General features: G+C 51.1%; 3 protein-coding genes, 1 non-coding gene and 1 pseudogene across 7 annotated transcripts; 3 read left to right on the forward strand and 2 right to left on the reverse strand.

Annotated features, from left to right (window-relative positions):
- Positions 1–2981: 2981 nt before the first annotated feature.
- On the reverse strand, positions 2982–181838 carry RAP1GAP2 (RAP1 GTPase activating protein 2). Its single transcript, XM_060082924.1, has 24 exons — positions 181803–181838; positions 102338–102422; positions 59437–59472; positions 54709–54753; positions 53944–53976; positions 53315–53527; positions 51993–52096; positions 45272–45350; positions 44450–44503; positions 41656–41739; positions 35538–35638; positions 33314–33443; positions 30705–30860; positions 25245–25316; positions 24642–24728; positions 23173–23307; positions 14128–14265; positions 12270–12388; positions 9416–9529; positions 9039–9156; positions 8409–8535; positions 4657–4733; positions 4226–4264; positions 2982–3337 (listed from the first exon to the last, which is right to left on the reverse strand). The coding sequence occupies exons 1-23, from the start codon at positions 181823–181825 to the stop codon at positions 4256–4258; spliced, it is 2139 nt and encodes a 712-aa protein (XP_059938907.1). The 5' UTR covers positions 181826–181838; the 3' UTR covers positions 2982–3337; positions 4226–4255.
- Positions 181839–191252: 9414 nt separating this feature from the next.
- On the reverse strand, positions 191253–191325 carry TRNAD-GUC (transfer RNA aspartic acid (anticodon GUC)). The gene has a single exon. It is a non-coding gene; the product is annotated as a tRNA-Asp (tRNA).
- Positions 191326–204055: 12730 nt separating this feature from the next.
- On the forward strand, positions 204056–204803 carry LOC132478264 (high mobility group protein B1-like; annotated as a pseudogene).
- A 31717-nt stretch (positions 204804–236520) lies between these two features.
- On the forward strand, positions 236521–243975 carry CCDC92B (coiled-coil domain containing 92B). Its single transcript, XM_060080365.1, has 3 exons — positions 236521–236665; positions 240979–241026; positions 243383–243975. Exons 1-3 carry the CDS (start codon positions 236536–236538, stop codon positions 243973–243975), a joined length of 771 nt encoding a protein of 256 aa, XP_059936348.1. The 5' UTR covers positions 236521–236535.
- Positions 243976–254665: 10690 nt separating this feature from the next.
- CLUH (clustered mitochondria homolog) lies at positions 254666–276739 on the forward strand. Of its 4 annotated transcripts, none has more exons than XM_060081546.1 (26): positions 254666–254872; positions 262408–262610; positions 263443–263614; positions 264584–264727; positions 264927–265051; positions 265130–265284; positions 265366–265491; positions 265782–265929; positions 266104–266196; positions 267380–268074; positions 268822–269045; positions 269151–269255; positions 269375–269475; positions 270920–271072; positions 271162–271224; positions 271307–271551; positions 271772–271856; positions 271976–272129; positions 272225–272364; positions 273219–273299; positions 273379–273504; positions 273587–273708; positions 273989–274082; positions 274176–274310; positions 274394–274467; positions 275243–276739. In XM_060081546.1, the coding sequence occupies exons 1-26, from the start codon at positions 254773–254775 to the stop codon at positions 275427–275429; spliced, it is 4050 nt and encodes a 1349-aa protein (XP_059937529.1). In that variant the 5' UTR covers positions 254666–254772; the 3' UTR covers positions 275430–276739. The 4 variants fall into 4 exon arrangements, with proteins under 4 accessions (XP_059937529.1, XP_059937530.1, XP_059937532.1 ...); XM_060081547.1 differs by having other exon boundaries at positions 269154–269255; XM_060081549.1 differs by having other exon boundaries at positions 275166–275253.
- The last annotated feature ends 1859 nt before the right edge of the window (positions 276740–278598 follow it).

A 278598-nucleotide genomic window follows, 5' to 3' on the forward strand; every position in this document is an offset into this window, starting at 1 on the left:
GGAATCTCTTTCCCTCTTTGTTTTCTTTGCCCAAGCCGCAGCCAAAACCACACAGCTCTCCCTAAAACTTCCCAGGGAACATCCCTCCTGATGAAAAGAACAGAGACTGAGGCCCACCAGCACCCTTGGCTGCTGACACCTCCCAGCCAGTGCCGAGGCACCCGCTCACTGGCTTCTCCAAATGCAGTAAATGCAGTCGCTTGTTCCACCAACCCCATAGGTGGTGCCAAAGAAAGGGCCCTGGTTGTGGGTTCTCATCCCAGCTTTGTCACCAGCTGGCTATGTGACCTCAAGCAAGTTGTTTTCCCTTCACTGGAGCTGAAGTTTCTCATCTGGAAGGTGACACGGTTGGATTGGATGCTAAGAAGGGGCCCAGAAGGGTTGGACATGGAGATGAAGCTGACAAGGCTGAACCACAGAATATTTTTCCCAAAACACCATTTCCATTCATTAGCATAGACAGAAACTCTAGCTAAGACCTTCTCTCTCTAGCTCTTTCTGCATCTGTTTTTAAGTATCAACTCAGCAGAGGCACATGGATGCCCGACAGAGCCCGAAAAGTATAGTTTCTTCCGTGAGTCAGGCAGGTCCCAGAGCCAGAGATACGTCCAGGAAACACTTCTCCTATGGGACACCTCAAATACCAGCAAGAGCACCATCAGGATGAGTCTAGTCACAAGGTCTGATGAGGCCTGAGCAACCTTTGAGCCCCAAGACTGGATGGGGCAATAAAAGGAAAGACATTTTGGAGCAAAGCAGATGCAAGAGGGGGATGGAAAAGCAGCCTCCAGGAACCCAAGCTGCCTGTCCCATGGTCCAGAGGGGCAAAGGGAGACTGGCCTGTCCTTGTTCTCCCCCTCCCTCTCAGCCCTGGGACTTCACGGGGGCTGGTCTGGAAGCCAGAATGACCAGAATGAACTTTCTAGATGTGGTGAGGCAGGACCCAGAGGGAGGGACATTTCAGATCCTGCCCAGAGCACCCCCATTAGCAAACAGAGGGCAGAGGCCACTTCTCAGGTCTGTTTCTTAGGGGGCCCACCTGCGCCTCTCAGTTTCTCTGGACACACCCAGCCATCCTGGCCACTGGCTCAGAGGCAGGGGGCAAAGCCCTCCCAAGAGGTGGGGCCTGCAGGGAGAGCAGCCAGAGCCGTGGGGGAAGGTGGCTATAAGGTTCTCAAGTAGGACAGAATGGAGACAACCTAAAAACCCCAGCGGACCCCCAGACCATGACAAACACAGCATAGTACAACCACCAGGCAGCTGTAAATACCAGCTGCCCAGAGAAGCAAGCCAGAACCTGGAACAGTTTTTGAAGAAATTCAGTTTGACCTTTCAAGTTCCTTCAGAAACCCAGCCAACAGAACGCTGCCAGAATCCACAGGCCTAGCAGTGGGTGCCGCTACAGGGATTTTTAATAAAAGCTAAACAGACATTTGTTGACCTTCTAACTAGAATAAATCTTACCAGACTAGTACTTTAAGTAAACACGTTTCTAGCATGAGGGAAGAGGTCCACCCATCCTGTAAATAGGATCCCACAAAGTCCACGTGAGTCGGGGATGAAGGATCAAGGTTTTGCTCTAAAAGCAAAAGCAACAGGGAAATTGTCACATCAGTCAAAAACAAGCCTAACATTTATATGTCTTGCCTTGGGAATAGGCCCAGATCCCAATGCAAATAAAGCATTTGGTTGGAAATCCTTGTCCTCTGCTCAGTAAAGCAGGTGCCCAGCCTGTGTCACCCTGGCAGCCCCGAGTCACTAAGGCCCCATACACACTTGGAGCTGTAGCACCTCAACGGTCTGCTCTTCAGACTCTGTTTAACTTGGAGGATACCTCGCCTTAAACCCCACCACGGCCAGTTAGCAGAAATGACCGGCCGCACTGCAGACTCAGACGGGTGAGAAGGGAGGAGGGGCCGCTTCTCAGAGAGCAAGCTGGCTCAGCCCAGCAAAGGTGGCTCTGGCTGAGGGCGCAGGTGACAGGCAGTGTCTGAACTGCACCCAGCTGGGACCCAGGTTGCAGGAGTCCCACTGATGTGACAAATGCCTACAGACTCCTTGTGGCTGGAGAGGGGAAGAGTAGGACTTAGGGGTGGGGGATGGAGTGATCAAGCCCTGCTAGGACCAAAGGGCTTGGTAGCTGGAGAGAGCCCCCCAGAGCACCGGGCCCCCCGCAGAGGCCAGGCACATAAACTACAGAAGGACACCACCCCTTCCCACACCTAAGATCTACACCCACACATGGCCCAACCAACCTGACCAGCTGTCCCTCACATTTCAGATCCTGCCCAGAGCAGCCCCATTAGCAAACAGAGGGTGGAGGCCACTTCTCAGGTCTGTTTCTTAGGGGGCCCACCTACCCCTCTCTCGGGCTCCCGCCTAAGTGGGTGGGCTGAAGTAAGTCTCTACGCCTCCCACGAACCTCCACCACCAGCAGAGACCTGGACCCCGGCCTAGCCCTGGGCCCTGAGGGTTTCCTCGGCCAAGTGCCCGGGACTTGCTGCTGGCTCTCCCTGAATGCCTTCCCACTCCCGTTGCCCACCCCTTCGAGGGACAAGCGTCTGCTCAGAGGGGAGAGACTGACGGCTTCTCCCACAGCCACCACATCAGGAGCCTGTGGGAAATGAGGACGTCCAGGAAGAACCCGGCGCCCGCTCCCGCTCACCCGCAGCCGGGTCTCAGCTTCAACCGGCCCCGTGGCTCAAGACACACAGGCAGCAGGGACAGAGGCAACCTGGGCCTGATGTCAGCAGATGGATAAGAAACTCCCAGCACAGGAGCAAACAGATGTTTGGGAGCTCCAGACACGTGGGAGCGGCAGAACCGACTTCTATCAGGACACCTTCGAGGATGGCTACAAATCTGGGTTCCTGGGAAAAGGGTCCCTCCGCCACCACTACATGCATTTGCTGCGGCTACAGCCTCTTTCCTGCCATGTCCAGGACACGGTGCTGCCCCTGCCTGGGTTCAGCATCCTGCTGTCAGTCTCTGCTGCCCACCTCACCACTCTCCCTACTTCTCTGGACTCTGACTGGTACCCAGATCCCCCCTTGCCCCACTCGCTCCCCTGCAGACAAAACAAGATGACAAATGACCCAGACACACATCACATCAGGCGGTCAGGAGCAGGAGGGCCTGGAGGAAAGAGGTCTTGTCCAGACAGGGGGAGGCGCTGGCAGGGATGGGCAAGGCTGTGGCCGGGTCAGGACACTGGGACAGACAGCTGGTCTGGTGGGCAGGTGGGCAGTGGAGAAGCAGGCCTGTGACGTTCAGAGTAGTGGACGGCACCCCCAAACTGCTGGAATAGGAGCCTTCTCCAAGGCAGAATCGGGCTTCCCTGGAAAAAACAAGGAGAAGGGAGATGATGACCAAATAGTAGGTAAAGGAAGAGAGGAGACTTATGTGCCCATGGCTACACGTGCTTAGGACGGGAGGCTGACAAATACAAGGGTGCAGACTTTTTACAGCCCGAGAAGCTGGGCATAAACATTGCTTTGGTGAACCAGACATCTGAAGTACATGATGGGAGCCGGAGTGAGTGTCAACATTCCCATTTACATAGATCAGGGTTATATAACGTGGGCTCAGCTGTGCCCCTCCCCTTGGTTCCAAATGTGACTCACACCCCTGGGAGCCCCATGGCAGGGAGAGGGCTGGGAAGTCAGAAGGGTCTCTAGTAACTGCCCTAGCAGGAAGCCAGGCCTTGGTGGTGGAGTGCTGGACCCATGCCCTGCTCTGCTGTAAACCTCATGCACCCCTGGCTGGGGGCTGGGAGCTGGGTCCTCCCTGGGCTCACCCCGCACAATGTTTAGGGGACCAGAGCATCTCTGGACGCACAAGGAGGACCCATCTCAGCCCAGAGCCCTGGCCAAAGACACAAGGAGGGAAAGGCTGCCGTAACAGGGAGGCAAGGGGGCCAAGTGAGGAAGGAGGGCTCTGGGCTACTGCCCTCTGCCTGCTGGAACAAGCTCCTGTGGGGAAGGGAGACCCACTCAGCGAGTCTGGCTCAATCCTATCAGGCAAACCTTCCCATCAGCACCCGAGACCACCTGCCCTCTTCCCCATCTAGAGCTGGGCCCCATCGCAGAGGCTCCAGGGAAGAGGTGACTAGCCCACCCGGCGGTCAGGATCTCTCTGGCCATTCTCACATTATCAGGCCACAAGTGCCGCGATCTTAGTAACACACCCTCCCTTGTGGCCCCAGCAGGACTAACACCTGACCCACCTTTGACAAGCGAAGGACTCCTCTTTCACATTAGTGACCCTGTTTCAAGAAAAATCCGTATGAGAGTTTTAAATAACTAGACAACATAATCCCCACCAACTACAGCTTCTGTATATTCAGTGCTCAGCTCTCTGGAGAGCCCAGGAAGGGACATGAGACCCCAGGAGCAACAGTTCCCAACTGGAACCTGCCTGTGTCCAAGGGTGTGGCTCTAACACAGGAAGCATGGCCAAGGTGGCTGGCGAGCCCAGGCTGATGCCTGCACCGTGCAGGAACCAACGGCACCCCCAGATCTGACCAGGGCTTCTCCCCACCTCCCCCCATGTGAGGTGTGAGGCGCCCTCTTCCTCCACCCCCAGGAAGGATGGCCGAGGCTGGAACGTGGGAGGTGGGAGGCTCCCCCTGCTACCCTCACACCCCTAGATCCTCACCGCACTGGAGCTGGCATGGCTGAGCTTATCAAAGCGGAATTTCAGGTTTGACCTCGGGGAGTTTCTGCTTTTGACGTCTAGGAAAAAGAAGGAAGCCCTTGAGAGGAGGTGGGGCTGCAGAGGTCACTGGGGCTCCAGCGGGGGTGGGGGGGGCTGGATACGGAGGCCAGGAGAAGGGGGGCCTCCTCTCCACTAGGCACTTTAGCTGACCTGCACCAATTCACGAGAGCCAACTCTCAAATTTTCAGAAATGTTGTGAGCTGGTTGTTACACGCAGTTATTTTTTTTAATTATATAAGCTTACAATTAAACAAATTATATTCCCCAAAGGTAATAAATACTCAGAAGTTATCATTTCCTAGTTATTTCACTACATTTTACTATTATTTATTCTCCTAAGGTTATTTACATCTATTATATCTGTCCGGTAGTTCTTCCCAACTCCATGTCACATTGGGTGCTTGAGATCAGCCAGGAGTATTCACACCAGAGAAATCAGCAAACGCTATAAATCAGAGCTTGAATAATTGTTTTCTTGTCTAGACTTAAGAAACTCATGGAGAAAATGTTAATAATATAGATCAGACTTGAAAATGTGTTTGTCTATAGCCATTACATTGTGAATGGCACAAAAAACTGAGAAAATACTCTTCCAATATTTGAAAACTATTATCTGATTCAGCAAAGAAGTTGCTCACATCACTGACAAAATAATATCAATCATCATTCATGTCGGAACTATACTTGTTCGTCATTTGGAACCTTATGGTGTCTACGGATACAAAGGTTGGGCAAATATCAGTAAAGGTGCTTTGTGAGAATCAGTTGGCTCTGTCGATTTATAGTAAAGAATATTGTATATTTCGTTCCAGCTTACCCTCCCCCCTCCCTGTGTCCAAGTCCATTCTCTACGTCTGCGTCATTATTCCTGTCCTGCCCCTAGGTTCTTCATAACCTTTTTTATTTTTTTTTAGATTCCATATATATGTGTTAGCATATGGTATTTGTTTTTCTCTCTCTGACTTACTTCACTCTGTATGACAGGCTCTAGGTCCACCCACCTCACTACAAATAACTCAATTTTGTTTCTTTTTATGGCTGAGTAATATTCCATTGTATATATGTGCCACATCTTCTTTATCCATTCATCCGTTGATGGACATTTGTTATAAAGCAGAAACTAACACACCACTGTAAAGCAATTATACTCCAATAAAGATGTTAAAAAAAAGAACATTGTATATTTTATTATTTATAAATTGTGTGCTTCAGATTCTTTATATCAGTAAAATTTACAGTAAACACATACATGTGTGCGTGCGTGCGTGCGTGTGTGTGTGTGTGTGTGTTGTGTGTATGTGTATGGTGGGAGAGCCAGTTGTTAAACATTTACCAGCACACCACTGGCCGGGGGGGCCACTTGGCTTTCTGATCTTCCTCTGGCTGACAGAATCTACAGCTCAGTACACTCCACCTGGAGGCTGCTGACTTAGTCTTGACGCTTCATATTCAAGGGTTCCACTCAGCACTAGGATTACCTCTCGGTGTGACCAATCAGCCCCCCTCAGGGCCCCAGGGAGCCCAGGTGTGAAATGACCAATGACCAAGGCATCAGAGATTATGGAGGATCAGATGTCAGGCCCTCCCAGCCATCTCGCTCTCCTCGGCCCTGTCTCTCCCGCTAAAACAGGTTTCCAGATCTCCGCAAACCCACCCTGGTCCTGCGGGTACAAAGCATAACTCCTGTGGGGCTGGGGGTAAGAGGCAGCTCCTCAGGGTTAAATACTCCATAGGAGGTGGGGTCGCAATAAGCACTGGGCAGGTGTTACAGACCTGTTGTAGGTCCCCTTCTGCCCTGGGTGACCTTCAGCAAGTCATACTCTAAACCTCCTTTTACTTGAAACCTTATTTATTTTGATATTTATTTAATACCAAGTCAGAGCCAGGCTTGATTATAGATTCATTCATTCTTTCAAAAAACAACAACCAGGGAATTTGTATTACTACCCCACTTTACAGATGAGGAAACTGAGGTTCAGAGAGATGGGGCTGCCAATGGTGCACCAGGATTAGAACCCAACTCCACAGCTGCCCAGCCACGGGGGGGTTGCCGCACTACACAAGCGATTGTTTGCTTGTGAACCAGGCCTTCCCCTTATCCCCAACATCACATGTCGCCTTTTGCCAACATTCCTTCACCATGAGAACCCCAGAAGCACTGTGGCTTAAACCACCCTGTGGGCCCACTGGCCCTGCGTTTCTATCATTTCGATTAGAGCTCCTCAACCTCACAGCCTGACATTCTGGGCCAGGTAATCCTTTGTCGTGGGGACTGCCCTGGGCACTGTAGGATGCTTAGCAGCATCCCTGACCTCTGCCCACTAGGTGCCAGCAGCACCCTCCCATCCCACAATCATGCAAATCAAAAATCCCCCAGACACTGTCAGACATGCCCTGGGGAGCAACGTCGCCCCAGTTGAGAACCACTGATTGCACTACTGTTTTATTCTCGTTGTTTAACAAATACTTAGGTTAACAGTTCTAAGTCTCTTATAAGTCTCTCTTTTACTCTTCACACAACCAACCATACGAGGTAGAAACTAGTCCCCTCCCTCCATTTTTCACTTGGGGAAACTGAGGCACAGAAAGACTCAGTAACCTGCCCATTGGCTCATCACTAGTAAGTGGAAGATCCAGGATTTGGACCCAGGCTCCAGAGTCCTGCCCCACACTATGCTGCCCCCCTCGAGGGCAGGACCAAGGCTCTGATTTCCAGGCACCCCCAACACCCAGTGGCGCCTACAGCACATGTCCGCTTGGATGCCCCTCAGGCTCCAGCCCCTCGCCCTCTCCCCAGAGCTGGCTCCGCCTTCTCTGCCCGACTGCAGGGATCACAGAACCCTGAAAGGCCCGGACTCCTTGCCTTCCTTGAGCCCCCACTAGTGAGCCTGTACATCCCTTGAATCCACGTCCTTCTCCCATTGCCCCAGACAGCCCCCCAGATCCATGGCCCTGTCACCCCTCACCAGCCACTGTGACTCCTCACTGCTCTCCCTCCCTGTGCCCACTCCCCACCAATCCTTTCTGTTCAGCCAGCTGCAGCCGCCAAAGCGGTCTCTCTCCTTCGGATGGCGCTTCTATACTTAAAGGACCTTCAAAGACTGAAGGCCCTCCAACGGCTTCCACTGCTGGCAGGATAATGCAAAATCCTCACCAGGGTCCCCGTGGCAGCCCCAGCCTGTTGTCCTAACCACTGTCTCCTCTCTCACGTGTCCCCTCCATGCACTCCAGCCGCACTGAACCACGTGCGGGTCCAGAACACAGTCTCTGGATTCCCCCCAGGCCTTTCTACTGCTGTTGTGTCCACCTGCAACACTCTTCCCACCTCTTATCTCTGTATCATCAGGATGGTCGCTGTGACAGAGGGGCCCTGGGTCGGTGATGGGGTGAGGCGAGAGGTCAGGGAAAGAGCCTCAGCTTTCCAGTCACACAAGCCCAGCTCCTCTGGCAAATCACTGAACTCTCTGAGCCTCAGTTTCCCCATGAGTAAGGAGGGGATGAGGACACAGGCCTCTGAAGGGTGATGAACCGATGCGGTGAGCTGGCAGCGCCGGAGGCCCTAATACTTTGGGGCTGAAATAGAAACAGGCCAGTTCCGCGTGCCTGGGGCAGGTGCCCCACCAACAGCGGTCAGGCCACAGCCCCGCCTCCGCTGGCCACACGGTACACACCGCCCACAAGATGCCACTGACCTGTCGGACTCCGGCTCATGATGATGGGGGTGGCGGCTGCCCCCAGGCTGGGGCTCTCACTGCTTGGGGACGGGCTGTAGACAAACACCTCCTGCTTGAAGGGAGAGGTTGTGGACGGCTGGCTGCTCTGGGGAGAGAGGCTGGGCGAGTGACGCAGCTCCACCCTCGGCAGCCTGAGACAGGCAGCCGTCCGCTGCCCCCCGTCCCACCCCGGGCAGCCACTGCCTCTCACTCTCCACTTGGACCTGCTCTTTCCTCTGCTGCCTTCAACCCTGATTCCAACCTCTCCCCCCGCCCCCGGGAGGTAGCCCTGACCCAGCCCCATAGAGAGGGCTGAGCCTTCCCCCTCCAGCTGGAAAGCCCACGGCAGGGGCACCGTTCAGTCTGGCCTCTGACCCCTGCTGCTGCTCCTCTGTCACTCGAGGCAGGAACCCCCCGCCCACTGAACCACTGCTCCCAGAGGGTGGCGATGGCCGGCTGGGCCCTCTCCTGTTTCCACGCTTCTCCTTTTATCTGCAGAGCCTGCACGGGGCTCTGCCCACAGTAGCTATGTTAATGCACAGAGCAGTATCCGGCTGGGCCCAGGGTGCCCCCACCCTGCTCCCCAGGGTTGGACGGGGCTACACCTACCCCACTGTCACACTCCTCCATGGCCTCGCCCTCCCCTGCCGTGCTGCTGAAGCTGCTTGTGCTGGAGGAGGAGCGGGAGATGTTGGCTCGGCCATTCTCCTTCAACTTTATGAAGGGCCTGCGGGGAACAGGAAGGCAGGCCCTGCTCACACGCCGAGACCCCTGCCACGGCCCTCCCGGGACTGAGGACGAGGCAGGCCCAGCAGGCCTGAGCTCGCCCACCAGCAGCCCCCCGCGTGCACCTGCCGGTGGACTTTTGCGTTCCGGAGGGTTCCCAAGGCAAGAGACGGGACTCTCAGCTTGCCTGGAGCAAAGCACATATTCCCGGGCCCCGGTGGCTAAAGCCAGCCCACCCCCACCCCCGCCAACTCTCTTACTTCTCCTTGCTGGGGCAGATTTCCGGAGAGCTAGGATTGGATGAGGTCTCAGACTTTATCTCCTGAGAAGAGTGTCCGCCCTCTGGGGTCTTCGGGTTGCTGGATGCACTGTCACTGGGGAAGTGAGGATGAAGAGGAGTGAGGCTGTGGGCCCAGCCCCCCCCACCCCCAGCACTCAGCACCATGGGGACCTGTGGGGCACAGTGCCCCTGCCAGAGCACGGCCACCGGACCTCCATTCCCACCCGAGCCCCCCTCAGACACTGCAACAGACAACAGAATTCTCTGCTCCATCAGGGGCTACTCCAGGCTCCTGGGTGAGAGTCAAGACCTATCAAGCAAGAGTCCTGGCTTGATGTCCCTGAGCCCAAGTCCACCCCCCACCCAAGCTGGCCACCCCACCCAGCAGAGCTCCAGGTCAAGGGCAGGCCACAGAGGGAATGGAAGGGGTCTGGGACATCCACCCAACATGGAAAAAACCCAGTACACATGGGTTCCTCAGGGTGCTGGCCGGGCCACCTGCTGCTTAACTCCAGGGGACACACTTCACACAGACTGTAAAACGAACGCTCTGGATCGGGGGATGAAATGGCCCTTGTGCTGGGACGTGGGCCACTCTCGGCCCGGGGCTCCAGGGTTTCCTCCTCCTCTAGTTTACCAAAGACCATGCCCTGACACCCACTGTTTACCCGGTGCCCGCTGCTGGGGACATGATGGGCCTGTCCTCAATGCACTTCTATTTCTAGAACAGCTTTATTGAGATATAATCCACATACAATTTACCCATTTAAAGTGTGCAATTCAATGGTTTTTAGTATATCCACAGAGTTGTACAACCATCACCATGATCTAGTTTTAGAACATTTTAGTCCCCCCCTAAAAGAAACTCTGGACCCACTCACAATCACTGCCCATTCTCCCCTCCCCCTGGCCCCCGGCAACTACTTGTCGACTTTCTGTCTCTATGGATTTTCCCATTTGGGACATTCCATATAAATGGAATCATACAGTATGGTGTGGTCTTTTTGTGACTGACTTCTTTCACTTAGCATAGTGTTTTCAAGGTTCATCTATGTTGTAGTAGGTATCAGCACTTCACTCCTTTTTGTTGCAAAATAATATTCCATTCTATGGATATACCACATTTTATTTACCCATTCAATGAGTGATGAACATTTGGACTGTTTCCACTTTTGGCTATTATGAATAATGCTGCTATGAACATCTGTGTGCTAGTTTTTATGTAGACACGTGTATTCTTTCTCTCGGGTACATACCTAGGAGTGGAATTGCTGGGACATTTGATAACTCTCTGTTTAACCCTCTGGTGAACTGCCAGACTGTTTTCCCAAGCAGTTGCACCATTTTACATTCCCACCAGCTATGCATGAGGGTTCCAAATCCTCCACATCCTTCCCAGCATGTGTTATTATTTATCTTTTTGTTTTATAGACATCCCAGAGCCGAGAGGTGCCTCAATGCACTTTTAATGAGGTCATTAATGACTTCCTAATTGTCAACCCGAGCAGGGGTTTGGGTCATTGAGCTGGACTTCTCTGCGTGCCTGACACAGCTGCCCATCCCTCCTGGAATGCCTCCTCTCCTGGCCTCTAAGATCCACCCCCTCACCCCTACACCTCCAGGCTCCTCCTCTCTCATAGTCTTCCCAGTCTTCTTCACCGGCTCTTCTCTCTTCACTTTTCCTTAAACGCAGGTCTTCCCCAGGCATTCTATACACCCCCATGTGGTTGTATTCCTTGGTCCCTCTCTAAACACCACCTCCACCCCCAGGGACTCCCATCTCTTCTTCTCCAGTTAAGGCCTCTCTCCTAAGCTAAAGACCTGCAGTTCTGACCACCCCCAATTCTGCCCTTCTCTCCTGGGGGGCCCACAAGGACTCACTCACATGTACAGGTTCCAAACAGAGCTTTTCATCCCCCTCCATAAACCTACCCCCTGGTCCTACACACCCAAGCTCAGGGGATGGTGCCATCCAGGGCTGCAGACAGACAACTTGGAGGCCTGGACATCAGCCTAAAAGCCTCCCTTTCCCTCACAAGACTGTAAGCTTCTGGAAGGCAGGTTTGCATCTTCTGTAGCTCTGTCAGAGCACTGAGCCCAGCACACAGCAGGCACTCAGCGATGCTGCTTGCCGAATTAAATGACAAGAGGGCTCAGTGATGAAAGGATCAGAAAGACCATTAGCAGGAACTGGTTAAGTATGATGCAATATGAGAGTTGCTTTAAAAAAGAGAGAGAGAGAGGGCTTCCCTGGTGGCGCAGTGGTTGAGAGTCCGCCTGCCGAGGCAGGGGACACGGGTTCGTGCCCCGGTCCGGGAAGATCCCACATGCCGCGGAGTGGCTGGGCCCGTGAGCCATGGCCGCTGAGCCTGCGCGTCCGGAGCCTGTGCTCCGCAACGGGAGAGGCCACAACAGTGAGAGGCCCACGTACCGCAAAAAAAAAAAAAAAAAGAAGAGAGAGAGAGAGAACATTCTAGAAGCCCAGAGGAAAGTTTGATGAACTCCGCCTGGTAGAATCAGGGAAGGTTTCCATAAGAGCGGACATTTGTGTAAGCACTGAAAAAGGAGGCAAAGAAAAAAAAGAATCCAAGCAATGTTTCTAATTTGGGTCAAAAGGCAACAAGGAGAACTTTGGAAAGTCCCGTGCAGAGACCAGGCCAGTGTGCCTCAGTGGATAAGGAGCTGAGTGGCGGACAGGGTTGTGCAGGTCCCTGAAGGAGGGACCAGGGTCAAAAGGAAGGCATCTCCTGAACCTACGCAAAGCCCTCCCCAAGGATGGCACCTGACGGCTGCAGCAGTGGTGAGAGCTGACAAACCCCACAAGGGACAGTTACCATCGTGTCCGGCTGTCCCCTTGGCCTTCAGAGCCTGTGTGCAGACGGGGGAAGAGCCCCGACCTCCGCTTGATGGGGCTCCGTGACTGGTTCTTCGCTGTTGCCACTGCCACCGGAGGCTGTCAATGAAACCGCCAGAATGAGTGCTGACCACATCCCCAAACCCAGCTTTCCTTCCTCTTAGCCCCCTTTCTGGCCTACAATAGGTCCTGCAATCCCCAGCTGGTCTGGAGGAGATCCCAGAAAACAGCGAGCCAGCCAGGAAGGTTGGGATCTAGTAATGGGATCTGGGACCCTAAGAGTCAAGCCACCTGCAGCATGTTTTCCTGTGTTCTTAAGCCAAACCTTGTGGCCCCAGGTAACAATCTACCAAAGACCAGAATTCTTGGAGGAACATGGGGTCGGGGCCACCCTAAGGAGAGCCCTGCATATTTATAAGGACAGGATGACTTGGGGTCACAGACTGAGAACCACAAAGCTGAGAGCCCAGGGAGAGACCTGGCACAGCCTCACGCTTTACCAACGAAAAAGCTGCGGAGCCGAGGGGCGAGGAGACTCGGCCAAGGTCATAACAGCAAATCACCAGAAGGTGAGCACAAGAGCCCAGGGCTCCTGACTCTCCATCAGCGGCTCACAAAGAAATGGGTCCAAGCTGGTGTCACAATAATAAGACAGATTGGAAGCAGCGGAATCAGGTCCACACGTAGCCCTGGGCAAAGGGGGAGCCCCCAACAACATGGCTCTGCTTCAGCCACACACAGGGGGACCACGGAGAGGTGGGAGACTGAGGAGGGGGAGACAAAAGCCTACAGCCAATCTCTAGAGCCCACCAGGCTTCTAACCCAGGCCCCAACTTCTGCCATCCACATGCTATGCAACCTTGGGTAAGTGACAAAACTCTCTGGGCCTCAGTCTCTTCACCCACAGAATGAAGATAACTGCTCTGCCCTGCTCACTTCACAGACGTTCTGGGAGGAACAAGATAACAGCTATGAAAACATTTGGTAAGTTAAATGAATTACGCAAGACCGTTTAAAATACTAATCGTTGGTATCATGGTGGATGTGTTCCACTATGAAAAGAAAAAAGAAAAGAAAAGAGGAAAAAGGAAGGGAAGAGAAGAGAAAAAAAGAAAGAAGGAAAAGACTAGTCTATACCAATCCAAAGTCACTTTGCTTTTTAAAAGGACCGACTGGTTCCTTCCCTGGCCAGCCCCTGGTGTGAGCAGACCACACTCAAACCCACAGACCTGCCAGGCTCTTTCCTTGGGAACCGTCTACACAGTGACTAAGAGCTTTGACTTTGGATCAGGGAGACCTGCATTCAAATCTCAGCTCTTCAGCTTACCTGGGTGACCTGTAGCAAGTTACTTAAAACCTCTGGGCCTCCTTTTCCTCAAGGAGGAATGGAGAACAAACACATCAATACCTACCTCAGACAGCTGTCACGGGATCGGATGAGATAATGTCCGTGACTTAGCTCAGTGCCCAGAGGGCAGCTACTGTTATCATTAATAATAAAAAAGCAAGGACACTCTTCTCACAGTCACGGGTCCCAAGCTCCCAAGCAAAGAAACTCGCTTCAGGCCCATTTTGCAGGGTTGGCCTTCAGGAGGAGGCCAGGTTGTTGAGGAAACTCAGAGAACAGGAAAACGGGAAGGCCTCTAGGCTGGGCCAGCCCCAGGCGCTGCCTGGGATGGAGGCTCCATTTCAGAGGGCAGGGCCTGGGCTCACCCCCAAAACAGCCTCAGTTTCCCTCTGTCATCACTGGTCTCATCACCTGGCCCAAGCCTCCCCCACTGAGGCCTGGGGGACCCTCCCCAGGACCCATGTGCTGCCCCAGGGCCTGCGGCTCTCACCGAGAAGGTAGTCTTGGTGACCTCCATGCTGTTATGGGAGATGCCCCCGCTGAGGCTGCCGGGGATGCCCCCGCCATGCTGCTTCTTCTGGCTGCTCACCATGGTCTCCATGGAGTGGCTGCGCACACGGATGGCCCTCTGTGGGGAGAGCAGGTGACAGGGGCCTAAGGGTTGGAGTCTGGTCCTTTAGATGACCCTGTCCCACTTGACAGGGTCTGCAGACACAGCCTTCAGCCTGTGCACACATATTCACACACACACACACACACACACACTCTCTCTCTCTCTCTCTCTCTCTCTCTCAGTGGCCCACACTACAGTCACTATAGTTTGCAGAGAATTTTCACATATTCCATCCTATGCTCTGGGAATGGGTGGCTCTTGGCAGGCAGAGGCGAAGGAGGACACCGGCCAGGGCGAGTCTGAGGGGTCAGTGCCCCAGCTCCCAGCAAGGTGGACAAAGGCTGTTATCCTCATCTTACAGGTGAGGAAAGTGAGGTTTGGACAGCTCACTAAACCCAGGTGACCCTGGTCTAGTTACCACCTCTCCAAGCTACAGCTTCCTCGTCTAAAACGTGAATGATGTGCTCCATGCAGGATCCCCCAATTTGACTCTTTTTTTGCAGAAAGCTAAGCGTGCTTCTGTGTTTAAACACTGGATATCCCTTCTGCCGTCATCCCGAAGTGCACTTTGTGCAACGTGGAATATGTTCACCTTGCTGAACCATACGGAGCTTTTACTATTCTGTGCATCAAGCCTTCCCGCACACTTGCAGAGGCTTAAGAGGTTGTGAAGACAAGCCTGCAACCTGGCACAGCTGCTAATGGAGGAGATGCACACTCAGACCGGGCAGAGGCGTGGGGTCTCTGGGAGCACAGAACTGCTCAGGCTCACTTAGGGCCACCGAAGAGCCAAGGGTACGTGGGCAAACAGTGAAGTGTCCAGGAGGTCAGGGGCTTGTCACAGAGCATGCAAGGATGAGAAGAGCTAAAATCAAGATTGCTGCCAGCAGCAGGGAGGGACCTGCAGGCCTACGTTGGTCTGGAACTGGACCCAAGGGCAGTGGCAGTTCTCAGATCGACCCAGGGGAGGATTTCCAGACAAGGGAAGTCCCACAGGATCCTACCTACCATGTGGATGATGCTCCGTGGTTCTGGAGGCCTTCAACGATGACCTGAGAGTCTAGGAAGGGAAGTTTCTCTCTAGTAACCCCCAAACCCTCCCATCACTTCCCTTTAATCACTCATTCGGTCACTCAGTAATACAGCCAGGTGGCAGTGCAGCTTAGCAGTCACAAGCATGGAGTGCCAGGGTCCAACTGCCAGAATTTATATCTGGGGTCTCTGCTCCATCACCCATTAGCTGGTGCCCCTGGTAGGTTCCTCATCTTTTCTGAGACTTGCTTGTGAAATGGGATGGAGGAAATCTACACTGTGGGGCTGTGGTGAGCATCCATATAGAGCTCTTAGCAGAGGGCCTGGCACATCGTAAGTACCCCATAAATGTGGCTATTCTTATTGTTAATCATAAGCATTTGTTGCGTACTTCTCGTGTGCCCGGCACTGTGCCAGGAACTGGGAGAAAAACGGGAAGGAAGTCAAAGAAGTGGAAGACACAGCCCCTACCTCCAAAGAACATAGAAGTCAGCTGGGGGAACAAGACCCGTTCCTGCAAGTAGGGCAATGCTAAAGACCCAGGGCCCGCGGGTGCGCCCCCTGCATTCATTACTCATCCAAGGCCCCGGGGCCTCAGGTCCATGTGCAAAGACACACGGATGCGGATATCACTAGTTGCTCACATACAGCTGCCATCCCCCTCCCCCCACATCCCTTGCTGGCAGAGCCACTATTGATCCAATGTCCCCCTCTTCCTCCATGAGACAAAGGAGTAAATCATGATCCATCTAAGGTAGTCACATCACCCATCCCCTTGCCAGTGGAACATGAAGGGACATCTGCTGGGGGCTTTGAGGAAAGGTTTCCTTAATGTTCCCCAAAGGGATGTGACTTGTCTGCTCCTGAAACCGTAGCAGCCACCTTGGGGTCGTGAGGGGTCAAGCCTGAGAGGTAAAGCTGACGAGCAGGGGATGGCAGAGGGGAAAGGGGAAGGAGCCTGGATGACCGTGAGCCACCTTGGGCCCTGCTTTAAGGGAACTAGTGGATTTTCCTTATTGTGTAAGCCAGCAGAACCTCAGCTCCAGAAAACTGACATAGAAGGACGCTGCTCGCATCCTCACTGGGTTCACTCCCGCACTCGCACGCACGTGTCAGCTTACACTCTCCACGTGCCAACCTCCAGATGGTCTCGTGTGGAAGAACTAACCTCCTTCCCTCCCTTGAAGTATCGAGAGAAGAGCCTGGTCTATGGCAAGGTGGCCCCAAGAAATTAGCACGAATGTTGCTCCCAACCCAAATAGCAGATACCCCTGGGGTCTCTCCCCAAGGTCAGGAATTCTCTAAGCTCTGACCCAGCCAAGGACCACAACCCGTCTGCCTTTCTGTCCTGACGAGGGAAGCTGATTCAGAAAGGAGGACCGTTTGCAAATAAGCATGGAGCCTACCAGCCTTGTATTCCTGATGTCACCTAGGCTCTCCTGTCTGAGCCAAAGACACCCCCTTAAGGGACCTCATCTCTCTCCCTCTCTCTCCCTTTCTAGACCACAGAACAGAGTCACCTAGCAACAGTTTCCTGCAACATGGTTAAAACAGCCAGCACATTCTATTCATTTCATCCCACAAAGATCATTAAGTCACAAACCCTTTAGAGAACTGAGGGCAGGAGAGGTGGGGTACCACTCTTGAGGGGTCCCTGGATAAACATTAAGGTTCCTTAAATGAGTCAAGCGCTCCATAAATCTCAGCATCATTTCATTCCATTGGTGCCCTCATGTGCCGCCACCACTATAGTCATCAACAATGACATGTCAGTTAATCATTTATATTGTAATCTGTTCCTCGATGTCTCTTTCCAGAGAAGATTTGACATGGGTCATAAGCCCTGTGTGATGGTATCTGGTCTACTGAGCTCCACATACATGATCCTATTGAATCCTGCCACTCTGAGATGCAGAGAGGATGGCACTGATAGAAAAGGTCCTGGGACTTCCCTGGTGGCGCAGTGGTTAAGAATCCTCCTGCCAGTACCCAGGACATGGGTTCGAGCCCTGGTCTGGGAAGATCCCACATGCCACGGAGCAACTAAGCCGTGCGCCACAACTACTGAGCCTGTGCTCTAGGGCCCGCAAGCCACAGCTACTGAGCCCATGTGCCTCAATTACTGAAGCCCACGTGCCTAGAGCCCGTGCTCCGCAACAAGAGAAGCCACTGCAATGAGAAGCCCGCGCACCGCAACGAAGAGTAGCCCCCGCTCACCGCAAATAGAGAAAGCCCGCGCGCAGCAACGAAGACCCAATACAACCAAATATAAATAAATAAAAGAAAAGGTCCCTAAAGGTAAAAGATTACCCAGGTCACACCTCAGGTAAGAGATGGAGCCAGGACCCAAATCAGAACCTGGGCCCCAGATAGAAGGGTGCCAGGATCCCCAAAAGTGGTTCATATTGAACATATAGTTCAACTGGTTGATGGACTAAGGGTGATCAGAAACCATGGAGCTTCAGCACCTCTCCCCCCATACATCTCCAGCAGTCTGGGAAGAATCTTCTTGAATGCCCTTGGTGCTGCTGTCTGAGTCAACAAGATAAGCTGGAGGAGATAATGGGCTGACATGGAATTCCAGGGATGTGCAGGGGAGCCATCTGCTGCTCAAAGCAAACAGGAAGGGGTTTGAATGCTGGTTCTTCCCAGCACAGTATGTGAACCTTTTGGAGACAGTCCCCTCATCTGTAAACACGAGGATGACATGAGACAGGATGTGTCCACATGACCGGACACCTGGTGTGTTACCTGCTTGCTCAGGGTCAGCCCTCCTCCCCCATGCTTAGGGACCAAAGGAGAGAGAGACTGTGGCTACCTCAAAACCCTAAAATAATGCTTGATTTGGACAAAATCACCCAGTGACGAGGTCTCAAGTATTCCACGTTTCAATGTGATATAGAGCTGGAAGTACTAGCCTTTTCAAGCTGGGCAGAAGATCAGGTAAAGGGTGAAGACAAGAATGGAGGGCAGGGAAGAGGGAGGCAGGAGGGAAAAGGCACGTGAAGCCTTTGCAGGGGCATCAGCTCTGCAGGGACCATCTGGACCCGCTCCCACTCAGCCCCTGTACCTCCAGGCCATGGTGCAGCACTCCTCTGCTTGCATCTTCCCAGGGGCAGGCTGCTCACTGCTTTCAAGGCTGCCTGTTCCAGCAGCGGACAGCCTGACCTTTGGAAAGGTCTTCCGTGCACTGACCTGAAATCTTACCATTTCTGGCCCCTGGAGTCTTAGACTTGTCTATTCCACATTTCACACAGCTGTCCCTACCTGTCCTCACAGTTTGCTCTTCTCCCAGCCAATCACCATCCCCAGTCACCAGGGTTTCCCTGCCCTCAGCTCACCTCCCGGCTTACCTCCGAAAGAGTTCTCCTTTGGGGGAGTCAGAAAAGAGAGAGGGAGTCACTTTCTCGGTACCTGCTATGTCACTTCATTTCAACCAGGGGGGATGAGCACCAGTTGGTATCATCGAGGGAGCATGTCTCCTCTGGGTCAACCACAAACCTCGCTTGCTTAAATGGGTTTCGTGAAGTGTTTCAATTGAACAAACTCAACTTAAGGGACACAGTGCACAGGGATGAGCACTGAAGGGGACATGCCTATCGGTACCAGGCAAGCAACAGAGGCAGGGGCCCTTGGAGAGAAAGATGCTAATTGCTGTCCTGCCAAGATGGCTCCTAATCAGGAAGTACTAGGTCCAGAACAGGGTCTTCTGTCCCTCTAGCAGCCCAATGGGAGAAGGAACTGTCCCTCTGCATCTCCACCCCGGAAGACCAGAGCTCCAATCCATGAGCTACAGGGCTGGCCTGTCTGCAGGTACTTCTGCAGGGATTTCTGCAGCCTCGTGCTCCTTGCCTGCCACTAGGGGTCAGATCAGACCAGTGCATCAACTATCACCGTCCCTCAGATGCTAGGAGAAAGTCACCTGACAACTCCCTGCTTGCTGTGGTCCCAGTTCCAATGACACTGGGTGACGTTCCCCTCCCTGGTCCTCCATCCCCTTTCTGCATGATGAGGTCAGCAGAGGACAGGGCTAGCTCAGTGTTTCTTAAAACATGGCTCACATTTGTTTTAGGTACAAAGCATGTGGATACATCAAGTAGCATCACTCATTTCATTATGGACCAATAAAAACACCATGAACACCTGGCAGTGCCTGAGAATGACATTTGAGAACAACTGTCTAGAGATCAGTATTTTTCAAAGGTGAGTAATGTACACTCCTTTATATAGAAAACTCTTCTTGCAAGACTCCAAAAATATGTCCACGGACCTCCAACAGCAGTGGTCCCATGGACTGCGTTTGCAATAAACCTACTTATTCCATGGAAATGTCTTTTAATTGTGAGTTTAATGGCAAATATATATTTAATCTAAATATATATTTAGATTATCATCCAAAGTAAAAATGCTAAATTTTAAACTGTTCGTAGAACTGGCAGATTCCTGAGAATATCTCCAAGCACCTCAGTTTGAGAAGCAGGTGTAGATGTCCATAAACCAATGGTTCTGTTTCTCATGAGAGAAAAGCTTAAATTAGAGCCAGTGGGATTGAAGTAAGATGCGAAGAGCTAATCTAAGTAGTGTGAGGTGCCAGGCAGCACAGCCCAGGGCAGTGATGGGTCTGCTCCTTGGGACAGAGACAGAGGGTCACTGCCCTGGATAGTGGGGGAAGAACAGTCCCAGAGGCAAGGGCAGAGATGGCTGAGATCACTTTTAGTCCTGGGAATTCTTAGTTACGTTTCCCTGAACGTGTGAGATGAAAATTTGACAGGAACGAGATGAAACGTGCAACTTTTCTTCCTGGAGTCACTTCATGCACCATTCCTACAAGCGGGATGCCATGGAGGTTTGGGTGAGGAACTCCAAGGGAATGCCAATGATTCTGACACACAGCACCATCCTAGGGGCGCACGAAGAAATACCAAAACTAGAAACAGTTTCCTGAGCTGGGTCAGACCACAGGCCTGACCACAGGCAAGACCCAAACATCAGAATCCCGCAAGCCACTGGGCTCCATGCTGCTAAGCCTGGCCTGCCGCCAGCTTGGGAAACGTGAGGGCAATGACGGAAGGGACAGGGCAAAAGAGTAAACCCAGCAGGGTTTGCAGAAAAGCTGATCATAACCGGCAGGGCTCTGAAGGCTTACTCTGTGTGACTGACCATGACCGTGACCGCGTGACTGTGACCATCCCCTCCCTCGCCCCGCAGCGCTACCTCGGAGATAAGCAGGGAAGCAGAATGCAGAAGCGGGTCTCTCTTCAGCCTACAGATGGAAGGATTTAGGGTTGAAAAGATGAGTTCCCTGGATTATAGGATCAAAGACAAGCGATGATAAAGTCTTGAAGCATCTCTCTTGGAAAGCCCTTTAGTCAGACCCTGTGGAGTCAAGGACAGATCAACTACTTCTCCTGCTGGAGGGAAGGGCCTGGACAAATGGCCCTTAGACTCACAACCTGTCTGTAGCTGCTGGGCTATTTTATCCACTGTCCACAGCCTACAAGCTTTTCCAGGTTATAAAAATATTTGCAATCTGAAAAAAATAATTATTAACTCCCAAATACAGAAAGAAACCTGCAAAACTGAAAGCAAATTTATAAAAATATTTGCAATCTGAAAAAAATAATTATTAACTCCCAAATACAGAAAGAAACCTGCAAAACTGAAAGCAATTTGCTTCATTACATGTCTGCAAAACATAACATGAGGTTAGCTAGTCAACTGTAGCTCAAGTCTTACATAAATTACATTGACTGTGGGATGCGGGAACGGTTTGGTACGCTTGCTACGATGGGGGGCAGAGCCTACAAGGGTTTTCCTAATGACCAGGTGTCACGTTCACCCCTCTCTCGGCTGGGCTAGCCAACCTGGCTCCCTCTTTCCTCCCCTTTCATCTCGTCTCTTATCCCTCATCCCCCTTTCTTCTTGATTTCCCAATTTCTATTTCACCCTGGCTGCCACTGTCCATCACAACTGAAACAGATGCCCCAGGAATCTCCCACCAGCCTAGGCGAGCAGCTAAGCCCCTACCCTCAACTCCCATGAGGAATCTTAGCAGCTGGCCCCAACTAGGCCATCAGAGCCCTGCCCTGCTCTCTGTGGTCCAGCCTGGCAGCGAGGGACAGACCTCGGGCTTGCCTGGGCTGGGCTAGCATGGGTGGAATCTTAATGGAGTTGGGAACCAGGAGGCAGTGTCATGTAGCTGTTAAGAACACAGGCTTTGGAATCTGGCAAACCCAGATTCAACTCCCATGTCTGCTGGGTGACTTGGGACAAATTGCTTTGTCACTTTGAGTCTTAGTTTCCTCTCATGTAAAATCACACCCATCATTATTAAAATTGGGTATGAATTATCATACCAAAATTATTATGCCCATAATAATAGCCTTCCTCACAGGGCACAGAGGGCAGTCTTGAGGCTTTCGATGGAATAATGTATGTTAAGCTTTCACTTTCCATGAAAACAGTAATAACAGCTAACACTTCTACTGAGCATTTCTTGTATTCCAGGCCACATGTACTTTTCCAGGCATTATTTCAAGGAGTCTTCCCACTGATTCCATGACAGAGGTCCTATTGATCACCCCTGTGCTGTGGATAAGAAATCTGTCGCTCAATTGACATATATACACTACCAAATGTAAGACGGATGGCTAGCGGGAAGCTTCTGCATAGCACAGGGAGATCAGCTCGATGTTTTATGACAGCCTAGAGGGGTGGGATAGGGAAGGTGGGAGGGAGGCTCAAGAGGGAGGGAATATGGGAATATATGTATACATAGAGCTGATTCGCTTTGTTGTACAGCAGAAACTAACACAAAATTGTAAAGCAATTATACTCCAATAAAGATGTAAAAAAAAAGAAAGAAAAGAAAAGAAATCTGTAGCTCAGAGACTTTAAAGACCATGCCCAGGATCGCACAGAGCTGGGATTCTAATATAGGCAGGTCTAACCCTCACCCCACACATACCACCACCAAAATGGTAGCTTTACAAATCATTCTGCAATGGGCAATCCAGAACACTGACCTAAAGACCAGAAAACCTGGGTTTGAAACAAGGTTCTACCTCTCCTGTAGGTGTAACGTTTTGAGCAGCCCTTCAGCCTCTCTCAGCCTATCCCCCTGTGTGTGAGGGAAAAATAATAAGACCCAAGTGCTGCCAACTGCACAGGATTACAGCCAGCCTCAAATCGGATGCTGGATGTAAGTGCTGGGTGGAACAACATGCACTTGGCAAGCATGTGATGATGAACCTTTTTTACCCCATGCCGGCTAAGTGTGTGTCCAAGCTCTACTTGAATACTTCCAGGAACAGAAAGCTCACTACTTATTTTAGTAGCTCACTCTGGTTAGAAAGCTCTTCCCTTTGCAAAGTCCCCGAGGACTTGCCTGTAACTCCATCCCACCAGCGCTGGCCAGGTCCTCCATTGCCCTGGCAACTGGGAACGATCCTTGCAGTCTCCCACACTGGCTGCTGAAGATTCCTAAGGCTTGTTTCCTTGCTCCTGCCATCCTGCCCTGGGCTCCCCAACCACAGAAAGAGGCAGATGAAAGCAGGAATGTTCTTGGTTTGCACGGGCTCCTCTCCTGCTACTAACTCTTCCCCTGTTCCTTCTTACCAGACCCCAGGAGTCTGATGAGGAGATGATCCAGATCAAAGAAAGGATGTGGAAGATGCCAGAGACACTGTTGGCTTCTCTGACCATGGCGGTTGGCTTCCTGAGACCCCTGTGCCCTCTGCAAACACCTGTGATGCCCCTGCTGGTGCTTCCACCGCTGGCTGGCACTCGGGCTCTGGTCTCAGGGTCACGTGGACTTTGCCCTGCTGTCGTTCCTTGTTTGCCCCCCCGCCTCCCTGCCCTAGCAATCCCCAGCCACTCTTGTGCCCGTACCTTAAAAGACTCCAGGAATCCCCCATGGCCCCCATTCTCAAACTTGTCCTCTTCTGGGCCCAGTCCCAGCATGGCCTGAGTGTGGGCGTGGAGTTCATCGTGAAGGTTGTCCAGGAGGGCGGCCCTCGTCCGGTCCTGGAAGGGAAGAGGGTGGGGGCTGTGAAGCTAGCACTGACGACAGAGCTGTGCCCTCTCCCTGGGGGGCTCCCGACACCTGGCCCAAGGGCTGCATCCTGGCCAACTGCATCCCGGCAACGGTATGGACCGATATCCAGGCTGAGATCCACTCCCACAAGTGCTGCAGCTAACATTACAGCTCCGGGCCAGGCCCCCTGCCTCTTCTCCCTGGGCCATCCTGCCCTCCCATGGCCCTGCCCTGATGACTCCTAGCCCAGATCTCTGCCCCAGGTGCCGCCTCCACGTACCCAACTGCCCGCAGCTCTTCTCCATCCAGATGTGCGTCCAGGGCTGTGTATACAGCCTCCAGGGGGCGCCATTCACACAGACCAGGACCAGCCCTTTCCACAACCCAGCCTTTGCAGGCACCTCCACTCAGCAGGTCCAAACAGAACTCATCTCCAGCGGTCCCCATGTCAGCTACGAGCCCAAGTCAAAGGCCCAAGAGCCACCCCACCAATCCCACTCACCCCTACCCTTATATACTGGAGTCCATCAGGTCTTCCTGATTCCGACCACTTCCTGTGCCTGGTATAAGCACACTGTCACTGTCTCTTTTGGACTCCGGTAATAGCTTCTAACTGGTCACGCTTCCTGCCCTCCTCGCCTTCAATCTACCCACTCTCCCACCTCCTCCTGCACTTTATTAGGTACACATCACCTCTAGTTCTAGTTGATCTGACCCAACTAGCATCTCTAGGTGGGCCTCCCACCATTCCAGGCCCCACATGAATCCTTCTGAGGCTACATCCAACCCTCTGCAGCTCCCTCACAAAATCAGGCTCTGAATCTGCCTGGCCTTTGCTCATGCTGTTTCTCATGCCTGGAATAACCCTCCCCACTCTTTCCTCCTGGCAAAAGGTTCATCAGATATCCAGACTCAGCAGCTCAAGGGCCACCTCTTCCAAGAAGCCTTCCCTGAACACACCCTCCATTCCCCATCAGCAGAAGCAGCCTCTGTGCTGGTCTCCATCACAGTCCAGCTCACTGCATCATACCTGTCTCCCATCAGCCTATGAGCTCTATAAGGGCAGAAACTGTGCCTCACGTATCCCAGGGAACAGAACAGAGCCTAGCACGCAGTAGGTGCTCAAGAAATGATTGGTGAATGGTTGACTAGACCTAAAGTTTGGATGGAATTCCCGCAAGAAGAAAGAGCTCCATATCAACACAAGGCTGAAGGTTTAGAGGGGCAAAGATGGTGCTTCCTCACCTTAAACAGCCCCCAAGGATAGACCCCCAGGAAAGGCTGTCCAGGAGGGCAGGAGGAAGATCGGAAACCGCGCTCTCACCTCCAGCTTTGCAAACTTGTCTGACTTGCAGCAAGCATTCTCTGCATTGGTGAGCTTGGTGAGGAGAAACTCCCTGAACTCCGGGCCCTGGAACAGACAAGACACCCCACCCTTAGCTGTTGCCCAAAGGGCTTCAGCCACAGGAAGAGGTAGACAGAAGAGGGGGTCTGGGGAGAGCCCCTGAAAGGTCCCCTTCCAACATTTCATCAGTTCTAGCCCAGCCTAAGCCCACCTGCTAAGACGTTAACAGGGAAATCAGCTTCCCTGGTGCTGGGGAAACCAACCCTCCACACCCACAGTGGCATTTCCATGACTGGAAGCCCATCTGTGCCCAAGCCTCCAGGGACTGGAGCATGGCATAAAAACCCTTCTTTTAGCAGAAAGGCAACCCCAGTAACAAACACCCTGACAAAAGGCCCTGTGCTGGGCCAGGCTGGCGGCACAAGGAGAGGTGGGGAGAGACCCCAAGTGAGGAGATTCCCCAACCCTGCTGAAGGTTCTCCTAAAGCTCTAGCCCAATTCAGCCCCCCTGCAACCACTGCCACTCAGGTGTGGAAACCTGGAGTCTCGGACATGAGAGGAGCAGAAAGGAGAATTTCTTACCTTCTGGAAAACAGGGGGGCTGGGCAGAGGTGGGCCGAAGGCAGGCACGTCTTCCCGTGCAGTGACTGCGACCTGAAACACAGAGGCTCCGTGTGGGCCAGGAGGGAGGAGACCCAAGCTGAGGATGACGAGAGTTCCGAGCCCTGGTCCTAGGGGACCTACTCCCCTCCTCCCCCTCCCCTTCCCAGAATACAAATAAAGAACCAGCATTGGCACACCCAAGTCACTGTTCCTAGAAGTGGGGCTGGACGGCGTGGAGCCATCCCCATACCCTCATCTGCATTCCTGGAGGCCGGAAGCAAGCTTGGCAAGACGACTGGACAGGGCTGAAGAGCAGCCTGGAACCCTAATTCTAATGTAGTACAAGAGCCCAGGAGATGCTATCGCATTATCTCATTCGACCGGGACGCTAATCCTACAGAGAAGGCACCGGCAGAATTATTAGCCCTGGATTCCTGATGAGGAAACAGATGCCCAGAGCCGTGGAGCCTCAAAGGCACACAGGAGATCAGCCCCAGAGATGAACAGAGAATCCAGAGCACCCCGACCCCGCTCTGGGGTTCTTTCCGACAACACTGACTCCCAAACCTGGCCAGACGTCAGAATCACTTCAAGCGTTTAAAAATAAATACCGATTGCATGGGCTCCACCCCAAACCTACTGAATCAGCAGCTTTGGGGTGGAGCCAGGAATCTGCAACCATTAAACGCACCCGAGAGCTTCTGGGCGGTCAGTGGACTGGTGTTTGGGAGCCCTGGTCTCAGACACAAAGGGTCGGTCAGGCCGGGCAAGGCTGGAACTAACAGAGCGCCAGGGCCGAGCCTGGGAATTGGGGGTGGAAGGACACCAAGGCGCTCTGTGTGAGGGTCTCCCAGGCTCGGGACAGGCCCCACACTTCCCTCTTCCCTCTCTGCACGGAGGTGCCCTGGTTTCACCTGTTCTCAGCCCCCGGAGGCTGCAGACCTCTCTGGAGACTCTGCCCTCCCTCCCCCGGCGGCTGCTGACGCGAGCCCAGCCCTGGCATGCCGCCAGCCTCCCCAGCCTGTGAAGTAGGGCAGATGCAGAGTCTGCCAGACCGGGTGAGCAGGCAGCTCGTAGCCAGGCCAAGGAAAGGCCGGCCAGGGTCTGCAGGGGAAGGGAGCGGGAGAGGGCTGGTCAATATGACTTTCTCTCCCCAAGGGCAAGACTGTCCTCATGGCCCACACGGCAGTGCCCAGAGTCAGGAAATGGTATGTGCTTGGCTGACGTGATTTCTGGCTGGTTCCAGCTGCCAAACAGTTCCCCCTCCACCACGCACCGTGCACCCGTGGCACAAGTCAAGAATTCCACCCGCGGAGCCAAAATTGGGGGAAAGGGAGGGGGAAGGCCACTGACGGGCTGCTGGCGAGGATGAGGCCAGAGGCCAGGCCCAGCTCTCCCCTCTTCCCACCCCGATGCCCCCTCCTTCTCAGGCTCGCATTGGAGTAGTCTGTGCCAACTGGGTAAGGAGCTGCAGATAAGCTCCTAAATCCACCCGAGTCTCCCAGCCAGACGCGCCCACGAGCCCACTGCAGCAGCCGGGTCAGACAGGCGGGAGACAGGATCCTTCCTCTGATGGCGACTCCCTATCCCCACGCGCTCCCTCTCCTGACCCCTTTCCATCGAAACACCTGGGCCTTTGTTATTCCCTCCTCTTGGGGACGGTTGGGTTGCCGAGCTGAAAGCAGAAGCTGCTTGAACACAACCTCACCTTCCTGTTTTCTAAATCCAGCCAAGGCCTCCCAGCAGGGGTGGGGGCAGGGCTTAGAAAGACAGAGGCAGCAGGTGACTCTGGGGAAGAGACTCTTCCAGAACTGGAAAGCGGAAGGAGACAGGGGTGTGTAAGTAATAAGAATACACCAGGGAGGCGGGGAGCCTCTGAGGACTCCAGACTTCATAAGATCCCCGTGTCTGTCCAAGCATGGCCTGGAAGCCTTAGAGAACCACGAGGTCGCTCAAGCAGCAGACCAGTAGTGAGGGAAAGAGGGCACATGGACAGGAACCCGCCTCCGGGGTCTGCTTCCCGTAAGATTCCTGACCCCTTTGCAGAACTTGAGGAGTCGGGGTAGGATGAGCTCAGACAGGGTGGGGAGAGAGTGTTAGCGATGGCTCAGCTGTAATTTCCTTCCAAGCTAGCAGGATGGGGATGAAATTCACATCTGAAACATAATTCGATGCGATGTTTCATGCACACACCAGATCGTGGGTCCAAGTTCCCACCTGCTCTGACAGCTCTGTGATGAAGACCCCAGTCAGACCTGGACAGGACCTGGCTCCACTGTTTCTGGGCTCTGTGGCCTCAGGCCTTAAGAAACTTAAGCTCTGGGCTTCCCAGGTGGCGCAGTGGTTGAGAGTCCGCCTGCCGATGCAGGGGACACGGGTTCGCGCCCCGGTCCGGGAAGATCCCACATGCCGCGGAGCGGCTGGGCCCGTGAGCCATGGCCGCTGAGCCTGCGCGTCCGGAGCCTGTGCTCCGCAACGGGAGAGGCCACAGCAGTGAGAGGCCCGCGTACCGCAAAGAAAAAACAAGAAACTTAAGCTCTCAGCCTCAATTTGCTCCCCTGTAAACAGGGCCAATGGAGGCCTGACTGGCCAGAGGCTTGGGAGAATTCAAGAAGACTGCTCTTAAGGGCCTAGCACAGTGTCCAACGCAGATCAAATAAGAGGTAACCACTGCCACTCAATGTTTTTTTTTTATTTTCCCTGCCGACCTGCACCTAATAAAGTACACCTGAAATACTAGAGTTCCCCCAAACCACTTTCTAATCCACACACACACACCCCGCTTTCTCAACTCCCGCTCCTTCCCCTCCTCAGCATGTCAGAACTGGAAAGAGCTCAGAGATTGCCTACTCCAATTTCCTCATTTCACACAGAAGGCAACAGAAGCCCAGAGAGGGAAGGAACTGGCCCAAGGTCACACAGCAGTCAGAGGCAGGGCCAGGACCGGAACCCCAGATTCCGGAGCCTCTCGGTCTGGGACACTTTCCTGCACGTTCCCACCCCTGTCCTTCACCCCTTCCTCTTCTTCCCTGTTGTTTGTCCTCCCCAGTGGGGGCCCCCTGGGGCACTGCCCAGCCCCCAAGGAAATCTCACCCTCCTTTGCCATAGCCCCTAAGCCCACAGGGGTCAGCTAAGGTCCCGTGTCACCTGGACCCCCCTGAGGGATCTAACCATGTCCGCCTCAGCCTGCCCATCACTGGGGTGCTGCTGGGGCCGTGGATGGACAGACCTTTGGGGAGCACCTTGAAAGGCTGACCTCCCTCCCTGCCCTCTGCCCCCCGACCCCGCCCCACTCACAGGTCTTGCCCTCCAGCTTCGATGTTTGCCTGGCAGGCGGAGCCCAAGGTCCCACATCACAGGGACAGCCCCGCTCTCCCTGTGAGCTCTGCTTCTCACCACCTCTCTGAGGACAGTGCTTTTCCCTGGACCAGAAACGGTGGCTAGGGAGACTTGGTAAAGACTTCTGGCATCAACGCTGGAGGTGGGGTGCTGCTTTCTTGGATCTCTGATTTTTCTCTTTCGTATTTTCCTACTCTACAAAAGCTCTTGGAAAGTGGAGAGGCAGTTAGCTGAACTCCGTTTCCTATCAGGAACTAAAAGCAAATACTAGACGTCCACGAGAGGGCTCATTCTGCCGGCAGAGGCCCAGCAGATGAGCCACACGTACACACATGACTGCCCGGCAGGCCTTGGGAGCCCTCCTATCCCACAGCTTTACTCTGAGGATCCGCCTCTGCCACCGCTGGCTGTTAAAAGAACCAGGTGGCTGTCTGAGTGACCCAGTGGCTGAACTGCCTCACAGCCTCTTCTATCCCTTCCCTGAAGCTGGTTCTTTATGTCACTTCCAAGTGCCCACACAGCAGGCACTGAACGAGGACACTTGCTTCCACCAACAAATTAATCAACCGGTTGTTTGAAATGAATGTCCCCGTTGGTGAAAGCCTTGAAGGAAACACCCAAACCATGGCTTCTCCATCTTTTCAGCTAAGACTGCTCCGTGACAGAGGAGGATGAACGTGGCCATATAAAGGAATCAGCTCCTCAGCAAGACAGAGGGTTTTTTGTTTTGTTTTGTTTTAGAAGCCTCCTATTTGGCTTTAAAGCTGATGTGAATTTCGCACTTCACACACCTGGGTTTGGGCTGATATAACAATGATATAACATCATTTTTCTTTCCCAAAATATTCAAGCAAAATTGATATTCTGGAAAGATGGCTATGAAGTGGTATGGCCTCATGAACCCCAGGGACCAGCACTGGCCTAAGTTATTATATAGGAAACATTTCAGGCCTATGGTGTCCTCTTCCAGGCTCCTCTCCCTCCCCTAACGCCGTGGGGAACAGGGAGTTCTCTGAGAATTTGAGCTATGGCTTCTCTCCCCAGAAAACACAAAGAAGCATGGGAACTCCACATTTTGCACTTATCGACAAGGAATACATAGCAAAACCTATCTAACACCCACTTTAAAAACCCTGCCTCAGGGCCTCCCTGGTGGCGCAGTGGTTGAGAGTCCGCCTGCCGATGCAGGGGATACGGGTTCGTGCCCCGGTCTGGGAGGATCCCATATGCCGCGGAGCGGCTGGGCCCGTGAGCCATGGCCGCTGGGCCTGCGCGTCCGGAGCCTGTGCTCCGCAACGGGAGAGGCCGCGACAGTGAGAGGCCCGCATACCGCAAAAAAAAAAAAAAAAACCCTGCCTCAGTCTATCTCCCTTGGGTCCCATGCCCCCCAACACCACTGTGATACAGAGAAACTGTTACCCAGGAGGTTGGACTCGTTCCTCATGGAGAAGCAAAGGAGAGGGTGAGCGACACAGCCATGAGGAGGGGACAGGGTGAGGGCAGCTGAGGCTCATCTACATCCGTGAAGGTTCTGAGCCAGTGTGAAAGCCCACGAATGGGTCAGGAGGTTTAGACCCAGATGCTCACAACCCCACCTCCCCGGGAGTCTTCACATTAAGATCATTTGCCCAGAATGGCTAAACCAGAGGGGCCCACCCAGTGGCCAGGGTCTCCCCTGCCCTCCACCCTTCTCACCATGAACACCTCTCCCTTTCCTTCCTTCCCTTGGTTTGTTACCGCCTTCCTCCTCTCCCTTTTCCTGACAGTCTCTCCACTTTCTCTTTCCTGCTCTCCTCTGGCGCTGCCTTGCTCTAGCAAATGGCATTACCAGATTCCACGTAGGGACGCAGAGTGCTTCTCAAGCCTTGAGTTAGAGGCTGTGAACCTGAAGGCGGCAAGACGGATGAGGTGACCTCAGAAGGTGCCCCAAGAATCTAGCTCGCAAACCCCAGAAACCCGAGAACTCGTGGGAAATCTATCACGTTTTGGAGGATGGTCTGAGGGGCCACTGAGACATGGTGTTGCCCGAGGTCGCTGAGTCCATGAAGTGTGGTGAGGTGCCTGGGCCCACCACCTCCTCCGACGGGACTTTCTCCTTACCTTGTAGGATGGGGTCTCCGTGCCCGCGTTCTCAGCCTGCACAACAATGTAGGCATGTAAGAAGTTGGAGGCAATCATATCTGGGACAAACGGTGTGTTTTCTTCTTGGAAGATGATGGCCACAATGTCATTCCCAATGTGTCTCTTTCTCTGGAGCTAATCAAAAAGTGTTCCATTGTTATAAGCCAGTTAGGAACATCCTGAAAACAGAATAGGTCTATATAGGAAATTCCTCATTATTCTGTCATTGTACATAAACCCCGGAACGCTGAGACCTCTCTCTCCAAGGAGCTTTTTCTTTCAATCTCTAGAAGCCACTAAAAAGGAAAAAAATGAGGAAAATGCCTACGTTGTCAGGAAGAGGCTGGCAAGCTTCTTACTGAGCTCTACAGCACGTAGAGGTAGCCCTGACTCAGGACTCGCGGAGACTAGTTAAAAAGTGAGGCCGGGGGCTTCGTTGGTGGCGCAGTGGTTGAGAGTCCGCCTGCCAATGCAGGGGACATGGGTTCGTGCCCCGGTCCGGGAAGATCCCACATGCCGTGGAGTGGCTGGGCCCGTGAGCCATGGCCGCTGAGCCTGCGCGTCCGGAGCCTGTGCTCCGCAACGGGAGAGGCCACAACAGTGAGAGGCCCGCGTACCGCAAAAAAAAAAAAAAAAAAAAAAAAAGTGAGGCCGGGTTTTGCCCTGGGAGAGCTTGTAATTGATCTAGGAGAGACACAAACACAGGTGGAGCCACCTGAGAACACTAACAAAGCCACCAGCCAGCAAATGCTAAATCAGCCGCTACCCACAAAGTGCCTGACACTATGGGGGCAGAGAAGAGGGCAAAATCAGAGGCCTGGTAGCAATCTGAGAGGGCTTCCTGGAAGAGGAGATTGGGAGAGAAGGGAGCACTTGATGGAAATGCGGATGAGCAGGAAGGAGGGGGCAGATCATCCTACACCAGAAGGGAGAAGAACCATGCTCAGAGAAATACGGGCAACCTGGCTTGGTGGAGGTCATGGGGGAGAGAGAAATACAACCCCGATTCAGCACCCCAAGCTCTGCCAGGTGCTGTCACAGGTGATCTCAATCCCCAAGCACCTACTGTGTGCCAGGAACCATACTGGGCTGTTCCCATGCAAGATTTCAAATGTTAAGGCCCTCTTGTATACCAAATCCAGGCTAGGTGCTTACCTACACTTTGTTCCTTTATTAAACACCTACTGCACACAAGCTCTGTTTCCCACTGAGTTTCTCACTTACTGAGCACCTGCTGTATACTAAGCCCTGTGCTGGGCACTTTTACAAATTGTCTCACTTATAGCACACACATCATCCCATTTCTTAGGAAGAGAAATTAACATGTATGCAGTCCTTGCTGAGAGCTAAGCTCTGTGCACATCCCACTTAACAGGTGACACTGAGAACAAGCCAGGCAGAGAAGAGCCCTCAGTCTTAGGCTGGGGCAGTGGGTGAGGGAGGCCGTGAGGGAAGAGCTGAAGGTAAAACACTGAGAGAAAACCTACTTTGGGTATAAAAGGAATCCTGCTCCTATTTGCTTCTGGAACATTCAGTAGTTATTTTAGAGCCAAACTGCAGTCTCCTTTGCCAATTTCCTTTTTTCCTAAGAAGCCAGGCTCTATGTTTACAATATTACATCTGTGCTCCCTCCTGGGTTCCCTGCTCAGAAACAAATGGGTCCGAGTTTGGTGAAAGGCCTACTTCCTTCCTTATCTTCCTGGAGACTGAAATGGTACAAAGAGTGGGACGGGGCAAATGGGACCACAGCCAGGGACCAGCTGCTGGTTTCAGGGCTCAATGAGAAAAAAAAGCCAGGTCCTCCCCGGGGACATGCAGCTGTCAGAAGCAGCAAATGAGAGGGAAAGGAGGAATACACTGGAAGCAGAGGTCTCATTCAGGGTTCTCCAGTCAAGGAAAAGGCTGGATTCCTGCCCATGGCAGGTGTCCTAAGAGGTAAGGCTGTATGACTAGACAAGCTGGACAGGGGTGTGGGGATGTCACATGCAATAACCAGCTTGACGTCTCTGGGCCAGGAAGAGTGGCCTGGACAGTGAACAGTCATGAGGTAGGAAGCCTGCCACAAGCCAGGCATCGTACTGAGCCCTACAATCAGAACCTTATGTGATTCCCACCAGTAACCCTCTAATGTACGTGGTGTTATCCCCATTTTACAGATGAGGCAAATGAAGACACAAGATTACCAGCTTGCCCAGAGTCACATACCCCTCAGTGGCAGAGCTGGCTTCAAGCCACCACCTGCAGATCCCGTCATGTACTCTTTTATCACCAGCCTACACGATCAGGGCACCTGGGCTCTGCTCACAGCTCTGCCCCTGATCACCTGGGAAACAATCTTTTAACCACTGTTTCCCCATCAGTCACAGTGGGATAACCAGGAGCCCTGTCCCGCCCCCCACACAGGCTGCTGACCTGCGGCCTTGGTGGAATAACACAGTAGTTCAGGTTTTGATAAAAGGAACAAAGTTGAACAGACGGGCTTCTTGATTATGAAAATGGGGAAGGCGGCCTCGGTTCTCCAGGGAGACCAGACGCAGGCTTTCACCTCACACGCCCCAGGCTCCCGAAGCCATCCGGAACCCGGTTACCTGCTGGGTGTCTCCCTCGGTAAACGGCAGCTTTGTGGAGACGTGAAACATGATCTCCCTGTCCCGGAATATCGTGTACACTGATTCCACCCCCGTCTGTCCATGGGTCACATCCAGGCCTCCTCGGAAACTGTCAGGGGAACGGGAAAGTGCCAGGGGAAGAGAGAGAAAGAGAGAGAAGGGAAGTGGGCAACTTGGTACAACCTTCCCTAAGGACATGGGGGCAGGAGAATGAGAGAAGATGTGGAAGAGTTGAGGGCAGAGAGACTATGATGCTGGGAAAGCAGATAAGGTTCATCTTCTGAGCAGATGAGCCCTGGCTTCTAACCATAAATTACTATTTCAAAGATGAAGGCAGGACCTCCATTCCAAGCCTTGGCTGTGTCCCCTCCACTCCATGGGAAGAGAGGTCGTCCGTCCATCCACAACCCCAGACAAATGCCATCCCAGCTGCCAGTGGCCCCCAAGGCTGGACACAAGCCTTTGCTCTCTGCAAGGCTGTGTCCAGGTGCTCAGCCCAGAGCCAGGGCCGCCGTCCATCCTTTTGGATGGTGGTGAGCCCCACAGGAGTATCCGGAGTCAGCGAGAAGAGGGGACAGATGCTTGACTTCTACCCAGCCAGTCCCGGATATGGAGACCCCACCACAGCAGCACCCAGCTGGGAGGTATCCGAGGAGGTCCCTTCTCTGGCTACCTCCTTGCAGGCCGGAAAAAAAAAAATACTAAGGAACTGGGTGGGCTTCTCAGAGCTGCCCCCACTTCCCTTATAGAAACATGGCTGCTAGCCGTGGCTCATCTTCTTCAGCAAGGGGAGTGGGATACATGTTCCTTTAAGAAAATGAAATAAAACAGATCCTGAACATCAGGTCCCCCCAACCCCAAGCACTATAAAAAAGCCAGAAGTGTGCTCAGCCCCATAGGGCAGAAAACACATGTGGCCAGGAGTTAGGTCCATTCAGGTTCTAGACCAGCTTCTGTCACTAAGTCAGCACGTGACCTTGGGCATATCACTTAATCTCTCCAGGCCTCAGTTTCCTTTCTCTTGAAAATAAAGGGATAGGATTACATGACCTCTGGGGTCCTTCCTGGTTTTAATATACTTTATTCCATCAGTTGCAAGATAGAACATTTTTTCCCATTTTAACCTCTCTGAAATCAGGATATATCTTATAAGGATGGCATCTCAGAGCCAATGGAAGGTGGTATAATAAGAATAACAATGACGACCAGTGCTTACTCTGCATGGCACTGGCCTAAGTGCTTCACGTGCATTATCTGTTTCAATTCTCCAGCAAGCTTGTGTGGTCAGTACTATCTTTATCTTCCTTTTTATAGACAAGGAAACTGAGGCTTGCAGAGGCTAAGTCACTTGTTCAAAGTCATAGAGCTAATTAGTGGCAGGGATGGGATTTTGACCCATGTGTGACTGGCTCCAGACAGCAGTGATGACCTTGAAGGGGGAGGAAGAGGAGGAGAGAAGGGAGCAGTGGAAATAAGTGATTATCAAGCACCTACTCCATGCCAGACACAGAGCTAGTGCGTTCACATATGTCAGGACATCCTGGTAATGCGGCTGCTGAGGTGGGAAATTCTGAGGGCTCAGCCGTGTGCCAGCCACAAAGCAGAGAACAGGCTGGCCAGGTTCAAAGGCCCTCCCCAAGTGTTGCCTTTGCCAAGTAACATCAAAGGCCAGAGCTTTCCAAGAAATAGCCCCAATATTCTTTCTGTCCGCTTAGAGAATCATACACTGTTGCATAGATTCTTGCCAGAGGGATTACAGTATTTGCACCAACTTAATTAACCATTCTTTTTGTGTCTTATCTAAAATGGGTCATTTCCCCCAAAACTACATAGGGTCCTCTTTCCGGAATGCCTAGCAGGTGATTGACCTGCTCACCTGGAAGGGAAGGTGGATTCATTTTACTCTCAGTCTGAGCCAACTGTAATTAGGAAGGCAAATCTCAGGTGGAACGATTTCATCATGCATCCTGAGGGCAAAAGTCAATGCCTTTCCGACCATCTGCCATTCAGGATTATCCCCTGTACCACCGATTCCTTCGAGATGCAATCAATGAATGTTGATCATTTGCTGAAAAATAATCCCATGTTCCTTGTACGTGTTGTTAACTCTCACATGCCAGCCCCTGAAACTCTGCAGTCGGCCCTCACTCTTCCTCTAGGACCTCATCAATAGGGGCAGAGCCATCACTTGGCTAAAACCCACCCTTTGAAGTCCTGCAGCGTGACGGTGTCTCCCAGCAGATCTAAGAACTCCTTGAAAGCTGGGCTCTCCTCACTGTTCCCAAACAGCTCCTCCTCCAGGGTCTGAAAGAGAAACAGAATCAGGGGAAGGAGTTCAGAAAAATAAGCCTTCTCGTTGCCGCCAAGAGAAGGAATGTGATTGTCCAGATACCTGGTCCCTTTCTTCCTTTCCCCATCCCCCTCATCTGCCATCCAGTGGCTCTGTCATCCACGGGAGGAAGGACTAATAGAGGCTCACTCAACAGAGCTGGATTTTGGGGGCTGGTTAATGAGGACTTTCTATTTGAACAAAAGCTGCTGCTCAGTTTAAAAAAAAAAAAGGCAAAGCTGAAGCAAGGAATTCTTAGACTTGATACCGAAAACCAATCCAAAAATGAAAAATTAAGAGTTGGACTTCTGACAAAGGACTAGTATCTAAAATACATAAAGAACTCTGAAAACGCAATAGTAATCAAAACCACAATGAGGGACTTTCCTGGCAGTCCAGTGGTTAGGACTCCACGCTTCCAGTGCAGGGGGCACGGGTTTGATCCCTGGTTGGGGAACTAAGATATCGTGTGCCACGAGGTGCAGCCAAAAACAAACAAACAGACCAAAAAAAAAAAAAAAAACACACAATGAGATACCACTCACACCATAATAAAAAAGAAAGACAATAAGACGTGTCAGTGAGGATGTGGAAAAATCAAAACCCGCTTATGTTGCTGGTGGGAATGTAAAATGGTGCCATCTCTTTGGAAAATAACCTGGCAGTTCCTCAGAAAACTAAGCATAGGGCTTCCCTGGTGGCACAGTGGTTGAGAGTCCGCCTGCCGATGCAGGGGACATGGGTTCGTGCCCCGGTCCGGGAAGATCCCACATGCCGTGGAGCGGCTGGGCCCATAAGCCATGGCTGCTGAGCCTGCGCGTCTGGAGCCTGTGCTCCGCAACGGGAGAGGCCACAACAGTGAGAGGCCCACGTACCACACACACAAAAAAACTAAGCATAGAGTTACCATATGATCCAGCAATTCCACTCCTAAGAATATACTCAAGAGAAATGAAAACAAAAGTCCATACAAAAAAACTTGTACACGAATATTAGTAACAGCATTATTCATAATAGCCCCAAAGTAGAAACAATCAAAATGTCCATTAACTAACAAATGGATAAACAAAATGTGATATATCCATACAATGGAATATAATTCATCCATAAAAAAGAATAAAGTTCTGATTCATTGCACAACATGAATGAACCTTGAAAACATTATGCTAAGTAAAAGAACTAGACATTGAAGGCCACATATTATGATTCCATTTATATGAAATGTCCAGAACAGGCAAATCCAAAGAGACAGAAATAGATTTGTGGCTGACAGGAGTTACAGAGTATGAGGATGATGGGAGTGACTGCAAATGGGAATGGAGTTTCTTTTAGGGGTGGTGAAAATTTTCTGAAGTTAGTGGTGATAGTTGCACAATTCTGTGACCATACTACAAACCACTAAATTGTACACTTTATTGAGATATAAATCACATGCAATTGTGAATTGTATGGTAGGTCAGTTATACCTCAATAAAGCTGTTACTTAAAAATTTTAAACTCAACAGTAAAAAAAATCCAATTAGAAAATGGTCAAAAGACATGAACCGTCATTTCACTCAAGAGGATATGCAAATGGCAAGTAGGATGTTCAATTAGAAAAGATGTTCAATGTCATTAGCTGTTAGAGAAACACAAATTAAAACCATAATGAGATCTCACTACACATCTATCAGAATAGCTAAAATGAAAAATAGTAACCACGCCAAATGGTGGCAAGGATGTAGAGAAAATGGATCACTCACACTTTGCTGGTAGGAATGTAAAATGGAACAACCACGCTAGAAAACAGCTTGGCAGTTTCTTACAAAACTAAACATATAATCACCATACAACCAGGCAATGGCACTCCTAAATATTTATCCCAGAGAAATGAAAACTTCTGCTCACATAAAAACCTGTATATAAATGTTCACAGTGGCTTTATCCATAATAGCCCCAAACTGGAGACAATCCAGATGTCTATCCCTCAACAGGTGAATGGTTACACAGACTGTGGTACATCTAGGTATACCATGGAACACTACTCAGCAATGAAAAGGAACAAACCATTGATACACTCAGAAACTTGGATGAATCTCGCTGAGTGGAGAAAAGCCAATCCCCAAAGGTTATATATTGTATGATTCCTTTTATACAACATTTTTGAAATGGCAAAGTTCTAGAAATTGGAGAACAGATCAGCAGTTGCCAGGGGTTAGGGACTGGAGCCGGGAAAGGGAGTGTGGAGGCAGGAGGGAGGTTAGCATGGTTATAAAAGCATGAGCCGGGCCTCCCTGGTGGCGCAGTGGTTGAGAGTCCGCCTGCCGATGCAGGGGATACGGGTTCGTGCCCCGGTCTGGGAGGATCCCATATGCCGCGGAGCGGCTGGGCCCGTGAGCCATGGCCGCTGGGCCTGCACATCCGGAGCCTGCGCATCCGGAGCCTGTGCTCCGCAACGGGGGAGGCCACAACAGTGAGAGGCCCGCATACCACAAAAAAAAAAAAAAAAAAAAAAAGCATGAGCCACACCAGGATCCTAGTGTTGGTGGAACTCTTCCGTATCTTGACTGTGGAACCTACATGTGTGATAAAATTATATACAATGACTAACAAATGGATAAACAAAATGTGATATATCCATACAATGGAATATAATTCACAGACATGCCACAAATGAGTATTTGTGAAATTGGGGAAACCTGAATAAGATCTGTGGATTTTATCACCATCAGTATCCCAGCTGTGATACTGTACTATCATTTTATAAGACATTACCTTTGGGGGAAACTGCATGAAGGGTACACAAGATCTCTCTGTATTATTTCTTATTAATACAACAGCATGTAAATTTACAAATATCAAAAAACTAAAACTCTAATCATTTTTTAAAAAATAGAAAGCAAAGCTGAAAATAGTAGCAAGCTCTGCAATCGTGACAGGCTTAAAACACTGAGTGGCCCTGCCTGATCAAAAGGTTCTACCCACAGTGGCAGGCTCTGCAAACAGCTGAAGGCTCTGCAAACACCACAGATGGCAATGAACAGCTGAAGATGACACAAAGATACTCCAGTCTGTGCAATCCCTTTAAGAAGGAAGTCTCCAATAGGTGATTCTTTAACATCTCCTTAATACCTGCTTTATAAGAAGAAAGAACTGACCTCAGGTTCTAAGCCTTCAATAGGAAACAGAGTCTAGCTAGATTTCAATAACTTAATTTTGTTTTTTTACAGTATTTCTTTTTAGAATTACCTTCATTTCAGGCAAGTGATACTAATTTCCCAGTAAGAGTAGTGATATAAAATATCCTTTAAAAATTGAATTTAAGGTGAAAGAAAACTTTAAAGAAAAGTAAGTAGTTAGTGGTATAGGTGCAATAAAAAAATGTAAGGGTTGGGCTTCCCTGGTGGCGCAGTGGTTGAGGGTCCGCCTGCCGATGCAGGGGACGCGGGTTCGTGCCCCGGTCCAGGGGGATCCCACGTGCCGCAGAGCAGCTGGGTCCGTGGGCCATGGCTGCTGAGCCTGTGCTCCGCAACGGGGGAGGCCGCGGCGGTGGGAGGCCCGTGTACCGCAAAAAAAAAAAAAAAAAAAAAAAAAAAAAAAAAATGTGAGGGTAGAATGACATGATCTTGGATGTGGTTTGTGAACGTCTAAAATTTGGGAAACACTGCTTTCTAACAGGGGTCAGCAAACTATGGCCTGGGGGCCAAGTGGGGCCCGCTGCCTATTTTTATAAATAAAGTTTTATTGGAACATGGCCAGGCCAATTCATTTAGTATTGTCTACGGCTGCCTTTGACCTGCAAAGGCAGGGTTGAATAGTTGCAACACAAACAGTATGGCCCGTGAAGTCTAAAATATTTACTATCTGGCCCTTTACAGAAAAGGTTTCCCAATGCCTGATCTGTCACATGCCACAAAGGCATCCCCACTCTAGTCCAGCATGCTGTATGCCCCAGGTCATGAAGCTAGGGTTCGGGAGAATAGCTGCTTCTAAGCAACATATATCTTCTCCTGAGAAAACAATCCAGCTTATGCTCTGGGGTGTGCACCTCTCTCTAGGATTTACACCCAGCCTGGTATTACTGTCTTTATTTTTATACTGTCCTTGAACGTGACCATGGACTCAGGGGAGATGTTCTTAGTCATTAATGTATCCTCCACAGGCTTAGCAAAGTGCGTGACAAACAGAGTTAGATGGGGCTTATTTATATCCTAAAACCAGCATAGGGCTTTCACGCAACAAATGTTCATATTAATCCCCCCAATGAGGGTTTGCAAAACAATAATCCAAATATTTTAAGAAAAGACTTTTATCTGCCGGGGCGACCCCACCTTGCCTCAGCGGTGTCAGGTACATAAACAACATACAGACTCCTTCAGACTCCTTCTCAGAGGTGATGGTTAATGTTCAGTAATTATAACTGCTGGAATATTGGACTGTAATCACCTTATGATATCTGCTTTGGTAAATTACACAAGCAAAGAACTTTAATTAGTGGGACTGTATTATCAGAGCTGTACAAAATAAAAATGCAGTATGTGAAAATAATTAGAGTGGCTACTTGAATAATTCCCTTAAATTATAAGATTTATCTGTGTTGGTCTTTCAGCTCCACAAGCCTTCATTAATTAGAGTGTTTTTAAGTGAACACATGCCTCTTGTGGTCTAATATCTTCAGACAAGGAAGTCAGCTGTCATCCAGCTGAGAAAGACACTGTCACGCAAAAAAGATGACACAGTTAATATTGAAAGATATTATCGACCTACCACTCACAGGGTCAAAACGTTTATTCATTCATTCATTCATTCATTCACATAGAAAAAAATTGAGTGGGGCTTCCCAGGTGGCGCAGTGGTTGAGAGTCCGCCTGCCGATGCAGGGGACATGGGTTCGTGCCCTGGTCCGGGAAGATCCCACATGCCTCAGAGCGGCTGGGCCCGTGAGCCATGGCCGCTGAGCCTGCGCGCCCAGAGCCTGTACTCCACAACGGGAGAGGCCACAACAGTGAGAGGCCCGCGTACCGAAAAAAAAAAAAATTGAGTGTATTTATATAAACACCCCATGCTAGGTTCTTGGATGATACAAAGATGAAATAGGTGTGGAACCTTCTTCCATACAACCCAGCTGAGGAAATACCAGTGTGCTCAGCAGACCACTTCTCAGGATGCTAATAAAAGTTCATGGTAGGAGGATAGGAAGTTTGTGGTCAAATACGTATGGGAAACACTGAGTTCAACAAAGTTATAAAGAGTTCTCTACTCTGGGGGTTCTCAGAACCTTGAAAATGTTCCCACCCCCCTGACCACCCCCACCCCCTGGAACTCATGTGTTCACAGAGTACCTCACGGACTAGTGTCTCGTGGAACGCACTTTGAGAAACACCATTCTGGTCAACTGACGCCAAAGCAGCACGTGAGCGCTACAAGAGATAGAGGAGGACAAGCACTGTGTACTGGTAAAATCTTTAACAACCTCCTCTCCAAAGACAAAAAACAGAAGCCCTGGTGTTTGCCCATTTCCATGGTGTGAATACTTCCATCGTGGCTGATTTCAAGCTACCAGCGTGACATCACTGAACACAGAGCTGGGCAGAGAGCATACAGCTGATGCCAGGACACTACTCAAGTCTGGGGAGCCAAAGCTAATTCCCAGCCAGGAGAGTGGTGGGCAAGGAGAAAGCAGCCTGTGCTCATCCATTCCCTCCACCCAGTCTGACTTTTCTTGTGACGAACAGCTCATTGTTACATATAAGCCGAGGGAGCCAGGAGGAATTAGCATTCACTGCATGAAAAGCTACATTACCGTTTAAGGGATCTGCAGGCCTTTTTGAGAGCAGCAGCCCACCTTGAAGATTCTACCACCTCCAGTCTAATTCATATATGAAATGTGGTCACTGTGTTCAGAGTATTTAAGAACCTAATGCAGGGCTCCTGTGCTTGGGGGATGGGAAAACAAAAGTCCCCAGGCAGAAACCACAGGATCTAGTGACCAGTATGGATTCGTGATGCTTACCTGCCTGGCTTTTTGATAAATGACCCCAAATTTGAAGGTGTTGTTGACGTCATGCTCATCGTAGGACACGATCATTTGGGAGGCCTGGAAAATGTGGGAAGAAGAAATCAGATTATTAACTTGGAGGCAAAACGAAGAGGCAAGTGGAAGGGGAAGTACCCATTTTGGTGGAGAACATGCCCCCCTGATATGAAACATCCACACATGGAGGAAGAGAAAGGGTGAAGTCCAAAGTACACGGTCAAGATGCAACTTCAAAGGTCTCAGCTGTTCCCAGCCCCTGGACTTCCGCCAGTGGTGACCAAACCTCTGGATCACCCATTCCATCTCCCTCCAGATATGCCAGCCAAGGCCTGGACACACAGGCAGTCCAGCAGGACATGGGGAACTGACTTTTCCCCAGTGTTTTATCTGGGGAGTAAAGAGTGAAGCCGGGACCCCAAAACCAGTCAGCGAGGAGGATGATAGCTCCAATTCCACCTCTAAGCAACAGTGTGATTTTGAGCAAGGCACTGCTCCTGCCCAGACTTCAATCCCCCTTATCCATAAGATAAGAGGTCTCTAAGGAGGAACATACGCTAATTCAACATGCAAGGAAAAAATAAACAAAAAAACCCTGACCACTGGTTCCATCTAATTTTCTATTGTGCTTCAAAGAGCTGGTCAGAAACACTAAGCTCTCATTTTGAATCCACTGCTTTCACCTGTGCAGCTTTGAGTGAGCCACTTAACTTCCCTGGGCCTCAGTTTCCTCATCTGTTTCTTTATTTTTATTATTTATTTATTTATTTATTTATTTATTTATTTATTTATTGCCATGCTGCGCAGCATGCGGGATCTTAGTTCCCCGACCAGGGATCGAACCTGTGCCCCCTGCATTGGAAGTGCGGAGTCTTAACCACTGGACCACCAGGGAAGTCCCTCCTCACCTGTTCAATGGAGACGTGTGGCTGTGAAGATTCAGGGAGATCAAGCACATGAAGTGCTGAGCACACAGCAGCTATTATCATCATCATCTATCTAAACCCTCCAGAAAGATCAGAGTTGGACCAGCTTGTTAGGAAACACAAGACTTGGGGACTATTGGGATGGTCTCTGCAATAAAAAGGAGGGATTCGACCACATGTTTTGCTACAGGAAGAACCAGGCATGACTTTTGGGCCAGAGTATGTGGCCCATGTCAGGTTGTCACCCCTGACATATCTCTGTGTGGCTCTCAGCTGCCTGAGGAAATGGACACTTCTCAGCTCCCCCTGGAAGAACAGCGCTGCCCGACCCCAGAGGGCGCCCCCCACTCCGGCCTGGGATGAGTCAAAGGCTTGGAGCAGTTGCCCTGCCCGGGAAGAGGCACCCGGTCATGGACACCTTCCAAGGAACATTCTAAACTCCGTGAATTGTAAAAACACACACACATCTCAGCCAGATTAACATCCCAGCCGGACGAAGCAGTCCTTCCAATCTAGAAAACATGAAAATACAGCTGCTCTCCCATTATTACCAGAGCCGGAGGCTTTCCAAGCTATAGAGAAAACTATGCAAAAATGAGAGTCATCGGGTTCTCTCAGTGGCTGTGATTTGACAACAAAAATTGCCAAACTTGTAGTTAAGTTAGGGCTTTATGATGGGGTTTTGATGTTTGGTTAAACCTCACAAATTCAGCTTTAATTATAAAGGGGAGGGCAGTCTGAATGATGGAAAATATTCCACGGAGCACAGCAGCTTACTGGGAAGCGCCTACAGATGCTCGGGGGGGTAAAAGAGGTGTCTGAGAGAAGGGCTCTGGCACATTCTCTGTGCAGGAGAGGACCCTGCCATTAGCTCAGCCCCCGCATGGGGACAAATAGTGTGTCAAGCCCAATTGTGAAGATATGAGGCTTCATTCCAGGGGGTTCTGGGTATCCCAGCCAGGACAGGACCCCTCTTCCCTCATCAAACGTCTCACCTCCTGGTTCCTGGCTGTCAGAACTGGGACTCGGAATGGACTGAATCAGCGCCAGCCAGCCTGCCGCAGCGAGCCCCAGCCGGCCCATGGTGGATGCTCGGAAGCACTGCCCTGCTCCCACGGCCTCTCCCCAGGCCCTGTGGGCTCGCGAAGCAGCAGCCAGTGCCCTGGGTCTCCTCCTATGGCCTATTTAAAGTGATTCACTGTCCATGGGTGATTAAGTCCTCTCACAGCATAATTGCTCTTGAGCGGGCTTGGGAGTTTGTTTTGTTATTATTGCTCTTCTCCCCACCCACACCCCGACATCAGAACTGGGGTCAAGATCAGGCCAAGCCTAAGGAAACTGTTAACAGAGAACCAGCCAAGTTTATTAACTAGGGGGCCGGCGGAGGCTTGTAAGGCCTCAGACCTGTAGTAATGCTGGCAACAGGGAGCGGAGGTCTGGCCTTTTATTTCTTAGTGGGGTTCTGCCTTCTGCCCGCCTCGCCCCCTTCCTGATGGCTGACCAGGTCTGCAGCAGCCCCCCAGCTAGAGGCAGAATCACTCCCCAGCCGGGCACTGGCCTCAGGCAGGTACGACCAGACTGAGAAGCTGCACCACTGCTACCCGTCTGCCACCTCCACACAGCTGGGGACCAATTCCAGCGGGCTGGGGACCCAGGCATGGCTGAGGATGGGTTTCCAGCAGATCAGTTTGTGAAGGGGTGGGCAGGGAGAGGGGGAGACATGGAGGTTTATCATGGAGACCCCGCAAAAACCCCCAAGATGCAGAGAACGTCCCACAGAGCCACAGGCGTGCAAATCCGTGCCAAATGGCAGAGCCCTGAGCAAGGGGAGGGGGGAAGGTCCTCACCTTGGGGTACAGGACAGGGTTGAATTTCAGCCCCACTGCGTCGTCACAGAAAGCCTAAGCAGGGAGAGAGAAACACACAGCTCAGGGGCCATGTCCATGGAGGGCACCTGCGCTCCTCTGCCCACCAAGAAGAAGAGCATGAGGCCAAGACCTGCGGGGGTCAGGGGGCCTGGGGTCAGATCCTGGTGCTACTGCTCACTCGCATGTGGTCAGGAAAGTCAAGGGACCTTCCTGGGGTTTCCTGCTGAAGTGAGGCCACCGAAGGTATCCGACACAGTTCTGCCTGGCATTCCCACTCCCAGAGTGTGGGTCCAACCCCACCCAGATGACCATCCTTCTCACCCCGCTTTGATCACTCAGTTTCCAAGTTCCCAGGATCCCAGAGAAGTGACATGGGCCCCTCCACCAGCTGATGGCTCCTTACCTGGGGGGGGGTGGCCCTCCATCTCAATCAACAGCCCGGTCATCCCTCCACCCAACCGTCCTCGGCTGTGAAGTCTCCCCAGCTGCCTGTATTCTCCAGCCCTGTCTCTCCATTTCTCTTGTCTCCTGAACTAGCTGTGAATTTGGGGGCAGAGACCATGGATTACCCTGTTCCCTGATCAGCCTCAGCAGCGAGGATGAGATGGGCAAGGTGTAGAGGAAAGGGGGGCATCCGCCAACCGCTCCCCCCAACCGCATCCATGCAGTCAAGGGCCCAAGAGGACAATGGCCTTCCCCTCCCCAAGGGCAGAGTCCACCCAGGACGAGCCTCCGCCCCTACCCCAGAGGCCAGACCTGGCCTAAAAGAGGAAGCCACCTCCTCTCAGTGTCAGCTTTTACCTTTGCAATCTGAGGGACGCTGGGCAACTTGCTCAGTCCAGCCAAGGGGATCCGCTCATGTACTGTCTTCACTTTGGACCTGCACACGTGGATGAGGATGAGAAAGGGGTGTCCACAGAAATGGAGTCAATGAGGAAGGTGGCTGAGGTCACACCAGGCCACAAGGCAGGTACTTGCTTCACGTCACCCTGGGTCAGACCTGCCTCATTCCACTCAACCCAGGCATTGGGCACTGCACTCAAACTGGAAAATGGAGTACTACTTAGGGACCCCATGGAAATGGATACTCAAAGAACCTGCCTGGTACAGCTGACTGCAACTGAAATACGGAAAATGCAAATAGCTACCTTCAAGTTCGACATTACTTGTTTGTTTCTTTGTGGGGTTTTTGTGTTCTCCAGAAGAACTGGGCAGAGCTTCTGGACATATTTGGGTCTGACATGCAATTAAACCTTTATGAAAAGAAAAACTAATATTTGAAAATCTGGATTTACGTAAAATATAGATGGGATGAAAGTTGCTTTATAAAGGGATTCACCATAAGGCTAAATTTAGCCTGTTCCCCTGATTCATTCAGCACATTATGAAAGTGCTGAATTCTACCGAATGCTTTTCTGCATCTGCTGAGATAATCATATGGTTTTTAATCTGTTAACCTGGTGGATTACATTTCTCTTGAGCTATATTTTCAATCCATGGGTAAAACTCCTCTTGCTTATGATGTATTATTTTTTTCATATCCTGATGAATTTATTGATATTTTATTTAGAGTTTTATATCTATGTTCAATAGCAACACTGGCCTATTTTATTTTCTTGTACTTCCCTTGTCAGGTTTTGATATCCAGGTGTTACTCCAGCCTCGTAAAATGGCTGGTGAGCATCTCATCCTTTGAAATAGTTTGTATACCATAGGAATTTTCTGTCCCTTAAAGGTTTGCTAAAATTTGTCGGAGATTTCACAGACAAATCTCTGGGCCTGCTGTTCTTTGTTGGGAGGATACCTGTGGCTATCAATTGGGTTCTTTTTTTTTTTTTTGGCTGCTTTGGGTCCTCGTTGCTGCACAGTCTTTCTCTAGCTGTGGCGAGCGGGGGGCGGGGAGGCACCCTTGTTGCGGTGTGTGGGCTTCTCATTGTGGTGGCTTCACTTGTTGCAGAGCACAGGCTCTAGGCGCGTGGGCTCAGTAGTTGTGGCGCACAGGCTTAGTTGCTCCGCGGCATGTGGGATCTTCCTGGACCAGGGCTCGAACCCGTGTGCCCTGCATTGGCAGGTGGATTCTTAACCATTGCACCACCAGGGAAGTCCCCCAGTTCAGTTCTTTAATGGTGAATGTTTAGGTTTTCTACTCCTTATTGAGTCACTTTTGGGAATTTACGGGTTTTTTCTATAAAATTATCCATCAAATGCATTGATATAAAGTTGTTTTTGGTATTCTCTTAAGATTTCATTTCTATTTGTAGTTGTGTCCCTTCCTTCATTGTGGAAATAGTATCTGTTTGTATCTTTTCTCTGTTTTCCTTAGTCAGCCCTTGCTGGGGGTTTAGTTTATTAATCTTTTCAAAGAGATAGCTTTTGGTTTTGTCTATTACCTCTATTCTTTTTAAATTTTTGCTTTCTACTTCACTAGCTTATTCTTGCCGTTTTTATTTCTTTCCTTCTATTTTCTTTGGGGTTTTTTTTCCTACTATTCTTTTCCTAACATCGTGACCTGCATGCTTACACCTTGAATCTTTCTTCTTTTTTAAAAATGCATATAAAACTATACATCTCTCCCTAAGTACCACTTTAATTGCATCCCACACACTGACAGGTAGTTTTTTTTGGTGTTTTTTTGCTATACGCGGGCCTCTCACTGTTGTGGCCTCTCCCCTTGCGGAGCACAGGCTCCGGACGCGCAGGCTCAGCGGCCATGGCTCACGGGCCCAGCCGCTCCGTGGCACGTGGGATCCTCCCAGACCGGGGCATGAACCCGCATCCCCTGCATCGGCAGGCGGACTCTCAACCACTGCGCCACCAGGGAAGCCCCGATAGGTAGTATTTTCATTGTCACTTAGTTCTAAATATTTTGTCAGTTTTTTGCAATTTCCCCTTCAGCACCTGAGTTATTTAAAAGGGTTTTCTTTATTTTTTTAACTTTCCAAATATATGAGTTTTATCTTTCAGTATTTTCATTGTTGATTTCTAGTTTAATATTTGTATATTCAGGGAACATACCTTATATATTAATTATTCGAAATTTTCTGACTTGATACATGGACTTTTTTTTCATGTTCCATCTGAGCTTGAAAAAGAATGTATTTTTTTTCTCTTTTGTTGAGTTCAAGAATGTATGTTACAAGATCAAATTTGTTAACTGTGTTGTTCAAATCTTCTATACCCTCACAATTTTTTGTCTGCTTGGTCCATTGGCATCTGAGAGATGTTACTGAAATCTCCCACTATGAGGATTTGTCTGCTTCTTATATTCCTATCCGTTTTTGCCTTTTTAAATTCAAGACTTATGTTACTAAATACAAGTTCACGACTGTTAGATCTTCCAGGTGGACTGTTCTTTTGATAATCATGTAGGCTGAGGCCTCTGAGGGGTCCAGTAAAGGGCATCCTTCTCTGCCCAAGTTATGAACAAATACAGAAAAAAGAAATTAAAAGTAATTTGGGAATTAAAATAACTCCTTTGGCACTGATAAAGGTGAAGAGGAAGCACATGAGCTTACTGTGAAGGTGCAGTGGGTCTTCTGACTACACCCCAGAGTTACCCCCACACCCACAGGCAGTGCTGGGCAGGGGCAAGCCTCCTCTCGTGGGGTCTGCTCAGGTGGGACTTACAGCACAGGGAGCAGGGGGAAAGCCCTGAGGGCAGCTAGCTCCAAGAGGGAAAGGGAAAAGGACACAGCTATACACATCAAGTTCTTACTCCCAAATTTAGCCTTGTATCAAGGGGGTGAAGAGAGCCAGGGGTGCCACACAGAAGTGTTCCCTTCACAGAGCAAGAAAATCAGGAGTAGGGAAAGATTCCCAAGTTACAAAGGAGTGTTCCTTTTATCCCTACTAACACTTTTTCCCTAAAACTCTATTTTGTCTGATATTACTATTGCTCACCAGCTTTCTTGGTTAGTATTTCTCCAGCATATCTTTTCTTATTTCTTTATTTTAAATCTTTCCATGTCATTTTTCTTTAGACATGTCTCTTATTAAGTAGAATATAGCTACATTTTTAGTTCAGTCTGATAGCCTGATATTTTCACAGGCTAATTTATACTTGTGATTACTAATGTATTTAGAATTACTTTTATCATTTTGTGTTTTTAATAACCCTGTGTTTTCTTTTTACAGAAACTTTACAGAAGTTTCTGTAACTTCTAATACACATATTTATATTTTTCCAACAAACTCTAAACTTACTTGCTATCTCTCTCCTGAGGAAGGAGGGGACACAATAGCTACTGAACTCTTCCCTCCCACTGTCCTTCCTACATTTGTTTATAAATTTAATTCAAGAATCCTTTTTTTTAAAAAAAAAAAAACTTCCTTTTTCCAGTCAGTAATTAAACTTATCAACATAGTTTACCTATTTCTTCTCACTTTTTAGTTGCATCTTTCCTTTTGGTTTCTCTTTTCTTCTAGATGAAGTACATCCTTTAGTAATTCTTTCAGGGAGAGTCTGTAACTGATATATTCCCTTCATTTTTTTAAATATCTGAAACAGCTGTCTACCACCACTTTAAAGATATTGTCCCATTGTCCCGTGGCTGATAAGCAGTCTGCTCTCAGCCTAGCTATCATTCACAAATAATCTGTCTTTATCCTTAAGTATCTTTAAAATTTCCTATTTATCTTTTTTTTTTTTTGCAGTACGCGGGCCTCTCACTGTTGTGGCCTCTCCCGTTGCAGAGCACAGGCTCCGGACACGCAGGCTCAGAGGCCATGGCTCACGGGCCCAGCCGCTCCGCAGCATGTGGGATCTTCCCGGACCAGGGCACGAACCCGTGTCCCCTGCATCGGCAGGCAGACTCTCAACCAGTGCGCCACCAGGGAAGCCCTGGTGAGTCATTTTGATCTATAGATTTAAGTCTTCAATCAGCTTAAGAACATCCATTATCCACATGTTTAATTCCTGTTCACTATCCTCCACATTCATTATAATTTTGCTTATCACTTTATAGTTGTTGTGTTTACCTTTGAATTATGTGAGAGCTTCTTAAGCTTATTCTCAATATTACTAACTGGGCTTTCCACAAAGTTGATTCTGCTCTTTACTGTTTGTAATATCATTTAGAATTCTTCCTGGCCATTTTTAGTTTTTTTATATTATTTCCTTAATTTAACCAGCACCTTCTTCATATCATTCTATTGCCTTAATCTTTTGTCTTTAAAACAGTTTATTTTTTTCTATAAGTCTGCCAAAAACACAAAGTTAATAGATATCTAAATTTTATTTGGCTTTCTATAACAAATCCTTTTCAAAGTTTCCCTGACTTCTTTTTTTTTTTTTTTTTTTTTTTTTGCTGTACGCGGGCCTCTCACTGTTGTGGCTTCTCCCGTTGCGGAGCACAGGCTCCGGACGCGCAGGCTCCGCGGTCATGGCTCATGGGCCCAGCCGCTCCGCGGCATGTGGGATCTTCCTGGACCGGGGCACGAACCCATGTCCCCTGCATCGGCAGGCGGACTCTCAACCACTGCGCCACCAGGGAAGCCCTCCCTGACTTCTAAATGCTAGGTTATACTTTTTTAGATGCAGAATCTTTTCTTTCACCAAACTATGAGGGTTTTTTTTTTCCCCCTCTCCTTCTTTTTATATCCAAACTTGAAAAAGGAGACATCTACTCAGGCTTGTTATTTATCTCCAAACTGTGAGTAGATTCTCCTTGGCAACTCTCATGGCACACACAGATGCTGTTAGAATTCTCTCCTCAGATTTTAGGCTAGAGAGCTGGCTGTTATAAGACATCAATTAAATAATCCAGAAGCCTGCAGGGAATGAGGAAGAAGCTGGGAGAGGAGTCACTGCCAGCGGAGGAATTTCATCTCTGCATAATTTCTTCTTTGTGCCTGGTAAAGTTACTAGGCTGTGGGACCAACTTTTTTATGTCTGGTTTTCAATTTGGCCATTACTCTGGGTACACGATGTGATTATCCAACTTCCTAGCTGGTGAATGGCTTCTCTCTGCCACCCCACTCGCTGGATTTCTGTTTGGGAGAGCCACATTTGAGCTTGGGCTCCCCAGGGCACTGATTTCAAATGCTATTGACCCCAAACAACAAAAGTGGTTCCACGTAGAAAGACCCCTGACTGTTCCAGGGCTCACCCTTACTTCTAAACAGCACAGAATTGTCCCCAAATCTCCAATTTCACATGTTCCCACACTACATTGCTTTCTAAGGAAGAAGCAATGGGGTTCAACTCTCAATATCACCTACATTACAGTCCTAACCACCCCACAGATGACAAAAAAAAAAAATCATCAAAGTATGTTGCGTGCTGGGCATCTTTCTCTCATTTTTAGTCCAGGTGCAGCATTCCAGATAGGCTATATACTAGAAAAAGAGGGTTAGATCCTTGTGTTCAATTATCTTCTTACTCAGGAATTCTACCCAACCTGGGTCTGATTTTTATTAAGAAAGGAAGTAATTTTCTTTACAGAGGTTCACCTAGCTCGAAATCCTATTAGGAGATGGGGATCCAGGTATTACTCTCTCAGAAAATTGGCTCTAGAGATTTAATGGACTCTTCCTTGCTTTGCAAACATCATTTCTAGCCAGGTGAACCTCAGCAAAGAAAATTGCTTCCTTTCTTAATAAAGAGCAAACCAAAATTGGATGAGTGCTGACAACTTCCTTGTACCAGCCCCCCCCTCACCTCTCCTATAGCAAGGCTATGTGTCCCTGCCCATCCCAAATTTATCTCAAAATCTGGGCAGAAAAAAAAAGAATGTTATTGCTCTTTTCCAAATACCTTCAAGGACTTCCACTTAGATTCACAAATATGGACTGGGAGCTTGACAGGCTCATGGCTAAGCACCAGCACTGGTCTTCCCAGCTTCTCCACCAGCCCACCAGGGACAGAGATAAATAAGACAGACTCTGTGCACCCACAGCGTCCTGTGTAAATCACTAAAATAATACCTGCACCACATATTAAACTCCTCCATGTTCCTCTCCACTAGACCATAAGCCTGCAGAGAACACAGACCATCCCTCTGTCATTATTGCAAAGGAGGTTCTACAAAACACGTTAGTCACACCAAACAGAAACCAGTTCCAGTTCCTGCCCTTGAGGAGGTCATATTCCAGAGAGAGGTCCCCAGCTTAGCTGTGAATCAGTGCTCCTGTTGTGACCACGACTCCGTCTCGGGTGCACACAGATGCTTTGGGATCTATTTTCCCTGACTGGCTGCACACCGTAGGTAGTATTCTGGCAAACCCTCTCCCGGGACAGTTTGGAGTTGCATCTCAGCAGGATAAGCCATCTTCCTCAGAGTCCCAGTCCCCACAAGAGAGGCAGGTTGGGGTACAGTCTAGATGACCTTGAACCAGATACCACTCTGACTCCCGCAATCAGCCCCAGGCATAAACACCTGGTCTCCCTGCCTGGCAACTCAGACATAGCCCCAAGATTCCAGCCCGGTCTGTTTCCCCAGCACACCCAGAGCAGACTGGTCAGACTGGTATTTCTGGGTCCTGGCCACTAGAGGCGTGGCCTCTAACAGTGCAGAAGCCCCACCTGAGAATGATCCGAAGGTACTCAATACCATCCGCCTCCTCACACTTGATGGACAAGAGCAAGTTCCCCAGACTGCTGCCGGTACAGTAGAAGTTTAGATGATCCTAGAGACAGAAATCAGGTGTTAGCGGGGAGGAGGGGACCCTCCGTACATGTTCCCCCAAATCACCTCCTTCACCAGGAGTCAGAAGCCCCAGAGCAATGAGGAAGAGAAGGATGCTACTGCTGTGGCTGCTATTGGTGATGATGGGGGGAGGGTGGAGGAGGGGAAGAAGGAGAAGGGTCACAGTAAGAGGCCCAACTGAGTCCCAGGACGTGCCAGGCACTGGGCTGAGGGCCTAAGAGCCCTTATCTCCTTTAATCCTAACTACAACTTCATGCAGGAGAAAACATCATTATCTCCATTTCACAGATGGGTAAACCAAGTCCAGAGTTGTTAACTGTCCAGGGTCACACAACTAATAGTGAAAGATCCAGGGTTCAAACCCACACCTATCTTGACCAAAGCCCAAGTTCTTCACCACAAGATATCGAGTCCACTTCCTTGCTTCCAGGGGCAACGCTTGCCAATTCAAACTATTTGTGGGAATAGCTAGGAGGATCACTGGCCCTCCACCCAAGGGGAGCTAGGAGGTCCTCTGGACAGTGGGTCTCTTCCTGGCCCAGGGAACCCATACCAGACAGGCCATATCAGGATGCGGCCCTCGAATCTGCACTTTAACACATTCCCCAGGGGGTTCTGATGCAGCTCCTAAGACTGCAAAGCTGCCTTAGGCCAGAGATTTCCGGAATCTGCCTTCGGGATTTCCAGAACCTGGCAAGTCTAATGGGCAGAATATATTTAAAGAAATGTAACTTTGTCACTTTTAAGCCATCAGAGGCTCACAGCACATCATCCAGTACAAGTACTCAGGGGGACCTGCTTGAATGAGGACACGAGAGACTTGTACCATTTTGACAGAAACAGACTTCCAAGGTGGGAGAACATATCTGTCCCTTCCACCCTCCTTCACCCCCAAACACTACCCATTCCATCACCTCCTAAAATATTTGTTGGGGGTGATCCCCACCCAGACTCATCACACCAAGAGCCTTCCTAACTTCTGCACACCCTCTGTCCGCCCCATCCCTGCCCAGGAGCACAGCCAGTCACACCTCTCCAAGAGGACACAGGCAGGCAGCAAGGACCGGGAGGGCGACTTCGAAGAGGAGAGACAGAGATAAAGAGACAGAGATAAAGGGGCAACTGGAGAGGAACGCTGGGCTCCTGGGGCCCTCCCCCTCCAAAAGCTATTTTTGCCCCCGGGCCCCCTGGGCCTCACCTTCCCCAGGAAGTGCCTGCGGTAGGCCCTGGCTTCACCCTTGCACTCGAGCTTGTAGCCAAACGTGCTGGGGCTGAGGTTGTCCTCTTCCTCCTCCTCACAGATGCTGCTGCCCAGGGAGGTCGGCGTGCTCACGTTCTCAGGGTCCTCAATCCAATAGCCCCCAAACTGGGGCAGGACGATCAGGGGGTATGGGCCTCCCTTCTCCACCACCTAGAGGCAGAGGGAGGGTCTTGCACTGCAGCCTGCCCTGGGTCTGCAGGAGGTGGGGAGAGGTGCCAGTAGGGGTGCCCTCCAACTTCTGAACTGCTCCAAGGAGGGGATCACGTCTTTGAGGCCAAAAGCAGCAACATGAACCCCTCCCCTAAGCCCTACAACGTCTCCAGCTTCACCAACCCTGTAGTTTCAGAGGTGCAAAGCTTGGATGGGTACCCCCAATTTAAACATGGAAAAGCTGAGGTCACAAAGGGAAAGGTGGCAAGAGGCCTCAAGCCCTCAAGTCCCAGGGCCAGGGTTCTCTCCCACGTGGGGTGGGGCAGGGACCATCAACATCATCACCGTCAGCTCCCCCGGCACCCCCCTCCCAAAGACAGGACCCAGAGCTGCAGTGCGGCCAGGGGAGTTCCTACCTCGTCGATGCTGGGGTACGGAATGTAGTCGTCCTGCAAGACAAACCAGACAATGTCACCATTAGTCCCGGCAATGACCAGAAAGTTTGATCACTGTTTCCATTCCCCTCTCCACTCCTTACTCTAGATGGGGTAAGGAGTAGGCCGGGGGGCCTGGCAGGCTGCACCAGGGCTTTGGGAGCATCAGTGGGAAGAACACCGGACAGAACAGCCTAGAGGCAGCTCTGGGATCTGGCTTGAGCTCTTCCCCAAACTGACAGAACCTGAGTGCAAACCCTGCCAGCTGAAGATGCAGTATGCAGAGCGCTGAGTCCCACACTCCTGTGACCCAGCTTCTCACCCTAGGATGCTGTTAACAGGAAGATGACCTCTGGTCCCACCTAGCCCCCTCCAGGAAAGGGGGTTAACCTCTAAGTGATAAGCTGCATGCCTGGGCCCTTGGCAATGGAAGCTGAAGCTGAGAGCTGATGCCTCCGGAGCCTGGAGCATAGAGCCAGACACCCCTACGTGCTGCATGCGGTCCGTTTGCAGGAGCAGGTGCAGAGAAGCCAAGCTGAGCCACAAGCCTTGTCTCACCAAGGCCTCCACCCCAGCACACCCTGAAGCTGCCCCAAAGGCGTCAAGCCAGGGCCCCCCTTGCTGCCCACTGTGCACCGGTCAACAGTGTGGCCACTTAAGTGGCTCTTGGTGAAAATAAGAGTTAGTGTAAGACAGCAGACCCCAGCATGCCAGCTCTGTCCCCTGCCTGTCACCCACCCAGCCCACCTTGTTCTTCTGGGGTCCCGGCTTCTGCTCTTCAAGCTTGATCCCCTGCAGAAACAAGGAAAAGAGGATCCATGGAAAAGCAAAGGTCACAGAAGACAGGCCAAACAGAGGAGTCTATCAGTAGCAGCTGCCTTAGCTGGGGGTTAGTAACAATAGCAGCAACAGCTGGCATGTGCTGGGCCCTTACACACTCAGGCCTCACAGCAGCCTCAGGCAAGGCAGCAGCGTAGGGGGTTAAGAGCGTGGACTCAAGCCAGATCACCAGGATTCAAATCCCAACACTGCCACCTATGACCTGATGGGCAAGTCACAAAACCCCTCTGTAGCTCGGTGTTCCCATCTGTAAAATGGGAATGAAAACGTCACCTACTCTTGTGGTGAAGATTAAATGTTGAGAGTGTGTTAAGCCCTTGGAAGATTGATCACTATATAGTAAAACTACGGGTAGGCAGCATTTTCATCTTGGTGCTTAAATATCTCCACCAGGCTCTCTCAAAGCCAGTAGGTGATGGGCGAGGATAGGAACCTGCACCTTCGGGTGTCTTCGATGCCCACATGTTGGACCTCATGCCACACCAGCTCCACCCCCCCCCGGTGGGAAGGTCCAAGGGTGACAGGCAGGCCACCTGGTCCTCATTCTGCTGCTGTCATACTATCCATGACCCTTGACAAAGTTGAGCCTCTTGAAGCCTCCATGGCTTCATCTGCAAAATGAGGATTCTAACACCCACCCTCCCGCCTCACAGATGTGTCACCACAAGGGACAGGTACCATGACTGGGCCTGGATTAAAGGGGATCATCTGCATTTATCTGGAAAATGCTCTTCCAGGGAGCCGGGCCCGGTCCTATAGTCACTTTCTGAATTAACTAGGTTTTGAGGGAGGGGGGCACATGGTGTTCCCAAGATTGTTTGAATAAATCCAATGAGGGTGTGAGACACTGGGACACACAGGGACACACTAGGAGAAACAGGTCCCCTCTAGAGAGAAGAGTGTCCAGAAGCGGCTGCTGCCTGATCATAATAATACACATCAGCATCTTGGCCTTCCATGGCGCTCCCTCTGTTGTCTCCTTTGAAGCCCTCAGCACCTATTTCCGAGGAGGAAACTGAGGCCCAGGGAGTAGGTTGCTGGCCTAACGTCACACAGCTTGTGAGTGTCAGCACCTGGATTTGAAGCTGGACTGTGTGTCTACAAGTGTGTCTACAAGTGCATGGTCCTATCCCACAGCTCTCAGAGCCCAGGACTCCTGCTGACTGGGTGGATTTAGACTTGGGCTTCTCCAGACTTGGCTGGGCTGAGTCACCTGCGGCGCTGTTCAAGAGGGCATGGGAGGGCGTGGGAGGGCGTGGGAGGGCCCCCTCCCGCTGGACAGGTGCTCCTTTCCACACACAGGGATAAAAACCACCTGAGTGGCCAGCAGACCCTGTCCAGGGAGGCAAACTGGGCGGATGGGGATGGGGGTGATGTCAGGAGTTTGTTTTGCTTGTTCTGCACTAGTCATCCCTGCCTGGGAACAGCCCCGGGGCAGGACAGCAAACCTCCTCCTGTGCCTTCCCCCACGACAGAGCCACCACGCAGCACTGGGCCGTCTCTGTGTGTCATTCTTTGCAACAGGTATTATGATTATGCCCCCCTCCCCCATCCCCAGCCGTGAAGACACTGAGGCTCAGAGAGGTAGAGTGACTTGACCAAGGATACTCAGCTAGAACTTGAACCTAGGACCAAAGGGATCCAAAGCTTGTGCACTCAGCCCCTGTTGCTTCACAGGGATTGTGCCCTTCTTCAAATCCCTAGACTCTCGGTCTGGGAGGTCAGGAGTCCTGGATCTTAGTTTCAGCTCTTCACAACTCTGAGTGCCCTGGATACTTCACTGCTCTGAGGCTCAGTCTTCTCGTCCACAGCATGAGAAAGGGCACCCACACTCAAGGACAGACTCCAGCCACACTTCATAGAAGCCACTTCCCATGTGAGTTTCATACAGGCAGAGGAGTTGGAAACTGTGGCCCCTCGGGGGCTGGGACCCAGTGGGCACATGGTAGAGGCCCAAGCACTGGGAAGTCCGGTTTCAGCCACCAGCACTCTCAACTGAGATGAAATTGACCAACAGCCCAAGGGTGTCAGCCGCCTGCCATGGAGACACACAGGAAGCAACCAGACCCCTGGGACTTCCCTGGTGGTCCAGTGGTTAAGACTCCACGCTTTCACTGCAGAGGGTGCGGGTTCAATCCCTGGTCGGGGAACTAAGATCCCACAAGCCGCACAGCGCGGCAAAAAAAAAAAAAAAAAAAAGACCCCTGTCCTTGCCAGGCTCCCAATCTAGTTGAGAGGACAAGCCAGCAGCCTCGAAACATGAGGACAATGAGGCCGGTTAAGTGGGGCTGGAGTCTGTGCTCAGAGAAGCCCTTTGTTGGGGAGGCCGGGGGCCCTGGCTAGCGGTGAGGGGTGAGTGGATAGTGGGAGCAACCAGAGAGAAGGCAGGGTGAGCCGCAAACTCCCCGCCAGCTTGCCAGAGTGCGGGGATTCCATGGCTCAAGGTGAAGATCCCAGCTTTACTGAGCACCTATTACACATTGCCTCCCATCACTCACTGTCAAGGCCGGTGCCCTCCCTGTTTCCACAACTTGACTGTACATTCCCTAAACGCACATAAATCAGTTTGTAGTCTACACACTGCTGGGCACAGAGCAGGATTTTAATAACTTGCTCGTGATAATGACACAACCACTAATAATAGTTTTCCCTCAAACAGTCCCTCCCCCTCCCCCTCCCCCCTTAGGGAGACCTGGCTTTCCCATGAGGACCACGCTTGCTGGTAGCAGCTGCCTTCTCAGTATCTCCACCTGCATCTCTGGCCCGTTGTGGGCACACTCTCTGCCTCTCCTCCTAGAGCTTCCATCACTACCGGATCCTCCTTCCTGGAGCCTGCAGCAGCTACTTAGGGTAAAGAGCACCATAATATAGTGGCTAAGCCTTGAAGCTACTTACTAGCCCTGAGCCCTTAAGTGTTTTATTTAATATCTCTGTGCCTCAGTTTTCTCACCTGTGAAATGGGGATAATAATACTATGCCTACTTCCTGTGGGCCTTGTCAGGAAGACATGAGATAACGCCTGTCAATCTCCGAGCCCAGAGAAGTGCTTCTAATACGTGGGCTATTATCAGCATCTTCTTCCCACCTACATTTATTAAGTCTTCTGGACCTCCCCCCCATATTCCCTAGGGCAGTGGTTCTCATTTGTGAGCCCTGACCCCTTGGTGAGAGGTGATTATAAAGGACCCCCAACACTGAACACTGATTTTTGTGCAATGCCTACAAAGTATTTACATATTTCTCATTTCATCCCAACAACCATGTAAGTGGGTATTTTACATGTAAGCGGGCATTCTTATTTATAGAAGCTGTGATCTTGTGATTTATAATAAGAAATATATATTTGGTCTCCATGCAGTTTGAGGCACAGAGCTCCTAAAACCCCTGGAATTTCCTAGGTGATCAGAGCAACGGGAGCATCTTTTGTTACAGCATTTGCACTTTTGTCCCTGATTCTTAAAACAGCTCCAGAGCCATAAAGGTGAAAGGAGTGTCTTGTTATAAGTTTATGCTAATGAGGTAACTTTTGGGAAGCCCCTAAGGATGGAGGCTTGTTGCCAGGAGAACCAACCCCGATTAGACGGTTGGAACTTTCAGCCCCACCCCCAACCTCCAGAGAGGGGAGAGGGGCTGGAGATTCAATCAATCACCAATAGCCAATGATTTAATCCATCATGCCCATGTAAAGAAGCCTCCACAAAAACCCAAAAGGACAGAGTTTTGGGAACTTCCTGGTTGGTGAACACATGCTGTGCCCAAAGAAGGCATAGAAGCTTGCACCCCTTCCCACATACCTTGCCCGAGGCCATTCTTCCATCTGGCTGTTCCTGAGTTACAGCTTTTTATAATAAACTGATAATCTAGTAGTAAACTCTTTTTCTGAGTTCTGTGAGCCACTCTAGCAAATTAATCGAACCCGAGAAGGGGGTCGTGGGAACCTCCGATTGGTAGCCAGTGAGTCAGAAGCACAGGTGCCAACCTGGACATGGGATTGGTGTTGAAGTCAGGGGAGGAGGGTGGTCTTGTGAGACTGAGCCCTTCACCTGTGGGATCTGACACTATCTCCAGGTAGACAGTCTCAGAATTGAGTGAAACTGTAGGGCACCCAGTTGGATTCGCAGAACTGTTTAGTGTGGGAAAACTGCCCCCCGTCTGGTGTCAGAGTGAGGTGAGAACAGTGCTGTGAGTAGACAGAAAACAGGAGCGAGAAGCTTAGAAAAGGGAAGGAACGAGTGCTAGCGAGTATTAGGTGCAGGATTTGAACTCAGGTCTGTCTCCCACTCCGCTGCTCTGCCTTGCAGACATGAGATGAGTCCCCTAAGAAGGAGCTTTCTTTCCAACCCATTCCAGGAACAACGGACCCTCTCAAACCCTCCCCACATCCGTCTGCCCTGCTGGCAGGTTCTGTTTGTCTTCTCTCCATCCTTCAGGCGGGAGCCGTCCCAGAATCCTCTGTGCCGTTCGACACGGAAATGGCCTCAGGTGGTCCAGGCCATCAGGACTGTGAGTTCTCTCTTCTCTGCCCTCCCTCCAAGGACCCGAGTTTTGCCTGTGGGTTCTGCTGGTGTCGTGTCCGCTGAGGTCACTGCAGCATCCCCACCCGGTGCTTGGCTCCCCGACAATGAGGATGCTCACCTGCATTTTCTCCAGCATCTCAAAGAACTCCGCTGACTGAAAGACACAAAGAGGGCGGGGAGAGAAAGATGGGGCATCAGCCAGGAGGTCTGCTGAGAAAGGCTGGCCATTGACTGTCTGGAAGCTCAACCCAGGGCTTCCCCTAGGGACAAAATTCATTTGGATCAAAGAGAAGATAATTTGATCTTGCCTTTGCAGGGCTGGAGGGCCAGAACACCCCATACAACAAGAGGGGGAAGAAAGCACTCCCGGGCTGGCAAATGGCCCTGGGGAGAACAGTTACTCAGTCTCTGTCAAGAGGGAGGGGTCCCTGGGAAAGGCCAAGGTCTCCAAAACGCCTGTCAGCCCTGGGATTCAGCCTCCAGCAGGATTCGTGTTTGGGATGTTTTCAACGCAACAGTGAGGCCAAGATGTCCCACACAAGTAGTTTTCCAACTTTTGTGGCAACACACAGCTCTTCTGACTTCTCACAGAAGTCTCACTTAGAACTCCAACGTACAAAACCAGTAAACGCACAGCTGCTCTGGCCAAGGCAGAGCCCCTGATATGCCACCTCTGCCTGTCCCTGTCCCCTGTCCCCAAGGCACCTTTTGGGACCCAAGAACTGGTGAGCAAAACCTAAAAACCATTGAACTGCAGCCTCCAGTGGCCTGGATGGGTTATTTTTAAAATCGTAAACTACATAAATCCAAACTTTTAACCTACTTTGGTGCCACCCTTGTAAACTCCAGGTAAGACGAAAAGGAGAAAAAGTGGAATGAAAGGGTGAGGGACTGAAAGCTCTACCCTAATAAACACATGCAGAGGTTGCCCCAGAAGTGTCCCCACTTCCCGTTCTGTGAAAACAGCTACACTTTTTTGTCGTAAGATCACTGCCCACATCGGGGCACTGGCAAGCCACGAGTTAATGAGCGCCCAGAAGAGACAGTCCCCAGATGAATACGAAACAAAAGAAAGCAGTGAAAAGGAAGCATGTCCTTGTCACTTCTTCATGCAGAGGCAGGGCATCCAACCTGCTTTCCTCTGCAGGCACCAATGGGCCAGAATTGCCTGCAGCCCCATCACCCTCAGCATTCTCAGAAGAGAACCACCATGGAAAGGACCCTTGTGGAGTCACCTGCAGAGACCTGGCCCTGCTGCAGACTCCAAGTGACCTCTCCCAGGCTAAAGGTGGCCCATCAGAGGCAAAGAGTCTCTACCCCCCAGCAGTTCAGGTTCCAGGGTCTGGAAACCCCACTTGTGAATGTACAGGGTTGAGGACAAGCTTGGGTCACCCACATCAAGCACCCTTGACCAGAAGCAGCCATCAAACACCCAGCTCTCAAACCTATCCTTCCCACTTGTTCTGTGTATTCTTACCAACTCCAATCTCCAGGATACCAAGAATAATAGACATAAAGAACTTATTCAGATCAGTAAGCCTAAAAAGATGAGCAAAAAGAGGACAAGGAGGTAGAAACAATCAACAGTTTAAATACACAGACCTCTGACCCAACAATTCCTCTTCGAAGAATGTATACTATAAACACACTTACACATGAACACAAAGATGGATACAATATAATGGCCATTGCAGCATTTTTTTGTAACAGCAAAAAATGGAAACAACTTAAATGTAGGAAATTGGTTAGAATAAGCTACGTAGAATAAAATACAAATACTATGAAAGACTGTGTGCCAATAACTGAGATGAAATGAATAATTCCTAGCAATACACAAACTACCAAAACTGACTTGGGAAGAAACAGAAAATCTAAAAAGACCTATATTAAATAAAGAGATTGAATTAGTAATCCAAAAACTACCCACAAAGAGAAGCCCAGGTCCAAATGGCTTCAGTTGTGAAGTCTACCCCTTCAAGAAGAAGTAATACTAATTCCTCACAAACTCTTCCAAAGATAGAAGAGGGAATGCTTCCTAACTTATCCCATAAGGTTAGTACTACACTGACACCAAAATTAACATCACAAGAAAAGAAAACTACAGACCAATATAGCTTATGAAAATAGATGCAAAAATTCTAGCAAACTGAATCCAGCAACATAAAAAGAACTACCATTTGACCCAGCAATTCCACCCCAGGTATATACCCCCAAGAGAAATGAAAACATATATTAAAAACATATGTCTCGGGCCTCCCTGGTGGCGCAAGTGGTTGAGAGTCCGCCTGCCGATGCAGGGGATACGGGTTCGTGCCCCGGTCTGGGAGGATCCCATATGCCGCGGAGCGGCTGGGCCCGTGAGCCATGGCCGCTGAGCCTGCGCGTCCGGAGCCTGCGCGTCCGGAGCCTGTGCTCCGCGACGGGGGAGGCCACAACAGTGAGAGGCCCGCATACCGCAAAAGGAAAAAAAAAAAAAAAAAAAAAAAAAAAAACATATGTCTCTGGGCTTCCCTGGTGGCGCAGTGGTTGAGAGTCCGCCTGCCGATGCAGAGAACGCGGGTTCGTGCCCCGGTCCGGGAAGATCCCACATGCCGCAGAGCGGCTGGGCCCGTGAGCCATGGCCGTTGAGCCTGCGCATCCCGAGCCTGTGCTCCGCAACGGGAGAGGCCACAACAGTGAGAGGCCCACGTACCACAATAAATAAATAAATAAATAAATAGAATTTTTTTTTAATAAAAACATATGTCTCAGGCTTCCCTGGTGGTGCAGTGGTTGAAAATCTGCCTGCTAATGCAGGGGACACGGGTTCGAGCCCTGGTCTGGGAGGATCCCACATGCCGTGGAGCAACTAGGGCCGTGAGCCACAACTACTGAGCCTGCGCGTCTGGAGCCTGTGCTCCGCAACAAGAGAGGCCGCGATAGTGAGAGGCCCGTGCACCGCGATGAAGAGTGGCCCCCGCTTGCCACAACTAGAGAAAGCCCTCGCACAGAAACAAGACCCAACATAGCAAAAATTAATTAATTAATTAATAAACTCCTAAAAAAAACAACAACATGTCTCAAAAACTTGTATGCTCATGTTCACAACAGCAATATTCATAATACCCAAAAAGCAGAAACAACCCGAAAGTCCATCAACTTTTGAATAAACAAATTATAGCACATCCATTCAATGGAATAGTATTCAGCCATTAACAAAAAAAAGAATGAAGTACTGGCTCATGCTACAACATGTATAAATGTTGAAAACATTATGCTAAGTAAAAGAAGCCAGACACAAAAAGCCACATGAGTCCATTAATATAAAATATCCAGAATAGGCAAATCTATAGAGACAAAAAGTAGATTTGTGGTTGCTTAGGGCTGAGGGAAATGGGGGATTTGGAAGGTGATAACTAAAGGATATATGGTTTCTTTCTGAGCTGATGAAAATGTTCTAAAATTGACTGTGGGTAATGGTTACACAATTCTGTAAATATACTAAAAACCACTAAGCTGTAAACTTTAAATGGGTGGTTTTATGGTACTGAATTATATCTCAATAAAGCTGTTCAAAAAGAAAAACTACTCAGTTATTCAAAAAGAAAGCAGTAGGATCTATATTGCTTATATAAGATGCTCTCCAAGATATATTAAGAGGTGGGTGCAAATCAGAACATCACATAGAATACGATCCCTTTTTAATAAAAACAAAACCTAAAATGACCTATATGTATGTATATAAATGCACAGAAAATAATACAGAAGAATATACCTCACACTATCAAAAAGTGATTATATGGAGAAGGCGGAGAGAATAGTGAAGGGGGTTTTGCTTTATACATGGCCTGCTTCACAAGCAGGTAGACCTACATTACTGGCATAATTCAATTTCAAAGAAATAAGTTTTGGAAAAGAAAACAGAAGAATGTGCAAAGGACAGGAACAAACAACTTGCTAAAGGAGAAATGTAAAATGACCAATAAACAATTGGAACATGCCCAACCTCCCAAGTTATGAAAGAAATTAAGAAAATAGTAAGATAACATCTTTCACCTATCAGATTGGCCACAATTAAAAAGAAAATCCAGTGTTGGCAAGGACTGTAGGTAAGTGTGAGCCTGGTACTTTCTGAAGGGCAATTTGGTACTATGTGTCCAAAGCTTGAAAAATGTTCACGTATTTTGGCCCATAAACCGACTTAAAGGAATTTACCTGAAAGCAATATTTGGGCAACTACACAAAGATATGTATACAAGGATATTTGTCGAAACACTGTTTATGGGTAAAAAAAGTGGAAAGAGTTGAAGTACCCATCAATGAGGGAAAGAATAAATCATACAAGGAAGTATGCCCGTACAATAAAATACTCTAAGAGGAGATCTGTGTTGATTATGCTACTAGGAAGAGTCACGTTGTACTGTTCAGTGAGAAAAGTAGGGTTTAGAACAATGTGACCCCTTTTTTCTCAACATATATGTCTTCATGTTGAATACACACATCACCCTCCAGAGAAAAATATCTTGAAGGATATATGTCAAAATGAGTTATAAGTTAAGGATAATTTTTTTCCTTTTTGCTGTTCAGTATTTTAAAAATTTTCTATAACAATTATAAATTATTTTTGCAATTAATCAACTGCAAAGACTTCAACACATAAGCAGAGGCTCTGGCATGCCTTTCTTTGCTTCTCCCAGCTCCTACTACATGCCTTTCCTGTACCCTCATAAGACGCTGTGCCCAAGGACACAAGTTATACAGCCTTTTGTGCCCACAGAAAGCCCCTGAATTCAGGCCAATTCATTTCCAGGTCTAACCATGGCCCTGTGTGTTATAGACTAAGAGTCACCCCCATATCCAGCTTACCCCCTGGGATCCATATAAAAATACCTTAGGTGTGTTCCTACACAATGCCCTTGTGTTGGTTAATCAATTAACCCCAAATGATTAAGTGCTGGCAAGGCATGGACTGGTCACTGGAAGTACTAGGCAAGGGCTCCATTTCTAGGGTACTTGACCTTAATTATGAGACAAAGTTAGAGAGGGTTATGTTACAGATGACCAGTGGTTCAGAGGAGGCATGAAGCACTTCTTGCCGGGAGGTAAGGATATTAGTTCTGTACTGCTGTAGAACAAATTACCCCAAAACTTGGTGACTCACAACAATGTCCATGGGTCAGGAATTCAAAAGTGGCTTCATTGGTCAGTTCTGGCTCAGGATTTCTCAGGCGGTTGCATTCAGGATGTCAGCAGAGGCTGCATCACCTGAAGGCTTGACTGGGATTGGAGGATCTGCTTCCAAGATGGCGCACTCACAAAGCTGTCAGCAGGAGGGCCCAGGTCCCCATCACACAGGCCTCTCCATCGGTTGCTTGAGTATCCTCAAAACGTGGCGGCTGACTGCCCCGGAGCAAGTGATCCAAGAGAGAAAGCATGAAGGAAGCTATACTACCTTTACACCATCCTTTCCCTTTTATCCTGTTCTTTAGAAACTAGTGTCCACGACCAGCCCTCACTCAAGGGGAGGAGAACTAGGTTCTGAAGGAGAAAAGTATCAAAGAACTTGTGGACATATTTTAAAACTACCACATCAAGGAAGTCTTCTTGTAAGAGGCTGGATTCCAACCAGACCTTAAAGGGTAAACAGAAATCACTTGGTAGAGAGGGTGGAGAGGGCATTACAGGCAGTGGTAACTGTGAGGGCAAAGGTGGAGAAGCACGGTGTGTACTCAGTGAATGGTGAGTGGATGAACCTGGCTGCCTGAGGCCTCTGGGTCAACATCCTGAAGTTCAGACTGGAAAGGAGGCCTGGGGTCTAGGCCTGAGAGATTCCGAACACCAAGAATTCAGGCTTAATCTGGAAGGCGCTGGAGAGCTACTGAGGTTTGGGTACAGTAGAAAGATAAAGTCGTCCACAGTATCTGTGGGGGATTGGTTCTAGGACCCCTGTAAATACCAAAATCCGAGGATGCTCAAGTCCCTTATTTAAAATGGCATAGCACGGTTGCCCCCTTTATCCGCAGGTTCCACCAACTGGGGATCAAAATTGAAATCTTTAGTTGAATCTGTGGATGCAGAACCCGTGGATACAGAAGACCAAGTCAACAGGAGGGAGCAGAATCCAGTGGTCAAAGCCAGGTGTGGGAAGTGACCGACCTGCCACTGGCCGGCTGTGTGGCACTAGGCACGTGATTCAATCTCTCTTACTTCCCTCACCTGAAAGCGGGATCAGCCCCTGCCTTTCAGGGCTCATGTGAGGATGAAGTAAGAACGTGGACAAGAAGTGCCAGGGCCTGGTCCACGGCCAGCACTCAGTAAACAGCAACTACTATAAGGAACTATTAGAAAGTTTGCTCTGGAAACAAGCTTTGTCCTGTTGGGAGATGGTCTAGTACCTTCAGGATAGTTAGCTTTTCCTGATTTAGCTTTTCTTGACTTCATTGGTCTTCCCAGAGGCAGCGTGTTTAGATTACTGTTAAAAATGGGTGTATTTCCTGAATGAAGATGCTCCATGACCTCAGGGTTGGCACAGGTGGTGAGATGAAAGGGCTGTGATTCAGCCTCAGCCCTGAGTAACACACTGGGTGGACAATTGCTGCGTGGACAGTGTCCAGGAGCAGAAATCAGCCAGTGGCAACTTGGCCCCAGCTGGCCTAGCCCCGCTTCAGGGTGACTTGTTGAACTTTCCAATGGGACAGTTCCAACCTTGGCAAAGAGCAAGTCTCCTTTTCCACCCAGAAGCAGGGTGACTCAGGCCAGCCTGGAACAGCAGCTCTGGCCACTGAGTCCCACCCTTGTCCACACCCCCTGAGGTTGCTTCACGCGGCCAAGGGCGCACAGCAGGCACTCAATAAATGCTCACTGACTCACTGGCATCGTCCCACAGGCCCTTTAGGACAGAATGCCTAAAGCATTCTTCGGAAGGGGATCCCCCTCCATTGGGAAGCCAGGCGCTGGATTTTCACAGAGAAATGTAATTCGGCCTTCTCATCAATAGCAGCGGCCCAGCTGTCTAATTTATTATTAGCAACAGCCATCAACACCCAAATCAGAGCAGCGGCCAGCATTTCCCCTTGGGCTCTGCTTTAACAGCCAGTCCAGTAGGATGTGAAATAATCACCGAGAACCAGCACCCAGCCAAGGAAACCACAGGCTGGGCCCCGAGGTTCGGTCCGGGTTCAAGCCATGTCCTCCCACCTCTCAGTATAGAAACCGACCAGTCTTCCTTCAGAAGAACAAAATGAGTCCTTGCGGGGAGAAGGCCAGAGGAGGTCTGACAGAGCAGGAACAGAAGTGAACAGGAACTGCAAGGCCAGTCTTGAGGAATCTTCCCGATGCCCCTGCTTGTTCACTCTGGTGCCAGCCCCCTGCCCAGGTGGTGAAGAAGTAGAAGCAATGGAAGGGGTACAGCATGTGCGCGTACAGGAGGGCCACCACCCCATCTCAGCACCCTGTGCCCTTCCCGCGGGCAGGAGCGGCCTGGCCTGCCTCTCTCTGGTCCACAGCAGCTCTACACATGGACGTGGCCTTTCCTGGCAGATGGGTGGCCACCTGTTCTCTCCTTCTCGCTGCATCGCAGGAAGGGCCCCCACCAGCACACTCCCCTCTCCCTCCTCCTCTTCTTCCTTTCTGACCCTAGTTGAAGCAGCGCCCACTGCCATCCATCTGCTGCCCACCAGATCCCTGCTGGGGGTCCTGTCCTAGCTCTGGCCTCCTCTGCTCCCCTCCTGCAGGCAGGCTGTATTTGTGTGTGAGCAGTCTTCCTACACCCCTGCCCAGAAGGTACCACACGCCCACTGCTCACACACAGGACGAGGCCGTCTGAGCGCCTGCACCTTGGAACAAGGCTCAAAACGGCACCGACTCACTGGGCTGTGGTGGGATAACGTGAGCCAGTCCGCAGAGCCGGACACAGCACCCAACCAGAACTCGCTCCGTGCACAGCAGCAAGTGTCTCCTTATCCCACCTCAACCCAGGACATGCATGAGGAGGCAGAGGCATGTCAACAGCAACCAGAAACGGTAAAACAAGACAAGGATGGAGGACAAGGTGTCTTCCACCCCACACAGCCCCAGGAGAATGGGATGGAGATGTGGGCTGGGTGGTGCTGAGGAGAGGAAGAAAACGAGTCTGAGCAGGTTTCCTCATCACACAGAGAAGGAAGACACCACAAAAGAAAAGGATTTCTGGAAAGTTTTGTAGAGATTTTTGGAAAGCTGGGCAAGCTGGGAACCCAGAGCACACACCCCATCAGGAGCCAGACCGGATGTGTCCCAAGGCCACCCAAGCACAGCACATGCTGCGCCGCCCTGGCTCTGCTGCTGGCTCAGAGGCCCCCATCCAGAGGACATCAGGATGAGGGCCAGCTAGCCGCCACTCTGGTTGCTGGAACCTGCAGAAGAAGGCAAAGGGTGGTTCACTAGAATAGAAGGTCCTTGAGGGTAGGGCTCTGATTATTTTGTTCACTGCTATATCCCTGGATGTACAGCTGCCTGCCACAGAGTAGATGCTCCAGAAACATTTCCTGAATGAATGAGAATGAAGTGGGCAGGGGAGACTGACTCCTAGGCCTGTGGGTGGCCGGGGCTATCTCCTCAGGATGGCTACAGTCAGGGCAGGACAGGCCAATGCATGTGCTAGTAAGGGCTGTCTCTTCTCTGGACACAGACTGTACCCCTCACCCTGGACAGCCAACAGGTGTCCCCAATAAGTTGCATCCAGGTCCCATTCCAACCAAGCCTCCTTCCCCCCTCTCCCCTGTGCAACCTTCATGCTTCTCTTTCCCTTCTTTGGTCTGCCTTCATACCAACTCACACTGAACATAGCTCCTCAGCTGCTTGAGTCCTGCAGAGGCACAGCTTCAACTATGTCAACTTGCGCCAGGAGCATACAAGGCTCTCTGTTACCTATGGCAATGGTGATGCAACGGAATCACCAGGAGAGCTTGTTAAAACACAGGTTTCTGGCCCCACCCCTAGGGAATCTGTATTTCTAACACATTCCCAGGTGATACTGATACTCCTGATCCAGGGACTACACTGTGAGAACCACTGACCTATGGAATTATAATGTTTAATGCAGGGGGTGTGTGAAAGGGACCAACCTGGCCAGAGCAGAGATTAGGCAGGGAGGAAGGGTGGGAGGCTGGCTGGGTTTTTTTAGGACATCTTAAAAATTAGGCAGATTTATATTTAAATCTGTAAGAGAGGATTTGAAAATGCAAATGACTACAAGTACCAGGCAAGTAACATAAAAGAATGAAGAGATAATAAGAGATTGAATCGGTAATCCAAAACCTCCCAGCAAAGAAAAGTCCAGGATCAGATGGCTTCATGGTAAATTTCACCAAACATTTAAAGAAGAATTAGCACCAATCCTACATAAACTCTTCCAAAAAACTGAAGAGGAAGGAACACTTCTTAATTCATTCTGTGAGGTCAGCATTACCAAAACCATACTAAGAAACTACAAGGAAACAAAACTACAGACCAATATCCTTGATGGATATAGATGTAAAAGTTCTCAACAGGGGCTTCCCTGGTGGTGCAGTGGTTGAGAGTCCGCCGCCGATGCAGGGGACACGGGTTCGTGCCCCGATCCCGGAAGATCCCACATGCCACGGAGCGGCTGGGCCCGCGAGCCATGGCCGCGGAGCCTGTGCGTCCGGAGCCTGTGCTCCGCAATGGGAGGGGCCACAGCAGTGAGAGGCCCGCGTACAGAAAAAAAAAAAAAAAAAAAAGTTCTCAACAAAATACTAGCAAACCAAATCCAACAGCACATTATACACTGTGACCAGGTGGGATTTATCCCAGGAATGCAAGCTTGATTCAACATAAGGAAATCAATCAATGTAATATATCACATTTATGGAATGAAGGGAAAAACCACATAATCATCTCAATTGATGCAGAAAGAGCACTTGACAAAATCTAATACCCTTTCTTGATAAAAACACCCGGAGGGCTTCCCTGGTGGCACAGTGGTTGAGAGTCCGCCTTCCAATGCAGGGGACACGGGTTCGTGCCCTGGTCTGGGAAGATCCCACATGCCGCGGAGCGGTTGGGCCCGTGAGCCATGGCCGCTGAGCCTGCGCGTCTGGAGCCTTTGCTCCGCAACGGGAGAGGCCACAACAGTGAGAGGCCCACATACCGCAAAAAAAAAAAAAAAAAAAAAAAAAAAATACCTGGAACACTAGGAATAGAAAGGAACTTCCTCAACATGATAAAGGGCTTTTTTTTTTTTAATCCACAGCTAACATCATGCTCAATGATACTGAAAGCTTTTCCCCTAAGACCAGGAACAAAACAAGGATGCCCACTTTCACCACTACTATTCAGTGTACTGAAAGTTCTAGCCAGAGCAATTAGAGAAAGAAATGAAAGGCATCCATATTGAAGAGGAAAAATAAAACTATCTCTATTTGCAGATGACATAATCCAATATAGAAAACCCGAAGAATCCATAAAAACACTACTAGAGCTAATAAAGGAAGTCAGCAAGATTGCAGAGTACAAGATCAACATACAAAAGTCATTTGTATTTCTATACACCAGCAATGAACAATCTGAAAATAAAATTAAGAAAACAATTCCATTTACAAGAGCATCAAAAAGAATAAAATACTTAGAACAATTTAAACATGGAGGTAAAAGATTCACACACTGAAAACTAAAAAACTTTGATGAAAGAAATTAAAGAAGACTTAAATAAATGGTATGACATTCCTTGTTCATGGGTTGGAAGACTCAATACTGCTAAAATGGCAGTAATCACCCAAAGTGGTCTACAGATTCAATCCAATCCCTATCAAAATCCCAGCTGGATTTCTTTGCAGACATTGAAAAGCTGATCCTAAAATTGATGTGGGAACTCAAGGAACTCAGAAAGCCAAAACATTCTTGAAAAAGAACTCACAATTCCCAAATTCAAAACTTACTACAAAGCTACAGTGATCAAAACAGTGTGGTACTAGCATAAGGCTAGACATATAGACCAATGGAATAGAATTTAGAGTCCAGAGAGAAATCCATGCATTTATGGCCAATTGACTTTTGACAAGGGGGTCAAGACTAATTGATGGGGAAAGAACAGTCTTTTCAACAAATGGTGCTAGAAAACTGGATACCCATATGCAAAAGAAATGAAGTTGGACACCTATACCTCAAACCATATACAAAGAAAAACAACCTAAACCTAAGAGCTAAAACTGTAAAACTCTTAGAAGAAAACATAAGTTAAATCTTCATGATCTTAGATTTGGTAATGGATTCTTAAGTATGACACCAATAAAAAAGGAAATATAAATTACTGAACTTCATCAAAATTTAAAACTTTTGTGCTTTCATGGACACTATCAAGAAAGTAAAAAGACAACCAACATAATGGGAGAAAATATTTGTAAATCATATACCTGATAAGCACCTTGCATCCAGAATATATAAAGAACTCTTACAACTTAACAAAAAGACCAACAACCCAATTTAAAGATGGGCAAAGAACTTGAGTAGACGTTTCTCCAAAGAAGATATACAACTTGACAATAGGCACGTGAAAAAAATGCTCCATGTCATTAGTCACGGCGAAATGCAAATCAAAACCACAATGAGATACCACTTTTATACCCACTAGGATGGCTATAATCAAAAAATAGAAAATAACAGGTGTTGGCAAGCATGTGGAAACATTGGAACCCTCATACATTGCTGGTGGGAATGTAAAATGGTACAGCTGCTGTGGAAAACAATCTGGCGGTTCCTCAATAAGTTAAACATAGAGCTGCCATATGACCCAGCAATTCCATTCCTAGGTAGATACCCAAAGAACTGAAAACAGGTACCCAAACAAATACTTGCACAAGAATGTTCTTCACTTGTACACTAAAGAGCCGCACTATTCACACTTGCCAAAAGGTGGAAACAACCCAAGTGTCCATCAATTGCTGGATGGATAAACGAACTGTGGTGTATCCATACAACGGAATATCATTCAGGCATAAAAAGGAATGAAGTGCTAATAAATGTTTCAATGTGAATGAACCTCAAAAACATCCCATGTGAAAGATGCCAGAGACAAAAGGTCACATACTGTATGATTCCATTTCTGTAAAATATCTGGAATAGGTAAATCAATCCATAGAGACAGAAAGCAGATGAGTGGTTCCCAGGGGCTGGAGCTGGGGGAGAATGGAGAGCAACAGCTTAATGGGATTTTATTTGGAGGTGATGGAAATAGTTTAAAACTAGGTAGAGGTAATGGTTGCAAAATATTGTGAAGGTACTAAATGCCACTGAATTATTCACTTTATTTATTTTTTTTTTTGATGTGGACCATTTTTAAAGTCTTTATTGAATTTGTTACACTATTGCTTCTGTTTTATGTTTTGGATTTTTTGGCCCCGAAGCACGTGGGAACTTAGCTCCCCGACCAGGGATTGAACCCGAACCCCCTGCAGTGGAAGGCGAAGTCTCAACCACTGGACCGCCAGGGAAATCCCGAATTATTCACTTTAAATGATTAATTTTACATTGTGAAAATTTCCCCTTAACAACAACAAGAGTTGGGGGACTGAAACAATGGTGAACTGAAGAGTACGTGCTCCTTCCAAAAGAGGCAACTGCTGCTCACCTCTGCCAGGCTGCAAGAGGAAATGCAAGCTCAGTGTTACCAGAGTTTTCAACTTTTCAGGATAAGCCAGAAATCCAAATTTGTATGTAAACTCTCCCAACTTTTATGCATTGATAACCAATTAAAAGTTTTAAAAATCTCTATGTGGACCAAACAAAATTCATCTATGAGCCACGTCAGTCCACAAGACACAACTTCCAAGCTCTGCTCTGTACAATAGGGAGCCATTGAATGTTCCTGAGCTGGAAAATGACAAGATGTAAGGAAAGTGTAGGGAGCCCCCAGGTATCCTCTTTTGGGCACACGTGACATGCCAGGCACTGGGGCACTGAATCAGTGCCACCCCATTAGTACAAATGCCACCCCATTAGTCCCAGGGAGGGAGGGTTAGAGGGGTGGAGGGGGTTGAGTGATTAAGCAACTTGCCCAAAGTGAACACACTTAGTAAAGGCAGAAGCCAGATTCAGGTCCAGATCTATCTGGGTTTGCCAACTCCACATCTCAACATGCGTGTCCGACAGACATCTCAGACTCAACTAGGCCCAACAGAACACTCCTTAACTCTTTTTTTTTTTTTTATCATTAACTCTTTCCCTCAAAAACTTTCCTCCACCTTAGCCAGTCTCCCCATCGTCCACCCATCCTGACGCTCAGGAGAAATCCCCCAGGATTATCACTGATTTCTTCCTCCTCATTCCCCACACACAACAGACCTGCAAGTCCACTGTCAAAACATATCCCAAGTCTGAGCACGTCTCAGCAGCTCCCCCACCTCCATCAGCTCTCACTGCCCCTCATCAGGACCATGCAGCAGCCTCCCGGCCTCCACACCAATGCCTCCCTGATCAGCCCCCCGGACAACAGCCACATGGTCTTTCTGAAAGACAAGTCAGATGACATCCGTCTCCACCTTAAAACCCTCCAACGCACCACTCCATATCCTGCCGAGGTCCAGGGGCGTCAGGCCGTTTCGGCTTGCAACAGTGTCACCAGGCTCACACCCTGCCCCCCATTCCGGAGCCAGCGGTGGCACAGCCTGAGATTGGGGGACTCCTTGGTCCAACCCCTAACCAGTGCCCTATCACTCCCCACACTCATCCCTAAACTGTCACAGCCCGGGAGGGGAAAGAAAGGAAAGAACACAGCCCACCCCCGCCTGCAGCAGGTAGGTCGTGAATGAGAAGAGGCCAGCAGTTCCAACCTGGCCGAGTCAGCCTGGGCCCCCATGCGCACAGGGGCCTGGCAGAGATCAAACAGGGGGGCCCACAGAGCCTCCAGGGACTATCTGACTTGGCAGGAAAGGACCTTAACGCCCAGGCCAGCAGGAACGTCACACACACCACTCCCAAGTGTCACACTAACAGCACAGCTCGGAGGCTCTGTGACAGACAGAGTCCCCTGCCAGGGCCATCCCAGGCACACAGCACAAAGGGGAGAGGGCTGGCCCCACAGGGCTGGCCCCTCAGCTCCGAGTGCCTGGAGCCCGGTGGAAGCCCAGCTAAAGAGTCCCTCTCTCTCCCACCCTGGCACCCCACCTGGCACAGCCTGCAGTTGGCTGAGGGTCCCCTCAGGCCCTCACCCAGCATCAGGAAGCCTTGACAGAGGAGCAGAGAGGTGAGCTCTGCCCGGTCTCATGCCAGGTCCCCCACGCCAGGGAGGAAAGGCTCTGGTCCCCGATTCTGTCCCACGCCCTCCCATGTCCCCTCCACACACACAATCCCCTCTGTCCCTAATCTCTGTTCCTCCTTCCCCTGAGTGACAGGTGGCTTCCATACCCCACATAGGCCAGCAGGCACCAGGGGCTCCCTGCCAGGTGACAGCAGGAGGGGTTCTGGCTCCTCCCTGACCCAGTCACTCCAGGCAGCCGCTGTGGACAGGCGCTGCCCCATAGCCCGGGTGCACTCACCAAAATGTTCTTTAAGAAACCCATCATCTTCCACTAGTGCCTTCCCCGGCGAGTCAGGGGGTCCTGACTGTCTGAGCAACACTGTAGCCGTGGCTGCTACCACCCCAGCTGCTGCTGCTGCTTCTGCTGCTGCTGAGGCTGAACAACTTCCTTAAGATTAAACAAGGAACTGCAGGATTTGGGTGTCCGCCCGGAGCTATTATTCCACACTGACTAGACCTGACCTTTGACCCCTCCTTCACCAGTGCTGTTTTTCTGGGGAGCCCAGGGCTGGTGGAGCCACCACATATCATACGTAGTAAGGGCAAGGGGCCCATCCCAGGGGAGAGGCACCATGCCAGCAGGTTTTAAGGGGAGACCCATTTAGGGGTGTGGGAAAGTCAGGGTGCGGGAAGCATTCCTGTCCTTCCATCCTTAACTTTTTTTTTTTTTGGTCCCGCCATGCGGCATGTGGGATCTTAGTTCCCTGACCAGGCATCAAACCCATGCCCCTTGCAGTGGAAGCACAGAGTCTTAACCAATGGACCACCAGGGAGGTCCCTCCATTCTTATCTCGAGTGAGTTCTCAATGCTGCTGGCCTGTGATGCGTGACGAGAGGAAATACTGGGGCACAGGATGCTGTGGGACTCAAGGCAGGCCCCACTGGCTTGGGACCTCAATTTTCCATCTGCGAATTGGGAAGCTCCATGTGTAAGGAGAATAAAAACGAAGTAGAAGAAAGAAAACAGGTGCCTGCACCTTCCTACTCAAAGGTTTGAAGAAACAGCGAAAAGAGTAAGACATGGTTCCTTTGCAGGTGGGGCTTGTAGGAGCGGGCAGAGGCAAGGTGAACTGCTTTCTTTCACGAAACAGCCTGGGTTTTTTTTTTTTTTTTTTTTTTGTGGTACGCGGGCTTCTCACTGCTGTGGCCTCTCCCGCCGCGGAGCACAGGCTCCGGACGCGCAGGCTCAGCGGCCATGGCGCACGGACCCAGCCGCTCCGCGGCATGTGGGATCCTCCCAAACCGGGGCACGAACCCGTGTCCCCCGCATCGGCAGGCGGACTCTCAACCACTGCGCCACCTGGGAAGCCCCCTGGGTTTTGTTTTTTAATCACTGCATGTATTACTTTGGTTTAAAAAAATTTTTTAATGTGCCTTAAAAAAGAGAGCGATCTTCATGTCCTGTGGCTATCCCACAAGGAAAATTAAAAGTAAATAAAGCAAATGGCTTGGGAAAACTCATACTGCATCTACGGCCCAGGGCCCAGAGCACCGAGTGATGTGCTATTATCAAGAGTGAGAAACCAGGCCCCAGAGCTCAGCCCAGGGCTCACCTGGGTCTTGGAGTCTCTTCCAACACTAATAAACACATCACATGTAATATCTATCCACGACTCTCGGTCCCGTTCCAGCTGTGGGAGAAAAGCAATGTCCCAGCTCAAAAGAAAAGGAATGAATTTTTAAATCCCTCAAAAAAAAGGCAGCATGGTGTGGAAGAAATAGCCCTGGACTTAGTGTTCAGCAGACAAGGTTTTAACCCACGGCTCTGCACCTGACAAGCTGTGCAAGGCTGGTTACTCAGCCTCTGAGCCTTAGTTTCCACATCTGTAAAATGGAAAAATCTGACCCACTCTGCACAGTGGCTGTAGGATAAGGTATGGTGTATATAATATGTTCAGGGAGGGTGGGGCACAAATATCCTCAGTAAGTGGCAACTATGATGAACTTCATTCCTTCATCCCAGTGCAGGTTCCATACTCACTCTTCATGCCCCGGCCCCCAAGACAGTGTGAAAAGTACCCCACCACCTGCTCAGCCAAACCCAGGAAGCCGATCTTGTCTCTGCTTTCCCTCCTCCAGCCCAGCCTGCCGCCAGACACACAGCCCACCCCCTCTGTCCAGCGCAGCCCCATCCCGCACTTGTTTGAGCCCCAGAAACCACAACAGCATCAGTGGGAGATCAGAGAGGCCAGGAAATGTCCCCAGGGACTGGGGGAGGGCACAGCTCAATCGAGGTCAAAGAAGGTCTTGGCATGAGTCCATCCCTGGGGGCTTCAAGTGACAATGAAGGTCAGGGAAGGGGGGAAGGGGACAGGGTTCTAGGATGTGAACTGAGCCATCTCACACATTTGGAGGAGTCACGTGCTAGAGGAAACCCTGGCTACAGAGAAGGCTGGCAATGTCCATTCCAGCTCTTACAATTCTGATATAAAAGATCATGTTAGTAGAAGGGATGTGATCAAGCTCACCAGCCTCCCTGCCCCAAAAGGGGTCCCACTGGGCTGTCCCTAACGAGCCCTTCTCTCCTTCCCCGGGAGAAAGGAACCCTGGATAAGGCTCCTGCATCCTCAGTATCCTCCCTGCTCCCTCCCACACCTACTTCTGGGTCATCTGCATTCCTGCTCTGGGCCAATCAGTCAATACCAGGGCTCCCCCAACCCCACCCCTGCAGCCAAGCTCTCCAGGACATGCCACATCCAGAATACTTCTGCAAGGCCCTTGGCCACAGCACACCAGGGTCCAGGAAGCCTTGTGGTCCAAGCCCCTGCCTCTGCATAGGAACACATCCAGAGGCGGCGAGGAAGAAGAGAGATAGGCAACTAACATACTGATTCCCTCTGGGCCAGGCACTGGCTCGGGGCTGGGGACCCTGGGAAGATCAGCCTCAGTCCCTCTCCTCCTACCTACTCCCCTTTACTTGGTTGACTCCTGCTTGTCCTTTAGGCCTTAGCTTGGAGGTCACCTCCTCCAGGAAGCCTTCCTGGCATCCACCCCTCCCCCAGGTAGTACTCCCATAGTATCCTGCTTATACCCTATCGAGTCACTTATCTCTCTGCATTATAAATTCTCATTTAATTGTCTGTTTCCCCCACTTCGTCTGTTAACCTCAGCACCTGGCACGTAGGTGTTCAATAAATACTTGCTGAATGAAGGACTGAATAAAGGAACTGACTTCCATCTAAAGACTAAGACAATCTCAGAAGTAAATAATTAGAACTCAATAAAATAGGAACAGTAACGGGAATGCCAACGCCTGTATGGACCCAAAGAGGAGTGGGCAATGGCTGTGCTGCAAGGGAGGGACCTTCTGAAAGGGGCTACTCTCCCTATTTTGCAGATAAGGCCGTGGAGGTACAAGAAAATTAAGTCCTGCATCTCAGGACACACAGTGGTAGAGCAGGAGTCAATATCCAGGCCCAGGATTCATTCCCACTACCTCCCACCTGACCCTTATGATAATCCAGGTGGAGAGGAGGTGAGAAATGAAGCTCAGAGATGGCAATTGACCTGCTTCAGGTCACACAGCCTGTTAGTAGCAGAGCCAAGTGTTCTAGGTGAAAGAGGGGATGCGGTGGAGAAAAATGGAGAGGAAGAGGGGGGACAGGGAGGGAGAGAAGGTACGTGTTTGTGCTAAACTCAGGGGGTAGGAAGGAGACTCCAGGCGAGGAGGCCCACAGCCCTTGGCAGGGTCATGAGCAGCAGTGGTAGCATGACCCCACACTGGTGGCCTCTCCAGGGTGGGCGAGGGGTAGGGGAGTGCACACGCCAGGACAGGCAAGCACAGAAGAAGGAACGAGGGCCAGAGAGACCAACAGCCGCTCTGGTGGGGGCAAAAGTGCCCACTGACCACTGGGAGACGGGAAGGAGAGATTAAGGTCTGAACACATTTCCCCTCTGTCAAATTAGCCTCCAAACCTCTGAATGAGACCTCTCTTCCTTCAACACCAGAAAACCCACAGTTAAGAATGCCCAACAGTAATTTGATTATAAAAAACCTTGCCTGCAGCAAGGCCACTGGGATCAGCAGGGTTTCCTTCCCTGCCTGTAATTTTTCACCAGCAGCTGTGGTCTGGTAAAAAGAGCACCAGACTGGGAATCAGACAGACCAGCATCCAAATCCCAGCCCAGCCTCTGGCCAGCTGTGACCTCGGGCCCCATTCTCATCATTTGTAAAGTTGGAATAATGACCCCCACCCTCCTGTTGACAATGAAGTGAGATGACAAATGTGAATGCACCTAACACAGGGACAACAGTTGATCAACAAATGTCAGCTGGCTCTAAATCTGTTGGATTTATGGGATTAATTTTGTGACGGGAGCAGGTGACGTTGACTGAACTCTCACTATGGGTGCCAGGACCTTGACAAAGTACTTTACATGCATCCTCTTATCTAATCCCCACGAGCACCCACGAGGCAGTCACTATGACCATCCCCATTCTCAGGCGTGAAAACTGGGGCTGAGAGTTAAATAACTGGTCAATAGGTGGCATCAGCGACGCAAACACAGACATCCTGCAGCATCCAAGCTTTGAACCACCACACGAACAGGGCTTGGATATGTTGTTCAGAGCAGCTGATTGGTCCACATGAAGCAGGATGCTCAAATCCCACCCATCCTCCCTCAAGTCTTTCTGAAACCCCTCAGTCAGAATTCCCAGAGCACATGACTAGACTTGGGTATCATATTCTGTTTGGGGTTTTTTGTTTGGTTGGTTTTTTCAGCCGTGCCACACGTTTTGCAGGATCTTAGTTCCCCGATCAGGGATTGAACCCGGGCCCATAGCAGTGGAAGCACCAAGTCCTAACCACTGGACTGCCAGGGAATTCTCCTTATATTCTGTTTTATCTGAATGGCTACTAGGACTGTCTGATCTTTCCCCTTAACTGAAAACTCCCGGCAGGCAGAAGCCATGTCTGCACACCCCAGAGTTGTACACATCCCACATTTTGTCAAATTTTGAATGACACCCATCATAAGATACATAGTATTTTATGTGCCACTAACAAAGCAAAAACACCACCAATTACAAACTATAGCACTATTGCTAGTGAAATGCAGCCTGATTTCAGAGATGTTAAATGAGACGGGGGGGAAAAGTATGTCTTCACAATGATGAAATACAGTAGTAGATACTCAGTAATTATTTGTACTCAGTAATTATTTCTCAGGGTAGGAGAAAGAATGCTAACTTGAAATCACAAGCCTCAGGTTTGTGTCTTACCAGCTGGCTAAGGGGAGAGGGCTGCATTTCTCTAAGACTCAATTTTCTCATCTCTACAGTGGGCAAAATAGTTCTTCTCTTCCATTGTGGCTGTGAGAACCAGGAGAGTTCAAGAAAGTGCTTTATAAGCTGTAAAGCACTGTACCAACCTACAGTGTAAACAGCATGAAGAGGAGACGGTGGGCACCCTCAGCAGTTATGAGCGACACCAGCAGACCCTGTGTGTGTTTCCAAGAAGCTCTGTAAGCGTGTGGCTGCCTTGGAGCAACCCAGTCCTGTCTTCTAGGAAATAACTGGCATTGCTGCTTCCAAGTTGTCCCTACCTTGGAACCACTAGATCCCAGCCCAGCACGGGTTAAGGAATCACGGTGTGCACACCATGGAGGTTCTCCAAGCCAGGCTTTGGGGTGCCAGTTGGCAGAGCTTCTGCTTCTGATCCAGTCTGTGGCCTGAAACTTCCAGTCTTCCAACAAAGTTGGGCTCAGCTTCAGGTCTGAGCCTCACCGTGGGGGGACTGGAAAAATAGCCTATGAACCTCATCAGGTTATTTGAAATAAACCTTGCTGGGTCTGCAACAGGGTGAACTGGAGGGTTAGGGACCCTGGGGGCAGCAACAGCCTCAACAAAGGCTTGGTGGCAGAAAAGTGAGGAGGAGGTGAGTCTGGCTTTGGTCTCACCAGTGGCCATACCTGTGGCCCAGGCAAGAGGCCCAGGTCCCCCTTCTTGCATCTGTCCAGAGGAATAGGAAATAAAGCAACACTGAGGCTGAGAAGGTAGGACCAAAGAGCAGTGTTGGCCTCCCAGAAAAATCTCTGCTTCACTCCCAGCCCCCTTGTCCCTGAAATGCAATGGCTGGTGCTCCACAGCTGTGTCTCTCCTAACTGGCATGGGTGGGTGGGTGTCTAGCTGAGTGTCAGAGGCATGGTTTTCTCCCTCCATCACACCTTGGTGGTCCTTGTTCCCCAGGCAAGGTTCCTGCATAGCCAGCGTCCTTCCGACTTATCCTCGCACATTACTGCACTTCCTTCCTTCCCCTCTCCCTCTCCCTTCCCCTCCCAATTCTGCCCACTTTCCTGCTGGCTCAAGAGTAGAAACTGCAGCCATGCCACCAGCGTGCCTGGACTCTGGGTTTGCAGCAAGGGCAGCAGAAGCCCAGCCACCACCTCTCCACCTCTCCCTCCACAAAACAAGTTTTAAGAACCAAAGAATATGAATATGTGTGTATGTGTGTGTGTCTGAATTACTTTGCTGTACACGTGAAACTAACACAATATTGTAAATCAACTACACTTCAATGAAAAAAATAGAATAACCAAGCACTAAGGACCCTGGGACCGATTAGCCTCCTCACCTAATCCTGGCCCTGATGTGTGCCTGGGAGAGATAAGAAGCTGCAGAAGCTCCTGGGTTTGCCATTCACAGAGAACCCATCACAGAATGAATGTGGAACCTGGGGCCCTCCAGCAGACCCTACTCCTCTTCCTTGATCCCAGAAGCTGCCCAAGGCTCCCCCTCCAGGTGCCCCCACCCATAGGAGTGTCCCTGTCCTCCTGGCAGAGTCTAGTGTCATCTCAGGACCCATGAACATACCCGGCTACCGCTGGGGAGGTGTCCTCACGCTGCCAGTCACGTGGCTGTGATCGGGGCTCAGCTGACTCATCTCCAAAACAAACATTCATCCTATTCTCACTACCCAGCTCACCCCTAGGGCAGTTTGGGCAAGACTGAGTGAGTGCAAGGACGCAACCTCACACATTTCTAAAGTAGGAGGTGCCACATACCAAGACATACACCATATACCAACATACCTTCTCCACAGGCCTCTACCATCTCTCTGCCTCAGTTTCCACACTCATTATGGAGTATGCAAGGTAGCTGCTCTCCCTTCCCCTACATCAGGGCTGAGCTGTCACCCCAGAGAGGCCACTAGGGGCCCTATCACCAGCAGCAAGCTGTTTGCTGCTCCCAACACCCTCCTGCCTACGAAATGTCCCAAATGCACCACTTCTATTATAAGATGAAGAAAAACAAAGCTCCCCACCCCCCATGCCCGCATCAGAACTGTTAGTAAGTGGTAAAAACAACGTTTAGAGATTATCTGAGTCAGAATTTCAATTATCTGTGCTCGCCTCCACCCAGGACAATAGGTTACTGGGATTTCGCTGGGGCCAGTCCCTTGCCTAGCACATAGCCGATTCTCATCAGATGGACCAGGCTGAGAACTGAATAAATCAATACATGCTTTGTGCTTGGCTGAGCAAAGGGCAGTATCAGAAAAGAAGTCATGGGAAACTGGCAACTTTGGGGGCTCACGCTCCCGGATGTGCCTGGGAGATGCCATCTGAGGCATCCCACCTCAGCCCTGGGCAGCCCCTAAAGGACCCCAACCTGCCCCTCCCCAGATGGCAGGAGATGGCAGGAGGAAGGCTGCAGGGGGTTTCACTTCAGACTAACCTGCAGGAAGGGGATGTTTGCAAATTGCACGTTCTTTTCCTTCCCCATCTTCTAGTTAATGATCACCTAAATAAATGCTTCGGTCCCAAGTGATTCTTACAGTGGGTCCCCGAGCTCCAACAGCCTAATTATACATACACAGCGCAGGGGACTGTGACGCTGAACAGCTCTCTTCCCCATAAACCATATGTCAACTAACATGACTGCCCTGCCCCCTTTCGCCAGCTGGGGCTAATGAACGGGGTGCTGGGGCAAATGCAGGCCCTCGCAAGGTCTGGGGTAGGGCCGTTGGGCTGCCTGTCCCAGGCCGAGCTATCCTGGCTGGGGAAGCATTCGGGGGCGAACACACTCCCACCAACGCAGAGTCCCCCAGTGCCCACCTCTGAACAGTCCCCCCAAAGGCATGATGGTACAACAAAGAGCTACCCAGACATTCACACTCACCCCACATAAACACTCACGCAAGCACACACACCTAGTCCTCGGGAGGCTTATGAGCCACCAAGGCAAGGACCGATAGCCAGCTGCACACGCCCTCCTGCTATAAACAGTTATCATCTCTTGCTGTTTGCAATGTGCCTGTCCAGTGGTCCCCTCCTCAAAAGCAGACAGACAACAAAGGAGGTGCGCAGAGGGAAGGAGGTAAGAAGTTAGAGACCTCAGTCTGCTTCTCACAATCCGTCCCTTTTCCACCAAAAGAGATCCGTGCTTCCAGTAGACACTTTTTTTTAAATTTATTTATTTTATTTATTTAGTTTTGGCTGGGTTGGGTCTTCATTGCTGCGCACGGGCTTTCTCTAGTTGCAGCAGGCATGGGCTACTCTTCGTTGCGGTGCGTGGGCTTCTCATTGCGGTGGCTTCTCTTGTTGTGGAGCACAGGCTCTAGGCATGAGGGTTCAGTAGTTGTGGCTCGCGGGCTCTATAGCACAGGCTCAGTAGTTGCGGCACACGGGCTTAGCTGCTCTGCGGCATGTGGGATCTTCCCGGAGCAGGGCTTGAACCCATGTCCCCTGCATTGGCAGATGGATTCTTAACCACTGTGCCACCAGGGAAGTTCCCAGTAGACGTTTTGGAAGTGGTGCTGGTGCCTGGCTCAGAGAGCTCGTGTCACCTTTCAGACCTCCCCTGAAGCTGTAGGCTGGGCAGGACTGAAACAGCAGAGGAGCCTGTGAGGCTGGGAACACGGGACGCATTCTGACCCAGGCCTGGTCTCCCCTAAGGAGGTCTCCAGGGACACCCAAGTGGGGAGGATGGAAGTGGGCACAGTGGTGGGGCCCCAGCTCCTGGCAGCCTGACCCCCTGGGTCTGCCCAGATGTCTTAGCAGGCAGATGGTGGGCTTGTCACTGCTCCCCAGTTCCCCCCAGCCTACCATCTGGTGTTGATGGTATAAGCCACAAGGGGGCCAGGTGAGCCATATGGAAGTTCCAGACCCACAGGTGGAGATCCAGGTAGCTCCCTGCTATGTGGATGGATGCGGCCGAGACAGATGATTGCAAAGCAGATCTATCTCAAGAGAGCTCTGGCCTCTTCCAGTCCCAGACACACTTCCAGGCTCCTTTCAGCTCCCCAAAGGGCAGGTGGCATGCTCTGGTCCCAAGACACAGTCCTGTTTACACTGAATTGGGAGTTCCTTTGGCCACATGGCTATGCAGAGGGAAGGGTGAGTTGGAGCCCAGGGAGTGACCAGTCTGAAAGGGCCACCAGGAGGTGAAATCATGACCCTGCTCTCCCAGGCCTAAAGGATAAGCCATGCAGAAGGAAGGTGCATTCGTGATTTTGGCTGAGTCTACGTGGCTCAGGCTGGGCGCTCACCCTCATGACCATCCCCTCCTAGAACCACCAAGCAGTCTGGATCTGTTCTACCCAAGGAAACTGTGTGCCAAGTTGTGAAGGAAGCCTGGTGCCTTCGAGGAACAGGGTGGTCATGGGGTCCTAGCTACCAGGAGGGTAGCCTGACTGTACACATGGGAGACCCCACCTCCAGCTGGAGCAGACAGAGTCATGGTCTTCCTACGCTTGGCCACTCTGGTCAGCTGTGGAATTCTGCACACCTTTAGCAACAGAGTCTTCCTGCCTCCATCAGTCGATAAATCTGGCCCCGCAGCTCCCCTAAAATTGCTCTTGTCAGGGTCACCAGTGACCTCCATGTTGGCAAATCCCAGAAGAACTTCCCCCTCATCATCATCCCTTAGCACCACTTCCTCCTCCCTGCAGTGTGCTGGGGTTTCCTTCAGCTCTCCTCGCAGGCTCCTCCTCCTCTGTAGAGACCCTCAAGGCTCAACCTGGGACCTTCCCTCATCTCTGTCTCTGCTGCCTTCCCAGGGTACCCATCCATTCCCCTGAATTTAATTCCATCTCCATGCTGCTTCCCCTACATGAATATCTCCAACCTTGACCTCTCCTTGGACCTCCAAATTAACATCTCCAAATGCATTCTTGATTTTTACACTTTGCTGTCTCATGGGGATCTCAAACTTGGCATGTCCAAAATAGAGTCCCTGATCTTCCATCCTGAACCTGTCTCTCCGCAGGCTCCTCCTCAGAAAAATGGGACCAAAACCCACCCATTGCTCAAGTCTCATCGAGGATGATGAGACATCTAGATTCCTCCCTTTCCCTCACCTCCTAGGTCCAATCCACCACACCTCCTGTCATCTCGACTTCCTCACCATGATCCTAATCCATCCATTTCTCTCCATCTCCACTGCCAACACCCTCCCAGGTTCAAGCCCCCTTCGTTTTTTTTTTTTTTTTTTTTTTTTTTTTTTGCGGTACGTGGGCCTCTCACTGTTGTGGCCTCTCCCGTTGTGGAGCACAGGCTCCGGACGCACAGCCTCAGCGGCCACGGCTCACAGGCCCAGCCGCTCCGCAGCATGTGGGATCTTCCCAGACCGGGGCATGAACCCATGTCCCCCGCATCGGCAGGCGGAGTCTCAACCACTGCGCCACCAGGGAAGCCCTCACAACAGCTGATGGCCGATTCCCAGAAGAGACCATCTGGGTCTTGGTGATGCCTCACCCCCAACACACACACACACACTCACGGAGCAAGGAGAATTAGAGATTATCGGTGCGCTGTAAGGCTCTGCTCGGGTGTTTACCCTCCCAGGGATATTAAATTTTAAACGTGTGTGCCTGTTTACTCTCCCTGCCAGAGCCTTGCTGGCTACCCCGTAGCCAGGCAACACTATCTGACCTGGGGGACCAGGAGGGGGACTTTCCATGCCAGGCAGGTCACCTGGGGAGGGTTATCTAAGCACGGCTAGTCTCCGCACAATGAAGTGCCTCTCTCCCCTCCCACTCCTTCCCCCCCTCAGCCCCCAGGTGACCTCACACCCACAACACACGGTCCACTCTAACAGCAAGAAGCAGAGGGTGGTCCTGCGACAGAAGTGGTGACACTTTAGAACAGGATGTGTTAGAAGCAGATCACTGGGATTTGGTGTCATTATCAACCTGGTGGCCAGCTTTGCTGTTTCCCTGCTGGCCAAACTGAGAGCCAGCAGGCTGAACTTGCAGGAAGAAAGATTCAGGCTAGATGGGAGGAAGATAAACACGTATGAAAAAAAAAAAAAAAAACACGTATGAATGGAGACAGGCCATGGCACCTCCTTCCAAGGGAAGACTGGACAACGCCAAATCAGGGCTGGAAGCTCACGTGTGTCATTTTTTTCCTCCGTGAGGGGTTATCTTTCCACCTGGATGGGAGATCGGCAAGTTGCTGACTGAAGGTAACAAAATCAAGGTCACATCTCAGCTCTAGATTGACGATGTGAGCACTGTGTGACCTTCTTTTCTCCGTGGAAAAGCTTAGGGACATGTGACATGCCTACCCTTCAAACCCCATGGTCAGGCGAGGACATTTGAAATCATATAATCAGTCATGGGCTCACAAAGCAATGAAATCAGGCAAGCAAAGTATCAGTCATAGAATCATAGAATCCCACAGATGGAAGACCTACTGTGTGCTGGGCCTCTAGGGTTTCCACTAGGGGTTAAAAAATCTCCCCCATTTTATGGATAAGGAACCCAGGTCTAACAAGACCCAGCCTCTCCTACTGAACCATGAAGGTGGCCTGAGCTAGTCATAGCTGAATAACACCCACGTACAAAAGATGTTCTTGTCCTTAATCCTCAGAACCTGTGAATATGTGAGGTTAATGGTGACAGAGGGAATTATGGTTGCTGATCAGCTGGCCCTGAGGTGAGAGGAGGATCCTGGATTATCCAGGTAGGCCCAATATAAACAAAAGAGTCCTTATAATAGAAGGAGGCAGAAGAGAGAGAGAATGAGAGAGATGGCAGTGTGGGAAGGACCTGGCCCAATCAATGTTGCTGCCTTTGAAGATGGTGGAATGGGGCTGGGAGCCAAGGAATACAGGTGGCCTTCTAGAAGCTGGAAAAGGCAACGAAATAAATGCTCTCCTAGAGCCTCCAGAAGGAATGTGTCCCCATGGACACCTCGATTTTAGCCCAATGAGACCCATTTCAGACTTCTGACCTCCAGAACTCTAAGATGATAAATTTGTGTTATCTTAAGCTACTACGTTTGTCATCATGTTTCAGCAGCCATAAGACACTAAAACAGACCTCTCAACAGATATAAGTCCAATATCACCATGGGCAGGAAGGAACTCTGACACTCCAGCACCACGCCCCTGCTCTGCCAAACTGAAATGTTCTGTGACACATATTCACACTCTGGGATGAACGTTATTTTGATATTTTGATAACTGCCTTGAAGCTCTTTGCTGATCTTCAGGAAACCAGGTGTGGACTCCTGACCTTCACTGGGCCTGGGACCCATAAGCAAGGAGAAAGGCTGCCCAAGAGATGGCAGAGGACCATGCCATGCCAGCAGGACCTGGGCCCCTGCCTGTCCATGACAACTCAGGCTGGACCGATGACCTGGGAGGCCTGGGTTTCAAGGTTCCCACCTCCGCTGCCAGCACTAACCTCAGGTACCCCCAGGCTCTGGATCTGTGGCTCAGCTTTGCTGTTGGGGTGACAAGGCCCATCCCTGACACTTACTGAATCCTCCCAGGCTTTGAAGACCCACCTTCCTGCTCTTCAGATCTCACCATCGTTCCTGACCTACTTTCTCCTTCACTATTCTAATGTTTGAGGGACCCACTCTCCCCCGACCCCAGACCCCAAGACATATCACCTCATGGGGAAGTGACAGGGAGAGGATCATCCAAGGATTTTCTGCTTTTCTGAGCATACCCAGGCCACCCTCGCTTCCACATCCAAGCAGGGACCACCAGACCACTCAGTGGAGGTCATGTTCCTTCTTGGGTCACTCTCAGAGATGGTTTCTGGGGCTTTGCCTCCTCGCAGCCATCATACCCTCAAAGGGTGGACATCACACCTTCCCAGTTCAACAAAGGGCCATCAAGCATGAGGAGGCGGAGCTACACAAGGAATAGCTCCTGTCTCCTACATCCCACAGCCTGGCTCTCCCGACCACGGAATAACCACCCCAAAGGGACCCTCAAATGCTGTCCTGAAACCCAACTGAACATCCACAAGGCAGTGATGCTGGGAGCCACCAGGGATCCAGTGGATTTTCAGAATCATCATCTCTGGGGCGAGATGCAATGCTGGTCTCCTCTGAGCCCAGGCCACCCACCAGGGTGAGTCCCTGGGAAGGGAACACTCTAGAAACAGTAGCAGAGCATCTGGAAAAGGTCCTAAACCTGGATGCCCTTAGGCACAGGCAGGATATAAGGCAAAATAGTTGGAGAGAGCACATCCCTCCCAATGGTATGGAAATCAATTTTTCAATATCATGTTGGTCAAACAAAGCATATCTGAGGGCAAACTGGGCCCAGGCCTACCAGCTAGTGATCCTCAAAGAAGCAAGCCCAGCCCATCCACCTGACCTCCTTCATCCGCTTCCTGCCTTTTCCCACCTGCTTTCCCTCCTTCCCTCTCCTCTTCCCTCCCCTCCCCCCTCCTATTTCCCCTCTCCCCAGTCCCTCCTCTTTCCCCCTTCCACAGCAGATGACGCCACCAGGCCACCCACATCTCACCCCTGGCTTCCCATTTAGAGACAACCAGCCATCAAATTAACATCTGACATTTCAGAAGCTTCTCGGTCCTGCTGCCAAATCAAATCAGCTCAGCCGTGTCATTTGCTAGCAAACCCAATTCACTCCCGCAACAGGTTCTGCTTAATTTCCACGTGGACCTGGGCTGGAGCTCTTGAAAGGCTCCCTCCACCTCTCCACATACCTGGAGATGCAGACCCTGGCAGCCCAGGCTACTGGTAAGGGCATGGCTGTTCCCCTCAGAAGGAGTGAGCCACGCCGTTCACAGACTGCACTACCGCTCCTCCAAAATCACCTGGTTCTCGTATCCCAAAGAAGGGAGCCAAACACTATGTATAAAGTGGAAATAATTTATTTAAAAAAAATTAATGTCACCACCCTCAAAGATTTGTTTGGGGACTTCCCTGGTGGCACAGTGGTTGAGAATCCACCTGCCAATGCAGGGGACACAGGTTCAAGCCCTGGTCCGGGAAGATCCCACATGGCCGTGGAGCAACTAAGCCCATGTACCACCACTACTGAGCCTGTGCTCTAGAGCTTGCGAGCCACAACTACTGAGCCTGCATGCCACAACTACTGAAGCCCACGCGCCTAGAGCCCATGCTCCGCAACAAGAGAAGCCACCGCAATGAGAAGCCCGCGCACCGCAACGAAGAGTAGCCCCCGCTCGCCACAACTAGAGAAAGCCCACGCGCAGCAACAAAGACTCAACACAGACAAAAAAAAACCCCAAAAATTTGTCCGTATTTTTTTAATAAAATAATTTAATAGAATAATTTACCTCATCTTTAGAGGACTCTTACAGTGGTTACTATCTCTTCTGGAGCAGAAACATTTATCTAAACGTCAGTGACTCCTTCTGAGCCACCTGGTTTTCTCTTCACTGGTTAAATGCAAATAAAATCGAATTTAACTCTTTTTTATTACAAATGAGCACAAATGGTACAATCCCATTTATTTATTATTTATTTTTGCAATTTCTTTTTTTAACATCTTTATTGGAGTATAATTGCTTTACAATGCTGTGTTAGTTTCCGCTTTATAACAAAGTGAATCAGCTATACATATACATATATCCCCATATCTCTTTCCTCTTGCATCTCTCTCCCTCCCACCCTCCCTATCCCACCCCTCTAGGTGATCACAAAGCACCAAGCTGATTTCCCTGTGCTATGTGGCTGCTTCCCACTAGCTATCGATTTTACATTTGGTAGTGTATATATGTCCATGCCACTCTCTCACTTTGAGAGGGTGTGGAGAAATGGGAACCCTCTTGCATGGTTGGTGGGAATGTAAATTGATACAGACACTATGGAGAACAGTATGGAGGTTCCTTAAAAAACTAAAAATAGAACTACCATATGACCCAGCAATCCCACTACTGGGCATATACCTTGAGAAAACCAGAATTCAAAGAGTCATGTACCACAATGCTCATTGCAGCTCTATTTACAATAGCCAGGACATGGAAGCAACATAAGTGTCCATCGACAGATGAATGGATAAAGAAGATGTGGCACATATATACAATGGAATATTACTCAGCCATAAAAAGAAACGAAATGAGTTATTTGTAGTGAGGTGGATGGACCTAGAGTATGTCATACAGAGTGAAGTAAGTCAGATCCCATTTATTTATGCCTCTGTCTGTGTGCATGATGCCGAGATGTCTGGAGGCTTAGCAAATGGCAGTGATGAATATGGCTGGATGGGGGGATTATTACTAGAGTTCTGTTTTGGATTTTTTTACTTTATACTTTACAATTGCTTACACTTTTTTATAAGAAGCATGTATCACTTTATTTAAAATAGGGTGTGGGGTGAGGGGTTGCTGTTCACTTGCAAAAAAAAAAAATCTTATAAAAATTCTCCAAGATGGGACTTCCCTGGTGGTGCAGTGGTTAAGAATCCGCCTGCCAATGCAGGGGACATGGGTTCGAGCCCTGGTCCAGGAAGATCCCACATGCCCTGGAGCAACTAAGGCCATGCACCACAACTACTGAGCCTGTGCTCTAGAGTCTGCGAGCCACAACTACTGAGACTGCGTGCCACAACTACTGAAGCCCACGTGCCACAACTACTGAAGCCCGCGTGCCTAGAGCCCGTGCTCCGCAACAAGAAGCCACCGCAATGAGAAGCCCGCACACTGCAACGAAGAGTAGCCCCCGCTCGCCACAACTAGAGAAAGCCTGCGTGCAGCAACAAAGATCCAACACAGCCATAAATAAATAAATAAATAAATTTATTTTTTAAAAAAAAATTCTCCAAGAAAATACTGGGCTTTTTTAGCTCAATGCCACATTCTCAAGGCTGGATCAATCGATGAGAATTCATAAATCACCTATTATGAGTATGTATTAAGCACCGACCACTAAGTGTTTATGAAGCACCTGTTCTGGGCCCCTTATGTACCAGGCCCTGTGACAACAAGGATAGGAGAACACGTCCTGTCCCCTCGGGCCATGGAGCTGGGGCTGCATTGGGCCAGCTCCTCCCAGCCCTGCTCCAGCAACGCCCTGCCCCATCACACACATACACACACCTGCAGTCACACCTGAATGACCTCCAACTACACAAGATTAAGCAGGTGCTGGCATAGCTTCTGGGCCTCACCAGGCTCCCATTGGGGGCTCCTGAAAGAGGGCTGCTCACAGTCTATAGTGGGTTAAATGATGCCCCCCAAAAAAGATATGTCCACCCAAGAATCCGTGAATGTGACCTGATTTGGAAAAACGGTCTTTGCAGGTACAATTAAGAATCTTGAGATGAGAGCCAGGTGGATCCAGGTGGGTCCTAAGTCCTTATAAGAGACCCACAGACCCAGGGAGACGAGAAAGCCATGTGAAGACGGAGGCAGAGAGTGGAATCATGCAGCCCCAAACCAAAGGAATGCCTATAGCCACCTACACGCCTACAGGAAGAAGCAAGCAAGGATCTGCCTCCTCTAGTGCCTCTGGAGGAAGCTCAGCCCTGCCGACACCTTGATTTCAGACTTCTAGCCTCCAGAACTGTGAGAGAATAAATTTCTGTTGTCTTAAGCCACGAAGTTTGTGGTAATTTGTTACACTGGCCCCAGGAAATGAATACACACCCTAAGGCCTGAAACACCATCTCCACACTCATCCAAGAACAGGGAATCTACTACGGGTCCAGGGGAAAAAAGCCAACAGGAGGGGGACACACAGGAGGTACCTACGGGACTCATACTGCAGGGGTGACTCCCTCCAGGAACAAACACAAAACCCACTGTCCACTGTCCCACAAAGTACCAGACACACTGGGCTTGAGTGTCAGGTCAATGACATGACCCCCAGGCATGCATGGGGTGGGGATGCGAGGCGGGGCATGGAATCTGGCAGGACCCCACTCCTGAGCCGGTCTCAGTACAGAAGTGTCTATGGCAGCCAGAAGAGGACTGGGATAATCAGTGAAACCACCACACAAGTATTTAGCTCACTGCCCATGATAAAAACCACGAGTATCCATCACATACCAATATAACACCTGTGTGGTGTTATATTGGTATGAAGCCTTTGCCCACCCACTTCCTCCTGTAATCCTCACAGCAAGCCTACAGGGTGGGCTTAGTCCCACAAATGAAGGAACTGAGGTTCCTAGGAGATGACCGAACTGCACAATGTCACACAGTTGTTACTAAGGCCCAGGGCCAGGCCCGGGCTCTGTGTGCCAGACCCAGGATTGTCCATCAGGGAAGGCAGGACCTAAAACAAGCAGGGATGTTGTAAACTAGAGGCTACGTTATGGGGTAGGACAGCTGCCAGGCCTTCAAAGGCAGGTGGCATGACTAGGGCTACAGCAGCATGCAAAGCATCCCCAAGGAGATGCCCTGAATGCCAAGTGCCTCTATCAGGGCACAAGGTCAGTATCTGTCTAGAAACATAGACTCGTTTCAATACTAGCCGCAGGCAAAAGGAATTAGGAAGGAACCTTCTGCTGGGGACAAACAGATTATAAAATGCATTCCAAGGCCAACCCCGGGACTCTCCATGGCCTTGAATTATCCAGATCTCCACGCAGTCCAATTCCAAAACCCTTCATGAGGACACTGGCCTTACAGTTTCTCCCTATCACCGTGGGGACCACCTGGTCTGTGAACACTGATTAGCTCAGAGCAGCCTGACTTCAAGCGATGGGAACATGACCCAGAGGGATGCTTCCTCCCTAAAGACCCCTCCCCCAGGTCCATCTGAGTTTTGGGGCAGGATCTTTGGTTTTGGCCTTTTTCCAATACCCTTACTGTCATCCATACTTATCAGGCAGGGTTTTGGGTCTGATACACAGGGCTCAGGTGGGGCCAATCACACAAAATGCAATTTCAGTTTTTGTTCATTGGTTATGGAGAGGCACCTCAGTCCTGGGTACCAGACAGGGCATCAGGGAGTCCTGAGGAGGAACTATATTAGCTATATTAGCTATAACTATATTAACTATATTAGCAACAGAAAAATCAGTGTACTTCCTTCCAGACTTTGCCTCCGAGCACTGCTGTTCTCTGGAGGAATAATAAGTACTAACAGTTCTGCAGCACACGCCACGTGCCTCTAGGTGATAAACGTACATCATCTCAATCCCCATTACAACCACACGCGGCAGGTACTCTCATATCCCTACTCTACAAATGAGGGAACTGAGTCCCAGAGACGGTACACAGCTAGGAAGTGGCAAAGCCTTACACCAGGCAAGCTGGCTTCAGAAACTGTGTTCTTAACTACTACTCCACATGTGTCACCTTTTTGAGGAAGAACCTCAAAGGGATCTGGGTCCAGGTCAAAGGAACTGGATTAACCTCCCTGATGGGGGAGACCATGTGGCCTGTCAGAGGGAAAGGGAGATGGGCTGGAGAATCAAAGGAGAGAGGTAGGGTTCCCAGAGAGACCATTCTAGAAGCCCAGCTGGCCTGTTCCCCTGAAACAAAGGAGAGAAGGAATAAGGCCCTAGTGAACTGGATGCCTAGGCCAAAGCCTGAGGTTTGGGCTCCATTAGCAATTTCTAGGAGGCAGGGCACCCCCTGGGGCCTCCAGTTCAGAAGGCTCCATGGGAACAGGCAAAGGACTCTCATGTGCTGGTGGCTTCCAGTTCCCTAGAGAGAAGCCCTCTGTATGTTTCTCAAGGGCAAGAACTACATCATCATCAACATCATCACCACCAACACCACCACCATCATCATCACCATCAACACCACCACCATCATCATCACCATCATCACCATCATCACCATCATAATGATCATCATTATTATCACAACCACTTACTGAGCCCCCACTATGTGTTAAGCACCCCACTAGCTGCGTCACGGTTTCCCTCGTTACTCCTCACACCCGCTTCTCCGGTGGCCACTGTCCTCATTCGACAGGGGAAGAAACTGGAGGTCGGGGAGATTAAGTAACATGCTCACAGGACTCACGGAAAGCAGTCTGGAGTGTGGTTAAGACAGCACAGGCTTCCGAGCCACACAGACAGACCTGAGTCCAAATCCTGGCCCTGCCCTCACCAGCTGTGGGACATCGAGCAAACAACTTAACCTCTTCCGCCAAGTTCAATCAGAGATGCCAGAAGCAATTCATCTCAAGTGTCAGCTCCAAATGACTGGCGGTGGTTACCTGCAGGGCTTTGTTGGAGAGGATTCTGAATCCACATCTAAACTCATGGGCAAGGGTGCCATGATCATTACTAACATCTGCCATGGGGGCAGAAGGCTGGTGGGAAGGCACAAGTGTCACACATTTGCTAGCCCTGATCTAGAGAAACATCACGGCTTACAGAGACAACCATACATGTGCATGGGTGCATGTATATAGCCAGCGGATTTTTGACTAAGGTACCAAAGCAACCCTAAGTCTTTTCAATGACTGGATATCCATATGGGAATAAATGGACCTAGATACCGGTACCATCAGGCCACTCAAGATGGCTATTCTCTTGCTCACTATACATACCCCTGCTCAACCAGTCCCTGCCTCACCTACACCCTACTCACCTGACAGACTTTCCCTCTTAGTCATAGAGCCTAATCAGTAAATGCCTACATACTTGCCCCCCCAACCCAGCTAGTTCTATTCTTTAGATCAGAACACCTCCACCATGATAGCGTATCAAAGGGGCAAAGGGGCGGTGAAGGATGTGCTCCTCTGCTGGTTTCCCTGGTAACCAATAAGCCAACCTGATGTCAAGTCAATTCCCCCTATAACGGGTATCCTCCCACTCCCCTCCAGTAGTGAAGACTGCTGCCTTGTCCTGCCCTCGTCTGCCTCACACAGTGGGGTGTCACTCCAGGACCTTGCTTCAGACATGTAAGATCCCCTGTCCATTAAACCATCGATGTCTCTGTCACTGACTCCAGGCTCTTTCTTCTCGAGGCTGGGCCAGTATAAGGCTTGCTGCCCAACAATGCCTATATCATGCCACACAATTAAATTAAATTGAGATGGATCTAAGATCTATAGCTCAAACTAGACAGCTTCTACAAGAAAATATGGAAGAAAATCTTTGTGATATGGAATAAGCAAAGAAAGCTACAGGGCTTCCCTGGTGGCGCAGTGGTTGAGAGTCCGCCTGCCGATGCAGGGGACGCGGGTTCGTGCCCCAGTCTGGGAAGATCCCACATGCTGCGGAGCGGCTGGGCCCGTGAGCAATGGCCGCTGAGCCTGCACGTCCGGAGCCTGTGCTCCGCAACGGGAGAGGCCACAACAGTGAGAGGCCCGCATACCGCAAAAAAAAGAAAAGAAAAAAAAAGAAAGCTACAGACACAAAATGAAAAAAAAGTCCATAAATTGGACATCATCAAAATTAAAACTTCTGTTCATCAAAGACGCTGTTAAGACAAGGAATGAGCTTGTATCTAGAATATGTAAAGAATGCCTACAGAGAGACAAACAACCCAATTTTAAAGGGGGAGGAGGGGCAAAGGAACTGTAAGAATGGTCCACAAGCATATGAGAAAGTGTTTAACGTCTTTAGTCATCAGACAAATGCAAATTAAAGCCACAATGAAATATCCCTCCCTACACACCCACTCAAGTGGCTAAAATTAAATAGACTGACAATGGCAAATGTTGACAAGGATGTGAAGCAGTCAGAGCTCTCATAACACTGCTGGTAGGGACATAAAATGGTACAACCACCTGGCTAAAAGTTTGGCGGTTTCATATAAAGTTAAACATTCACCTCCCCTTTGACCCAGCCATTTCCCTCTAGGTATTTACCTAAGAGAAATGAAAACACAAGTCCAAAACAAAACAAAACTTATACCAGAATATTCAGAGCATTTGGTTATTCATTATAGCTCAAAACTGGAAACAACCCAAATGTCGCTCAACAGGAAAATAAACAAACTGTGCTGTATTCATACAGTGGGGATAAAAAGGAATAAACTACTGATACACTCTACATCATGGGTGAATCTCACAGATATTATGCTGAGCTGGACACAAACAAGTACAGACTATGTAATTCCTTTTATTTATTTATTTTTATCTAGTTCCCTGACCAGGGATCATCAAACTTGTGCCTCCCTCACTGGAAGCAGAGTCTTAACCACTGGACCACCAGGGAAGTCCCCGTGACTCCTTTTAAATTCAGTTCTAGAACAGGCAAAACTAATTTACAGTGGAAAAAAAAAAAAATCAGAATACTGGTTGCTTCCCGAGGGGTGGGGGTTGGGATTGACTAGGAAGCGACATAGTGGAACATTCTGGGGGAAGAGAAGGGTCCTCTATCTGAATCAGAGTATGGGTCCCATGGGTGTATCCATTAATAAAAGTACAGTTAAGATTTATGCATTTCAATGTATGTAAATTTTTAAAAATCCGGTTACACCTAAAGTAATTTGCAAGAAGTGTAGGCTAGTTGGCCTTAAAACAATGAACAGATGCAGGGGACATGGGTTCGTGCCCCGGTCCGGGAAGATCCCACATGCCGCGGAGCGGCTGGGCCCGTGAGCCATGGCCGCTGAGGCTGCGTGTCCGGAGCCCGTGCTCCGCAACGGGAGAGGCCACAACAGTGAGAGGCCCACGTACAGCAAAAAGAAAAAAAAAACAATGAACAAAATCAGGTACGATATACACATGTGCACACGTGAGGGGTGGGTTCATACAGGTGGTGCACACACAGACATCTCCCGGCTCTCTAAGCCTCCAAGGTGCCCCCCGACAGATGCAGAGCCAGGTTAAGCTCCCCTCGCATCTGCACTGCCCTTGGGCTCCCCTGTCCACTGGCCTGTATGAAATCAGAGGCCTCCTGGGAAGTGGTTCCTGAGGAGACAGCATCTGGACCAGCGACATAAATTGGGTCTGTGTGGGGACCAGAGACAGCTCTCCTAGGACGCCAAGAAGAAAGCCAGCTGAACCTCCTGCAGCGGTGGTCATGGGCCGCAACAAACGCTTGTCCCGACTGTCATGCCCCCACTGCAGAGCTTTCTTGAAGAGGGGAAAGCAAAGCCCCTGCTGGTGTCCTTGAGCCCTTCTTGCCTCCGCCCAAGAGGGGCCCCAACATCCTTCCCACAAATGCCTCCTCACCTCGTCCATACAAACTTGGTAGGTGTGACGGGGGCTGACACCCCCTCACTCAACCCTGACAGAGGCAGGTGGGTGGTCTCTTTTCCCAGTGAGAACAGAAGACAGGGGGCAGGAACCAGAGGGAAAGTAAGAGATGGCATCGGGCCTGGGGCAGTGCTACAAGCTGGAAAGGAAACCCCAGCACCTCCCCACCCAGGCCAGAAAGTGGCCGGTGGACAGTTCGGGAGCCTGGGAGGGCAGGAGGCCGAGACCCAGCACAGCTCTGCACAAAGGGAATGAAGGGAGTGCAGAGAAGGCACCTCTGACCTCCTCTGTCTTCCCCAACGTGTGGGGACTTTGCACGTGCCTGACCCATCACTGAGGGTTTCGAGGGCATCGGTGAGTGATGGAGAGCAAAGTACCAGGGGGGCAAAGTACAGGCATGAGACTTTCTGCTCCCCCCACAGCGGGCACCCCAGCCCTCCTTGTTCTCTTCGGGAAAGGAGGAGGTCTGGGGTGGAGGAGGCTGCCCTCAGACTGGCACAAAGCGGGATGGAGAAGGCTGAGAAAGGGTCACCTCCCAGCCGACCGGGCCAGCCCAGGCCTGGTGGGGCTCCAGAGACGAGTGTGACAATTCAGATCAAGGACACACCAAGTCCCAGCATCACCACCTTCGATAGAACGCCCCGTGCACTTACTGTGAGCTGGAAAAGAATCAGGAGGGTCAATCCCAACCCCTTCAAGCCCAAAAGGCTGTTGTATGGTTGGTCCCAGGGGGTCGCTCAACCCCTGTGCTTGCCATTAGGGTCCCTTCCAACTCCCCCCCACACCTCCCCATGAAGCCATCCTCACTCCTCTCCCTGCCACTGAGAAGCCACATGACACACTGCAGCTTGTCGCATGCTCAGCCATATGGTTTCTCCTGCTCAGTTAAGGCCCCCCGAAGACAGCAGGTTCTTTGAGGGACGAGGACGGCGGCCTCAGTTGGACCACACGGGGCCTAGCGCAATGCTGGGCACACACCCGCTCTCCTTGGTGCCTGGTGATCCGTTTGGGCATGAAAACCAGATCATAAAAGATGTGGGCTTGGAAACAATCCACAGCATTCCCAGGGAGACAGCCCCAAGCCCCTCTCCCAGCCCACCCTGCGCCATCCACAGCTTGAATTCTGGTCGGGAACTGGGCTCTCATTCTGCCCATCTGCTCAGCGTCTCTTTGGTGGCTTTTTCTCAGTTTCATATTAGCGAGAAAAAAAAAAAAATTCCTTTGAAAACCACAAGCAATGAGGTGGAGAAGGGGGCGTAAAGGACCAGTTGCAGCAGGCGTGCCAGTAGAGGGCAGGGGCCTGGGGGGCGGGGGGTGCTTCTCGGGCTGGAGGCCAGCTTCTGCTCCAGCAGTCCCTTCCCAATGGGGGAAGTAACTAGAGGAGGTTGTCCCTGGTGTGTGGGGTGGGATGAGAGCATCTTATCAAAAATGGTTTGGGTCTTAGAACTAAATTTACTCTATGACTACAGGAGGAACACAGCTATCTTCAATGGGACCTTGGCCAAGTCATTTCCCACCTCCGGGCCTCCAGCTTCCCTAAAAAGGAAATGGATCGGGCTTCCCTGGTGGCACAGTGGTTGAGAATCTGCCTGCCAATGCAGGGGATACGGGTTCGAGCCCTGGTCTAGGAAGATCCCACGTGCCGCGGAGCAACTGGGCCCGTGAGCCACAATTACTGAGCCTGAGCGTCTGGAGCCTGTGCTCCGCAATAAGAGAGGCCGCGACAGTGAGAGGCCCGTGCACCGCGATGAAGAGTGGCCCCCGCTTGCCACAACTAGAGAAAACCCTCGCACAGAAACGAAGACCCAACACACTATTAATTTAATTAATTAATTAATTAATTTTTTAAAAAAGGGAAATGGATCACCCATCCCTGACATTTTGTTACTCCCAAGCTAATCAATACCAAAGGGGTTTCACTGCCACCCCTAACCCAAGCCTGCACTGCCAAGGGAACCAAGTGAGACCCTCCTCCACTGCCCAGATGCTGGGAGGGTGGGGGTGCTGATGGAGCTCCAGGGCCAGTGACCCTGGAGAGATTCCAGCCTCCACCCTCAGTGTCTCAGACCTCGACGTGCAGTAATAACCTGGGGAAGTTGGGAGGTATCAGCAAAGCAGAGGCCTAATCCCACCCTGGAGAGGACATCGCAGGCAGGAGCCCAGACCTGCACAGGTGACTCCACAGGTGAAACGGATAGGGAAGGAGGGGGCTTCAGTCCACATCTTGAAGAACACATGTATTCAGGCTTTTTTTTTTTTTTTTTGGCTGCACCGTGCAGCATGCGAACTTCCCCGACCAGGAATCGAACCTGTGGCCCCTGCAGTGGAAGCGCGGAGATTAACCACTAGACGACCAGGGAAGTCCCTGTATTCTGGCTTAATTTAGAAAAGTATTACCTGGAGAAAGAGGGTCTGCTGGGATAGGAGATTCAGACAAAACCAGAGGAGTGGAAGGGAAGTGCCTGCTCCTCCAACCTAGATTCCAGAATAGTCAACACACCATAAACATCTACCAGAACTAGGAACCCACAGAACAGGACGCAGTCGCTGCCCTGAACTCAACGCAGGGACGCGTTGGGCTAACAACATGACTTGGTAAATGCAGTCCCGACACGGCTGCTCCCTCTGTGCTGAGCAGGCTGGGGAGAGGTAAATGAGCATCGTAGTTTTTGTTTGTTTGTTTGTTTGTTTTGCAGTACACGGGCCTCTCACTGTTGTGGCCTCTCCCGTTGCGGAGCACAGGCTCCGGACGCACAGGCTCAGCGGCCATGGCTCACGGGCCCAGCCGCTCCGCGGCATGTGGGATCTTCCCGGACCAGGGCACGAACCCACATCCCCTGCATCAGCAGGCAGACTCTCAACCACTGTGCCATCAGGGAAGCCCGCATCGTAGCTTTAAGTAGCCACCAGGACACTAACCCCAGAGGCCACCATGAGCTCCACATGGTACTCGGCCTCTCCACCGTAGTTGACACATCTGCCCATCCCTCTCACCATGTCCCCAGCCTCATCCACACCAGCCTTTCCTTGGGGAGGCCACCCCCAGAATCTCCCATCTTCTCACTCCATCCTCTCCCTGGAGAGTTCACCAACCCACCCACCCCTCCATCCCCAGCTTCAATTCCCATCTCTACAAAAATGACTCCAGATTTTTATCTCCAGTCACACCCTTCTTCTGAGCCTGGCCCCCAAATACCCAGCAGCTCAATGACACCCCCATTGGTGTCTCAAGCATGTCCAACTCAGCACTTAGAACTTAAATCCTCATCCTCCCTCCTGGGTCACCCCCTCTCAGATAATGGCTCTATCGTTTATCCGGTTGATCCAAACCTGGGACCATTCTTGCTTCCTACCTCTCCCCAAATCCTCGTATCTCACCAATCCACCTCCTGGGAGATCTCTGAGATCTGACCACTTCCAGGTGGCCGCAGGCCCTTCAGAGTCAGTCCTCTCCCACTGGACTCCTGCAGTGGCCTCCCAACTCACCCCACTTCCACTCCGTTCCGTCCCACACATCCTCCATACGAGCCAGGGTGACTTTGCAAAAGTCCTGTCACCTTACTCCTCTGACTAAAATCTTCAATGACTTCGATGCCCCTAGTTAGGATAAAGCCCAAAACCTTGAGCAAAACTTCCACGGGTCTGCCTCCTTGTCCCTAACTGTGAGCGCTCTAGCCATCCTTGTTCCTCGAGAATAAACGTCTCTCCTGCCTCAGGGAGGACGGAGCCTACCGCAGTGCTTCTGGAGCTGTAATGTGCACGTGAATCACTAGGGAATGTTCGTAAAATGCAGATCCACATTCAGTGGTCTGCAGTGAGGCCTGAGAGTCTGCATTTCTAAGGAGCTCCCAAATGAGGCAGGTGCAGCTGGTCTCTTGGCCTCACTCTGAGTGACAAGCATCTAGAACACTCTCCTCCACCTTGACTGCACTTCTGCTTCACTAACTCCTACTCCACTCTCAGGGTTCAGCTTAAGCATCACTTCCTCAAAGCCCTCCCTGACCCTCTCCAAGGCTCGATTAGATCTCCCCTCCACAGACCTTATATTGTCCGAGCTATGCTGTGCTTCTCCTTTGGAACATTCATCACACCTAACTGTCCATTCCTCATTCTTGAAATTATTTTTTCAACTTCTGTCTCCGTAGCTGGATGAAAAACTCCAAGAGAACAGGGACCATACTGCCTTGTTGCTACTAGGTGCCCAGTGCTCAGCACTAGACCGGGCACATGGTCAGCACGTGTAGCACAAAGCTGTTGGTCTTGCCTTCCCTGCATCCGTTTCCTCTTCCTCTCATTGTAGCACCTTCAATTTTCCTTAAACCGCCACCCCTCCCCCATTATCCTTTCTTACAGTTTAGACCAGGGGTCCCCAACCCCCGGGCCATGGACCAGTACCAGTCCGCGGCCTGTTCAGAATCGGGCCGCACAACAGGAGGTGAGTGGCGGGCGAAGCTTCATCTGTATTTACAGCTGCTTCCCATCGCTCGCATTACCACCTGAGCTCCACCTCCTGTCAGCATCATGGTGAGTTGTATAATTACTTCATTATATATTACAATGTAATAATAATAGAAATAAAGTGCACAATACATGAAATGTGCTTGAATCATCCCGAAACCATTCCACCCCCCCCCAACCACCGCCAGTCTGTGGAAAAATTGTCTTCTACGAAACCGGTGCCTGGTGCCAAAAAAGTTGGGGACCGCTGGTTTACACGGTGGGCAAGAGACCCAGGTCTGGCCAATCAGAGCCTTCCATCTCTGAGATAGACATGTGACCTAAGCCCAGCCAATGAGCTTCCTCCCTGGGACGTTTGTTAGAACTACTGGGGAAAAAATGATACTCTTCTTTCCACTGGAGTTACTTAGCAAGTAGGATCTACTGTCACCATCTGCCACCACAGAGCCAGAGCTTGACAAAGGATGAAACACAGAAGAGAAATGGTAAGAGACGGTTTTCGTAGATGCAGCCGTGCCTGGAGTCTATACTTGCCATTACAAAGGCAATAAATTTTCTTCTATGCTTAAGCCAAAGCGAGTTATGTTTCTGTCACTTGCCACCAAGAGTCTTGACTAACGCAACATTCAAATAAATATTGGGTGTTGGGTAAATTAAATGAGCACATAAGTAAAGCCTGCCAAGAGAACTCAGTGACTCCTCCTAGGAGACTTTCAGAATTCCTCCCTGCAAACTCCCGCCATCCATGAGCAAAGAGACAAGCATCCCACACCCAACTCTGCAGACCAAGGGACTAAAACTCAGAATGGCGATATGTCTCAGCAATACCCTGTGCAAACAAGCCACGCCAGCACCTGACTCGGATGCCAGCACTGTGACTAGGCTGACGAAGGTGGTCTGGCTTTCAATGCCCCTGGGTACCCCACCAGGAGGACAGCAGAGCTGTCTTCTAGGTCAGCCCCTGCACCCTACTCACTCCTGCATTCCTAACTCAACCAGGACAGGCTCTGACTGCCATTCTGTGATATTCCCCCTCAGTTCTGTGTGTGATAGGCATTCAGTGGGGGGTGATAATGGGAAGATGGCTTTTATCTACCTCCTTTGAGGGTATCACTTTGCAACAGATTAGGTCAGGGAAGAGGGGGTACAACAGGGACTCCCAGGAAAGAGATACCTAATTATTTCCCTGTGAGTCACCTTGTAGCAGAACCCCAGGACCTCAGATGACTCAGGTGACGTCTTCAGAGCTAGTCCTCACCTGGCAAAGTGTGAGGGAGGTGCATTGTTGCCTAGGCAGGATTACTGGCTGAACCAAAGTCCTCCCTGAGGGCCAGCTCAGGCCCATGTGGCCATCCTGCCAGGAAGACTGAACAGTAAAGGGGGAGAGCTCGGTGTAGGGAGGATGCAGCCCCCTCAGGGTCGGGGGATGCAGTCTCCCAGGAAAGAGACTTGGGAATGAAGTGCTAATAGGGAAAGAATTACTGGCTCCCAGAACCTCCAAGGCAACACTCCCACAGAGATTAGGGTGACAGGGCCAGCCCAGGAGGCCAGTCAGAGGCAGGTAGAGCAGCACACAAGTGCCATTCAAGTCCCAGGAGGGTCCCAGCCCACAGGACCCCTCCTTTCCCACCCCCAGCCCCAGGCAGCCCTTCTGGGCAGTAGCCCCGTAAGGCTCCCAGCTGCATTCTGAGTGTCCCCACTTACTCCCACCTGGGCCCCTTGTGCCGGAACCTACAGCTCCACAAGGCCTCTCGCTGATCACCAAGGATCCCGCCCACCCCATTCAGCCCCAGTCTATTTCCTCACCGCCCCCTGACACCCCTGAATCTCACAATCACACTTTCCTCCTACACTGGTAATCTCAAGTGGACGCTGCCCTCAGAGGTGTGGAGACACTCCAAGGCCCCCATGGGGACAGAAGCAGCTGGGCCAGGGGCCAAAGCAACAGCACTTTCCCCACCCACTTCCCCTCCCCACTTACCAGCCGGAAGCCTCTTACCTTCATGGTGGGAGGCGCAGTGAGAGGAGGGGACAGCGGCCGGTCTGGGAGGGTCACATCCGAGCTGTTGGCCAGCTCCTGCTTCCTGTTAGGCCACAGAACACAGAGGAGGTGAGTGGGGGCCTGTCTGCCCCTCCCCTCTCTCCTCTAACAGCAGCTGGGCTTAAGGACACAGTCTAACACATGCAGAAAATAGAGCCAGTGCATTTCTTTGCCAGGATGTGCTAAAATCTTAGGCAGAGCTATTCCCAGTGTGGTTCCTGCACCACAGCATCAGCATCACCCAGAAACTTGTTAGAAATGCACATTCTCAGGTGCACACCAGACTCCCGGGTGACGGGGCCCAGGAATCTGTGTTTTAACAATCTCTCCAGGTGAGTGTGATGCTGAGTTCTGAGAACCACAGGTCTAAAAAGATACAGGACTGGGAAGGAAAAGAAGGGGAGAGGGGTAAACGTTTTCAATTCATCCTCCCTGGGGGGACCCCTTTGTCCCTAAACACACACACACACACACATACACACACACACACACACACACACACACGCCCTGGTCAGACTTTGGGAAGACAGGGCTGCCTGCTGTGTATGCTGCAGGTAAAACTTATTTTAGTCCATGTGGGCTAGGACCGTGGAGAGGCAGCTAAACAGAGTCGTGTCACCATGACAACACAATTGCGACAAGTCCGCTGCTCTCACACACTCCCCACTTTCCATCTGGCCCTTGCTGGTGACCAGGGAGTGCTAGTTTACAGTCCAATCAGTAGGGAGAATGTGTGCCACGGAAAAGCCTTCAGAGCGATGGTTACGCACAGGGCCAGCTGGGCAGAACCTGGGGGAGTCTCCGGACGAGGGACTCTGGTGTCCGGGACGTGCCCTGGCTATATCCTGGGACAGGAGGGAGAGGCAAGGATAACAGGATTAAGAGCCTAAGAAGACCAGGCTGAGCCACAAAGCCCCCAATTTTGCAACTGTTTGCTCCTCCAGAGCCCCACCCTGAAGCAGCCAAGAGTCAGCCCCCAACCTGGTCCCACTTAAATGACCAAAGGACCCCCACTGCCACCTGGAGAGAATGCTTCTGTACTTTGTTCCAGCCCATGTCCTGCCAATGCGGGTGACAGCTCCAACCCCAAGCCCCCTTCATGAGAGAAGCCATGTTCCCTACAGACCCCCGCCCTCCGTCTTTCCAGAGGAAACCCTGGCCCTGGGGCTCAGACACCAACCCAGCCTGGCTCCCCTCAGCCCAGGCAGGCCCAGCTACCCTGGCACAGCCCCTGCCTGTCCCTGTCACCTGTCCTCCAGGGAGCCAGGTAAGGAGGCTGTGTGAACATCTGGCTTGGTGGAGGATCCATGTGACCCCATTAACCTCAGCCCTGCCAATCCCCCTTTCTGCACCTCCACCTGCCTTCCTCCTCCTTTATTCCTGGACCTTGGACTCACTCCGATGACTGGAGAGTGGGGTCCCCTCCCTCCTGATCCAGACTGTAACTAACACAAGAACCAAAGAGCCAAGACTCAACACTCAAGACATGCGCACACACACGGTCACACACAAAGGAACGGACGCAGCTCCTTCTACTTCTCAGTCAGAGCCATCAGCCTCCCCTTGCATTTATGGCCTTGGATGTCACCCTTGTGGGTAACATCCGGCTGCTCTGGCCCTCGCCTGCCTGTGGGTCCAACAGAGCTGGGTGGGAAACAAGCTTGCTTCCCCTATAGCCACTCTACCCTTTCCAAGCAGGCACTGCTCCTCCTCTAGGGCCTGCAGCCCGAGACTCATGATGATGGAAAAGGAAGGGAGGAAAGATGCTCAGAGAAGGGGAGCATCACCCTCAGGTCCCCTGAGGTGAGGACGGACAGGGCAGTTCCTCGGTGGGTCTGGGAGCCTGGAAGGGAAAACCATGCAGGGAAGGGAGGGGAGGCAAGCCCCCACGCAGAGTCTACAGGACTGTGTGGGGTTAGCTGAGGAACTCTGGCTTACTCCCCCTGGAGACGGCTTGTGGGCAAACGTGACCAGTAGCCGCCCTGGCTCTCTGGGAACACAGACCCTAAAGGAGGGCAATGCCAGCAGGTTTTTCACATCAGTGATCGGGGGACCCTCATATACATAGTCACACTGTCCGGTTCTCTCCATAAGGTGGGAGATGTCCACGCCCGCAGGACCAGAGCAGCTGAGATTATTATCAAGGTCCCTGAGTCCCAGGCAAAGGGCCCTCGTACCCAGCCCCTCGTGGACTAAGCCTCTCTCCCCTGAGCCAGTCTGTTCTCCCTGGACCAGTCTCCAGGAAGTGGTGAGGACTATCACATGGGAGCACGGGACATCTGCCAGAATGATTTCCCAAAGGATGCTTGGAGCCTGGAAGGTGCTGGAGCAGGAAGGAGCACCAGTGGCTACCGGCCTCCTGCTAGCTCCAGGGCCCTGTCCAAGACTCCAGAGGGGACACCAGGCTGGGCAGAAGGCATGACCACTGCCCTCACAGAGCACATGCACACTGATGGCCGCAAATCAGAAACTACCCTGCCTTGGTACCTAGGTGGCTTGGAATGGCTTTACGGGAGGGGATGGGTCACACGGCACCAAACCCTACTCTGGACTTCAGCCCTCCCTCCTAGGAGCCAAAGGTACTTATTTAAGAGCTGACTGCCTGTTATGGATTGAATCATGAACTGCCTTAAAGATATTCTGAAGTTTTTGTTTTTGTTTTTGTTTTTTTGGCCACGCTGTGCGGCATTTGGGATCTTAGCTCCCTGACCGGGGATCGAACCCGCGCCCCCTGCGTTGGAAGCACAGAGTCTTAACAACTGGACCACCAAGGAAGTCCCAAGATATTTTGAAGTCTTCACCTACCGGTGAATGTGACCTCGTTTGGAAATAGGGTCTTCGCAGATGTACCCAAGTTAAGATATGGTCATTAAGGTGACCCCTTAATTCAACAGACTAGTGCCCTTATAAGAGGAGAAGGTGGCCACCTGAAGACACAGACACACAGGGAGAATGCCAAGTGACAACAGGGGCAGAGGTTGGAATGATGCACCCGGAGCACCAAGGAAGGCCAAGGATTGCAGGCCACCATCAGAAGCTACAAGAGGCAAGGAAGATTCTTCCCTGGAGCCTTCAAGAGGAGCATGGTCATCCTAACACCTTGATTTTGGACTTCTCACCTCCAGAACTGAGACAATAAATGTCTGTTGTTTTAAGCTGCCTGGTGTGTAGTACTTGGTTAGAGCAGCCCTAGGAAACAAATACACTGCCCGAGTCCCATGTTCTAGCCTTGGCTTTGTAATTGGAAGACCAAAACCCAAAAGGATGAAATCCCTGCTTCAGCCTCACCACCCCTGCTCTGGTCAGCTGGGCTCAACCTCACCCTGCCCCAGACCTCACAAACAATGACATTTGCGTGTGAGCCACCCTCCCAAGGACAGCCAGGCCCAGCCTAGCCACCAGCTGGTGCTAAGATAAGACAGAGTAAGAACATGGTGCTCAATGCAATTCTAGCCCTTTCTCAGCCAAACACATCACACAAACTGAGTGGTGAGAGTGACATGATTATCTCAAGAGATAACCTTGAATCTGCTCTCATTTATTATAAGCAAAAGGTAAATTATTAGCAGAAATGGTAACCTCCCTCTTATTTGTAATGACTTTCTTGTAACCCACAGTGATCTTGACACGGGTCATAGCACTAAGGTTGGAAACTGCCTCTCGAGCCAAAGCCAGCCCACAGGCAGCTCTAAGGCCGCAGGGTCCCAGACCTACCCAGGAACCCAGAAGAAGAGGGGCTGGTGACAGGCAGAGGAGGGAAGCAGGGAGATTACACACTCAGCTATAAGAGAAGGGTGGTAAGAGCAGGTGTGAATGCACAGGTCAGAAGAGCCTCCCGCCTCTGGGATCCTGGAGGCGCAGCCCACTCAGCTTCCCTCTGCCCCAGAGCTGCCTGGCACTGAGGTTCTCTACTCTGGGATTCTTTCCCCAGCTAGGAGGGCTCAGGGAGGCCGGGAGAGGTCCTATCTGGCTTTAGCCAAATGTAAATCTCAGGAGGAAATGATCAAAGAGCCGGGAGAGGAAGCTGAGAAAGCAGGGGGATGATTCACCCGGATGGGGCTGTTCACAGGGAACTGGGCAGACCTCCAGGCAAAGACGCCACTTACAGCACCCAGGCTTCCAGGGTCCTTGCCTCCAGCCTCCAGTGTCTCTGCCCCAGACCATTTGAAGTCATTGCAGCTGTCATCTCTCCCACATTTCTATGAAAAGGACCTATATTAAGAATCAAGAGATTCCTGGGTTCAAGTTTGTCTCTACTTGCTACCCCACTGTGTGACCTTGGTTACGTTACCTCACCTCTCTGTGTCCCAGTTCCTTCCTCTGCAAAGATGGGGATGATAATGTTCTGAGGAATTAAACATAATGGCTGTGAAATAAAATATAAAGTCCTATACAAATGTAGACCATTATTATTATAACTCATAAAATGGGGATCAGGTTTCCAAGTGGAAAGAGAGAAGCAAGGGTCCAGGGCTGTTTACGTGTCTTTGAAAACATTTCTGGCATCTCAAATAAGCACCAGTTCTAGCCCCGGGGATCTACTGTCAGGATCGTAACCATTGGTTAATAATCAACAACAGGAAAAATCCCCTGTAACAGCAGATGGCTCTGGGGACAGGTTTAAGCCCTCCCTCTGGCACAGAGTTTCTCCAAAACCTACACACTCTCCTTGTCTGCATCTCCCACTACACCCGTTCCCCAGCCACCCTGCCATGTTCGGCCCTGCTTTCTCTTGCTTTCCAAGTAGCCAAGCTAGAGAAATGCATACAGCTGGCCGCTATGAAGAGCTTCCCAGGAAAACCAAACCAAAAGGAACGAGACACATCATCACAATAGCCAAAAGGTGAAAATAACCCAAGCAGCCATCAACCGATGGATGGATAATCAACATGGTCCCTCCACACACTGGAATATTATTCAGCCATAAAAAGGAATGAAGTACTGATACATGCTACAACGTGGATGAACCTCAAAAACATGCTAAATGACAAAAGCCAGAAACAAAAGGCCACTATTACACGATTCCATTTATACGCAATGTCCAGAATAGGCAAATCCAGAGACAGAAAGCAGATGAGTGGTTGCCGGGGGCGGGGGCAGAAGGAGAAGGGGTAGGGAGGGTCTGCTCACGGGTCCAGGGTTTCTTTTGAAGGTGATAAAAATGTTCTGGAACTACGCAGTGGTGATGGCACAGCTTTGTGAATATACTAAAACCCATTGAACTGTACACTTTAAAAGGGTGAATTTCATGGTATGTAAATCATACCTCAATTTTTTTTTTTTTTTTTCCCTGTGGTATGCGGGCCTCTCACTGTTGTGGCCTCTCCCGTTGCGGAGCACAGGCTCCGGACGCGCAGGTTCAGCGGCCATGGCTTACGGACCTAGCGCTCTGCGGCATGTGGGATCTTCCCGGACCAGGGCACGAACCCGTGTCCCCTGCATCGGCAGGCGGACTCTCAACTACTGCGCCACCAGGGAAGCCCTCTGGCTGCCTTTTGATGGCCCCGGGGGCTGTATGCAGGGTCTTACATTCTGGAGATGCTGGAGATGCTGAAGATGCTGAGTACGGTTTCCTGACTAATCCCACCTGTTGAAAGCAGTGCCTTTCTTCCCCACCCCCAGCATTCTTAAGTACTTGCAGCATAGTACTTAAGAACTTAGGAGAGGGCTTCCCTGGTGGCACAGTGGTTGAGAGTCCGCCTGCCGATGCAGGGGACACGGGTTCATGCCCTGGTCCGGGAAGATCCCACATGCCGCGGAGCGCTAGGCCTGTGAGCCATGGCCGCCGAGCCTGTGCTCGGGAGAGGCCAAAACAGTGAGAGCCCCGCATACCGCAAAAAAAAAAAAAAGAACTTAGGAGAGGGTTTTGGAGTTCCAACTTTTCACATTTCCAAACCCTGCATAACCAACTAGACCATAAACGATAGGAAATAAAATAAAACAAAATGAAACTAAAAAGCTTCCAGAGAAATCATCATAAGAAGGAGATACGATGGGAAGAAAAGGGAATTAGAAGCCAGGACTGGCTCCTACCAGCTCTAGCTGTGACAAGCTGGACCCTCAGAGTCTTATTATCTCTGCTTTCCCCTCTGCAGAATGGGCAGGCTAACCCCAACTCCTGTTCCCTGCACTGGACTTGGAAAATTGCGCTCAACTCTTCAATATGACTAGAGTCTTAGACAGTTTTCGTGGTGGCAGAGAATTGTGTGGTCATTGGGCAAGCCGGGCCAGGGGGAGGGACAAGCAGGGACTGGGCTGGGTATGGGCTGGGGGTCCCTGCCCAGAGGAATCCACCTTGCTGTCTACAGAGACCCAAGGCCAGAGGCACAATCATGTAGCCCTCATTCCAGCAGCCAGCTGTGCTGGGGCATCCCTGTGGTTGGAAACATGTCCGCGAAGTTCTATCCATCATGGCAGGACAGCCTGGCAGATGCTGGAGTAGAGGGCCAGGCTCCAGCCTCGAGGGAGGCGGGCAGGCAATGTGTACAGTGGATCAAAAGCCCTGGCGTTCTGGTCCGACAGACCTGGGTTTGAATTCCAGTGCCACCCCTGATTAGCTGTGTGACCGTGACCAAGTTACTTCGCCTCTCCCCACCTCAGCTTCCTCATCTGTAAAATGGTATAATAATACTCACCTCCTTGGGTGGTCTGAATAAGGCCTGTAAAGCACTTGGCACAGTGCCTGGTCCACAGCAAAAACATAATACCTGGCCGCCATTGACATTGCCAAGGCTGCCGTCAGATAAGCTGGAGGGAGTGGGCATGGTGGTGGGACACGAAGGCAGAAAGCCAATCAGAGAGCAGAGAGGAGGCAGGGACGGCTTCAAATCCGAGGGAACCTGGATGCCCACCTACTTCAGACAGGAGAGTCCAGCCACTGTGTGGGGGCCGCCAGGCCCTGGGTTTGTGCGCATGGCTTGATCCCAAGCCCCAAGGGCCCAGACATGGGGGTGAAGACATTACTGTCCACACTCTGCAGGGGCCAGTGTAGAAGGGGAGAAGGATGCCAGCCCAGCAGAACGGGCGGGGGAATGGAGGGAGGGAAGGGGACACGGGATTCAGGAAGGAGAGGCTCCAACACGTAGAGGGATTGAGTCCCGATCCCCCGCTTGGAGAGCCCCTTGGGAAGGGGCAGGTGTTGCTCACCTGTCCGCACCTGGCAGGGCGGGCTCTGGTGACACATCCTATTCCCATGCACATTCTAAGAGGATCCAGGAGACTCAGAGCACAACTCTGGACCTTCAAGGATGCAAAACTCCCCAGGGAATGCAACCCCCACCCCACCCCACCGTGCCCACCCAATCCCAGGGTTCACAGACGCAGAGACCAGCAGAGCCGGGAGAAACCAATAGAAGCCACCCAACAGCCTGATCACAGTGACGAGGACACTGAGGCCCAAAGAGGCAGAGGGAGATGCCCAAACCCCACAGCAAGCCTCTCTCTTCTTCTCCTGAGAAGAGCTGCGGCGCCCCGGGTCACCTCAGCATGAACGTGGGAGGTGAGCAGGTCACGACATCTCAGGAAGAACCTGAGGAAGCACGGCTGGTTTATGGACAAACGTTTATAAAGCATGAGTGCCGGGGCCCTGTGTGAGGGGAGAGGTGGGGCAGGGGCTCCGGGGATCTACGGGTCTACGGCTGCGCAGGTGTGCCAGGTGTGACTCTGCCGCAGGCCAGCACGTGGGACCAAGGGGAGGCCGGGGCGATGCTCCGTGCCTGCAGCTGCAAAGAACATGCTGGCGTCTCTGGGCGTGTAGGGGGAGGATGGCACTGCCCTTCCCTGGAGGACCCTGAATCCCTAAACTGGGCCAGGGGTAGGAGAAAGGGCAGGTTTCAGGAGGAGCAGCACATGACAGGGCAAACCAGCCATGAGAACCAGCTGTGGCCCCCGGCTTGGGGGGTGGACACAGCCTCCCTCCCGGCATTACAACTCAGAGGTGATGGACCAACCCGTCCACAAGGGCAAACCTGCACACTCCCGGGAAAATACGCCTTTACTGAACACATAAGCTTTAGAACTGACTCAGGCCATAGGGTTCGCACGAGGAAGCAGAGACTCAGAGGGGTTCCATGTGGGCCTGAGGGTCACAATGTCAGAAAACTGGAGAGTCGGGCCTCAGCCCCAAGATCTCCGACTCCAATTCCATGGTTCCTTCCAGTCACAATGAGAAAGCCAGCTCTGCCGGGCCCAAGGGCCCCAGCGGCATCTGAAAGGAGGACGCTGGCCAGCAGCTTCCACGTCCTTTAAGCTTGAGCTCTTGGGGACCAAGGATGGGCTGTGTGTCTTAGCATGGGCGGTGACATCAGGATTATTTACACGCCTCTGAGAAGACAATCGGGGAGGGAGAAGTGAAATTGCAAAAGCCATACTGGAGGCACAGCGCACCCATGTGAAAGACCCATCTGCCAAATGTGCACTGTGGGTTATGGGTTAAAACAGATACAGAATAAAGAGGGGGCCAGGTCTCCTTGGGAGATCAGCTAAGGTTATCGAGGAGGTGACAGCTGAGCCAGACCTGGAGGGAAAGGCCAGCATCTGTCTGGGAGAGAAAGAGGAAGGGGAAAGGTGCTGAACAGAGGCACAGAGGAGTGAAAGCAAGGAACACTATGGGGCCGCAGAGGAAACACATGCCTGGCACTTAACAGGCCCTCAAAAAGGAAAAGTGAAAACGAGCAAGCAGGCCTCAGGGCCTCTCACGTACTAGGTACTGTTGGAAGTGACCCACATATCCTATCTCGTTTCACACTCACGACAACCCTCTGCAGCAAATATCATTAACCCCACTTCATAGATGGGGAAACTGACACTCAGAGAGGTTTGGGGAAACTGACACTCAGAGAGGTTAAGTTATTCGCCCAAGTTCCCACAGCAGGAAAGTAGCAGAGCAAAGCTTGGACCCACGCAGTCTGGCTCCACAGTCCACGATGTTAACCACGGTGCCACCCTGCCTGCCGGGAAGAGCTAGAGCCCGTCAGGACAAGCATCCACATCGCACTTCCCCGGGTTGGGGGGGGGGGCACGCTTCCCTGCGGGCACCTGAGGTGATCTGGGGTGCCCTTTATTGCAATAATCGCTTATTGATCTTCTACTTGTGGCAGGCCACCCTGATCTTCCCTTTATGCTAGTGACATAACGTCACCTTCTAAAACGAGTTCATTCAAGTTTTTAAAACTGAGCCAGTTAAAGAAAACTATTAAGTAACGGATACAGGTGTCACACAGACGTGACAGAAGCACTGAAGGTGGTTTGGGAAACAGGCACTGAGCCAGCTGAACTCTGTCTCATGGGCAAAGGGGAGCGTGGACGTGGAAGGCAGGTGGCTGACCTGCAGGGTTTTGCTGGAGGGCCCCAGGCAGCAGAGCGGAGGACGCAGTGACTGGAAGGGGAGGGGCGAAGGGAGGAACAGCATGGGAGGGGCTCCATTCCGCTTATGGTCACAAAAATGAAAGGAAAGGGTCCGATCCATCAGGCATTTCATAGCCAAAATTAAGGGCACTTGGTGACTAAGAGAAAAGGAGGAAGAGACAGCCAAAAACGTGAAAAGACTAGGGTTTCAGAAAACTGAGTGATGCTTCAACCATGACACAGACAAAGGAGGAGAACTGGGTTTGCAGAGGCGGACGATAAAGCGTTCATTCTGGATGTGCTACAGCTCAGGAGCCCCTGGGATCCCCAGGTGGGATCCGAAAAGAACTGCAGCCTAAACAGAGACACAGGTGTAAGGAAAACAGAGGCAGGAGCTGAGGCCATGAGAGGAAAGGAGGCCCCCAGGGAGAACAGGTAGGGCTGAAAAAGCAAAAAGGAACAGGAGCCTTCAGCAGGGCAGATAAGAAGAGGTGAGAGGGAGGACCATGCCCGGATGGAGTCTGGAAGCCAAGCGAAGGGCAAGTGCCAAGGAAGCGATGGTGGGCAAGTCACCCCATTGTCCAAGAGGCTCCATGTCCACAGCACTGAGGAAATAACCTGCCTGCCTGTCATCCAGCCCCTAATGTACTGCATCACTTGAAAACTGCTGAGTGAGCAGCTTCCCTCACGTGGTCAGCGGTTCTGCTTAGCACCGCCTGGCCTCAACTGAGGAAGCTACATCATGGTCAGAGCAAAGGCAGCCAGCTCACAAGGTCACAGCCCCAGACAGCTTCAGAATCAAAATCATAAAGCCACGGAGTCAAAAGGCACAGAATATCAGCATTTTCCCAACCTGTGCGGATTTCCTGACCTGGATAGCAAGTATATGGGTGCTCATTTCGCGCTTCAGTTTGGACATAGGACGTGTATCACAATAAAAAATAATTGTTAAGCAGTTCTCTCTCACTTTCTTTAGGAGAGATGAATATAAATATGGATATGGATATAGAGCTAGAGATAGAGACAGATATACTCTTAAGCCTGCTGAGACTTTATGATGAACATATGAGACTGATCACATGCATTTATTTTGCTTCTCTGAAGCCCCTTAAAAAGGTGTGAAATGGGGGGCTTCCCTGGTGGTGCAGTGGTTGAGAGTCCGCCTGTCGATGCAGGGGACACGGGTTCGTGCCCTGGTCCGGGAAGATCCCACATGCCGCGGAGTGGCTGGGCCCGTGAGCCATGGCCGCTGAGCCTGCGCGTCCAGAGCCTGTGCTCCGCAACGGGAGAGGCCACAACAGCGAGAGGCCCGTGTACCGCAAAAAAAAAAAAAAAGGTGTGAAATGACACAAGCAAATGCAATGGAAGAAGAAAATTCAGCCTAGAAGAGATTACAAGTGCCTGGAAGAAGGATGGGGGATGGATGACCTGGGGGAGTGTTTGATACTTGAGACATTAAGTCTTTGGACCCCATCACCCAAACTTTCACTTCCTCACCAACCACATGACCTCATCAACCGCCACCACCACCACGAGAAACTGAACCATTCCTAAGAAAAGACAACATCTAGGTTCCTCCAATGAAAAGGGCAGCTTACTACCCAATCATCACCCTGCATGGAAACCCCCAGGTGCACGCCAGCCCAAGCACACAGGGCTCCCAACCCACTTCCAGTACCTCACTCTTAAGGACCTAGGGACAGCTAAGGGTGGCCAGACATTTGAGGAAAGCCTCCAACATAAGCAAGAGACATCAAAATAAACAAGAGGAACCTGAAAGAAACAGACACTGCAAGGAACCAATGGAAAATTCAAAATATACTATAAAGTAATATAGCCTCAGATATAAGACAAGATTTTACATGCACAACACAAGGAGAGAACACTGTAAAAATGGAATGATCAGGAAAGAAAGAGATCTCAGAAAAGAGAAATATGATTGGAAGGCTAAGTTGAGGAAGTCTCCCAAAAAGTAGGACAAAAAGATAAAAATATGGAAAATGAAAGAGAAAAGGTAAAAACATCAGAGGATCCAATATCTAACCAATAACGTTTCCAGAAAGAGGTAATAGAGAAGAGAGAAGGGAGTTGTGGTAGCTAGTCTCCAAAGGTGGCCTCCCAGTGAGTATATCTCTTGGTATTGATGCACTTGTACCGTCCCCGCTGCCGCCTTGAATCTGGGCTGGCCCTGTGATTCACTTTTGACTGACAGAATGGGAAAGAAATAATATTACTTAACTTCCAAGGCTGAGTCATAGGAACCCCTGAAGGTTCCACCTCGATCTCTAGGAACATTTGCTCTAGGGAAAGCAAACCAGCATGTAAGAAGTCTGACTATCCTGAGATTGCTGTGCCATGGCTAACACGTGGAGAGGTTGCATGGAGAGACACCCAGCCAGCTCTCAGATGTCCCAGACATCTCAGTCCATACAAGTGAAGAAACCATCCTGGACATTTCACCCCCAGCACATGCAAAGAACCGAGGAACCAAGCCAGAACCAAGGCCCCAGACATATGGCCCCAGCTGAGCATCCCAACCAGCCATCTGAGCCACCCAAGATGAGGTCTCAAACATAGTGGAGCAGAGATAAGCCATCCATCACCAATGGGCACTACCTAAAATCCTAACACACAGAGTTTGAGCATAATAAAATGGTTGTTGTTTCACCTTAACAGGAGAAATTTATCAGAGAATCAGTACAAGAAAACTTCCCAGAACTGAAGGAAGGACCTGAGTCTCTGGGTCCACTGAGCACCCAGCATAGTTAATGACAAAGGATCCACCCCAAACATTGTCAGGGAATTTCAGAATGCCTAGGTAAATGAAAAATCATCCACAATTCCAGAAAGGAAATACAAAAACACACCATATACAAAGGAATGTAAATCAGCATATCATCAGACTTTTCAACAGCAATTATAGAATCTAGTACAAACAATGATATAATACCTTCAAAACTCTGAAGGAAAATTATTTTCAACCTAACATTTTATACCCAGGCAAACTATCATGCAACTGTGAGAGTAGAACAAAGATATTCTGAAATATGCAAAAGCCCCCAAAAATTTACCACCTTGCACCCTTTCTTGGAAGGCTACTGTTAAAAAGCAGCCATCAATCCAGCAGAAGATAGAAAGTTCTGGAAGTGAGGTCTCCTGTTAGAAAGAGTAGAACTGACAGGATATGCAGTGGGCATAAGCTTTGGGGTGGGGGAAGAAAAGCTATTAAAGGAATTATGGTAGAATAAATTAAAATAGTAAAAGAAAAATAAAGATAGGTATATAGAAAACTGCACTAACAGGGGAAACATGAGTTGCTCATTAACTCTCGGAAAAATAAAAGGTTATACAAGAAGGGAAACACAATTATAGCACCCTCTTTGGCTCAACAATAAATAATATTTACACAGTTATAATAAGTAAACATGGACTATTGAACTGAACAACAACAAAAAAATGGTGCTAGTGGAAGGATACACTGCGCATTAAGTGTCCGCAGGTCTTGGCTAAATTCCTGGTAAAACCTGGGAAGGAAGGAGCACGCCCCGAACCCACCTCCAGAGTGGCCAACACTGGGGTGTTTTAAACCATCCATGCTAAGAAACCACCCAACACTCTGTTGGCATTAGGAGTCACCCTATCACAGAGCAAACCAGCCTCCCAGCTAAGCTATCACTCCAAGACTCTGCCTCTTAATTCTATTTTTTTTTTTTTTTTTTTTTTTGCAGTATGCGGGCCTCTCACTGTTGTGGCCTCTCCCATTGCGGAGCACAGGCTCCGGACACGCAGGCTCAGTGGCCATGGTTCACGGGCCCAGCCGCTCCACGGCATGTGGGATCTTCCCGGACCGGGAACCCGTGTCCCCTGCATCGGCAGGCGGACTCTCAACCACTGCACCACCAGGGAAGCCCACTGCCTCTTAATTCTTAACTCTTCCGAATAAGTTATTACTTGGTGATATACCACATTAAGGATTTTCATCATTGGTTCAAACTAAATGATAGTCTCAGTGGGGAGAGATCATAGCACTTCAGGGTAAGTATGTCTGATCTTTTCAATTAATAATGTCATTCCCTATCTGAAAATTTCACTCATTAGAAAGACAAATGCTTGGAGCTGTTTTCCAGGACCGAGACAGGGCACACGGCCCACCCTCATTCTTGCACCACTGGGAGATGAATGTCCAGGGCAAGGGGGATGCCCCTGGGGCCAAGAAATCAACCATAGCTGACTCAGCCCACAGGAGTGAGGGCTACAATCTCATCTTACCAACAACATGCTCTGACCCAGCCTACAGAACCCAAGCAGATGAACCAAACCCAGCAAAATCAAACCTCTCGCCTCCTCCCAGCACTGGCTTCTCTCTAGTGGACACTAGGAAAGGAAGGATAATTGTGAGAGCCTCCAGGAGCATCCCGGAATCTGGGTGTGATCCTTGCAGTATTCTATGACTGGAAGGTTCAGAAGAAGGGCTTGGCAGCCTGGAGCACCCCTGGATAACCAAGAGCCCCAAGTGATGAGCAGAAACCTACTTCCCAGGCCAGGCCCACCTCCTGAATCAGTGAGAACAAAAGCCACCTCTGTCTGGCCCCTTCACAGGTCTCTAACATGTACCCTGCCCACCGGCCCATCCCCAGCATAGCAGCTGGCACTGAATGAACTCAATAAGAGTTCAGAATAAGAAAATGAGAAACTCATAGACCTTCAGACCTAGAGGGCTAAGTTAGAGCAGCATGGGGCAGGAGGCCGCTATCTCCACTACAATCTGGTCTATTCACTGTTGTGGCTTCAACTGACCTCAGTGCCCTGCTCAAGAGTCTGAGACACAGTTAACCCATTCCCCACCAGTCTGATCTGTTACTAAGCTCATGTCATTCCCTGGTAACTGATTCTGCTTCCGAGCTTGGATTACTCCTCTGGACATGGATAGTGGACATAAAAGAAGCATCCTTCATCATCACTGTCATCCTCATCATACCAGCTAAGATGTATTTAGTACTATGTGAAGCTCTTTACATGCATTATTTCATTTCATCTTTTCAACAACCTGGGGTAGATACAACAACAATGGGGTAGATACAGAATTATTCTGTCATTTTACAGATGAAGAAACTGAGACTCAGAGAGGTTAAGTGACTTGTGGAAGGTCCAACAGCAAGTAAGTAGCAAAGCTGGGATTCTAAGGGGCCCTGGAGGGCAAATTCTAGATGGCTCCCCTCTGTTACACTCCTGCTTTGGTGGCCTCAGCATCAATCCTGGTACTCAGCTCTGCAGCCCTGCAGAGCTGGCAGCCAGGGCACTGGGATCATTCATTAAACATTCTGCTGGGGGGCTTCCCTGGTGGCGCAGTGGTTGAGAGTCCGCCTGCCGATGCAGGGGACACGGGTTCGTGCCCCGGTCCAGGAAGATCCCACATGCTGCGGAGCGGCTGGGCCCGTGAGCCATGGCTGCTGGGCCTGTGCGTCCAGAGCCTGTGCTCCACAACGGGAGAGGCCACAACAGTGAGAGGCCCGTGTATGACAAAAAAAAAACAAAAAACAGAAAACATTCTGCTGGGAAAAGAGTAGTTCAAGAGCCTTGAAGTTCCCTCCTACAACAACCTGGGGTCCAAAAGCAATGCTGCCGGGAAAGGGGCCTGGGATGAGTATTCTTTTAAGAGAAAGTTACTTTTCATTTGCTAAATGCCTAAAAAATATCCCTTTAAATAAAAATAATCTATTCTGGATTGTTTCAAAGGACACCACGACTGAGAGACTATCATTCCAATTCTGATTTTCACATTTTATCATAAATATTAATAGAAACTCATTGGGAACAAATTCAGAGGATCCAGAGGCATCTCATGAAGTGGACTGGGGGCAGGGAGGGGCCCTGCCACATCTGCTTTCTGCTCTTCTGATGCAACCCATCAAACCAGAGCAGGCGAAGCCCCAGGGAGCAGACCCAGCACCTGCCACAGGGAATCAGGGCTGAGAAAAGGCTGCTGTTTCAGCCTTCCTCCTGAATCATTTCCAGCTGCCCTGGTCACTTAAGTGACAAGATGATACATCAACATCAATAATGCTGGAAGGGTCTGTCCATGGACATGGCCTTATTCTCCCCAGGAGGCATGAAGTCAGCCTCGACAGGCAGCTGGGGCCACTGAGAAGTAAGGGCCCCTGCCCAGGACCTCTGTTGTCCTTTCCCAGATCTCCCTGTCCCAAGGACTAGACCAAAGAGAGACAGGAAGAGGCCACTCCTCGGCCAGCCAGAAAATCATCTGATAAATAGGCACTGCTGGAACTTAGTGTGTGTGATGGGATGGGAGAAGCAAGTAAGGGGAGAGGACACAGCTCTTTCTGCTAGAGGAGCCGGGCACAGCTCAAGACTCAGAGGGGCGGGACTTCCTTGGTGGTGCAGTGGTTAAGAATCTGCCTGCCAATGCAGGGGACATGGGTTCGAGCCCTGGTCCGGGAAGATCCCACCTGCCAAGGAACAACTAAGCCCATGAGCCACAACTACTGAGCCCGCGCACCTAAAGCCCATGCTCGGCAGCAGGAGAAGCCACCGCGGTGAGAAGCCCACGCACTGCAACAAAGAGTAGCCCCCGCTCGCCGCAACTAGAGAAAGCCCGCGCACAGCAAGGAGGACCCAACGCAGCCAAAAATAAATTAAAAAAAGAAAAGACTCAGTGGGGCACCACGGCCCGTTGCTGGCCTCCAACCTGTCCCCCACGCATCACCCGACTCCTCTGGGCACTCAGTAACTATCTGTTGAATGAATTGAAGAGCTTGAGGGCTATGACGGGTCAGTACCCCATGAGGAAGCATGATGAGAACTTTCCAAGAAATGAAAGATCCTCCAAGAAATGAATCTACTCGCAGACTAAGCTGTAAGTGATCTGAGGACGGGAACTGTCTTGGCCACCTCCGTAGAGCACACAGGGCCCAGGGCAGCACTGCAGACCCTCAAAACTGTCTGTTAACACTAAGACCTTACATTCATATAACAATTTGCACTGACAACGTTTATCATCACCTTCTCTGCCAAGCACGGTTTGGGGAAGATCATCAGGACGAGGCGTGATGTTTTTGTCTTATATATAGATGTGTCAGCTGAGGCCTGGAGAAGGCGGGATGGTTTCCTAAAGAACTCACAGCGAGTTAGTGGAGAGACTAGAACTCAAACTCAAGAATGACTCAAGGTCTGTGGGCTGAGCTCTCCTGTTTATGTGTGGAGTGAATGAGCGAAGGGAAGAATGAAGGAAAGAGCAGCTGCGTCCCCTCTGGTCTCGCCCACCTCTGCCTTTCCTCAGCAAAGCACGGAAATCACCACACCTGGTTTTCCCTGCTCAGTCAGGGTCCCGCCAGGTAAGGATGGTTCTCACTCGCAGTGCAAACTCCAGGCAGGCTTCCAGGAACCACACCCTGAGCTCCTTACAGCTACCACTCACCCTCCGCACCTCCAACAGTGCTGAACAATGAATTCCTGTCTGGCCGAGCAAAGGACTTGGCCGTGTCCTTGTTGAGGCAGCACGTGGGCTGTCCGCTGAGGCCAGGAACGCAAGCCATCAGGGGGAGGTGGCCCCCCGCAAATCATCCCTGTAGCCCCAGCTCTCCCTTGGGAGAGGACAGCAGGCAGAGGCCAGGTCTGACAAGGAGCCCAGGGTCCACACAGACCAGGGGTGACTGCGGTAGCCTGTCCTAGCTTTGCTATCGCTCAAAAGGCTGGCTGACGCCTCCCAGTCCCCTGCCTGTCCTTTCTGGGTCCCTCTCCAGATCAGAAGGTGAGCACGGAGCAGAGTGACAGGGCCATCCACCCGCCTATCTGGGTCAGAGCCTCTGAGGCCTGGCTGACAAGGCCCCAGGCCACATGGCAGGGCCCTGGGATTCTCCGCCAATCGCCCCAGGAACAGAGCTGACTAACGCCCGAAGCTCAAAAGCCAACTCCCAAGGGAGGCGGCAGCTTTATCCTGCTCTGAGCTGCAGATGGAATAGGTAAATGAGGTTTTTTTTTAATGTGTTTGTTTTACAAATTTACAGAACGGGGATTGGGGGTGGGGCAAGGGGACAGGGCAGAGGATGAAAAAAGAGGAAGAAAAGAAAGACAGGGTGGAGAGAGGGGGAAGAGAGAAAATGGAAGCTTTTAGAAGCTTCTAGGTGGAAGACACTTCCCTCCCCATAACGGCCAAAATCCACAGAGCTAAAGAAGCCCCAGCAGGCGGGGGGTCACCCAGAGCTGAGGCTTGTGGCAGGAACATCAGTGGAACCACACAAAGGGCTGGGCCAGGTCTTTCTGGGAAGAAGTGGCAAGAATGGAGGAAACCGGGCTTCCCTGGTGGCGCAGTGGTTGAGAGTCCACCTGCCGATGCAGGGGACGCGGGTTCGTGCCCCAGTCCGGGAAGATGCCACATGCCGCGGAGCGGCTGGGCCCGTGAGCCATGGCCGCTGAGCCTGCGCGTCCGGAGCCTGTGCTCCGCAAGGGGAGAGGCCACAACAGTGAGAGGCCCGTGTACCGCAAAAAAAAAAAAAAAAAGAATGGAGGAAACCTTTGAGCATCCCCTTGAGGAGTGGCAGCGTTTGCCCTAACATCCCAGTGACCTGCGGACAGGAAGTGCTTTCCCCCCAAGCCAGGGGAGCTCAGGACAGGCTTCACTGCCCTCAGAGCTGCCAGTTCAGCCCTTGACGGCTCCCATCAAGTCAGACCCTCACCAAAAGGCCATTCTCCCCAGCTCCCCAGCTCCACCCGCCGGACTATGAACTCCAAAAGGGCAGTGATCAGGCCTGCCTCATCCCTGCTGGATCCTCAGCCCCTACCCAGGCTCAAGGACTGATATGTAATGGGGGACATGGATGGACAAACAGACAATTATGCTGCCCCCAGGGAGCTTACAGTCAGCTCAGAAGGGAAAAGTGAATGGACAAGAGGCCAGCTTGAATGCATGGGCACCAACAGGGGTGGGATTCAAAGCAAGAGAGATCATGGGGACTGAGCTGACTGGGTTCAAGCCGAGGGGAGGGACCAAGGAGGAAGCAGCGCCCCTTCGATGTGAGAAGTGCTTGGAGGTGGAGCCAAGCCCAGTGCATGCAGAGGGCAGGCAGGGAGGGAGTGGGCAAAGCCAGTGCCCATCCTGACTTCACCACAGCCTCTGGAGATAATTATAATTTTGCTGAGCACTGGCCAGCGCCAGCCTCTGGGTTCCGCGTGCTAGACACACCATCTCACTGACCCTCACAACCACCACTGTTACTACCCCAGTCGTACAGATGAGAAAACCAAAGTCCAAAGAGGTGGAGTGCCTTGCCCAAGGTTACCCAGCTACCAAGGGGTGAAGTGGGATCTGCGCCCAGGTTTGCCTGAGTCCGCAATGGGGCTCCAGGCAGCAGGGACACCCAAATGCTCCAGGACAGGCCCCCTGGGACAGCAGCACCAAAACTGGAGAATGTCCCACCTCCACGAGAACCGGAGTTGTCTGGCTTCCCTCCTGTGCCCTCAGGCTGGCCGCCTTGCTGTTTTCTTTGTGGGGCTGTTGAACCAGCGAGGTCAGGGTGGCAGTGAATGAGCCCAGGGAAGAAAACACCTGTCCCAGGTCTGGGAAGTTCCCACATGGCGCAGAGCGGCTGGGCCCATGGGCCATGGCCGCTGAGCCTGCGCGTCCGGAGCCTGTGCTCCACAACAGGAGAGGCCACAACAGTGAGAGGCCCACGTACCGCAAAAAAAAAAAAAAAAAGAAAACACCTGTCCCATGCCCAGTGTCCGGTGGGGTGTCTTAACCAAGGCCCTTCCCTTGGCAGTGGATCTCCCAGGGAGGGAGAGGGCTCCCCACAGCCCTGCCCGCCCCCCCAGCGCACCCTCTCCCCACTCAGCCTCACCCACGCCGGGGCTGCCTTTGCCGTCCCTGTGATGACCCCCTTTTCTGCCTCCAGCTCGGGCCTCTCCTCTGAGAGTCAGATCCCACTGCCAGCTGGACTTCTACTCTGGGATCTCAGCACCTCAAACTCAAAGTGTCCAAAAGCGACCTCAACACTTCCCCCAACCTATTCCTCCTGCTGGGTTCTGTCACCCAATCAAAGGCCCCGAGCACTCCTGACTCTTCCTCCTGCCTTATGCCTGACAGCCAACCCCAAGGTGAACCCATGGACCTGCAGCAGGAGCATCACCTGGAAGCTCATTGAAAATGCAGGTTCTCGGGCCCACCCCAGACCCACCAATGGGAAGCTGCATTTTTTTTTTTATGGAAAGGCATTTAACTTTAAATATAGCAGTGTGTACATGTCAATCCCAAACTCCCAGTCCATCCCTTCTCCCCACCCTTCCCCCCATCCCCGGCAACCACAAGTTCATTCTCTAAGTCTGTGAGTCCATTTCTATTTTGTAAAAAAGTTCATTTGTACCATTTTTTTTTTAGATTCCGCACACAAGCCACATCATAGGAGATTTGTCTTTCTCCATCTGACTTACTTCACTTAGTATGATAATCTCCAGGTCCATCCATGTTGCTGCAAATGGCATTATTTCATTCTTTTTTTTTTTTTTTTTTGCGGTACGCGGGCCTCTCACTGTTGTGGCCTCTCCCGTTGCGGAGCACAGGCTCCAGACGCGCAGGCTCAGCGGCCATGGCTCACGGGCCCAGCCGCTCTGCGGCATGTGGGATCTTCCCGGACCGGGGCACGAACCCGTGTTCCCTGCATCGGCAGGCAGACTCTCAACTACTGCGCCACCAGGGAAGCCCTATTTCATTCTTTTTAATGGCTGAGCAATATTCTATTGTATATATGTATCACATCTTCTTTATCCAGTCATCTGTCGATGGACATTTAAGTTGCTTCCATGTCTTGGCTATTGTAAACAGTGCCATAATGAACAATGGGGTGCCTGTATCCTTTCGAACCATGTTTTTCTCCTGATATATGCCCACGAGTGGGATTGCTGGATCATATGGCAGAGGAAGCTGCATTTCAACAAGAAGCCCAGGTGACTTGTGTGCACATTAAAGTCTAGGAAGCGCAGCTCTAACGATCAACAATCCTTTCATTCTGCCTCCTCCAATTCTCTCAAGTCCATCCACATCCTTCCATCCCCCTCCACCATCACCTTCAAGCCACTGACATCTTCCTAACCAATCTCCGTAGCCCCACTCTTGCCCCACTCTGATATCTTCTCCCCCAGGAGACAGAGTGACCCTTTGAAATGTAAATCTGATCAAAGGAGTCCCCTACATAAGGCCTTGAAATGGCATCCAGTTCCCCTCATTACGAAGACCGAAGGTCATGCATCCATTCACTGCATTTTTTTTTTTTTTTTTTTTTGCGGTACGCAGGCCTCTCACTGTTGTGGCCTCTCCCGTTGCGGAGCACAGGCTCCGGACACGCAGGCTCAGCAGCCATGGCTCACAGGCCCAGCCGCTCCGCAGCATGTGGGATCCTCCCGGACCAGGTCACGAGCCCACACCCCCTGCATCAGCAGGCGGACTCTCAACCACTGCGCCACCAGGGAAGCCCCATTCACTGCATTTTTATTGAGTATCTTCTATGTGCCAGGCACTGTTCTAGGCATTGGAAAGAGAACAGTGAACAAAATAGGTGAAAAACCCTGCCCAAGTGGAGACAGATGTTACAAAGAAAAATAAAGCAGGAAAACGTTTGCAAATTTGAATAGGGTCATCAAGAGAAGACTTCAATGAGAAGCTGTCATCTGAGGGAAGACCTGAAGGAAGTGAGGGAGCATTCCATGAGAATATTTGGGGGAAAAGCATTCCAGGCAGAAGGAACAGCAAGTGCATAGGCCCTGAGGTAGGAGCATAGCTTAGCAGGTCAAGGAATAGCAAGGAGGCTGGTGTGGTTGATGCAGAGTGAGCAATGAGAAAAGAATAGGAGCTGAGGGGAGAGAAACCACAGCGGGCACATCATGTAAGGCCTGTGGCATGGTAAGAACTTTGGCTTTTACTGCAGAGAAATGGGAAGCCATGGGAGGGAGGGTTGTAAGCAGAACAGAGATGTGATCTGACTTATGGATTCAGAGGATCATTCTGGCTGCAGCGTTGAGCACAGACTGTAAGAGGGCAAAGACTGAGAGCAGGGAGGCCAGTTAAAACGTTACCTCAATAACCCAAGTGAGAGCTGATGATGGATTGGACTAGATTGACCGTTGTGGAGGTGGTGGGAAGTGGTCCAACTCTGGATGGAGAATGAAGGCAGAGCCAACAGGATTTGCTGATGGATTGGATGGGGGCGGAGGGTGGGATAAGGACAATGTAGAGAAATGAAGGATGGGTCCAAGGAATTTGGCCTAAGTAACTGAGACAGGGAAGGCTACAGGAGGGATGAGTTTGGGGGAGGGGGGAGAGACAGAGACCAGGGATTCCACTTTGGACGTGTTCAGTTTGTAATGTCTTTCAGACATCCAAGTGGAGATCACTGAGGGATCAGCCCAGGCACATGTCCACGTAGGAGAAGGAGGGTAAGACTGAGATAGACTAGCCAGGAGATGGAGGGAAAGCAGGAGGGTGTTTTCATGTGCAAAACGAAGAAAGCATTTTAAGAAGGAGGGAGTATTAAGCAGTGTCACATGACTAAGGTGAGAGCCCAAAGGTAACCACTGGATTTGGTAACTGGAGCAGCCACCGCAGTGGGGAACAGAGCCAGGGGCAGTAGCTGGAGGTGGACATGCGATTGGGGGGTGGGGGGCGGGGTGACACGATTTCTTGGTTGATTGACGGGCTGTCTCATTTTCTCCAGATTCAAACCTTAGGCTTGGTTCATGCTCTGTCAGTCTTGGGTCTGATCCTCAGCTCTCCTCTCCCCTTTCTCCTAGCCCACCTCTGCTACTTTCAACTCATCCATCTGGGGCCACAGATGAGGACAAGGTAAAAGTTTAACTCTGCCCAGGAAATGAAAAGACCTCATTTTCCCCAGTTGGGAACCATAAATTTTTCTGAAATTCCAACCATTCCTCCCTTTGAGTCTTGATTGTTTTTAGTCTTCAAGAGTCTCCATTAAAATGCAAATGTCCCAGCTAGCCAGAAGGAGGGAGCCAACTCAGGCCACCCTTACAACCCTCATCTTTCTGGATAGCTAACCCACAGGGAGGCCTATGATTCCCCAGCTAAATCCTTCACCTCTCATCCAATTCTCAGGATACACTCTTTTATTATCCACCCTTTATAAATGACTAAACGAATTCTCCAAAAAATTAAGTAATTTATCTATCCAATCATAAAACTAGGAAGTAGCAAAGTCAGGATTTAAACCCAGGCAATCTGACCCCAGGACCCTCATACCATGTTTTTTCGGTTTCTTCCACTTATTTTTTTTTTTTTGGTCTGTTGACTTTTTTCACGTTTTTTAGTTGTAATAAAACATACATAACATAGGGGCTTCCCTGGTGGCGCAGTGGTTGAGAGTCCGCCTGCCGATGCAGGGGACACAGGTTCGTGCCTGGGTCCGGGAAGATCCCACATGCTGCAGAGCGGCTGGGCCCGTGAGCCACGGCCGCTGAGCCTGCGCATCCAGAGCCTGTGCTCCGCAATGGGAAAGGCCACAACAGTGAGAGGCCCGAGTACCGCCAAAAAAAAACAAAAAAACAAAAAAAAACCATAACATAAAATTTACCATACTGACCATTTTAAAGTATACAATTCAGTAGCTTTAGGCATATTCACAACGTCCAACCATGACCACGAGGAAGGTTTTAGTTCCAGAACTTTTTCGTCACCCCCAAAGGAAACTGACCTGTTGATTTTTGAATGAGTGATACATTTGTGTAGTCCAAAAGCCAACAATTATCAGAAGGTCTACAGTGAAAGGCCTCGTCTTACCCTTGTCCCAGTCTGTCCAGTTCCCACCTGGCCCATGAAATGGCTTTTACACATCCTTCTGCAGCATCTTTATGCAAATATAAACCAATACAAAGATGGAGTCCTATTTTCCCCCTTTTTTTTTTTACACAAAAGTTAATATATTATACATTCCAATCTGCACCTTGCTTTCTTTACTCAAAATATCTTGGAAGAACTTTCTGTCGCTACATAGAAAGCTTCACCACTCTTTTTTAAGTAATATAGTAGCCCATGGCATGAATTTGAAATAATTTGGGTAACCAGTTCTCTACTGATAGGCATTTGGTTGTTTCCAACGTTTTGCTATTTCAAATAACATTGTGGTGAATTGACCTTGTACTACACCATTCCACAAGTGTGGAAATATACATGCTGGATAAATCCCCAGAAGTGGTTCCCTGTCAAAGGGCATATGCATGCATAATGAAGACAAGTGTTGCCAAACTGTGCTGCTTATAGGATGGTACCCATTGATCTCCCATTAAACTGGTACAAGAAAGAGGGCCGGGGACTTCCCTGGTGGCGCAGTAGTTAAGAATCCGTCTGCCAATGCAGGGGACACGGGTTGGATCCCTGGTCTGGGAAGATCTCACATGCCGTGGAGCAACTGAGCCTGTGCTCTAGAGCCCACGCGCGCCACAACTACTGAAGCCCGCGCGCCTAGAGCCCGTGCTCCGCAACAAGAGAAGCCACCGCGATGAAAAGCCCGTGCACTCCAACGTAGAGTAGCCCCCACTCGCTGCTACTCTAGAGAAAGCCCGCGCACAGCAACAAAGACCCAATGCAGCCAAAAAGAAAAAAAAAAGAGGGCCAGGACTTCCCTGGCAGTCCAGTGGTTACAACTCTGCCCTTCCACTGCAGGGAACGCAGGTTCGATTGCTGGTCGGGGAACTAAGATCCCACGTGCCAGGTGGCATGGCCCCCAAAAAAAAGAAAGAAAAGAAAGAGGGCCCACATGCTCACCCCACACACTGTGCTAGCCCTTGTGTCTGGAACCAATGCCAAAGCAGCTTTTGTCTATCGTTTTACCTGCCCATCTCACTCTTATCCCTTCCTCTAGTACTAAAACTCCCCACCCCTACTTCAGGGATCTGATCCTCTCCCACCAAAAAGGACTCTTGTAGGCACAATACCCACAATGGCCACAGGAGTGATCCCCAGACTCAGGCGGGGCCATCATCATTCCCCACCCTCACCCCCATACAGGGACTGATGCAGAGATGGGCAAATAATCCAAGCCAATCAGAACTCCTCCTTGGGTATGGAGGTTCCTTAAAAAACTACAAATAGAACTACCATATGACCCAGCAATCCCACTACTGGGCATATACCCTGAGAAAACCATAATTCAAAAAGAGTCATGTACCAAAATGTTCATAGCAGCCCTATTTACAATAGCCAGGATATGGAAACAACATAAGTGTCCATCATTGGATGAATGGATAAAGAAGATGTGGCACATATATACAATGGAATATTACTCAGCCATAAAAAGAAATGAAATTGAGCTATTTGTAATGAGGTGGATGGACCTAGAGTCTGTCATACAGAGTGAAGTAAGTCAGAAAGAGAAAGACAAATACTGTATGTTGACACATATATATGGAATTTAAGAAAAAAATGTCATGAAGAACACAGGGGTAAGACAGGAATAAAGACACAGACTTACTAGAGAATGGACTTGAGGATATGGGGAGGGGGAAGGGTAAGCTGTGACAAAGCAAAAGAGCGGCATGGACATATATACACTACCAAACGTAAGGTAGATAGCTAGTGGGAAGCAGCCGCACAGCACAGGGAGATCAGCTCGGTGCTTTGTGACCGCCTGGAGGGGTGGGATAGGGAGGGTGGGAGGGAGACGCAAAAGGGAGGGCATATGGGAACATATGTATATGTATAACTGATTAAATTTGTTATAAAGCAGAAACTAAAAAAAAAAAAAAAAGAACTCCTCCTTGGGATCTGTCTAACTGGAATTGGTGGAAAGGAGCTATTTTTCCCTCTCTGGAGGAAAAGGGATTAAAATGTAAAGCCACAGTGGTCTGCAACCGTGGTTTCAATATCATGGGGAGAGATGGCCCAAGAGAATGAAGCCAACACAGAGACAGACAAGCGACAGAGAGGAAGAGAGATTGTTTATGGTCCTGGATCCAGCTGTTCCTGAGGCTGTTTCTGCAAATAGGTTATGCCAGCCAATTAAATCCTCTGATCTTGTTTGGCTAATTCAACCTGGGCTTCTGTCACTTGCCCTCAAGAGCCCTGACTAATACACTGTGTATAAAGTATAATCCCAGTTGTGTTATAATAGAGAGAAACAGATGTAGATGCAGATGTGAATATACCGTGTGGGAGGAGGGTACGTGTTTGGATAGGAAAAAAGACCAAAGAAAATACATTATATGTTAATAGTGGTTATCTCTGCAATTCCCCCATCTGGGATTGCAGATGAGTTTTATTTTAGTCTTTGTACTTTTCTGTGTTTTCCAATTTTTCTGCAAGGAACATGGATTTTAAAAATATAATAAACGTTTCTTTAAAAAATCAGATCGGCAAGAAGCAGCCCAGAGAGCACTCAAAGAAGGTTCTGAGCACGTGCCCTGGTCAGGAACAGCAGAGATGTCTGCTCTGCATGGTCAGCGCCCCCTGGGGTGGCCGCTGCCCATTTCAGGCCACTTTGTGTGCACAAACCCCAGCCTTCCATTGTGTGGCCGTGGGCTCTGGTCTGTAGTCCAAGGTTAGCACAGATCCAAGGCTCCTTTCTTCATACTCAGCTCATGCTGAGCACCATCCCCATAGTCCCCACCCACCCCTGGTCCCCTCCGCCTCCAAGGAGAGCCCCATAACGCACTGGCAAATGCCCATCCCTGAGCTGTCAACTTCAGGAAAAGAAAACACGGACTACAAGGAGAGCTCGCGTGAGGTGGCCCAGTCCCTCCGGCGCCTGCACCCTGGGCTGACCTTCCCCAGCACCACAAGACAATCAGTGGGGAGTGAGGCTTGGGCAGGACAGTGGCCGTGTTCCGACCTCCAACTTTAGAACACGGACTGTTAGGGAAGGAAGGGCTGTCCCTTCCCTGGAGTCCCCCAGGCACTCTGGCTCCACACACATCTCAGTTTTCACAGAAATGGGACTAGAGACACCTCCACCTGCCTACCCCATCTCCACCCAGGGAAATACTCTCTTTTATCTGTGTTACATTTTAGGGTCCTGAACAAGATTTTTTTTCTTTTACCACGGTAGCCATTTTTCAGTGTGCAATTCAGTACCGTGCAGCCATCACCACTATCCGTTTCCAGAACTTTTTCCAGAACCCTTAACAGAAGCTCTGTATCCATCAAGCAATAACTCTCCCCACCCCAGCCCCCAGCCCCTGGTAACCTCTATTCTACTTTCTGTCTCTATGAATTCACCTATTCCAAGTACCTCGTATAAGTGGAATCATACAATCTCTGTCCTTTTGTGTCTGGCTTAGTTAACTCAGCATAATGTTTGCAAGGTTCATCCATGTCGTATCAGAATTCCGTTCCATTTTATAGCTGAATAATATTCCATTGTATGGATATACCACATTTTGTTTATATATTCATCAGCAGAAGGACACTTAGGTTGCTTCCACTTTTGGCTACTGTGACTAAAGTAGCCAAAGTATGGGTGTACCATATCTGTTTGAGTCCCTGCTTTTAATTCTTTGGGGCATATACCTAGGAATGGAATTGCCAAATAAGAATTTTGTTTACACAGATAATTCCATTAAAGAACAAGTGACAATCATTCATTAGTTCTAGTCCCATTTCACAGATAGGGAAACGGAGGGTCACAGTTTGAACACCCTATGCATCGAGGATCACATATGGTGTTGCTTCCCTGGGTTTTTCTGTGAGGCTCCTGGCTGCCCCTCTGCCCTCCTGCAGTTACATCCTTGTTACCTAGGAGTCCCTAGGTCTCATACACCTGAGACCTCTGCTGGGCCTGGGCCTCCAACAGGGGGATGGATCACTCTTAGCCGGGGCCTTGTGACCTAGAGCACCTACTGGCTACATGGCTGGAGGGAGTGGCAATCTGTATGCAAGGAATCCAGACTTTCTGGGTTGAGAAGCAACTGGGCCCCACTGAACATCAGCAAAAGAGGACTCAAAGCATGATCCAACCCCAGAGCTGAGGGCCAACCCTGAGGGAGGCCTGGCTGTCCTCCGGGACAAGGTCTAGCACAGTCACACATCTGACTGCCTCAAAGTTCAGGATGGACTCAGGGAAAAGGTGGCCCAGGGAGCGTGTTTACTAAGGCTGCATCCAATATGCTGTATCAGGGAAGAAGAGTGAACACCTCACCGCAGAGGTGGAAGGAGGCATCAAGAGAGTACCAACAGCTGCAGCCTCCAGCAAAGACTGAACCAAGACCACCACCAGCTAAAATACCAGGGCCAGGAGAGTGGACAGCTGTTGGTTTTTTCCTGCCCTGCTTCCATCCCCTCATCTTCTGATAGCAACACACCAAATTTCCTTAGGTGACCCACCCCTCCTATTGTCTCAGCCCAAGCAACTCCATCTCTGGAACCAAGAGTGAGCACAAGACCCAGACCTGGCTCATCAGTGTATCCTATCCCTCTGGCCAAAGTCAGGGGTGGGCGCACTACCCACTGTATCCAGTAGGTCATCCTTGGGACTCCAGCCAAAATTATTGGGAAATAGGTTCGCTCTTCCTACTGGTGTTGCTAAACTGGGAGAATGTAAGCTTGAAGCGGCCATCATCCAACTGTGTGGATAACCTGAGGATGAAGCCAACTCAAAGAAAAACACAGCCTAGAGACAGAGAAAGAAAACTGGTGCCCAAGGACACCACTGGAGCCATGGATCCAGCCATTCCTGAATCTGTGCTCCCTTGAACTTCCCAGTTGACCTAAACCAATACATTTCTTTTTTTCCTTTAGGTTAATTGGAATGGGGGTCTGTCACTTGAAACCAAAAGATCCCTGACTAATTCAGCTCAATTGCCCAGCAAAAGAGTCATTTTGGAGGTACCACCCACCTCTCCTCCAACATAAAGACCCCCTAGCCCCAAACCCCTGACTAAATAGATTGCAATAAAACAAATATTACAGAACTCTATCTCAACCGTAATGCTGATTCTGCTTTTCTATGCTAACTGGGGTACCAAACGGCCACGTGGGTTTGGGGGAGGCCCAGAGCATAGAAGTCTCCCATTGCCTAACCTGCCCTTCTCTCCCCAGCACTCAGCACCAACCACAACATGGACTCAGGTGACCCTGACAGCCTCATTTCCCACTATTCCTCAACATGAAATCCACACCACAGTCCAACTGGGTTCTGAGCATGTCCCCTGCTCATCCTACCTCCATTCCTTTGCTTACATATCCTATTTAACTAGAAGGTACTTCCCCACTTCACCACTCCCTTCAGAAATCCTGTCCAGGGTCCATGGCCCACCTCCAACACCACCAACTCCATGAAGCCTTCCTCGGGTGGCCTCCAGGGCACCAGGCACCTCTTCTCCAGCACCCACCATCTCCGGTCTTGGGTTCACACTACAAGTCTGGTCTCTCCTTTGGGAACACAGACTGCTTGAGGCAGGGAGTGTGTCTCATTCTCCTCCCGGACCCTGTCTTCCAGGGCCTGGTACACATCCAGTGCTCCACGTATAGTGATGGATGTGAACTGGAACAGCATGAATGAATGTCTGGAACCCAACTCATTCAGAAACAGGGCTGCCGCCTGCATTTGCATTTACGGAGGAGAAAGAGAAGGCGATGTTGCAGAGGGGGTGGCAGCACGTTCCAGAAGCGGGGAGAGGTCAGAGGAGCTGAGACGCGGAAGCCAGGTGGCCTTGTTCCCATCACTTGCACTACAGCCTGTGACCTGCTCCGCGCGGCTGTGCCCCTGGGGGACCTTCTCGGCTATCAGTCACTGGTCTTTGTTGAGGTCACACTCAAAAGCCCTTTCTGGCACATTTGCAGATAGAGTTTTCAGACAGCCTGTTTCAGTTACCTCTTGATTTACATACTGTTTCTGCCTTTGCATCTCAGATTAAATATCTTATTAAAATAAATGCTCTATTAAAATACAGATGGCACAAGTAACCCGGGCTCCAGCCCAGACCTTCCGTTCTCATAAAGGAGCAGGAATTTCTGTTCTAATTACTGAGGACAGCAGCCAAGAGAGACCTTTCAGCTTATTTGAAGCCTGACAGGACAGACCCCTCCCCCAACTAAGGCTCCACAGTCCCCCACGCGCATCCCACCCCCGGCTAAGGCCTGGTGTTCGAAAGAAGCCCAGCTACCCGAGAGACCTATCCAGTCCCTTCCTTACAAAATAACAACAATGTGCTAATGTGTCATAGCTCAATATAACCTGAAACCTTTTCATATACCTGGTATGCATTTTATACACCTGAAATGCATTACAGTCCACTTCATAGAAGGTGAAAGTCAAGGGCAAAGAGGTCAAGTAACTTGGCCAGGGTCACCATGTAATAGGGATAGGAGAAAAGCCTAGAATTTGGCAGTAAGCAGACTTGGGTTTGAATCACAGCTCTGCTATACAAGCTGAGTGACATTGAATATGCCACCCCTTTTGTTTGTTGTGTTTTTTGGTTTTATTTATTTATTAATTTATATTTGGTTGCACCGGGTCTTAGTTGCAGCAGGTGGGCTCCTTAGTTTCGGCTCATGGGCTCCTTAGTTGCAGCTTGAGGGCTCCTTAGTTGCAGCACTCAGGCTCCTTAGTTGTGGAATGAGAACTCTTAGTTGTCGCATGCATGTGGGATCTAGCTCCCTGACCAGGGATCGAACCCCAGCCCCCCTGCATCGGGAGCACAGAGTCTTAACCACTGCACCACCAGGGAAGTCCCCTGCCACCCCTTTTGAACATGTTTTCTCCTCCATGAAAAATGGAGATGACAATGATCAGTCGTGCAGAGAAAGAAATTAGTGAGGTTTAAGTGGCAGCCCAGTGCCATGCCCAGAGTGGAGCTGAATACTAGTTCCCTTCCCTGTCCCTTCTCTTGGGATTCCTGAGTTTTTGTTCTGTAAAACCCAGCCTCGCATAATTTCTGTTATTTTATTTGTGGGTAATTAGGGAGGGCAAGGGAGGAGGAACATCTACAGGCAAATTAACAGTGGCCATTCTGCAGCCCAGCTCCTGCACGGCACCCAGCCAGGCTGCCAGGACCCCTCATTTCCAATCACAATGGACCTGCCCCAAACCAAGGAGACCGAAAGGGCATGCAGGGCTGAGACCCAACCCCCAGCCTCCACGTTCAGTTAATTACACATAGAGCTCCCCAACCCTGAGCCTCTTGCTTCCCACACTGTACATCCAATCCCTCAGGGCTGGGGTAGGTGACACAGGTGCAGCCAGGTATGGGTGCTGGGGTGAGCAGGAGGGCACCAGCCCTATATGGAACCGGCAGCTGGCACTGTAGGTGCCATGCAGAAGGCGGGCCCAGCCAATGTTGCCAGAGCTTCTGATTTCTCAAGAGAAGATGGAAATACACATTTGTAACATGGAACCTTCCAATTTAAAAATATCAGCTTAAAAGTAGAAAACATATGTGGGTCTAACAAACCCCCTCGAGAACAGGCAGGGCTTTGTGCTGTTCCCTGTGGCCTCCCCTGCGCCTGCAACAGTGTCTGGTACACAGTGGAGGCTTCATGAGGATCTGAGGAGTGTGCAGGGGCCAGTTCCCCACCTCTGCCTCAGATTACAAACTCCCAGGTACCAGCAGTTCTGCTGTCCCCACTCTCTGCAGACAGGACACTGTGGTATTGTAGCACATGACAGTGAAAAATGAGGGGGGTCCCACCTCCACCCTTACAAGGGCCTGTCCTCTAAACCCGGTGAGAGCTGCGCCTTGCTCGGGGGCTGTTACGAGTTGTTCTAGCCCCGAGAGTAAGCACTTAAGACAACAGGTATCAGCAGAGCGCCCTGATTCCACCACACACATTCACTGTGGTTGGTAAAGATCTTAATAGTAAAGAAACAGAAAAGTGGGGAGGAGGAGAAGGACAGGGGAGGGGATGGCTCTAACCAACAGCCGGCTCCCTCCTGCCTTTGGAGAAGTGGCCCCGCAGGGTCAGCCCACCCCCGAAGGGCTCCGGGAAGGACTTGGCCAGAGCTCCAGCCTTCATGAAACAGTGTTCATAACTGATAAGCTTAAAAGCAAGTGACAATTTTTCAACCCAGCCTTGCTCCAAGGGCAGCAAATAAACACAGCATCGGCTCCAGGCCCCCACTGAGCACGTCTGGAAGGAGAAGGGAAGGTGAAACCAGGCTCCCTCACCCCTAGAAACCAGTGTGGAGTCTGACCCCATCCACCATGGTTGAACTGGGACTCCCCACTCAGAAATACCACCTCATGACAGGAGTTCCCTTTATCACAGGTACCACCCAGATAGATGCGAGGCACTGGGCCTGACTCCACAGTAATTATAACTGGACTGTGGAGAGGCCTGAGGGAGCCTGCTGGGGTTTTGGAAAGTGCTACATCTGATCCGGGTGGTGTCTACACAGGCAGATACATATGTGGCAATTCGTTGAGCTGTACCTTTAAGACTTGTGCACTTATTATGTGGATGTTACCCTTCATTACATTCATAATAACAGCAACAGCATGGAGGAAGCACTTCTCAGAAGGCAAGCACAGCCTAAGTGCTTATCCTGGGCTCCAGATAATATAATAGTTAAGAGCACAGTCTCTGGACCGCAACAGAACCGAGTTAAAATCCCTGCTCCTCCACCTCTGGTTCTGCCCCCAGCAGACTCCTCGACCTCTGGGCCTCTGTCCCTCAGCTGGAAAACAAAGACAATAACTGGTAGAATTAAGACAGATGTGCACGGGAGCCCTTAGCCCAGGGCCTCAAAAACAGTAAGCCTCAAGAGGTGTTGGCTAGGGCTTCCCTGGTGGCGCAGTGGTTAAGAATCCGCCTGCCAATTCACGGGACACGGGTTCAACCCCTGGTCCGGGAAGATCCCACATGCCACGGAGCAACTAAGCCCGTGCGCCACAACTACTGAGCCTGCACTCTAGAGCTCATGAGCCACAACTACTGAGCCCGCGTGCCACAACTACTGAAGCCTGCGCACCTAGAGTCCGTGCTCCTCAACAAGAGAAGCCACCGCAATGAGAAGCCCACGCACCACAACGAAGAGTAGCCCCTGCTCGCTGCAACGAGAGAAAGGCCTCGTGCAGCAACGAAGACCCTATGCAGCCAAAAATAAATAAATAAAATAGATACGACATTAAAGGAATAAAAAAAAAAAAAAAAGGGTGTTGGCTAGGACTTCCCTGGTGGCGCAGTGGCTGGAACTCTGCGCTCCCAACGCAGGGGGCCGTTGTTCAGATCCTTGGTGAGGGAACTAGATCCCACATGTATGCCGCAACTAAGAGTTCGTACGCCACAGCTAAGAAGCCTGCGAGCCGCAACTAAGGAGCCCACCTGCTGCAACATAGGAGCCCAAGTGCTGCAACTAAGGAGCCCGCCTGCTGCAACAAAGACCCAGTGTAACCAAATAAATAAATAAATAAATAAATAAATTTTTTTAAGGTGTTGGCTTGTTACAATCATTCAGTCCTCAACAACCCGGGACTTTGGTGCCGTAGGGTCCATTGTAACATATGAGAAAAGTGTCCCCTTCCTGCCAACAGTGCTCCCTAAACTGTAGGCATTTCCTCACATTCTTCCCAATTTTCCCCAAATCCATGTACCACCTATTACTTTTCTTAACATTTTTCTTTAAATGACTCGCCATTTTTCACTTAAACAAATTTACTTTTAAAAAATGTTATGTAACTGTCATACAAGGAAAAACGTCACTTGCCAGAATTCATTTTTTTAAAATAGCTGTTAAAATAAAAAGCACTTGTCCACCTGAAATCATCTTGCCTACCTCCTTTACTTTTTGTGCATCTGGGAGGCAAATAAACTCCATTTGTTGAGCCGGTCGGGGGGGATAGGGGCGGGGGGCGGGCCTCATCTGCTTAAAATGACTGAGAAACTTCCTGTGCCCTTCAGCAGCCCCCGTTTGCACAGAAGTGATTTTCGTTGGTTTAACCGAGCAGGCCTGGCAAGCCCTCTATTTGGCAACATCCTGGTAACCAGCCATCTGTGCACCACGCAGGCTCCCAAGAGATAAAGCTGCATTTAGAAAAAAATGTATATTTGCTAATGGCGACTGTTCGCTAATTCAGGCGCCCACTGGCCCCTCTTGGGCATAAATGAAGGGAGCCTGACTCTGCCTATCAGACAGCAGCCCCAGGACCCCAAATCTAGGAACCCAGAGTCAGGACAGTCCTGGCGCCCAGACCCAGCTTCAGGGTGGGCTGGACTCAGCCTGGACCCTCACATCTATGGGTCCCCATACCATGCAGAGGCAGGAAGGAGTTAGAGGACTAACAATGGAAATACACATGTGCAAGCAATCAGGTTCATTTCTCTCCAAAATTTCTTCCGGAAGGGAAGGAAAGAGAGGAAAGGGGAAAAATCTCAGACAGAAAAGAGGCATCTTGAAACCTGTGTCAGAGGGCACTGCAGTATTAAGAGGACCTCGAGGTAAGAAGCAATGGGCACATTTCGCCGGGGGAGTCAGTAAGTTCATTCATTCACTCATTCATTCATTCATTCAGCAAATATTTACTGAACGCTCCTATTGTAGGCAATGATGTGAAAAAGGCAAAGTCCCTGCTCTCAGACATCTCACCTTCTAGGGGAGGGAATGGCCAATAAATTATTTATTACCTACACTAGATGATATCAGTTAATGCTAAGTGCCATGGAGGAAATAAGTCAGAGTAAGGTAAAAACGGCTGAACTGAGTTGTTTAAATTGGATGATCAGAGAAGTCCTTTTGGAGGAGATGACATTTGAGTTGAGAGCCTGATGATGAGGAAGCACAGTCAATAAAGTCACTGTAAAGAGCATGTATAAAGGGCCTGGGGTAGAAGCAAGCTTGGCATGTTCTAGAAACAGAGAGAAGGCCTTTGCAACAGAAGTACAGTGATCACAGTGAGTGAGGGGAGAAGTGTTAAGAGATAGGTTCACAGAACCAGGCAGGGGAAATAGACCCAGCTTCAGAGTTTAGATTTAATTTAAAGTGTCTTGGAGGGACTTCCCTGGTGGCCCAGTGGTTAAGACTCCACGCTTCCAACGCAGAGGGCGCTGTTCAATCCCTGGTCAGGGAACAAAGATCCCACATGCCATGCAGCCAAATAAAATAAAATAAAATAAAGCCATTAAAAAAAAATTTAGGGCTTCCCTGGTGGCACAGTGATTGAGAGTCCACCTGCCGATGCAGGGGACGTGGGTTCGTGCCCCGGTCCGGGAAGATCCCACATGCCGCGGAGCGGCTAGGCCCGTGAGCCATGGCCGCTGAGCCTGAGCGCCTGGAGCCTGCTGCACAATGGGAGAGGCCACAACAGTGAGAGGCCCGGGTCCGCAAAAAAAAAAAAAGTAAAAAAAAAGAAAAATTAAAGTAAAGTGTAATGGAGGGCTTCCCTGGTGGCGCAGTGGTTAAGAATCTGCCTGCCAATGCAGGGAACACGAGTTTGAGCCCTGGTCCGGGAAGATCCCACATGTCACGGAGCAACTAAGGCCGTGCACCACAACTACTGAGCCTGTGCTCTAGAGCCCACGAGCCACAACAACTGAGCCCGCATGCCACAACTACTGAAGCCCGCGTGCCTAGAGTCCGTGCTCCGCAACAAGAGAAGCCACTGCAATGAGAAGCCCGCGCACTGCAATGAAGAGTAGCCCCCACTCACCGCAACTAGAGAAAGCCTGTGCGCAGCAACAAAGACCCAACGCAGCCAAAAATAAATAAATTAAATAAATAAAATTTTAAAAAGTAATCAGGGTCTTTTCTAACAAAAAAACAAAACCAAAAAAAAAGTGTGATGGGAAGCCTACGGAGTAGACAGACTTAATTTTATTTGAAATTTTAAAACTCCGCTGTGGCCGTCATCAGGAGAATGGGTAAGGGGGACAAGAAGCGAGGAGACCAAATAGGAGATTAAAATAATGGCTCAAAAGGAATCTAATAAACTCATTTATGCCTCAAATTCTGTTCCTTAGCTCCTCAGACTCGCAGTGAAGTTAGAAATGGGAAGCTGGTTAAACGGAGATGTTTGTTCTTTAAAGCAACGACAGCCAACCGGGTCAAACATGAGACAAGAGAGGGCGAGTACCAGGCCCTTCCACAGAGGGCAGGACCCAGCCACCTCCTAAGAAGAGAACAAGCAGCCATCTGTTCTGGGGCCTGGGAGGAGACTAGCTCCTGCCTTGTGCCCCTTCCTGCCCTGGGACTCTGGGACTCCAAGACCAGGACTCCTGGACACTCCTGAGGCTCGGACACCCTCATCCAGGCAGCTTGCAGGGCTGTCACTGGCTCTCCCATGTGAGAACCCAAGTATCATCCATGACACCAGCCTTCAAACCCTAAGGACAAAGCACTCAATGGCTGCTAACATCAAGAAAGCAGACAACTGGACAACCTCCACTGGCATGGTCTTACCAAAAAAAAAAAAAAAAAAAAAAAATCAAACCCAAATCTGATGGAGCTTCTAAAACTAAATACCAACTTACAGTTACACAGGGGACAGCAGAACATGTTAAATAACACTCAGAGACTCCATCCACAAAATTCTGACTCTGGGAAGCTCCCCAAGACAAGCAACACAGTTTCTTCAATAAAGAAATCGTAAGGGGAAAAAAGAGTTGGAGGAGAAAACTTATAATGAGACATATCACCAATCACACTGGATTTTGTGAATCCTGACCCAAAAAAACTTTTGAAAAACTTTTAGGAGGCAATTAGGGAAATCTGAACACCAATTGAATGTGATATTAAGAAATTATTGTTAACTAAGGGGGTCTGATAATTGCTAATTTCTTAGAAGAATTCTTATCTTTAAGACGCATGAAATATTTAAGAATGAAACGATATAATGTCTGGGATTTCTTCAAAATAATCTTGTGGGGGAGTGGATTGGTAAATAAATGAAACATGATTGGCCATGAGTTGATAAGGGTTGAAACTGGGTATTATATTACACGATTCTCTCCACTTTGCAGCACACTTGAGAATTTCCACAATAAAGGGGTTTTTTTAAGCTACGGATGAGCTTTTTCTAACACCGTACACAGGAATAACCCACTAGACATCTTACTGACAATGCAGAGACGAGAGACCAGGTTCATTAGATTCACTGTTCTGCCTCCCCACAGCCTGCCATTTGTGATTTGCTGAACGATGAGTGAATTTATATTTTCCTCCTCATAAGTCCCATGGTGGGAGTTGTCCCAAAATAACTACCCCCTGTAAAATGTGGATTTCTCTTTCATTTATGCTAATTGACCTCTCTCCAGTTCAGAATGTCATACCCGCAACCACACAGACTTTACCCATACATTTCAGAAGGTACAAAATTTGACTGTTCCTCTACCTCAGTCTTTCCAGCTAAAGATCCCCGTTTCCCCCTCAGAGGGCACCACTCCCCTCACCATCTACTTCTATTATCATTGAAGGGATGCTCTGGATTTACCCTACTCTGCCACATCTATATGCTCTGAAAATCAGAGTGATTTTTTTTAACATTTATTTATTTATTTATTTTTGACTGTGTTGGGTCTTTGTTGAGGTGCGCGGGCTTCTCATTGCTGTGGCTTCTCTTGTTGAGGAGCACGGGCTCTAGGCACGTGGGTTTCAGGAGTTGTGGCACGTGGGCTCAGCAGTTGTGGCTTGTGGGCTCTAGAGCGCAGGCTCAGTAGTTGTGGCACACGGGCTTAGTTGCTCTGCGGCATGTGGGTTCTTCCCGGACCAGGGCTCAAACCGTGTCCCCTGCATTGGCAGGAGGATTCTTAACCACTGCACCACCAGGGAAACCCCCAGAGTGCTTTAAAGGAGCTCTCCATTACAGGGCTTTCCAAACTGCCATCTCCAAGCAAGGCTTCATTCAGGTGCCTCCTTGGAACCATGCTCAAATTCAGTCCCCCCTCAAACACAACATTGTTTCTGTAGGATTGCAGGTGATGGAATCCCTGGAAGATGGTGGGAAAGAAGCAGAACCTCCAGGTTGTCCCACAACTCCCAGAGAGTCGTCAGGTCAAGGCTGATGAGTCCTATCCACATTTCTCCAGGAGGCAAACTGAGGCTGGAGCTTTGGGTACAGTTCTCAGGACCTACCAAGAGTGCCTGGGAGTCTCCTGCTTCTGAGCCCCTATGGGTTACCTGTGTCGTTACCATTCTCCCTGGCACACCTACCTGCCCCCCATATACACTATCTCCAAGTGGCCTGCAGAGGACAGGAGGGTGACAAGGACCACTGGGCCATTACTGCAAGACATACAGTACTTTACATCCCTTATGGCCAATAGCCACAAGCGTTATCTGCACAAGTCTGTCAGTAGAGGTGCTGGGAAGATCGATGGGTGAATCAAGCCTTCTGGGAGGGATGAGGAAGGGACCTGAATCTGACCTGACCCTGTGATGAGAGGGGGAAGGGAGGAGGAACTCGGCAAATTTAACACTCATTATGGAGTTTAGGAAGTGCTTAAGAGAGGCTGGCAGCTGCAGCCTGCTCCAGGCCGCCCCATGGCCGGTGCCTGCAGAGCAAGGGTCAATCAGTACACGGCACTGATTTCAGACGCTTGAAGACAAAGGAACTCCAGAAAACAAACAGCAAGGGAAGCAAAGGTCATTTAGCACAAACATGAATGCAAGCCCTCTCTCTCCTTGGTAGGTTAAATCCATGGCCAAAGCCATCAGGATGGCAGGAGCAACAGAAGAACAGGACAAAGGCAGAGGTGAGGAGGGTCACCACTGTATGCCTGCATTGCAGGGAAGAGCACAGTGCATCCAGGAGGAAAGACAAGTACCCGGAGCCTGGGACATCCTCACCCCGGCCAATCCCTTCCTGTCCCCTGTCCACGCCCTTCCCTGTGGCCTCACTGCAGCCCCCCACCCCCAGAATACCTCTGCCCAGGCCCACACCTGCCTGGCTGCCTCCTCGGCCCATGTATGGCTGGTCTGGACTACTGGTGGGGCTGTCATCACCAAACATCTTACCTTCGTTTCTCGGACATGGGCCCAGAGAGAGGAGAATGGGAGCAGTTCCAATCAAACCTCTCCATCCCTATGCAGCACTTCCTACCTTTCAGATGCATGTTTACCCACGTTATCTCCCTTGAGCCTTGCACGCGCCCTTTGTGTGGATGCAGGAACTGAGGCTCAAAGAGGTGAAATCTATCACATCACATTCAACGGAGGAGCCAGGACTAGAGCTTCTAGCCCTCTGTGCAGGGCTTTTGCCACGCTCCCACATTCTACACTCAGAGACAGGAGTGTTCTGATGCATCTGCCTTTCTAGGGAGCACATCTCCCTTCTCACCCCTCAAAACAGGTCCAGGTTGTCTCAGAACAGCCATCCCATATCCTTCTGACTTCAGAGGGTTGGATTGTTCATCCCCCCCTGTACAGATAAAATGCCATAGGGCACGGAATAGATGAGAATCGAAGTCTACGGGAGAATGGGGCCCAGACCTGGAGCCCTGAGCTCCGGAGTCCTGCTGGCAGCTTCTTCTGCTAGACAAGTGTGCCCTGAGCATCAGGCATTCCTAGATCACCTGCAGAATTTCTGCCATATTCTATACCATTTGTACTATTACTACTGTTTCTACTAAATAGGTTCATTCTTGTGACTTGATACATCTAATTTAAAGTGATGCTTTATGTCACCACTGCAAGAGGGAAAATTAGTACCACTGGCCCAAACCAGGAGAGAATCCTAAAAATAAATAGTACAAAAACAACCTAAGTTATAGGCAGACACTGTTCCCCAATTTAAAGGCCCTGAGCCAGAGGTCTGCTCTCTTTGTTATAAAAGGGAGATTAGCAAGTGTTAAAAAAGTGTTAAAGCCAGACTAGCACCAATCTAAAACTTTCCCCTTGAAGGAAATTACAAGGATTAGCAGAGAACTGAAAAGGGAAGAACTTTCTCACTAGGTGACTCAATGTTACTTCATGCTTAACCACCTTCAGTTACTTCACTGAAGATTCATCCTGTGCTGTGGGAAACATCAAATTAGACTAGGTCATAGGAAGGGGGACAGGAGGGATGAGAGACAACCAAACCATAAGCGGCAACCCATGCCAGCTTCCCCAAGTGCTCCAGTTAGTTCATTGCCGGTCACCTCCCCCAGGCACACCCAGCTTCTGGGCAAGCCCAGGGGCCACCAGTCACCACCCAGGCATCTATTGCTCCACTGCCCTTGTCTTAGCCCTTGTCCAGTGCAGAACGCAGCACTAACTCTGAACTCCTCTGGAAATTAGGATGCAGCAGGGCCACCAGCGGTTACCCCAAATCCCCACAGCATCTCTGTGGACAGTCAATTCTAATGACCCCTGGTTGCTGGGAAGCTTTGGGCTCATATACCCTAGCAGAGGAGGGAGGCTATGCCAGCCTGTGTGGGCAGCTCCCTGGGGTCTCGTGGACATCACGTCTGTAGCTGGGGGCTGCAGCCCCGGAAGCAACCCCAAAAGCTCCTTTGTCCATCCCAAACCCCACATCTCTCACCCCATAGGTCCTCCAGCCTATCTCTGAAATCGCCTGAGAGAATGATTTTCAACACCCAGGATCAAACAATTAAGAGAGTAAACCCAAGAAAGGTGAAGAGTCAAAGACAGAAAAACCCAAAGACAGAGGGACACGGAGACAGGGGTGGAGGTGGTAAGCAACCTCCAAACTTGCTCCTCGCCTGCCGGCACCTTGCTCAAAGCTAGCAGATTCCGACCTGGCCGGCACCTCGCGGGCTCAGCCAAGTTGCAGAGAAGCAAATGGCATCCCCAGCGTACTGGGCCATTCGGGCCTGAGCCAGGGACGGTCGCCCGGGTCGGATCAATACTACTCCCGCTGCAGGCTTTGGGAAGGGCGCCGCGATAGGCAAATTCGGGGAGTGGGAGTGAAGGACTTGGTGACCCTCTGCTGGGGATGAAGTCCGAAGGGTTCTCCCAGCCGCCCTCCGACCCAGCCAATGCCCTGCCTGGGCTTTCCCATAACAGCCAGTGTCGGCGGCTAAGCTCCGAACTCGCTCCCCAGACAGCGACCGGAGTAGAGGCTTTTCCCCATCCAGCTCGGAGCCAAACGCCCTCTTGGAAAAGTCCACCCCAAAGAAAACGGGAATTTAGCCCGAAAGCAGCGGGAAGGGGGAGGTGGCGCTGCCAGGCTTTACCTTTTCTCTTTACTCTGTTTTCGGGATTTGTGCAGGAGTCCGATGAGCACCACGGCGGCGCGGATCCCCGCCTTTCGGCAATGCATCCTCCCCGCGGGCTGGGACATGGCGAGGCCGCTGGCGGTGCCCGGCCGCGCCCTCGCCCGCCCGCCGCGCGCCCCCGCCAGCCCCGCTCCGCGCGCTCCGCGCCGCCCGCTCCCGGCCCCTGCGCCCGCGCCCGGGTCCCCGGCTGCTCGCCTCGCATGGGCCCCGCCCCGCCTAGGTGCGCCCTGGGGGTCAGGTGACTGGGTGCTCACTTCCCGGCGACCTTCAGTGTCTCCTCGGGGCCCGCCGGGCGGCCGGTGCCCGCTCCCCCAGCGCGGGCATTTCCAAGGCTCGCTAGGGGCGCGGCCCGGACGGGCGGCTCCGGGGCTCTGGCTCCGACGCGCCGCCCGCGCCCCGGACCCCGCCCCGGACCCGCCTCTCGGGCCCCGGCCCGGGGCGCCCCGGCTGCGGACTGTTCAAGCGGCCCGGCCGCCCCCGAAGGAAGGCGGCCGGCTCGCGCTCAGCGCTCCCGGGGCTCGGCGCCCGCGTTCGCCCTCTGCCCCGCGCCCCGGCTCTTTCCCGTCCCGCCGGGCGGCCAGGCCCCAGGGCTCCCTCGCCTCTCCTCGGTCCCCTCCTCAGCGCTCCGTGTCGCCCGCCCCCGCTGGCCGGGCCCCGGGCTCCCTCCCCAGGCAAAGGCGGCTGACGCGCTTTCCCAGCCCGGCCCGCCGAGATACTTCTCCGATGCTGTCACTGTCTTTAAAACAGAGGGAGAAAAAACATGCTCCGAGAGGAAACGCGCGTCCTCAGTCCAAGCGAAACTGCCTTCGCGCGCGGGCACCGCCTCGGGCCTCCTCTGCCCGGGGCCAGGCTGCCGGGCGGTTAGAAGGGCATCCCGCGCCCAGCGCGCGGCGCCCGCCCTCCCGGGCCAGGGATCCCTGGCGTTTTGACTCGGCCGGATGCTACCTCTCACCTTTCCCCAAATCCGGGAAAGGATTGTCATGCGGGGGTAGAGGGATCTACTACAGAGTCCGCATCGATGTGGGCTGGAGCCAGTCCCCCGGTTAACATTTGTTTTCCCGGCCCTGGGAGTTTGACAAGACATAGGGTCAATGATAGATTTCCTGGCTGCTACACCTGCACCTCGCGTCCCAGGTTGCCAGGGAGACGCAGGTTGGGGGGAGGGGGACCCTACTCCACGGCAGCTGGGGCCCCAGCGCGGGCCGCCTCACACACCCAAACGTGCATTCTTCCCCTCCTCCTGCACACCGCGTGCACGCTTCTTCTTCACTTCAGAAGCCAGGCGGTGGGGAAAGGGCCCTGGCCCGGTCTCTACTACGGGCGTGGGGTGCTCCTAAGCCCCACTCAGTCACTTCCATTTGCTGCCAGGAAGCCTAGCACCCTCTCACCACCCTCACCCCACCCCCACCCCCACCCCCGTCCCCTGCTTAACTACTGGCTTTGCTTCTCCTTCCATCCCCCTAGGGAAGGGAATCGGCAGAGGACTGGAGGGAATTAAAACTAGCCAATTAGTCCATCTTTGGAAACAGCCCTGCTGGGGCCAAAGAGGTCCCTGAGGCAATTTGCCTTGTTTTTTATACAGTCTGCAGTTCAAGCAAGCCGAGACAATCCAGACAGGGAAGGGGACCTTGCTGGAGAGGGGTCGGGGGCTGCGAATGAATTCAAGGGCCTGAGGCCTCAACCCCGCCTCTCCAGTCTTGCTGGCACTGGGATTGGGGGGAGGGCAGGGAGCGCCAGAGTGGTGCCAAAACGTGCCTGGTTTATTTATGAAGCATCCATTAGCAATGGCCTCAGCCCCCCTGAGCCTGCCTGGGTGGTGGGAGATCACAAATATAGCCATGGATGTCTATCTATAGCCACAGAGGAGTGTCCCAGGCCCCACCCCTGGGATTGCAGCTACCCTGGCTTCAAGGACTACACCAGTAAGTGACCTGAGAATCAGTCTGGAAAAAGAATGGGGAAATGAGTATGTCCTCAGTGGGTGAGAGGGCAGCGCTGCAGCACATACAGCCCAGGGCTCCTCCAGCCTTTGCCATACACAGAAACTCTCCATGGCCAGGAGGGTGCTGGAGGCACTGGCTGTAGGTCTAGGCCAGCATGGGGTGTATTTTATCCACACACAGGTAGAGCACACCTCGGTGCAAGACCTGAATCCCTCCCAGGTGGGTGAATGTGGATGGCCTCCACCTGTGCCCCACTGCCTGGGAGGTATTTTAGGCCAAGTTTATCAGTGAGAAACAGGGCATTGGGATGAAAGTGAAAAATCTTTCCACCAAGCACGTAACTTTATTCATTGTTGTTCTGGGCTTCCAGGCCCTCTCAACTCATCTACAACCACAATGTTTCCAGCCCCAGTGTGGCTGAAAATATAAGGTTGTCCCCCAACGACTGTAACCTGATCTGATTCCTAGCGCCCTAAGAGGTAGAAGTTTCCTGGGGGTGGGAGAGCCATTCCTTCTGCCCACACCCCACACAGGAAACACCAAAGCATAAGGAAACCCATCAATGGCAGAGAATGTAATGGCCATCTGCTAGATGTGGCCATTCCACCAACATTTATGAAACAATTAGGATATATCCAGCTTTGTGCAAGAAACTAGGGTAAGAGAAATGTAAGACCATCCTTGCTCAAAACAAGCAGGGCTAACACACATGAAACCACAAAACCATCCCATTCCTGGCTTATCCAGTTTATCCAATGTGGCTGGGGCCACTGTTCCCCCAAGTTAGGCCATTCACATACCACCTTCACAATGTCTTAATACCACACTACTCAGTTATTTACTTATTAACTTTGCTTTAATTAAATCCACTCACTTGTTAACTAATTTTAAAAGAAAACATTATTACCACCCTAAAATCTATTATTGCTTGTTTTTCATCCCATACAAACATACACAAACTTATTAAATTCTAGCTCAATTCTGTTGCCTGGCGAAGGCTCGGCACCTGAAGCACCTTCGTTAAAAGAGAAAAATAGACAAGCATTAGTTTTTAGCTACACACTTGCACCAAATGAAGACACTGTCCTTGAAAAAATCACGAAGTTTGAAAGAGAACCAAAAGGGAACAATTTTTCAGATAAGTGACTCAAAGGTCTTCTAGGGCCACATCCATGGGGCACTTTGGGGTGGACGGAGAAGACTGGACACTTCCAGACCACAGGGAGTGAGGTCAGTGAGGACCACAGTGGTCAGAGAAGCGGTCTTCTCCCGGTTCCCAGGCCACTGAGCAGCAGTTTATCCTCAGCGGTGTCCCAGCTCACAGGACCTCCAAGGTCTGTTCCAGCCCTCCCCCCTTCCCAGCCCACAGTCCCTGAGAACAAAGTGCCAGGCAGCTGCCAGCCTGGGTCTCTGTCCCAATCCGGGGAAACCCAAAGGCTCAGGGGGCCTGGGTGGGAGCTGGGTGGGGAAGGGGACAGGGCAGTTAATCATGAACAGAGGGCAGACAGCTGCACAGCCCATTCCTAAGGGGCCAGTGGGGTGAAGCAGACAGACACGCATGCTTGGTCCTGAAGAAAAGGGCCTTCTGTGCCTGGGAAGCCGCTCCAGGAGACACATCCGCGTGAAAGCAGGAATCAGCCCCTCTGCCAGCGCCCAGGTCTGAGAGAGAGGCCAAAGCAAGCGCTCCTCCCCCCCACCCCACCCCACCCCACCTCCACTACCAGTGCCTCCACTGCTCCCCAGAAGGATTGCAACCCTCCTTGGCTAGGATCACGGGTAGATGTGAGGCAAGAGGGACTGTGGAGCTACGGGGTAGGGCCTTTTACGAAAACCAGCTATTTTCAGATATCTTGCTTCTCCCCTTCTACAGGGGACAGTGTGCCCAGCCATCCGGTGGATCACACAACCTTTGGAGCAATTCAAGAGTTATACACCTTTAGGCCTGCTCAGGACAGGCCAGCATCCCCACTCTCTTATGCCTCTGGGGGTACACACCAGCTCCAGCTCCGAGAGAAATCACTCAAGCCCCCCTCACGTCTCTCTGCAGAGCATTCACACCTGTGCTTGCAAGGAGCCGCTGACGTTCATTCTCGGCAGGTATGTCAGCACCCCCTGCTGGACCACGTCACAGTTGCGTCTCTGGGATACCACCATAGGAGGAAAAGGAGAAAGAGGAACGGGGAGAGGGAAAGGGGAGGGAAGGGAAAGACTGGGAAGGTCATTTGAAGCGGAGAAGCAGTTTCTATTTTGAAACGAGAGAGAGACGCAGGAGGGATCTTTGCCACACACTGACTCTCCACCCAGCTCCTAACCTCCCCTCTCAGAGCCTACGCCCAGCCCCCAAGGGGGTCCCTCCCACCACAACAGGCTCCTTTGGGGATAGCAACAGGCCACACCCAGGCTGGGCCTGGAAGCCAAGCTTGGGAACCACAGCTCAGCCTACTTCCCCGGAGCCACACATGTCACACTGAAGAGAGGATCTGCCGAGAAAGTGGCTCAGATTTTGGAAAGGGATCTCGGTGACTTGTGTGGCATTTCCGAGCTCCAGGGAGAGGAAACCATGCCTGAGGAAACCCACAGATCCCACTCAGTGGCAGGCATCCAGCCTTTGGGCTGCACATCATTTAGTACCCAGAGCCTGCAATGCATGATGATAATCAGGACTTTGCTGATTTCCTGTTCAGGAATTACAAAAAAGGGGGTAGGAGGAGGAAGAAAGGAGTTCACCTATTTCTTGAGCTACTGAAGGTATTTAAAATATTTCGTTCTGGTTTATTTATGGAATTTTGAAGCCATGAATCTAAACGGCATGGCTATAATTTTTCCCACAGTCGAAACACTCAAAAGGGTTCTTCCATGTGTGAAAATTCTGATGAGCAGGAAGCAGATTTTGCATGGAGGCTGCCAGGGGTCACTCCAGAGAATCGGGAGCAGATGGGGCCAAGGGTGGGAGGCCTGCGGCATAGTCATCTCATGCTCAGGGTCCCCAGTCGTTCCCCACCTCACTGATTAGCTGTTGCTACCAGTGGAACCACTTGCAACTCTAGGCTTTCTGGGGCTGAGTGGAAAAGTGGGGAGGAAAGCTGTCTTTCCATAATATTAGCAACATTGCTTAGCAACATCTTTCAAAGCAAGAACCAGCAGAACTCTCCAAAAACCTATTCTGTTTGGCTCTACAAAGAACAGAGTGGTTTCTTATATGTGCATTATTTATATACCAGTCTATACCAGTAACACCTTCTGTGCTGGCTTCCTCAGGAGAGGACGTATTATAGCTAAGTGAGATTTCCAGACAACAGAGTTTTGAGTAGCAGAACTTTTCTTTGTTTTCTTGCTTGCTTTTATTGTTTTGACCTTGGCTAGAAATTTCTCTAAAATGTCTTACAGATTTTTTGTCCACTTCAAATATAGGTTTAATGGAAACTTTTCTTGGTAACTCAGAGCCATTATTATCAATACCACCTACTGTACTTAAGCTAAAACTCAATTATGAAGAACAGGTCACTGAGGTGAGGACTCATTTGTCTCTATACTTAATGACCTCGATCAGCTGTGATGCGAAGATACTACAGCGAGGGAATAAAAACTTAAAGACCCCGCAGTCAGATGAACTTGGGCTAGAATCCTATCCTCAGCTTTTACTACCTGTGTGGCCATGGGCTAGAAATTTCATCTCTCTGAGCCCTGGTTTGGTCATCTGTAAAATGGGCATAACAACAGTGCCATTCTCCTAGCGTTCTTGCAAGGCTTCAATGAGCATGCATGGTCCACACAAAGACTTGTATGAAAATGGTCATAGTAGCTTTATTCAAAATAGACGGTCCATCAGCAAACTGTGGTCTATCCACACCATGGAAGACCACTCAGCAATAAAAAGGAACAAAATACTGACACACGCAACAACATGGCTGAATTTCAAAGCATTATGGAGTGAAAAAAACCCAGATACAAAAAATACTTACTGTATGATTCCATTTATACAACATTCTAAAACAGACAATCTAAGGTACAAAAAATTAGAACAGTGGTTGCCTCTGGAGGTGGGGGATTTTCTGGAGAGATGGACATGTTCTCTATTAGGACAGGATGGTGGGATCCATTTGTCCAAAATGTATAATTAAGATTTGTGCATTTCAACGTATGTAAATTCCCCCTCAAAAAACTGAAATTAATAACAATAGAGGGAGGATGTGGAGTGGGTAGAGGTATAGATGAAACAAGAATGGCAGAATGCTGATAATTGGGGGGGATTTACTATTCCATTATACTATTCCATTTACTTTGTATATGCTTGATATTTTCCACAATATAAAATAAAAAGAGGGGGCTTCCCTGGTGGCGCAGTGGTTGGGAGTCCGCCTGCCGATGCAGGGGACATGGGTTCGTGCCCCGGTCTGGGAGAATCCCACATGCCGTGGAGCGGCTGGCCCCGTGAGCTATGGCCGCTGAGCCTGTGCGTCCGGAGCCTGCGCTCCGCAACGGGAGAGGCCACAACAGTGAGAGGCCCATTACAGCAAAAAAAAAAAGAGGAAATTTCCTGGCAGTCTAGTGGTTAGGACTTGGAGCTTTCACTGCCATGGGCCGGGGGTTCAATCCCTCACTGGGGAACTAAGATCCCACAAGCTGCACAGCGTGACCAAAAAAAGTAAAAAGAAAATGTTCATGGTGGGGGGAAGAAAGGTTAATAGTGTTTATCTATGGAACTATGATGATTTTTATTGTTGTCTTTGTGCTTTTCTTCTATCTATAAATTTATAAGGACTACATGTTAGTTTTGTAAATCAGTAAAAAGATGGATGTTATCATTAATTAAAGGAGAATGCATGCAAAAACACTTCGCAGGTACTCTTTAAGTGGCCTTTCTCACTGTGCTGTTTTAAGTCCTTGCTCACAGTGACTGCTCCCTGGGAAACCAAATACAGGTGTACCTGGGAGATATTGCAGGTTCGGTTCCAGACCACCACAATAAACCAAAAATCACAAGAAAGCGATTCACATGAACTTTTTGGTTTTCCAGTGCATATATAAGTTATGTTTACACTATACTGTAGTCTCCTAAGTGTGCCATAGCATTATGTCTAAAAAAACAATGCACACACTTTAATTTAAAAACACTTTACTGCTAAAAAAATGCTAGCCATTGTCTGATAACACGGTTACCACAAACTTTCAATTTGTAAAAACAAAAACAACACGCAATATCTGAGAAACGCAAGAAAGCAAAGTGCAGTAAAATGAGGTACGCATGTAACTCAGCTTGACAACAATTAGGCCAAGCATCCTGGGTACCAGCAAGCGGGCGAGTGTTTACTTGCACAGACACACAGACCTTACACGTCCTGAGAGAGCACGATCAGGCCGCCCAAGATGGCTGTTCTCTTCCTCTCTGTACATCCCCTGCTCGACCAGCCCCTGCTTCATCTACTCCCTCCTCATATGACTGACCTTCCTAATCAGTAAATGCCTACAGACTTCCCCTTGGCCCCAGCTACTGATTGTACAATAGCTTATCAAAGGGGGTGACGGGCGTGCTTCTCTGTTCGTTTCCTTGGTAACTGATGAGCCAACCTGACATCAATCCCCCCTATAACTGGTAACCTCCCTCTCCCCTCCAGTAGTGAAGACTGCTGCCCTGTCCTGCTCTCGTCTGCCTCACACAGTGGGGTGTCACTCCAGGACCAGACATGTAAGATCCCCTGTCCATTAAACCATCGATGTCCCTCTCGCTGACTCCAGGCTCTTTCTTCCATCTCAAGGCTGGGCAAGTACACAGCTTGCAGGCCTGCGGGGTGCAGCCCAACTGTGTGTGTGTGTGTGTGTGTGCACGTGCGCGCGCGCGCCAAGCAGAACATGAAGATCACACTGTGTGGATTGTGTGGACTGCAGATCACTCACAAGCCTAGTCAACCAGAAAATTCATAGGTTGTGGCCCTGTTGACCTGATTCCTAATAAACTCTAATTTTTTTTTCCTGTTGTCTGAACTAATCTCCTGCTTCTATGGGTCCCGGAAGAACTCTGGGTCAGACACTCCTTTCTAGAGGGAAATTGCCCCTATGGGCGGACATAATCAAGCGCTTTCTACCTAACCCAAACTAGAGTTTGCTTCACAACGGACTCTGGACTCTAACTCATTGATGTGTCCATTGCTTTTTCCCATGATGACTTTAAGTCCTATTAGCCTTAAAGACAAACACAAAGTTTATCTTCCTTGTAGACACAGATTCCCTGAGCTTCTCCCAGCCAGGAGCCAAGCTTTGAGCCTCCCAGTGAGCAGCTATGAGTCTGCAATTTGCAAGCTTTTCGCCAGGACTGCTTTCTGAGGCCTTTCTGCCCTTTCCACCAGGAAAAGTTCTTCTGGCTGTCTAGCCTGCATGACTCCTATTGTAATCTAAGCTCTTCTGGTGAATAATTTCCTCCACTGTTGGGAAAACCCCATTTAGTTCCACTATCTTACCCCTCCTCCAAGTCCCAAAGCAGCTTCAGAAACTGCACCAGCTGTTTCCCTTTCTCCCCAAGGCTCCAAACACTTTGCTTCCATCCATTTTCTCCCCTGCCCAGCCCCCCTCACTCATAGTCATGAGGCTGCATGTGTCACAGCTAATAACTAAAGGACCAAAGTTTCCCAATTATTTCCTTCTTCTTAATGCATTAGAGCAGTTTCAAGGTTACGGGGAGCTGGGCACAGCAGCCAGCTGTGTGTGAACACCATCCATCAAACCTGTCATGCAGAGGACACGTAAGAAGATGCTGTCACGCCGTCTCCAGGCAAGACCAGCAGTGACCTTTGTGAGGGTCCCTTCTTGGAGAACCTGGAGCAGAAACAGTCTCAACCCATCCAGCCCTCGAGGCCGTGGGATGTGTGGGAATTAGTGTAGGAGGGGCAACTAGCAGTGTGATCCCCAAAAATCCAATGGGGAAATTAATCTTGCAAGCTGCTGACCTGTCCAAATGTAGAGTGTACATCCCTTAGTTATTCTGCACCTAGCCCCCGGTTTGTTTCCTTTGTGGCAATTATTCTAGGTTAGGGAGGGGATTGGGGTGGGGGGGGCGGTATTGATTTGTCTGTTTGCCGGTTTTTTTGGTCTGTTTGCCCCAGTGGACTGTAAACCCCATGAGCTCAGACACAGTACATATCTTAGAGGTCACCATCACCTGCTCCCTCTTCACCCCGTGCCCAGAATGGCACCTGATGCACTCTAACCCTCAATAAATATTGTTGGAAGTGAGGAAGGAGAGGAGGAGGAGGAGAGAAAGAAAGTGAGGGAGGGAATTCCCACTAGGAGGACCATGTGTCCTGGAGTTGAACTGGATTGGCTGGACGGGAGGGCAGAACATCGCTGTTCCAGGGATGGAGAACCACCCTCCACCCTCTCACAGGTGCAAAAACTCAGAAAGGGTGGCTAAAAGGATGCTTGCATTGAACGCCCCATTCCAGGCTGGCACAGCCTCGTGAGTCTGGCAAGGAGAAACCTCAGATCAGTGGGTCCAACCCCAAGGTCTCTTTCAGGACACCCGAAAGTCCCCCTGACTGTTAGACAACCCTACGGAGGAGGGTACTAGTCTCCTTCTCATGTTTATAGATGAGGGGAGGGACCTCTCTAGGGCCAACCCTGGACAAGCTTGGTCTGACTCTGGGACCCACACTTGGGTGACAGGTATGGGTTTGGCCACTCACCCTTGGGTATGAAACAAATTACATTCCTTTATTTTTCTAAAAATACCTTTTAAAACGTCTTCTGGACTTCCCTGTGGCACAGTGGTTAAGAATCCGCCTGCCAATGCAGGGGACACGGGTTCAAGCCCTGGTCCAGGAAGATCCCACATGCCGCGGAGCAACTAAACCCCTGTGCCACAACTACTGAGCCTGCACGCCTAGAGCCGGCGCTCTGCAACGAGAAGCCACCGCAGTGAGAAGCCCACACACCGCAACGAAGAGTAGCCCCCGCTCACCACAACCAGAGAAAGCCCACAAGCAGCCATGAAGACCCAACACAGCCATAAATAAATAAATAAATAAAGTCTTCTAGGGTTGGCAGGAAATGCAGTATTTTTGGAGCCCTCTCCTCCGGCCCATTTACTTCCACCATCTTCCCTTCCTCATCAAAGAATGACCAAAGGGCTCAGATAGTCCCCTGGGGGGACAGTGCTGTGCCCCATTCTATGGTCACCTGTGGAGGAATCACCCCACCAATTCCGAGGGTCCATGGCCCTGTGTAGGTCACCATCCCAAGTATCCAAGGAGCAGCTCTGAGGGCAGGCCCGGCTCACCCTGAAGCAGAAGAATCACCTCAGAGGGGAATAAACACCACCCCCCTGATGCAGCATTTGACAGCTACAAGCACATTCACATCTTTTATTCCACTGGATACTCACAACTCTGTAAAGAAAGAATATTAATATCATCCCCATTTGCCAGATGAGTAAACTGAGACCCAGAGAGGTTAATTCTTCTGTCCAGGATCACACAGCTCCTAAGAAACAGAGCTGGTGCCCAGACACAGGTCTTCATAGTTCCTGACTCCTACAAAATTCATAATGAAGAGGATGGAGATCCCAAGGGATTAGGAGACGACACAACCAATCAGAGGCTCACCATGCCTGTCACCAGACAAACTGGAGTTGGCTTTTCCACCTGCCTAGCACTCAGGCCCCTTCTTCTGGTCGACAGGACTTGACTTTCCCTTGGGGAATACCCTAACACCACTCTTGGTTTTTGTGGTTCAGATGGGACTGTCCCTTTCTCAACCTATCCACCCTGAGCTGTAGGGTGGGTACATGGTCCAGGTCTGGCCAATCCATGTATTCTGCTGGGATGGGCATATAAACCTAGTAGGTCCAAACAAGTGAAGACCTGAATTTTTGCTGGCACCATAGAAAGAAGCAGCTTATTACCCCCTGGGATTTCCAAAGTTGCTGGCTGTCTTATGTTTAAACTGTCTTATGAGGGGAGAATTGCCTGTGAGTGGAGTGAATGCAGAGGAAAGCAGAGCCAAGAGATAGGGACAAACAGACGGATGATATTTTTTGACCCACCTGGATCCAGCCATTCCTGAAGTCAGTTCTCAGATCTGTTTTTCCTTTTTGGGTCTGTTTTTTCCCCCTTGAACTAGTTTGAGTTAGATTTCTGTCACTAGTAAATTAGTTAATTAACATATGAGATCTCTACCCAATGGGCATGCAAAATAATAGCTTTAGACAAGTAAGAAAAGCACATCACTCCTTTACCTTAGGGGAGCATCCCTCAAAGTGATCCATAGGAAAGTCCTTCCAGGAGGAGCCCCTAGGAACACCAAACAGACCAGGGGTCACCAACCCAGCCCATGAGTGACAGGCTTGGGGACAATCCTCTTGACCCTACTCACGGGGAAGGTAGAATGGCCTAAATCCGACCCTGAAGATAAAACAGGAATTTCTCCCTTCCTCCTCACTGTCAGCATGTGGGTCACTCCTTTTATCTTTCTTCAGTAAAATCAAGGCCTATTCAAGGAAAACACTGAAAAAAAGGAACATTTGGACAATTCTAAAAATGTGGGACATTCTACAAAAACAACTTTGCCAGGTCTGCTGTTCCACATTTAAAGAAACTAAAGAGATGTGATAACCAAGTACAAAGAGTGACCATTAATAATAAGCCAATAACATAATCTAATATACAACCCACATTTAAATTTGGGAAATACTATATTTGGAAATGGACTGTATATTAAGTGACATTGTTAAATTAATATTCACTTTCTTACATGTGATCATAGTATTATGGTTATATCAGAAAATGATACTGTTTGGGGGAGACACCTGCTGAAATGTTAGCGTATGGAGTATCTTGATATCTGCCACTTATTTTCTCTACTTTACTCTCATTATACAGAGAAAATGAGAACTGTGCAAATGTTAATAAGTGGTGAATCTGGGTGAATACAGCTGCTTATTGCATTATCCTCATTTTTGCATAGTTTTTCAAACAAAATTTTTCAAAACAAAAAGTTGAAAAGAAACTACATCACCCTTGCTGATACATACCCTCAAATCTGCACACATATGTGCATGCATGCAGGGAGCATGCATGTACACATGTACATGCATTCTGTGACCCAACAGATGGGTGTGCAAAGAGCACTGGGCCTGAGTCAGCAGAACCAGCCTCTGGAGCAGATCTGTCCTCTCAGTATCCATACATCCTTTTATCCTAGTCTATTTTCTCAGCTGTAAAATGAGGGCTGAAAATGCTATATACACCCATGAGATGCAGTATGAGCATTTAGGTGGATGGAGCAGTACTGTGAAGGGGTTGAGAACTGAAGCCAGAGGCCTAGATAAGATGGTCTTTTCTATCTTAAGGTTCCTTTCTAAGGAAGTGGGTGTAGGTGACAGAAACTGTCTCCAAAGTCACCCCCTTCCCACCCAATTGCCCAGTTCTAGGCCTCTCAAGGAACCTTAGAATTTGAACTTGGGTTTGAGACCAGCACGCAATATCCAGGACCAGCCCAATGAGAACTGGCCTCTCGGTTCAATCAGCAAAGGAAATGCATTTGGGCTCCAAGCTGTGCCCAAGGGACCCTCGGGGCAGAAGTGCCTTAACAAGTGTGAACCAATGAAAAGCTAAGGCCAACCCCTTTGAACTTGGCTGGGGAAGTCAGTGCATTCAGTCTCACAGACAAATCGATGGCCACCCCTCCGGTTAATAAAGTTCTCTGGGTTCCTGGGCTTCTGAAAAAGGAGAGGTTGAGGATACTCTCAGCAAAAAAACATCCTGCAAAGATCCCAGGCAGAAAAAAAAAAAAAAAAAAAAGATCCCAGGCAGGTGAAGGAACTTCAGAGGGCAACAATCCACTGACTTAGGGAGGACGGTGCCAGAAAGGGCAAAGGGTGTGGCAGGCAACGCACAGCTGGAGAAACTCAGGGGTGAGCAATCAGAAAAATGCAGCCACAACAAAGAGGGCGTTTCACCCAACAGACTGGCAAAATGCACACGCCTGCTAGCGGTGGGCGCAGAAACCAGAGGGCAATTTTGCAGTATTATTAAGATAAAAAGTCACCCACCCTATCACCCAGCAATGTCACCTCTAAGATTTACTCAAATCTAGAGAAACACTCGCATGTGTGTAGAGAGATGAGTCTGAGGCTGTTCACTGCGGCACTTTCGGAAAAGAGTCAAAAAACCCAGAAGCAACCATTTAGAGTGAAGACTGCTAAGCAGATGTGATATATCCATAAGCTAGATACTATACAACGTTTAGAAGGAATGAACTAAATCTATATGTATGGACATTGACAGTTACTTAAGATACATGTAAAAATATTTTTTAATATTCAGAAAAATATGTACCAAACTCTGAACAGTGGCTACTCTGGGGAGGAGAAGAAGAGACTGGCATTGTGGCCACAGGAGACTGTTTCTTTTTTTGTTGTAACATATGTATTTTTTTATTGAAGTATAGTTAATTTACAATGCTGTGTTAGTTTCAAGTGTACAGCAAGGTGATTCAGTTATACACATATATATATTCTTTTTCAGATTCTTTTCCATTATAGGTTATTATAAGATAGTGAGTATAAGATTTCCCTGGTGGCACAGTGGTTAAGAATCCGCCTGCTAATGCAGGGGACACAGATTCAATCCCTGGTCTGGGAAGATCCCACATGCTGTGGAGCAACTAAGCCTGTGAGCCACAACTACTGAGCCTGCGCTCTAGAGCCCGAGACCCACAACTACTGAGCCTGTGTGCCACAACTACTGAAGCCGCGCACCTAGAGCCTGTGCTCCACAACAAGAGAAGCCACCGCAATGAGAAGCCCACGCACCACAACGAAGAGTAGCCCTCGCTCGCCACAACTAGAGAAAGCCCACGCGCAGCAACGAAGACCCAATGCAGCCAAAAATAAATAAATAAATTTATTTTTTTTAAAAAGATAGTGAGTATAGTTCCCTGTGCTATACAGTAGGACCTTCTTATTTACCTATTTTATATATAGCAGTGTGTATATGTTAATCCCAAACTCCTAATTTATCTCTCCCCCCGACCTGGAGACTCTATTTTTTTTTTTTTTTTTTTTTTTTGCGGTACGCGGGCCTCTCACTGTTGTGGCCTCTCCTGTTGCGGAGCACAGGCTCCGGACGCGCAGGCTCAGCGGCCATGGCTCACGGGCCCAGCCGCTCTGTGGCATGTGGGATCTTCCTAGACCGGGACACGAACCCGTGTCCCCTGCATCGGCAGGTGGACTCTCAACCACTGCACCACCAGGGAAGCCCGAGACTGTATTTTTAATGTTCTGATTTTTTTTTAAAGAAAATGTATTCTTATATTACTTGTGTAATGTAGAATTAAATTTCTTAAAAGAATCATCAATTTTTAAAAGTATATCCACATAGTGAAATGATACACAGTTATAAGAAAAAGGGGGAGGAGGAAGAGGCTTTCAATGGATAGCTATAGAAAGATTTGCAAGATATATTTTCCAGTGAGAAAAGTAAGATGTAACACCATGCTGCGTAGGATATTACTTCTTATGTAAGAAATGGAGATAAGAAAAATAAATGTTCGTATTATATAGGAATACAGAAGCACTAGAAATACCTGATAAGAGGATTTAAGAAGGAGGTGACCAGGTGGATTGGAGGAAGAGCAACTCTTCTCACCCTATATATTTTTTAATCACTTTGGTTTCTGAACCAAATACATGTAAATAAATCTACTCTTCAAAATAAATTATAAATAAATAGACCAGTCAGGATAACCACAATACATTAGATCGCATCGTGGAGACAATCAGCAATAGTCATAAGAACATAAGTCCAGACCCTTGGGGTCGGTTATTCCATTCTCGGGAATATATCCTAAGGAAATAAATCCTGCACATGCAGAAACTACATGCACCAAGATGGTCGTTCCAGCGGTGTTTCTGATAGCAGAGAATTGGAAGCAACCTAAATGCCCACTAGTGGGGGATCAGCTTATTATTTATGCTCTGGCGACAAGGCCACTGGACAGTCCAGGGCTCGCTCCCTAGGGATTCTCCTCCACACCAGCCTCCACACACACATGGGCCAAACATGGGTGTCAGCACAGTGACCATTTAGTGCAGATCAATGGAATAACTGACAGCACAGGTGAAATCCGCCGGCACTCAGGGTTTCCAGCCTGAGCCTCACACTCCGTGTGCCTGAGCAAAACCACTGGTCATCATGACAGTTGCAGATTCCTTGGCTCCACCCTCCGAATTCCAGTTCAGTGGGTCTGGGGTAAAGCCCCAGATCTGAATTTTATCAAGTACCCCAGGTGGTTCACTTTGAAAACTACTGTCCTCTGTGTCAATACAAACTTGTAAATACTTTCTGTGTTAGAGAGGGAGGATTAATCACAGGAGCTTTCTGGCTCACTTGTCTCTTGTTTTCTTTAACAGTGGGTTATGGTATCTTCCCAGTAAAGAAACTGACTTGCATGGATATCCACATGCATGGACAAGGATTTTTATATGTAAGTACAAGCATGGGAGAGTGAGTTCTGTAGGAAGCAAATGTCTCAGTCTTAACTGGGGGGTAGACCAGAAAGCTCTATATATTATACTAATAATATGTTACCATTCCATTGCTGTTATTATATTAACATCAATTAATTCATAATATATTGTAATTAAAAATGCAGTCTTTCTTTTTTTGCAGTCTTAATTATTAATAAAAAAGATGTAGGGACTTCCCTGGTGACACATTGGTTAAGAATCCGCCTGCCGGGCCTCCCTGGTGGCGCAGTGGTTAAGAGCCCGCCTGCCGATGCAGGGGATACGGGTTCGTGCCCCGGTCTGGGAGGATCCCATATGCCGCGGAGCGGCTGGGCCCGTGAGCCATGGCCGCTGGGCCTGCGCATCCGGAGCCTGTGCTCCGCAACGGGAGAGGCCACAACAGTGAGAGGCCCGCATACCGCAAAAAGAAAAAAAAAAAAAAAAAAAAAAAAGAATCCGCCTGCCAAGGCAGGGGACACGGGTTCAAGCCCTGGTCCAGGAAGATCCCACATGCCGTGGAGCAACTAAGCCCATGCACCACAACTACTGAGCCTGCACTCTGGAGCCCGCAAGCCAAAACTACTGAGCCCGCGTGCCACAACTACTGAAGCCCGCGCACCTAGAGCCCGTGCTTCGCAACAAGAGAAGCCACCTCAATGAGAAGCCCGCACGCTGCAACGAAGAGTAGCCCCCGCTCCCCGCAACTAGAGAAAGCCTGTGCACAGCAGCGAAGACCCAACGCAGTCTAAAATAAATAAATAAATTTATTTATTTAAAAAAAAAAAGATGAAGTTACGAGAGCAAGCAATTTCATTGCATTTACCATGTCTGCAGTGGGAAGCACTTTACACATGCTAACTCAATCCTCATGACAATCTACACGGGTGTTACTACTCTTGCTCCCATTTTACAGATGAAGCAGCCAAGGGACACAAAGGTTAAGCATTTGGCTGGGGGTCCCACGGTAAGGTGCAGAGCTGGACTTCCCACCCAGCAGGAAGCTTTTTTTTTTTTTTTTTTTGCAGTATGCGGGCCTCTCACCGTTGTGACCTCTCCCGTTCTGGAGCACAGGCTCCGGACGCACAGGCTCAGTGGCCATGGCTCACGGGCCCAGCCACTCCGCAGCATGTGGGATCTTCCTGGACCGGAGCACGAACCCGTGTCCCCTGCATCGGCAGGCAGACTTTCAACCACTGTGCCACCAGGGAAGCCCCCAGCAGGAAGCTTTAAAACACTAAGCTCTTAACCACTGTGCTCACCCAACAGACTTAACCCTGATCATGGCAGCCAGGAGGTCAACTCCAGGCTGAGGCCAGTTCAGTCTCCACTGAGAAATAATCCAGAAAGCACGTCCTAACAGGGGTAAGGGAGATGCTTTATCTTTGCCGACTAAAATGACCCATTATAACAGTCCCTGAAGGTGACCGCTCTTCTGCTGTCTGATGCCATCTGCTTTACTATCCAGATCTCCGGTCTCAGCTCAAGCCCTGGTTCCCACTGTCAGGGATGATGTGAGGCCAGGGCTGCTTGCTGGAGGTGCCAGAGGTAAGACAGGCCTGGAACTGGGAGGCAGGCCCGAGGGGTCCTGGAGTGAGGAGTCCTAGGAACATTCTCTTCTGATGAAGGTCACTGCCTGAGCCATGGCCTTCCCTGGAGAACTGAAGCCCCAGGAAGGAGAGGCAGGCACAGAGACTAGGAACAGTCTATTCCCGACTCTAACAAGCCCTCCCTCAGAGCTACCATCAGGAAAGTGATTAATCTTTGAGATAGGAACCAGCTGCACCAGGGAGCAATGGGAGAGGGGAGGAGCAGAGACTGGAAGAGCAAGACAGAGAAGCAGAGAGGGAAGAGAGGCAGATACCCAGAAGCCAGAGGAGAGATGAGCGAAGAAACACTGAAAACGATACAGCCGAGGGAGCAGAACAGTCAGGAAATGATCACCTGGTCTGCTAGCCCTGGCCAGGGCATCCACGTGTGCCCACCTCAATCTCCCCAGAGGGCAGGGGTACACATTCCAAGTTACAAACCTCAAGTCAAAGCACCTGCTCGCCCACCTGCCCGACTGGCCACACCCAAGAGCTGGCAGTCCTGTGCTGACAGCGCCACCTGCTGGTGCTGGGGAGAACTGTCTATGTTCCCATCTTGCCCACCACCTGGGGATGCAAACGTCCCATCCCCTCTCCTGCCCCTCCTCATTTCACACCTCCCAAGCCTGTTCCCGCCTCAAGCCCTCTTTATGTGCTCTTCCCACCACTTGGAATGCTCTTCCCCCAACTATCTTCATGACTGGCTCTTCCTCTTTCTTCAGGTCTCCGCTCAAATGTCACTTCTTTTTTTTTTGCGGTACGCGGGCCTCTCACTGTTGTGGCTTCTCCCGCTGCGGAGCACAGGCTCCGGACGCGCAGGCTCAGCGGCCATGGCTCACGGGCCCAGCCGCTCTGCGGCATGTGGGATCTTCCCGGACCAGGGCGTGAACCCGTGTCCCCTGCATTGGCAGGCAGACTCTCAACCACTGCGCCACCAGGGAAGCCCCAGAAACGGTTTTTTAACAGATTTAGAATCCTAACAGTTTTCCTGTCTCAGACAGTTACAAGTTCCTGAACCCATGCCATTTGGGGGACAGGCATGCAGACACTGCTGGGGCTCCCCTGATAGAGCCTGGGTCCCATTCACTGCGAGGAACTTAGGCCCCCGCATGGGACACCACACCATGTAAAACATATCTGTCTTGCGTGTCTTCTGTAACACAGCCCTCCCAGACCCACACGACCAAAAACTAACATGGTCCCAAGGGAAAGAGGGAGCGGCTCCAGCTTCCTGGCTGATAGGGATTCCACAACTGCACCTGGAGGTCCTGGATTCAAGTGTAAACAGAGAAAGTGTCGGAGGTCACCCCCATCCTCCATCCCCATAACACCCGAAATACTTCGGACCCAGGCACCATCACCACTGTTTACAGCATCTGACACTTCACCAGGAGACCTTCCACACACCGTGCCTCGCACCCCTGGGAAGCAGCAGCCGTCACTCCCGTTCTACTCCCTCCGCTACTCCATGTGCCCCTCAAGTCTCGGTGGGACCAACGGCATCGATGTGTGTCTGTGCGAGTGTAGAGCACAGGTCTACCCTTCCACACCTGAACCTGTCTCGAGCGTGATCACTGGGTCTGCCTTTGGGCCTGTGCTCAGAATTAAGTACGATCAAGAGAAGAGAATGATGGGGCTTCCCTGGTGGCGCAGTGGTTGGGAGTCCGCCTGCCGATGCGGGGGACACGGGTTCGTGCCCCGGTCCGGGAGGATCCCGCGTGCCGCAGAGCGGCTGGGCCCGTGGGCCATGGCCGCTGGGCCTGCGCGTCCGGAGCCTGTGCTCCGCAGCGGGAGAGGCCACAGCAGTGAGAGGCCTGCGTGCAGCAAAAAGAAAAGAGAAGAGAATGACAGAGCCTTCTGAGTCAGACAACCCTGGTTAGAACCCACTGCATCTCGTACCAGCTACGTGACCCAGCAGGTCACTTAACCATCCTGAGTAGCTTGTGGGATCTTAGCTCCCCAACCAGGGACTGAACACAGGCCATGGCAGTGAAAGCGCTGAGTCCTAATCACTGGACTGCCAGGGAATTCCTGGTTTCTTCCATTTTAAAATGGGAAGAACAGCAGGAGCCACTTCACGGGACAGTGGTGAGGGTGGAATGAGGTAAGAAAGCCGGTGCTGGTTTTGTTGCTGTTATAACATAAGGTGGCATCGACCAAGCTCGTGCCTTTTAGGGGTTGTGTTTCTCAGAGTGTAGCCCTGAGCGACTAGAGTGTGTGTGTGTGTGTGTGTGTGTGTGTGTGTGTGTGTGTGTGTGTGTGTGTGTGTGTGTGAGACTGGCGGGGGGGCTGGGGTGTCTGAATGAGAATGCAGAAGCCAGGACCCACGACTTAATACACTTGAACTGGGTGCGGACCAGTTCTGTTCTCGGGCCCAGGGAGGCAAGGGCTAGGTGTGAGCTCCCAGCTTCCCAAGATCAAATTTGTGGCCGCCTCCTTGGCGCCACCTAGTGGCTCCGGATTTATGCAGCGCAGACAACTTCTGGACTGGAGATCTGGGAATATCTCTCAACATCAGCATTTGACCTGTCACAGACTGGGTAGAATCTCTGGGCTTGTCTGGAGATCTCCAGGGGAGTCTGTCCAGCGCTGTCCAACAGACTTTCTGTAATTATGGAGATGTTCTGTATCTGTGCTGTCCAATACAGGAGGCACCAGTCACAGGTGACTATGGAGCACTGGAAATGTGGCTAGTGTGACTGGGGAACTGAATTTTTAATTGTACTTCATTTTAAGTAATTTAAATTTAAATTGCCACACGTGACCGTATTGGACAGCACTGGTCTGGAGGATTGTTTGAGACCTGGAATCTAGCTATGCCTCGGGGCAGATAGACTGGCTCGCTGGTCCTTCCAGTTACGAAAACGAAGATACCCCCTTTTCACGTAGGCTGGTGAGACCTGGGTTCTGGCCAATTCAGGGAAGGCAGGAGGAAGGCATGGATGCCTATTACTGAAAGACAAGAGGGCCCACGCCCCTGGAGCTGCTGGTGGGTACAAGGCAGGGCTCCACGCTTCCAGAATGCTGCACACCCCAGTCCTGGAGGAGCTGGGACCCCACGTGACTGGAGATCTACCCAGGGCCTTTCTGTGTCTTTATACTGCAGACACAAGCATGGGTTTGGAGACATAAATCTGGTTCAGTTCCCAGATTGCCAGTTGTGTGACCTGAAGCAAGTAACAACCTCTTTGAGGCTAATTTTCCTAATCTGTGCAATAGGAATCAGGGCACATATCTTACAGGGATTGGGTGAGGGTTAAGATAATGCATATAAGAGCATTTCACACAGTACAGATGCACAGAACAAGCACTCAGTGTTTGCTAAAATAATTATTAGTCCTACATAGCTTTACATCAAACCATCATTACCTAAGTTTTCACAGCCTGAAAAAAAAAACTGATTAATAGAACAATTATCTGGATTGCCACACCAGGGCACAGTCCTTGGCTCCCTCATTTCTCCCCAACCCAAGTCCGGCCAGTCTCCACATTTTGCAGATTCTACCATGGAGCATCTTGTTTCCACATCACACCTGAAGCCACCTTCATCTCTCTCTTGAGCAGTTACTGGTCCAGGTCCATCTGCTTCCAGTGGGGTCCCAATTGGCTCTACCTTAGCAGCCACAGTGACCCTCCAGACTGCTACTCAAAACCTCCAACTATCTATCTCCCCATAGCTCAATAAACTGAACACACACTCTGAAGTCTGACGTTCAGGGCGCACCAGCACAACCAGGCCCCCACCTTTTGAACCTGAATCCTCATTATTCTGAGACCCCAGCCACACCGACTCCCTGAGCAAACTTCCTCTTTTTCACCTCTGGGCCATACAAGATTCAAGAGACAGGTCAATGGAAAAAAACAGAAGCCCAAAAAGGTATCTTTGGATATGTAAGAATTTAGTGGTGGAAATGGAAAACTAAAGTCTAATGCTAGAACAACTGACTGATTATTTGGAAAAAATGAAAGTGTAAGTTTATCTCTCGTCTTACCCCAAACTAAATTTCAAATGGATTAAAAAGTTAAATGTAAAAAGAAAATAAAACTTTTTTTTTTTAAAAAAGAACATATAGGCAACCACCAATTTTCTGAATGGAGAAGGACTTTTCTAAGCATAAAAGTAAAAAAAGAAGTCACAAATAAAAAGATTGACAGATTTTACTATCTTAAAATTGAAAACTTTTGCAACAAAAAACAACAGAGTCAAATTTATGGGCAAAGGGTAAACTGAGAAAAATTATTTGTAAATAAAAATATGAATGACAATGAGTTAACAGCTTTAATTAAAAGAGAGAAATCAACAAGAAGAATAGGAATATACCAATAGAAAAATAGTCAAGAGCCATTAAGAAATATTTTCTTAAATAAATTAAAAAATAAATGTGTGAAAACGTTTTACCTTTATTGGTAGCCAAAGGAAATCATCAAAGACACACACAAAGATTTATATTCAAGGACGTTTTTGCAGCATTAAAAACTAATAGTTAAAAATTAAAAACGGGGGAAGGGTAAGCTGGGACAAAGTGAGAGAGTGGCATAGACTTAATATATACTACCAAATGTAAAATAGATAGCTAGTGGGAAGCAGCCGCATAGCACAGGGAGATCAGCTCGGTGCTTTGTGACCACCTAGAGGGGTGGGATAGGGAGGGTGGGAGGGAGATGCAAGAGGGAGGAGATATGGGGATATATGTATATGTATAGCTGATTCACTTTGTTATAAAGCAGAAACACACCATTATAAGCAATTATACTCCAATAAAGACGTTAAAAAATAATAATAATAACAGGGACTTCCCTGGCGGTCCAGTGGTTAAGACTCGGCGCCATTGCCGTGGGCCTGTGTTCAATCTCTGGCTGGGGAACTAAGATCGCAAGCCACACGGTGCGGCCAAAAAAAAATTTTTTTAGTGTTTTTTTTAAAAAATTAAAAACAACCTTAACACCTAAAAATAAGGGACTTAGGGCTTCCCTGGTGGCGCAGTGGTTGGGAGTCCGCCTGCCGATGCAGGGGACACGGGTTCGTGCCCCGGTCCGGAAAGATCCCACGTGCCGCGGAGCGGCTGGGCCCGTGGGCCAAGGCCGCTGAAACTGCACATCCGGAGCCTGTGCTCCACGACGGGAGAGGCCACAGCAGTGAAGGGCCCGCGTACCGCAAAAAAAAAAATAAATAAATAAAAATTAAAATAAGGGACTTCCCTGGTGGTGCAGTGGTTAAGAATCCACCTGCCGGGCTTCCCTGGTGGCGCAGTGGTTGAGAGTCTGCCTGCCGATGCAGTGGACACGGGTTCATGCCCCGGTCCGGGAAGATCCCACATGCTGCGGAACGGCTGGACCCATGAGCCATGGCCACTGAGCCTGTGCGTCCGGAGCCTGTGCTCCGCAACGGGAGAGGCCACAACAGTGAGAGGTCCACGTACCGCAAAAAAAAAAAAAAAAAAAAAATACACTTTTTATAAAGCAGAAACTAATAAAAAATAAAAAATAAAAAAATAAAAAATAAATAAATAAATAAAAAAGAATCCACCTGCCAATGCAGGGGACACGGGTTCAGTCCCTGGTCCGGGAAGATCCCACATGCCACAGAGCAACTAAGCCTACATGCCACAACTACTGAGCCTGCGCTCTAGAGCCCAAGAGCCACAACTACTGAAGCCCGCACGCCTAGAGCCCGTGCTCCTCAACAAGAGAAGCCACTGCAATGAGAAGCCCACGCACCACAACGAAGAGTAGCCCCGGCTCACTGCAGCTAGAGAAAGCCCGCGTGCAGCAATGAAGACCCAAAGCAGCCAACAATAAATAAATAAATTTAAAAATAAAAATAAAACAGTGATTAAGTTAACTATGGAAAATCATAATGATAGTATGGTATGCAATATTTTTAATTATGTTTTTAAAGAATATTTAATGGTGTTCAAAATGTCATTATATAGTAAGTTTTAAAAGGAAGCTAAAAAGCACGAAAAGACTATAAAGAAACACATCAACGTGAAAACATTTTAGGTGGTGGGTATTTTCTAAATCTACAGTGAGCCCTTACTTATTTTTATCATCAGGAAAAATGCTAGTTTTAAAAGGAAAAAAAAAAGACTGTACCAATATGGGAAAATGCTTGTGCTACAACAAAGAAAAAAAGGACAGAAGCATATCCATCCAGGTCTGTGGAGAGAGACTCAAAGAGGTTATGTAAGTTTTCATTCACTTATTCAGAGTTAATTAATTAATGTTTGTATAATAAATAATAAAATAAAATGTGCTGTGGTCCATCACATCAATGTAAAAATTAAATATCAGTGAGGACGTGGGGAAGAGAACTCTAGGAGAATTCTCACACATCCCTGGTAGGAGTGTCGATGGTAAAACCTCTCTTGAGGACAATCTGGCTGCATCCGGTAGAGGTGCAACCCACCAGCATCCCCCCGAACGTCCCTCTCCAGGTGACCTCTCACAAAAATGCAGAGAGGGTCAGGTGAGGGGACAGGGCTGCAACACTGTTTGCAACATCAGAAAATGCAAACAACGTTAAGTTTCCATCAGTAGGAGATACAACGGGGGAAACAAAAAATGTGATATGTTTGTGCGAAAAGAAAAACAAAAAATACTACATGGCAATTAAAAAGGAGAAGCTACACCTATCTCTGCTACCATGGATGGATTCCAAAATCCATGTGGAGTGGCACAAATGCAGAACTATAATGGTAACAACTAACATATTTAGTGTACTCTACGTGCCCACCCTGTTCTAAGCACTTGACATATGTAAATTTGCACAATCCCCAAAATAACCGTACAAGAAGGTTTTACGTTCCACCCTTATTCCCATTTACAGATGAACAAACTGAGGCACAGAGAAGTTAAGTAACCTGCCTGAGGTCTCACAGCTCTTAAGTGGCAGAGCCAAGACCTGAACCCCGGCAGGCTGATGCCAGAACACCACCGTGACGTATAAATTCAAAAGGACATCATGCAGGTGAATTTTTAATACACACAAAAAACTATACTGTGTTTCTAGATACCTATCTTATGAATGTGAAAGTATTAAAAATGTGGACTGAGAAAAGCACACCAAATTGCTGACAGAGCTCACCTCTACTGATGGAAGAGGCAATGTAACAGGGCCAAGAAGGAGTGATTCCAGGAACTTAACTTTATGATGTTTTACTTATTTTCTTAAAAAAACAAAGCTCAAAAAGTTAAATATAGGGCTTCCCTGGTGGCGCAGTGGTTGAGAGTCCGCCTGCCGATGCAGGGGACGCGGGTTCGTGTCCCAGTCCGGGAAGATCCCACATGCCGCGGAGCAGCTGGGCCCATGAGCCATGGCCGCTGAGCCTGCTCATCCGGAGCCTGTGCTCTGCAACGGGAGAGGCCACAACAGTGAGAGGCCCTCATACCGCAAAAAAAAAAAAAAAAGTTAAATATAGAATTACCACATGATCCAGCAATTCAGCTTCTGGGTATAACCCAAAAGAACTGAAAGCAGGGACTCAAATATTTGTACACCCATGTTCATAGCTGCATTATTCACAACAGCCAAAAGGTGGAAGCAACCCAAGCGTCTATTGACTGATGAGCAGATGAACAAAATGCGGCATTTACATACAATAAAATAATATACAACCTTAAAAAGGAAGGAAATTCTGACACATGCTACACCATGAATAAACCTTGAGTACATTATGCTAAGAAAAATAAGTCAGTCACAAAAGGGCAAATACTGCATGATTTCACTTATATAAGGTCCCTGGGGTAGTCAAATTCATAGAGACAGAAAGCAGAGTGGTGGGTGCCAGGGGCTGGCGGGAGGCGGGGAATGGAGAGTTACTGTTTAATGGGTACAGAGTTTCAATTTGAGATCATGAAGAAGTTCTAGAAATGGATAGTGGTGAGAGTTGGGCAACATTATAAATGTACTTAATGCCACTGTATGTATTTCACCACAATTTTTTAAAAAAAGATTTGATAAAAATGCAACAAAATGTTAACAGCTGTCAATTCTGGGTCATGAGTCCTCAGCGGTTTGCCATGTCGTTGTTCTAAAAAACTAACAAAACAGGAGGCTCGGTGTGGTCGAGGAGGTGGAGACCAGGCCCACAGCCTCGCAGCTGGCTCAGGCCTCTTCCATCTCTTCCCTGGTCCTCCTACTTTTACTGCATTGTGGTTGCTATGGAAACAAGGGGCACCTTGAGCTCCCAGAGCTCAGCCCAGGTGCTGCTAACTCCAGGAATAATGTCAGAGTGCGAATGAAATAAAAACCCCGATCATCTGGGCCTTGTGTACACATACCTCTGCCCTCCTGATATATTTATCAAGGAGCCATGTGTTCATGCGTGAGCCTGCAGTGACTGCCACCTGCACGTGTCTGTCCTCAGCAGCAGGCTTGGGTCTGGGTGTACATCGCTCTGGTTTGCCCACAGGGGTGTGCTTGCATGCATGCGGGCATGTCACATGGTTACGTGTATCTACCCAGCCCAGGACTATTATTACTAATATCAGAAATATTAAAGCAGGGAACACTTACCTGGCACTAACAATGTAGCAGGCACTGTGCTCCATGCTTCCACCTGGACTATTTCCTTTAAACCTCACAACAACAGTACCTACATATAGGTACTATTATTATCCCCAGATAAAGAAATCAAGGCACAGAGAGGTTATGTAACTTGCCCAAGATCTCCCAGAGCACATGAACCTAACAACTGAATCTGTACTGTGGGGAAAAGAGATCTTTAAACGTCATTAGTTCCCAAACAGCTGCAAACCCTGCTGCATCAGAAGCACCACTTCTGGCCCTGATAACGCACAGGTTTCCTGGGCCCCACCCAGGCCTCAGGAAGCAGAGTCCCCAGGGTGGGTCTGCACTGCAGCCAAGGTGGACAACTAGTGGTCCCCTGTGTTGAGCTGACTGATAGGGTTGTATAAGGCATGGCAGGGTGGGGTCAGGGGCTGTTCCTCGGCCCAGAAACAGTCCTGGGAAAGTCTGTGATTCAATGCTCCTCGATTCCAGATGGCATCAGCTGGTGGCAAGGCAACCAAGAAAGAGGTAAGAGCTGCTGTTACACACACACACACACACCCAGGGCAGGGCTCCACAATTCAGTTATGTGGCTTTGTGGCCTGCCAGGCACGGATTTCCGCTCACTCCACCCTCTCAGAATGAACCGGGCCGTGGGTGGAGGATGACAGTGCGGTAACCCGCCCCGCCCCGCCCGTTCACAGCTCAGCCCAAGGCAGGGAGGGGTCAACCGCCTCACCTGGACAACAAACAGTGACGGAGCCCAGGCTGGGCACCCCAGAGGCTCCCACAGCCTCAGCCCTCAAGGGGAAAGGGACACAGACAGAAACCACTGGACCAGCACAGGGCAGGAGGAGCTAAATGTGGAACCCTTGAGGTTCCAGCTGCTCCAGGAGCACAAGGAACAGAGTGCTTTGTCCTCAAAGGGAAGGAGGTGTTCACGGAGGAAGCAGCATCTAAGCTGGTCCTGGAAGGACAGGCGGGATGATGCTGATGGGAGAGGAGGAAGTAAAGGCATTTCATGCCGGGCATTTCTGCATAAGCAGACATCCAGGCTGAAAAGTGCCAGGAAACAGCAAATCACATCACCCGGCTGGAGCTAAAGGTCAAGAGGAGACACAGATGGGCCTCCCTGGTGGCGCAAGTGGTTGAGAGTCCGCCTGCCGATGCAGGGGATACGGGTTCGTGCCCCGGTCTGGGAGGATCCCATATGCCGCGGAGCGGCTGGGCCCGTGAGCCATGGCCGCTGAGCCTGCGCGTCCGGAGCCTGCGCGTCCGGACCCTGTGCTCCGCAACGGGGGAGGCCACAACAGTGAGAGGCCCGCATACCGCAAAAAAAAAAAAAAAGAAAAAAAAGAGGAGACACAGTTGTAAGGGGGTCGGGGGGAACAACTAGATATGTACTGGGGCACAGAGAGGTTAAATAACTTGCCCAAGGTCACCCAGCTGGTAGAATCAGTATTTAAACATAAGCTGCCTGACTCCAAAGCCCATGAATTAACCACTAAGATGGGGCTCACCGGCTGGTAGCCTTTTCTTCTGCACGTGCTTTAGAATGCTGTAGAGGTGGGCCTGCCTGGACTGGGAGCAATGTTTCTCAGTGGGTTGGGGGGAGCTCTTATACCCCTGCCCCGGAAACTCAGCAATGCCTGGAGACATATTTGATTGTCACTACTAGGGGGTAGGTTGCTGGCATCTCGTGAGCAGAGGTTAGAGATGCTGCTAAACATCCTACAGTGCACAGGAGGGTCCCCACAACAAAGAATTCTCCAGCCCCAATTGTCAACAGAAACCCTGGGCTAGAGAGGCTCACCCACCTACAGCCCATTTTAACATCCAGCCCCACCTGAGCCATTGACATTCATCACACTCGTTTATCCCTTGGGACAGGGGTTCCCAAATTTTGCTGCACGTTGGAATGACCCGGGAATCTTTTAAAAGTGCCGATGCTGGGTCCCACCCTAGACACTCTGATTTCCAAGCCTGGGATTGGGTGCGACCTGGGCATGAGAACTTTTTTAAGCCTCCCAGGTGATACCAAAGTGCAGAAAAGCTTGAGAACCAGTGCTTTGGTTGAGGGCACAGAGGATCCAACTATCTTCTGTGGACCATGGACAGTTAGTTTTTCTAATGCCAGAAAGAGAAGTCATCGGGGAGTAAACACAAACAAAGACTGCCCAGGGGGACTTCCCTGGTGGTCCAGTGGTTAAGACTCCGTGCTCCCAATGCAAGGGGCCTGGGTTCGATCCCTGGTCAGGGAACTATGATCCCACATACCATGCCCCACAGCTACTGAGCCCACGCGCTCTAGAGCCCACGTGCTGCAACTGGAGAAAGCCACGTGACACTATTAGTGAAGCCCACGTGCCGCAACAAAGACCCAGCTCAGCCAAAAGAAAATTAATAAGTTAATTCAAAAAAAAAAAAGATGGCCCAGTCCCCAACCAGGGTCCCAGGGACAAGCCCATGCAGAATCAGGACTAACAAGGTCTACCATCGGTGCTGTGGATACGGGCCTCCTTGGAGCAGTTAGAGATGGCTGTGGGGATGATGAATTAGAGTTGGCGGAGGCCTGAGGAGGAGGTTAATTAGAGAGGCTCTGTCACCATCTGGGCAGGAGATAATGGGCCTGAACCGGGAGGAGGGCAGGAGAGGACCCATCCCCGTGACTCAGGGCCTTCACAACCCAGTGACAGAGAAAGAACTGGATTAGGAAGAGAGAAAAGATTAATTGAGAGTGAGTCCAGTCTGGAGCCAGAGCAGGAAATGACCAGTCAGTGGCTGAAGGCAGTGGTGAGAGCACCAGGGGAGGGGTGAACTGGGGAGAAGGGACCAGGGAGTAGGCCACAGGGAGACAGGAGCTGAGACCCACAGGGCTGACACACCTGGAGCACAAGTGGCGCACAGATGGGGTGAATCTGGCCTGCAGGATGGGTTACATATGGCTTTGTTTTTTTTTTTTAATTCTTGAGCTAGTTGTCAAGATGTTGCCCAAAACTCCAGATTTCCAGCTTCTCCTGTAACGTGGAAGATCTGGGGAGACAGGCGGCATTCCTGCAGAGCACAGATGTGTGCCTGCCGGTGCCCCCAGGCCCCGCCTGGCAGTTGTACTAGGCCCTGCCAGATCCCTGCAGGCATCAGGTCTGTCTTCAGGAAGAAGAGACCAGGTCCTAAATCAGAAAGTAGTGAAGATGGAGGAGCTGACAGGAAAGCGGGAAAGGGGCCAGGCACTGCACAGAGGCCGACAGCCGACCTCCTGTGTCCTGGTCCTGCACCCACGGCCTTCGGGCTGGGCCGTCTCAAGTTAGGAACATCCCCACTTGGGGTCTCAGTGTACGGATCTGTAAACAAGGAGGATGAAGCCCTTGGTCTCTCGTTGTCCATCCTCATGTCCATCAGGCTCCTGCAGGCTGGCCAGGGCCAATCCCTTTGGCCAGGCTTTGAAATGAAGCCTAGAAAACCTGAACACCTCCAACAAAGATCAGGCCAGGCAGTGAGAAATCCCAAACAGAGCCAAAGAGGCCAGGGATGACCCGCCAGGGGCACAGACAACTCAGGGAACAGGAGCCGCCTTCCAAATTCTGAGGGGCTCTCAGGAGAAAGCAGGATTATTAGCCTTGTTTAGGGGTGGGAGATGAGCGACCAAGCGGTAGCAGTTACAGAAATTCCAGATGAAAATAATGGTCAGCTTTGAACAATCAGAGCTGTATGGCAATATAATAGGCATCCTTACAAGATAATGAGCTCCCCGTCACTGGAGGTAACCAAGCTCAGGCTGGGTGACTAGTTTTAGGGGCACAAGGGATTCACATAGTAGCTAATCTGACCTTTTTATTTCAAGCCCTAAGATTCAAGGACTCCAGAGATCTGGGGATCTCTCCTGAAGGCTCCCCTCTCCCTTTTCCAGCACTCCCAAGGAAAGGTGCTGGGGATTAGGCTCTAGACTCTTCCAGAGAGGGAAGGCCGAGATGGTCTGGAAAGAGCATAGAATGTCTACTTCCTTGCTCCCCTTGCCCTTCACCAGGAAGGACCACAGCCCCCAGCAACCCCTGCCACACAGCCCCCATCCCAGCACAGCCTCACCCAGCACCCCCTCAGAGGCAGGGGGAGCAGCTAGCTCCTGAGCAGGGCTCCCAGCACAAGCCAGAGGGGCCATCTACATCCCCTCCTGACACCCCCATCCGCACTCCCTGCTCCCAGCCCCAGAGGAACCAGCAGGAGGAAGGCGATAGAAGCAAGCACTCCCCCAACTCCAGACACCTCTGAGCGTTTCCTGGGCACCTGTCCATCAGGAGCCTCTCCAAGAGGATGCAGGGGTCCTGACACACCCACAGGGTCCACAGCGTGTGGACAGGAAGCACAAGGCATGCACAGCGTGGGGAGTCAAAGCCTCTCGCCAAAGCCCAGTGGGAGCAATTCTCCCCTAGCCTTGGCAAAATCCAGCTCCCGGTGAGCCAGGCAGAGCCCTCTGGCCTCCTCCCCACAGGACCCTGAGACTTTCCATCCAGGACAGGCCAGCAGGCCTCTGAAGAAGCTCAAGGGCATGGCCAGAGCCCTGAGCGTCCACAAGGACTTTCAGGGAGCTGGAGTGAGGGGAGGCCCCCCAGGATAGTTGGACCTGGGCTGGCAGGCCACAGGCTGCCCATCTGCATTCTGCTCCCCTGCATCCCTGCCCTTGTGGCCATTAGCCCTGTCCCACGGGATCAACAAGCACCATTCAGCTCACCAGCCACAAGGAAAAACCCCCACAGGGCCCCAGGAATACACAGAGCCCCTCCTGCCCACCATCCCGCACGCATCTCAGAAGAGCCCCAGTGCCCAGGACCTACTGGCCAGAGCTGCCAGCCAGCTCCCTTCTGCCCATCATCAGATACCCACCAGACCTGGTCGAGACTCAGGAAGCTGCTTGTCCATCAAGAAATCAGAACAGGGACTCACCAGGGCTTCCTGGGCATGATGGGGACCGGCCAGGATGAGGGCCAGGAGCACACAAATCCCTGGGGTTTGCAGACCTTGCTGCCTGGCAAATGGCACCTTTAGGTGCTTCCCCCAGTGCCTGGCAATGAAATCAGGCCACAGCCCAAACGCCGGCTAAGCACCCGCCTGCCTTGCTTCTCCCCGTAGCCACTCACGCCCCACGACTCCAGATCCCAAAACTGGCATGTTCGTGGTTACCATAGGAACTCGCTAAAGCCAAAAAAGATACCACACAGTCACCCACATGGGCCTTCAAAGCTCATGTCCACCTGCACGGGCAAGCTTGCACACACGCCGACACACACCTACACGCGCCAGCACTGTTCTCAGGCTCAGGGATCATTCTAAAGAATCAATGAACCAGGGTTGATACTTTAGACAGAACAGGGATGTTCCCCTCAGCCCCACGTGGAATGTGTCTGGAAGTGGGTTCCCTGCACGTCCCGTGTGGCCAGCTGTCGGTTACAAGAGCAGTGGCACCAGCTCGGGCTCACCTGGTGCTCACCTGCCAAGGCACACCTGGAGCTGGGGGGAGGGGGGGTGCAGGGCCCCTGGGACCACCACCAGCTCTGCCTGCAAGGCCAGGGAGAGGGCACTGCCCAGCCTGCTTCCCCAGCAGCCGACCACCCCCTTCAGCCCTCAGGATGCTGCTTCTCTCCTCTGTACCCTTCTATGGGAGGGTGGGGGGTGGGTATAAAGGTCAGGACCTAAGCCAGCCACTTGGGAGGGGAGAGGGGAAATGAGGAGCAGAGACTGTAATTCAGAGCCTTACTCCCTCCCTCTACCCCAAGCTGCCCAAACTCCCCGTCTCCGTACAGGGGATCAACATCCACTCAAAGGCTCACCCAGACACTTGAGTCTTCACCCGGACCCTTCCCCTTGCTCCCACCTCCTACATCCAAACCAGCTCCAGGCTGGGGAGTCCGCCTCCTCAAGAGCCCTCCAGTCTGTCCACTCTCCCCAACCCCGCTGGCCCTGCTCTGGCCTCCAGCCTCTCCAATGAGTCAGCAGATGGCAGCCAGCGGGGCGCTCAGACTCAAATCTGGCCACGTTACTCCCCTGCTTTAAAGCCTTTCCATGGCTCCCAGCCACACAGAGCAAGCCCAGCCCTCCACACAGCCCTCCCACATTCCTGGACGTGGCCCAGCCAGACCCTGCAGTCGCACCCAGTGATCTGTCTGGTGTCATAACCGCACCCAGGTCCCTCCCAGCCCACGCCATTCACACCTCACTGCCTATGCGCTGTTGCTGCTGCCCCGGGGGCCCCTCTCCTCTCCGGGCTGGCCTCGCTCACCTTTGGAGATGGCTGAGGCATCACCAAGTCTCCAGGAAGCCCTCCTCCATCCTCTCTCAGGACATCTCTGTTAGCACTTGTCACATTCCACTGCAACTGTCTGTCTGTCTGTCTCCCTATGGGACTATAAGCTTTCATGAGCAGAGACTGTGTCTTTTTTTTTTTTTTTTTTTTACTTTGTTGCCGTGCACGGGCTCTCTACTTGCGGCGAGCGGGGGCTACTCTTCATTGCGGTGTGCAGGCTTCTCATTGCGGTGGCTTCTCTTGCTGCCAAGCACAGGCTCTAGGCACGCGGGCTTCAGTAGTTGTGGCTCGCGGGCTTTAGAGCACAGGCTTCAGTAGTTGTGGCACACGGGCTTAGTTGCTCCGCAGCATGTTGGATCTTCCCAGACCAGGGATTGAACCCGTGTCCCCTGCCTTGGCAGGCAGATTCTTAACCACTACACCACCAGGGAAGTCCCGAGACTGTGTCTTTTTCATCTTTGCTTCCCCACCAGCCCCAGCGCCTAGCACTGGGCTTCGAATGCAGGTGCCCAATAAATGTGAGCTTAACTGATTCAGCCTTCTAACCCCACAAAACATCAAGTTCCCCCTGCCTTTGGCAACCCCAGCAAACTCAGAAGACACCCTAGATATGTAGGAGATGAGCTGACTCAGATGGGGCGGCCTCAGAAGGTTCTAAAACATCTCTGTGCCTCAAAGAGTCTTGTAATCCACAGTAAGCAAAGACCTGGTGGTCAAAGATGGGAGAAGGGCTTCCCTGGTGGCGCAGTGGTTGAAAGTCCGCCTGCCGATGCAGGAGACACGGGTTCATGCCCGGGTCCGGGAAGATCCTACATGCCGCAGAGCGGCTGGGCCCGTGAGCCATGGCTGCTGAGCCTGTGCATCCGGAACCTGTGCTCCGCAATGGGAGAGGCCACAACAGTGAGAGGCCCACGTACCACAAAAAAAAAAAAAAAAAAGATGGGAGAAGTAAATTGGTGATCGTGACCTTCAACTGATGCATGAAAAAAAGCCATTATAGGGACTTCCCTGGTGGTCCAGTGGTTAAGACTCTGTGTTTCCAATGCCGGGGTTACGGGTTCAATCCCTGGTCTAAGATCCCACGTGCTGCAATGCAGCCAAAAAAAAAAGGCCATTACATCGGAATCAAGGGGTGGACTGTGGAGGGATGGGCTCTCTGGTAGGGCTGGAAAGCTGAGGCAGAGATTTGATGCACAGCTGCCTGGGCCCTGACTCTGCTCTCCCCGCACCCCCTGAGAATGTAGCCTTGCTAACAACACCAAGAGAACCTGGAGAGGCAGATGTCTGTACAGGGAATCGCCCAGATTTTGTACATAATCCTCATAGGATGGGGACTGAAGCCCTGAGTTTAAAAGGGCTGTGACATAGCAAGAAATTGAGCTTTCTAGATGTGGCAAGCCCCCATCCTGCATGGACAGTGGCTCCAGCAGCTGCCACCAGGGACCCCAGGGCCAAAGGGAAGTTACGCTGAGACACAGCGCCTGCTGCTGCCCTATGTGCTCACCTCCCTTCTAAGATTTTAAATCTTAGCTGGTGAAATCTGAAACCTAGAGTACAGATGGCTGTGTGGTGTCTTCTGACCAAACCACAGGACAGCTGAAATGCTGCCCCAGCCAGGCTGCCAGGAAGACAGTTCCTCCAGGCCCTCTCCCTCCTTCTCCTGAGGAAGAAATAAGATGGCACAGTGACCTCTGGGCCCTCTTATGCACTTTCTCTCTATTTAGAGATGCCCACTTCTAGTGACCAAGAGCAGGGACCATCAGTTAAAAAGCTGGATTCTTTTCCCTACAGGGCAATGGGCTCTAACTTCCCGGTCATCAGGAATGTGCATGATGCCCTACCCCAGCAGTAGAGACAGGCTGCACTGAATCATCTCCACGCTCACGCAGTCCCACGATGGCCAGTGCCTGTGTATGACAGTCATCTCAGATGGCTGGAGCATGGCTTACCAGCCCATGCAGCAGACACACACACACACACACACACACACACACACACACACACATGCACACATCTCTTTCTTTAGCAAAGAAGCAGGAGTCTCTGAGAGGGAGGGCAAGGGGCAGCAAAACAAAAGAGTGGAGGAAAGGATCAGAGGCTCCCAGTTCAGGCCGTCCCCTCTGGATGCTGCTTCAAGGACCTCCATGAGCAAACACATGGCCCTGCCAACCTAGGTTCCCCCTGTGGGAATCCAGTCAGACTATGGTTCAACCACTGCAATACAGACCGTATCCCAAGCTGGCCTGGGAGCAGGCTGGCGAAGGGGCGTTCTCCACCTGCTGTCCCTGCCTCTTTCTCTCCAGCCCTCCATCTCATGTGATGGGCTAACCATGATGACCCAGAATTAATTCATCCAGCAAATACAGACTGAGAACCTGCTATATGCCAAGCATGGTGTAAGGCTCTGGGGAGCCAGAGATGAAGTATGCAGAACCTCTGCTCTCAAAGACACTCATTCATTCGTGCATGCATTTGCTTAGTCAACAGCGAGCACCTACCATCATCAAGGTCCTGAGAGAAATGCAAAAGGACAAAAGGCATGAAGGTGAACTCCCAGAAAGTCAAAGCTAGAAGAGAGCAGATTGGGCACCAGCCCAATCCTCCCACTTTACAGATGGGCAAACTGAGGCTTGGAGAGGTTAACAATGTGTTAGTCTCTGCCTCCCAATTTTTTCTCCTGTATGTGCTGCCGCCACCCGCCTATCCAGTGTTCTTGTGTGGCTCCAGGCCCCCAGCACCCCTTGCCTCTGAGGGTCTTCATCATTCAGGTACCCCAGACCCCTCTCAACCTGGGCCTCCAGCAGGGGGCTGGGCCCTCCCATCCACAGTGTTGTGGAGGCAGGGGTGCATTCTGGGGCCAAAGCACCAGACTCTCTTTCTAACTCGGGAAAAGAGTGGGAAAGTAGGGCGGAGAGAGGTGCTGAGAACTATTTAGCTCCAGCCTGGACTGAACCAGCCATGAAGTACAGACCTGGATTCAAATCCCAGCTGCAAATCCTACTCCCTGATGACCCTGACCAAGTTTCCTAACCTCCCAAGCCTCCCTTTCTCTTCTGTAAAATGCAGACAGTAGTGGTAGCTGCTTCCCGAGATGGTTGTGAAACCTCAGGGAAACTGTGTGATGAAAAGTGAGCACATAGTAAGTGCTCAATAATGGTGGTGCCAGAACCCCCATCTTCGGAGCTGCATAGCTCAGGGACACTTCCAGGAGTTGTATGGCTGACTGTCTTCGTGTCAAGGACACCAGGTCCCTGGGAAAGGAGCTGAGGCAATCGGGAGCATGGGTTGCAGTCCAGGGGTATCTGGTGCTCAGTGGAGAAGCCAATGGGCTGGGCTGCATTAGTACAGAAAGATGTCTCACCCAGCAGAAGCCGAAGGAAGGCAGCATCTGGGTACCTGGAAGAGCCCTAGCACATGCAGTTGGCTGCCTAAGGACCTGTCAGTAAGCAGAGCCATATCCTGGGCACCCAGGCAGAATTTCTTCTTAGGTATTAGTGGGGAGGAGAATGAGGGAGCAGCTACTGATCTTCCTTTTAGTCCTAAGAGTCATGGGGGTGACGGGATAAAACCTCCTATGGTATCTGCCCAGCCCACAACTCATCCTTCTTCTCTGAGAACTAACCCCTCCCACAGAGAGAGGTGGCTGCAGCAGACATATTTTATCCATAAACCCCGTCTCTCCAGCTAAACTGATTGGACCATGCTGGGCCAATCAGATTCCCTCTTTTTTTTTTTACAGTTTTATTGAGATGTAGTTTATTTACTATAGAATTCACCATTTCTAGGTCTATCATTCAATGGTTTTCAGTATATTCACAAGGTTGTACAACCATTACCACGAACTAGTCCCAGAACATTTTCATCACCCCAAAAAGAAGACCATATCTTTGCATTTGGATTATTTCCATTTGGGGCTATTATTAATAATGTTGCTATGAACATTGACGTACAAGTTTCTCTATGGACATATGTTTTCATTGCTCTTGGATGTATACTTAAGAATGGAATTGCTGGTCATACGGTAACTCTATGTTTAACCTTTTGAGAAACTGCCAAATTGTTTTCCAAAGCAGCTGCACCCTTTTACATTCCCACCAGCAGCGTGTAAGGCTTCCAATTTCTCTACATCCTCACCTACACTTGTTATTACCTGTCTTTTTGATTATAGTCATTCTAGTGGGTGTCAAGTAGTATCTCACGGTGGCTTTGATGTGCATTTCCCTGATGGCTAATGACGCTGAACATCTTTTCATGTGCTCATTGGCCATTTATATAACTTCTTTGGAAAAATGTTTATTCAGAGTCTTTGCCCATTTTTAAATTCTTTTTGTCTTTGTATTATTGAGTTGTTAGAGTTCTTTATATATTTTAGATATGAGTCCCTTATCAGATATGTGATTTAAAAATATTTTCTCCCATTCTGTGCATTGTCTTTTTACTTTCCTAATGGTGTCCTTTGTAACACAAAAGTTTTTAATTTTGAAGAAGTTCAATTAATCAATTTGTTGTTCTTGTTGTTTCTGTTGCTTGTGCTTTTGGTGTCATACCTAAGAAACCATTGCCTTATCCAAGGCCACAAAGATTTTCATCTATGTTTTCTTCTAAGAGTTTGATAGTTTGGGCTCTTACATTTAGGTCTTTGGTCCATTTTGAGTTAATTTTTGTATACGGTGTGAGACGGGGATTCAATTTCATCCTTTGCATGTGGATATCAGTTGTCCCAGCACCATTTGTTGAAAGACTATTTTTCTCCATTGAATTGTCATGACATATTGTACTTGTTGAAAATCAATTGACCACAAATGTGAGAGTTTATTTCTGGACTCTGAATTCTATTCCATTGATCCGTATGTCTATGTCTATGCCATTACCAAACTCTCTTGATTACTGTCACTTGGTAGTAAATTTGAACTCACGAAGTACAGTCCTCCAACTTTGTTCTTCTTTTTCAAGATTATCCTTGAATTTCCGTAAGAATTTTAGGATCCGTTTAGCAATTTTCGCAAGGAAGGCAGCTGGGATTTTGATGGGGATGCATTTCCAGTTCCTGTTCAACGCCCCCTGAGCTCTAGCTCCACCTCCTCCCCTCGGGTTCCCTGAGGCACCTGGGACTTTTTTCCATAAACTCCATCTTTTGCTTAACCAGATTACACTGGGTTTTTGTTTCTTGCAATCAAAAGAATCTTAACCAAGTACAAGTAGGAACACACTGTCCCAAACAACCCTCTCAACACCACCTCCCCAAGGCCTACGACCTCAGACTGTCCCCCACATACCCAGAGAGCCCACTGGGGTCCCAACCTCAACACTGGCCCATGCCCCCAGCCCTTCACTCCACCCTGTAACTAGTTCCTTTGCAGGTTACAGGTATCATCTTTACTAGTTAAAACAAACAGGCCCTCAATAAACGCTTGTGAAATTGAACTAGATGTCCCAAGACGGTACCAAAAAAACCCACTCCTACCACTCTACACCCCTTAGTAACTCAGCTTCCTACCTAGCATCTCATGCAATACGCAGATAGGAAGCTCTAGGAAGGCCAGACATCGCTGTGCCCACTGGACAAAGGATACGGAAACTGAAGTCCAGAGAAGTTAAGTGTCTTACCCAAGAGTGACTTGCCCTAAACGCTGGACTGCCCTGATGCACACCCCACGCCAATCAGCACAGGCACAGACAGGCCCATTGTCCCGCCCCATCTTTAAGAGCTACTTTAGAAGCTACCTCCTCCTGTCAGTCTTCCAAGATTGCTCCCACTACATCCCTGGCATCAACTCTACAGAGAGACTGAAAGCTCTCAGAGGGCAGGGACAGTTTTCCATCCATCCTTGCCCTGCTGACTGCCCACCCTCACCCTTCTGAGCAAAACAAACCTGAGTGGGAAGCTTCCTTGTTTTGACCCCCCTTAGATGCCAACTCGCAAGACTAGCTGTGCTCTGCCCAGGGAAGTGTACCCGGGGGATGCACAGTCAGTGCTGGCAACTAAATGGCATGGCAGAGAGAGGCCAGCCTGGAAAACCTTTCAGCTGAGATGGGGGAGTTACAAGCAGGAGGGGCTGCCCCCAAAGGAGGACACTTAGTAGAGGAATTTTTCATGCTTGAGCCAATTCACGTGTTGCAGGATAATATTTTGACCTAGTGACCAATGCTGTTTTTTCCCTCCTAAAATTTCCCTCCTTTTTAACTCACTTAATTGGAGAAGGTGGTGGGTCAGTACTCATTGCCCAAGGGAGGGATGCAGTTGGGAACCAACTTTTGTTAAGTCTCAAGGGGGAAAGAGGATCCAGATGCAGGCAAAGTGGTTTGGCCAGAAACACAGAGGGAAGAGAACGAAGGTGATGAGAGAGAAGCAGTCAGAGGTTCTAGGACAAAGGGGTGTCTGCTCAGGGCTCCCCAAACAGACGAGCAGACACGTGATAAACCGAGGCAGACAATCAATCCCCAGACCCTGAACCTGGTGCTGGAATTCTCAGAGCCTCAGGGCCAGGCTGATCAGGACGACAGCTGTCTGGTAATAGATGACTCGATGACCAACTGACCACCCACAAACACACACACACTGGGGTGTTTTGCCAGGTCCTAGAACTGTGTGGCACACTTTTCCAGGTAGGTGGGAATGTCAGAAAGACAGCCTGGGACTTCCCTGGCGGTCCAGTGCTTAAGACTCCACACTTCCACTGCAGGGGGGCATGGGTTGGATCCCTGGTCGGGGAAGTCTGCATGCTGTGCAGTGCGGCAAAAAAAAAAAAAAAAAAAATAGCCTCTTGGGACTGGGGCTATAAAAATTACATATAAAAATAAAATGATTACAAGTGATGGAAAATTAAAATATAAAAATTAAAGTGATGGAAAATACAATTATCTTTCTTATACCCTTGAGTTGTGGCCTGAAAGCTTCACTGCTATACACATTTCCACCACACTGGTCCCCCTGCTTGCTTCCCAGCATCTGCCTTTTCCCGGATACTTCAGGAATCCAGAGCCCAGTCCAGCCTCCTCCAAGTCCACAAGCCCCTGGACTGAGACAGAGAATCTGACAAATGCAACAGTCCCGCTCACGTTTTCCACAACCAGGAGGGAAATGAGGGAAATGAGGGCTCCAGCTGCCATTACCTCTGACCTTTACGTAACAGGAAGTGGCTACTTACTTGACCTTCAGGCTCGCCAGCATGGTCTTGTCAATCCTGCCAAGAGAAAAGCAAGGGCTTCCGTCAGTGCCAGGGCTGAAGGCTCCCACCTAGCACCTGCAGGGGACAGGTCCCGGGGCCCAGCCCAGACCACCAGCCCCGCAGGGCCCTGGACAATGTTGCTTCAGGAGGAAGGAAGTTCTCCTCCAGCCCAGAAAGGGAGCACTTGGGAGCTCTGGGAGGGCTGGAGCCACTCATAACCCAGTGAGATGGGTCCTGTTATTCTCCCTATTTTAGAGATGGGGAAACAGGCTCGGGAGGATACCATCACTGGCCCAGTGTGGATCCCAGTATCTGACTGCAGACCCAGGGATCTAAAGCACTTTGTATGCCATCTCTCCTTTCGTTACCCAAGCTCCACAAGAGGACTCTGCAACCCAGCCTCATGGGTCACAGCGGCTGGACAATCAATGCATGGATATTTCCTGGGATTCTGCTTTAGAAAGATGCTGCAACCTCCAGCACCAGGGACCCTCCTGCTCTGGGAGCTGCCAGTTCCTCTAAGAAGGCATAAGCCACCCCTGAGACAGAACCTGACAGCAGGCGCCAGGGTGCACAGGAGGTGGGGTCTGTCGGGCACAGGAGCTCAGAGCCCGGAAGATCACGTTTGCGGCAGACTGTCCCGGCAGCCAGCAACTCCACCCCAGCCTGCGCCTACCCTTGCTGGAAGACAAGGCAGGGCTGCTAGGCTTCTATTTTTAGCCTCTGCATATGCCAGCCCTTATGGCTGGTAAAAGAGGCCCCTTCCTCTCTCCAGAGACAGAAAGTAGGCAAGATTCCCACTCTCTGTCTCCTCTTGTTTCGGGGTCACAAATACCGGGGTCACATCACCATCAGCGTCACCACTGCGCCATGTCATCATTGCCATTAATGCCACCAAAAGCACCACCACCTCCAGGAGGCTTGAAACCCTGGAAAGTTCTTAGAGCCACCTCTGTCCAGCAGCTCAGCTCTGCCACAAGCTCCCCATACATGCAACTACTGGGGCCCCAGGGAGGAGGGGAGCCGTGTCAGGGGCCACACGGTGAGGACGCAGAGCTGCCCCAGAAATCACGAGTCAGCACCAAGCCCTTGAGCCGGGGGGCGGGATCCTTCCACTCTGAGTAAACTCCCAGCACCTTCTGATCTCAGCTCCCAACAGCAAAATAAGCCACACCCGAGGGTCCTGGCCCAGGTCCCTCCTCCCAGCTTCTTCCCCACAGGCCCCGTGGGCCCCCTCCTTGGTGCTTCCACGAGGCCCCCAGGGGTCTCACTGGGTTCCTAACCCCCTCTGGTATGGAGATCCTCCTCCTCTCCCATTCAACTCACTGAATGGGAGTAAGGTGGACCCAGGAGCAGACCCCTGCACTCTGCTATAACATCTGTCACCCAGAGCAACCCAACTGGAACCCCTATCAATAAGCCCTTACATTTTATATTTTCCCAAGGAATCTTTTTTAATTCTTACAACATCCCTTTGCTGTGGGTAAGGCAGAAATTCCCCATTTACACATGGAGAAACTGAGACCTGGAGAGAGGAAGTGTCCCATCTGGGTTCCTCAAAGAGCAGAAGGGTAGCAGCACCTTGACCCAGGGTTCCCAGCAGCCCTCTCAGCCTACCACCCGCCACTCGCCACCCACCAACTCTCTGGGTCACACCCTGGCCCACAGCAGCCCCGGTCCCGGGACCCACGTCCACACCTACTCGGTTAACCGGGCTCCCATGGGGGTGTGGCCTCGGAGGGCAGGGTCTATGGCTTGGCAGGGCTGAGATGGGGAGACAGGGCAGCGCTGTGACACTGAGCTTTTCCCTTTCAGGAAACCAAGGTCCCCAGGTTCTTCCGGGTACTTTCTCTCTCCTCCCTCCCTTGCCGCATCCCATTCACTCTCATCACCTTGTCCACCAGTGCTACTGGACATCCACCCTGGCATCCAACGGAGCTCTGAAGATACCACCCCCAAGACTCTTTTCACTGTCTGGAGTGGACCAGGGCTCCAGGAATCTGTAATTTAGCCCTCAAACAACTGCAATATCCCTTCCCTGCTGAAAGCCATCCCCGCATGATAACCGCCCTAACCCTCCAGCCCCACCAGGAAGCTCTGCCGTCCCATGTCTTGCAGCCCCTGTGCTCCCTCCCACCCTCTTTTACCTCTTATGCCCCCCACTGCTGGCCATGCGGCTTCCACACCAGGACAGCCCTGGCCACCCTCCCCCCCTCAGCAGTGGGAACCTCTTCTTTGACAATGCTCCAAGCCTAGAAGCTGAAAGGAAACTGATAATGAAAACCACAAGACCCCGTTCCCCAGCTGAGGAGAAGCTGCCGGCAGCTGGTAACCAGAGACAAGTCTTTGACCTCAGTTTCCCCACTTTATGGCCCCGTAGGGAGGAAAGAGCCTCTCCTTTGTCCCAGACAGAAACTTAGCAGCAAAAGGTGGCCCAGAGGGTCAGGCAAGAGGCTGGAGCGCAGCCCCAGCTGCTCAGACTGGCTGTAGGGGGAGGGCAGGGAGGGGCCCCTGGCAACAGGCCCGCCCCGTCCTCTCACTGTTCACCCCTGCAGAGAGGAGAGAGCCCAAAGGCCGAGCAGGCCACACACTCTCCCGGCCATGAAGCCACAGAGATGACCCAGACAAGAGCATAACACACATGCACAGACAAGAGCACACACAGGTACAGAAGCTGCGAGGTGCAGACCGGCATCTGCTCAGAAACGCAGAGTGCACACGTGGTCACGCATCGGCACACCCACCCAGCCAGGCACACACCTCACACCCGGCCGCACAGACGTGCACACCTAAACACACAGTCCCAGATACACATGTGTTCACAGTCATCACAGATGCACATATGGAGACACATGACACAGAGGCCCGCGTTCACCAGTCAGAGTCACACTCACACTGGCTCCAGCTCTGACCTCTGAATTCCCTAGGAGATTGTACCCAAGGGACAGTGAGGAGAAGCCTGGTGCTCCCCCCACAGGATCTTCCATCTCCAACCCGCCCAAGCATCTGAAAGTCCCCCCCACTGCTCCCTACAGACCAGGTCGCAGCCACAGGCTCAACCGGGCTTCGCGGCCAGATTCGCTCCCACCCCTTCACCCGCCCTCCCATCTGTTACCCACCATCCGAAGCCCCCAAAGGAGACGCTGCGCTTCCTGTGAAACATGGCTGTGACAGAGGGGCCCCTGGTCCGGCGATGCCCCCGGGGCTGTTGGCAAGACTTCTGTGGCCTCGGAGCAGCGGGGTCGACAGCCACCGGCAAAGGGTGGGGCGCCCGGCGTGGCACCTCCCCCAACGCCTGCCCCCCAGCCCGGCTTCCTGTGGGTGAGGCCGCGGGGTGGGAGGGGTGTCCTGCCCCCCAGGACGCACCAAGGCAGGCAGGGGAGGTCGCAGAGGGCAGCTTCCCCACACCCGGAGGAACCCGCAGCTCCGGAAGGGGCTCGGCCGGCAGATTGCACCACAGCCCGGGTTGGCAGCTCTGCCCCACACAGCCCAGGCTGCCCGGAACCCAAGGAGGCCCGAGGATTCCCATGATTGTGCCTGGGAGGGGGAGAGAGGCCTGGCTGGAAGGCTCAGGGAGCCCTGCCGACGGGGCCCACACCGACTCCCTGGGGCTGCCGGAGGCGGGACCTTGGCCTTTCTGCCTCCGCCGTACCAGATAAACCTGCCCCACACGCGCACGCGTGTGGACACAAGTATACGTGCACCCACGTGGGCCCAGGGGCGCACACACACGTGCACACATATACGCAAAGGACCCACGGGTACACCTAGGCGCACGCATGCTCACGTACGTCAGCAGACGCTGGCACACACGTGCACGCAGGTACTGCACACTCACCTGCAGGTCAGCAGACGCCGGCACACACGTGAACGCAGGTACTGCACACTCACCTGCAGGTGCGTGCAGACATTTACAAAGACACCCGCACATCCACCTCACGCACATATAGCTCCCCATACAAACACACGCTCACACACACATCAACATACGTGCACACACCTAGGCGCACGCTCAGATCGCACACACGCCTACAAGGCGCCCTCACATACACAGGCACAGATCTGTACTGCTCAGATGCCCTTGAGCGTCTAGACAGAGGTCAGCAGTGCTGAGCTCCTGCCGGCAGTGGCAGAGGTGGCAGGTGGCACCGAGGTGCACGTCTTTGCCTTTCCCACTGGAACCACAGGCTAGTCCTAATCTCTGTCTGCACCAGTGCTGACCATGCCTGGTACACGGTAGGTGCTCACTAATGAGAGCCCCGTAGAAGAGTGCGGCACATACATACAGCAGCCTAGGGTAGAGGGTCACAGGCGGGGTGCCAAGTCCCCACCCTTACCAAGCAGTGGAGAAGCTTCCACCATTGGCCTTTCCCACTGGCCCACCTTCCCCGGAGCTGGGAGTCAGGTCCGTGCTGTGATGCCAAAGGGCCACCCCCAGGCTGTGGACAAAGGGCACAGGCATTTTTATTTTCTTGACTCCTCCACTGCAGGGGACACAAGGGGCCTCAGGCCCTATGGGGGCAGCACAGGGTCCTGACCGAGTTCAGGGCTAGAGGTGGCAAGTGTGGGGTCCTGTGCCTCAGGGCAGCTGGCTGCTCGGCAGGAGCCTGGTGGTCCTTGGTTCAGGTTGCACCCTCCACCCTCACCTTCATCAGAAAAGGAAGGATCAAGTGGTTCACTCCCTAGGGTTGCATAGACCACCGGCTTCCCACTGGACATCCACTCCACACCCAGATCCGTCACCCCTACTGCACCCACCCCACACTCAGGAGATGCTCAGCAGGTACCACGGACACCCTGGGTCCTGCGTGTCCTGCATCCTTTTGGCCTCCCTCTGAGCAAGACAGCTCTGTGCTCCATCTGCTCCCGGGGAGGGACACCTGGCCAGGCCTGGCCAGCCAGGGCTTCACCCTCCTGGCTGCAGTGACTGGTTTGGGAGTGGGCAGGAGACCTCATCGGACCCAGTAGGACTCACTCCCACAATGCTTCCCCCCTCTCCTCCCCAGGGTTGCTGAACCACAGGATGGAGCACCAGGGTAAGCCAGAAACGGCCCACAGCCTCAGCCCAGGCGTCACGTGGGTTACTAATAACTAATAACCCACATTCCTTTTGCAAAGTGCTTACTTTTTTTATCAATTGGAGGGAGTTCCTAGTGAGCCCAGCACTGGAGCACGTCATCTGACATGCTTCCATGTGGGAGAGAGAGGAGGGGTTTCAGGCACAGTAAGCTTGGGCACTTGCGGCCTTCCGTCTTATCTGTTCTTATCTGTACACACCTGTGACCATATGTGCTTGCTGTCCACCAACATATTCTAGGGGAAGACACAGCTGAGAGGTGCTCTGATTCAGGCCCTCATAGTCTGCAAAGACACCCAGATAAAACCCAGGTAGGAGGCCACCTGGGCCAAATGTTCGCAGACCCAGAGGAGACACAGGCCCAAGCCCAAGCATCTGAAGGTCAGAAGGGCTGCCCAAGGAGCAGGCAGGGAGGAGCATGTCAAGACCAGGCTGGATTCTCCCACCTTGCATGGCAGCCACAAAAGACACAGAGTCATGGGATTCAGACACCTGACCGAGGAGCGGCAATGGCCTGGCTGCATCAACAGGAAGGGCACAGAACTCACAGCCTGGACTTGAACCTGAGAGTCCAGAAGGGCCGGTGCCGTCTTCGCCCCCCAGAGTGAGGGCCCAGAGAAAGAGAAGGGAAGTTCCCAGATAGCTTTCAATTTTACCGCATAAGCTCGGGAGGGAGGTGAGAGTCATTCTAGAGCCTCATCCACTCTCCTCTCCTCAGTGCTCAGGCTCCCAAGCTTTGGAGCTGTGTGACCTCCAGCAACTTATCTAACCTCTCTAGGCCTCAGTTTCCTCTTCCATAATAGGGGGTGGCTGCCACCAACCTCACAAGATTATAAATGAACATAAACACAGCACAGGGCTCCCAAACCATTACCGGAGCTGTTATATGTACTATCTATTATGATTCCACCCCCTCCCTTGGTCCCACGCAGCTTCCAGCTGCCCCTGCTCTGACCCCTCTGTTCTTCTTCTGGGTGGAGGTGGGCAGCGAGGAGTCCATGGCTCTCTGGGAAGGACTGCAAGTCAAGAGAAAAGAGAAGCATGCTGTGTGCCAGGCCCAGACCTCCTGCCCCACCAAGCACAGCCCAGCTTCCTCCCAAACCTCAGCTGACTCAGCATGTGGGCAGTCAGGGTGGAGATAAGGACAAGCTATGGGGACAGGGGGGCCAGGGGCAGCGCTGTGACTGTGAGTTGACTATGGGTCAGCACTGACCTTTCAATCTCACAACCACCTCTGAGATAGCACCACTTTATCCCCATTTTACAGATGGTGACACTGAGGCACAGAGAGGTTAAGGAACCTGCGTGATGGTGGCAGAGCCAGGTCTGACTCCAGAGTCCAACTTCTCAGCCACTGTTCTGTACAATGATCTGCATCATCAGACCAAACCTGCCCCACTGACTCTGGAACCTAAAGAAATGCCCAGTTCATGCAACGCCCATTTTACAGATGGGGAAACGAAGGCCCTGAAAGCAAAGCTCAGCTCAACAGCCAGGAAAGAACAACAAAGCAGGAAAGAGCACGTGCCCAAGTCCTTCTCACCTGAGGTTGCTCCTTGCCCTTCCACAGAGGAAGGGTCCACTTTGGGTCACCAAGTCACAATGCCCTGGCTTCCCTGGTGGTAGGCCTGTGGGTATTTCTGGTCCAGCTGAGGGAGCAAGTACCAACCAGAGCCCCAACCCCGGGACAGAGCTCCAGGGAACCCACCCAGTTCTCTGGATTTTAGAGAAACACGGAGCGGAGAAAGCTGGCTGGGATCGGAGGAGGAGAGGCGGCCCAGGCCCCTGCCAGGAGCCCCTCCATCATATCTGCAGTCCCTTGGGGGCAGGAGGGAAGGGAGAGAGTGTGGTTTCCTCCACTTCGGCAGCTCTGTCCTCGCAGCCGCAAGCAGGAGGTAAAGGATGAAACAAGCTCCTTTCCCAGGCGTGGGGATGAGGCAGTTACAGGAAGCTGAGGAAACAGATGTCCTGAGAGAAGCAGGCACTAGATCATTCAGCCTGGATCCTCCCCCACTCCAGACAACATAAGCTGGCGTCAGTACCGACCCCGTAAGCCTCAGCTCTCCTCCTATCTCGACCACTGAATCACCTTGAGCAGGTCACGTGCTCTTTGGAGGCTTCAGTTGACCTTGCCTCAAAGGGGAGGCTAGATTAGCCTCTGCTTCCTTTATAAACCAGGTGAGGAGAAAGCATAGCGGCAGAGAAGGACCAGGAAAACAGGGTGCCGTGGTACTTCCTGATCTCCAGGAAAACAGGGTGTCATGGTATTCAGAGCCAGCAGACCCACACTGGTTGGGAATCTACACCTTGGGATGGAGATAAAATGACATCTCACATCTGCATTGTGATTTACAGTGCCCTGATCACTTCCTCCCTCACGCTGTCTCAAGGGCTAGACTGAATTTCCCATTGCACAAGTTCTGAAAAGCAAGATGATGACCAAAAAAATTACAAGAGAAGTGCTTGTGAAAACTCGGTTCCAAGAGCAAGACCCCAATATATGACAGTTGTGCAATTTATTCTGATTTGTTCGGTAACGCCGTCTACCAAGAGAACTCCCAGCAACGCGTGGTTGTGAACTAAAGAAGTTGCAACATGTACCATTATTTTAAATTATTTTTAAATAATAATAAAGTATTTTTACCCATCAGATAAGTTAAAAAAAAATCCTTGATAATGGTGTGAGGATGTAAGGAAACAGGCACCCCACCATTAGTGTGTAGATATTTGGCAAGATCTATTAAAATATTAAGTGCACATACTGTTTGTGCCAACACTTCTGTTTTTAGAGATTTATCCGGGGAATTCCCTGGCGGTCCAATAGTTAGGACTCTGCACTTTCACTACCAAGGGCCCGGGTTCAATCCCTGGTTGGGGAACTAAGATCCCACAATCTTCGTGGCACGGCCAAAAAAAAAAAGAAGAAAAAGAGATTTATCCTACTGGTAAACTCATACAAGCTGACAAGATCTATGCCCACAGATGTTAACTATCTCATTGTTTATAGTAGCAAATACAATTAGTAAAATAAATAATCATCATTTCACGATACTGTGGAACAAGCATACAATAGAATACTGTGTAGCCACTGAAAAGAAGGAGGTAGGATTTATATGTGTTACTACATAAAGATATCCTAAAAACTAAAAAAACAACAAATAGGGGCTTCCCTGGTGGCACAGTGGTTGAGAATCTGCCTGCCAGTGCAGGGGACACGGGTTCAATCCCTGGTCCAGGAAGATCCCACATGCTGTGGAGCAACTAAGCCCATGCACCACAACTACTGAGCCTGTGCTCTAGAGCATGTAAGCCACAACTACTGAGCCCGTGTGCCACAACTACTGAGCCCACATGCCACAACTACTGAAGCCCGTGCACCTAGAGCCCATGCTCCGCAACAAGAGAAGCCACCACAATTAGAAGCCCACGCACTGCAATGAAGAGTAGCCCCCGCTCGCCGCAACTAGAGAAAGCCCGCGTGCAGCAACGAAGACCCAACACAGCCAAAAATAAATAAATAAAATAAATTTATTTTAAAAATGAAAAATTAAAAAACAACAAACAAAAAGACACAGAACAGGGACTTCCCTGGTGGTCCAGTGGTTAAGAATCCGCCTTCCAATGCAGGGGACTTGGGTTCAATCCCTGGTTGGGGAACTAAGATCCCACATGCCACGGGGCAACTAAGCCTGCACACTGCAACTACTGGGCCCAAGCACCTCAACTAGAGAGCCCACATGCTGCAACTTAGACCCAACGCAGCCAAAAATAAATAAATAAATAAATATTTTTTAAAAAGACAGAACGGCTCATATAATAGGATCCCATTAGTTTAAATAAATATGTAAATTCTTATATATGCCTAGACAATTTCTGGAAGGAAACATAAGCAATTGCCCAAGACTGGTTACCTCTGAAGAATGGGACTGAAACTGGAAATCCAGGGGGAAGAAACTTTTCACTTTACGTCCTCCTGTGCTGCTTGGCTTTTTTTTTTTTTTACCAAGAACATGTTATAATTTAAAGAAAAAGTGTTAAACAGATGGTTTGCTAAGAAGAAGAAGAAAGAAGATGAAGAAGAAGAGGAGAAGGGGAGGGGTGGAAGCTACAAAAGCTCATTTCTTTAAAACCTTCTTAAACTATTTAGAGCTCAAACTGACTGCTGATCCCAGTCCTCAGATCACCTCTTCTACCCTGAAGGTAAGTCTGTCTTGCCCCAGAGAGGTAGAACCCAGGTCTCTCTCTCTCTCAGTATCTGACTACAGATGGTTCTTCCATCCACTCTGGTTGGGTTTTTTTTTGTTTGTTTTGTTTTGTTTTTTGGCTGCACCACTCGTCTTGTGGGATCTTAGTTCCCTGACTAGGGATTGAACCCGGGCCCTCGGCATTGACAGCACAGAGTCCTAACCGCTGGACCACCAGGGAATTCCCCATCCACTCTGCTTTTAAGCATAGTTTGTCTTTCAATCTTAAGTAAGAAAACCCCAAGGAGACCAATATACCACTTTGCTGGGGGAAATTTGACAGTTCACGTCGGAATCCTTACCTTCATGCCAAGAAGCTTCTAGAGTGCAGATCATGGCCAGTTTGGGGATCTAGGTGTTGGTTTTACATGGGTATGTCAAGCCTGTGGAAATCCATCAACCTGCACACTTACAACCTGTGCACTTCTCTGTATGTATATTATGCTTCAATAGGAAGTTTTTTTTAATATGCGTATTAAAAAATGCATATTTTGACCTAGAAATCCCAAGGGGAAAAAATCAGAGCTGTGTGCCAGGTTGTACTTTTGAGGGTCTCCAGCTCATTGTTGTCATAACTATGAAATGCTGGGAACAATCTAAATTTCCAACAGTAGGGGTAGGTTAGAGAAAGACAACATCTCTCAACAATACAGTTCATCTCAGCCAACCAACCACAGATAGAAAATATTCAGGAAAAAAATTTTCCATAAAATTCCAAAAAGCAAAACTGGAATTTGCCATGCTGGCAACTATTTACATAGCATTTACATTGTATTATGTATTATAAGTAATCTAGACATGATTTAAAGTATATGGGAGACCTAAGTGACCATCAACATATGATGGATAAAGACGATGTGGTATATGTATACAATCGAATACTACTCAGCCATAAAAAACAATGAAATTTTGCCATTTGCAACAACTTGGTGGACCTGGGAAGGTATTACACTTAGTGAAACAAGTCAGACAGAGAAAGACTGTTACCATTTATATTTCAGATCTAAAAATAAAACAAAGGAATGAATATAACAAAACAGAAACAGACTCACAGATATAGAGAAGAAACCAGTGGATACCAGTGGGGAGAGGGAAGGTGGTGGGGGACAAGATAGGGGTAGGGAATTAAGAGGTACAAACTATATTTTATAATAAATTTAAATGGAGTATAATCTTAAATTATTATTTTTTTAATGCTTGGCTATTTATTTATTTATTTATTTATTTATTTATTTTTGGCTGTGTTGGGTCTTCGTTTCTGTGCAAGGGCTTTCTCTAGTTGTGGCAAGCTGGGGCCACTCTTCATCGCGGTGCGCGGGCCTCTCACTATCGCGGCCTCTCTTGTTGTGGAGCACAGGCTCCAGACGCGTAAGCTCAGTAGCTGTGGCTCACAGGTCTAGTTGCTCCGCGGCATGTGGGATCTTCCCAGACCAGGGCTCGAACCCGTGTCCCCTGCATTAGCAGGCAGATTCTCAACCACTGCACCACCAGGGAAGCCCTTAAATTATTTTTTAATTATAAACATAAAGAATAAGGGAGAATGGCATGGGTTATATGCAAATTCTACACCATTTTATATAAGGGACTTGAGCATCACAGGATTTTGGTATACTGGAGGGGAGCGGGGTGGGGGGCAGTCCCAAAAGCAATCTCCCAAGGATACTGAGGGACGACTGTATATGTGATGCCAGGGCAAACAAGGTACAGTAAGTCTCTGAATAGAATGCAACAGGCTAATACGCTCAGGACTATATTGTTCAGGAGGTGAGATTAAAGATCATGATTTTTTCTTCTTTGTGCTTTCCTGAACTTTTTAAGCTTTCTGAAATAAGCAGGTTTTGCTTTTATAGTTAGAAAAACACAATAAATGCTATTTAAAATAACGACAAATAAAAGGAAGTAAAAGGAGGCAAGAAAGGGGACAGGCCCAGTGTTATAAAATAGTGGTTCTCGGGGCCTTCCCTGGTGGCACAGTGGTTGAGAGTCCTCCTGCCGGTGCAGGGGACACGGGCTCGTGCCCTGGTCCGGGAGGATCCCACATGCCGCAGAGCGGCTGGGCCCGTGAGCCATGGTCGCTGAGCCTGGGCGTCCGGAGCCTGTGCTCCGCAACGGGAGAGGCCACAGCAGTGAGAGGCCTGCGTACCGCAAAAATAAATAAATAAATAAAATAGTGTTTCTCACATGCTCCAGGTTTGAGACCCACCTGGGGCTTGAATAGCATGGGTTCAAACCCCAGCCCTGCTGCTTGCAAGCAGTATGAACTTGGGCAAGTTCCTCAACCTCTCTGTGCCTCAGACCAGACTCCCCATCTATAAAGTGGGGATACTAATGGTACCTACCTCATAGGGTTGTTGGGAGGGGTATAGGAGTTAATATGCGTTAAGCCTTCAGAGTGGTGTCTGGCACAGATCTATACACCTGTTAGCCAGTGCAATGGCTAAATTTCGGATCCCATCGTTCTGGGGTGGGGTCATGGAATTTGCATCTTTAACAAACTCCCCAGATGATTCTAATCCAGTGAGAAACACTGGAATGAAATCCACTAGGATACTCCCATCATCCTTGGTGGCCCTGGAGTTATCTGTAGGAAAGCTTCCGCACTAGGAGCTGTCTAAAGGAGATCACAAAGCCAGCTCTTCGCTCTCCCCCATTCAGCTGTGTCGCTCCCCACCCTCCCCTATTACTGCAGAGCCTCACCTGGACACTTCCCTCCCCAGATGGGAAAGAAGGTAGGTGTCGGCGCCCTCTACAGGCAAGTCTGGGTAGTGCAAGGAGGAAACGGGGGCATCTTCTTGATTGTATTTCTAGGATAGCAGCCATACTGCCCCCTGGCAAAAGGGATTGAGGGATGGAGGAATTCTCTGTATGGCAAGAGATAAGCAACAACCACCTGGTGTCAGAGCACATGGGTTCCAGCCCTGATTCTGACGTTAAATGTGGCTGCGGGGAAATCGCTTAAACTCCCTCCGCCTCACTTTGTTCATCTATAAAGAATAACTGCCAACATTTCTTGAGTATTTCCCATGAACCAGTTACACCATGATTTTATTTCATTTAATCCTTACCATAACCATGTCCTCCAGCCTGGTGAGGAAATGGAGCCTCAGAAAGGTTAAGAGATGTGCCCAAGGTCACAGGGCTGGCAGGTGGCCGCAGGAGAACTCAAACCCAGAGCCTCTGCTTTTAACAATTCTGCCATTTCTATAGAGAATGAGGGCACTGCTAGATGTGAGATACAGCCAGGCTGGGCTCCAGCAAACCCCTAGATTTTCCCTGGCTCCCTGCCAATGCCCAGCTAGGAGTACCCCAGCCTGGGCCAGGACAAGGAAACCCTGAGATTCCTCCCCGGGCCTGGCAAGCCAGGCTGGGGAGCCATTCTTCTGGCAGATGAACAGTGACTCAGACGGAGGCAGGCAGGGGGCACAGAGAAAAGGAGGGAGCTACACACACAAAAAAAGGCCTGCACCTCAAACACAGCAGGTTCACTTATCCTGACTTCCCTGGATAAAGATGGGGGTCCTCATGGGAACTGTGCCTCCAGACCCAGAGGAATCCTGCTGGAACCCCAGCTTCGTGGCATCTCCACCAACCTTGCCCCTTGCCCCTTTGAAGAGAGCAGGGCTGACTTAGAATCACATAATAAAAGGAGACAGAAAAGGCCTTTTCCACTCAGGGTCCCCTCTTCTTTCCCCATCACCGGCCCCACCCTCAGAAGGACTCTGCACAGGTAGGTGCCTCCTGTATTACATGAGAGTTGGGGGTGGAACTGGGGCTGGAACCTGCAGCTCAGTGAAAACCTGGACCAATGCCTTACCTGAGGCCAAGGGGATCCGTGGGTAGAAGTGTAGTCACCGCTAAATAACCCAATGAGCACGAAATAACCCAATACATACTGATGGTGTTCCCACTTTATAGAAGGAGAAATTGAGGCACAGAAAGACTAAGTAATTTGCTCAAGGTCACACTCCGAAGAAGTGGCTGTGGCAGACTGTATTTTCCAAAGATGGCCCCACCATCCCATAATATAACCCCATTCCACATGCTCTTCTTACCCTGTGACATTAACACCCCTCCATTAAGCGGTGGGGTACACGTTCCCCCCTCTCGGATCCTGGTGGATCTGTGATTCTGGCAGAAGTGAAGCTGCATCATTTCCAAGGCCAGGTAAGAAAAGGTGAAATAGCTTCTGTCTGGCTCTTTCTTGCCCCTAATCCAGCCAGCACACTGTGAGGAAGCCCAAACTAGCACACAGAGGGGGCACACAGAGAGGCCTGTGTGGCGAGGAACTAACACCTCATGCCAACAGCCAGCACCAAATGCCAGACATGTGAGCAACGGAGCCTTCAGACAATCCCAGCCCCTGGACTTTGAGCCACTCCAGAAGACAGTGGCAGAGCAGATACTGGTATCCCCACAAGCCCTGCCCAAATTGCAGATTCCTGAGCAAAATAAACATCACTGTTGTTTCAGGCCATAAGCTTCTGGACGGTTTATTATGCAGAATCAGATAACCAGAACAGTGAACCAGGCGAGCTGACTCCAGAGCTGTGTTCCCGGCCACCCTGCAGTGGCCCCTGCTGTGAAAGACAATGTAGAGAAGGGGTATAGAGCTTAGGTCTGGAGTCAGACATACCTTCATGTATTCATTCATCCATTCATCAAATGTTTATCACATCCCTACTTTGTTCCAGGCTCTCTGCTAGTGCTGAGGGTATTTCAGTGAACAAGACAGACAAATCCCTGGGGGGACTAGGGGTGGAGAGGTGGAGGACAAGAGAGGGATAACTTTACAACAGGTATTTACAACAGGGTGATGTGATCCAAAGGGGAGTGGGGCGGGGGAGCTCTGTTTAGAGTTGGCCTCTCTGAAGGAGAGACTGTAAGGATGAGATGGATGCAGCTTTGTGAAGAGTGGAGGGCACGGCAACAAGTGTCAAGAATAGACCTAGGGGGCTTCCCTGGTGGCGCAGTTGTTGGGAGTCCGCCTGCCGATGCAGGGGACACGGGTTCGTGCCCTGGTCTGGGAAGATCCCATATGCCACGAAGCGGCTAGACCCATGAGCCATGGCCGCTGAGCCTGCGCGTCCGGAGGCTGCGTGTCCGGAGCGAGGCCACAACAGTGAGAGGCCCGCGTATCGGGGAAAAAAAAAAAAAAAAAAAGAATAGACCTAGATTCATGTCCTGGCTCCCCTACTTACTAGCTGTGTGACCTTGTGGAAGTGACCCAGCCTCTCTGAGCCTCCACTTCCTCATAAGATAGGGATGCTTTCATAACCCACCTCATAGGATTGTTTTGAGGAGCCAGTGAGCTAATACATGCATCTTGTGAGTTCGGGGCCTGGCACAGGAAGAGCTCCATAAATTTAAATGATTATGCTGAGGCCAAGGCTGCCAGTGGGATGCCTGGAGCCTCAGAAACCATTCTGCTCCCCACCAGAAACTGCCAGGCATGGCTACGAGGGAAGAGAATATGGACAGAGAAGGTGGGGGCGCCTTCCCACCGCTGCACTGGTGCCCAAGCCTCTGAGGATGGGTGAAGTGGATGGGGGTGCACACACCTCCCTGAAGATGCTGACACATAGCCTGGCTCCTGCCACCCGCTGCAGCCATCCTGACTCATCTCCTCCACCCAGAGCTCACCCGCCCATAACCCGCAGCTCAGAGCTTGAAGGATGGGGCTGGAGACTGGACTGGTGGTCTCTCTCCAGGCCCCACCTGAACAGCAGTGGGCACCCACACAGCCAGTGGGGGAGAAGCAATTTCCTCAAGGCAGAGGGAGGGACAGGGACAGGAATCCCGGAAAGAGGGCAGAGCTAGGCAGGGCAGAAGACTCAGGGGCCTCAGGGGGCCAGGAAATCCTGCTGGGTAAAATATCACCAGCCATCAGACCCGCACACCCTCGAAGACGCTGGAAAGCGCCAGGTCGTGGCCAATTCACATACCCAGAGAAAAGAAAACAAATAAGCCAGGGCACAACACAATGCACACAGAGACATGCTCAGAGGACCACAGGTAACCACACAGAGATGTGCAGACACAGTGGTCCAGCAACACGTCCTCCAGGGACCCACGTGTACAGGTGCACACACACGCACAGGTGTACTCGCTGTGCCTGACTGCCTGTCACTCCCCTCCAGCACTTGCTCACTACCAGTCATCTAATTGGTAGTGTCCCCCCAGGTGCCCATACCTGATGCCATCTGCTGACCCAGACTCGGTAGGACCCAGCTAGCACACCCAGCATGACCCAGGAAGGAGGTTGACAGCCCTGGATCTGAACTAGGGAAGGGGGTGGAACACCAGCCAGCCTGGAGAGCAGGAGCAAGTTCAGAACCCAAACCAGGTCTCAGGCCAGGCTCCCCAGAGCACAATCCTTGCCTTGGTGTCCCACCTGCCTTGGGAGCCCCAATGGCCACTTTGCATCTTGAGAAGATAGAGTGGAATCTCTTTCTAACTTATCTATAAGGCCTAAAGCGTGGTGGCAAACACAGTAAAATAAATAAATAAATAAATAAATAAATAAATAAATAAATAAATAAAACAAAAAGAAAGTGTAGCATGGCAGACTAAGATCAGACATAATCCAGAACTTCTCACTAGAGAAGCAGCAAAGCATTGAAAAAGGTGTGGGCAAGAAGAGAGTGTCATCTGGCTCTTTAAAAGGGGAGGAGGGACTTCCCTCGTGGTCCAGTGGTTAGGGCTCTGCACTTCCACTGCAGGGGGCACGGGTTCAATCCCTGCAAGGAACTAAGATCCTGCATGCCACAGCGCGGCCAAATAAAATAAAATAAAATAAAAAATAAGAAGGGAGGAGATGGATAGGCTGGCATTACTGATTCTTTTTTTTACTAAACTTATTAAAAACAAAAGGAGTCCCAAATTACAGAGGTCAGAGGAGTCTTTAAATGACTGTAAATGAAGACAGTAGCTGTTGCAACCGCTTAGCCTAGGCTAGGTGTGACCTTGCCTGAAGGCAGAAGGATGGACAACATGACCTTTGTATTGCCAGCCTGAGCTGCCCCTGCATAAGCAAAAGGCAGCTGGACACCATCCCCACCGTACGACCGCCCCCTGGGGAGGGCCACGTTGCCCAGAGATGGGAGAGGATAGGAAGACAAGGGTCACCGTGGTACCATGGCAACGGGTCTTGGCAGAGGTAAATCCTCGCCTTCTCCAATCACCGATCACAACAGGACCCAAGTATTTGCCGACAGCACCTCACCTGCCAACGTGGGTGGTGGCCCAGGAGGAGCAGGTAGATGCACTGGAAAAAGGAAAAGGAGGGAGCTTATAGGTGCTGTACGCTGAAGTAGGATAACTGCCCCGGCTTATGCCCTAGGGCCGCCCCAACTAATCCTCAACCAGTGCCGTCCCTTCCCTCACACCACCTCGTCGCTCTCCCACCGGCCCAGCCTGTCCCTGCCACTCCAGACACCCCCAATCCTCAGGCACCCCACAGCTCACCACTCCAGACACCCCCCAATCCTCGACTCACCCCACAACCCCGGTTCTGCCATCATTCTGGGCCACTCTCTGCCAACCTGCTCTCCCCTCCCTTCCTGTTCATTTTCTCTTGCCCTCCCCGACCCCTGTGCCCTGTCCTCTCCACTGACTGTGGCCCAGACCAGTGCCCATGACCATCTGCCAGCTCCAAACGCCAGCATCTGCCCTCTCGCCACCCGTCCTTCAAACATCTGCTTCCGAACTGCCTGTTCCCCTTGCCCCTCTGCCCACCCTCCAGGCTCCCATGTCCTCCAGGGGACAGAGCCCAGGGAAAGGCACATAGGAGCAGCTGGCATTGTTGTCTCCAATCCACAGAACGCGAAGCAGAGCCATCCAGGGGTTCTGGGAGACTGGGCCACAGCTCCAGGAGGAAATGACCAGGTCAGGTGTCTGGCCCCTGAGCCCAAGAGTCTCTGACTAGGAGGGGGCTCTTTAGAAGTCACCTAATCTAGCCCCCTCCTCCACTTAAGTGAATGAATATCTGGGCCACCCAGAAGGTGCTGTCTTCCCAAATATACGGAAATATTCCATTCACAGAGCTCTTGCTATGGACCCATCACCATGTTCAAAAACTTGGTGGTATTTTATTTAATACCCATAACCCCCAGATAAGGAAACTGAGGCTCAGAGAAGATAGGAAATTTGCCCAAGGTCACGCAGCGTCGGACACCTCAGGGCGTACTCAGACCCTCTCGGTCCCACTTCCTACTCCAGCGACTTCTGCAATGACTGGTTCCCTGCAGGCTTTGAGAGCAGCCACATGGCAATGCTTCTTCGAGGACCCAGCGGGACCGTCTTTGAAGCCGCAGTGCGGGGTGCCCACACGAACCCACTGGGGCCTCACACGTGCAGCCTGGAAGCATGTGGGAGTTAATGTCCACGGACGGAACAGAGCTGATGGATGAACACGTCCCTGTTTCTCTCCCCAACAGGGCAGTTCTGAAATGCATCCCTTAAGGCTTCTCAGGAGACCGCCCAGGACAGAGCGGTAGTAAGATAAAAAGAATGCATCCTCGGGTTCTGCTTTGGGGGAGCACAGGTGGAAACACAGACAGTAGCGGAGCTGGGACTCAACCCAGGTCTGCTCTGCTGCTGCCGCCACCATCCATGCTGGGGTCCCCTTCCCTCGAGGTTCAAGTCATTCTGAACCACAGTGGCTCAGCCACACTTGATCCAGACAGGATCACGGTCGGCGTGGGGACGGGATGCCTGCAGCAGCAAGGTCATCTTCTCTGGAACTGAGGCCACCTCCCAACAAATCGCCTAACAGCCTGGGCTGAGCGGGCTGAGCGGGGTTCCCAGCTAGCTGTGCCCTGGCCCTACTCAACTTTAGCATCCGCCTCTGCCCAGAAATTTGGTGACTCTAAGTCCCCCATCCCATCCAATCTTCCCCACACCCTGCCCCGCGCCCTCCATTCCTCAACATCTTAGAAAGGAGGAGGAACCTGAGGTAGTTTCTGGAAGCCTGAGCAGCCAGATCTAGAAGATACCCACCCTGCCCCACACTTAGACTCAGAAAATCCAACACACTCGCTTGGAGGTGAGGGCAGAGCTTCCCCCAACTCCTGCCCAGGTCTCAAAGACGTGCTGGGACTTTCCAGGGGGAAAGCACTGCTGGGGACCTCACATGCCCTGAGTCACGCCCAGCCGCCCAGCCGCCCAGCCCCAGGCAGCTGTGAGCCCTCTGTTTACTACTCACTCTGCAGCAGGAAGGGCGAAGCGGGGCGGTGCCTTCTCCCCTCTCCATGGGAAACTGAGGCGCGTGGGGCTTAAGGGACAGCCCCAGGGTCACAAAGCATGAAAAGAACCAGAGGGCCCTGGCGCCCAGCCCAGGACAACCCTATTATTCCCTATGGAGGCTGTTCCAATGGGGGCCACTCAGCAGAGGCAGATCCCCGCCTTCAGAGCCCAAACCCCACTTGCATATAAATGCCCTTTGGTTTCTTAAGAAGGCTGTAGAGGAGCTATAGAAAACAGATGAGGAGAAAGAAGGATGTGCCCCTGAACCAGCTCCGGGTCAGGACACCCAGCGTGCCCTGGACCCCCACCCAAGGCAGGCACCCCACGCTCATCCACCCAGGGCCTCCAGAAATGAGCATCAGGCTGATCGTGGCCCGGCCCCAAAGGTCCACAAAGGCCTCTTACACAGCACCCCACCATCCTAGCTCCCCTCCCTGCAACAGGCACAACAGGTTGGAGTGGGCATGGGGTGGGGTTTATGTCCTTTCAGAAAAAAACAAACCAACTCAGCCTAGCTACAGGGTCCTCCTGGGGGTCCTGGCTTTTTCCTTTCACCACCACCTGTAAACACCCCACCTCTGAGATCCACCTCGGTCAGCTACACACTCCACTCAGGATGTGTGTGCGCCATGACCCACCCGTAGGGGTGTCTGAGGACAGTCACCCCACCTCCCAAACAACCCATTCCGCTGAACTGCTCCGTGGAATCGCAGCGCAGGGCTCACACGCGTCCACACGAGCTGATTTCTCTTTGCAAACACCTGCATTTGCACTCACAACATACACCCCAAATCCACCCTGGGTTCAGTCCCACCCAGGACTCGCGTCCTGATCCCTGCTGACTACGGGATTACCACCCAGCCCCGAATCCGCTGACCTTCTGTGAAGCCGGCGCCCGGGGCTCACTCCTCGACGTGGGCGGAATGGCAACAGTCTGTCGCGGCGGCTCTCTCGGTCCGTGTGCCCGCGGCGGCGGCGTCCCCCTTCTCCATCCGGCGGTGAGCCCCCTCCTCCTTGGCGACGGGCTGCCCTGGCCGCCCGCCCCGCCGCGCGCACCGTCACCGCGGCGCGCACGCGCGCACCCCGGCCGCGGCTCGCCGGGCACAAAGCTGCTCCCCCTGCCCGCCGCCGCCGCCGTCGCCGCCACGCGCACACCTGGCAGTCGCGCCCCAGTCGCCGGAGCCGCGCTCGCCGCGGGAAAGCCCGCGTCTGGCCGAGGCGGGGCCCTCCTGCCGCCCTCCGCGACGCCGACGCCTGGGTCCGCGCCCCGGTTCCGGCAGTGCCCACCCGACTCGCCCCGCGCCGCAGCCGCGTAGCTGCCGGAAAGTGGGGGGGAGACGGAGGGGCGGGCACGAGCGGCAGGAGAGGGCGCGGGGGCGGGGGGGGGGTGCCGGTACGGCGAGTCCGGGGTGCGGCGCCCGCGGGATGCTCCAGTCGCCGCCGCCAGGGGACTGCCCGAGGCGGCTCCTCGGGAACAAAGGCGCGGGGAGGGGCAGGCGCGCCCAAGGGACCCAGGGGAGCGGAGGAGGGGACAGCCCACCGGCCCACAGAAGTTCCTGGAGGATGGGGCCCGGGCCGGTGGGGAACGGAGGTGAGGAAAGATCTGCGGGTCCCAGGTGGATTGAGGAAGACACCGGGGCTCTCGCCAGCTCGGCGTGCGGTGGGGATGGAGAAGGGGTTCAGTGCTCTCTGGACTTGGAAGTGGGAGGTTTCAGGGACTGCCAGAGTCCTTGAAACTGTCGTCGTCGTCGTCCCCACCCCCACCCCGGCTTCGACCTGGCAGCCGGGAGCTTTCATTCATTCGCTACACAGCCATCCTCCCAGCTCTGGCCAAACCAAGGGTGCTCCTGAACTTGAAGGGGTTGAAGGCAGGAAGGGTGCCCTAGGGAGCCTTTGAGACGCTTGAGTCTTCCTCCCTAACCTCCACGGAGGGCGGCCTCTGAATATGGTTTGCACATCTCAGTGATGGGAAGCCCACTCCCTCAGGGGGCAGCCCACGCTGTATTCGGGTAGCTCTAAATGTTAAAAAGCCCTTCATTTAATTGCATGGAAATCTGCATCCTTTCCATCTGCTGGCCATGGCCTCACTCTGCTCTGGCTACAACAGCTTCCTACTTCTGGAACCTAGGTAGGGCCTTGTAACTGCTGTTTCACTTCCCATCTCCTGTGCCCCTCCCCAGCCTTTATTCAACACCCCTCACCAGCAGCTTCTCCATATGTCTGCCCCCTGAGCCCTTCAGGACTCAGCTCAAATGTCACCTTCTCAGAGAGGCCATCCACCTCTTCCAAACTCCCCACACACCCACTGGTCACTCTTTATCTGATGCTCTGTTTCAGTTTGTTCTGCACTCTGATCATCTCAAGATATTCTCTTGTCTATGCGTCTATAGTCTTTCTCTCCCACTAGAATGTGTGTCCCATGGAGGCAGGACCCTTGTCTTCCTTAAGACAAGGCATTATAACCCCAGGGCCTGACCTGGAGCAGGGTGGAAAGCAAAAAGGAAGGCGAGTGGCCAACCCACCCTCTGAGTCCCTTCAGCAGCCTAGCCCATTACCCCAAAATGTAACCTGCTCAGCCATTCAAGGGTAACATCAGCATGGTATGAGCAGAAGAATGTGCTCAATCTCTGTCCACAAAATAAATGAGGAAATGATAGAACATTCCTCTTAGTCTGAGACAAAATAGCAGCACTTTCCTCCTCAGCTCTGGACTCTGCCCTGATCTCTTGCAGCCCCAAGACATGAGCATTTTCTTAAAACATGGGGCCAAGCTTCTAGTCAACTGGAACCTCTCAGACAGTTGATCCCCTCAGCCTGCTGCCCAGATGCAGACAAGATTGGAGCCCAAAATAGACTTCTCCTTTATTTCTGTTAAACTGTGCCTTCTAGACTTGGACCTGGACTCCAAGCCTCCAGGGCACTTCGGGTCCAACTGTGCCATCTTGTCCGTTGGGATGGTGCCCTGGTTCCTGCCATCGGCAATGTCCCTGGCATGCTGTCCACATCCTTCCTCACCAAGTCCCTCATGAACACACTGAGCAGACTCAGCAAGGGCAGCCCACTCATCAGCCTCCCTAGCTGTGCCCTCCCCCAGCCCACATTCCTCTGTGTCACCTGCAGGCTTTGATGGGAAGAAAAGAACAATTTCTTGCAGAAACTCAGAACCACTGTCTCCTGCTTTACCACCCCCAACGTACCTTCTAGTCTAGAAAACTAATCAGAAAAGCAAATAAGCTTCCCCCAGCAGGGTGGGTTCCCAGGGAATTCACTCACTGCTGCTGGTCCTCTATCTCTTTCTTTTCTAAGTACCCCCAAACCATCTCTCTAATAACAGACTCTGAAACCTGACCAGGAATGATGCTAAGCTCTCTTATTTATGGTTCGTGAACTTATTTCCTCTCTGCAATGATAAAAATTACCTTCGCCATCTCCCACTTTGGAGCCCATGCCTCATTCTCTGAGAGGCCATGCGCATAGTGGTTGCAAGCACTGCCACTTACCCTGCGCCTCAGCTTTGTCATCTGATAAATGGGGAGTACAGTACCTAGATCATAGCATTGTTATGAAGATTAAATCAATTTATGCCTGCAAAGCATTTACAACATGATGCATAATAAACACACAGAAGTTAGTACAACTTTTGTGATGTAAGAATAACAGCTGATAGAGACAGCGCCGGGGCAAGTGAGGGCCGGACAGGCACTGGGCGACTCTGTGCCTCGCGGAGGAAAAATAATTAAGCATGGGCAAAGGAGATCCTAAGAAGCCGAGAGGCAAAATGTCATCATATGCATTCTTTGTGCAAACTTGCCGGGAGGAGCACAAGAAGAAGCACCCAGATGCTTCCGTCAACTTCTGAGTTTTCTAAGAAGTGCTCAGAGAGGTGGAAGACCATGTCTGCTAAAGAGAAAGGAAAGTTTGAAGACATGGCAAAGGCGGACAAGGCCCGTTATGAAAGAGAAATGAAAACTTATATCCCTCCTAAAGGGGAAACAAAAAAGAAGTTCAAGGATCCTAATGCACCCAAGAGGCCTCCTTCGGCCTTTTTCTTGTTTTGTTCTGAGTATCGTCCAAAAATCAAAGGAGAACATCCTGGCCTATCCATTGGTGATGTTGCAAAGAAACTGGGAGAGATGTGGAAAAACACTGCTGCAGATGACAAGCAGCCTTATGAGAAGAAGGCTGCTAAGCTGAAGGAAAGTACGAAAAGGATATTGCTGCATACCGAGCTAAAGGGAAGCCTGATGCAGCAAAAAAGGGAGTCGTCAGGGCTGAAAAAAGCAAGAAAAAGGAAGATGAGGAAGATGAAGAGGATGAAGAGGAAGAAGATGATGATGATGAATAAGTTGGTTCTAGCGCAGTTTTTTTTTCTTGTCTATAAAGCATTTAACCCCCCTGTACACAACTCACTCCTTTTAAAGATTTGTTTTTAAACTGTACAGTGTCATTTCTTGTATAGTTAACACACTACCGAATGTGTCTTTCGATAGCCCTGTCCTGGTGGTATTTTCAATAGCCACTAACCTTGCCTGGTACAGTATGGGGGTTGTAGATTGGCATGGAAATTTAAAGCAAGTACTTGTTGGTGCACAGCACAAATTAGTTATATATGGGGATGGTAGTTTTTTCATCTTCAGTTGTCTCTGATGCAGCTTATACGAAATAATTGTTGTGCTGTTAACTGAATGCCACTCTGTAATTGCAAAAAAAAAGAAAAAAAGTTGCAGCTGTTTTGTTGACATTCTGAATGCTTCTAAGTAAATACAATTTTTTTATTTAAAAAAAAAGAATAATAGTTAATTTTTTGAGTGCTGAGTCACAGAGTTATGGCAGCTTCCTCTTCAAGTCTCCTGGGAGGTAGCCTTCCCAGGTATGAAAGCTGAAGTTATTTTGAATAACTCCGTCCTTCCTATCTTATGATTGCTTCCCTCCGCCATGGACTCAACTGGGCTCCTGTGACTCTGAAGAGAATTCTTGTTCTTTGGCTCAGAAAAGGTTAGCCTCGAGCCACCTGCACGGGCAGGAGGTCCCACCCTCCTCTTCTTCCCTGGCTGTTATCTTGGGCGGGTATAGCTGGCCCACATCAGTCTTGGAGCTAGCTTCCCTTCCAGCCTTCCTACTGGTGAGCCTGCATTATGTTCATTTGTCCTTCACCTGGTGCCTGATTAATGAGCTCCTTCTCTGGGCTAGGACCTCAGGATACAGAAGAGGGCAAGAGGGAAAAGGCCCTGCCCTCACGGACCTCACATTCCAGGGGAGCCACAGACAATGAACAAATAGGCAAATAAGATAACGTCAGGTAGTGGAGAGCTTTTGACGAGAGGAAAGGAGGTGAGGAAGAAGCTGCTTTACGTCAGATGGTGCTTGGCTCACAATAGGGCTTTGCACGTTGCCTGAAACGGATTCTGACCATGTGCCCTTCATGTCTGTGCTTCACCAGCATGTCCCCAGGACAGCCTCCTTCTCTGTCCCTGCAAGCATTCACAACTGTACGTTCAGGATCGCATTGCCGCACCCTTCCTGATACTCTTGCCTCAAGCTCTAGCGCCTTTTCGGTCTTTTCTCTGCATGATCTGAAATCTGCCCTCTAGAGTTTAGGGCAAATTTTTGTCTGACCTCCCATTTCCTGAATATCAAGAGTTCCCAGGTGGCCTGAGTCACCTTTCCCAGGGTTCCTGTCATGTCACATCATCATCCAATTAATTCTTCCTCTCTGGGCAGAACTGGATTCAGAATACCTGTCCCCCTCACTGCTTCCTGTACCTTCTGAAATCGTCATTGAGACAAGAGAAAGTACATGCACTGCTCTTAGCTAAACAGGACTCCTGGCAGATGTCTGGGTAGGTGAAGTCTCCCATCATCTCTGAACCTTATTCCTGGGGCTGGTTTGGGGAGATGCGGTAAGAGCCTTGTCCCTGTTCTCTTGCTGGCCAGCACATGGTGTACCCCCAAATGACATCACTTCCATTCTTCTTTTCCACCCCTGGGAGGAAAGCCCTGTTCATTCTTGACTTCAAGGGGCCTGCTAATTTAGAAGCTGGTGCAAAGAAGTTTTGATGGGGAAAGTGGGAAGAAAGGTCCTGGGTCAGGTCTAGCAGAAGCCTTGGGAAGGGGTGTAGCAGCAGCAGGGCTCCCGGGGATATCTCCATCGAGATTGCTAACACGGCTCATGTCTGTCCACAGTGTGGAGGAAGAGTGGGCGGGAAGGAGCCTGGGAGCAGGAAGCTGGGTGCCCCTCACCTGGACTCAGGATCCCAGCTGGGTTCTCTGGCATGGCGGAGGAGAGCGACAAGAAAGGAAGGGCTGGCTCTACCCAGGTCAAAGCAGGGACTGCCCAGCAAATATGCCAGCCGCTCTCCCTCTTAAAGAGGAACCAGCGGGACTTCCCTGGCAGTCCAGTGGTTAAGACTCTGCGCTTCCACTTCAGGGGGCACAGGTTCTATCCCTGGTCCGGGAATTAAGATTCCCACATGCCACACAGTACGGCCAAAAATATAAAATAAGAGGAACCAGCTGATGATCTCCAGGCATCATTTCACTTGAGATTCATGATCTTCCTGATAGAAGGCAGGGAAAATATGATCATACTCATTTTACGGAGGAGAAAGCAAAGAAAATGACTTGCCTCAAATCACTCAGTGCATTCTAGGCTGGACAAGCACCCCGGCTGACACTCTTTCAAAGACCCTGGAAGGCCTCAATGCCACTGAAGGCCGTGGTTCCCCACTGGGAGTTTATGGACCAGTGTGGGGCTGGCTGCATAATAAGTACCAACTGGAGGGGCCTGGACGAAGGATGAGAGTAAGGGCAGTGGGTCCCCTTACCTGGAGGGAGACTCAAGGTCAGCACGGCTGAGGATGCGATGCTGCTGGGGGCTGTAGAGCCACTGGAAGGCTGTCAGTGTCCTCTCCTCAATTCGGAACCGCCCTTCCTGCACATACCTGCAGGCAAGACAGGAGAGAGTGAGGAGGTGGGCACGCAGGGCTCTGCAGGGATCCTTTGGGAGTTGGCCCTACTTGCTAGAAAATGATAGATGAGAGGTACCTGTCCCCAGATATACCCCTGCTCGTCTGCCAGAAAGCCCTGTTTCCAGGGAGCCGCAGTTAAAATTCCCTGAAGAAGAGGCAGCTACAGGGAGCAGGTTTCAACTCAATAGATGGAAAAACTGTTTACAAGTTAGTTGTCTGGGACTTCCCTGGTGGTGCAGTGCTTAAGAATCTGCCTGCCAAGGCAGGGGACACGGTTTCGATCCCTGATCCAGGAAGATCCCACAGCCAGGGAGCAACTAAGCCTGTGCACCACAACTACTGACGCCCACGCACCTAGAGTCCGTGCTCCGCAACAAGAGAAGCCACCGCAATGAGAAGCCCGCGCACCGCAACAAAGAGTAGCCCCTGCTCGCTGCAACTAGAGAAAGCCCACTCACAGCAGTGAAGACCCAATGCAGCCAAAAATAAATAAACAAAATAAATTTATTTTTAAAAAGTTAGTTGTCTGAAGTTGCAAGGAGTCACTTGGAAGGAGTGAGTTCCCTGTCACCAGAGGTATGTAAGCAGAGGCTGGGCAGGGGATTCAAGCATCAGACAAGGGTCCATTCTCCAAGCCCTTTATAAGACTGAGACATTGGATTTCTTGAGTTCACAGCAGGAGAAAGTCTGCTCTGGAGTGGGGGTCATGAGTCAGATGTCAGGATTAGATCTTCCAGAACTTCACACAGGGTCCCAGCCACCCTCTGGATTGGCAATCAGCCCAGAGCAAGGATTGGGGAAGCTGGACTGGGCAAGGTGAACATGAAAGGATCTCACCCACCCTGGCCACCCATTCCTGGTAGAATTATAAATCTGTCCATTAATTCAGTATTTATTGAGTGCCCATGACAATGAGCAAAAGACACATAATCCCTGCCATCCTGGAGTTTACAGTTTTGTGGGGAGAGAAGCCATCAAATAATCACATGAACAATATATCATTTTAAACAGGCCCCCTGGGGCGAGTGGGACTGTCAATTGGTACAAGCCCTCTGCTGGACAGCCTGACAACATCTGTCTAAATTATACATGTAATTCCTCTGTAATCCAGCGATCCCCCTTCAGAGAATTTATCTACAGATTCTAGCATGTTGGACAAGGTAATCTGTGGCACTGTTTATAATGACAAAAGACAGGGAATGGCCCAAGTACCCATCAGCAGGGGGTTGGTTAAATAAATTATGGTGCATCCATACAGTAAAACAGTGTGCAGACATAAAAAGTGTTTTAGGGGGCTTCCCTGGTGGCGCAGTGGTTGAGAGTCCGCCTGACGATGCAGGGGACACAGGTTCGTGCCCCAGTCCGGGAAGATCCCACGTGCCGCGGAGCGGCTGGGCCTGTGAGCCATGGCCGCTGAGCCTACGCGTCCGGAGCCTTTGCTCCGCAACAGGAGAGGCCACAACAGTGAGAGGCCCGCGTACCGATAAAAAAAAAAAAAAAAAAAAAAAAGTGTTTTAGGGACTTCCCTGGTGGCGCAGTGGTTAAGAATCCACCTGCCAATGCAGGGGACACGGGTTCAAGCCCTGGTCTGGGAAGATCTCACGTGCCGGGGAGCAACTAAGCCCGTGCACCACAACTACTGAGCCTGTGTGCCACAACTACTGAAACCTGGATGCCTAGAGCCCGTGCTCCGCAACAAGAGAAGCCACTGCAATGAGAAGCCCATACACCGCAATGAAGAGTAGCCCCCACTTGCTGCAACTGGAGAAAGCCCGCGCGCAGCAACGAAGACCCAACGCAACCAAAAATAAATAAATTAAATTAATTTATATAAAAAAACAAAAAAACAATGTATCCTGGAGCTCTTTGCATGATAGCACACAGAGAATGCACTCAATTAAAACATTTTTTTTAAAAAATTTATTTATTTTTATTTTTGGCTGTGTTGGGTCTTCGTTGCTGCACACAGGCTTTTTTCTCCAGTTGCAGCAAGCAAGGGCTACTCTTCATTGCAGTGCGCGGGCTTCTCACTGAGGTGGCTTCTTTTGTTGTGGAGCATGGGCTCTAGGCGCGTGGGCTTCAGTAGTTGTGGCACGTGAGCTCAGTAGTTGTGGCTCACGGCTCTAGAGCACAGGCTCAGTAGTCGTGGCGCACGGGCTTAGTTGCTCTGCAGCATGTGGGATCTTCCCGGACCAGGGCTCGAACCCATGTCCACTGCATTGGCAGGCAGATTCTTAACCACTGTGGCACCAGGGAAGCCCCAGGATATGTTGTTAAGAGAATAAAAATCAAGTGCAGAAAGGGCAGTATGTGTACTTTATGTTTAAAAAGGGGGAGAGAATAAAGTAAGAACTCCTATTTGCTTATCTTCATATGTAGAAATTCTGGAGACACAAAAGCTAATAAAAGTAGTTACCTGGGTGCGGGTAAGGGAGAGCTGGGGGAATGGTGGGGATGGGGGGAGTGACTTTTTAACAGTGTGTCTTTTTATACAAGAGAGGTATTACCTATTATTCCAAACGTTTAATTGTGTGTGTGTGTGTCCGTGTTATGAAATTACAAACTGCATAAAGTGCTATGAAAAGAAAAAATTGTGCAGGTGCTCTGACATTGCCCGATGGGGCACAGGCTCTTTGCTGGGGGAGATTTCCCAGAATGCAGGTTGCTGGAGGGCAGAGGGCTTTCACTGCTCCTATGGTCTCCCAAACGAAAGCATCTGGTCCCCGCCTGTCTCCTTTCACTCTCTTCGATATGATCTGATGGGCATTTCAGTAAGATCATCCTGGTGGAAAAGAGCAAGGTGGCCAGGTTAGATGTTCCTGCAGGGGTCCAGGTGGGACAGTGTTGGTTTGTACAGGGGATAGTGATGGAGATGGAGAGAAATGGGAGGACTCAAGTGAGCAAAGGAAGTAGTGTCCACTGGTCCAGGGGATGGGTTGGACATGGGTGAAGGGGAGACAGACAACAAAGTTGTGCCTGAGTTCCTGGTTTGTGCGGGCATCTGGCTGCAGTGCCATTCAAGCTGGACAAGGGCAAGTTTGAGAGGGAAGATCATGACTTTATGACTTCAGTTTGGGACATGACCTTCTTCCATGACCTGCTTCCTGCCCCAAGATGACTCCTGTCCTATAAAACGTGGCTCAAAACTTGTCTCCTCCAGGAAGCCTGCCCTGATTAAACCCATCCTATTCTGAGGATGAGTTTCTATGCCTTTCCCCATCCTTGGGCTCCTCGATATGCACTCCCCCTTCTTGCCATAGCCACCCCTCCTCTCCCCGACTCCCATCTCCCCAAGGCAGGTGGAAGGGACTGTCCTCCACTCTTTGCAGGCACCCTGACTTGGATTCTACTTCCCAGCTTCAGGTGAGTGATTTTTCCACTGTGAGTCCCTGAATCCTCATCTGTAAAATGGGAGTACTAATAACACCCACTCTGAAGGGTTGTTAAGATGATTAAATGAGATAATGCCAGGGAAGCTTCTGTCATGTGGTCATCATTATCTCCTTTCCTCCCCACCATCCTCATCAGTCCTCACCAGTCACTGGCTTTACCTGCTTCACCGACGACAGACAAACCCACTCCCTACACTCTCTCCTCCAAGCTGCACATCAAACCCCTCAGAACTGGTGGATCCCATTTTAGAGATGAGGAAGAAGAGGCTCAGGGGATGGAAGTGAACTTGTCCAAGGTCACACATGCAGGAAGCAACAGAGGCAGGCCTTCTTTGCACCTTCAGCCCCTGGCATCCAGTCCCCTCCGTGCGTAAACACATCCTTTCCTCCCCCATACCAGCCCCCACTTCCCAACACAGATCTTGTCAGCTCCTCCCCTGCCCAAAAAGGTTTGTGGTTTCCTACCACATATCAACTGTCCTCCAAACAGCTCACCTGAGAGGTCTAATTCTTCCCCACTTTGCTCCCTGCCAGCCTTTCCCACCATTACATGCCTCCCCCAACCCCCGCCCACATTCACGCATACAGACCCCTGCATTCCCCATCTGTTTGTCCTCCAAAGATGCCCTGCCTTTTCTTACCTCGGAGCCTTTGCTCAGGCTGTGCTCAGATCTCAGCCACCCTCCCTCCATCTGCATCTTGCCCTACCCCACCCCAACTGCTCAAACCACACTGCCTCTAAAAATCTGTCCCCACGCCCCCAGCCAGAATCCAAAGTTGCTCCAAGGTTCCAGAGATGCTTTGCTTAACCTTGATCACAACGTTGCTCTCTGCCCGCGTGAGTTATTTATGTGCCTGTCTGTCTCCCTGCTAGAGTGCAAGACTGTGTCTGATCATGTCTGAAATCCCTGCCACACCCTCACCCAGCACCCTGTTCGACTGAGCCAGTTTCCATAAAAATCACAACAGCCACAGTGATCAAGTCGCTACGTTCTTGGGCAGTTTCTTCCACAGAATGCTCGGACACAGATGATCTCCATTGACGAATCCAATTTGTTAACTTAGTGTATTTGCTGCACTGCACTTCATTAAATGTAGGAAAGACAGAGCACCATCCATCCCCAAAGATCTTCCCTATTAATCTGTTTTGTACCTGAAATTCTATTGAACAGTACACAGAAGGAGATTAAATACTGCAAAAGGTCAACGTTGTAAGGCACGAGCAGCCATTAAAACTTTAGCAAGGGGCTTCCCTGGTGGCACAGTGGTTAAGAATCCACCTGGCAATGCAGCGGACACGGGTTCGAGCCCTGGTCTGGGAAGATCCCACATGCCGCGGAGCAACTAAGCCCATGCACCACAACTGCTGAGCCTGTGCTCTACAGCCCGTGAGCCACAACTACTGAAGCCCTTGTGCCTAGACCCCGTGCTCTGCAACAGGAGAAGCCACCGCAATGAGAAGCCTGTGCACCGCAATGAAGAGTAGCCCCTGCTCGCCGCAACTAGAGAAAGCCCGTGCACAGCAAAGACCCAATGCAGCCAAAAATTTTAAAAATTAAAAAAAAAAAACACTTTAGCAAGGACCAGCTTCTCAGATTATCCATGGAAAAGTAGGCATCAAGACCTGGGCATAGTCAGGGACATTTTGAAAGGAATGAGAAAAGGCGGGGAGGGGTAGAAGCTGCTCATAGTAAGAGTCCCCCAGTTGTGGAGGTGGGTGACACCTCCAGGAGGATGCAACCCATCACCAAAAGAGAGAAGGGTCAGGCACTTTACAGGTTACACTTATTTTTTCAGTTGAACACTGGGGAAGGTCAGGCAGGCATTGAAACCTGAACCTTGAAAACATTTTGCTAAGTGAAAGAAGCCAGTCACAAAGGACCATATACTGTAGGATTTCATTTATATGAAATGATGTCCAGAATAGAGAAATCCATAGAGAGAGAAAGGAGACTAGAGGTTGCTTAAGGGTGGGGGAGGGTGTGGTGGGAGGAAATGGAGGAGAGGGACTGCTGAAGGTTATGGGATTTCTTTGGGGGATGATGAAAATGTTCTAAAATTGACTATGGTGATAGTTGCACAACCCTGTGAATATATTCTCACTGAATTTTACACTTCGGGTAAGTTGTGTGGCACATGAATTCCAATAAAGCTGTTGTTAAAATAAACAAATATCTAACAGTGCATACTGATATAAATAAATGATGGAATAACTAAATAAATGGGGAGGAAAGAGACAAATCTAGGGTGCAGAAGAATTCCAAACAATATATGTAAACACTCTGTCCTCAAAGAGGTGAACCATAACTCCACTCTACTTAGACATGGGCTTCACAGAGTAACTTCCTTCCAAAGAGTATACACTATAGAAAGGGGGAGGGGAGCAACTTTACAGTGGAGAAGACTGACAAATACTACCTCAGCCCGGTGATCAAAGTCAACATCAACATTGATAAGCTATGTTGATAGTATGTATCCTTGATATGATGCATGAAAATGGCACTCCATCCTCGTGGTCTTTTTCCCCCCAGAATTTATAACCCCAATCTAATAATGAGAAAAACATCAGACAAATCCCAACTGAGGCACATTCTACAAAATATGACCAGTACTCCTTAAAACTTTCAAAGTCATCAAAAACAAGGAAAGTCCAAGAAACTGTCACAGCCGAGAAGAGGAATTACATTAATTACTAAATGTAATGTGGTATCTGGATGGGACCCTGTAACAGAAAAAGGACATAAGAAAACTAAATAACCTATGGAACTTAGTCAAAATAATATATCAACATTGGTTCATTATTGTAACAAATGTACCATACTAATGTAAGAAGCTAATAATATGGGAAACTGGGCGTGGGGTATATGGGAACTCTTTGTACTATCTTCTCAATTTTTCTGTAAATCTAAAACTGTTCTAGGGACTTACCTGGCAGTCCAGTGGTTAAGACTTTGCCTTCCAATGCAGGGGGTGTGGGTTCGATCCCTGGTCGGGGAGCTAAGATCCCATATGCCTCATGGCTAAAAAACCAAAACATAAAAAAAAAACAAAAAAAAACAGAAGCAATACTGTAACAAATTCAATAAAGACTTTTAAAATGGTCCACATTAAAAATATCTTTAAAAAAATAAAACTGTTCTAAAATAAAAAATTTACTAAGAAATAAAAACAGACATCTCCATGATAAAGAGCTTTTGCAGATTAATATGAAAAATATATATATATATATAATGAGCAAATCAACAGGGAAAAAAGGACAAAGGAAACAAATGAGGAGTTTACAAAAATAGAAACACAAATGACCAATAAACATAAAAAAATCAACTTACATAAGAACTTAAAATTAAAACAACAATGAGAGACCATTTTTCACCAGTGACATGGGCCAAGATTTAAAAGTTTGTTAATTGTCAGTGTGAGCAAAATTGTCAGTGTGAGCAAAATTGTGGCAACTTACACATCACTGGAGATAATATAAAATAGTACAATTTCTTTGGTGATCAAGTTGGCAGTATCTTTCACAATGTGCATGTGCTTTCACTCTGCAATTTCACTTTGGGGAATATATCCAACCATTATCTTTGCACATGTTTGCATGGGTATAAGTTCACTGCAGTGATGTTTATAATATAAAAATATTCCCTAAAAGGTCATCAGTAGAGGCTAGACAAAGTAATTATGGTTCAACTTAGAATGGAATACTTTACAGTCAGTAAGAAGAATGTTGCCAGAGCACTTTGCAATGTTTTTCAAGTACTCACACAGCCTTAGCCTCTAGCCTCTGTCAGTTCCTTCTCCCAGATCTGAAGCCCCACCGTCATAAACTGGGCAACAGGCCCTCAGAAATAATCAGAAGCTAAAAAGTCATACATATCTAATAACTTGAGCTAAAGAACCCAACCAAATTCTAATTTAGTTTTTGGTACTTTATAGAGAGCTTGGAGGAGGAGCCTCCAAAGCAAGAGATGCTCTAAAAGAGTAGGTAGACATCAGACATATTTGTTGCCCAATGAGTATTCACCACCCTCTCTCCCACTCAAAATTTTGTTGTTTGGGTGGAGTTAACCCCAGCCCCCAGTTCCCAGGATGAGCGCATGACCCAGCCTGGCCAATATGAGCAGTCCATCCCCCTTGCCATGGTGATTGGCTGAAGGATGGCCGTGTGACCCAAAACAGGCCAATGGGATGACACTCTGAAACTTCTGCTAGAACCGCTGAGAAAGGGAAGCTGTCTTTTCCGGAGGGTTGTTCGTCTGGAGGGTTGCCTGCAGCTCCTGAGAGCCACCTCACTTCCACAAGGGAATAAAAAGGGAACAGAGGAAAGAGAAAGGACAGAGAGAGTAGGGCATTATTTGGTGACATTATTTGAGCACTTGAATCCAGTTTTGCCTGAAACCTGGAAATTTCTTGGTGTTTTCAGTTACATAAACCAGTAAATTCCCTTTTTCTCTTAAGCCAATTTGAATTGAGAAAACTGACTCAATCTGAAATCCTGGAAGCAGGGGCCAAGGCTGATCATGTTGGGAGTGTGCCATGGAGTTCAGAAGGTGTCTTACCTTCAAGAGTGCTCCCTGCCAGGGCTTCCCTGGCAGCACAGTGGTTAAGAATCTGCCTGCCAATGCAGGGGACACGGGTTCGAACCCTGGTCTGGGAAGATCCCACATGCCACGGAGCAACTAAGCCTGTGTGCCACAACTACTGAGCCTGCGCTCTGGAGCCCGTGTGCCACAACTACTGAGGCTGCGTGCCACGACTACTGAAGCCCACTCGCCTAGAATCCATGCTCCACAACAAGAGAAGCCACTGCAGTAAGAAGCCCACACACAAGGAAGAGTAGCCCCTGCCCATCGCAATTAAAGAAGGCCTACGCGCAGCAACGGAGGACCCAATGCAGCCATAAATAAATAAATAAATAAATTTATTTTAAAAAAAGAAAAGAGTGCTCCCTGCCAGGCTGTCTGATCACTCAAGTCACGTCTTCAGGACCTTCTCAGAGCAATGGGCTTTTTTAACCAGGAGTGAAAGATGACCTAAAGCCTATATTAGGGTACTAGGGACTTCCCTGGTGGTCCAATGGGTAAGACTCCGCATTCCCAATGCAGGGGGCCCAGGTTCGATCCCTGGTTGGGAAACTAGATCCTGCATGCATGCCACAGCTAAGAAGTCCACCTGCCATGACTAGAAAAAAAAAAGAAAGATCCGCATGCCATGAAGATCCCGCATGCCACAACTAAGACCCGGTGCAGCCAAAATAAATAAATAAATAATAATAAACAAATAAAATTTTTTTAAACCTAATTAGGGTACTAATAATGATTTATGCTTCATCAGGTTCAGCCCAAGATCCAGCCCAGACAGGCATCAGGGCAGAGAGAGAGCAGGAATCCAAGCTCTGCCCCTTTAAAACTCTTCCTGTTTCCTCCTCCATGAAGTTAGGGAAGGAATCAAACTGCACAAAGTGATCTGGGAAGTTCTGGGGTCCTAGGGTGGTGTCTCCTTTCCAGGGAGAGGGCACTAAGTAACTGCCCACTCCCCACCAGATCTTCAAACAGATTAACTCTACTTTTATCTGATTTATGTACTGAGGTTTCATGTGAAGAGTAGCTCCACTGCTAAAAAATAATTTTGATTTTTTGGACTTTGATTCTTGGAACCCTTGAAAGGCGGGATGGGCTGAGCAGGCTGACCCATTGACCCCTCTCCTGCTCTGACATGCTGAGGTTTTTTTGACAATGTGACCTTGGATGGGCAGTCAGGCCCTGTGTTCAGGAAATATGAAGCAAAACAGAGGAGGAGTTAAGCCCCTGGGGAAGCCCTGAGTTCAAACCCTGACTCTGTCACTTGCTTGCTGGGTGACATTGATTAACCACTTTCCTTCTCTGAGCCTCAGTTTCCTCATCTGAAAGAGGGGGGTGCTAATGCCTTCCCCTGAGTATCACTGTGAAGAGTAACTGAATCAATGCCTGGTCATGGTAGAGCCAGTAGGAAGTGCTCTGGAAGCCAGGTTGCTATTATTAAAGATATTATTGTTGTTCTTTGTATTCAGGCTACAGAATGTACCTGGTGAGAGGTGTTCCGGAATGCTACTTCAAAGATGCTCCTGGCCCTGGTTTGGGTGGGATGATTTGCGATGGGGAGGGGTCCCAGCCAGACATTCTTGGAGTCTTTCCAGGGCAGGAGTGGGCTGAGCAGGCTGCCCTGCATTCTAAGTTCCACCAAGCAGAGGTCAGGCCCCTGGATGAAACGGCCCTGAACATTCGGACAACGGGGACATGCGCCCAACCCCTTCGCGATGCGTCTGAAACCCTCTTGGCCTGCAGTCTCGCCACCTGACACCAGCAGGCTCTGATTTCCCAGCCTGGGCAGGCCTCGGTGGGGTAGGGGCAACCACCAACCTACACAGGGAGCTCTTTCCTCCCTTCCTAGGCCCCCCTTCTCAAACACCCTATCCCCCAAGTGCCCACAACCACCGGTCCGCGTGTAGGTGAACTGAAGCACCTCCTTGAACAGGGGAGCTGAGAATTGTAGGTTGTGCCCTCTTGGGCGGGGCCCAGTCCGTGGCCGACCCCGAGCAGCAGAAGGAATGAGGGTAGGAGGGGGAGCCCCACTGCACAAAGAAAGCTAAGGCGCGGGGAGGAAAGTGAGGAAACCCCGCAACGAGTCTGTAAGGAGGACCGGGGTCCCTCCAAAGCCTAACGTCAGGAACAGGGTCCAGGGTCCCGGCGACGATCGCTCTGGAGAACCGCAAAGACCAAGCTCGGAGACAACGGATGGGGATGACCAGGTAGCGCAGCGCCTCTCGTTAAACCCGGCCCCGCTGCCTCCGCTCGAGAAGAAACTTCGGGCCAGCGCCCCCGCTCCTTCCCGCGCCCGGCCCAGCCTCAGCACGCGGGGCGCGCGGGTTCGCGTCCGCACCAGGCCCCGCGCCCCCCGGTGCTCACTCACCAGCGCACCAGCTGCCAGCGCTTCTCCCCCGGCGCCCGGCGACCCGTCATGCCTCCCGGCCGGCGCCAACTCCCTATCCGCCGCGGGCCGCACGGTGGAGGCCGCTCCGGCTGCCGCAGGCCAGTGCCGAGGGCGCGCTCCGCGGCGCGGGTCCGGCGGGCGGGGCGGGCGCGAGGCGACTCGGCCGGAGCCCAGGCGGTGCGGCCGGCAGCGCGCATCGCCCCCGGGAGGCCGCCGGCCCCGCCCCTTGAGCCGTCCGGGGCTGGGTCACCGCGCTCCTTGCCGCGGCGGCGAGACCGCAGCCTGTCCGCCTCGCTGCCTTCACCCACGCCCCGCCTGCCCAGCGGCGCAGCAGAGCGGGCTTTCTGTGGAGCACGGAGAGAGGAGTCAGGTTCTCCGAATTCGACTGTGACGGAAACCTGACTTGCTGAGTGACTCGAGAGGATTCACTTAATTCCTGTGCCTTACTTCCTTATGACACCTGTTCCATCTACCCAGCCAGTTATGCATAAAAATAATTAAACTACTATAAATGCTTTAAAGATGCGTCTTACAGATTAAGCTATTTTAAGGTAACAGTAATTAAAACAGTATGGCTTTGGTCCAGCACGCTGCCTGACCCTAGGATCAGCTCCACCCAGGCCTTCAAACTACTTTCACCCCAGAACGTTAGTTTGAGTTGAGCAGAGACCAACATGGCCCACAGCGTCCTGGGAGCCTTGTTTGAAGGAGCTGAGTTCTAGAAACGTTTATAAACACAGAGATTGTCTGTACATTGCACAGTGCAATTCACCTGCCTCTCATATCAGGACAATCCACATGCTTTGCAGGAGGGAAACTTCTGCAGAGAGAAGAAAATCTGGCTCCCGGTGTAGAGCCCCTGGGAGCTTATCTTCCCCTTAGGGATGGTGGGCCCATGCTCAGGAGCACTGGAAAAGTTTCCAGCAGAGTCCAAATGCTACTGACATCTGTCACTATATCCATAGGCATTTTTGTTCCCCAGGGTGCAGCAAAAATCAAGATTACATAAATCCTGAGAATCCTCATCTGACCTTTCCACCAGGTCTCAACTGAAGAACTGACAGGAAGCAACAGGGAATGAAGAACTTAACCAATACAGAGGCATCATGTAAAAGAAAACAGAGAAGGAGATACAGACAAGATAGGTTGGCAGCTCGCCTTTGACCTTTAAATATAGTGTCTAGCATGAGGCTAGCAATTGCCTTTGAGTATCCTTTCCTTAAGCTTCCCCAACATAATTAACAAGGAAACCAAGGAAACAGAATAGAAGGTCTGAAAACATCCCCACCTGTGTGTATGTGTAATATATGTATTTCAAATTATTGACGGATATGGTGATGCGACAATTAGCCATTTACAGGAGGAAAAAAAAGCAAGGCCTCTATTTCACATCACAAGATATATTTCAGATGAACTATAAATGTAAGTGTATAAATATATATATAAAGGAGTAGAAAAAATACATAGGTAAGTATTGTGATATTAAAATGGGGATGGATTGTTTTAAGCTTGGCATCAATGGCAGAAGCCATACAGGGAGAGATTAATGGATTTGACTAAAATAAAAATATTTAACCTTAGCACATAACAAAAACACAATAAGCAAAATTAAAAGGCAAATGTCAAACTGGTTTAAAAAATATATGCCTGTATTTGAACATCCATATTCATAGCACTGTTATTCACAATAGCGAAGGAGTGGAAGCAACCCAAGTATCCATGGATGGATTAATGGATAAGCAAAATGTTGTCTACACATATGATGGAATATTATTCAGCCTTAGAAAGGAAGGAAATTCTGACACATGCTACAACATGGATGAACCTTGAAGATATTATGCTAAGTGAAATAAGCAAGTCACAAAAGAACAATACTGTATGATTTCACTTATATGAGGTTCCTAGAGTAGTTATATTTCTAGAGACAGAAAGTAGAATCATGGTTGCCAAGGTCTGGGGGTAGGGAGGGAAGAGTAGGCAGTTACTGTTTAATGGACACAGCATTTCAGCTTTGCAAGATGAAAAGAATTCGAGAAATGGATAGTGGTAATGGTTGCACAACAATGTGAATGTATTTAATGCCATTAAACTGTACACTTAAGAATAGTTACAATAGCAAATTCTATGTTATGTACATTTTACTACAATAAAAAATTTAAATGTTGAAAGTTTTTAGTATAAAAAATAAGAAATGATAGGGGCTTCCCTGGTGGCGCAGTGGTTGAGAGTCCGCCTGCAGATGCAGGGGACACGGGCTCGTGCCCTGGTCCGGGAGGATCCCACATGCCGCGGAGCGGCTAGGCCCGTGAGCCATGGCTGCTGAGCCTGCGCGTCCGGAGCCTGTGCTCCGCAAGGGGAGAGGCCACAACAGTGAGAGGCCCGCGTAACGCAAAAAAAAATAAGAAGAAGAAGAAGAAGAAATGATAAATTCTCCAATAGAGAAATGGGCAAAGAACGTGAACAAACAATTCACAGAAGAAATATAAATAGATAATACACACACTTTTTAAAAATATATTTATTTATTTATTTTTGGCTGTGTTGGGTCTTTGTTGCTGCACACAGGCTTTCTCTACTTGCGGTGAGCGGGGGCTACTCTTCATTGCGGGGCGTGGGCTTCTCAATCCGTGGCTTCTCTTGTTGCCGAGCACGGGCTCTAGGCCAGCAGGCTCAGTAGTTGTGGCGCACGGGCTTAGTTGCTCCGTGGCATGTGGGATCTTCCCAGACCAGGGATGGAACCCATGTCCCTTGCATTGGAAGGCAGATTCCTAACCACTGTGCCACCAGGGATGTCCCTAGACACATTTTTAAATTTCAATATTACTGGAAATTAAATATTTGAAAATGTAAATGTGATGGTATTTTTTTACTTGTCAAATTTGGAACAGTTGGTTGTTTTTGTGCTGTTAATTATACCATGCAGGGTTTGTATGGAGAAGGGAAGTAGGCTCTCCCAATCGTGACTGAGGTCAGTGTACAAATTGGTTCAATTATTGTGCATGGCAATTTGACAGTATGATCAAAAGCCATCAGATGTGCATTTCTCTTGACTTAGTAATTTCTCTTTTTGGAATTCATCCTAAGGAGATAATTAGAAATGGTGTGTTGGGGGGAGTCTTTGTAAAAGAATGTCCCTTGCAACACTGTTTGCAATAGAGTAAAACTGAAGACAACACAAAAGTCCAACAGGAGATTAGTTAAGTGAAGAAGCAAGTCCATATGATGGGATATTATACAACTACTAAGAGAGCCTTTTATTGACATGAAAAAAAAAGATATATTTTGAAATGAAAAAAATGTTACCAAGTAGATCTAAATATATTAAGATATTTGTAGAAAAATCTGGAAGAACTACAGGAACATATGTAAAAAAGTGATTTATCTCTGGGTGGGTGAAGTTATAGTGATTTTTATTTTATTTTATTTCTTTTATTTCTTTTCCATATATTCTAATTCTTCTAAATAAACATTATGTGCAATAAGAAAAAAGACAATAAAAGTCACTTTTCAAATGAATAAGCTACCAAGATATTTGCCACATGGCTTTTTTTAACATTAAAAAATAGAAACAATCTAATTATCCAACAATATGAAAATGGATAGAGTACATTGTAGTTTATCAATATAGTGGAACAGCACTCTGCAGCAGGAGAAAAATGTTCATGCTACATTGCTAAGCCAAAAAGCAGACTACAAAATAAGATGTTTAAATTATACATAATTAAGATTTTATATAATAAAAATTTTAATGCCGAATGTTAGGATTTGTTATGACCAAAAGGTATAAGTGGACAATTTTGTTTTTATATCTTTACTTATCAAAAATTCCTAAGTTTTCTACAATGAATAATGTGGGAAAAAATTTTAATTTTGATACATAGGCATCGATTGGTGAATGAAAACATTTAATGATTTTTAGGAGATTTCCAACATACAAGTGGAAAAAAAAAAAAAACAATACAGAACAGGGTGAGGTGCTATATGATGTCAGTTCCTTAAAAATGAAAAAAAAAGGGCTCCCCTGGTGGCGCAGTGGTTGAGAGTCCGCCTGCCGATGCAGGGGGCGCGGGTTCGTGCCCCGGTCCGGGAAGATCCCACATGCCGCGGAGCGGCTGGGCCCATGAGCCATGGCCGCTGAGCCTGCACGTCCGGAGCCTGTGCTCCGCAACGGGAGAGGCCACAGCAGTGAGAGGCCCGCGTACCGCAAAAAAAAAAAAAAAAGGAAAAAAAAAAAAAAGCATGTCTGTGTACGTATACACAGAATTTGTTAATGGTGGAAAACTTTGGGCAGAGAAGTTGAAGATGGAGGATGAGGAAGTTTTTACTTTTATAAGTATCAGTATGTCTTTTTTTTTTAAGTATTTTTAAGAATTGTCTGCATAGTCTGTATATAATTCTGTACTATCTGGGTGGTGAGATTATGAGCTCTTTATCTTCTTTAAAAATTTTTTAAATAATTAAAAAATGATAGTGTATTTCAAACAAATAAAAGACAACAGCCAGCCACAAAGAGCCAATTATCTTCAAGAGACTGCAAGCATTGTGAAGACTCCACAGAAACATGGGGGGGAAAAGTTGTGATATAATATGTGTAAAAAAAACAGATATGCCAGGGAGTTCCCTGGTGGCCCAATGGTTAGGACTCTGGACTTTCACTGCTGTGGCCCGGGTTCAATCCCTGGTCAGAGAACTGAGATCCCACAGATTGCATGGCATGGCAAAAAAAAAAATCAGATATGCCATGAAGATGACTAGGTAAATCATCATTCATACGAACAAACTAGAAGATAATACACAAAAATAATACTAGTTGCACTAGGGCAGTAGGATTACAGGTAGATTTTTGTTACTGCATTTCCCAACCTTTCTGAAGTATAATTCTAATGCTTCTGTAATAAAACACAATATTTAAAAGAATTGGCTGAAGGAAGTGGTACGTTTAAGGCAAAATGTGGAGCATTACATGTGGCAGAGCTAATACAAAGTTAGGGAAAAATTAAGGAAAAAAGTGGCCACAATTACACCAGATCATGAAAGAACTGGGGAGAAAGAACTGCCCGAGATCATGGAAAGTGGTTTGAAATGGAAGAACTTCAGGCACAGGCGGTGGAACCTCTCAGGATCCCTTCAGTGAAGTCTGTTGGGTGAGCATCTGAGCTCTCTGCCCTAGAAAGAGGAGGATGTGGGCAGGGCTGAGGCAGAGGGGATGTGTCTGAGGCTGAATTGTGGTCTAGTACACACACACACACACACACACACACACACACACACACACACACAGAGAGAGAGCTCATTCCTGTTGCCATGCTTGTGGTTGAGGAATGATCTCAAACTCCAAAAGTCAGAGCTGAGATTTTAGGGACCATTTTATCCAAATCAGCCATTTCACCCCTGAGCAGAGTGCAGCCTTACCCTAGTTTGATCTTTCATTCTTAACGTAAGCTGACTAAAAGGCTTATCCACCGTAACTTCTGGTTGGGTCTCCAGTCCCAGAGCTCCCAATCCCTCTAGCCACAGCATCCCAAGGGACCCAGATTGGGTGGTCTTTTGGGGTCAGGACAGATGGCCAGAGTCTTTGAAGAAAAGAGGGTATCCCTGTAATGCTGTCACCTGCCCCCCTGTTTAGAGCATCTTGGTGTCCACCATTGCTGGAGCACTCAGTGGGCAGCAGCCTGGCAGAGAACAGCAAATGGGGCCCAAGTTGAGGAAGGTTGTGCCTGATATCTCCTTCCTCCAGAACCTTTCCACACCTTTCTCTACTCTGCTTGTGTCCCAGGAAGTCAACCTATGCAAGCAGTGTCAATGGACTCCCTTAAATTCTGGCTTCTGATTGGGACTGGCTGGAGAAGGCGCCAGCAGGAGATGGGGAGGAAAGAGGAGAGTGAGGCTGGGATATTTATTCCTCAGCTCCCTCGCAGGTCCCTGTGGGTCAGATGTTTCATTTTAAGGAAAGCCACAGCTCCTGCCAGGTAGCCCTCTCCCCATACCCATCCTTTCTGAATTCTCATAACTGCCTTCTCCTGTCCCTCCAGGCCTAGGGATGGTAACATCTCTGCCTATCCTTTATTCTTAAACTCTGTCCCACAACCTTGTAGATAGTCCCTTAACTCCCTTCAAATGATTCATTTTAAATGTGCTGTCTGTTCCCTGCCAGGACACTGACCAATGCAGAGCTGTTACCACTGTCGGTGCCTTCTGCCACTGCTGGAGTCACCTCCTCTCTGAGGGGCCTGATGAAGCCCACCTCTGGCTTTTTTTTTTTTAAGCCCACTCATTTTATTTTATTTTATTTATTTATTTATTCGGTTGCACCGGGTCTTAGTTGCAGCACGCGGGCTCCTTAGTTGTGGCATGCAAACTCTTAGTTGCGGCATGCATGTGGGATCTAGTTCCCTGACCAGGGATCGAACCCCGGCCCACTGCATTGGGAGCATGGAGTCTTAACCACTGCGCCATTAGGGAAGTCCCCCACCTCTGGCCTTGATCGGGCTGGAGTTTGAATCCTGGCTCTGCTGCTTACAAGCTGGGTGGTATCAAATTTAGCCTCTCTTGAGCCTCATTTTCTCTACCTACAAATGGAAATAAACCTTTCCAGTAGGATTTCTCTGAAGTTTCAATGAGATTATGTGGGTAAAGTGCTCAGCTCAAAATAATGTTACTTCTGAGGCCTGATGTACACTTTTTATACAATTTAGTTTTCTTTGACTTGGTTACACATTTAATTTTGAAAATAGAAATATGATTTTTTAAGTATTTAGTGGATGGCTTGGCATATAGGACATGCATAATAAGTGTTATTATCAACATCATCATCCACAATATCATAATCTCCATATGTCATAATATGTCTCTGGGTCTCCCCGTAATGTCAGGTATAGGACCATGCAGTCAGCTTTGCTCAGTATTACTGTCCTCTGTGTGTTGACTGATTGTTAACCTCCTCCAAGGAGGCACCTCAAAGTCTCCTTGCCCAAAAGCTTAAGCCCTAGCTCTGCTGGTTCATCATTTTCAGTTATTCCTTGGATGCTTTTGTGCACATCTTTTGTTGTCTCACGTGTGGATCTTCTTCCTGCAAGTGTCCCACGGACAGCCCTAGGGGCCCAGCTGGGAGCTTGGCCCAGTGCAGGACTCTGTCAGAAGCACTTCTTGTGGCAAGGCTGGAGCCCCCCATGACCAGGCATGGCCACCTATCAGACAGGCATCTGGAGCTGTTTGCTTCAGCTGGTGAAAAGCCAGAGTCCTAGGATCCATCTTTTTTTTTTTTTTTTGGCTGTGTCGGGTCTTAGTTGCGGCATACGGGATTTTTCGTTGTGGTGCGTGGGCTTAGTTGCCCCGCGACATGTGGGATCTTAGTTCCCTGATCAGGGATCAAACCCGCGTCCCCTGCACTGGAAGGCGGATTCTTTTTTTTTTTTTTTTTTAATTTATTTACTTTTGCCTGCATTGGGTCCTCGTTGTTGCTGTGCACGGGCTTTCCCTAGTTGTGGTGAGTGGGAGCTACTCTTTGTTGTGGTGTGTGGGCTTCTCATTGTGGTGACTTCTCTTGTTGTGGAGCATGGGCTCTAGGCACGCGGGCTTCGGTAGTTGTGGCACACGGGCTCAGTAGCTGTGGCTCGTGGGCTCTAGAGTGCAGGCTCAGTAGTTGTGGTGCATGGGCTTACTTGCTCCGTGGCATGTGGGATCTTCCCGGACCAGGGCTCGAACTTGTGTCCCCTGCATTGGCACACAGATTCTTAACCACTGTGACACCAGGGACGTACCTCCAGGATCCATCTTGATACCGATCAAGGAGAAAAACATTTGGGTCCTGGTTATAACAATTGCATCTGCATGCACTTTACAAAGCCCCTTCACTCTCACCTCATGACAACCCCACAATGATCCTGTTGGCAGAGTAGATGTTGCTTTTCCTTTTTTACTATTTGAAGGAGGAACTGGAGCTCAGAGAGGTTAAGCCTTCCCCAGAATTACCTAACTAGTAAGTAATAGAGCTCAGACCAGAGCCCAGGTTTTCAGGTGCTTCATACCACATGTCTTCTGGGGATACAAGACATACCTTTCAGCCTTCTTACCAATATCTCATGAAATTGAGGGGTTAGTTCATCAGAACTGGTAAATCAATGGTTTATCAGACCCATAGCCCTGCTGGAGACACACTCACAATACATGGCCCAGGAATGCTGCCCCAGGAGGGATAGCAAGGGACGAAGCAGCAGGACTGGGCTGGCCTTTCTGCTCCTCTCCCAGGGGTTTCCTCAGGGGAGATGGGGTGAAGAGGAGCTAACTTCAGCACAGCTAGAAGCTAGAGTTACCACAGGGTGGGACTTGAGTTGCCTTTGAACCCCACTGCCTGTCAAGCCAACTAAGAGAGTAATTTCAATTTTTTGAGAATCTGCCAAGAGCAGCTAAAGCTTTTATCCATTGACGCTCAAGTCCAGTTAAGGTTTGAAAGTTGACTAGGAAGGACCGGGAGCAAAGGGATCCATAGAGAAAAGGCAGGATGACCTTTGATGAGTCGTTGGGACCTTCTCCAAGGCCCTCATGCAAAGGTCTCCCAGTTCTGGAGACAAAGGTAAAAGATTTCTCTGGATATTTGGCCCAGGGGGGTAGGGAAGGAAGTATTCGGCCGGCAGCAGAGTGGGAAAAGCCAGACCAGCCCTTTAGTCTGAAGCCCCTCAGCCCCTTCCTCCAGTCCCTGAAGGCAGGGATGGAAATGACTCACCCAGAGGGGACTCTGAACCATCTGCCACTCACTCAGTGCCACCTGGTCCCTTGCCATCATGAGCAAGAATGCCTACTGAGCACTCAGCACTGTTGTATGTACTTTACATGTATTAGTTCATTTAAACCTCACAACAACCCAAAGATCTTATGAGCCGTGTAGACCAACATTACCCCATTTTACAGATGAGGAGACTGGGGTCCGAGAAGGAGGAAGGTACTGGTAGACCCAGAATTAGAAGCCAAGCAGTCCGGTCCAGAAGCCTCCCATGTACAGTGAAAACGGATCAACCCCAATGTTCTGGACTTTAATTAGGGTTTTAAAAGGATCTTCTCTTGGTTTGGGGGCCCCTCAAATAGAGGGAAAGGGGACGTCTTATTAACTGCCACCCAGAGAGGTGATGTGACTCACCCAAGGTCACACAGCTTGCGACAGATCTGAGGCACAGGGTAGATTTTCTGACCCCTGGGCAGCTCACCCCCCAACCCCAACCCTTCCCTGGGCCAGTGGGGGTCACTGTCTCTGGTTTCTACCCCAGGGGGTGGGCAGAGGGGAGGAGCGGATCGCGGCCTGCGGGCCTGGGCGCTGTCCGCGGTGCTGATACGCCCGCCGCGCCCTTGCTCTCCAAGTGGCCGGCGGGTTCCCCGGGTTTCCCTTCCAGCTTCCAGGCAAAGCCGGCTCCGCGAGTTCGGCAGCCCGCCGGGGTCCTTAGGCCTGGCTCCCGGGGCTCCCGGGACTCCCGGGATTCCCCCTCCCCCGACCGCGCTCAGCCAGCCTCCCCTCCCCCCGCCCCGCCCACGGCCCCTCCTCGCCAGTCCCAGGTCCCTCCCTTCCCCCCTTATCTCTCCCGCCCCCCCTTCCCCCCTACTGCTCGTTCGCCAGTTCCGGTCACGTTGCTGGGTGTTTACGCCTGGAGCCCGCCCCGGACCCCCCTCGGCGCTCGGGAGCCCCCAGGAGCCCGGGCCCGACCGCCCTGCAGCCTCGCAGTAGCTGATGGCGCCACAGCCCGGGCGGGTGCTGCGGAACCCCGGGCGCAGCTAGCGCGGGGAAGAACAGCGCCTCCCCCAACCCAGACCGGCCCGGACTCAGGGCTCCGCTGGCCCGTCGCTCCCTCAGGTCCCGAAGGTGAGGAGGCCGGTGGGCGTGGGGGTGGGCGCCCGGATGGCCCCGGGTGGGGAACGGCACGACCCGGGCTCCAGCTCCCCCGGGAGGGCTGGCGCGGGGCTGCGCACCACAGCGCGGGAGACGGACAGGACCCGCGGGCTGCTGGCAGAAGTTGTCCTCCGCCGCCCAGACTCGGGCCCTTCCTGGCCCTGGCGAAGAGTCCAGAGCGGCCCGAGGTCGAGCCACCGCCACCTCCCACCACGCGTATCTTTCCTTCTGCCTGCCTTCCCCTGCCCTCCCTAGGTACCTCTCTTCGCCGTCCTCCTTCGTCTCCACATCCCCCGCTGCCTTCTCTGGGAGTCATATTCGAGGCATAATCAGGGCAGAACATTAAGACTGAAGGGGGCGGGGGCTCCAGTTTCCCCATACATACCACTCCCCGTGTCCCTGGATCTTCAGCTCCACTGAGGTCGGGGCTCCTGGGATCTTCAGTAGAGAGGGGAGCCATAGCCTAGAGGTATTGGGGGATGAGGGGCCCCAGAGTGGAGAAGACCACAAGACCACCGGAGAATTGTGGCTCCACAACTGGCCAAATGACCCCACCTGGCAGAGAGTCTCAGACATTTGTCAAGGACTGACTTTTTGTTCCCAACGCAAGTCCCCAGGAAAGCCAAGGACTTGGGGAGGTTGTGGGGGGGGGAGTAATTATTTTTTAATACGTGTACTGACTTGGCCTGGTGAGGCCCTGCCCTCAGGAAGCTTATGGCTTAGAGCCAGGTTTGCACACACACACACGGGGGGCATGCACACACACACAGCATAATATGATACAAGGCAGAATGCCTGGGAAACACAAAGGCAGGAGAGAGTCTTCCCAGCATGGTGGGCCAGGGAAGGCTTCATGGGAAAGGTAGCATCTGAGCAGGGCCTTGAAGGATGGGTCAGGTTTCGGGAGGCAGAGATAGGGTGGGGATTGTGAGGGGATGTCCACGGGTAGCAGCAAGAGGTAGAATCTGAAAGAGGAGTTCAGACTGCAGATGTGCACTGTGTTTAGATTGTGAAGGGCCTTGAATGCCCCGGTGAGCACCCAGTGGAGAGATCCTAGTTGCCAGGCACTGTAGTTGTATGTGTTGCACAAACTTCTTAACCTCTCTGAGCCTCTGCTTCCTCATCTATGGAGTGGATATACTAATAGGACCTTCAATGCAGGGTTGTTGTAAAGATAAATGAGTTAGGAAGTTCCCTGGTGGTTCAGTGGTTAGGACTGGGTGCTCTCACTGCAGAGGGCCCGGATTCAGTCCCTGGTCAGGGAACTAAGATCCCGCAAACTGCACAGCCAAAAAAAAAAAAATAAGTAAATAAATAAATGAGTTAATATACATAAAATGCTAAGAGCAGTGCCAGCCATTTATTGTTATTTTATAGGTATTATTACCTGTGCAGTGATGGTTTTTTTTCTTTGTTTTTTTTAACTTGGCTGCACAGCTTTCGGGATCTCAGTTCCCCGACCAGGGATCGAACCTGGGGCCCCTGCCGTGTAAGTGCAGAGTTCTAACCACTGGACCGCCAGGGAATTCCGCTGATGATTATTATAAATATTATTACCTGTGTATCCATGTCTGAGAAAGACTTCTTGAGTTCCTGCTCTCCTACCCTAGGCCTCAGAATCAGGTAGTGAAGAGGAATAATGACTAGGAAAAGTAAAGAATATATTAATTCATTTATTTATCCATTTATTACCATGCCTGTCTTATCTAATATACCTGCCCTGGCTATAAGAATGATAAACATAAGTTTAACTTTCTCCTTGAAACAAGAATTCATACTTAAAGAATTTTAACAAAATGTGGGTATTTTAGTGTTCAGAGTTGTTGTTGACTCAATAAATATTTTCAATCCCAAAGAGAAGAGAAACACCAAGAATGAAATTGAAACTGGGACAAGAGAAGCAGTTAGGGGCTGCGGGGTGGCAGACAGTGCAAACTCCACGTAAGCAGAAAGCAAGAGGATTCAGTTGTGCTTCATCTCCCAGCCACGGTGTCTGCCTGAGGGAGAGACGGGGGCAGCAGAGACCAAGGGACATGGAGCAGACGAAGGGAGGATGGTTAGCCACTCAAGGAAAATTTGGACTACATAAGTGGTTTTCAAACTTTTGGTTAGTGGAAGCCCTTTCTCCGATTAATTTGTATGCACAAGCCCACCATATTAAAGAGGAATAAACATAGCAAAGCTTCCAGTCCTATCTTTTGCCTTCAAACCTTTTGGCCACATCTGAGACCCCTTTGCAGAACTCCGGGGCTCTATGCAGCAAATTTTGAAAAACACTGATTGCAGCGATTCTGAGGGCCCCTCTGAGCCCTGAGTACGATGATTTTGAGGGCCCCTCTGAGCCCTGAGTACGATGATTCTGTACTTTGTGTGGTTCTTTCAACCCAAGGAGCTGTATGAACTGGAGAGGAGAGAGAACTACAGTTTCCTCCTTGCCCAGTCTGTGGTAGATAGATAGCTGGGGAAGGAAGTGGGTACCCATAAGCTCCAGAGACAAGCAGGAGGTGAGGTCATTTTCAGAGATCAGGAGCCCAGGCCTTAGAAAGTCAGAACTGTACCAGGGTCACAGAGTTCCTGGGCCTGACACTTTGTCAGTGGTTGGGGACCTGAGCACAGAAGGTTTCTCCCACCAGCTTCCCCAAGAAGGAAAAATATTGATAACTTTCAAACAGATGAGAGGCATATCAAAAGTACTTGGAATTAACTCTATAAATTGTGAGGCCTGTGTTACAGGTCCTTTTTTATTATTTATTTATTTATTTATTTTTTGTGGTACGCGGGCCTCTCACTGTTGTGGCCTCTCCCGCCGCGGAGCACAGGCTCCGGACGCGCAGGCTCAGCGGCCATGACTCACGGGCCCAGCCGCTCCGCGGCATGTGGGATCTTCCCGGACCGGGGCACGAACCCGCGTCCCCTGCATCGGCAGGCGGACTCTCAACCACTGCGCCACCAGGGAAGCCCCTTTTTTATTCTTAATGACACTTTTTTTAAGTGAACTTTTTTTATCAAACGAGAAAATTCAAAGAGAGAACTAGGAGCACAAGGAGAAGGTGGGCAGCATAAACAATGCAGGCCCTGAAGTGGTCGGGACAGTGGACAGAGGTGAGGGACCCTTCTCACCAAGCACTGTAATCTGTGAGTTTGGGCATCTCAGGCTGGGTGCGGGGAGAAGATGGCACTGATAGCTCTAACCCTTCATCTGCTGCCACTGGCCTGGACCAAGTCCTCAGGCAGGAGCATTTTCTGACGTCTGGAGCTTCGAGCACTGCATTTCTATGCAAAAACCTGACATTTTCCTGGCTCAGGCCTTCTGAAGTGCCTGTGATTCCCCAGCTACACAGAGAGATCTGTGTTGTCCCTGGTTCCCCCTTCCCCACTCCATTCCCCGCCCTCCCCCAAACAAACTAAACAATACCGTCTAAGAAAGAATATTTGCCAAGATCGTTTGTGACCCAAATTTCTGCCCTGAGAAGAACAGCCTGCCTAGTTGGAAGCAAATACTCAAGTCCTTCTGGGAAGGCACAGAAACAGCTGTTTGGTTCAGCGTCTCACTGTGGCCAGGGTCCAGTCTCCAGGGCTGTGTGGAAAGGGCTTTTACTCTTCAGAAACATTTGCTTTTCAGCAGCTAGGAACAGACATTTTCTCTCTTCATCCTAAGCGTAGGCCCACACGCCTTCATCCCTCAGGTGCACGCACAGCAGACACATAGATACAAGAGAAGCAAGAACCCTCCCCCAACACACATACACACATACATGCACTCCTTGAGGCATGCACACAGGCTCAAGTATATGCACAGGTGCAGAGGCACACACATCCCAACATAGATATACAAGAGCACAGACATAGCTCACCTATTTCTCCTGAGTTATGCACCAGTATACTGACTGCCTGCTTGAAATCTATTTCTCCTTGTTTGAGGTCTCCTGAGCATGTCAAATCTAACATGTCTCGGGCTGAGACTTAACTTCTCTGTAAATCTGGTTCTCCATCAGTCTGCCCCAGCTTGACAGATTCACTCACTCAGGCATCCTACACATATTTACTGAGTAGCTCCTATTTGCCAGATTCTGTGCTAGCTACTAGGGAACAGGAGGAAACAAAACAGAGTCCTTCACCTTGGGTTGCCAACAATCTGGCAGGGGAAACAGATAAGCAAAAATGTAATACATTCTTTTTTTTTTTTTTTTAAGGGCTTCAAATGCTTGGCTTTTATTTATTTATTTATTTATTTTTGGCTGTGTTGGGTCTTTGTTTCTGTGCGAGGGCTTTCTCTAGTTGTGGCAAGCGGGGGCCACTCTTCATTGCGGTGCGCGGGCCTCTCACTATCGCGGCCTCTCTTGTCGCGGAGCACAGGCTCCAGACGCGCAGGCTCAGTAGTTGTGGCTCAATGGCCTAGTTGCGCCGTGGCATGTGGGATCTTCCCAGCCTAGGGCTCGAACCCGTGTCCCCTGCATTAGCAGGCAGATTCTCAACCACTGCGCCACCAGGGAAGACCGTTATATATTCTTGTGGTGGTAAGTTCATGGGAAAAAAAACAATGCAGATTAGGGGAATGGAGAGTGACAGAGTGTTCCATTTTTTGGTTTCTTTGTTTGTTTGTTTTGGCTGTGCCATGCGGCTTGAGGGATTGTAGTTCCCCCATCAGGGAACAGACCTGGGCCCCCAGCAGTAGAAGCACAATGTCCTAACCACTGGACTGCCAAGGAATTCCCAAGAGTTCTATTTTAAATCAGGCAATCAGAGAAGGGCCCTGGGTCAGAGTCCTGAATGTAGGGAGGGAATGGACCCTGAGGGTATCCTGAAGAAGGACATTCCTGGCAGAGGGAAAGTCCCTGAGGCTCCAGTATGCTTGGCAAATTGAATAAAAAGCAGTGAGGCCAGGGCTTCCCTGGTGGCGCAGTGGTTAAGAATCTGCCCGCCAATGCAGGGGATATGGGTTTGATCCCTGGTCCGGGAAGATCCCATATGCCGCGGAGCAACTAAGCCCATGTGCTACAACTACTCCTCTCCGCAACTAGAGAAAGCCCACAAGCAGCAACAAAGACCCAACACAGCCAAACACAAATTTTAAAAAAAAGGAAGAAAAAAGAAAGGAATCAAAGATGACTCCTAAGTTTTTGGCCTGAGCAACCAAGTACCCTTTATCAAGATAGCGAACACTGGGCCAGAGCAGGCTTGCAGGAGGGATCATAAGAGTTCAGTATTGAACCTTGTAAGTTTGAGGGACCTATTAGACATCCACGTGGAGGTATTAGGAGATTTAGTTTAGGGGTCAGCATATAAATAGCATTTACAGCCATTGGATTGGATGAGATCATGGAAGGAGTGATTATAGAAGAGGTCGAATGTGAAAGAGGTCCAGCATGAAAGATGAAGAAATGGGGAAAGATCCAGCAAAAGTGTCTTCATACTTGAGTTTCCCAAACTGGAAAACTGGGAGATATCCTGGAAATCCCCTTCCCCATCATCATGATCTAATCCAACCCATCCCCTCATCCTGCCAGTTCTACCCACAAAATACACCTGGAGTTGTCTCCAACTCCACCTCCATCATCCGGTCCAGGCCTTTGTCATCTCTCACCTTAATAACTGCTACATTTCCCCAGCTGACCTCCCCACATCCACTCTGCCCCCTCTAATCTGCCCTCCCCACAACAGCCAGTGATCTTTTGAAAATGCAAATGGTATCACGTCCATCTCCTGCTTAAAATCCTTTAATAACTTCCCGATTCATTTAGCATTAGTCCAAAATTCTTAACACAGTTTTAAGTCCCTGTGTGATCTTTCACTTCCTAACCTCACTTCCTGCAACTCTCCGCTAATACCTTACACTTTAACTTCACCAGCAGTGGTAATGTCTCCGTTCCTCAAAAAGACCACATAAAGCACTTAGCGCAAAGCCTGGCACATAGTAGGCACTCAGTAAATGTAAGCTATCATTATTCTATCTCTGGGCCTTCACAGATGCTGTTCCCTGTGTGGAATGCTCTTCCCTTTAGTCTTCTGACTACCTCCTACCCCTCTTTCAAGTCTGTATTAGTTTTCTATTGCTGCATAAATTTATTATCTCACAGTTCCCAAGGATCAGAAGTCTGGCACCTTTTACTTGGGTCCTCCACTCAGGGTCTCCTAAGGCTGAAATCAAGGTAGGGCTGCATCCTCCTCTGAAGGCTCAACTAGGGAAAGATCCGTTTCCAAGATACCTTAGGTTGTTGGCAGTATTTACTTCCCTGCAGCTGTAGGACTGGAGTCCCCATTTTCTTGCTGGCTGTCAATCAGGGACCATTCTCAGCTACTAGAGGCCTCGCTCAGGTTCTTGCCTATGGCTTCCTGCACAGGCTGTCTCACAGCATAGCAGTTTACCCCTTCTAGGCCAGAAGCCAAATTTCTCTCACGCTTCAGATCTCTTCCTATAGCAAGGGCCCTTAGAACCTGGCCCACCCAGAATAACCTTCCTTTTGTTTTTAACTCAAAGTCAACTGATTGGAGACCTTAATTACATCTGTAAAATCCTTCACCTTTGTCATATAACCTAATCAGAGGAATGAAATCTATCATATTCACAATCCCACCCACACCCAAGGGGAGGGGATAATGTTAGAGGGTATATATCAGGGGCTGGGAATCTTGGGGACCACCTTGGAATTCTGCCTGCCACAAGGTCTCAGCCTAAAATCATTTCTTTTTTTTTTTAATATTTATCTGGTTGCACCAGGTCTTCGTTGCAGCACGTGGGCTCCTTAGTTGTGGCTCATGGGCTCCTTAGTTGCGGCACACGGGCTCCTCAGCTGTGTCACGTGAACTCTTAGTTGCGGCATGAGTGTGGGACCTAGTTCCCTAACCAGGGATCGAACCCGGGCCCCCTGCACTGGGAGCGCAGATTCTTATCCACTGCGCCACCAGGGAAGTCCCTCAGCCTAAAATCATTTCCACAAAGATACCTTCCCTGACCCCAGATCTAAACTAGGTCCCACTTTATATTCTTTCAACGTTACCCTGCAGGTTTCTTTCACAGCACTTACAGATTGTAACTGTAAACTTATTTGTGTTATTTGTTTGTTTGATGTACCTGTTTATTTGTTTGATTCTCTTCTCTGGCCCTGTGAGCTCCATGAGAGCAGAAAGCAGGAATACTGTTTTGTTCATCATTATGTCCCTGTACCCAGCACAGTGGTTGGTAATAGTAGATCATTGAATGAATGAATGATGAACAAATGGGCAAATCAGGGCAGGGATTAACCTACTCACACATTAAATGGGGAGGAGAAGGGATGAGGCATTGATCGAGCCAGGTTCTGTGCTAAATGCTCTACAATTTCTAATTTCATTTAACCCTCTCAACTATCCTAGGACTGTTACTATTAGTAGCCTCATTTTACAGAGAGGGGAAGCAAGGTTTAGAGAGGTTAACTTCCTTGCCCAAAGTCACACAGCAGGGAACCGAAAAACCTAGGATTCAAACCCAGGGCTGTTTTCAGTGTAAATACTGGGAAACTTCTTTGGATTCAAAAGACTTGGTTGGAGAATTGGATCTGCTGCCACTTACTGAACCTGTGAACTGGCACAAGTCACTTCAACTCTGAGTCTGTTTCTTTGCTTGTGAAATGGAGGTGGTGATACCTACTGAAGAGTGGTTGGCAGAAGTAAGATAATATGCATAAAGTTCCCTAAACATAGCAGATGGTCAGTAAATGTAACCAGTGATTCCCACAGGCCAAAGGGCCACCCCCTGCTGAAGTGAAAGCCCATTTGGTTGGATTAGGGAGGCCATACAGGTACAAGGGAAGGGGGGCCCCAAGAGAGGAACCTATGAATGTGAGGTTCTCAGGTGCACCTGCTGGATGTGACCCTACAAATGAAAATCTTGCTTTGCAGAGGGTTACCAGAAAGCCTGTTTCAAGGGGACCATTGCTGAACAGAACAATCCATCAACTGGTTTTCCTCTCCTCTGGCCAGGGAATTCCTAGAGCAGGTGGAGGAAGGGCCGTCACAAGCTTTGGGAGTCCCTGGCAGAGAAGGCATGAGCTCTGAATCCTGGAATCCAGAGGTCTCGGCTTCTGCTGCCCTCTGCCTCCTGTTTTTGCCCTCTGCCTATGCTTTTCCAAGACGCTGATCCTCAGAGAGCGCTGAAAAGTCAGGCCATCATTAGGATTCAGGGATGCAAGCCTCCCTCTCCCATCACAGTGTCATAAGCTTCTACCGTGGATCTACTGCTTAGGTCTCCATATGACCCTCCCCCATTCCTCTTGGAAAAAGGGACTCACCACCTGCCTTCAGCCCACAGGATCAGTATTAATAAAATATTCATCAGATCTTCCTCTTCTGTGACATGGAAGAGCCCAGAGCCCTGGGCTGAGGTTAAATCAGAGAAATGGAATTGAATTGGCGGAGGGTTGTGCTCTAACCATCACACTGCCCTGCCAATTGATGGTCACCCTTGAGCAGGGATGCTTGAGGGATGGCAGAGCTGGAGAGGCTTCAGCATTCATCCTCTCCACAATTCCCTAATTTTACCCAGGAGAAAACCGAGAGCCTAGAGAGGGAGAGGGCTTGCCCAAAGTCACACAGCTTGTGAAGAAGCAGACTAGAACCCAAATGTCTGTCTCTCTTTACTGACTTTGCTGCCCCATTTGTTTTCCTCTCAGAGATACAGAAGAGGCTAAAGTTACACGGGGGCAAGGGAGTAAAGCCATTTCCCTCTGAGCCTCTGGTTCTTCATCTGTTAAATGGGAATAATTATACTTCCTGCCAACACACCGCTTGTTTATGAAGCTTCAGTTAGTAAATACAAATGACTTCAGTGACAGAATCATCTCCCTGGTACAACAGGACCCCAGACTGAAGGAGACAATTGAAAGGACCTGAAGGTTGGCAGGGTGGATGGGCCCGGAAGATGTGGGTTCACCTTGTCATCCTCCCCAGGTGGGGCCCAGGCCTGGGTTGCCATGGATACCGTGTCCCTGGAGCATCAGATCCAGAGTGTGCAACGCCACATCAGCTTCCTGAAAAAAGAACAGATGGCCCTGCTGCGAGACCTGCACCTGGAAATCCTGAGGCTACAGAAACGCTGCTCAGGTGAGGCCTGGAGGGATGGCGGGGGGCGACTGTCATCGTCATAAGCACTCTCCCTGATGGGGTGTCCACCGTGAGCCTCTCTAAGCCTCTTAACAATCCTGCCAGGCAGGTGTTCGATCACCCCTCTTTCTTGGTGAGGAAACTGAATCTTAGGGAAGTGAGATACAAAATGTTCATCAAGCACCTCCCAGCCCTAAGAAGCCCTCAGTCTAGTTGGGGAGACACACACACACCAACAGGTAATCTAAAGATACGCAAAAAATGAAGAGGGCTGACAGGAGTTCACGGGCAGGATCATGTCCAGCTTGAAGCGTGGGTGATGGAGGAGGAGACCAGGCATCCCACGCTCCCCAGAGGAGGGAGCACTTCCTCTCCCTGAGAGCTGAGTAAGATTTAGACATGCTGAGATATTACGGGGCAACGAGGGTGGAGAAAGCTTTCCAAATGAAAGGAACAGCATGGCAACATCCAGAAGGTAGGAAACCGAAAGCTCATGAAAAGCTCTATTTGACTGGATAATGCTGTGCTTAAAGCTGCCGGGAAATAACGGTTGCAGACAGATTTTGGAAGACTTTGACCAATATCAGGACAGCTAAGAAGTCCTCCTGGGTCGTAGGGAGCCACTGAAGATTTTTGAGCAGAATCATGCTACATTAAGAAACTCAATCCGGGGGACTTCCCTGGTTGCGCAGTGGTTAAGAATCCGCCTGCCAAGGACTTCCCTGGTGGCGCAGTGGTTAAAAATCCACCTGCCAATGCAGGGGACATGGGTTCGAGCCCTGGTCCAAGAAGATCCCATGTGCCACGGAGCAACTAAGCCCGTGCGCCACAACTACTGAGCCTGCACTCTAGAGCCTGCGAGTCACAACTACTGAAGCCCACGCACCTAGAGCCCGTGCTGTGCAACGAGAAGCCACCGCAATGAGTAGCCCCCGCTCTCTACAACTAAAGGAAGCCAGCACACAGCAACGAAGACCCAACACAGCCAAAAATAAATAAAACTTAAAAAAAAAAAAAAGAAAAACTCAATCCAGCAGTTGTATGGCAGATGAATTGGTGGGAGAAGGAGGCAGGGAGACTAGTGACAGGTCCAGGGGAGAGATGAAGGGGGATGGAAAGGGGAGGACCAGTGGGAGGCAGATTGAAGGAAGGGACCTGGCAACCAATTGGATTTGTAAGTAGGACAGAGGGAGGTGCCAAGGATGATGTAAATCGCATGCCTGACCTCCGCTCTTGGACCTCAAGCCTCAGCTGTGTAGCCTTCTCAGAGGCTGGGCTCTGGCCCCAATGCTCACCCGGGCAGAGTCTTCAAGTGCAGGCTTTAGAGCCAATGATTCGTTCAATGTCTCATCTGGAACAGCCCAACCTCTTCATTGTACAAATAGGTAAACTGAGGCCCAGAGAGAGAGAGTCACAATGTTAGTGTCAGAGCCAGGATTAGAACCCAGAGCTCCACACTTCCAGTTGTGATGCCTCTGTTGCTTTCTGCCCATTCTCTCAACATGCTCAGATTTCTACCTCCCTGCCATCCCCTGCTCATGGAAGACTCCCCATTCCCCAGAGGGAAACTGAGGCCCAGAAGGTTCAAGTGACCTGCCTGGCTTCTCACTTTATGGCATGAGAAGCCAGCAGTCCTGACTTTCAGCTCCATATACAGATTCAGCTGCCATTTGCCAAGACCAGGCTCCCTGCCATCTCCCCCAAAGCCTGGCAGGCAGCAGAGGCCAGCCCAGGGGGAGGGATGACCCACACCATCTCACCCCTGCCTGATGCTACTTTTTCATTGCAGTAATAACATTAAAGGAAAATTGACACGAGTGAACCCTAAGACCCTGTAGCTCTTCCTCTAATTTCTTTTTGCTTAGCCCTAATTCTGAAGACCTGGGTCCTTCCACTCAGGACACAGGCCAGGATCCCAAGAAAGTGGAAAAGGCAGGAATGGAGATCCCTCAGCCCCCACCACACTTCTCAGACAAGTGTGGGCCCGCGGCCTCTTGGGTATTGATTCAGGGGATAAAAATAACTCCAGGTTGGCCTGGAGCAGCCACTCTTGGGGCTGAAATGACTGAATAAGGCCCTTCCTCCAAAGGTTGGGGGAGTGAGGAGGAAAAGAGAGCAGGACAAAGGCGATTTTAAAAAAAGAGATTGGGGCTTCCCTGGTGGCGCAGTGGTTAAGAATCCGCCTGCCAATGCAGGGGACACGGGTTCGAGCCCTGGTCCGGTAAGATCCCACATGCCGCGGAGCAACTAAGCCTGTTCGCCACAATTACTGAGCCTGTGTTCTAGGGCCTGCGAGCCACAACTACTGAAGCCCGTGCGCCTAGAGCCCATGCTCTGCAACAAGAGAAGCCAGCGCGATGAGAAGCCCATGCACTGCAACTAGAGAAAGCCCACGCACAGCAACGAGGACCCAATGCAGCCAAAAATAAATAGATAAATAACTTTTTTTTAAGAAAGGAGATTAAAGAGGGACCCAGCGGGTGGGAAAAGGATAAGAGTGGGGAGGGGCTGGTGTAGGAACCAGGAGAGCAGGCCTTTGGGAAGAACTTGCGTGACAACTCAAAATGAAGGGGCTTGAGAGGTGGGTAAATGTGCTGTGGTTGCGGAGGTAGCTTGGATGATAACAAGAGCCAACTCAGCCCAAGCTTGAGCCCTTTATTTCTTTTGTCTCATTTAATCTTAGCAACAGCCCCTTGTGAGGTGGGTGCAACTTCGTTCCCATTTCATAGATGGGGAGACTGAGGCTCAGAGAGGTGCTGTCACTGGCCTGAGGCCACACAGTGTGTCTGACCTCACAGCGCACTCATCTAAACCATGGGGACCCTCGCTGGAAGATGGGCAGGGAAACTTGATGGATGGGGGAGTGGAGCCCAGCTGGGGCTCTGTTCCCCCCTCCCAACTCTAGTGGTTAAGGGCTAAGGAGAAACAAGCCCACAGGCAGTTAGTGACAGAGCCAGAGTCCCTTGGGCTACATCCCCAAACCTAGTCCTGGGCCTCTTGGGTTACATCACAGGGCCTTGGAGGAGGGGCCAAGCTGGCCCCAGGAAGCCCTGGTGGGGTGGAAGCATCAGAGTTCTCCCAGGGACCCCAGGGAGGAGGTTCAGGCTCCGGTCACAGCAAAAGGCCCAGGCACTCCAGGCTGTCTGTCTCCTGGCAACTGTTGGCCTCCCCAGAGAAGGCACCTCCAGAAAAGCCCCTAGTCCCTAGAAGAGCCTGGTGAGGGCAGCAAGGAGGGGCAGACAGAGGGCCCACAGGGTGAGTCTCTCTCTGTTGGTGCTGCTGGGCAGTGGACCCAGAGATCTGCTACCTTCCCCACCCCCACGTTCACACCTTCTCCCTTTGGGCACCAGGCTGCATCCCTGCAGGTACACCCAGGTGCTCCTGAGCAGGTGCCCTCCATCATAGGCAGCTGCGGTTCCTGGGCTCCCTCCTGCCCCCCTCCCAGCCCCTGAGCCCTGATGGAGTTGGGGGGAATGGGGAGTGGGCTGGAAAAATGATCAAACCCAGCTGGCTGAGGGATGGGGCATTCTGGGATCTAAGGGTTGGGGACCGGGAAGACAGGCAGGCAGAGGAGGAAACTGCTCCTGCACCAGTGCCCTTGGCTGCCCCGCCCCGCCCGCTCAGCGCCCAGCCGAGCGCCATGCAGGCTTTGCTTCACCAGGTGGCGCTGTCCTCCTTGAAGCTCTTCTCCCTGCCCTGCGGAAAGTGGCGGAACCAGAGCTTAGAAAGGGCAGGGCTGATGTTCAGAAAAGAGCACAGGCTCAGCAGTACTCGCTGTGACAACAGTGAAACGCACGTGTCCTATTGGTCAATAGCCACTGCCCTGAATCCCCCTTTAGTGTCCCCAAGCAGCCCAGGACACTCCAGCCTTCCCAGACCCACCAACTAAACAGTAAAGAGAATGTGCCCTGGGCAGCAGGGGTCCTCCAGGCTGGCTCTGATGGGTTGGCATGTTAAGTATTTGTACATCACCTCTGGGAAGGGGCAAATACTGCCCCCCCAGCCCTAAAAGCAAGCCTCAGTCCCACAAGGGTTGAACTAACCCCCAAATCCAGGCCACAAAGCTTACACTGGAAAGATCTCTGGGCTTAGAATCAGCTAGATTGGGCTCAGGCTATGCCTCTGACACCTCTCTTTCATCTCTTTCCCTCTCTGGGCTGCAGTAAAATAAGTATGGAGGGGAGATAGTTTAGATGGTTTCTGAGAATCCTTATTGACAATTTTACTGGTCTGTGATTCCTGATCTCACACACATACTCTTTCTCTCTATCTCTAACATACACACGACTGCCTTTTCTTATCTCTGCCCCCAGAACTGACCCATGACCTGGAAATGAAAGAGGCCCAATCTCACCAACAAGGTAAGAGGACAAGTGGTCACCTTTTCCCCACCACTTAGGACCCAAGCCTTCTCCACCCCTGGTCCAGACTTGGGGACAGCCACTCCTCAGCTTATTGAGTGAGTGCAGCCACTCCTCAGCTCATTGAGTGAGTGCAGCTTATTGAGTGAGTGCATTTGCCCACTCAGCTGGGTGACCTTGTGCAATGAACAACCTGCACCACCATACGTAGTGCCCTCTACCCCTGTCTCTGTCCAAAGTGGGAAAATGAAAGCAGGAAGGAGATGGTGTCCAGGAAGTCCACATGGCTGACTTCATTCGTGACCCACCTCCCTAATCCTTCGCATCCTTGCACAAGTGATTCTCACAGTCCGTGTCCACACCCTCCAAGATGCTGAGTGTCAAGATTCAACACGATGGCAATATGGGGTCTTTGACTTCAAGGAACATAGTCTAGAGGAGGAGCAGAGACACATGCACATTAGCAAATTCTTCGTTTTACAAAAGCATGACTTCTTGCCGTTGTAGAAACTCCACTAAAGTATTTGTTTATAGATTATTACTTCACCCATAAAATGGGGAGTGGTGTGGGGAGATGTTGTTCAATGAGTATAGAGTTTCAGTTTTGCAAGATGAAAAAATTCTAGAGATCTGTTGCACAACAATGTGAGTATATTAACACTACTGTACACTTAAAAAATGGTTAAGATGGCAAAATCGGTTCCTTGCTTTTTTGCCACAATTAATGGTTTTAAATGGAAGGGGCTGCATTGTTGAGATCTTAATCTCCAGATTATACGATCTCTGAGAACTAGGACTGGGTGTCACCCACTGTCTCTCAGTGCAAGCACATTACCTGACATGCAGAGGGACTCAGTAAATGCTTGATTTAAAATGAATCACAAAAGCAGTATTTCTTGGCCAGGAGGGTTTTAAGAATGGGCTCCCTGCCATATTGATGTGCTACTTATAGATCAACAGCTACAGGACCAAGAGTTAGGCACGGGGAAGGCTGGAAGTTTAAGGTTAAGGTAAAATGCTAGGAGTCCTACTAACTGCTTTGCATGTCATGCATAAACATCTAAGCACTTATGGCCTGAACTAATTCTGCCAACCGCTTTAAGTGGCAGTCATGGGCGGCCTCTTTGTGCCTACGTGCTTGGAGGAAGGGGTCACATATCCCAGACACCATGCAAGAACAGTTCTGTGACAATAGTAGCTTTTACTCCACCTACTGTCCTTCCTCTGAAAGGGCTTTTGGGGTCATCTGGGCTCAAGGCACTGCCCCAGTGTCCTGGTTTTTATTTTCTCTCTCAGTGGGCTTGAGAGCTCTCTTTCCTTGTCCTCCTTTTATATGAAAATCACTTGGTGGTTTTCATATCCCCTCCAGAGTCACCTTTTACCTACCCTTTGTCACCATTCTCACTCACATGTGCCAGTCCTGGGATACAGACCCTGCTGAAATGGAGTTTATGATCCAGGAGGTAGGGGTCCTCAACCCTGGGGGTACATCAGAATCACCAGGGAAGATTCAATAAGTACCCTTTCCCAGTACTTGATACTTTGATAGGGCCCAGGAAACTATTTTTTAAAGCTCTCTGGATGGTTCCAGTGTACATCCAGGTTTGAAACCCAATGCAGTGGGCAAAGGCAAACAATAAACAAGTTTAAAAAAACCCCGCAAAATGTAATAAGTGCTCTTTATGAAGGAAACAAGGTTCGCAGCACACTGACTCCCCTTTTCTGCTCACACTCCCAGTTCTTTCAGTCCCTTGTCCTTGTATGTCTCTCCTGCTACGGGGCTTTTGCACAAGTCATACCCTCTATCCGAAGCACCCTTCTCTCCCCTGTTCACTACTTAATTCCTATTCACCTGTCAGATCCTAGCCCAAGTTGCTCTTCGGCTGAGAAGCCTTCCCTGATTAAGTCACAGTCTCCTGTTACAGTCGTGGTATTGGCACGTGTCACAGATGCAACCTCACATTCTTTTGTGGTTATGTAACATACTTCTCCCACTATGCTTGCTGTGAGCTTCGTGAGGAATGTTTTACTATCCACCATACCCACAATGCCTAATACAACGCACAGAGTCAGGGCTCAACAAACAGTCATGGAGTGAATAAATGGTCAGGGAAGGATTTGCACTTAAACTTAAGGGTTGCACTGAAGAATCAGAGTGGCCAAACAGAAGGCAAGATAGGTGCAAGGGCCTCGAGGAGGAAAAAGGCAGGCCAGCGTCGCAGGCACGTGGGGAGTGAGGGCGAGCGTCGCAGGACGTGCAGTCGGGGCGGTGCCGGGCTTCGCTCCGAGGATCGGTGAGCTGTTCAGGTACAGCCAGGCGGGGACCCTCACTCTCCCCTCCCTCTCCCCTGCCCAGAGTTGGCGTCCCGGGAGCTGGAGAGCAAGTGCCGCGAGCTGGAGTCACAGCTGGCGGCGCGGGCGGCGGCCAACGCGCAGCTGCGGCGGGAGGTGGCGCAGCGCGAGGCGCTCGTGTCGGCGCTGCGCTGCAGCCTGCGCGCCGAGGAGCGCCGCTTCCTGGAGGAGCTGCGTCGCCGCAGCCACCGAGCCACCGTGCTGGGCACTGAGTTGCAGAAGCACACCGAGGCGGCCGCCTACCTCTCCTGCCAGCTGCACGCGGCGCGCCAGAAACTGCAGACTCCGCGCCCGGGCCCCGGCGCCGCCGCCGCCGCCGAGCCCCGGATCCGCCGGCGCGCACAGCGGGCCCGCCGCCCGCCCGCAGCCGAGGCCGCCGCCAAGGGCCCCGGCCGGGACTGGGCCGCCCGGGAGCGCTCGGCCGGCGCCCCGGACGACGCCGATGCCATGCCAGACCCCGCGCTCTTCCTCTACGCCCGGAGGCCCCCGCGGCCCAGTGGCCGCAGCCCGCGCCAGCCGCCTCCCCAGGAGCCCCCTGACCAAGCCACCCCGCCGGCCGCGCCCAGCCCGCCCAGTGCGCCGGCGGACCCGGAGTAAGCGCGGGGCCGGCGGGGAGGGGCGGGGCGGGGAGCGGGGGAAGGTGGGCCCGGGGCCCGACTAGGGACGCAGCTCGGGCCGCGCGGGCGGCTCCCAGGGGCTGAGGCAGCCGGTCCTCCCCCAGGAAGCGGGCGGAGGCGGCCCCTGCTCCCCCGCTCCTCCGCCCGTCCCAGCCGCCCCCGCCTTTTGTATTTGCCAACAACGCCGAAGCTTTGAGCTCTCCCCTCCCGCCGGGGACCTCCTCCGCGGGGCCCAGCGAATGCATCCTTTTTCTAGGAGAGGACTCACAGTACCGATCTTTATCTGGTCCCCACCCTGCCACTGGGAGGGGAAGGGGCGGGGGTCACGCCCTGCCCCGGGAAAGCTGACAATCATTTGGCGGGAGGGGGAAGCCTGGGCGGCCTACGGAAAGGAACCAGAGTGGCCCTTCGCATCCTTAGGCCTTCCAGCTCCCCTCTGCGGCCTCCCCCAGCCCCCCACGGTTGCCCTTCCCGCCGAGCCTTCCTCCAAGGGGAGGTTCGGGCTGGGGTCTAGAGGCTGGACCTTTACCTTGGAAGCCGCTTCTCCTACCCCCTACCCTGCTGATAGGTCCTTACAGGTGAGCACGGAACACTTTAGAAGTCGCCTCCTCCAGAGCCTCTGGTGGGGCAAGTGTGGACTTATTGAAGTTTGAACTTCTGGAAATTAGCACCCATAGACCCTTAGAGAAGATTCTAGAATGGGTTTGGTGGCAGATCCTGGTCTAGAGCTGTCTCCAGCTCAGTTCTTCCCCAGGATGCCGACCTAGGTATTTAGACTCTGGGGACACGCCAGAGTCCAGAGTCGGGCTGCCCCATCAGGCTTATGGAAGGGTTAGAAAGTGCTTTCAGGAGGTAGCTGGGAACCTGAAGGCTGCCCTGGGAGTTTTCCTAGTCCTGTTTATTGGTGCTAATTTTGCCCAGCTTCCTAATTAGCTGGCTGCACCCAGAGGCAGGAGGAAGGACCCGGCTTCTTGGAAGTGGCAGTTGTTGATAGAGGTTTGGGTTTGCTGGGGGTAGGGGTGGGAGGGAATGGACAGGTTAGGCCCCAGCCTGGCCTCTCCAGGAATGCCCCCAATCCTATCAGACCTGACAGTGGTGGGGTGCTCAGTGCCCTCTCTCTAGGCTGGGGAGTGGCAAAAGGAAAGAATACTGCCCACCTCCTAACGCGTTTCTCCCCATCTCCCCGTCACGACCAAAGGCAGGAAGTGAAGCTCCAGTCCAGTTCATTGCCCCCACCCTGTCCGGCCTAGAAAGAAAGACAAATCCCTAGAACCCTGTCCTCTCATGCCATCCCTCCTCTGTTGGTCCTGCATCAAGTCCTAAGTGCCTGTGAGGTCTTCCAGGGGCTGCCATGGGAGGACATGGGGCAGGGAGAGTCCTTTATCTCACACACAAGCACCCCATCCTGGCAGGTCCTGACCCTGGCTGGGGCTGAGCCTTCTGTTTGTCACCCAGGGGCCTGGGAGGTCTCTAGGGTGATGAACCCTTTTTCTGTCACAGCCCCATGAAGAAGAGGGGGAAAGAACCCCAATTACACCCTCTTTCACTGTATATGTTAGAGGGAGCAGGACACCAGTGAGCTCACAAACAGGCAGCCCCCTCCCAGCTCAGGACTGCTGAGACCACTGAGCAATAACCAGCCCTGGTCTAGGTGTCCGCCACTGGGGCACCCTTGGAACGGACCGTGCTGTCCAGTCTAAGGGGCCACGGTAGTGGCCTAGGGTCCTTGCTTTGCCTGCTCCCACCTCTCCCCTCCCCAGCCTCTGTGGTTGTGCCTCTACCCTCTGTGTCCCCTCAAGTGTGGGTGACTCACCGTACCCCTCGACCCGTTGCCTTCCCTTTCAGAACAGGCCTGAGTGAGGAGGCCTCTCTCTGCTCTTGGCTGCTCTCACTTGACGGGGCCCAGAGGATCCTGGGCAGGAGGGAAAGAGGGTCTTTCTGGAGGCACCCTCATCTTCCACAATCAAACTTTTGGGGTGAACTGGGTGACTTTGTTACATCAGTTCTTCTACAGAGATGGTGAAGTACTTTACCCACCCACCCATCCACCCACTAAAAGCCATAGCTACGCCCACCTGGCCTCCCCCAGCTCTATAGCAATAGCCCTCTTCCTCCTGTGTACCCAAGCTGTCTGGCTGGGGGCCCCAAAACCCCCTACCGCACGGATCCTCCCGTGGCCTGCCTGCCTCTCCCCAAGTGACCCCATCAGCACCTCCCACCTCCTGTCCCTCTTTCAGCAATCAGAGATGATGACACTTAATTGTGAGGTACTTGGAGATACCCCAGACGAAGGTCCAGCGTGCTGGAGCAGCTGACTCGCTGACTCCCAGCTGAGGTGTCGGGGTGCCTGGGAAAGGAAATAAGGCAAGCACCCCCCCACCTCCACTCAGCAAGCTGGGGCAGGGGCCAAGGCAAATACAGGGTTCCAATTTTATCAGAAATTCCCCTTCCCTCTCCCTCTCCTAGGAATAATGGACAGAGGCTTCCTTCCTGTCTCATGCACCTGGGTTTGGAACAGAAGCCTCAGGGCAGCAGAATAAGACTGGGAGTCAGTGGCCTGCCCTTGGCCTCAGTGGTCAGAAACTCCTCAGCCTTGCCCTCAGCTTCTGGCCCTCCCCTTCTCCTAGCCTGGGGGACCCGCCCTGCCAAAGGAAAGACCCCCTCCCTCGAGCCCCTAAAAAGTTTGGGTGGCTAGAAGGGAAAGGGTTGTTTCCTTCCCTCTCCCTGCCCTCCACCTCTCCCCTCTTCTCTGCTGCATGAATCCCCATTGGGGGAGGAATGTGTTGACATGGACACTCAGGGGCCCTAGTTGGAGCCAGGAGCTGCAGGTGAGGACCCCTCCCCGTTCTGGAAGCCAGTCAGGGACCTGTGGGCAATACAGCATGAGGCTTTGTACCCCTGCCCCCCAATATCCCACCCACAGTAGCCTGCAGTTTGGGGGACCAGGCCAGGGCTGAAATGGGGTAGCCCTTCCCCAAACAAGCAGCAGAATAAAGGTCTCCCTGATGGAGAGGAAGGATGCCGAGAGGGTGTGGAGCAGCATCTCCTCATCACGGAGAGCCAGGGATCTCTAAGCACCCTCTCGCTGAGGTGCCAGCCTTGAATGGGGGACGTGCGAGGCTTCAGAACCACCTGGCAGGAGCCCCTTGGGCGCGGCAGAGGGATCCTGCTCCAAGTTCTCTGTTGGCTGCGCTTTTTAATCCAATGCTTTTCAGAGTGTATTCACTCACCCACAGAAATAGAACCCTGTGCTTTAGGGGTGACTGTCATATGCCTTATTCTTAATAAAATATCTGAAAAACACACAAGTCAGACTTTTTTTTTCCTGTGGGCACTCTGCGCCCCCATCCCCTCAGCCCACCACAGGTCTGTGGAAAGGCCGTGGAGGAGATAGCGAATAGTTTGGGAGTTAGCCAGTGGGTTGGGTGAGACTGGCAGCTGAGACTCTGAAGTCCCCTCTGTAGGTATTCCTCACATAAAGCATAAGGCGTTGATCGGAGATGTCTGTTCTGCTGCTCAGGTTAGCCCTGTCCCTCTCTCCATGCCACCCCAACCCAAATGAACAAACAAGACCTTTGATTAGAGGCTCCTGGCTAGGCTTGGCAGGGATAGATTGGAAGGGTTCTGTGCCTGGAATTGCCCATTGTTCTGGCCTAGAAGGAATCCTGGGCTTCTGGACTTGGCTATGCCAGTTGTTCTTCCCTGACAACCATCTCCATCTGATCCAGATGCAAGAAGCCCAGCAACCCAGAGAAGAGCCCTAATCTTATCCTCCACTACCGAGGGCTATCCGAGGACTGCGGTTTGGGACCTCAGCACACTCAGCATCTTCAGGCCTGTACATTTTCAGTGTAGGTCTATGTTGTGGATGGCTCTAGGAGAAAAAGCAGCAGCTCCGCATTCTAAGGATGCAGGGGACATATTGGTTTTGCCTGCAACCTTCTGATAACAGTACCTATTCCTTTCAGGCAACAGCCTTCTCCCAGCTTAGTCAATGTGTTGCAGGAGTCTGACCCCACCCATGTGACCCAGGTAAGGTAGGTCACACTGATTGGGCTGGAGATGGGCATGCAACTCTAAGCCAATAAGAGTCCATCTCAGAACTTTTACTGTAACCATTCATTTAACACACCAAGTTAGGTGCTAGGGGTACAGCAGGGAACCAAACAGAACTACTGAAGGACAAATTCTTGGGTGGCTAAAATGGCAGAATATCAGCCTGGAAATCTGGTAGGCCATTTGCCATCACCAGGGATGGGGCTACCTGATTATGAAGCTCCACAAAAGAAGTAAAACCAAGAAAGATGGAGGCAATTCCTTTTTTTTTTTTTTTCCTGTCATGAGTGGTTTTTTTTTAATTTTTGTGAAATATAGTTGATTTACAATGTTGTGTTAATTTCTGCTGTACAGCAAAGTGGTTGAGTTATACATATATAGTCTCTTTCATATTCTTTTCCATTATGGTTTATCATAGGATCTTGAATATAGTTCCCTGTGCTGTAGGACCTTGTTGTTTGACAGTTCCTGATAATTAAGCTGCCTGGATCCTGCTATGCCTGCAGCCCATATACCCGTGCCTTTTTCAGTTATATAGACCAATAAGCAGCCCCCCCGCCACTTTTGTATTTAAATTATCAGCATTAATTTGTGGGGGTTTTCTGCTTTTTATTTTAACCTAAATTTAGACTTAGAGAAAAGTTGCAGTAATGATACAGAGTTCTTGTATGTCTCTCACCCAGCTTCTCCTAATGTTAACATCTTATTTTATCATAGTACAATTATCCAAACCAAGAAATTAACATTGGTACCTGGCTATTAACTAAACCACAGACTTTATTTGAATTTCACCAGGTTTTCCCCTAGGGTCCTTTTTCTGTTCCAGGAACCTATCCAGGGTCCCATTGCATTTAGTTATTTTTTCCTTAGTCTCCTCGAATCTGTGACACACTTTTAAAAGCCATTTTGAGTTGAGTTTTAGTGCCTTGCTAACCCCATGAGACCTGATGATGTCAAAGAGCAAATAATCAATGGGGGAGAAACAAGTGGACCCCAACTAATAAAGTACATTGAATAAAATATTTGCTGAACTCTAAGGAGGGAGTGACTGCTTCCAGCTGCCAGGACTGAGAAACAGTTTCACAGACGCAATGGTATCTGAGCTTGATTTCATAGACCTTGATTTCATGCCTCTTTTCCCATGATGCTTCTCCCACAGAAGTTGGCATTGAGAAAAGGTAAACGACTTGCTCAAGGTCACATAGTGAAGGAGTCAGGGATGGAGATAGATGAAGTCACATACAGTCATGCACAGGGGATTGGTTCCAGGACACTTCCCCCAAGCTCCCTCCCCCTCCCCCCTCCTCCACAGAAACCAAATCTGAGTCTGCTTAAGACCCTGATAGAAAATGGGAATTCCCTGGCAGTCCAGTGGTTAGGACTCTGTGCTTCCACTGCCAGGGGCCCAGACTTGATTCCTGGTTGGGGAACTAATCCCTCAAGCCATGTGGTGAGGCCTTAAAAAAAAAAAAAAAGCATAGTATTTGCATACATCCTCCCTTATTCTGTATTTATTTATTTATTCTTTGGCCATGCTGCTCTGCTTGTGGGATCATAGTTCCCCAACCAGGGATCTAACCCAGGCTCCTGGCAGTGAGAGCGTAGAGTCCTAACCATTGGACTGCCAGGAATACCCAATTCTCCCTTATACTTTATTTTTTTTTAACATTTTGGTATATATATATATATTTTTTTTTTCCTTTTTAAATATTTATTTATTTAGCTGCACCGGGTCTTAGTTGCAGCATGCATGTGGGATCTAGTTCCTTGACCAGGGATCAAACTCAGGCCCCCTGCATTGGGAGCATGGAGTCTTAACCACTGGGCCACCAGGGACATCCCCTCCCTTATACTTTAAATCATCTCTAGATTACTAATAATTCCTAGTACAATGTGAATGCTATGTAAATAGTCATAAATACTGTGTAAATTGTAAATACAATGTAAATTCTATGTAAGTAGTTGCCAGTGCAGCAAATTCAAGTTTTGCTTTTTGGAACTTTCTGGAATTTTTTTTTTTTAATATTCTTGGGAGTTCCCTGGGTCTAGTGGTTAGTGTTCAGCGCTTTCACAGCTGTGGCCCAAGTTCAATCCCTGGTTGGGGAATTCCCACAAGCCCCATGGTGCCGCCAAAAAAAAATTTTTTTTTAAGATCCGCGGTTGGTTGAACCATTCATGCGGATGCAGAACCCACAGATATGGAGGGCCAACCTGCATATGGATTCCTACCCAGTGTGCCCAGGCGGGGGAGACAGGGCAGCCCTGGCTGCCCCACCTTCGTTCCTCGCTCCAGCCTCTGGGGATCAGGTTTGAGCCCAGGGTAAACTAAGACTAGACCTGTAACAGGCCCAGGAAGTATGGCCCAGGCCTCCCTCTGCTTGTCCCTGGCCTTTTATCTCCCCAGGTAGCTGAGGAAGGGAAGGCCCAGCCCTGGGTAAACATCTACCCAGGACTCTGGGGTCCCATTTCAAGTAGAGAAAAAGGAGAGAAGAGGAAGGGGGAGAGGGATTGGCCTTAGGGTCCCCCCGGAGACCCCGTGGGTTCTAGGCTGAGCCCAGAGTCACAGTACAGAGCAGAGCTGTGCAGTGTCAGCACCACCTAACTCAGAGATCAGTTTTTTCAAAATCCTTTCATTTTTTAGATCAGGAGACTGAGGCCCAGGGAGTCTTGCTAACTGTCACCCCTCCTGGCAATTCTGCCCACACAGGTTTGGGTTGAGGGAGGTGGAGCACTTCCTCTCTCATGGGTTCCTGGAGTCAGGCCAATCGGGGTATGGGACTCCTTCCTGCAATCCGAGGGGTTTGGGTCCCAGCTCACCTCTCCAACCCCTTGGGAACTCTGAAAATGAGGGGGGTGGAAATAGGAATGCCCAGCTGAATGGGTGCATCCATCATAACAATAATTAGGGAGATGGGAGGCTTTAAGCAGACGAATTATGTAGGGTAGGTCTCAGCCTCGATAAACCTCCCTTTGTATTCACTTAGCATCTGTACCCAGAGGCCATAAAGATGGGGAGTACCACCCAGGCAGGCAGCCCTGAGGATGGGGACTGTGTAACAGGAGCCTGCTAAGGAAATGGGAAGAGGATCCACAGAAGCCATGTTGCAGGTTCGAAGGCTGCTGGGACTGCTTAGTCACTAGGCCCCTGGACAGACTGGTCATTAGCACCCTTCCTTACTTATCAGTAGGCATTCGCAGACCTTGATCATAAGGAGGACATAGGAGTAAGGCCAGGGCAAGGTATAGGCTGGTGCCTCTCCAGGGCTCAGCCTGGTGGGTCTCAGCTAGGCACCATGGAAATGATCTGAAGCTCTGTATACAAAGGTCAAAGCATACAGTACATAAAAGGAATATTTGCTCAGAAAGCCCAGATATTATAAGTATCTGGTGAAACCCTGTGGAGACCTCTAAGGGACTGCTTGGCTCTGCCTATACCCGGGACCTCCATTCAACCAACCACTGTGCGTTAAGCACCTACTATGCATCAGGCTCTGGGGAGATGGTGGGGATACCCAGATAAATAAGGTATGGTCGTTGCCTTCAAGAAGTCCCCTGGTCTAGCAGCTGGACTCCTCACCTGAGAACCAGACATCCTAGTTTGGCCAAGACAGTGTTGGTTTATGCCTGTTGTCCCAAGGTCATTATTAATAGTGTCCACTTTCACTCCCAAACTGTCCTGGTTTGCATGATACATCACATGGTCACCCTAACCATAGCACAATGTATAGGCAATGGTGGAAATAGTTGGGGAAAGTGATGGGAGCAGTTGTTGTTAAGACTATGGTGAAAAGACATTGGTGGAAGCAGCTTGAAAGTAAGAAATAGTCTGCTTAATATGTGATTGGACCACCAGACGATAGAGAAAGTGGTCAGAGGATGATGCTTTTTCTGTGTATCTGTTTCCCTATCCCCAGGCTTGCTGCTCACAGTGTTAAAACAGGGCTACGGGGCTTCCCTGGTGGCGCAGTGGTTGGGAGTCCGCCTGCCAATGCAGGGGACACAGGTTTGTGCCCCGATCCGGGAAGATCCCACATGCCGCGGAGCGGCTGGGCCCGTGAGCCATGGCCACTGAGCCTGCACATCCGGAGCCTGTGCTCCGCAATGGGAGAGGCCACAACAGTGAGAGGCCCGTGTACCACAAAAAAACAAAACAAAACAAAAAACAGGGCTATGCTTTTGGTTATGAGCAGTGTTACCAACATGGAGGGGGCTTCCAACTTCAGCTACACTGGACTAGGTACAGTTCTCCAAATTCCTTAAGTTTCAGTTGGGAGACTGGTTAAAAGAATTATGGTACATCTACACACTAGGATATTATCCAGCCATAAAATGGAATGAGAAAGCTCTTTGTGTACTGATATCTCCAGAATATAGTAAGTAAAATAATCAGGGTAAAGAATAGCAGGTACAGTATATTACCATTTGTGTAACTAAAGGGAAATACACACACACACGCACACACACGCATACACACTCTTATATGCAAAGAATATCTCTAGAAGAATATAAAAGAACAGGTAATCCTGGTGGTCTGGGAAGGAAAACCAGATGGCTGGGGGCAGGTGACAGATTTCACTGTATACCCTTTTATGCTTTTTGAAATTTGAACCAGTGAATGTATTCAAAGTTCTAAATAAAATTAAAAGGTTTTAAAAAAAATAAACGAGTGAATAAATTCCCAGGGTCCCTCTTTCTGTGTCTTCCCATATGATTCCTCTGTCTTGCTCATTAAAATCCTTCTTATCCTTCAAAGCTTCAGAGGAGCTTCTTCCCAGAAGCCCTCCCTGACTGCCTCCCCTGCACACTCAGAACAGCTTCTTTAAAGGCTTTTATTCTGCAGCCTTAGACATGAGATTGCTGTGTGCATCTCTCTTCACCCACCAGAATGAAACTTCTCCTGGCAGGGACTGGGTCTGGTTCATCTCTGATCTTCCTGCAGTACTGAGCTCCTGCAAGCTTTGCTTGAAAGACAGAGTGAAGTATTTTACACTATCTAAAGTGCTTTGATGACCACTATCTCCTCCCAACAGGTAAGAGCAGACAGATGGATGTTTTTGTGTTTTTTTTTTTTTGCGGTATGCGGACCTCTCACTGTTGTGGCCTCTCCCGTTGCGGAGCACAGGCTCCGGACGCGCAGGCTCAGCGGCCATGGCTCACGGACCCAGCCGCTCCGCGGCATGTGGGATCTTCCCGGACCGGGGCACGAACCCATGTCCCCTGCATCGGCAGGCGGACTCTCAACCACTGCGCCACCTGGGAAGCCCCAGATGGATGTTTTTATTTGACAGAGGAAGCTCCTGAGATTCAGAGGCGTGATAGTCAAGTGACTTGCTCAAGGTTACGAGAAGAGACAAGGTAGAGGTTGCAGGATGCAGATTTCCAGTCCAACTCCGTGTTAGGTTCATGTACCACCTGACTGCCCACCTTCCATGTGGTGGGCTGTAGTCAGGTCTTGTTTTTATTTCCAGCCTTCTTGTGCAATAGTCCGAACTCATCTCCCCCTGGTCTAGCTCAGTCCCCTTATCCTACACACAGCAACCAAAGCATTTCTCACCTCCCTTCCTCCTGCTTAAGTGCTTAAAGCCTTTCACTGGCTCCCCTTCCCATCACTGGTGCTCCAGGACAAAGTCCATTTTCCTCTGCAATTTTTATGAGGCACTAGGCCCACCCCAGCCAACCGCTGAAGCTTCAGCTTCCCAATTTCTATTAGTTCCTGGAATATGCCTTAAGTGCTTCCCAATGGCTTCCTGGGCCTGTGCAAGGAAGACCGTCTCACCCTCTCGGCTTGGAGAGCTTCAGCTCACTGGCAAGACCTGGTAAAATGTCAGCTGGGCAGCATTCTCTGACTTCACTTCTCAGTCCCCACCAGGCCCCAAACATCTGAAAACATGAACTACTGTAAAGTGTCCAGGCTGTGGATTTAGCCTGGTCTAGCTAAAGTCTTGCTCTCTGTGTGACCTTGATCTTAGCTTCCTCCACTCAAAAATGGGGATAATGTGCCAGCGCGGATGTGAGGACTCATCTGGTGGGGGGTGTCGAGGCCGCTGGCAGAGGGGAGCCCGTTGTGGCTCAGGACAAAGTTTGGTGGGCCCATCTCTGGCACTTCATCCCAATTAGCCACCCGCCACCCCTGCCTCTTGTGACCATGCCCTAAGCTACCCTCCACCCGCTCCTCAAGAAGCCAGACGCACCCCCGCTCCACCCCTTCGGGGACGGCAAGCTCGGTGAGCACGGCGCTGAGGGTCATATTAACACCTCAGATTAGACACCGCGTGGTCATTTGGCATATCTGCAATAGGAAGCCATTGGGTGAGGGCACTGAAAGCAATAGTAGTCCAGACGAGTCTCCACCCAAGGTCAAGTTGCCCGCCCGACGGGCAGCGAACCGCAAGGACTCCTCTCCGTAGCCCCGCCCCTCGAGGGGGCCCGAAGCCTTTCTCTAGCCAGAGCCAGGGTACGTTCCCTTTAAGGCGTTCGAGAAAGTCACCACGTTGGTACACAGCGAACGAGGCGTGGCGTATTTTGTCCCTCGCCGGCCTTCGTGGGCCGGGCCGAGCGTGAGGGCGGGGCAAGGGAGCGGCGGTGGGGTCAAAGGCCATAGCGCGCACCACGTGGGCCGGTGACTCCGTCCTTCCCGCAGCTGCAGCGGCGCGCAGGGCACTTGGGTTAGTGGCGCGGCGGGCGGCGCGGACAGCCGAGGCGGACGCCCGCTCCCGCCGCCATGGTCATCAAAACGGACGAGTTGCCGGCGGCCGCCCCGGCGGACAGCGCCCGGGAGCCCAGCTCGCAGGGCGGTGGCAAGGGGCGGCCGGGCGCGGCGGGTGAGCGGGGCCGGGGTCGGGGGGCAGCAGGGCGGGAGGCTGAATCGGGCCGAGTGGGCGGGGGGGTTCGGGGTTGCGCGGGGACCGCCGCCTTCCCTCCGCGCCTGGCTGGGTTGCATCTCGCCGAGCCCTCCACCGGGCGCCCCCGCCCTGAAGGTCACCTTCACTGTCGCCCCCGCCTGCGGCCCGGGCTTCACACGTGGGGTCCCGGGGCGGGCAGCGGCGGCTAACACACGCGTGCCAGATCGCGGGGAGACGTGCACGCGCATGCAGTTTCGGGGTGTGCCGGCTCCGCAGACGGACGGACGCGGCGGCCCCACCCCCTACGCCCCCGGGCATGGGGAACTTTCCGGACTGGGGTCACTTGACACTTGCTCCGTCAAGCACCCCCTTCGCGTCAGGATCCCAAGCATTCCCTGTGCACAGGGCTGCAGCCTTGCGAGTTAGACTCAGCTTGGGACTTCTCAGGCTTGGTCTGTGGGAAGAGTGCAAGTTGGGGTGTGTGTTTCGTGAGGGGGTTTCTGTGGTTCGTTCCCAGAGGCAAGGCCTGCAGGGTTCGTTCCCAGGTCTGCAGGGTCTGATTTCCGTCCTGATAGATGTCGGCCTGGCAGGCAGACCTGGGGGTCTGCCTGTGTATGGGGGCAAAGCCAAACTCCTTGGCAGGAGGTGGTGTTTGTGCCAGAACTTGATCATTAACCCGCCTTATTGCGAAAAGTGGGTCAGCCCAGAGTTGCTGTTTTTAAGGCAAAGGTCATCAGCATGGAGTCAAGCTCCCAGCTCTCCCCCGTGGGGCTGTGTGGCATTGGCTTTGGGAGTGGCTGCAGTTTTTCTCAGGTGGGGCCTGCCTCTCTCCTGGGCCTCCTCTGTTCCCTGTGTTTCTTCCATCACATCTTTGACTACAGCCTTGAGGTTGGAAGCCCCTTCCCAGCCCTTGGGTTGTCATCTCCAAATCTTCCTCAGAGCCCCAGGGCTGGGCTGTGTCCCTCTCTGCCCTGGGTGACAGTGGGAGTGCAGAACTACCCGTGCCTCCCACTCCCCATAACTCTCCTCAAAAGGGACTTGTCATCTTCATCTCCCTTCCCAGCTTGGGTGAGTCAGGACGGGAACAGTGTTAGGTGGGCTCTCTGACCCTGTAACTGATCACAGCCAGGTTAGCTGATGGTGGGGGATAGGTACTGTGGCAGCTTTGCTGATTGCCTAGAGAAGGCCAAGGTTTGGGCAGAATGACAAATGCTGATGACTCCAACCTGCCAGGCTTCACCCTGATGAGGCTCTGAATCGGTGGAGCAGGCTATATAAGAGGAGGCTGATTTCCCCTCCAGCAAAGAGACCTGAAGAGATGAAGCGACTTGCCCAAGGTCACACAGCAATTCAGCATTTGGATTTCCAGCTCACAGCCAGATTGCCAAGGCTGTCCTGTCCTGTCCCAGAGGAAGCTGGGAGAGGCATGTTGGCTGGGATCATATGCTGAGAACGTAGGGACTGAGGAGAGGGGAGAGTGTTGGAGAATTTCTTTGAGGGGGTCTGTCTGGGGCAACCTGGGTCAGGGGAGGGTACAGCTGTTCATTTTGGGGAAACTGGAAGCATACTAGCAGGTGGAACATCGGCTCCCTAAGCCTCTGGGAAGCTTGTATAGAGCTAGGACTTGAATTATAGCCAGTCTGAATCTATTCAAAGGAGGAGGAGGCCTTAATGGAGACCCCCAACAGGCCCTCACCCAGGCTTCTGACCTCAGAACCCAGCTCTGGAAGACTCTTTAGTCCCCTTGAGGAAGTGATCAAGGCCTTTTGTGGGGGAACCAAGGGTCAGTTGCCTTGTTGGGAAAAAAGCTACTTTTAGGGGTTAAGAGAACAGCAGGTTTTTCAAGTTCATGGTGGTGTGTCGAGTTCCTTCTGCCTAGGGGAGGGCTCCTTGGAGTTGAGGCCCAGAGCGGAGGGGAAGGGGGCTGGCAGACAGGAGAGGAGCTTGGGGGCTTAGGGGAGCTCCTGGACAGGACCCCAGAGCTCTTCTTTTGGGTAGGTCTGAGCAGAGCAGCTCAGGGAACACTGGACTCTCCCCAGACCCTGCAGACCTGCTTCTGGCCTGGGTGGAGATGGGAAGGAGGCAAACAGATGCCTGCCTCCTTGGGATCTTCCTTAGGCTGCCTGCCCCCACCCCTTTCCTTGAAGCCCCAGATTTCTGGGATAGGGTGATATGCCTTCTGAGGCCTAACTTCCTGCAGGAGCCTCACCCTGTGAGGTTTCGGCTAGGGCGGGGCCTGGCCCTGGCACAGTCTACTGAGTGAGGCCATGCTAGGCTGGGAAACGCACACAGGGGCCACCTGGGATGGCTTACGTTTCTTTTCTAACTCCTTTCAGCTGCCCATTGGGTCCGCGTTCTCCCAGGCCAGGCCAGGGCTGTGCTTTATCTCTTCATTCTGGTCTGGCCAGTGAAGACTTGGGGGGCGGGAGGTGTATGCCATGCTGTTTGGGCAACCCCTTCCCATTCTGCAGAGGATCACCTTGCTCCTTCCCTAAAGCCCAGATCCTCAGGGGTGCCCCCTGGGGTAAGAAGCAGGGGTGTAGAGGAAGGGGGTACTGTTTACCTGGTGGGCGCTGCAGCCTGGGGGCTGGCACTCAGGCCTGGGCTTGGGTGTCTGACAAACCTGGTTTTTTTCTTGACCTGGCTTGGCTGCCTGTTGCCTCTGCGACCTTGGGCAGCTTGGTTACTAAGCTTCTGGAGCCACGGTTTCCTCAAGTGAGATGGGCTGGTCGAGCTGATGGAGGGACCTGCTACGGGCTGGGCCTAGAGTAAGCATTGGCTGTGTGGTAACCAGGGTGGGGGTGGTTGTAGCAGCTACGCAGGGGTCACTGCCAGGCTGCTCTGCCCGCCCCCCTTCTCCACAGGGCTGGGGTGTGTCTGGGGAGGGTGGCGGAAGAAGAGGGGCTCTGCTGGGGCCTGGCCCTTTGTGCCATCCGGTGAGTGTGCGCAAGCCAGAACCCTTGGTGGAGGGTGCTGGGAGCCGAGGGCCTGCTGGGTGCCAGCCCTTCAGGGCTGCCTGGAAGGGACTAGACGGGCGGGGAGGGGGCCTGAAGGGAGCCTGGCTACCCACCCCCCACCCTGGTTAGTATGGATGCCGGAGCAGTCCCGCCTGGGCCCTGGCAACAAGTCAGAGGCCCTGGGAAGGCGCCCTGGCAAGGCTGGGCATGTTTCTTCTCCACAGCCGCGCGGCCTTTGGTCTCTTGCTGCCAGCTCTGTTTTCCCCAGGGGAGAGACTTGGTTTTCTCCTGGCAGGCGCAGGGGCTGCTGGGGAGGGAAGTCGGAGCCTGCCAGCTTCTTGGTGGAGCTGGAGGCCTGGGGCACGGGTGCAGTTGTCCTCTGGGCTCCTGGGGTTAGGGTTCCCACCAGAGCTAGTGACTCTCAGGAAGGGGAGAGCTGCTAGGTCACCTGCAGGGGGCAGCACGAGCCAGAGGCCCCAGCCAGCCACTTGACCCAGGAGGTGGGCAGGGTGCTCAGTGCAGCCGGTGGACAGGGGGGCGGCCACCTCGTGGCCTGGGCCCGAGTCTGTGCCAGCTGTTGCCGGCAGCCGGCTGAAGCGGTCCTGCCCCACCCCACTGGGGTTGGGGCCGAGGAGAGGACCCCCTTGCTGGGCTCTATCCCTGCCAGCCAGTCTCCAGGGCCCTCAATCCTGAGGGGCCCAGGTACCCCAGATGCTGGGTTCTCCTGCCCCGCTGACTGCTTCACCAGCAGGGACCCTCTTTTGGGGGGTACAGGGAGGTGGGCCTGAGCACTGGTGGCAGCTCCAGTTGGGGTCCTGGAGCCACCAGGGCCTCCTGGCCCACGGCCGTCCTTCTGGCCGACCTTGAGCAGGATGCGAGGCAGGGGGAGTGTGCCCTTCCCAGGGCCGCCCCAGCAGGCCTGGCCCCACTGAAACCCGAAGCCAGCCGGATCTCCAGCCCTGGGCCGGCCAGCTGCATGGCGGCAAGGGTAGAGGCAGAGGCCGGAACGAGGCACCCAGGCAGTGCCGGGCCTGAGCTGGAGAGCTGGCTGACTCGCTGCCACGGAGGTCCTGTGACTCCAGAAGGTGGGCGTGGGCAGCCGCTGACCACACCAGGTGGGCTGTGGGGACAGGGAGCCAAGTGGCTGGCCTCTGGTGGGGAGGCCACTGGGCCTTGATCCCGCTGTAGGGAGACCTTGAGGGTGCTTTGCAGGAAAGAGGAGGGGCAGGGCCGGCTGGCCTTAGGGGAGTGGAGGCCCCTGGGAACCAGCCACATTCCTTTGAAATCTGATAGGAGATTGGGTGCCCCCTGGGGTGGGAACCTGGAGCGGAGGTGCCTTCTGGGCAGGCTCCCTGAGGCAGGGTGGGGAGTGGGAGCTGTGGCCACCCTTGCCCTCCTCTCTGTCCTCCTGGCCCAGACTCAGGGAGCACAGGCCACCTCTCTGGGTCCAGGTCTCTGGTTTCCCACTTTTGGGGTCTCAGAGACCTCAAAGCTGCTGTTCTGTATTGGGCAGGGCTCCCCTCATCCTGAGGGCTGGTCAGCCAGCAAAGCCTTTCTCAAGGCCTCAGCTGGGGGAAGGCCGCCTCATAGCTGTCACCCCTCTTGCTGCATTTTGAAAACTGACCAGCCACCACCCTTCTCCCGCCCTCCTGTCCCTGTCTGCTGTGTCACAGAGTCAGCCAGGTTCTCCCTTTGGGGCCGGCTGCTCAGTTTCCAGGGGCTTGGGGTCGCCCCGCCTAGGGCTGTGGGCTCACTTGAAGGAGAGGTCCTTGTGCGTCCTTGTGGTTGTTGGGAGTTTACCTTCAGGTTAGGAGCGGTGTGCTGGGGACGGAGGTGGCGACAGCTACTGAAGGCCCACCGTGGGCCAGGACTGAGGGCAGTGCAGCCATGTGGTAGGGGGGCTCTCCGGGGGGAATCTAGGGTCCGCTCTTGACCTTGGGCAAGGCACTGAACTTCTGGGCCTCAGACACCCTTATTTGGGGGAAGGAGGAGGGGACCGTATCTGAACTCCTGGCCGTTTTGTTTATCACTCAGTTGAGGGGACGCGGGAAGAGGGAGTGGCTTCTCTCCACGTCCCGTTCCCGGTCCCCCCGTGTGCCCTTGTGTGTCAGGCTTATCTGGACTTTTATACATTTCCCGAGGCCCCTGCTCCATGTTTCTGGTAGGTCTGGGTAGAGCCCACACAGCTCTGGAGAGGTGCACCCCGTCCCCACTCCTCACAGCTGGGTAGGGAAGAGGAGGTGGAGTCTAGATGGGTTGGGGTCCAGAGCAGAGCTAGCTGAGCTGACCTGGCTGGAGCTCTCGGATAAGCAAGGGGCCAGTCTGGCTGCCAGGCAGGCCCTGGGCCGGAAGGCCCCATGGGCCAGTGGGGCTCCAGGCAGGCCTGTGTTTCGCTGGAGGGTTTCTGCGAGGACATCCTCCTCTCCCCCAGCGAGGCAGGGCAGGAAGGGCTCTCCTTTGTTCTCCTTCGTGCCTGCGGAGAAATGGAAGCTTTTGTCACCTGCTCTTCCTCCCCACAACACGTGAGTCGGTTGCTGGTCACAGGTGCGGGGCTTTTACAGTAATTAATTCATTAGTTCAGTGTCTTTCTGTTGAGTGCAGGCAAGACAGGAGGAGGAAGATAGAGCTGCTGGTGTGAACAGCCCCCCGAGTGCAGCATGACACTGCTGCCAGGGGTCATTGGTCAGGCTTCAGAGAAGCGAGTTTATTTCACCTAGGCCTTGACGGATGAGTAGGAGTCTGCCCGATGGAATGGTATATGGGGGGCAGCATAAACAAAAGCACAGGTAGGAGGGAAAATGTGTGGCTTGTTCTTAGGCTTCTGAGTAGTTTGGTGTAGCTGCACCTTGATAGGGAGAACTGGCAGGGGCTGAGGTGGACTTTAGGCCTAAGATGTTCGGTTCCTGTGAGCAGTAGAGCAGTGGAGAGTATTAGAAGGTTCTGAGTGGTACCTTTTTTTTTTTTTTTTTTGGAAGAGGAAAAAAGGCTATATTTATTTGATTCTATGGATTTTCACTTATTCCTATTAACCATTAATTATGCAGATTTACCATTAATTGCAATATTTTCTTTTTTACTATGGTCACCTTCAATAACGACTTAAAAAGCACTTTATTTAAAAAAGGAGTTATCTGGGGCTTCCCTGGTGGCGCAGTGGTTGAGAGTCCGCCTGCCGATGCAGGGGACGCGGGTTCGTGCCCCGGGCCGGGAAGATCCCACGTGCTGCGGAGCGGCTGGGCCCGTGAGCCATGGCCGCTGAGCCTGCCCATCCGGAGCCTGTGCTCCGCAACGGGAGAGGCCACAACAGTGAGAGGCCCACGTACCGCAAAAAAAAAAAAAAAAAAAGGAGTTATCTATATTTACCAGAATTTCATATGTAGAAGAACAAGTGTTGTCTTTGGATCACATTTAGCTACTCATCTAAGGATATGGTCACACCATGGAAATGAAGATCACTTTGGATATAAAACATGAACAGTTCACAAAAGTTGGTATAAGAATTTGCTCACTACAGTTTCAATGCCCTAGTTTTCTCAAAAAGCTCCTGATAACATTTTTTTCTAAATCATACCCTAAAATAAACACTGGTTTAACAATTGTCATACAATAATACAAGCTTATTGTAAACACCTGGAAAGTATAGACTTTATAAGGAAAGGATTATATCACTTTTAATCCTGTTATTTAAGGAAAGCCACTGAATTCTGAGTCTTTTAGTCCTTCTACTGGAATAGATTCAAATGTACATATACACACATAATTAGGACTGTAGTGCATGTTCTAATTTTTTTTTAATTGAAGTACAGTTGATTTACAATGTTATGTTAATTTCAGGTGTACAACAAGTGGTATTCTTGAAATAGGGGAAATGGCCTGCAGCAGTCCTGTGACCAGTTTGGAGATTCGGTTGGGTGACTAGATAGGGATGGGGGGCGGGCATTCGCAGAGCAGGGGCTGGTTTGTGGAGGAAGATAAATTCCATGCTGACAAGATGAGTCTGGTGAGGCCTAAGGGATGGCCACATGTTGAAAAACTGGAGCGAGGCCTGGACTGGTCACGTGAGCTGGGAGACGGGAGGGCATTTGCAGTCACGGGCAAGGGTGAGATGGGAATGAGGAGAGGCTGGGGCCCAGGACACCCACAGCTTGACTGCCGGGAGGAGGTCAAGCTGGAGAGGGGAGAATCAGAGCATCAGTGTCCATCAGGGAAGAGGAGGAAGTGAGCGGTCGGGGGAGGGGGAGCCGAGCAGACCCTCAGGTTTGGCCCTTAGGGTGGCATTGGTGACTCTGGGGAGAGTGGTCTGGGTGGCCTGTTCACACGGCCGCCAGACTGGGGGCCTGAGGAGCAGATAGGAAGCGAGGGCCCAGGGTGTGGAGGCGAGCGAGCGGGCAGTAGCCTGCAGGCGTGCCCTGGGGTGCGGTGGGACCGGAGTCTGGGGCAGGGCCGAGTTGGGAGGACAGGCAGACGCCCTTGTGTAGGGCTGTGTCCACCCTGGTGGGTGAGGCAGACCTCACCGACGAGGCCCGTCTGGCTCAGCTCCTTTCTTGTCCCCCACAGAGCTGCCCTCAGTCATGCTGTTGAATGGGGACTGCCCGGAGAGCCTGAAAAAGGAGGAGGGGGCTGCCGACCCGCCCCGGGAAAATGGGCTGGATGAGGCCGAACCGGGAGAGGAGACCACTGGACAGGAAGTCATTGTCATTCAGGACACGGGCTTTTCTGTGAAGATCCTGGCTCCTGGGATCGAGCCCTTCTCCCTCCAGGTGAGATGATAGAGGGGTACTGGGGGCCAGGGCCTGAGCCTGTTGGGGAGGATGAGGGTGCAAAGCCAAGCTTTGCCTTTGCCTGGTCTGGCCCCATGTTGAGGCAGGAAACCGAGGGTCCTGTGCCTTCCAAGGTCACTCAGCTAACGTGGTGGACATGGGAGTCCAGGTTCAGGCCATTGCCTCATTGCAAGGGGACAGATCCCAGCTGGGACTGCCAGCCCTGTTTGGGGATCGGTATGGTAGTGGCTGGGTAGTGTTGGGGTCCCAGGGCTCCCCACCCTCAGGTAGGTCAATTCTCTGGCTGGAGTTTTACCATCTGTCCGAGAGGAGAGTGGTAGTGGGTGGTCTTCAAGAGCAGAGCCAACCCAGAGGTCTTGTAAACTGTTACTCATTGGGGAACCAGGTGAGGCCCTCTTGTGTCTTCTGGAGCCACAGGCTTCAGCCCCAGAGCACACCTTCCTGAAGGGGGAAGCCATTTGCCCTGGGGACCTTGGCACTTGGCAAGGGAGGAGGCAAGATGGCTCTTTTCTTTTCCTTGTTTTTACACCTCCTGCTGCTCTACTCAGGGCCTGCTCTTGGTCTGCAGGAATAGTTTAAGCTTGCGGGTAACAGGGCAAGGCTCTGTCCTGCACATGTGCATATACCCTGCACACACATACACACACACAGGTGCAAGTGGGCATGGTATGTATGGGCAGGGCCTGGAATTTAAAATAAAAGCCAAAAAGGGGGAGACAGTATTTGGAGCATTGACTTTAGGGACCCAGGTCCTTTGGGCTGGGGAAGTGGTATGTTTTCACCAGGTTGGTCGGGGCCTTCTCCCTGGCAGGTGTCCCCCCAGGAGATGGTACAGGAGATCCACCAAGTGCTCATGGACCGTGAAGACACATGTCACCGCACCTGCTTCTCACTGCACCTGGACGGCAACATGCTGGACCACTTCTCAGAGCTGCGCAGTGTGGAGGGGCTGCAGGAGGGCTCGGTGCTACGCGTGGTGGAAGGTTTGTCCGGAAGTTGTGTGGCCCGCCGAGGTGGGGCATGAGGAGGTGGGGCCAGGCGGCACTCACCCCCAGCCCACCCCTCCCGCTGGTATCGTGGTGTCACTGTGTCACAGATGAGCATGTGGAGGCAGGAGAAGACAGGACAGGAGCACAGGTCTGCTTTGCAGGCCGTCACAAGCACACCCTCCAACTTCATGGGTTGAATATCAGAGTCGTGATTTTAAACAAAACAAACAATACCAGGCAGGTGCTTGAAATCAGCCTATTCAAATTTTATAGAGATAAAAGTTCAGTCTCTTAAGGAAACTAAGGTTTCATGGCTCTTGAGCAGGGAAGTCAGGCCCAGTGTGGAACAGTCAGCTGGCATGGTGAGCCTGGTTTGTTTGTAAAAAAAAAAAAAATCACGTGAACTTAGGTTACCTGGGGAAAGGTGGCACCGCGCTTCTAGGCATGTCAGCCAAGGAGCAAATGTGGGAAAAATGTAACCCAGCTGTGCCCAGACTCACCTAATGACGAAACCTCTGTCCTTCCCCAGAAGAGCCCTCATTGAAATTTCATGAAACATGAGTTGGGGAGCAGTGTTGCAGTTTGAGGTCCTGTAAGTCCTCAGGCCACCCCTGGCCAGGGCTGCCCTGGGAGAACTGGACTGAGCCCATGGGGACCTAGCAGCTGTGCCGGGCTGCCCACCCGAGACATTCGTGGGCAGAGAGCAGGGGGCTTCTGTGTGCACTTCCAGAGGCATTTCTTGTGCCCTTTGGTATAAGGTTCTTTGCAAACAAGGATCCCTGCCCACCAGCAGGCAGGTGTATGTGTTGAAAGGAGAATTCCAGCTTATGTGTTCATAAGGGAATTGGTAAGTGAAAGCCTAAAATTGAAAGTCAAGACCACCCCTGGTAGTGCCATGGCCGACTTTTCTCTGCTGGGTGGGTTGTTGCCCTGGTAACGCCCTGCCCATCCCCCTCCCGACAGAGCCATACACGGTGCGAGAGGCCCGCATCCACGTGCGCCACGTTCGAGACCTGCTCAAGAGTCTGGACCCATCCGATGCCTTCAACGGGGTTGACTGCAACTCCTTGTCCTTCCTGAGTGTCTTTACTGATGGCGACCTGGGAGGTGCGGGAGGCATTGGGGCTGGCGGTTGCGCAGAGGGGCCGGGAGCAAGTTGGCCAGGGGCTGGTGAAGGGGCCAAGGGCCCGGCCTTCCCACCTGGAGGGAAGCGGGGCGGGAGGCCCACAGACCAGGGCCACCTGATCTGGGGAGGGAGTTGGCCCCTGGATGGTCCTGGGCTGACCACCAGCCTCGGGTCCCTCAGACAGTGGGAAGCGGAAGAAGGGCTTGGAGATGGACCCCATCGACTGTACACCTCCTGAGTACATCCTTCCAGGGAGCCGGGAGCGGCCGTTGTGTCCTCTGCAGCCCCAGAACCGTGATTGGAAGGTGGGAGCAGGTCTCTTTTGGGGCAGGGGATCGCCACACCAGGAAGCCTGGCCCACTCACGCTTGGCCATTCCTGCAGCCCCTGCAGTGCCTGAAAGTGCTGACCATGAGCGGCTGGAACCCACCCCCAGGGAATCGCAAGATGCACGGGGACCTCATGTACCTGTTTGTGATCACAGCCGAGGACCGACAAGTCAGCATCACGGCATCCACTCGGGGATTTTACCTGAACCAGTAAGTCCCTGTGCGAACCCGTTCGGAGTCCGTGGGCAGCCGCTTGGGGTGCCCTGCACAGTGGCCACCGTCTCCCTGCAGGTCCACAGCGTACCACTTCAACCCCAAGCCTGCCAGCCCCCGCTTCCTCAGCCATTCCCTGGTGGAGCTGCTCAACCAGATCAGCCCAACCTTCAAAAAAAACTTTGCCGCCCTGCAGAAGAAAAGGTAGCACCTTGGCCCATCTGTCCCTCATCTCACGTCCCATGGGGTGGGTGAACCATACAGCCTGAACTCTAGCCCTCCTGCCCTAAGCTGTGCCCCCAGCACCCCAGAGCTCCCTTCTAGGCAGCAGTCAGCCTAGCAGCCCTAGGACAGGCAGCCGTTTCCTTCCGTCGGACCCTCCAGGGACAGGGCCTTGGTGGGGAGACGGCAGAGTCAGTGGGACCTTGGAGAAGGGGCCCAGGGCAGGGCTCTGGGCTCAGCGGGCTGCCCCATCTCCCCTCTGCCCACCACAGGGTCCAGCGCCACCCGTTCGAGAGGATCGCCACCCCATTCCAGGTATACAGCTGGACAGCGCCCCAGGCGGAGCACGCCATGGACTGCGTGCGCGCGGAGGACGCCTATACCTCCCGGCTGGGCTACGAGGAGCATATTCCAGGACAGGTGCCTGCAGCCTGGTGGCCCACCCTTAGCTCTTCCCTCCCTTCCCCTGGTGGGCGCCAGGCTGGGTTCTGGGTGCTTGGGGGGCTGTCTGCGGGGAGGCGGGGGACGGGACTGCCCCGAGCAGGTGCTGGGGGCTCAGGTTGAGCCGGTGTCCCCCTCCCTGTCCTGCTGTAGACCCGAGACTGGAATGAAGAGCTGCAGACGACGCGGGAGCTGCCTCGGAAGAACCTACCTGAGCGGCTGCTGCGAGAAAGAGCCATATTCAAGGTGCCTGTGGCCCCTTAAGCTTGACCAGCGGCCGCAGGCCTGCCTGCCACCTACCTGCTCGTTTTCTGTGAACAAGAGGGAAGCCGGGCTGGGCCATCAGGGACCTTCCAGGGTGTTCTGCCAGCCTTCCGCCTCCTGGTAGACGACCCAACTCCTTTTTCTGGCCTCTCTTAGATTTAGCGTCTGTGGGCTGGAACCGGTGGGGACACGCCTCCAGGATGGGCTGAGTGGCAAGGTCCATGACAGCTTCCCTCCCAGCACACCCATGTGGAGCCCTCAGCTGGACACACGTGCCCTACTGAGATATCCTTAGTGTTTTTCCTGAGACAGATGAGGAAAAAGCAGTGCTTTTGAAAAAAGTTTATTTGAAATCTCCCATAATCTTACTAGAGATGATAATGGTAAAAATAAGATCTAAAGTCCGGGATGCTCACTTTGCCAGGGGCTATGCCAGGTGCTGTGTAGGCATTACCTCCTGTAATCTTCCAGACATCTTGTAAAGGCTGATACTTTTATGTCACAGTTTTATTGATGAGAAAACAGGTCTGAGAGGTGATCCAGCCAAGATCACCTGGCACGTATTGGTGATTCCCAGACCCACCCCAATCCTCACTCTCCCTTTTAATCACTAAGCTCTGCTCTCTCTCGCAGTATAAGTGTTATATTTTTTCAAAACTGGGGTTTCTTTTTTTAAAAAATAAATTTATTTTATTTTATTTATTTTATTTATGGCTGCGTTGGGTCTTCGTTGCTGCGCACGGGCTTTTCTCTGGTTGTGGTGAGCGGGGGCTACTCTTCGTTGCGGTGCACAGGCTTCTCATTGCGGTGGCTTCTCTTGTTGTGGAGCACGGGCTCTAGGCATGTGGGCTTCAGTAGTTGTGGCGCACGGGCTCAGTAGTTGTGGCTCGCGGGCTCTAGAGTGCAGGCTCAGCAGTTGTGGCTCGCGGGCTTAGTTGCTCCACAGCATGTGGGATCTTCCCGGACCAGGGCTTGAACCCATGTCCCCTGCATTGACAGGCGGATTCTTAACCATTGTGCCACCAGGGAAGCCCAAAACTGGGGTTTCTTGCCCTTTTCCAAATGTGAGGAAACTTTGTCCTGCTTACCTCCACCAGCCCTGGGCGAGCTTGGCCAGGCGGGATGAACCCCGCAGCTCTCTTACCCTCCAACCTCGGGCCCCCAGGTACACAGCGACTTCACGGCGGCAGCCACGCGGGGCGCCATGGCAGTCATCGATGGCAACGTGATGGCCATCAACCCCAGCGAGGAGACCAAGATGCAGATGTTCATCTGGAACAACATCTTCTTCAGCTTGGGCTTTGATGTCCGCGACCACTACAAGGACTTCGGGGGGGACGTGGCGGCCTACGTGGCGCCCACCAATGACCTGAACGGCGTGCGCACATACAACGCCGTGGACGTGGAGGGGCTGTACACGCTGGGCACGGTGGTGGTGGATTACCGCGGCTACCGTGTCACGGCCCAGTCCATCATCCCCGGCATCCTGGAGCGGGACCAGGAGCAGAGCGTCATCTACGGCTCCATTGACTTCGGCAAGACGGTGGTGTCGCACCCACGTTACCTGGAGCTGCTGGAACGCACGAGCCGGCCCCTCAAGACCCTGAGGCACCGGGTGCTCAACGACCGGGATGAAGAGGTGGAGCTCTGCTCCTCCGTGGAGTGCAAGGGCATCATCGGCAACGACGGTCGCCACTACATCCTTGACCTGCTGCGCACCTTCCCCCCCGACCTCAACTTCCTGCCCGTGCCCGGCGAGGTGCTGCCCGAGGAGTGCGCCCGCGCCGGTTTCCCCCGCGCCCACCGCCACAAGCTCTGCTGCCTGCGCCAGGAGCTGGTGGACGCCTTCGTGGAGCACAGGTGGGGAGCCAGGGCAAGCGGCTGCATCCTCTGGTGGGTGGTCCTGGGGCCTGATCCTTGACGGGGGAGGCTTTGGAAAGTGAAGAGGAGCTAGCTCTGGCCCTGGTCATCCCAGCCCCAGCCCCAGCCCCAGCCCCACCCACCGTGGCGTCAGGCTCCCCACCACGGACATCCAAGAGCTTTATGTGGATCAGAAACTAGCAAGTGGCTAGACCAGTGGCTTTCAACTGACTGAAGTGGGGCTGTTCCCTCAAGGAGCACGTGGAAATCTGCTTAGGTGTTTTTGAACCTCCCAGTGCCAGCCAGGGCCCTGGAGGAGGGGCGGGGTTGGGGTCCCTGCTGCTGGCGTTTCGTGCTTAGGGGTCAGCCCGTCAAATGCCCCAGAATAATCTCCCTGTCAGAATGCCAGGGGGGTTCCTGGCGCTCTCGAGAGCCCTGGCCTGCGTGTGAGCCCCCCACGCACCAGCTGTCCTCTTCCTGTCTGGGAAGATCCCCATTTTTGCTGTGACCTGCTGCCGCCACCTGGTAGTATTGCTGGACTGGCACACGCACACGTGTGTGGATGCTTGCACACTGGGCGGGATGTGTCCCCAGCCCGGCAGGGTGTCCAGCCCCAACATCCCTCGACCCCGGCAGGGCAGGAGCTGGGGCCTGGCTCAGGTCCCCCGAAGCCAGCAGGAAGCTGCCAGAGCAGTCACGCTTCTACATACCCCTCCTCCATTCCCTGCCCCATCCACTGTGCTCTAGGTACCTCCTCTTCATGAAGCTGGCAGCCCTACAGCTGATGCAGCAGAAGGCCAGCAAGATGGAGACTCCCCCGTCACTGGAAAACGGTGACTCCGCATCCTCGGAGTCCAAGCCTGAAGACCCCCCAGCACCCGAGGTGGGAAGCGAGGAGGAGGGCAGCAGTGCTAGTGGCCTGGCCAAGGTGAAGGAGCTGGCAGAGACCATCGCCTTGGACGACGGGACAGGTGGGGCTGCCGGGGCTGCCGGGGGAGCCCAGGCCAGGGGAGGCTCGGCTGCTGCCCCACCGGAGCGGGAGTGGGGCTACCTCCTAATGGGCAGTGTCTCCACAGCAGACCCTCGCAGTCGGGAGGTGATCCGCAACGCGTGCAAGGCTGTGGGCTCCATCAGCAGCACGGCCTTTGACGTCCGCTTCAACCCCGACATCTTCTCGCCAGGTGAATGGTCCTCTAGGGCCCCAGTGCTAGTGGGCCTGTGCGCCCACCTGAGGGCTGCCGTCTGTCTGGCCACCCGCCTCTCTTCTGCCTGGCTCACGCCTCTGCTCTCCCTCCCCCAGGGGTTCGCTTCCCGGAGTCTTGTCAGGAGGAAGTTCGGGACCAGAAACAGCTGCTAAAAGATGCTGCTGCCTTCCTGCTCTCCTGCCAGATCCCCGGCTTGGTGAGGGCAGGGGTGGGACGAGGGACTGCCCAGAGGGTGCTGTTACAGGCCCTGGGGCCTCATCCATCTCCGACTCTGGAAGCTTGTGGAACCTTTGCGGGAGTGACTTAGACCTGCTGACCTGCAAAGCAGGCAGGGTGGAGTTCTCTTCCCCAGAATGGGGCCGCTGACACACAGGGGCCAAGGGAGGCATCAGGTTCTGCTCTGCGTGCCCTCCCTTGTAGGCTGGCAGCTGGGGTCTGGCCCTCTGAGCCCCTGTGTGATGGGATGGCTGATAGAGGGGCTGGGGGCATCTTCACCCACACAAGCTTTGTACATAGGCCCTGTGCATGTACACGGTGCTTGCTCCCCCTCTAAGGCAGCCCTGAGCTTAGGTGCCGTGCTGTCCCCCGATCTTTTTTTTTTTTTTAACATCTTTATTGGAGTATAATTGCCTTACAATGGTGTCTTAGTTTTTGCTTTATAACAAAGTGAATCAGCTATATGTATACAGATATCCCCATATCTCCTCCCTCCCACCCTCCCTATCCCACCCCTCTAGGTGGTCACAGAGCTCCGAGCTGATCTCCCTGTGCTCTGCAGCTGCTTCCCACTAGCTATCTATTTTACGTTTGGTAGTACATATATGTCCATACCACTCTCTCACTTCGTCCCAGCTTACCCTTCCCCCTCCCCGTGTCCTCAAGTCCATTCTCTACATCTGCGTCTTTATTCCTGTCCTGCCCCTAGGTTCTTCAGAACCTTTTTTTTTTTTCAATTCCATATATATGTGTTAGCATACGGTATTTGTTTTTCTCTTTCTGACTGACTTCATTCTGTATGACAGACTCTAGGTCCATCCACCTCACTACAAATAACTCAATTTCATTTCTTTTTATGGCTGAGTAATATTCCATTGTATATATGTGCCACATCTTCTTTATTCATTCATCTGTCGATGGACACTTAGGTTGCTTCCATGTCCTGGCGATTGTAAATAGAGCTTCAGTGAACATTGTGGTACATGACTTTTTTTGAATTACAGTTTTCTCAGGGTATGTGCCCAGTGGTGGGATTGCTGGGTCCCCCGATCTTTGAGCTGAGCCTGCCGTGCTGGCTGCCCCAGGCCCCTGCGAGGCGCAGCACAGCCGCGGGGTGAAGCTGTGGCCCTGCTTCTTCCTCTGCAATCACAGGAGAGCCTGTGCGGCTTCCTCATCCCTGCTTCCCCGCCGTGTGGGCCCAGCAGTCACAGGGGTGATGGTGGCCTGTGCAGAAGGCTGGGGACAAGATCTCACATCCTTGCTGCTGCTTTGTCTCCTTCCCTCTTCCCGATTGGGAGCTGGGGTCTGTCTCAGTCCCCTGCTTCCCTCAGGGCCTCAGGATAGCGTGAGCTCCCTTGAGAAGACCCAGGGCGGGAGGAGGCAGAGGCCCTGGGCTGGGGTCCCTGACGCGCTGCAGCCCGCAGGTGAAGGACTTCGCAGACCACGCGGTGCTGCCCATGGACGGGGCCACGCTGGCCGAGGTGATGCGTCAGCGCGGCATCAACATGCGCTACCTGGGCAAGGTGCTGGACCTGGTACTCCGGAGCCCAGCCCGGGACCAGCTGGACCACATCTACGTGAGTGGTGCCCAGGGCGGCTGTGAGATGGCCGGGCTGGGATGGAGGTCTGGGGCCTGACCAAGACTCCCCTCTCTGCACCCTTGCAGAAGATCGGCATCGGAGAGCTCATCACCCGCTCTGCCAAGCACATCTTCAAGACGTACTTACAGGTCCTGCGCTCTCTCCCCGGCCCGGGTCATGGGGATGTCGGGGGGAGCCCGGGTGGTGACACTGGTCCAACCTCCCTTGCAGGGGGTCGAGCTCTCGGGGCTCTCGGCTGCCATCAGCCACTTCCTGAACTGCTTCCTGAGCTCCTACCCCAACCCCGTGGCCCACCTGCCCGCCGACGAGCTCGTCTCCAAGAAGAGGAACAGGAGGAGGAGAAACCGGCCGCCAGGGGCAGCGGATAACACAGCCTGGGCTGTCATGACCCCCCAGGAGCTTTGGAAGAACATCTGCCAGGAGGCCAAGAACTACTTTGACTTCAGCCTCGAGTGGTACGTGACGGGTGCAGGGGCGCTGGGCTCCCGGGCAGTGTCCGGGTCCTCCGTGGTCGCTGGCAGTGGATCGGGGAGGAGGAAGCAGGGAGCTGTGGAGGGCCGCTTGCTTGGGGAAGTGGGGAGGGGAGCTGGGCGGGGGCTCGGGTGGAGGGGCAGCTGTGGAGCAGGGGGCATAGGGGTGCTGGGCCGCCTGGGCCCACCCGCCTCTCCTCCCCAGTGAGACCGTGGACCAGGCCGTGGAGACCTACGGGCTGCAGAAGATCACGCTGCTGCGGGAGATCTCCCTGAAAACCGGCATCCAGGTGGGCTGGCTCAGAGCGTCCTGCAGGGCTCCCGGGGCCACGGGGGGAACTGGGCGGGGCGGGGCCGGCCGTTTGAGCCCGGGCTGAGGCTGCCCGCGGGTGCCGGGCTGGCTCCCCAGATCCTGCTGAAGGAGTACAGCTTCGACAGCCGCCACAAGCCCGCGTTCACGGAGGAGGACGTGCTCAACATCTTCCCTGTGGTCAAACACGTCAACCCGAAGGCTTCAGACGCCTTTCACTTCTTCCAGAGCGGGCAGGCCAAAGTACAGCAGGGTGCGTGCCAGGTGCAGCCGCGGGGCGGGGCGGGGGTGGGGGGCGCCCACTTCCCCCCGCCGGCCCTGACCTTCCGCCCCCGGGGTGCCCTGCAGGCTTCCTGAAGGAGGGCTGCGAGCTCATCAACGAGGCCCTGAACCTGTTCAACAATGTGTACGGAGCCATGCACGTGGAGATCTGCGCCTGCCTGCGCCTCCTCGCCCGCCTCCACTACATCATGGGCGACTACGCCGAGGTGGGCCACGCGCACCCTTTGGGCCTTCAGCAGGGGCCCGGGGCCTGGTCTGGCACCAGCGGGGCGGAGGGGGGTATGGGGGAGCTGGGGCTGCGTTCTCATCCCCGCGGCAGCAGGAAGCAGGAGTCCCGGCAGGTGGGACTGGAGCCCCTGTCACCCCAGAGGCCCGGGATGCTGCTGACCTCCAGGCCCCCCCAGGAGGAGCAGGTGGAGACCCGGGGAGGTGCTTGTTCTGCCTGTATGGCGGCCCGCCTCCCCTGCCCCCCCCCCAGCTCCCCCCACTTAAGAGCTGTATCCTGGGGAGAGCTGCCGTGCCCGCGGACAAAGTGGGAGTGATGTCAGGGCCTCCCTTCACAGGGTTGAGGGAAGGGTAAATTCTGACTCACTACCTAGAGCCCTGTAAGCACCAGGGAAGCTGCCTGGGGTCTGTGCTGTTGCCTGTACCACCCTGGGACCTGGTGGCGTTCACCTGCCTTGTTGGCCCCGGGGCTTGAGAGGCTGTTGTTTCCTAGGCCAGGTGCCCCCCTCCAGCCATAGGACTCTTGTTTTCTTTCGCCTGTGTCTGCCTTTTCTTATTACGAATACTTTATTTTTAGCACAATTTTAGATTTGTATGCATGTATTGGCATAGATTAAGACAAGTGTTTTAAAATGTGAAGCAGCCTCAACGCGGGCTGTTGACTTCCATGGTCACAGCAGCTGGATTTTGGCCACTCTTCTGCTGCCTTTGTGCAAAGTAAAAATAGAAATTGCAGCCAAAGGTGAAGAGGCCAAGCTGCTGTGGCAGCTCGTGGGCCAGGCAGAATGGGTGTGGGGCGGTACCACCCAGGGGTGACAGCCCCCCACCTCCCCAGGCCCTCAGCAACCAACAGAAGGCTGTGCTGATGAGCGAGCGAGTGATGGGCATCGAGCACCCCAACACCATCCAGGAATATGTGAGCAGCCACCGGGGGCACGGCCTGCAAGGTGGGTGGGACCCGTGGCTGCCCCGGCCTGACGCCGCTGCCCCCGCAGATGCACCTGGCCCTGTACTGCTTCGCCAGCAGCCAGCTGTCCACGGCCCTGAGCCTGCTGTACCGCGCCCGCTACCTCACACTGCTCGTGTTCGGGGAGGACCACCCTGAGATGGCCCTGCTGGACGTGAGTACTGGGGAGGGGCAGCGGGACTAGCCTCGAGCCCAGGGGAGTGGGAGCTGACCGGGGCCCTCCCGACTGCCCCCAGAACAACATCGGGCTGGTGCTGCACGGAGTGATGGAGTGCGACCTGTCGCTGCGCTTCCTGGAGAACGCACTGGCCGTCAGCACCAAGTACCACGGGCCCAAGTCCCTCAAGGTGGCCCTCAGGTGAGGCTGTGCTGGGTTAGGGGACAGGAAGGCCCCAGGCCACAGGGTCCCGGGAGGTGCTTGCATTGAGGGCGGGCCCGGGATCCAGCACTTAGTCCTCCACCTGACTCCTGAGGAAATGTCTCTCAACTTGCATCTCTTCTCTGAGTTCTGGACTTGCCTTCCCCCTTGGAAAGTTCCCAGAGAGTGGGTTCTGGGGTAGCCTGCCCACCGCCCATCCATCCCCACCGGCCCATTCACGTCCCTCCCTCGCCTCCCCCTGCGCCATGCCTGCCTGCAGCCACCACCTGGTCGCCCGGGTCTATGAGAGCAAAGCCGAGTTCCGGTCAGCCCTGCAGCACGAGAAGGAAGGCTACACCATCTACAAGACGCAGGTGGGCCACAGCGGGGCGGGGAGGGGCGGAAGGGGCGGGGCTGCGGGGAGGGGCGGGGCTGCGGGCAGCCCTGATATTCTCCCGCCCCTGCAGCTGGGCGAGGACCACGAGAAGACCAAGGAGAGCTCCGAGTACCTCAAGTGCCTGACCCAGCAGGCCGTGGCCCTGCAGCGAACCATGAATGAGATCTACCGCAACGGCTCCAGCGCCAACATCCCGCCCCTCAAGGTGGGTCCCCGAGCGGGGCTGGGCGGGCCGCACCCCGGCCTCCCGGCTGCGCGCAGGCAGTGGCTCACCCTCCCGCCCCTCAGTTCACAGCCCCCAGCATGGCCAGCGTCTTGGAGCAGCTGAACGTCATCAACGGCATCCTCTTCATTCCTCTCAGGTGAGGCGCCCCACCCCCGCTTGGAAGGTGGCCTTTATTTTTTTTCTTGGTTTTTTAAATGAATGATACATTGACATGGCTCAAAATTGAAAAGTATAGCCAGTGGCAAGGAGTTCCTTGTCAATCCTTCCAGAAATACTCTGCATAATTGGGCAAACAGATCTGTAACCGTTTTTCCCCAAGGCGCAAAATTGTAGCGAGCTGTGCACATAGGTATTTTTCTCTTGCACTTAATCTATCTTGGCGATCGTTTCGTGTCAGTGTGTAAAGAGCAGCGTCATTCCTACTCTGGACTCCTGCTCTCAGTGTAGGGATGTGCCTTAGAGCCGGGCCCTGAGGGTCCCTGTGTGGCTCTTACAAACAGTGCCGTCTTCGAAAGCCCCTCGCGCCGTCTCCCTCCCACCTGTGTGCGGCATGGGTTTGGTCAGCTCAGTGTTACGGCATTTACAGCGTATCTGCTCTGTGTTGCACCCTACACCTGTTTTTTTGGGTGTAATTGGCTATAGGAGCGGCCGGGGTGCAGTGGGTTTGAACTGGGTGTGAAGGCTGGGTGGGAGCCAGGCCTTAACTGGAGGCTGTCAGGTGTGTGCAGTTCTTACTTTTTCAGCACTCGGGGGCCTTTCTATTTGCGGGAGGGAAGCACTTGTTCCACACGTGTGTCTCACTGCAGAGAGCACAGAGCCTGATCTTGTTCTAAGTTTAAGCAGAGCCGGTGAGGTGACGGAGGGCCCAGGCCCACTCTGATACCCACCCTTCGCCCCGTCCTTCTACTCAGCCAAAAAGACTTGGAGAATCTGAAAGCCGAGGTGGCGCGGCGGCACCAGCTTCAGGAGGCCAGCGGGAACAGGGATAAGGCTGAGGAGCCCATGGCTACTGAGCCAGAGCCAGCAGGGGCCTCAGAGGATGCGGCCTCCCAGCCCCCAGCTGCCAAGGACCCTCCTTCCCTGAGCTTGCAGGGGTAGGAAGGGAGACACAGACGGACAGTTGGCCAGCTGCCCCGTTACCCAGCGATTCAGACTCCAGGAGAAGGGGGCGTGCCCTGCACATCAGGAGAGGCAGCAAGTCCTCTTCCTCCATGCTTCCAACCCCACCCTGCCCCCAGCATCCTCCTGGGACCCTGGCCTGGCCTGCCTGACCCTCTGAAAGATGTTCTTGCACTGGTTCGAAGAGTATACGACGCAGAGGCCTAATCGAAGACATGTGAATGGAGTGCGTGGGCATCAGTTCCCAGCTGGTGGACAGGTGCCCCCTCGGGCCCCCCATCCTCAAGCAGGTGTGCGCGAGTGTGTCTGTGCCCGCGAGTGTCCTGATCCGCCCTTCCTGACTTGTACATAGCCCCGAGCCGGTTCTGAGTGGGTGGGTGACGTGCAGGTGAGATTTCTCAGGTCATTTGTATGTTTGACATTATGGCTGCTGCTTTTGCTGCCACTACCCCTGGGCCCGACCTGGCTGAAAGTCCAGGTTTGAAGCCGAAAAGAGGGGAGCTTTCCTGTGTCCTGGGATGGGGAGCCAGAGCTCTGTGGCAGGGCTGGACGGTTGGGGAGCACTTTATGGCGGGGTGAGGGCCGCAGCAGCTTTACTAACCACGGGTGGGCCGGGCCTGGCCCGGCTGTGCTCGGGGTCGGGAAAGGGTTGGGCATCAGTGGTTCCCCAGACACCCCTGTGCCCAGCCCCGGCTTGTCGGCCCTTGGGCCCCAGCAGGAGGTGCTGCCTTCCCACTCCCCGCACCCCAGCTGGGGCTAACCTTGGGGTATAGCCTGAATGTATCCTTCTCCCCGTTGAACAACCTCAGCTGCCTAACGCACAGGGGGGTGGGGGGGCACCCGGACTGAATCATGGATCCCGGGGGAGACGTCACAGGTACAGGAGTGACTGTCCCTTGTTTGTGGAGCTTAGCTCCCTACCTGGTCCTAGGACACACAGGCACCTTCTACAGAGAGGAGCTCTGGGAGTGGAAGGGAGGGGGCTGCAGAAGGTGGTGGGCCCACAGGCCCGGCCGCCCATGCCGCTTCTCTGGGCCTGCTGTCAGAGCCCTGGCAGGTGGGCGGAGACGGCCACCCTTGGGAGCTGGAGGGCGCAGTCCTGCGGCTGGGGCCTCCGCCTGGTGGCTCTGCACGGAGCCGCGGCCGGGTATGGCCTGTCCCAACGCCTGGTTTCAAAGGGAGTGGGTGCGAGCTAGCAAGCGAGGCATCCCCACAGCTGATCAAGAACTTTTTCTTGTTTTTAAACCATCAGTCTTCATTTCACATTGGAATAAAGTGAGTTTTTGAAACCTGCTGTCCCGGCCTCTCCTGTGTGTTCTGTACCAGTCTTGTTTGGTTGTGAGAGCTGTTGCCACAAGTGGTGCTAGTGAAAGAGTTGAAAGCACATGAGTGTGTAAAATTAGGTCACACTCAAAGCTATCCTTAGAACGTCATTAAAGTGGGAGGAAGGGGTAGAGCCGCAGGCACCCACCTAGGGTTGACCAGTCTGCCCATCAGTAGACCCATGGGAGTGGCATACAGATGAACGTCACCTGTCGTTGGCCACAGAAGAAAAGGCTGAGAACCGCTCCTATACAGGGCCCTGTGGTTCCGGCTGGGGTGAAGGGTGCTGCAAGGTGGGGGCCCAGGCCTGGGCGTGCTGGCCCTGGTAGGCTGTTGAAGACCTAACTGGGCATCCGCCCTTGTCCCTTCGCTTGTCAGGAGGACTGGGTGGCGCCCCCCATAAAACTAGGAGTGCTAGAATGGGGGGTGTCTAAGGTTTGCCATCCTAGGTGGGCCCTCGTGGAGATCTAACGAACCGGGGGACGTGGAGCCCACCTAGGTGGGCTTGAGGGGCCGGGCCTGTGAGATGGGAGGGTTGTGGGCAGGAGGCCTGTCTCAAGAGGAGAAGTGTCTGCAGCAGGCGGGTCCTCAGCCTCATGCGTACTTAAATGCCTTTTTGAATACTTGGAGAGTCGTTTGTGTCTGACATTGTGGAAAAAAAAAATTCCAACCCTGATGTCTGTTTTCTTGAGCCAACTGAAAAAAAGATGTCCCTGACATCATCGAGGTTTTCTTCTAAGTGATGCCCAAGGATGCTTCCTCCCACCCCGCTTTACAGTCTCCTGGTTGTGTTCTGAACGTGCATGCCTTCCTAGAGCATTTATCCTGTGAACGCCAGTCATGTGTTTCTCAGCACTTCTAGATTGTGGGCATGATCTTGTAAAGCTGAGAAGGGATCAAGTGTAATTACCATTGGACCCACTAGTCACCTGAGAGGCCCATTTTTCATGGTTGATCCCTTAAGCATATTGGTGCTGTCAGGTGCCTTTTGACAACTGAAATGACGAGGGACTGTTGTTTTATAAAGGACACAGAGGTATGAAATCCACCTTTTCTCCTCTTAGTTGACAGATTGCAAATTTTTGAAAAGGGTGAACAGTGGTATCCAGGAAGGGTTAGTGTGAGAACTGGCAATGCAGGTCGTGGGGCAGCTGTGCGAGATGGAATACAGGTCTAACTTGTGTGAGCCTCTTTGTGTCCCCCACGCTGGTCTTTCACTTTCTGCTCTACTTTTCTTCCCTGTTTGCATTTCTCTTAACATGCATATTACTTTTACAACTTAAAAAATATTTTTAAAAGGACTGTTACTACTTTTAAGTTGTATCATCTGTCTCCACTCGCTCCTGCCCTCCAGACTCATTGTTTTTTGTTTTAATTGAAGTATAGTTGATTTACAATGTTGTGTTTCTGGTGTACAGCAAAGTGATTCAGTTGTACATTATCTATAGCTATGTATGTGTATGTATGTATTCTTTTTCATATTCTTTTCCATTATGGTTCAGTACAGGATATTGAATATAGTTCCCTGTGCTACACAGTAGGACCTCGTTGTTTATTTTATATATAGTAGTTTGTATCTGCTAATCCCGAACTCCTAATTTATCCCTGCCCCACCCCCTTCCCCTTTGGTAACTATAAGTTTGTTTTCTATGTCTGTGAGTCTGTTTCTGTTTTGTAAATAAATTCATTTCTGTCATATTTTATGTTCCACATATAAGTATTATATGGTATTTGTCTTTGACTTAACTTAGCAGGATAATCTCTAGGTCCATCTGTGTTACTGCAAATGGCATTATTTCATTGTTTTTATGGCTGAGTAGTATTC

Source organism: Mesoplodon densirostris, chromosome 18 (genome assembly GCF_025265405.1).
Source record: "Mesoplodon densirostris isolate mMesDen1 chromosome 18, mMesDen1 primary haplotype, whole genome shotgun sequence".
Classification (NCBI taxonomy): Eukaryota; Metazoa; Chordata; class Mammalia; order Artiodactyla; family Ziphiidae; genus Mesoplodon; species Mesoplodon densirostris.

Coding starts and splice junctions, on each gene's coding strand:
- CCDC92B (XM_060080365.1), top strand. CDS start 236,536: ATGGATACCGTGTCCCTGGAGCATCAGATCCAGAGTGTGCAACGCCAC. Junction 236,666..240,978: donor GCTACAGAAACGCTGCTCAG/GTGAGGCCTGGA, acceptor CTCTGCCCCCAG/AACTGACCCATGACCTGGAA. Junction 241,027..243,382: donor GGCCCAATCTCACCAACAAG/GTAAGAGGACAA, acceptor TCCCCTGCCCAG/AGTTGGCGTCCCGGGAGCTG.
- CLUH (XM_060081546.1), top strand. CDS start 254,773: ATGGTCATCAAAACGGACGAGTTGCCGGCGGCCGCCCCGGCGGACAGC. Junction 271,857..271,975: donor CCCTGAAAACCGGCATCCAG/GTGGGCTGGCTC, acceptor CTGGCTCCCCAG/ATCCTGCTGAAGGAGTACAG. Junction 274,311..274,393: donor CCAACATCCCGCCCCTCAAG/GTGGGTCCCCGA, acceptor CCCGCCCCTCAG/TTCACAGCCCCCAGCATGGC.
- RAP1GAP2 (XM_060082924.1), bottom strand. CDS start 181,825: ATGCTGGCGAGCCTGAAGGTCAA. Junction 30,861..33,313: donor CCGAGGGAGACACCCAGCAG/GTAACCGGGTTC, acceptor CTTTTTGATTAG/CTCCAGAGAAAGAGACACAT. Junction 23,308..24,641: donor ACAAGTTTGCAAAGCTGGAG/GTGAGAGCGCGG, acceptor CTTCCCTTCCAG/GACCGGACGAGGGCCGCCCT.